This window comes from Acipenser ruthenus, chromosome 7 (genome assembly GCF_902713425.1).
Source record: "Acipenser ruthenus chromosome 7, fAciRut3.2 maternal haplotype, whole genome shotgun sequence".
NCBI lineage: Eukaryota > Metazoa > Chordata > Actinopteri > Acipenseriformes > Acipenseridae > Acipenser > Acipenser ruthenus.
The window spans coordinates 21302373-21590730 of record NC_081195.1 but is presented as its reverse complement, the minus strand read 5'-3'; the positions used below and the strand labels follow the sequence as shown (position 1 = coordinate 21590730).

The 288358-nt window shown below is 41.5% G+C and overlaps 11 protein-coding genes and 3 long non-coding RNA genes across 27 annotated transcripts; 7 read left to right on the top strand and 7 right to left on the bottom strand.

Moving 5' to 3' along the window:
• Positions 1 to 12271: 12271 nt before the first annotated feature.
• LOC117415529 (uncharacterized) lies at positions 12272 to 29576 on the top strand. Its single transcript, XR_004663611.2, has 5 exons — positions 12272 to 13024; positions 16050 to 16162; positions 27089 to 27146; positions 28958 to 29031; positions 29450 to 29576. It is a non-coding gene; the product is annotated as an uncharacterized LOC117415529 (long non-coding RNA).
• Positions 29577 to 39402: 9826 nt separating this feature from the next.
• LOC117415143 (golgin subfamily A member 6-like protein 25) lies at positions 39403 to 51264 on the top strand. Its single transcript, XM_034025132.3, has 6 exons — positions 39403 to 39884; positions 43572 to 43618; positions 43818 to 43911; positions 44270 to 44338; positions 46013 to 47478; positions 47580 to 51264. Exons 1-6 carry the CDS (start codon positions 39836 to 39838, stop codon positions 47655 to 47657), a joined length of 1803 nt encoding a protein of 600 aa, XP_033881023.3. The 5' UTR covers positions 39403 to 39835; the 3' UTR covers positions 47658 to 51264.
• Positions 51265 to 52066: 802 nt separating this feature from the next.
• On the bottom strand, positions 52067 to 64275 carry LOC117414905 (inositol-tetrakisphosphate 1-kinase-like). Its single transcript, XM_059026602.1, has 10 exons — positions 60480 to 64275; positions 59536 to 59560; positions 58367 to 58489; positions 58107 to 58224; positions 57899 to 57997; positions 57693 to 57733; positions 54696 to 54861; positions 54137 to 54204; positions 53890 to 54052; positions 52067 to 53677 (listed from the first exon to the last, which is right to left on the bottom strand). The coding sequence occupies exons 1-10, from the start codon at positions 60566 to 60568 to the stop codon at positions 53466 to 53468; spliced, it is 1104 nt and encodes a 367-aa protein (XP_058882585.1). The 5' UTR covers positions 60569 to 64275; the 3' UTR covers positions 52067 to 53465.
• Positions 64276 to 65351: 1076 nt separating this feature from the next.
• On the bottom strand, positions 65352 to 71194 carry LOC117414938 (NF-kappa-B inhibitor beta). Its single transcript, XM_034921881.2, has 6 exons — positions 70317 to 71194; positions 69222 to 69339; positions 68617 to 68818; positions 68279 to 68367; positions 66965 to 67204; positions 65352 to 66696 (listed from the first exon to the last, which is right to left on the bottom strand). Exons 1-6 carry the CDS (start codon positions 70901 to 70903, stop codon positions 66652 to 66654), a joined length of 1281 nt encoding a protein of 426 aa, XP_034777772.2. The 5' UTR covers positions 70904 to 71194; the 3' UTR covers positions 65352 to 66651.
• A 3840-nt stretch (positions 71195 to 75034) lies between these two features.
• Positions 75035 to 85580, bottom strand: LOC117414656 (gap junction delta-2 protein-like). Of its 5 annotated transcripts, XM_059026595.1 has the most exons (4): positions 84622 to 85580; positions 83052 to 83272; positions 80669 to 80831; positions 75035 to 76117 (listed from the first exon to the last, which is right to left on the bottom strand). In XM_059026595.1, the coding sequence occupies exons 3-4, from the start codon at positions 80737 to 80739 to the stop codon at positions 75235 to 75237; spliced, it is 954 nt and encodes a 317-aa protein (XP_058882578.1). In that variant the 5' UTR covers positions 80740 to 80831; positions 83052 to 83272; positions 84622 to 85580; the 3' UTR covers positions 75035 to 75234. The 5 variants fall into 5 exon arrangements, with proteins under 5 accessions (XP_058882578.1, XP_058882574.1, XP_058882576.1 ...); XM_059026591.1 differs by lacking the exon at positions 83052 to 83272 and having other exon boundaries at positions 84542 to 85580; XM_059026593.1 differs by lacking the exon at positions 83052 to 83272 and having other exon boundaries at positions 80669 to 81146.
• Positions 85581 to 96219: 10639 nt separating this feature from the next.
• On the bottom strand, positions 96220 to 101153 carry LOC117416111 (homeobox protein otx5-like). Of its 3 annotated transcripts, none has more exons than XM_034027176.3 (4): positions 100853 to 101153; positions 98378 to 98686; positions 97807 to 97958; positions 96220 to 97386 (listed from the first exon to the last, which is right to left on the bottom strand). In XM_034027176.3, exons 2-4 carry the CDS (start codon positions 98472 to 98474, stop codon positions 96772 to 96774), a joined length of 864 nt encoding a protein of 287 aa, XP_033883067.1. In that variant the 5' UTR covers positions 98475 to 98686; positions 100853 to 101153; the 3' UTR covers positions 96220 to 96771. The 3 variants fall into 3 exon arrangements, with proteins under 3 accessions (XP_033883067.1, XP_058882573.1, XP_058882572.1); XM_059026590.1 differs by lacking the exon at positions 100853 to 101153 and adding an exon at positions 98852 to 100748; XM_059026589.1 differs by lacking the exon at positions 100853 to 101153 and having other exon boundaries at positions 98378 to 100748.
• Positions 101154 to 104877: 3724 nt separating this feature from the next.
• LOC117416075 (histone H3.3A) lies at positions 104878 to 107777 on the bottom strand. The gene is made up of 4 exons (XM_034027116.2): positions 107620 to 107777; positions 106416 to 106572; positions 105985 to 106138; positions 104878 to 105373 (listed from the first exon to the last, which is right to left on the bottom strand). Exons 2-4 carry the CDS (start codon positions 106541 to 106543, stop codon positions 105245 to 105247), a joined length of 411 nt encoding a protein of 136 aa, XP_033883007.1. The 5' UTR covers positions 106544 to 106572; positions 107620 to 107777; the 3' UTR covers positions 104878 to 105244.
• Positions 107778 to 109980: 2203 nt separating this feature from the next.
• sirt2 (sirtuin 2 (silent mating type information regulation 2, homolog) 2 (S. cerevisiae)) lies at positions 109981 to 121453 on the top strand. 2 transcript variants are annotated; one of them, XM_034025087.3, is made up of 16 exons: positions 109981 to 110168; positions 110720 to 110763; positions 111062 to 111107; positions 112001 to 112117; positions 112277 to 112318; positions 112989 to 113095; positions 113326 to 113382; positions 113626 to 113694; positions 116729 to 116858; positions 117116 to 117175; positions 117288 to 117343; positions 117433 to 117509; positions 117667 to 117718; positions 118001 to 118065; positions 120676 to 120742; positions 120973 to 121453. In XM_034025087.3, the coding sequence occupies exons 1-16, from the start codon at positions 110153 to 110155 to the stop codon at positions 121150 to 121152; spliced, it is 1185 nt and encodes a 394-aa protein (XP_033880978.3). In that variant the 5' UTR covers positions 109981 to 110152; the 3' UTR covers positions 121153 to 121453. The 2 variants fall into 2 exon arrangements, with proteins under 2 accessions (XP_033880978.3, XP_058882571.1); XM_059026588.1 differs by having other exon boundaries at positions 109982 to 110168; positions 111030 to 111107.
• A 9966-nt stretch (positions 121454 to 131419) lies between these two features.
• Positions 131420 to 133196, top strand: LOC117414797 (uncharacterized). Of its 3 annotated transcripts, none has more exons than XR_009329065.1 (4): positions 131420 to 131622; positions 131924 to 132160; positions 132761 to 132866; positions 133050 to 133196. It is a non-coding gene; the product is annotated as an uncharacterized LOC117414797 (long non-coding RNA). The 3 variants fall into 3 exon arrangements; XR_004546294.3 differs by having other exon boundaries at positions 131427 to 131622; positions 131998 to 132160; XR_009329066.1 differs by lacking the exon at positions 131420 to 131622 and adding an exon at positions 131632 to 131764 and having other exon boundaries at positions 131998 to 132160.
• Positions 133197 to 133219: 23 nt separating this feature from the next.
• LOC131737455 (uncharacterized) lies at positions 133220 to 134294 on the top strand. Its single transcript, XR_009329067.1, has 2 exons — positions 133220 to 133337; positions 133689 to 134294. It is a non-coding gene; the product is annotated as an uncharacterized LOC131737455 (long non-coding RNA).
• A 10596-nt stretch (positions 134295 to 144890) lies between these two features.
• LOC117414908 (mitogen-activated protein kinase kinase kinase 2-like) lies at positions 144891 to 212503 on the bottom strand. Of its 2 annotated transcripts, none has more exons than XM_059026587.1 (17): positions 212085 to 212503; positions 201502 to 201570; positions 200724 to 200842; positions 196964 to 197004; positions 196603 to 196702; positions 190482 to 190595; positions 176268 to 176349; positions 174665 to 174795; positions 171255 to 171334; positions 170753 to 170820; positions 162867 to 162959; positions 160381 to 160590; positions 159603 to 159751; positions 159315 to 159446; positions 156688 to 156817; positions 156288 to 156465; positions 144891 to 151161 (listed from the first exon to the last, which is right to left on the bottom strand). In XM_059026587.1, exons 2-17 carry the CDS (start codon positions 201503 to 201505, stop codon positions 150942 to 150944), a joined length of 1851 nt encoding a protein of 616 aa, XP_058882570.1. In that variant the 5' UTR covers positions 201506 to 201570; positions 212085 to 212503; the 3' UTR covers positions 144891 to 150941. The 2 variants fall into 2 exon arrangements, with proteins under 2 accessions (XP_058882570.1, XP_058882569.1); XM_059026586.1 differs by having other exon boundaries at positions 201502 to 201574; positions 212085 to 212502.
• A 10746-nt stretch (positions 212504 to 223249) lies between these two features.
• On the top strand, positions 223250 to 228211 carry LOC117416255 (tubulin alpha chain). The gene is made up of 4 exons (XM_034027363.2): positions 223250 to 223403; positions 224442 to 224664; positions 224950 to 225098; positions 226961 to 228211. The coding sequence occupies exons 1-4, from the start codon at positions 223401 to 223403 to the stop codon at positions 227936 to 227938; spliced, it is 1353 nt and encodes a 450-aa protein (XP_033883254.1). The 5' UTR covers positions 223250 to 223400; the 3' UTR covers positions 227939 to 228211.
• Positions 228212 to 232915: 4704 nt separating this feature from the next.
• Positions 232916 to 250330, bottom strand: LOC117415270 (BAG family molecular chaperone regulator 3-like). Of its 2 annotated transcripts, none has more exons than XM_059026585.1 (4): positions 249786 to 250330; positions 237749 to 238105; positions 235599 to 235964; positions 232916 to 234241 (listed from the first exon to the last, which is right to left on the bottom strand). In XM_059026585.1, the coding sequence occupies exons 1-4, from the start codon at positions 249975 to 249977 to the stop codon at positions 233621 to 233623; spliced, it is 1536 nt and encodes a 511-aa protein (XP_058882568.1). In that variant the 5' UTR covers positions 249978 to 250330; the 3' UTR covers positions 232916 to 233620. The 2 variants fall into 2 exon arrangements, with proteins under 2 accessions (XP_058882568.1, XP_033881280.1); XM_034025389.3 differs by having other exon boundaries at positions 235599 to 235973; positions 249786 to 250328.
• A 4993-nt stretch (positions 250331 to 255323) lies between these two features.
• On the top strand, positions 255324 to 287422 carry LOC117415578 (nucleolysin TIAR). 3 transcript variants are annotated; one of them, XM_059026584.1, is made up of 15 exons: positions 255324 to 255367; positions 255517 to 255714; positions 258323 to 258419; positions 264108 to 264257; positions 266149 to 266203; positions 267944 to 268031; positions 270359 to 270434; positions 274860 to 274968; positions 275151 to 275246; positions 277910 to 277994; positions 278288 to 278411; positions 278823 to 278962; positions 284383 to 284421; positions 284532 to 284648; positions 286701 to 287422. In XM_059026584.1, exons 2-15 carry the CDS (start codon positions 255533 to 255535, stop codon positions 286738 to 286740), a joined length of 1398 nt encoding a protein of 465 aa, XP_058882567.1. In that variant the 5' UTR covers positions 255324 to 255367; positions 255517 to 255532; the 3' UTR covers positions 286741 to 287422. The 3 variants fall into 3 exon arrangements, with proteins under 3 accessions (XP_058882567.1, XP_033882004.3, XP_033882005.3); XM_034026113.3 differs by lacking the exons at positions 255324 to 255367; positions 284383 to 284421 and having other exon boundaries at positions 255374 to 255714; XM_034026114.3 differs by lacking the exons at positions 255324 to 255367; positions 284383 to 284421; positions 286701 to 287422 and having other exon boundaries at positions 255374 to 255714; positions 284532 to 284716.
• The last annotated feature ends 936 nt before the right edge of the window (positions 287423 to 288358 follow it).

The window sequence follows — 288358 nt, the reverse complement described above, 5'->3', positions numbered from 1 at the left end:
CCATGCAATAGATAACTTGCTAGACTTCTGAACTCTGAAATGAACTGTAGGAAGTTAAACTGAACAAGGAATGCATTTGTAAGCCGTTCTGAATGTGTTGGTTTGATTGATCAGTGTAGACCAGCTCTGGGGGGATTATTTCTTTTTTTTGGGGGGGTGGGGGGTATTTTTTTTAAATTTCAGATGCAGTTCACAGACTGGTGGGTTCAGAGTTCCTTGGCTGGTATAATTCTTGGTTTCCAGCTCCCTGTCCATGGTCTCCCTTCAATCTGAGCAGCCCTGATTGACTGTCATGTTATTGCTGAAGACAGGGGGCGCTACAGAGCTGGACCTGTGTGCTTGAGCCGATTCCACTGGCAGGTGAGTCTTCATGCTTTGAGATTCTCTTCCTGGGTTTTCATAGCCCTCCTCTCCTGAGCAGCCCTGACTGTCTGCTCTGTCTCACATTGAGGGGAGTGTGGAGTCTGACCCCTGCTGGACAGGAGGAGGGAGTGAAGCCGCTGCTGCTCCTCGCACTTCCATCCTGGTTTGTGTTTTGAAAGCGTAGCTCACTTTACACAAAGCTTGTTTAACATCTCTTGAGCAGAGATGGAATATCTTTGGTAATGGCGTTGATTTTTAACACTAAACGTTACTTGATCAGCTGCATCCAGTTTTGAGTGTGCATTTTTTTTTTTTTCTCATGGAGGTGTGGAATTGATTTGCAGGGTTTCGTTTCTTTCAGCTGCAGTGTAAGCGCTGGGAGTCCTTCTGTGTGGATGTGAAGGAGCAGCAGCCTCAGCATCAGCGCTGCGTTCCTCCGTGAAGCAGCAATTGTACTGTGCTGCTGGGGTTTAGTGTCTAGTGTTTGGTGTGGTTGCTGTGTTTTGAAAGTGGAAAGTTTGTGTGCTGGAGTCTGGGTTTGTGTGTGTTCTTTCTTTCTTTCTTTCTTTCTTTCTTTCTTTCTTTCTTTCTTTCTTTCTTTCTCTTTTTGTCTGTCTGTCTCTGTCTGTCTTTCTTTCTCTCTGTGGGGGTCCCACTGACACCTTAGACGTAGTTTGGGTTGAAGCACATGCCCCATTCCATATTTGTTCGGCACCCACATCACCCCAATCCGGAGAGAGTGCTGTGTGTGTGTGTGTGTGTGTGTGTGTGTTCAGGGGATTGTGCAGAGCAGGGAGAGAGCTCTGTGTGTGTGTGTGTGTTCAGGGGATTGTGCAGAGCAGGGAGAGAGCTCTGTGTGTGTGTTCAGGGGATTGTGCAGAGCAGGGAGAGAGCTCTGTGTGTGTGTGTGTGTTCAGGGGATTGTGCAGAGCAGGGAGAGAGCTCTGTGTGTGTGTGTTCAGGGGATTGTGCAGAGCAGGGAGAGAGCTCTGTGTGTGTGTTCAGGGGATTGTGCAGAGCAGGGAGAGAGCTCTGTGTGTGTGTGTGTGTTCAGGGGATTGTGCAGAGCAGGGAGAGAGCTCTGTGTGTGTTCTTCAGGGGATTGTGCAGAGCAGGGAGAGAGCTCTGTGTGTGTGTGTTCAGGGGATTGTGCAGAGCAGGGAGAGAGCTCTGTGTGTGTGTGTGTGTGTGTGTGTGTCAGGGGATTGTGCAGAGCAGGGAGAGAGCTCTGTGTGTGTGTCAGGGGATTGTGCAGAGCAGGGAGAGAGCTCTGTGTGTGTGTGTGTGTGTGTGTGTGTCAGGGGATTGTGCAGAGCAGGGAGAGAGCTCTGTGTGTGTGTGTTCAGGGGATTGTGCAGAGCAGGGAGAGAGCTGTGTGTGTGTTCAGGGGATTGTGCAGAGCAGGGAGAGAGCTCTGTGTGTGTGTTCAGGGGATTGTGGGAGGCACCCCCCCCCCTTTCCTGCACCCAGACGAACACGCTGCACTTGTTCATATTGTCTGAGTTTCTCGTGTTTTGTAGCGCTCTGCTGGTTCAGTTTCGCTCACACACTCCAGGTGGTTCTTGAGGTAGTGTTTCTCTTGCTCTGAATGCAGTCTGTTTGCTTGGCAGAGCAGTGTGATCCTTCTAGGGGGTAAGCAAGACGGAGGTTGTGTTAACTGGGACTTTCATTCGGATTAATCAAAGAGTTTTCATTTGAGCACAGCTGGGCAAACCAGAGTTTAGCAGCACTTTAATTGGTGTGCATTTGAGGCTGACTCTGAATGTGAAGCCTTTAGTTTTAGCTGGACTAGGTTTTGTAATGCATGTAGTTTGGAGTGGATTTGCAGTCCCTTGATGAGAGGTTACGGGTGCTCTGCAGTGTGTGTGGTTATGAAAGCAGGGTGAATGATCTCATTTATTATTATTAGATATTTTTTCTGTTCATGTGTTTTTTACCAATGGAAACTGTACGTGTTCTGTATGATTTGTTTAATGTGATCCAGTTCAGGGTTTGAATCCTTTTCCTCAAACCAGTAATAAAGTGGTTGTCCTGAATCCTGGTTTTGTCTGCTTTCTGATTCCTGAACCCTGTGTTCTCGTTGCTTCTGATTTCCTGAATTCTCTCCTCTTGGGTTCAGCTCCCTTCTCTGGACTCGTGTTGGAAGCTGTTTTGTTCTTTTGACACGGGCGCTTGCTCCTCTGGCGTTGGCGTCTGATAGTGAAGTAGAATTTTTGAACCTGCATGCTTTCTGACCTCCAGCTTCTTGTCCATCCCTCCCTCCCTGTGCAGGGCTCAGCGCACTGATAAAGCACAGCTAAAAATAGAGTAATTCTCCCAAATTGCTGTTCACCTGTTTTGTAGTGCTGTGCTGAGTGCTGTGTTGCAAGCTGAGGGCACATCAATTTAGGAAAGTGTTTGCTACACAGGGCTGGAAATATGAAATCCCATTGCAGAGCCGTGTGATCCATCCCGGGTGTTGCTTGGAGTTTAATCAGACACACCTGAGCTTGTTACCTGGACACACTGGGGCTGATCAAACTGGTCCTGAAACCTGACTTCAACAGCGCCGTCACTGGAATTCAAAACATTGGGAAGGCTGTGGAGATTAGCAATCTCTCAATGTAATTCAATAGAGAATAATGCATTCTCTGTGTATTCATATAGAATGCACCTTCCTATTAAATTTTATAATATACACACTACTAGAATGCAGGTAATGTTGCACACGTAATGCGATAACTATTAAACGAGGATTTGGGGGAGCACATGCGCAGTAACACGAGCACTCCGATCAGGGACGCCTCCCTGCGTCATCCGCACAGCTTGCACTGGCGCGCGGAGAGGCGCTCGCCAATTCAAATTAATGCTCGAGCGCCGACTGGTGGTTTTAAACGGCCGTTTGAGGTAAGCATATATATTTCACTTTTCTGTTGGGCTGCTTTGTTTAAAATATAATTATTTATTTGGAAGTTATATAGGTGTAGTCAGTATGTGTTCTGTTAAACCCGCGGATCGATAACACTCACGGTACCAGCTCTTACTCTGTACTGTGTAGATCTTCCCGCTTTTTCACTACATCCCCTGCTTACATCACTACAGCACACGCCTAGTCACAGCGACATCTATCGACGCTTTTAAGGTAGAACACCACAAACCCCCAGGGCTCCTTGTTTTTCGGCGGGTGAAACGGCTTCGCAAGAGGAGTTTTATTTCAATCTCTGCTGTAAACTAATAATTTAAAGAAAACAAAAGCAGGACTTCATTGGGGTTACAGTCCTACTTGTATCTTTTCCAGTAAAATGGCGTTTGAAACCACAACTTGTAAATTTAAAATGTTTATTGTTATGAATTCTCAAATATAGTTCGTGTCTCGCGTATCATGTGCTGTATGTCTTTGGTTACATTTCAGATAGTTGTACTGTTTTGTGCTGTTAGTGTATATTAAATATATTTATAATGTGTATACATAACAAATACCAATGTAGACACGTTTTATAAACACAAACTAACAAGAGGTCGTTTTAAAGAGTGGCATACATTTATTAGTTATACAACTTTGTCTAAGTTCTTTATTAAATAATTCTACTGTAAGGTTGTATTGTCGTTATTATTTTTTCTAGGCTTCAACTGTCTCCGACTTCCTCGTGTTCTCACATTAAACACTGAAAGCGTCTCTTTCGCTTAATGATTCGGGCAGGAATCGCTTTTAGTGGCCCAAAAAAAGACGCTCCAATTCGAGGCACCTGCCCCGGGGCTGACACAGAAATGTTAATGGAAGGAGAGAATGCTTAAAGGCTATTTTTTTAAATAAAGAAAGCATATGTTCTGCATTCATTTCCCATGAGTAGTTTATACTATGCATATACTGCCTCGGCAGTAACATATATTTATTTCATATGTCTCATTTTATTAGCGGTCTGTCTGTTTGCTTTTCTTAAAGTCGTAGCAACGATTTTGCAAAGAAGCGCACACATACACAAGCACATGAATAAATGTATGTAATTATCATACAGGAAAAACGTTTACAACCTTATGCATAGTTGGCAGGAGACCATACTTCAGACTCGGACATCATTTCTGGTCCGAGTCGAGGGTCGGAATTGCGTATCCACACTCTTGCGTGTTTTCTGACGCGTCTGTGACATGAAATCGCATAAGATCGGATAATGCTGAAACATTTCAACACTTGCTGCGTGCTCGGAGTGAAGCTGCACATCGCCGGGCGTGTCGCATTCATCTGTGAGAAGTATGAACCAACACTGAAGAAGGCGCTCGCAGAAACGTTTGTCTGCGTGGAGTTTTACCATCGGTACTGGATACACACACACACACACAAGCAAGCTTCCCCCTCTCATTAGTTCAAAATAGTGTAACAGGCTGACTGAGGGATGGTACGTTACCTTACGAATGAACAGGGTATTTATTATTGCCTGTAATAAGGGTAAAGCAATGCAGTACCCGTGGCTGACCACAAGAGGGCACTGGTCGCTCGGTAAATGCAATACAGCTGTTCATTAATACATATGAAGATAGACGTGCAGAATGCAACCAAGGGCAGCCTGATTGGTGATGCGCGACAGCGGCATTGAATATCAACGCAGCCTCCACAGCCTCTCTTTGTCTTCTTGTTTGTGAGCTGAGGGAAGCCTTTGTCGCTCGACCGAAAGTTAAAGAAGCAAACGGGATCTGAATAATACGTTTTGTATAAAATGGTAACCCGTGTCAAACTGAATTACATGGAGTAAGTGAGCCGGGAACGGCGTGCGCGCCCTCCGTTGAGTTGGTACCAGTGGCAGGACAAAGCCAATTCAAAGTGGACACACGATGTTTGTGTGGGTTGTATTGTGTTATGAAAAGGTATCTGGAGCCATTGTAAATATTGTAAATAAAACAGTCCATGTTTGAAACGGCGCTGGTGCTTAAACTTGTTTGGAAAACCCCGGATTAGAGCATTTCATTCACGTCAGACTGGACGATCCAAGGAACACCTGCATTACAATATGCGAGTGTGTGAGTGTGTATAAGACATGAAGGCACTGAGGAAGTCTTCTGATCAAAACGCTTGTCATTAAAGTGATTACGTTTCTTTTGGGGTATTTTATACATTTCTTTCAAATTAACTCTTGGAATAAACATTCCTTCAAAGTGTCATTGAGGTTTTGTGTCGATGACTTTATAAACCAGGCTTCCTGTTCATCTTTTAACCTTTTAACTTCTGTTTTAATTCTACACATTTTATTTGCTTGCTTTTAATTATTACAACCCTGAAATGTGTCTGAGAATGAATAATAATATAAAGCTGTTCTATATAGACTCATGGAGTTTAACCATACAGTACCCAACAGTAATTCTTTGCTTAAACGTGGAGGGGGCTGCCTAGAGCCGGCCCGACATCAGTGTTGTGTGGTGGTGCGAGCACGGAGGAGATGCTGTAGTTAGATTGCTGTGTGCTGAATCATATTGGCTGCAGTTAGATTGCTGTGTGCTGAATCATATTGGCTGTAGTTAGATTGCTGTGTGCTGAATCATGGATGCTGCAGTTAGATTGCTGTATGCTGAATCATGGATGCTGCAGTTAAATTGCTGTATGCTGAATCATGAATGCTGCAGTTAGATTGCTGTATGCTGAATCATGGATGCTGTAGTTAGATTGCTGTATGCTGAATCCCGCAGGCCTGTGTGTGTGCAATTGATGTGCTGGCTCCTCAGATCACATTGAAGTAGCTCTGTGTGTGTGTAGTTGATGTGCTGGTTCCTCGGATCACATTGAGGCAGCTGTGTGTGTGTGTGTGTGTGTAGTTGATGTGCTGGTTCCTCAGATCACATTGAGGCAGCTGTGTGTGTGTGTGTGTGTGTGTGTGCAGTTGATGTGCTGGTTCCTCGGATCATATTGAGGTAGCTGTGTGTGCAGTCGATGTACGTTGCCATTGCACAAGTCTGATGCATTGTGGATGCTATATGTTTCCACCAAAGAGACTCAGTTGCTTAAACCCATGAAGAGACTCAAAACAAGGGCATTCACTTCCTGTTTCAAAAAATCCCTACGCTGCAGATCAGCCACACACCCCTACCTACCTCAATGTGATCTGAGGAACCAGCACATCAACTACACACACACACACACACACACACACACACACACACACACAGCTGCCTCAATGTGATCTGAGGAACCAGCACATCAACTACACACACACACACACACACACACACACACACACAGCTGCCTCAATGTGATCTGAGGAACCAGCACATCAACTGCACACACACACAGCTGCCTCAATGTGATCTGAGGAACCAGCACATCAACTACACACACACACAGCTACCTCAATGTGATCTGAGGAACCAGCACATCAACTGCACACACACACACACACACACCTGCCTCAATGTGATCCGAGGAACCAGCACATCAACTACACACACACACACACACACACACACACACACACAGCTGCCTCAATGTGATCTGAGGAACCAGCACATCAACTGCACACACACACACAGCTGCCGCAATGTGATCCAAGGAACCAGCACATCAACTGCACACACACACAGAGCTACCTCAATGTGATCTGAGGAGCCAGCACATCAACTGCACACACACACACACACACACACACACACAGCTGCCTCAATGTGATCTGAGGAACCAGCACATCAACTACACACACACACACACACACAGCTGCCTCAATGTGATCTGAGGAACCAGCACATCAACTACACACACACACACACAGCTACCTCAATATGATCTGAGGAACCAGCACATCAACTGCACACACAGCTGCCTCAATATGATCCGAGGAGCCAGCACATCAACTGCACGCACGCACACACACACACACACACACACACACACACAGCTGCCTCAATATGATCCGAGGAGCCAGCACATCAACTGCACACGCACACACACACACACACACACACACACACACACACACACAGAGCTACCTCAATATGATCCGAGGAGGCAGCACATAGTGTTTCTTTTGCCTGCCAGGGCTCGCTGACCTTCCCTCAACTGGGAGTACATGATCTGTTGTTTCGGGGGGCGTGAGTTGGGCATCCGGATGATATAGCCTGTCCATCGGAGTTGGTGTTTCATTATGGTAGTGGTGATGCTGTTTATTTTGGCCACCTCCAGAACGGTGGTGTTGGTGCGTCTGTCCTCCCAGCTGATCCTCAGGATTTTCTGTAAGGGTCTTCGGTGGCGTTGTTCCAGAGCTTTCAAGTGCCTACTGTAGGTGGTCCATGTTTCAGCTCCGTATAGCAGTGTGTGGAGGACAACAGCTTTGTAGACCAGGAGTTTTGTATGGACCTGTAGGTCATGGTCTTGCGTAAGCTCCACTGGCACAACTCAGGCAGTGGTTTATCTCCGAGTCAATGTCTGCTATGGAGGAGAGAACGCTGCCAAGGTATGAAAAGTGATCAACATTTTCAAGGGTGTTATTGTCAACTTGTATTGTGGGCAGAGTAGAGGGCTTGTTGGGTGGTGGTTGGTGAAGAACTTGCGTCTTCTTTATATTCAAGGCTAGACCCAGGATCCTGTATGCCTTGGCAAAAGCATTCAGGATACACTAGAGGTCTTCTGCGGAGTGTGCTATGATGGCATTGTTGTCGGCGTACTGAAGCTCCATGATGGTGGTGGTGACGACTTTGCTTTTAGCCTTGAACCTGTTGAGTTTGAACACCCTGACATCTGTTCGGTACAGGATTTGAATTCCCTGTGGCAGGTCTTGGCCAATGAGGTGAAAAATGGCAGCAATGAAAACAGCAAACAGGACACACACACACCTCAATATGATCCGAGGAACCAGGGTTGGGTCAGTTCCTGTTTTTTGATTCCAACTTCTTTTTAAAACAATTCCCAAGTCCTGCAATTGGAATTGATATTTTTAAAGGCATTATAAACTGTTGGGATTGTTCTGCTGCTTTCGTTTGAAGCCGGTTTAAATTGATTTTTTTTTTGCCACTGTTAGAAACTCATTTGAGCAAGCAATTTTTATCAACAATGAGTTGGAATTGATTAAAAGGGAATGGGAATTGATTTTAAAATGAAATTGTTAATAGAATTGAACTGACCCGAATGCTGGTAGGAGCTGCTGTTTTAACACAAACCAGTCATATTACATTAGTGGCGAATGTTAACAGCATGTTTCTTCTAGTAAGTGCAGGTGCCAATACATAACATAAGAAAGGTTACAGACGAGAGTAGGCCAGTTGGCACATCTTGCTTGTTTGGTTGTTAGTAGCTTATTGATCCCAGAATCTCATCAAGCAGCTTCTTGAAGGATCCCAGGGTGTCAGCTTCAACAACATTACTGGGGAGTTGGTTCCAGACCCTCAATTCTCTGTGCAAAAAAGTGCCTCCTATTTTCTGTTCTGAATGCCCCTTTATCTAATCTCCATTTGTGACCCCTGGTCCTCGTTTCTTTTTTCAGGTCAAAAAAGTATCCTGGGTTGATACGGTCTATACCTTTTAGGATTTTAAATGCTTGAGTACGCGGTGATCTGAGTCTTCTTTGTTCAAGACTGAATAGATTCAATTCTTTTAGCCTGTCTGCATACGACATGCCTTTTAAACTCGGGATAATTCTGGTTGCTGTTACTTTGCACTCTTTCTAGAGCAGCAATATCCTTTTTGTAACGAGGTGACCAAAACTGAACGCAATATTCTAGGTGAGGTCTTACTAATGCATTGTAAAGTTTTGATTTAAATTCAACACTTCTCACAATATATCCAAGCATCTTGTTGGCTTTTTTTATAGCTTCCCCACATTGTCTAGATGAAGACATTTCTGAGTCAACATAAACTCCTAGGTCTTTTTCATAGATTCCTTCTTCAATTTCAGTATCTCCCATATGATATTTATAATGCACATTTTTATTGCCTATGTGCAGTACTTTACACTTTTCTCTATTAAATGTCATTTGCCATGTGTCTGCCCAGTTCTGAATGCTGTCTAGATCATTTTGAATGACCTTTGCTGCTGCAACAGTGTTTGCCGCCACTCCTATTTTTGTGTCTATACCAGAATCTAAATCATTAATGTCGATTAGGAATAGCAGAGGACCTAATACTGATCCCTGTGGTACACCACTGGTTACCTCGCTCCATTTTGAGGTTTCTCTCTAATCAGTACTTTCTGTTTTCTACATGTTAACCACTCCCTAATCCATGTGCATGCATTTCCTTGAATCCCTACTGCGTTCAGTTTGAGAATTAATCTTTTATGCGGGACTTTGTCAAAAGCTTTCTGGAAATCTAAATAAACCATGTCATATGCTTTGCAATTTATCCATTGTCGATGTTGCATCCTCAAAAAAATCAAGCAGGCTAGTTAGACATGATCCCCCTTTCCTAAAACCATGCTGACTGTCTCCCAGGATATTGTTACCATATAGGTAATTTTCTATTTTGGATCTTACTATAGTTTCCATAAGTTTACATATAATAGAAGTCAGGCTCATTGGTCTGTATTTACCTAGTTCGGTTTCGTCTCCCTTTTTGTGGATCGGTATTGTTTGCAATTTTCCGGTCTGTCGGTAGAACCCGTGTCAAGAGACTGTTGTATGATCTTGTTTAGCGGTTTGTAAATAACTTTTATTTCTTTGAGTACTATTGGGAGGATCTCATCCGTCCCAGCTCCTAGTCCCTTTAACACTTCTGCCTCTGTTATGCTAAAGTTATTTAAAACTGGATAGGAACAGGTCTACATGTGGGGCATGTTGTCCGTATCCTCCTTTGTAAAAACCTGTGAAAAGTAATCATTTAATGTTTGCTATTTTTTTTCTTTGTCTATGATTTTGCCATTTGTGTCTCTTATACATTAAACCTTTTCTTTGAATGTTTTTTCAGCAAAATCTGGGGGCGGGATTTCAGGGGCGGATTTTGGGCGGGGTTTTTTCGGCAAAATTTGGGGGCGGGATTTTTGCTGCAAAATCTGTGTGGGATTTTGGGCGGGGTTTTTGCTGCGCAAAATTTGGGGGCAGATTTTTTTCCGGTAAAATCTAGGGGCGGGATTTTGGACGGGTTTTTTCGGCAAAATCTGGGGGCGGGATTTCAGGGGCGGATTTTGGGCGGGGTTTTTTGCTGCAAAATCTGGGCGGGATTTTGGGCAGGGTTTTTTCAGTAAAATTTGGGGGCGGGGTTTTTTGCTGCAAAATCTGGGGGCGGATTTTGGGTGGGTTTTTTTCGGTAAAATCTAGGGGCGGGATTTCAGGGGCGGATTTTGGGCGGGGTTTTTTGCTGCAAAATCTGGGCGGGATTTTGGGCGGGGTTTTTTCAGTAAAATTTGGGGGCGGGATTTTTGCTACAAAACCTGGGGCGGATTTTGGGCGGGTTTTTTTTTTTCGGTAAAATTAGGGGCGGGATTTTGGGGCAGGATTTTTGCTGCAAAAGCTGGGGGCGGGATTTCAGGGGCAGATTTTGGGCGGGGTTTTTGCTGCAAAATTTGGGGGCGGATTTTGGAGCGGGGTTTTTGCTGCAAAATTTGGGGGCGGATTTTGGGCGGGGTTTTTGCTGCAAAATCTGGGGGCGGGATTTTTGACAATTTGGGGGCGGGATTTGGGGGCGGATTTTTGCGGCAAAATTTGGGGGCGGATTTTGGGCGGGGTTTTTTCGGCAAAATTTAAGGGCGGGATTTTAGCAAAATCTGGGGGATTTTGGGGCAGGATTTTTGCTGAAAAATCTGGGGGCGGATTTTGGGCGGGTTTTTTTTCGGTAAAATCTAGGGGCGGGATTTTGGGGCAGGATTTTTGCTGCAAAAGCTGGGGGCGGGATTTTAGGGGCGGATTTTGGGCGGGGTTTTTGCTGCAAAATTTGGGGCGGATTTTGGGCGGGGTTTTTGCTGCAAAATCTGGGGGCGGGATTTTGGGCGGGGTTTTTTTTGACAATTTGGGGGCGGATTTGGGGCGGGGTTTTTTTTCGGAAAAATTTGGGGGCGGGATTTTTGCTGCAAAATCTGGGTGGGATTTTGGGTGGGGTTTTTTCGGCAAAATTTAGGGGCGGATTTTGGGGTGGGATTTTTGCTGCAAAATTTGGGGGCGGATTTTGGGCGGGTTTTTTTTCGGTAAAATCTAGGGGCGGGATTTTTGCTGCAAAATTTGGGGGCGGATTTTGGGCGGGCTTTTTGCTGCAAAATCTGGGGGCGGGATTTTCGGCAATTTTTCGGCAAAATTTAAGGGTGGGATTTTGGGGCAGGATTTTTGCTGCAAAATCTGGGGGCGGGATTTCAGGGGCTGATTTTGGACGGGGTTTTTTTGGTAAAATCTGGGGAGGGATTTTGGGCGGGGTTTTTTCGGCAAAAGTTGGTGGCGGGATTTTTGCTGCAAAATCTGGGCGGGATTTTGGGGCAGATTTTGGGCAGGTTTTTTTTGGTAAAATCTGGGGAGGGATTTCGGGCGGGGTTTTTTCAGCAAAAGTTGGTGGCGGGATTTTTGCTGCAAAATCTGGGTGGGATTTTGGGCGGGTTTTTTTCGGTAAAATCTGGGGGCAGGATTTTGGACAGGGTTTTCGGCAAAATCTGGGGGTGGATTTTGGGTGGGATTTTGGGCGGAGTTTTTTTGGCAAAATCTGGGTGGGATTTTGGGCAGGGTTTTTTTTGGCAAAATCTGGGGGCGGATTTTGGCAATTTGGGAGCGGATTTTGGCTGCAAAATCTGGGCAGGATTTTGGGGTGGAGTTTGGGCTGGGTTTTTTCAGCAAAATTTGGGGGCGGAGTTTTTGCTGCAAAATATCAGGATTTTGGGGGCAGATTTTTTGGCAAAATTTGGGCTAGATTTTATCGAATTTGGGTGAAAAAACCTAAAAAAAAAAAAAAGCATTTGTTAAAGAGATGCTTATGTTAACATAAAGGGATGTATTGTGCCTCTGGAAGCTTTTTTTTGTCGCTCACACAGCAGAGTAGGGATACTGTTGATTGAATTGAGATTCAGCACTGCGGTATACATTCAAATGCCAGAGTGACAGCTGCATTGATGGATCTTAATGGTTGTGTGGTAAAACATACTGAATGACAGCCTTAATTTGACAATATAAACTAAACTATTGTGCATTGTGGTGCTAGAGAGGAGAGGCTACCAGCACATCACTCTCAAGATGAGTCTTCACCACTCATCCTCCTACCCTGTAGCTGTGCATTGTGGATCTAGAGAGGAGAGGTTACCAGCACATCACTCTCAAGATGAGTCTTCACCACTCATCCTCCTAGTCTGTAGATGTGCATTGTGGCGCTAGAGAGGAGAGGTTACCAGCACATCACTCTCAAGATGAGTCTTCACCACTCATCCTCCTAGTCTATAGCTGTGCATTAGGGGTGCAACATTACGGTGTAAATCAAATAATTACAAAATACATATAAAGCTAAAACGATTTTTGGGGAAAAAAAGATAAATAAAAAACCACTTACCTGCATCTTGTAGCTTCCCACGAGCGCCTGTTCAAGAATTCCATGACATACTGGGGGCAAAAAAGATCCAAAACGACAAAATACGTTTCAGAACTAGTCTCATGAGATCTAGTCCCCATTTATTAGATGTATATTGACATGTTACAAGATTAATCATTTCTCTTATGTTGCTATTATCCCAAGCCTGCCTTGGTCTGGAGGGAGCCCCCTTTCTCTTAGCAGAGTGACCACACTATCTTCAAACCATCAATTCAAAAGGTCAGTGCACGGATTAATCCACCATTACCCTTTTTCTAAACTTGTGACTTTGAATCAAATAGAAACATGGTTGCATTGCAAGGCTGTGCGGCTGGAAGGTTTGTGTTGCTGCACACAGCAGAGTGGATATGGTGCTGAATGGAGTTTCAGAAGCTCATTCCAGCTCTGTGGAGGCGGATGGGTTTCAAACAGGTGTTCAGGGAGGCATTGATTTATTAAAACACTACCAGAGACAAGAGGCTGGCTGGGGTTCACACTTCACTGGGCAAAAGTAATGAAAAGAGAGCAGAGAGTTGAAAAGGTCAATAGGACTTGGATAAATTAGCAGATATGGACAACACATGGTACAAGACTGACATAACAAACACCTCCCCAGAATATATCAGACGATTTCTGAATCCAGCCTCTCGTGATATGGAAAATGTTTTCAGTTTCATTTTGTAAGAAATATTACTGCACAAATTTACAGGTCAGAGCAACAGCTATATTGATAGATCTTACTGGTTGTTTGGTTTAAAAAAACAAACAAAAAACATTGTGCATTGTGGCGCTAGAGAGGAGAGGTTACCAGCACATCTCTCAAGATGAGTCTTCACCACTCATCCTCCTAGTCTATAGATGTGCATTGTGGATCTAGAGAGGAGAGGTTACCAGCACATCACTCTCAAGATGAGTCTTCACCACTCATCCTCCTAGTCTATAGATGTGCATTGTGGCGCTAGAGAGGAGAGGTTACCAGCACATCACTCTCAAGATGAGTCTTCACCACTCATCCTCCTAGTCTATAGATGTGCATTGTGGCACTAGAGAGGAGAGGTTACCAGCACATCACTCTCAAGATGAGTCTTCACCACTCATCCAGGTCTTCAGGTGTAATGATCATGGGTGTCATGGTTCATGGTGTAGGGGTGGTTTATAATACTTTCTTATGATGCATTGCATTGCAATAGAGGCTTGTATTGTTTGAAGTGTGACACAAGACCATGAGCACAACATAACTCATGGTATTGCAACGTTAGGAGGAGAGGTTATCAGCACATCACTCTCAAGATGAGTCTTCACCACTCATCCTCTTAGTCTACAGATGTGCATTAGGGGTGCAACATTAAGGTGTAAATCAAACCATGACAAAATAAATAAAAAAAGCTAAAAACGTAAATAAAATAAATAAAACCACTTACCTGCATCTTGAAGTAGCTTCCCACGAGCGCCTGTTCAAGAATTCCATGACATACTGGGGGCAATAAAGATCCAAAAAGACAAAACACGTTTCAGAACTAGTCTCATGAGAACTAGTCCCCATTTATTAGATGTTTACTGACATGTTGCAAGATTAATCATTTCTTTTTTGTTGCTATTGTCCCAAGCCAGCCCTGGGCTGGAGGGAGCCCCCTTTCTCTTAGCAGAGTGACCACACTACCTTCAACCATCAATTCAAAAAGTTCAGTGCACGGATTAATCCACCATTACCCTTTTTCTAAACTTGTGACTTTGAATCAAATAGAAACATGGTTGCATTGCAAGGCTGTGCGGCTGGAAGGTTTGTGTTGCTGCACACAGCAGAGTAGAGATGGTGTTGAATGGAGTTTCAGAAGATCTTTCCAGCTCTGTGGAGGCGGATGGGGTTTAAACAGTGTGCAGGGAGGCATTGATTTATTAAAACACTACCAGGAGACAGGAGGCTGGCTGGGGTTCACGCTTCACTGGTGCAAAATGATAAATCATGACACTTTCTTTACATTACTTATTGTAATAGGAGGTATATGTATATATATTGCGATTCAAGACCAAAAGCACAGTATAGCTCATTGCATTGTAGTTCACCAAGTGCTTCTTGAATGAAGAATAAGTGGGTTCATGTTATGCCTCATACAGGTTGATGTCAGGACATCACTTGCATTGCATCACAGCCTGCATATTGCAATACCCATCGTATCATGACATTAGTGTATTGTTACACCTCTGTACACTCTGCTAGCTAGAGAGGAGAGGTTACCAGCACATCACTCTCAAGATGAGTCTTCACCACTCATCCTCCTAGTCTATAGATGTGCATTGTGGAGCTAGAGAGGAGAGGTTACCAGCACATCACTCTCAAGATGAGTCTTCACCACTCATCCTCCTAGTCTATAGATGTGCATTGTGGAGCTAGAGAGGAGAGGTTACCAGCACATCACTCTCAAGATGAGTCTTCACCACTCATCCGCCTAGTCTATAGATGTGCATTGTGGCGCTAGAGAGGAGAGGTTACCAGCACATCACTCTCAAGATGAGTCTTCACCACTCATCCTCCTAGCGTTCAGGTGTAATGATCAGGGGTGTCATGGTTCATGGTGTAGGGGTGGATTGTAATAATTTATTTTATGTGCATTGTATTAGTTCTGGATAAACCATAGACGTGTCGTTTAATAAATCCCTTTATTCAGGCTTGGCATACATCAGCACAACGTATACAGCAGTCACCTTTCCAACAGGCGGAGGTGGAGTCCAGTCTGTTCTCATCCAATGAAGTCTAGCAACAGTGTGGAAAGTGACATTCCTACAATATTACTATCGTTACACTGTGTAGGCGCGTCATTTTACTGGCCTTTAAAATGCTTTGCCTGCATTCCAGTGCCACTTTCAAACAGCCTCAAGTATGTGGTTTAGCAGGATGAGCTCGATATTATAAGAGGATAGTGGATGGACAGCACTCGCATAGAAACAAAACAAAGTACAGAAAGACCTTAAAATGAGACCAACTGCACAAGTCAGCCACTGTAGGATTCGACATGCATGGAAAAGAATGGGACAATAGATAAGTCCATTTGTGCAAATATACCCCCATGGTAGATTCAGAGTACAGGTCAAGCACATCAACCCCCCCCAGTCTTTAGCATGTGTGGGCTACACATCTTAATCTTGCATTAAAGTAACACAGCGTGTTGATGCTCAGCTGGGCAAGTGGGAATTGGGGAGGCGGTGGTTTGGACAGTCCCTCGAGCAGCACACATGCCACTATGCAATCCCTGTCTTTATATTGCAGAAATCTTCACTATCGTTGGTCTGTATTCGAGATGCAGCCCCATGGAAACAGATCCTCGCTGAAAGTAAAGGGCAAACGGAAGAAGCAAGGGGTCAACCACTAGAGGAATCCAGGTCAGTGCAGCGTTTCAGGGGCACAGAGATACAGACAGTAAGGAGATATGAACACAAGACAGCACAGGAGATTTAGGCATTACTCTCTATTGAGCAAAACAAGAGCACACATCCCAAAAATGAAAGGACACCCAAGAGTCTATTGAGCAAAACAAGAGCACACACATCCCAAAAATGAAAAAGGACACCCAAGAGTATTGAGCAAAACTCCTTCTGGGAAACTAAAAAAAAAACACCAACCCCAGAAACCATAAACAATTAGCAATTCAACACTAACATCTGGAAAAATGACTTTGTACAAAATCAACCAGTAAATTCTGATCAGGCCACTATCATCCAAGAATTAAATTATTTAGAAAAAATAAATCAAAACACAATCAAAACCCATTGATGCCCCTGGCACACGGCAAGACCAAAAAAGCTAGCGGCCCAGACAGCATCAGCAATGAAATGCTGAAACACAGCAGCCAGATCAGGAAGCCTGGCTCAAAATATTGAACCTGGTCTAAGAGCTGGGTGTTTCCCTGGGATCTGGAATCAAGGACTGATAACCCTGATTTATAAAAGAGTGGAGACAAATTCAACCCCAACAACTACCAGGGCATCTGTGTGAACAGTAGCCTGGGGAAGGTGTTCTGCAGTATCATTAATACACGGATACTGGCCTTCCTTACAGAACAGTGTCCCGAGTAAGAGTCAGATTGGATTCTTATCAATCCATCCGACTACATTTACACCAGACACACCCTAAAATCGACATGAATATATTAAAAAAAAAAAAAAAAGTGCACAAGACAACAACCTCGAAACAAATTGACACATCTAAAAAATAAATACATCCAAAATAGGAAAAATATAAAATCACAAAACAAAAATCACCAAAAACAGAAAATTCCAAATTGGCAGATTATTTAACCAAAATTAAAAAAACACTAAAGACAAACGTTAACAAAAAAATCTCAGTGACCACAGCCTGGCCATCGAAACTGGCCGACATAAGCTTTATAACTTATTGAGTATGATGAAGGGGTTTCGCTAAAGGAGGCGTTTAATGGCATAAAAAAGTATTTTTTTTTTTTTATTTATTTTTTTTTAAACCACAAAGGTCGATTTCACCCATTCTCTGCTTGAATTGAAAAATATCGAATAGTAGCAAGCCTTGTTATATGTGATATGACAATGGAAAGAGTTTACCAGGGAGGGTTGTTCTCTGCCATGTGTTGCTACCTTCAGGGACGTTGCGAGACAGCCGCCTGTCTGCAGAGAGCTCTAGACAGAGAGCAGCCTGTCGGTGCAGAGAGCGCTCTAGACCGCACACCTGCTTCCAAGCCTGTTTCATGGGCTCAGCAGCTTCATTTCATTACACAAACACAATAAATACAGAATTGAAATGAACAGCATTTGATAATGGGTCCATGCAGCGCTACATGCCCGTTATCAAAGGTGTCATCTGTATAGTTAGCGTGACAAAATGAAACCCGCGCCGCTGAGCCCATGAAACGGGTTTGGAAGCAGGTGTGCTGTCTAGAGCTCTCTCTGCATAGACAGGCTGCTCTCTGTCTAGAGCTCTCTGCAGACAGGCTGCTTTCTGTCTAGAGCTCTCTCTCTGCAGACAGGCTCCTCTGTCTGGAGCTCTCTGCACTGACAGGCTGCTCTCTGTCTAGAGCTCTCTCTGCACTGACAGGCTGCTGTCTGTCGAGAGCTCTCTCTGCAGGCAGGCTGCTCTCTCTAGGCTGCTATCTGGTTGTTTTATCTCACAGCTCGCTGCAGGCATGTCCCATGTGGCTCCTCCACAGTGTCTCTGAAAGCAGCAGCACATGGCATGGCAGGACCCTCCCTGGTAAGGCTCTGGAGCTCGAGACACATCACAGTGCTGCTCTCCACATGCAGCTACACAAACACTACAGGGTGTGAGATCAGCGTGGCCGTCACTCTCAACGTGCACACTGTTCATCACAATGCTGCTCTCCACATGCAGCTACACAAACACTACAGGGTGTAAGATCAGCGTGGCCGTCACTCTCAACATGCACACCGTTCATCACAGGCACACCATGCTCTTCAATACAGTTTGCTGTAGATCTGAAAACTGCTGCCCTGGGCCATTACATGGTAATTAAACAAACAGAGTGCTGGTAAGCACAATCCTTTCAAATCCAGCACCTTTACCATTAGAGACATCCGATTTATTCTGTAACTAAACGTCCTTGCCTTTCTCAGTAACCAAATTGACTGTTTATTTCTAACCAAGCCCTTCCAAGTCACCACTGATGGGAAATAACTCCGCTACCAATAGAGGACTGATCCCCATGTCTTCCACCGAGAGTCTCGATGAAACACTGATCAGTGCATTAGCCCTGTTTGGAGCCTAGCAGCTAGCCAGTAACACACACCTGCCTTCAACATTGCTACACTCTTCCCAAGAAATGGCAGAATCCAACACAAGTCTTTGTGCTTTAAGATGTGTTCTTAATGCATACATTACATTGTACAGCTGTGATAAACATTGTGCATCACCTAGAATGGAGACAATAAAAATAAACTTTATGAACATAATTTAGATCTTTCATTTAATCATATAAATCAAAGAAACAAAAACAATATTGCAAAAAAAAAAAAAAAAGTCTACTGTAAGCAATAACAGTAGTGCAGTATTTCATGTTGGGATCTTGAAATGTCACATTTTTCAATTTGTCAGTTTTTTGTGAAGTGTATGGGAAACTACACAGCGGTGTGTAATTCAATATTCATTCAGTGGGTTTCATTCGACTGTAATGAAGCTAGTTAGTTAATCCTATAGGGTGATGCAAAACTTTTGGCCATAGCTGCATATTATCATATGTAACAATATACATGTGTTTGTTTGCTATTGAATCCTGAAAGTGCTCTCAATGAGATGCCCAGCAGACAGATAAAGAAAGGCAGCCTACCTACCTCAAGGAGGGCTTCGTTTCCCATTGCAGTCCAGCTCAGCGAGAACAGCAAGTGAACTTGTGACCCCTCAGGGTCCCCTGTAGCTTCCAGTTCCACACCCGCTTTAAAATCCAGTCTTACCGTCAGTGGATACGGTAACAAGATCATTTCAGTCCCCAAACACTCGATACCGCCCTGGACAGGACTGATGCGACCCTCAATGCTGATGTCCTTTTTAGCTGGGTCACACTTGCTGATAGTTGACGCTAACTTGTGGACTTGGTGGATTTCTAGACCAGGCAAGTAATGAGCTCATTAGCCCTCTTGGTGTAAAGCATTCGTTCTCAGTTTCTTCAGAGTGCATTGTAGAGTTGTAGGATGGGCTTGCCTGGTTCTGGGTGGTTGAGTGCATTCAGGGAGAGAGGTCCCGCTCTGGGCAGTGTTCAGGTTGAGAGTGCTGTGACTGGGCGTGTAGCGTTGCACACTAGGGGGTGCACATGGGACTGCTTCTCAGAGTCGCTGGTCTCCATCTCTGAGCCTTGCCTCTTCTCTGTAGAGTTGGCTTCTCCTCCTTTTAGGCTCTGCCTCAGTATTGCTCCCAATTGCACAGCTCATTTCAGTCTGGTGTGGGAGCAGATCAGAACCTCTTGAATAGTCCAGTTCTCTGGCAGGTTGTAGTTCCGAGATAGTTGTTGGTACAGCAGTTGATCCAACTCTAGTAGTCTTGGAGTTGAAATGTGGCGTGTTCATTTCAACTGCTTCTCCTTTTGGAGGTTGAAGCTCTGTGCTTGCTCGTTCTCTGTTCTTTTGGAGGTTGAAGCTCTGTGTTTGCTCTTTGTTCTTTTGGAGGTTGAAGCTCTGTGCTTGCTCTCTGTTCTTTTGGAGGTTGAAGCTCTGTGCTTGCTCTCTCTCTGTTCTTTTGGAGGTTGAAGCTCTGTGCTTGCTCTGTTCTTTTGGAGGTTGAAGCTCTGCACTTGCTCTCTCTCTGTTCTTTTGGAGGTTGAAGCTCTGTGCTTGCTCTCTGTTCTTTTGGAGGTTGAAGCTCTGCGCTTGCTCTCTCTCTGTTCTTTTGGAGGTTGAAGCTCTGCGTTTGCTCTGTTCTTTTGGAGGTTGAAGCTCTGTGCTTGCTCTGTTCTTTTGGAGGTTGAAGCTCTGCGTTTGCTCTCTGTTCTTTTGGAGGTTGAAGCTCTGTGCTTGCTCTTTGTTCTTTTGGAGGTTGAAGCACTGCGCTTGCTCTCTCTCTGTTCTTTTGGAGGTTGAAGCTCTGTGCTTGCTCTGTTCTTTTGGAGGTTGAAGCTCTGTGCTTGCTCTGTTCTTTTGGAGGTTGAAGCTCTGCACTTGCTCTCTCTCTGTTCTTTTGGAGGTTGAAGCTCTGCGTTTGCTCTCTCTCTGTTCTTTTGGAGGTTATGAAGCTCTGTTTCTCTCCCTCTCGCTCCTCTGTTTGTTCTAGCTCTGTGTGGAGGTGCTCATTCTCTCATCTTGTTGTTGCAGCAGTGAGATTAGGGGCCTGTGCTGCTCTTGCTGGGGCTCCTTCATTTGCTGGAGGTCTCCTGTCTGCTGCGGTTTGTTCTGGAGAGCCGTGCTTGGAGCGGCTCTCTCTTCTGGAGAGCCGTGCTTGGAGCGGCTCTGTTTTGTTCCAGTTCATCCCCTGTCCTCTCCAGTCTTGGAAGGTCAGAAGCGAGGGAGGCAGCAGCAGCGCAGCGGGTCACTCCGAGCGTCGCTCTCATCTTGGGCTTGTTCTCACATTGCCAGGCTTGTCTTGTTGGGAGCTTTCCAGCTCAGCAGTAGAGTGATTTTGCCATTGAAAAGGAAGAGGGAAAAAAAGAAATTTAATAGGGAGAACAAAATAAAACAAGGCAAAAAGAAAGAGCAAATACATATTTAGAGTTTAATGCAGTATAGTCTTAGATGTTCTAAAACGTGTGGATTTGCTGGAGCCAGTAAATCAAGTTATGCTGAAAACGCAGCATGTATTCCAATAACTTGATAAATGAGAGGGACCCCCAGATTATTCATACACTGGTTACTCTGTGGAGCAAGGATTTCACTTCTTTACAGAGTTTATTATTCTGCAGGGTAGGTTTGAATTCAGAGTGCCTGTAATGTATTCATGTCAACACCAGTGTGATCAAGCGACTGTTCTTTAGGAATTATTCACTTAGGATTAAAATCGCCTGCGTGGCCATTGGTTTGCTTTTAACATTTCAATCTGCCTGCATTGAACCAGAACGCGTTCGATACCAAAAGAAAGCTCTTTATACAAGAGCAAACAAATAACAACCCATATCAAATTAGGAGTGATGTGGAAGTTTATTTCCTTAAATACAGCTACAAGCATGATTAAATTCATACAGAGAGGAGATGGTGCTTCACACCTTCTCTTCAGCAATTTCCATTGTGCTGCTGATCCGTTTCAGCAGGGAAATCAATCTCTGAATATTTATCAATTGTTTAAGCAATCGTTTGATTTATTTGTTTGATGCATTTGTACAACAGGACAAAACAGAAGAGCACTCAAGTCACGAGTCAAAGCAACGTCTATAGAATTAAACAAGAGATTCTCTCAAAATTACTTGGCTTAAAAACGTGTAATTGCATGCAGTTTACCTTGAGGACTCTTCCCTAGTCCCCCCCTTAAACAAGCAAACAAGAAACGCATGAAGCTGTTGTTCTTCAAGAGCAAGGCTTCACTCCTGAAATTCCTCATTTCACATCCAAGATGTTTCAGTACTCCAGCATGTGACAAAGTAACTCTTACAGTATTATATACAAGACATTCTCCAAAGTGACGACTTAATGTAAATTAGAAGATACCAAAATGAAGCTCCGCCACGGCTTAGATCATTAAAATAGAGCCCCAGCATGTAAACCAAATCACACTGCAACCCACAGAGAAACTGCAGCTTCCCACTTTAAAATTAAACAGTGAAGCTGTTCAATCTCACCTCTGCAATTAGGGTCTCAGAAGTCAGTTACTTGAGCAGTCCTTTGACTGTTTTTAGTAACTAGTAGATGAAAGTCGAAACGAAACAGCACGTGCAATTCTTCAATACTGGAGAACAATCCAGCCACGCCCGTGGAGACGGGATGTGGAATCGGGATGTGGAATCGTATCCCATTCATGGCTTTACTGTTACTATGAGTTAATACAGCACACAACACTAGCAGTCCTCCACAAGGTGGTGCACTTGTGCTGGAAACAGCAGCTCACATCCAGAGGCTGCCCAGCCTGCCTACCAAACCTTTTCAACCCGCGGGTCAGTTCAGCACCCAGCCCTGGCTTCCAGCGGATTCAAATGCACATTAAAAACCCCCATGCTGCCGACAGCAGCACTGAACTCAAAGGCTGGAGAGCGAGGGGGGGTTGGGAGGAGACACAGGCACGTCTGAGTTTATAACTCAAACTCTTCTCTTATAGTTGAAACCGTAACTCCGACACAATCAAACCCTTCCAGTGTGCTACCAATGCCATGCAGTGCATTGGCTAATTGAAGGATCTCTACAGTTGGGTTTACTGACATTCTGGAGAAGTAGCTGAACAATGATCACACTGCTCGCCTGTACAAACACTAGTGTAGTTATTGTGTGTGCGTGCGTGCAGAAGCACATATCACAATACAGTAGTTTCAACAATTACTAAAACAACTCAAACTCGCTTGGTACCAATTCAATGCTGTTCGATGGGACCTCCAGTAATGTAGAGACTTCATTGGTATTCATTACAGTGGACACATCCTTTGTGATGTCATCCTCTGAAAGTGACATCACAGTTGCATGCTGTAAAATAGTAGGCTATTAATTATCCTTCGATTCGAGTTCTGGCCAGTTGAGACTCTCCAGTTTGTTTAAACAACGATGATATATTCATACAGAACGACAAAACAAACAGCAATAGCATTCCAGTCGTGAGTCAAAGCAGCTTCTATAGAATGAAATACAAGCGTTTCCATTCCAGGCATGAGTCAAAGCAGCTTCTATAGAATGAAATACAAGCGTTTCCATTCCAGGCATGAGTCAAAGCAGCTTCTATAGAATGAAATACAAGCGTTTCCATTCCAGGCATGAGTCAAAGCAGCTTCTATAGAATGAAATACAAGCGTTTCCATTCCAGGCATGAGTCAAAGCAGCTTCTATAGAATGAAATACAAGAGTTTCCATTCCAGTCGTGAGTCAAAGCAGCTTCTATAGAATGAAATACAAGCGTTTCCATTCCAGGCATGAGTCAAAGCAGCTTCTATAGAATGAAATACAAGCGTTTCCATTCCAGGCGTGAGTCAAAGCAGCTTCTATAGAATGAAATACAAGCGTTTCCATTCCAGGCATGAGTCAAAGCAGCTTCTATAGAATGAAATACAAGCGTTTCCATTCCAGGCATGAGTCAAAGCAGCTTCTATAGAATGAAATACAAGCGTTTCCATTCCAGTCGTGAGTCAAAGCAGCTTCTATAGAATGAAATACAAGCATTTCTCTCACAATCACTTTGCTTAACTGCAACTTACCAGGAGGACTCTTCCCTAGTTCCTCAAAAAACAATCAAAGCTGCGGTTCTCAGAGCAAGGCTTCATTCCTGAATGCCTGATTCTGTATCTGAAGTGTTTCAGCACTCTAGCATGTGACACAGAACCTCCTACAGTAGTACATACAAGGCATTCTCTAGAATGATTTTGCAATGAATACCTGAAGTTACCAAAATGAAGCTCCGCTGACGTTTAGATCATTAAAATAGAGCCCAAACAAGCGTCTTTACCAGGAGGGTGGGGTGGATCCGTTCTCAGGAATGCCGTGCCAGACTCGACCGGGATTTGCAGGAGAACGTTCCGAGTGATGGTGAAACCCTGGAATGGGATAGTTTCCCTCTCTAGTCCCAACGGTTCCTGAGATAAGGGTAGAGAGACTTCTAGACAGAGCAGCCTGTCGGTGCAGAGAGCGCTCTAGACCGCACACCTGCTTCCAAGCCTGTTTCATGGGCTCAGCAGCTTCATTTCATTACACAAACACAATAAATACAGAATTGAAATGAACAGCATTTGATAATGGGTCCATGCAGCGCTACATGCCCGTTATCAAAGGTGTCATCTGTATGGTTAGCGTGACAAAATGAAACCCGCGCTGTTGAGCCCATGAAACAGGCTTCTCAGGAACCGTTTGGACTAGAGAGGGAAACTATCCCATTCCAGGGTTTCACCATCACTCGGAACATTCTCCTGCAAATCCCAGTCGAGTCCGGCATGGCATTCCTGAGAACTGATCTACTTGGCTTGGGAGGACCCTCCTAGTAAAGATGCTTGAATGGGTTTATTTTAATGATCTCAACAGCGGAGGAGCTGAAAAGCGTTGCTGTTTCACTGCGTATTAATCCAGCCTGGTGCCCACCACAGGGGCGATTTATTGACCCATCGAAGACCACAGAGCACATTTAAATACACAGCAATGAGCAGGTCTCATTTAAAACACAGCAATGAGCAGGTATCTCATTTAAACACACAGCAATGAGCAGCTCTCTCATTTAAACAGAGCAATGAGCAGCTCTCTCATTTAAACACAGAGCAATGAGCAGCTCTCATTTAAACACACAGCAATGAGCAGCTCTCTCATTTAAACACACAGCAATGAGCAGCTCATTTAAACAGAGCTATGAGCAGCTCTCTCATTTAAACACACAGCAATGAGCAGCTCTCTCATTTAAACAGAGCAATGAGCAGCTCTCTCATTTAAACACAGAGCAATGAGCAGCTCTCATTTAAACACACAGCAATGAGCAGGTCTCATTTAAACAGCAATGAGCAGCTCTCATTTAAACACACAGCAATGAGCAGGTCTCATTTAAACAGCAATGAGCAGCTCTCATTTAAACACACAGCAATGAGTAGGTCTCATTTAAACACAGCAACGAGCAGGTATCTCATTTAAAAAACACAGCAATGAGCAGCTCTCATTTAAACACAGAGCAATGAGCAGCTCTCATTTAAACACACAGCAATGAGCAGGTCTCATTTAAACAGCAATGAGCAGCTCATTTAAACACACAGCAATGAGCAGCTCTCTCATTTAAACACACAGCAATGAGCAGCTCTCTCATTTAAACACACAGCAATGAGCAGGTCTCATTTAAACACAGCAACGAGCAGGTATCTCATTTAAACACACAGCAATGAGCAGCTCTCATTTAAACACAGCAATGAGCAGCTCTCTCATTTAAACACACAGCAATGAGCAGCTCTCTCATTTAAACACAGCAATGAGCAGCTCTCATTTAAACACACAGCAATGAGCAGCTCTCTCATTTAAACACACAGCAATGAGCAGCTCTCATTTAAACACACAGCAATGAGCAGGTATCTCATTTAAACACAGCAATGAGCAGCTCTCATTTAAACACACAGCAATGAGCAGGTATCACATTTAAACACACAGCAATGAGCAGGTATCTCATTTAAACACAGCAATGAGCAGCTCTCATTTAAACACACAGCAATGAGCAGCTCTCTCATTTAAACACAGCAATGAGCAGCTCTCATTTAAACACACAGCAATGAGCAGCTCTCATTTAAACACACAGCAATGAGCAGCTCTCTCATTTAAACACACAGCAATGAGCAGGTATCACATTTAAACACAGCAATGAGCAGGTCTCATTTAAACACAGCAATGAGCAGCTCTCATTTAAACACAGCAATGAGCAGCTCTCTCATTTAAACACACAGCAATGAGCAGCTCATTTAAACAGAGCTATGAGCAGCTCTCATTTAAACACACAGCAATGAGCAGCTCTCTCATTTAAACACACAGCAATGAGCAGCTCTCTCATTTAAACACACAGCAATGAGCAGCTCTCATTTAAACACAGCAATGAGCAGCTCTCTCATTTAAACACAGCAATGAGCAGCTCATTTAAACACACAGCAATGAGCAGGTATCTCATTTAAAACACAGAGCAATGAGCAGCTCTCATTTAAACACAGCAATGAGCAGCTCTCATTTAAACACACAGCAATGAGCAGCTCTCTCATTTAAACACAGCAATGAGCAGCTCTCATTTAAACACACAGCAATGAGCAGCTCTCATTTAAACACACAGCAATGAGCAGGTATCACATTTACACACAGCAATGAGCAGGTATCTCATTTAAACACAGCAATGAGCAGCTCTCATTTAAACACACAGCAATGAGCAGCTCTCATTTAAACACACAGCAATGAGCAGCTCTCTCATTTAAACACAGCAATGAGCAGCTCTCATTTAAACACACAGCAATGAGCAGCTCTCTCATTTAAACACAGCAATGAGCAGGTATCACATTTAAACACACAGCAATGAGCAGGTCTCATTTAAACACACAGCAATGAGCAGCTCTCATTTAAACACAGCAATGAGCAGCTCTCATTTAAACACAGCAATGAGCAGCTCATTTAAACACACAGCAATGAGCAGGTATCTCATTTAAACACACAGCAATGAGCAGGTATCTCATTTAAAACACAGAGCAATGAGCAGCTCTCTCATTTAAACACACAGCAATGAGCAGGTCTATACAGTAAATATGAATCACCATTGAATGAGGCAGGGCTCTTCCCATGGCATTCTCTCTCTTGTTCTAGTGACCTGTTCCAGTTCATAAATAAATGCAATACGAGCACAAAGGAAATACAAAAACAGTGCAAAGTAACATAAAAATGTAAAAATATTCAGATAGAATATAAAAGGATATGCAATAAATACATCCATGTAAAACTGCTTCAGCGCTATAGAGCTCTTCAATGCACACAATAAAAACATCCATGTAAAACTGCTTCAGTGCTATAGAGCTCTTCAATCCACACAATAAATACATCCATGTAAAACTGCTTCAGTGCTATAAGCTCTTCAATACACACGTGTGCCCCGAAGAGGTTCCTCAGTGTAGCGTCTGAAACCACAGCGAGTTTAACAGCTACAGCAAACCCTTTTAAAAACGTACCTGTCTTCTCAAGTATAACACAACTCCAAACAGTCCTTCTCTCTTTGTTTTCCAGACTAGATCTTCAGTGAGATTGTGATCAAGCAGATGTGTCCGATGAGCCGCTGTGAAAGGTACTTTGTGTGCGACACCGAGTGTATTGGGACTAAGTGTGGGGAGGTTCTAGGTCTGCAGCAGTGATCTGCACATCAAACACACTTGATAAGTATTGAAACTTTCACACTGTACACATCCTAATGTATAAACACCAAACCATTTGACAAGCACATTGGAACATGTCTGAACTCTTTCATTTTAACTGGCATCTACCCCTTATATTAGGCTTACTTTCTCTGATTTTGTTTACCGCAAAAAAACGAATCTACAATCAAATTACAGAAATACAACTTGTGTTGTGATTATGTTCAAAGACAAAATGAATTTGGTGCTAAAACGAATCGAGCATTATTAAAACAGAGGCATCGTGTAGCAGGGCTGAGGGGTGTGCTTGTGTGTTGCCCTTTTAAGAAGGGCAGCAGAGATAACAAGCCCCTTTTAAGAATGTAATCAGCCCCTGTATAAAAAGGCCGGGTTGAGAAGTGATTTTTTTTTCCCGGGACAGTGTTCAGTAAACGCAGTGCATGCTTCGACTTGGTAAGAGGGAAGCACCTTGCTTTATTCTTTAAATGCTAAAGTGAATGCTTGTGGTTTTAAAACAGCGACTGTGTTGATATTCTTTGTAGTTTCTGGTTGTTTTATTTAAGCTGGATAATAACGCGTTTGTTTTAATGTGTGGTTACTCGCCGCTCGCAGTGCGCTTTGTTTTTCTTTTTAAATAGTTGTCGCTTCCAGTAAAGAAAGCCGAGCAGGACGCTGCTGTAAGCCTAGCCGCTGCAGGGTGGCTGTTGTTGCAGGAGCAGGTTAATGGCTTGTTCACGGTTTATATTCGTTGCATTTCACGCTTAGCCACGCGTTACACTTTGTCTCGTATTATTGCATATATGGGTCTCTTCCACACAAACCGGGCAGCTGTGGGGATAGGCGGTGGAGTGTTTGGTGCGTAAGGTTGCTGATGTGAATCGAATGGATTTGAACGCGTTATATTGAGATTATAGTTAGCGGGGGTTTTTAGGTTTTTTTTTCTCAGATTGTAGTATATTAACGGGTCTTTCTGACGGAGTAGTAACTGGTTGTAACTTTGTTTTTCACAGATTGCGTGTCACGTTTTTATTATTTAAATTGATTTTTATATTTAAAGGCTTTTTTTCAATTAAGTGTGACGTGTTCCGTTTTATCAATTTGGATGTTTCGCATTCTTCATGTAGTTAGTATTTTATATACGTTTTGAATCGCAGGATTTAATTGCAGTTATTTTTGTTGTATACAACTAGTTAGTTTTTATAGCAGATTGAAAGAAATGCGTTTTTGTATTTCTCACCAGCCTTGCTCGCTCGTTGGCGTAGTTTTGCCGAATTAAATAAACAATTAAAAGGACAAAGTAACACAATCACTATTTAACCACAAGCATTAAAACTAGCCTTTAAAAAATAAAGGAATGGCGCCTCCCAAGTGCTGAAGAAACATGCCATTTATTGCAAAAGCTCTTTCACATTTTATAAATTTGTTTCATTTTACTTGTATTTATTCATTCATCTATTGTATAACAAAATAACTGGTAATAAAGATTCACTCTACCTGATACGACTCTGTGTGCGCCTGTGTCTCTCAAACCGGGTAAGTGACCACCACGGAAGGCGGTGTTATATTCTTGTCCACACGGTGGCGCCAAATCATTGCTTGCTCCCTGAATGACGTGTTCCTCCTTCAGCCCCACCCACTTCCAATATGGCGCGAACTGGTGTTTGCTTTGATGGCGTTTAGATTAGAGAATTTTACTCTAATAGTTTCCTTTTTTCCCCCATGGTAATCTACACGGTAATGCTAGATGCCAGTTTATAGCTTTGTACCACATGGAAGCGGGACTCTGTTTGGTGAAGAGCGCTTTCCTCTGTGCACAAGGTAGGCAAGTATTGTTAAACAAACACAGTCTTTAAACCGGGTTTTAAACTCGCATGCTTTTCCGTCTGTAACGTCTGTCTCTACATGGGTGTTTTTTAAGACGCAGTGTTAGTTTTAAAAGAAAAGTTGGCACAGAAATGTAACTACATTGCACCTAGTTCTCGTTATTCACACACTGTAAATGAGTAAAAACGCCACTGCAGTTTGTAAATGAAAGGGTGCAGTGGTTGCTGCAGTGCTGAATGTTTTAAGAAACGTGTTTTATAGATGTGCTCATTTCCGAGGTCCACTACATTTCAGGGTTTTAAAATGTGCACAGATATATTTTGTATAAACGTTTTAAATCCCCGCTTGATTGAGGCTTACCTTCCTAACCCCCACGCTTGCTTTCTTAATGCTGTGCCTTGTGCTTCTGCAGCTCGTTGTTGTTCCAGGAGACTCGACACTGCTGACCCGAGGACTGAACGAGCCTGCGACCCCACGCCCTGTCCCACCCATATTTATAGTCTTCACCCCACAATGCATATATATATATATATATATATATATATATATATATAATCAATCAATCAATATCTCTCTCTCTCTCTCTCTCTCTATATATATAACATTTCTGTGTGTTTGAATAAATTACGGTAATGGAGCGCAATAAAACAAAACCTGTTCACACCTTTGCTGAATGTAATACAAGATGTTTGTGTATAAGTTTAAATTACGGTAATTGAGAGCGCAGCACACTTTGCCTCTCGTGTATTGTTGGTAAAACAAACCCAGTCGTGCTCCTCATGCTTATTTGTGGCATGTCTCTTCAGTGTGCAGTACTGTAATTAGCGCGCTTGTCCAGTCCTGTGTTCGTGTGTAACTCAAGAGCGCGCTGACTCAGCCACACCCAGCGGTGCGTGTGTGTGTGTGATATTAATGGAGGCGTTTCATTGCAACGCTTCTTCACAGTTGATGTTGTAATAAAGCTGTGCATTGCTGGTCTCTGGGTGCTGTGTGTTTCGTTTCTGCACACCATCGTGCATCACATCAGGGTCTAACCCAGTCCTGCCGTATAACGGGACTGAGGGGTATTACCACACGATACAGCGAGGCTGTCCCGCCCACCCGGTTCAATAAACACAAGAGATTCACAAGACAGGCCGATTTGTATTGAAGAAACACACGCTGGCAGAGCGGAGAGTTGACAGCAAAGAGGCGTCAGGTCTGCGAGGGGAAGCGAGGCATTGCGAACTTCCACATGTACAATGCCCGCCCATCCATCCATCCATCCATCGAAATTAAGCACACATTTACTCAGGCACAATCTTATTTTACTGCAATTACATCATCGGTTACAGCAAGCTCAGTATAATCACCTCCCACGAGACTGAAGATACATTGTTTTATTTATATACATGTAAACCTCGTTTATATGAAGCTCATAAATATACATTTCTATTGTCGGGATCCCATCCAATTGTGTTAGTTTATGGCAACGAGAGCCGGACGCTGCAGGCGGGGAACATTCGGGTCAAATCGGGAGAGGAGGAGAGGCGACACACGACTCCTAAAACACAAAGGAAAGTGCGATGTTAATCCAAGTACAGAAACATGTATTTCTAAAGAACGCAGACACATCCGTAATGCTCATCCAATCCTGGAGCTGCACACACCTTCACTATGCAAACTGACCAATGAGAAGTGAACATACGTGACGCGTAGGTTAAAGACCCGGATGACCTTTGTGTCTCGTGCAAATACATCTGGACATCAAAATAAACTAAACACATTACCAATAACGGTTTACACAATTACTGTATTAATCACAATATATTACTGATTCTAAATCATTTTGCGTGTTTAATTACATCTGTATTTATCAATGTTCCAGAAGTCTAGGTCACATTTTACTGAAGAGTTTTAAAATAATAAATAAACCATCACCATAGCGAGCATAGTGGTTCTGATCACAGTAAAGCGGAGTTCTTACCTGTAAACAGGAACACGTTTCCTGTTTGAATCGCATCGTCTTATCCAAGCTGCACTTTAAGTGGATGGAATCTGAACATACTTTTAGAAAAACCCTTTCCTTATACCAGTACATACTAGCGTCGCTTTAACAGCAAAACTGTTTATCTGAAGTATTTCAATTGCGGGGAAACCTCAGCGCTTCTAGAAATATTTCAAGGGCAGTTCTCATGCCTCATTAAATACGCTTGATGCCACACTCTCTCCGGCGCTCGACGCGGACTCAGGGGCCGGCTGGACTAGAGAGATCTGATCCGGATCTGGACTCGATCGGCGCGGAGCTTCAGCGTGCTTTCAGGACGAAAGTCATGGCTTCCTAAGCGACTGCATAAGACAGCTATGTGCCGCTCATCACCCATGACAGTACTGTGCCAATAATGTAATGTTTTGAATGATACTCCGCTCGCTCCACTGGCTCCCGATCACCGCTCGCATCCAGTTCAAGACTCTTGTACTAGCCTACAGATGCCTTGACCAGTCTGCACCCAGCTACCTCCAGACCCTCATCTCTCCCTACACCCCCACTCGACCTCTCCGCTCCGCCTGCACTAGAAGACTGGCTCTACCTCCGCTACGCTCCCCTGCCTCGAGAGCCCGCTCCTTCTCCACCCTTGCTCCGCAGTGGTGGAATGACCTTCCTACAGATGTCAGGACTGCCCAGTCCCTGACCACATTCCGGCGCCTCCTTAAGACTCACCTCTTCAGACAGCACCTGTAGAACTCCTCTGTTTGTATCCTGGGACACTATCACCCTTCATGTAAATGTGCTTTATTTTGCTCTTATCAGCCCCTATTTTACTGCATTTAATCCTGTACTTCAGAATACTGTAATCTGCCAAGTTTTTAACCTGTAGTATTTTGTATTTAATCATCCTGATGTAACTATCACTATTTAATCATATCCTGATGTAACTATCACTATTATCTGCTGTATTATTGAATTGTGGTTTGTCAAACTTGTACTTTACTTGAACAAAAGTTATTGTATTTCTTGCTCTTATTGTATTACTTGTATTGTAACGCTTGAAATGTTTTTGCTTACGATTGTAAGTCGCCCTGGATAAGGGCGTCTGCTAAGAAATAAATAATAATAATAATAAATAATAATAATAATGCTTGCACGCCCCCAGCTACAGAAACTGTCCCGTCCCCCCGGCCGATTAGTGTGTGAAACAGATGCGTTTCCTACAGAGCAGTACAACGCGACCACAAAACCACCAAACTCTGACCTTGCTGCGCTCAGGACGGGCTCTCAACCATTAGGGTAGAAATACAAGTGTGTGCATCGTTAAAATACGAGAGCAATGTCTTTCTGAAATGTGAAACACTGCCATTAACGAAGGACTCGCCTACCTTAGAAATACAAGCCCTGCTTCCTCTTGTTTGGCTTGCAACGCCAGACTGTGAAGGGGGCGGGGCCTGGATGCAATTTATCGAGGGGGCGTGGCCGGCTGCTCACCTGAGTAATTGGCTGATGGACCAACCGACCTGACACGTGAGGGAAATGGGCGTTATTTTAAAACATTGTGTAAAGCAGGGGCTCTTAACCCCGGTCCCAGGGGAACCTCAGACCCCTAGCGTGATAGGCAGCACAGCACAGCTCAGCTCAGATCAGCACAGGACAGCACAGCACAGGAGGTTTCTTGGTTGAGGAAGTCTTATAAACAAATTTCTCAGCTGTGATGCAATTTATCCCAACTCCTCACCTCCAGGTTTCACTACCAGCTTGATCAGCTCCAGTGTGTCTAGGTAACAAGCTCAGGTGTGTCTTTTTATGAAACTCATAGTGAAACCAGGAATGGATCAAACTGCTGTGCAATGGGAGTCTTATTCCCATCCCATTCCTTTACCAGACCTGCTTCCTTATGCTTTACGATGCTTCCCTATGCTTTACCAGACCTCTCTGTGCTTTACAATGCTTCCCTATTCTTTACCACACCTCTCTGTGCTTTACAATGCTTCCCTATGCTTTACCACACCTCTCTGTGCTTTACAATACTTCCCTATGCTTTACCAGACCTCTCTGTGCTTTATAATGCTTCCCTATGCTTTCCAATACCTCTCTGTGCTTTACAATGCTTCCCTATGCTTTACCAGACCTCTCTGTGCTTTACAATGCTTCCCTATGCTTTACCAGACCTATTTGTGCTTTATAATGCTTCCCTATGCTTTACCAGACCTCTCTGTGCTTTATAATGCCTCCCTATGCTTTACCAGACCTCTCTGTGCTTTACAATGCTTCCCTATGCTTTACCAGACCTCTCTGTGCTTTACAATGCTTCCCTAAGTTTTACCATACCTCTATGTGCTTTACAATGCTTCCCTGTGCTTTACAAGACCTCTCTGTGTTTTGCAATGCTTCCCTATGCTTTACCAGACCTCTCTGTGCTTTTCAATGCTTCCCTATGCTTTCTCAGACCTCTCTGTGCTTTACAATGCTTCCCTATGCTTTACCAGACCTCTCTGTGTTTTGCAATGCTTGCCTATGCTGTCTCTGTGCTGTATCACACGATGCTGTGCTTGTAAAGGCTGTGGCTGCACACCAGGCTAGTCCATTGCAGTACAGAAGAGGCACCTAGTGTGTGTGTGTCAGTGTGTGTGTGTGTCTGTCTGTGTGTCAGTGTGTGTCTGTCAGTGTGTGTGTGTCTGTCTCTGTGTGTGTGTCTGTCTGTTTGTTTGTCAGTGTGTGTGTGTGTCAGTGTGTGTCAGTGTGTGTGTGTGTCTGTCTCTGTGTGTGTCTGTCTCTCTGTGTGTGTCAGTGTGTGTGTGTGTCTGTCTCTGTGTGTGTGTGTCTGTGTGTGTGTGTCAGTGTGTGTGTGTGTGTGCCTGTCTATATGTGTGTGTGTCAGTGTGTGTGTGTGTGTGTGTGTGTGTGTGTGTGTGTCAGTGTATGTGTGTCAGTGTGTGTGTGTGTCAGTGTGTGTGTGTCTGTGTGTGTGTCAGTATGTGTGTGTGTGTCAGTGTGTGTGTCAGTGTGTGTGTGTGTGTGTCAGTGTGTGTGTGTGTCAATGTGTGTGTGTGTGTTTGTCAGTGTGTGTGTCAGTGTGTGTGTGTGTGTGTCAGTGTGTGTGTGTGTCAATGTGTGTGTGTGTGTCAGTGTGTGTGTGTGTGTGTTTGTGTCAGTGTGTGTGTGTGTTTGTCAGTGTGTGTGTCAGTGTGTGTGTGTGTGTCAATGTGTGTGTGTGTGTGTTTGTCAGTGTGTGTGTGTGTGTCAGAGTGTGTGTGTGTTTGTCAGTGTGTGTGTGTGTGTCAGTATGTGACATTTTCACTGTTCAAGCAGAAATAAAAGCAGTCCATCGTTTTCTTGTTCGTTTATTTATTTATTTATTTAGATCTTTAAGATTAAGGGCCATTTGGAAATTGGAGAGGACCTGGATATAATCAGACAAAGGTGAGTTATTATCACTGAAGGGGTAGCCTGAAAACTCACATGACTTCCCAGTTAAAACCACTAGAGCCACACTGCTTCCCTCCCTCCCAGTCCCTCCTCAGCTCCACTAGAGCCACACTGCTTCACTCCCTCCCAGTCCCTCCTCAGCTCCACTAGAGCCACACTGCTTCACTCCCTCTCAGTCCCTCCTCAGCTCCACTAGAGCCACGCTGCTTCCCTCCCTCCCAGTCCCTCCTCAGCTCCACTAGAGCCACACTGCTTCCCTCCCTCCCAGTCCCTCCTCAGCTCCACTAGAGCCACACTGCTTCCCTCCCTCCCAGTCCCACCTCAGCTCCACTAGAGCCACACTGCTTCCCTCCCTCCCAGTCCCTCCTCAGCTCTAACCACTAGAGCCACACTGCTTCCCTCCCTCCCAGTCCCTCCTCAGCTCTAACCACTAGAGCCACACTGCTTCCCTCCCTCCCAGTCCCTCCTCAGCTCTAACCACTAGAGCCACACTGCTTCCCTCCCTCCCAGTCCCTCCTCAGCTCCACTAGAGCCACACTGCTTCCCTCCCTCCCAGTCCCTCCTCAGCTCCACTAGAGCCACACTGCTCATTAGGTGATTAAAGTGCATTGTTTTATTTATTTCTATGTTTCTGTAAATGTTTTATGGGCTCTTTGTGTTTATCAAGCACATACCCCACAGGCACTTTCCATGAGCTTATTACAAACCAAACCAAACAAACCAAAATAACAAAAGGACAGTATGCGCAGCTATACACACTGCGCAGCACTAGAGGGCGCCCCAGAGCGCAGCCCGTTACCTTCACAGCGTGTTCTTGATGAGCTGTAATACTGACCGCTTGCTTAGGTCCATTTCCAGACCATCTGCATGTTTTTAAAGGACAGAGAAAAAAAAATGATTACTTTGAGGACATTTTATCACAAAATATACCTTGTGTGTGCAGTGGAAGCAGTTTGTTTTACTTCACATAAATGCTCAAATAAAAATATATCTTTTTTACAATTCTCTTTCACTTCTAATCTGGAATTGGGAATTGATTTTATAAAGGATTTTGAATTGACCTCAACCCTGACCCTGACAGAGCTGTGAACTGACTGAAGCTGTAGATAAGGAATGATGGAATATCAAGAGGCTAAATAAATACAATTGACTGGGAACACTGGTGTGGCTCAACTGTTAACACTAGGTGACAGACTGGGAATACTGGGCAGCTAGACTGGGAATGCTGTTAGTGTGAATCTATTGTTGTCAGTTTCAGAGACTTTGTTTCTGTTCGTTGAGACTCAGCCATTCACCTTGTCTCTTCACAACTCTAAATAAACTCAAGTGCTGCTCACAGGTGTCTGCGTGCTGTTTTATTGTCTTGACTTCTTTTTATTTTATAGTCTCTCTTATTTTGTGTGCATTCGTAAAGACCCGGTATATACAGACACTACAGAAACACTGAAAAACACTTCATAAATTCAATGACAAGCATTTCCACTAGAAGTCTTTCTCAGCGTCTTCAATTGAAACACTAAATGAAACTTAATCAATTCAATGACAAGCACTGCGACTAGAAGTCTTTACTTCTGGTCAGACAGAGACAGGGAAGGAGGGAGAGAAGGACAGAGGCAGGGAGAGAGAGAGAGAAGCTGTCTGAAGGACTGACCGTGACCAGGCTGTTTAAAGCTCTGCTCCGTGTCGGAGCTGACCAGGACCTCCCTTCAACTGGACACTGCTGTGGGAAAGTCATCAGCACCTGAATAAAAAATAAGACTAAAAAAAAAAAGTTGAAAGTTTTATTTTCTGCTTGTGGTAACGAAAGGGTCAAACACACCCGATCGTCTGTCTCCCATTCAGAGAGTCATGAATATTTCATTTGATTTCAGGGTGTGGATATTTGCTTTGTTCAGGTGAGTGCAGAAAGCTGTCTGGTTCTTTGTACATTTTTAAGCAGGTGTGTTGTTGGCATTGTTTTAAAAAGCTCTGGATGTTCTGCTGTGTGTAAAATCAATGTATCACTTTGCCTCGGGCCCTGCCTGCTGAACTGCTCCCTCCCTCCCTCCGTCCCTCCCTCACCCCCTTCCTCCCTCCCTCACCCCCTCCCTTGCCCCCCCCCCCCAAGAGAAAGGAGGCTCCCTCCAGTCCAGGGCAGGCTTGAGGCATGGAGACTGTCTCTCTGTCTCTCTCTGTGTCTCTGTATGTCTGTGTGTGTCTCCATGTCTCTCTGTGTGTCTCTGCATGTCTATGTGTGTATGTCTCTGTGTCTCTGTGTGTCTCTGTATCTCTCTGCATGTCTGTGTGTGTCTCTGTGAGTCTCTATGTCTCTGCATGTCTATGTGTGTATGTCTCTGTGTCTCTGTGTGTCTCTGTATCTCTCTGCATGTCTGTGTGTGTCTCTGTGAGTCTCTATGTCTCTGCATGTCTATGTGTGTATGTCTCTGTATCTCTGTGTGTCTCTGTATCTCTCTGCATGTCTGTGTGTGTCTCTGTGAGTCTCTATGTCTCTGTGTCTCTCTCTGTGTCTCTGCATGTCTGTGTGCGTGTCTCCGTGTTTCTGTATCTCTCTGTGTGTCTCTGTATCTCTGTGTGTCTCTATAGCTCTGTGTGTCTCTATGTCTCTCAATTGCCCCGTTCACACTAGCACACCCGTACTGTGACGGCTCCACGCCCTCACGGTACGGGTGTGTTTACACTAGCAAATAACCGAGCCGAGCCGGAACCAAGCCGTGAAACTCCAGCCCTGCAAAATATCTGAATCTGGCTCGGGGCCGAAGCAGGCTGTGGGCGGGGTTACTGCATTTCGTCATCACTCTCAAGCGTCATTACAAGAAAAAGTGGCAAACCCCAGGACCTCAACCGGTAAATGTGTCCTAACTCCTTACCTTTACGCCGCGGGACACATAACAACACACATCTGACTAAAATACTAAATAAAATAACTCCCTCTCTATAATACGCATATAGTGAAGCAAAAATGTAACTTTCCGTGAAGTAACCATGCATAAACCACCATGGAATCAACACTATATAAAAAAATAAAAAGGTAACATTCCCACTCGAGGATCATTTGAATCAGCAGTTTTTAAACTATAGCCTGGCTAAACGGCAGTGGGGAGTTCAGTTCGAAGCGACAGACAAGCAGACCAACAAAATGCAAGGAGAGCGGGTTGGGAGAGTGGGAGAGGGGGAGAGGGGGAGAGGGGGAGAGGGGGAGAGGGGGAGAGGGAATGGACTCGCCCCAGGTTCGCCTGCCGGAGCGTGGCTGAAGCGTCTCGACTCCCGGAGAAAGCTGCAGCTCCTCTCGCAGCAAAAAAGTTAATAGATTAGGAAAGATAACCACGTTACAGACCTAATATTTATTTAGTTATAAAATTAATGTTGAATAAGATGTTTGTGTTATAAAGTGTCAGCGCAGCTTTTCTCCAGTTCAGATACTGTATCAGAAGGGAGAGACAGAAACGGAAGTTACACTGATAAGTTGTTTACAGTATAGTACACTATAGAAATATTGCACTTGTATAGGGAATTGGGGGACATGCTGTAGGAGCGTTATATCCGAGGCGCGTTATTTTGTATACCTTTAATATGGTCCCCGGTCTTTGCTCCGTGTGTCTCTGTAGCTCTGTGTGCCTCTGCATGTCTCTGTGTGTCTCTGTAGCTCTGTGAGTCTCTGCATGTCTCTGTGTGTGTCTCCGTGTGTCTCTGTAGCTCTGTGTGTCTCTGCATGTCTCTGTGTGTGTCTCCGTGTGTCTCTGTAGCTCTGTGAGTCTCTGCATGTCTCTGTGTGTGTCTCTGTGTGCCTCTGCATGTCTCTGTGTGTCTCTGTAGCTCTGTGTGCCTCTGCATGTCTCTGTGTGTCTCTGTAGCTCTGTGTGTCTCTGCATGTCTCTGTGTGTGTCTCTATAGCTCTGTGTGTCTCTGCATGTCTCTGCATGTCTCTGTGTGTCTCTGTAGCTCTGTGAGTCTCTGCATGTCTCTGTGTGTGTCTCTGTGTGTCTCTGTAGCTCTGTGTGCCTCTGCATGTCTCTGTGTGTCTCTGTAGCTCTGTGTGTCTCTGCATGTCTCTGTGTGTGTCTCCGTGTGTCTCTGTAGCTCTGTGAGTCTCTGCATGTCTCTGTGTGTGTCTCTGTGTGTCTCTGTAGCTCTGTGAGTCTCTGCATGTCTCTGTGTGTGTCTCCGTGTGTCTCTGTAGCTCTGTGTGTCTCTCTGTGTGTACAGTTTGCCTGCTTGTTTAATTTCCAGCAGGCATTCAGAAAGCTCTGCTCTGTTAATTCCCGGCTTTATAACTATAAAATAAAGAGCAGCCCATTGTTCAGGTCCAGCTGCGAGCCGACGCGACCCCTGCGGTGTATTTCCCTGACGCGCACACTGGAAATCATTTGATGTCTTTTAGAAATTCTGCATCCAGGCTGCGCTGGGAGGACAAAGGTGCTTAGAAACGACAACAACCACAGGCTCACTTCTCATCATCACACACACACACCTGCCGCTTTGGCCATTGCAATTACGAGAGCACATTCATTAAGGGGGGGGCGAAGAAACACCACAGAAATGTAGTTCAAATTCAAATTTCAAATGTATTTATTGAGCCAGGATTGAACCCTTGAGAATTTTACGCCGGTTATGAAGCTCAACACATAGAAAACGGAGCGTGGGGAGGAAAAAACACCAAGAAATTGATCTTTTGTTGGCTTCATTTTCTTATTCTATATTATTGACCCATCATAAAAGCGTCTGAAGGGATATACTTAGAGAATTATAACAGCTACATGCAGACTTTTGCAGTTAACTAAATGAGTGTAAATTATCATAACAATATAGTTAAAGACAGCATTAAAATAACAGGGAGATTATCAAATATATAACAAGCCACTCTTCAACGAACTCTCCAATAGGAACTGTGAGATGAAGAGGCTAGCTGGTGCTCCCGCCTTCTTCGTGACATCATATCCTTGCTGGGCGGGTATTTAAAGTGTCTGTCGACCGCTCTCGGTCCATTAGCGCCGCCGCAGTTTATTCCGCGCGGTCAGTCTCACGACGGGCTTTGAAACCTCTCCGTCACGAGATCCATCCATCCATCCATCCACCCATCCATCCATCCATCCATCCATCTATCTGCCTGTCTGTCTGTCCAGCCGAGTTTGAAACGTCACGGTCTCGTCTATCCACGGCGCTCCGGATATCAGATCTGAATTGACTCCTCGTTCGTTCTTCTTGTTTGTCTTTAAATGTTTTAGAGAGAGAGAGAGAGAGAGAGAGAGAGAGAGAGAGAGAGAGAGAGAGAGAGAGAGAGAGAGAGAGAGAGAGAGAGAGAGAGAGAGAGAAGCCAGGCTGTCTCCTGCGCTGTACACTATAGTATTATTAGTGTTGTAAACTCCGTATTTATAGATATATCTGTATCTGTATCTGGAGATGCTGTCAATCGGATTGGCGCTGCTGGCGGTCACGATTTTGGGAGAAGGTAAGGAGGCACTAATATTATTATTATAATTATTATTATTATTATTATTATTATTATTATTATGATGATGATGATTGTCAGGGATGGGTGAGTCGAAGTGTAGTTACTCGTTGGCAGTTTATTTTGTGAATGTATTGGTTGGTGTTTTTAGATTCCTACACGAATCCCCGCGATAGAAGCCCAGGTATTCACAGCATGTCGAGGCAGCGAGCAGACTCTCTCTGGTGCGCCAGTTCCCATGACGGTTATGTAACGCTGTTTAATACGCTGGGTTTGTGTTATTGCGCTGAATACTTTGTGTGCGTCGTTTTAATACAACGTGCTTGTGTATCGTGGAGATAATAATAATAATAATAATAATAATAATAATAATAATAATAATAATAATAATAATGAGAGACACACACGCACACACACACTGAAACAGACACTCACACGCACACACGGAGACACGCACACTGTAACAGACACACACATACACACACACAGTGGACAACATGTTACAAAAGTAATCCATCCAGTTTCCTAATGTTGTGCATTCAACATTGTTAAAAAACAATAAACAGATTAAGGCTTAATATCAGAATATAGGCTTCTAACATTTCACTACGCATTCTTCAGAGTGACATTCATGCTTCCTCATCAAACGAGTATTACCATTGTGCACGATATATGTATTTCTTTGTTGGATATGTGTGTTGTGGTGTTTTTCTCCCTAAAGCACGCCGCAGCGTTGTGCCAGTGTTACATAAGCGATTAGATAACAGGCAGCTAGCGATATTTATTTATTTATTTATCTATGTCCTTGTGTATCTTTGAAGTGCGCCACCATGCCTCGTCTTTCGGCACAAGAATATTCGCTCGCTTGCTCTGTTCGGATGTGTGATGCTCACGCCTAGAACCGAGGCTGTTTTATTTTATCTGGCAAGAAACGAGCCGAACTCCTGCTAGTCTCTGCCCGGGATTAGCGACACGTTTCCAGTAAATCGAGTCACGTATATTAAGCTGAGGGAACACGATATAAAACAGCTTGCTCATCGCTCGCAGGTGCTCAGCACCTTGGAGAGCGACGCGTTTCACACTCAAGCTGAGGGAACACGATATAAAACAGCTTGCTCATCGCTCGCAGGTGCTCAGCACCTTGGAGAGAGACGCGTTTCACACTCAAGCTAAGGGAACACGATATAAAACAGCTTGCTCATCGCTCGCAGGTGCTCAGCACCTTGGAGAGAGACGCGTTTCACTCTCAAGCTGAGGGAACACGATATAAAACAGCTTGCTCATCGCTCGCAGGTGCTCAGCACCTTGGAGAGAGACGCGTTTCACTCTCAAGCTGAGGGAACACGATATAAAACAGCTTGCTCATCGCTCGCAGGTGCTCAGCACCTTGGAGAGCGACGCGTTTCACACTCAAGCTGAGGGAACACGATATAAAACAGCTTGCTCATCGCTCGCAGGTGCTCAGCACCTTGGAGAGAGACGCGTTTCACTCTCAAGCTGAGGGAACACGAAGCCACTCTCTCGGGAGCAGTGGCTTGAAACCTGGTTCCAGGTAAGGTGACCAGACGTCCCGGTTTCCCATCAAAGGTCCCAGTGTCCCAACATTTTGCTAAAAATCTTTTAAAACGTCCCGTTTTTCAGCCACTCCATGTAGCACGACACAGTCTAAATACCTTTTGTCAAAATAACGTAAACAACCGCTTTTAATTCACAGCACCTGCAGTGAAAACAAAATGAAATACAAAGCAAGGTACTAACTCGGGTAATTGAGAATTTAGTTTGTATTCAAAATGAAGCTACAATTACATGTAATGTGAGAATTTCGTAGCTGCTCAGTTCTGGTGGGAATCCACCAGCTTAAACCAGACCAAAAACCACAATGAATAGAGCCGGGAGTGAGTAAAAAAAACCACAATGAATAGAGCCGGGAGTGAGTAAAAAAAACACAATGAATAGAGCCGGGAGTGAGTAAAAAAAAACACAATGAATAGAGCCGGGAGTGAGTAAAAAAAAAAACACAATGAATAGAGCCGGGAGTGAGTAAAAAAAACACAATGAATAGAGCCGGGAGTGAGTAAAAAAAACCACAATGAATAGAGAGCCGGGAGTGAGTAAAAAAAACACAATGAATAGAGCCAGGAGTGAGTAAAAAAAAACACAATGAATAGAGCCGGGAGTGAGTAAAAAAAAAAACACAGTGAATAGAGCCGGGAGTGAGTAAAAAAAAAACACAGTGAATAGAGCCGGGAGTGAGTAAAAAAAACCACAATGAATAGAGCCGGGAGTGAGTAAAAAAAACACAATGAATAGAGCCAGGAGTGAGTAAAAAAAACCACAATGAATAGAGCCGGGAGTGAGTAAAGAAAATGCCAAAAAGTAAATGTATTTTCAATGATTTAATGCATTATTATTATTATTATTATTATTATTATTATTATTATTATTATTATTATTATTATTGTTGTTGTTGTTGTTGTTGTTGTTGTTGTTGTTGTTGTAGTAATAATAATAATAATAATAATAATAATAATAATAATAATAATAATAATAATAATAATAATAATAATAAACTCAATATTAGTAATAGGTATTTCACACAATATGGTTACTTAAACTAATCAGCCACACATTACACACCCAGGAGTGCCTCAGATTAGCTGCTGCTAATGAGAGGATGGCTATTTAAATAACCATTAAAATAGCCTATATATATATATATATATATATATATATATATATATATATATATATATTATTATTTAACAATGTATCCCGGGTTTTGAGCTTTGAAAATCTGTTCACCCTGTTCCAGGAGACCAGGAGACCAGGAGACCTAGTTTGAGGTTTGCTGTATCAAACCCCAAGTCTCCCCTGGTGTGTCGCGCAAGGGCCTGAAACCGCGTCTCCTGAAACCCAGTTCCAAGCCACACAGTGGCTTCGTGTTCCCTCAGCTTAACAGAGGGCAGCGGGACGCTTCTGTTCAGTTTACAAAGCGCTGTCCAGGCACGCAGTAATAACGAGCATCCTCAGCTAACAGGGCTGCATTTAGAGATGCTATAAAAAACACTTCTAGTTGAAAGTAGTCATTAAGTTTCTTTAGTTCCTATACAGTAATTTACTCAGGGTGTACAGGACGTGACATTTTGTGGAACATATAACACAGTCAATTTATCTTTGTTAATAATCAGTAATATGCCTACCTGCCTGCCTGTCTGTCTCTCTGTCTCTCTCATCTCTAAGACTCACAGTCTGGTGTCTCCTCTCTCTCTATCATCTCTAAGACTCACAGTCTGGTGTCTCCTCTCTCTCTATCATCTCTAATACTCGCAGTCTGGTGTCTCCTCTCTCTCTATCGTCTCTAAGACTCACAGCCTGGTGTCTCCTCTCTCTCTATCGTCTCTAAGACTCACAGTCTGGTGTCTCCTCTCTCTCTATCATCTCTAAGACTCACAGTCTGGTGTCTCCTCTCTCTCTATCGTCTCTAAGACTCACAGTCTGGTGTCTCCTCTCTCTCTATCATCACTAAGACTCACAGTCTGGTGTCTCCTCTCTCTCTATCATCTCTAAGACTCACAGCCTGGTGTCTCCTCTCTCTCTATCGTCTCTAAGACTCACAGTCTGGTGTCTCCTCTCTCTCTATCGTCTCTAAGACTCACAGTCTGGTGTCTCCTCTCTCTGTTTTTGCAGTGGTCTCCTTGCCTCTTCCCTCCCAGCTGATGGAGGAAGATGAAAAGGTAGGTGCTACTACTTTATTTACTGATCACTGATTTTTTATCAGAAATAACTTTTTTGGGGGGGATTACAAATATCAAAGTTTGGCAATTTTTTTGTTTTACATTATACTCGACCGCAAAAGAAATTAAAAAAACTAAACAAAAAACATTTGACTGGTGCTGTGTGTGTGTGTGTGTGTGTGTGTGTGCCTCTCTGCAGGTGACTAAGTGTGTGATCGAGGTTCTAGAAGACACCTTGTCCAAACCTGCCTCCAGCCCCATCGACACCAACTGTGCCAGAATCCTCAGGGAAGGTAACAAACCAGTGTGTGTGTGTGAGCGTGTGTGTGCGTGTGTGTGAGTGTCTCAGTGTGTGTGCGTGTGTGTGAGTGTCTCAGTGTGTGGGGGAGTCTTTTAGTGTCAGTGTGAGTGTGTGAGTGTGTGGGAGTCTATGTTAGTGTGTGCACCAGTGGCTGTGTCATACTGTAAACTTCCCCTCACCTGTCTTATCTGCTCTGTAGAGTTCATCCCGCTCTCTCTCCTCACTCTGCTCTCTCTCCTCTCCTCTCCTCACTCTGCTCTCTCTTCTCTCTCCAGTCCAGTGGATTCTCAGTGTGAATGTGTTCTCTCTCTCTCTCTCTCTCTCTCTCTCTCTCTCTCCTCTCTTCCTAGATGAGCGGATTCTCGCGATGCTGCGTCATGAGAACCTGCTGAGAGAGCTGCAGGAGCTGGCCCATTCTGGTGAGGAAACCGAGACCCGAGAATAAAGATCAAACACAACACAGCACAAGGAGATCAAATACAACACAGCACAGCACAGGGAGATCAAACACAACACAACACAGGGAGATCAAACACAACACAGCACAGCACAGGGAGATCAAACACAACACAGCACAAGGAGATCACATACAACACAGCACAGCACAGGAAGATCAAACACAACACAGCACAGGGAGATCAAACACAACACAGCACAGCACAGGAAGATCAAACACAACACAGCACAGGGAGATCAAACACAACACAACACAGCACAGGGAGATCAAACACAGCACAGCACAGCACAGGGAGATCAAACACAACACAACACAGCACAGGAAGATCAAACACAACACAGCACAGGGAGATCAAACACAACACAGCACAGCACAGGAAGATCAAACACAACACAGCACAGCACAGGGAGATCAAACACAGCACAGCACAGGGAGATCAAACACAACACAACACAGCACAGGGAGATCAAACACAGCACAGCACAGCACAGGGAGATCAAACACAACACAGCACAGCACAGGGAGATCAAACACAACACAGCACATGGAGATCAAACACAACACAACACAGCACAGGGAGATCAAACACAACACAGCACAGCACAGGGAGATCAAACACAACACAACACAGCACAGGGAGATCAAACACAACACAGCACAGGGAGATCAAACACAGCACAGCACAGCACAGGGAGATCAAACACAACACAGCACAGGGAAATCAAACACAACACAGCACAGCACAGGGAGATCAAACACAACACAGCACAGCACAGGAAGATCAAACACAACACAACACAGCACAGGGAGATCAAACACAACACAACACAGGGAGATCAAACACAACACAACACAGCACAGGGAGATCAAACACAACACAGCACAGCACAGGAAGATCAAACACAACACAGCACAGCACAGGGAGATCAAACACAACACAGCACAGGGAGATCAAACACAGCACAGCACAGCACAGGGAGATCAAACACAACACAGCACAGGGAAATCAAACACAACACAACACAGCACAGGGAGATCAAACACAACACAGCACAGCACAGGGAGATCAAACACAACACAGCACAGGGAAATCAAACACAACACAGCACAGCACAGGGAGATCAAACACAACACAACACAGCACAGGGAGATCAAACACAACACAGCACAGCACAGGGAGATCAAACACAACACAGCACAGCACAGGGAGATCAAACACAACACAACACAGCACAGGGAGATCAAACACAGCACAGCACAGGGAGATCAAACACAGCACAGCACAGGGAGATCAAACACAACATAGCACAGGGAATACAATACAATGCAATACCCAGGAAATACAGCACAGTTCAGTATTGTGCAATACAATACAACACAGAATACAATGCAGGGCAATTCAACCCAACACAAGCGAACACAATGCAATATCACACTGAACACAATGCAATATCACTTATTTAAAGTCTACTCTGGTTTGTTGTAAAAAGGGTTCAGTTTCACAAATATCAGTCTGTATTCAATGCATCAAAATAGACTGTAACGTTGTATGTAGAGCGAGTAGAGCCGAGTTCAATAACCAGCACCCAGCCTGTCCCTCCACTAACCCCTCCCCTCACTGTCTATCTCTCTGCAGAGAAGCAGGAGATGAGAGGAGGCCTGGAGAAGATGAGGGTGGGACCAAGCGCCGCCCAGCGAGGAGGGGGCGGGGCCAAGGAGAGAGACGAGGTTGAGGAGAGAGAGAACCAGCGGGAGCAGGCAAAGGAGAGAGAGAAGGAGGTGGTGACAGAGGTGAAGGTGGAGAGGGAGGGAGTGAAGCATGAAGAGAGAGAAGAGGAACAAGAGGAGAAAGATGAGAAGAGGGGGAGTGTGAAAAAGAGTGATAAGGAGCTGGAAGAACTGTTTGAGGATGAAAAGAAAAGAGGGAAAGAGAAAAAGAGTGATAGAGAGCTGGAAGAACTGTTTGAGGATGAAAAGAAAAGAGGGAAAGAGAAAAAGAGTAATAGAGAGCTGGAAGAACTGTTAGAGGATGAGAAGAAAAGAGGGAATGAGAAAAAGAGTAATAGAGAGCTGGAAGAACTGTTAGAGGATGAGAAGAAAAGAGGGAAAGAGAAAAAGAGTGATAGAGAGCTGGAAGAACTGTTTGAGGATGAAAAGAAAAGAGGGAAAGAGAAAAAGAGTAATAGAGAGCTGGAAGAACTGTTAGAGGATGAAAAGAAAAGAGGGAAAGATAAAAAGAGTGATAGAGAGCTGGAAGAACTGTTTGAGGATGAGAAGAAAAGAGGGAAAGAGAAAAAGAGTGATAGAGATCTAGAAGAACTGTTAGAGGATGAGAAGAAAAGAGGGAACGAGAAAAAGAGTGATAGAGAGCTGGAAGAACTGTTAGAGGATGAGAAGAAAAGAGGGAACGAGAAAAAGAGTAATAGAGAGCTGGAAGAACTGTTAGAGGATGAGAAGAAAAGAGGGAAAGAGAAAAAGAGTGATAGAGAGCTGGAAGAACTGTTAGAGGATGAAAAGAAAAGAGGGAAAGAGAAAAAGAGTGATAGAGAGCTGGAAGAACTGTTAGAGGATGAAAAGAAAAGAGGGAATGAGAAAAAGAGTGATAGAGAAGAGAAAGAGGAGGAGGAGGCAGAGGAGAAAGAGAAACTGGAGAGGGAAGCTTTCAGGATTGAGAAACTTCTGGAGGAAATGAAGGAGAAGAAACAAGAGGAAGAGGAGGAAGAGGAGGAAGAGGAGGAGAGGAAGAGAGGAGGGGTGAAGAAGAGGCACTTCAGAGAGGGAGAGGAAATAGAAGAGGAATACAGAAAGAAGAGGCGAGAGAGAGAGGAGGGATGGGAGGAAGACATCGAGGAGAAGAAGAGAGTGGAGGAGAAGGCGAGCGATGAGGAGACGAGGCAGTTCGACCAGGAGAGAGGGGCTGGGAATAAGAGGCATCCTCCCCACTCGCACTCGCATGAGCAGGGGGGGCCTCTTAGGAAGAGACACCAGCAGGAACAGGAAGCAGAATCACTGCTCTTCCTGGACAAGAAACAGCACCCCATGAGACAGGAGGAGGAGGAGGAGGAGGAGGAGGACGGGATAGGGGAGTTCAGGAGGAAGGAGGTGCGTTCACTTCCTCTACAGTACCTGGTTTCCTGCAGGACTGCTTGGCTGCCGGTTAGTTTTCATTCTGACATCTCGCTGCTTTGTTCTGTTTGTTTCAGGAGCACGAGAACCTCTCGGAGATCGAGGCCCAGCTGAGGGAGGTGGCAGAGAAGCTGAGCCAGATCAGAAAGGGTTAACGAGCCAGTCTGTCAACAGCGTGCTCTGCAGTGTGTGAAACATATATATAGCGAGAGAGAGAAACACAAACATATTCACTGAGAAGAGAGGGGACCGCCCCGTCCATCCTGTCTATCTCATCTTATTGTTGATTCATTTCTGTGTTTGTTTTTTATTGATTTAATAATTATTTTATTTGCTGTGTGATCAGGGTGGGGGTCAATTCCTGTTTCTCAAATTCTGATTCCATTTCCAATTCCTTTTTTAAAATCAGTCCCTGTTCCCTTCTAATCAGTTCCAACACATCCAACTTGCAGTCCGCAGTACTGTGTTAAACTGAGCTTCTCACAGAGGCGACAGCATCATTTACTTCAGCTGTTCGGTCACTGTTTGTTTGTCGATTCAGTCAGCTTCAAACGAAAGCAGCTGAACAGTCACAGCAGTTATTATTCATGTCTCTGAAGTATCAATTCCAATGGAGATAGCTTCGTAGGAATGTGAATTGGGATTGGGAATTGATTTTAATTTGCAGGAGTTGACCCTGTCTGTGCAAGGTGCTGGACTGCAGTCTGGGTTACAGTGTTAAGGCCAGCCAGCAGCCAGGTTTGTGGCTTAAAACTATTTACAGGGTGACTGCTTAGAAACTGCTTAGAAATCTCACCAACAACACATAACTGCTGTTTCATGCACGCGCACACACACACACACACACACACACACACATCTATATACAGTTGTAGTCAAAAGTTTACATACCCCAATGGAAATGTATAATTTCTAGAAATTTCTCAAAAAGAATTATAGGAAAAATCTGCTTTTGTGGATGAGGAAAAAAAATGACAAGAAACAGATGTCTATAATGATTTATTTCAGCATTTTTTTGAAAAGTATTCATGCACTGACAAGGAAAATTAAATTAATAGCTAGTTGAGGCACCTTTAGCAATAATAACCTCTTTTAAATGATTAGGATATTTGTCAATGAGCTTTTGGCATGATTCTTTTGTGATTTTTTGACCATTCAACACAAAATTGTGCCAGTTCATTCGAACTCTGTGCACAGCCTTCTTCAGCTCATACCAAAGATCCTCAGTCGGATTTAGATCGGGACTTTGACTCGGCCATTCCAGATCCTTGATTTTATTCTTCTTTAACCGTTCTGAAGTAGATTTTGACGTGTGTTTTGGATTGTTGTCGTGTTGGAATGTCCAGTTGCGATTTAAACCAGGTTTTTTAGCGGAGGGTTTCAGATGATTGGCCAATATCTTTTGGTATGCTATGGAATCCATTTTACCATGTTCTGGAACTAAATTTCCTACGCCATTAGAGAAAATACAGCCCCACAGAAGGATATTACCACCTCCATGCTTAGTAGGTATGGTGTTGTTTTCTTTGTACGCCTCACCAGACTTGGCCTGTGATCATTGAGACCTTCACCATGCAATACTCGACCTATGGTTGAAATGGAAACCCCAGTCCCACTTGCAGCCAATTCACTTTGAATATCTTTGGCAGTTAATCTCGGATTGTTATTAACCTTCCTCACAATTCTTCTGCTTGTTCTTGATGAAAGAACCTTCTTTCTTCCAGACCGAGGGAGCGTTGTGACAGTATCATGAATCTTGTACTTATTGATAATAGAAACAATAGTTGAAATTGGGAAATTGGGAAATCTTCTTGTATCCTTCTCCAGCTTTATGACAATAAATCATTTTCTGCCTCAGGTCTTCGGATAGCTCTTTAGTTTTTCCCATATTGCCTTATTGGTGCTGACAGCAATCATCCTGTGCCTGACCCTTTATACTCTCTAAGAATGTTCACCTACAATCCAGCACGTTCTAGACTTTTCTAGAATTAGGTTCTGCATTATCATATTGAAATTTCTAGCACCTTGTAGACAATACTATCATAGCATCAAAGGGTATGAATACTTTTGAATTAGCATTTTTGGAGTTTTGCAAAAAAAAAAAAAATGCTGAATTAAATAATTGTAGACATCTATTTCTTGTAACTTTTTTCCTCATCCACAAAAGCAAAACTTTTGCTACAAAAGATTTTTCCTAAAATTCTGTTTTTGAGAAATTTCTAGAAATTCACAATAAACTAGAAATATTTCACGTAAACTAGAAATATTTATAAAACCTGAGATTATTATTAGCATTATTATCTGGTGTTGAGTTATTATTGTTATTATTATTATCATCACTGTTGTTCTATTGGGGTTGAATTATTATTATTATTATTATTATTATTATTATTATTATTATTATTATTATTGCTATTCTGTCCTATTGGTTTTGCTGGCTATGTACTGTTATGCAGAGACTGGTATTTTATATTGTTCAACACTGGCATTGTCTGCATATGGGCCCTGATAAAGGGGAATTCTCATCTATTGCACTGCATTGTCTCATAAAATCATACAAAGTCTTATTACCTGATCTAAACTTCTCTAGGATTTGCATCATTGCGTCTCAATGATTCAATTAGTAAGAAACACATAAAAAAATACTGAAATGCAAACATTTTGATTATAAGTCAAAGTCTTTCTGTGTCTTCAATAGAAACACTGATAGAAATTTAGTGAATCCTGTAACAAACGTCTCTCTCAGTGTCTTCAGTGTAAATTCAATGGCAAACGTTTCCACTAGAAGACTCTCTCAGCGTCTTCAGTGTAAATTCAATGGCAAACGTTTCCACTAGAAGTCTCTCTCAGCGTCTTCAGTGTAAATTCAATGACTAACGTTTCCACTAGAAGTCTCTCCAAGTGTCTTCAGTGTAAATTCAATGACTAACGTTTCCACTAGAAGTCTCTCTCAGCGTCTTCAGTGTAAATTCAATGACTAACGTTTCCACTAGAAGTCTCTCTCAGTGTCTTCAGTGTAAATTCAATGACTAACGTTTCCATGAGAAGTCCAATTCCACGTCTTGCAGACCAGTCTTGTTTCTCAATCCAGCCCTACTGAGTGTTTAGCAGTCCCTGAAGAGACGCATCTGAATCACACTTCTGAGTTAGACTGTATCCGGTCGGACTGGGTTGAGTCCTCCTTTGGGCATGTCAGACAGTGCCAGAGTTGCCAGTCTCCATCTCTCAATGACTGTTATCAGGGTATCTCACGCTCCAGTCAGAGTTTCTCTTTGCAGGGGTGTGCTGTCCTCCCCAGTGCAGCTGTGTGTCGCTCCGTTAATTTAAGAGCACAAGCGCTCAGCGAGTGTCATGGACGCAGTGAGAGTGAGAGTGAGGGGGAGAGAGTTCAGAAACACTAACATAAACTTAATACATTCAATGACAAACGTTTCCACTAGAAGTCTTTCTCAGTGTCTTCAGTGTAAATTCAATGACAAACGTTTCCACTAGAAGTCTCTCTTACCTATTATGTCCCTTTCAATATTTCTAAGTTTAGTGTTTAATAGTGTTTCATGAGTGAGTGCAATAGTGAGAGTATGTGTGTATGTAAGAGTGCAAGTGTGTGAGTGCGAGTGTGAGTGAGTGTGAGTGTTTGCGTGTAAGCGTGAGTGTTTGAGTGCGAGTGAGTGTTTGCATGTAAGCGTGAGTGTTTGAGTGCGAGCGTGAGTGTTTGAGTGTGAGCGTGAGTGTTTGAGTGCGAGCGTGAGTGTTTGAGTGCGAGCGTGAGTGTTTGAGTGCGAGTGTGAGTGTTTGAGTGTGAGCGTGAGTGTTTGAGTGCGAGCGTGAGTGTTTGAGTGCGAGCGTGAGTGTTTGAGTGCGAGCGTGAGTGTTTGAGTGTGAGTGTTTGAGTGCGAGTGTTTGAGTGAGAGTGTGAGTGTGAGTGTTTGAGTGCGAGCATGAGTGTGAGTGCGAGTGTTTGAGTGAGAGTGTGAGTGTTTGAGTGCGAGCGTGAGTGTTTGAGTGTGAGCGTGAGTGTTTGAGTGCGAGCGTGAGTGTTTGAGTGCGAGCGTGAGTGTTTGAGTGCGTGTTTGAGTGCGAGCATGAGTGTGAGTGCGAGTGTTTGAGTGAGAGTGTGAGTGTTTGAGTGAGAGTGTTTGAGTGCGAGTGTTTGAGTGCGAGCGTGAGTGTGAGTGCGAGTGTTTGAGTGAGAGTGTTTGAGTGTGAGTGTTTGAGTGCGAGTGTTTGAGTGCGAGTGTGAGTGTTTGCGTGTAAGCGTGAGTGAGTGTGTTTGAGTGCGAGTGAGGGTATGTGTGTGTATGTAAGAGTGACACTCTCTGTAGTCTTGCTGTGTGCTCTGTTTTGTGGATTATTAAAGCACAGTTTAAAAAACAAACTTGCTGCCTCGCTGTCTTCTGTGTCTCTGAGGAAACAAGCATCTCAAGCCAGGGGAGAGACGTGGGAGCGCTCGAAACAACGCCCTGAAATTCACAGTCACAACATCGCTTGCAGAGTGTCCAGTTGACAGTGTTATGGCAGGTGGTTCTAATTTTTTGTCCAGTACCATGTTAACCTCCCATAGGACTGATACAAATGGAACAACAGCAAAAATAAACTTGTACAAGTGCTTTAATAAATTATATAAAATTATTGTAAAACTATGTAATAAATATATACAGAACAGAATATTAATCTCAGGAAAAAAAAAACTCAGATTTGTACAATCAGTAACTGATCATCTCCCTCATGTAGTAATATATCCTCTTTGGTCATGAACTCTTCATTTTTGTGTTTTTTTTTTTTAAATTTAAAACATTTGTTGTCAGCTCTATGGAGTTGGAGAAGTTGCATTAATAATAGATACATAGATAGGAAACTGAACATGGCACAATTCTACACTCGCTGACTGAAGCGGATATACAAGCAAACAGGCAGACTCCTGGTAACTCTGCTGTGACTGAAGGGATTCTCAGCACAGTGTGAATTAGTCTCACCTCTGACTTGTTCGCGCCGCTCTAAGGGAAGAGGAACCGTTTATTAATGTCAAACCTGTGAGGTGAGGCTCGCAGCGGTGAGGAAGAGCCACTAGAAACTGTCCTGAGGGCATCAGATGATTCTAGGGCATTTGCCAAGCACTCCCACCTTTCACTTCCTGAGCTCGTCACCTCTCAGACATCAACCCACCCTGACCCAACCCAACCCCAGCCCTAAAACCTAACCCAAATCCCATACCTAACCCAATACCTAACCCTTAAGAATCATCTGATGCCCTGAGGACAGTTTCTAGTGGCTATTTCATCTGATGCCCTGAGGACAGTTTCTCGTGGCTATGTCATCTGATGCCCTGAGGACAGTTTCTAGTGGCTATTTCATCTGATGCCCTGAGGATAGTTTCTAGTGGCTATTTCATCTGATGCCCTGAGGATAGTTTCTAGTGGCTATTTCATCTGATGTCCTGAGGATAGTTTCTAGTGGCTATTTCATCTGATGCCCTGAGGATAGTTTCTAGTGGCTATTTCATCTGATGCCCTGAGGACAGTTTCTAGTGGCTATTTCATCTGATGCCCTGAGGATAGTTTCTAGTGGCTATTTCATCTGATGCCCTGAGGACAGTTTCTAGTGGCTATTTCATCTGATGCCCTGAGGACAGTTTCTAGTGGCTATTTCATCTGATGCCCTGAGGACAGTTTCTAGTGGCTATGTCATCTGATGCCCTGAGGACAGTTTCTAGTGGCTATTTCATCTGATGCCCTGAGGATAGTTTCTAGTGGCTATTTCATCTGATGCCCTGAGGACAGTTTCTAGTGGCTATTTCATCTGATGCCCTGAGGATAGTTTCTAGTGGCTATTTCATCTGATGCCCTGAGGATAGTTTCTAGTACTATTTCATCTGATGCCCTGAGGATAGTTTCTAGTACTATTTCAACTGATGCCCTGAGGACAGTTTCTAGTGGCTATTTCATCTGATGCCCTGAGGATAGTTTCTAGTGGATATTCCTTTGTGCTGCAGTGAGGCTCACGCCCTCGATCAGGGTGCTAGTGCTGGGGGGCATGGCTGATGCCCCCACCTCCACCTCCCCTCCCTTTGCTGGATGGTCAGGTGAGCCCCTGGTCTCACAGGCCCCTCCCTTCTCCTGCAACAGAGCCTCGATGTGGTTCAGCAGCGCAGAGAAGAATTGGGGGACCCCTTCGTACCCTGAGGAGAAAAACTGTAGAGTGAACCCCAAAACACCACGAGGCAGGACTGCAAGAACCAGCATGCCTTGATACAGGACTACAATAACAAGCATGCACTGCAGCTCCTAGCCCTTCACTGACCTGGAAATGTACAGGACTACAAGAACCAGAATGCCTTGATACGGGACTACAACAACCAGCATGCACTGCAGCACCAGCAGCGGCTCTGACCTGGGAAGATGTTGATGTCGATCACAGTGTGCCTCCCCGTCTCAGTGTTGACGATCACGTCCACTCCGAAAAGGGACATCCCCAGCTCCGACCTCAACTTTGTTACTATGGCGGCAATTACATCATCGCAGGGGGGGCGGGGAAGAGCGGCCTCCTCTTCCAGCTGGAGAATGAGAGAGAGTGAGAGCGCTCGTCCGCTTCCCAGCAGAGAGAGAGAGAGAGAGAGAGAGAGAGAGAGAGAACTCACCGCAGTCAGGTGTGAGGAGGACTCCGGCTTGGACACGTCATGACTGTTGAAGAAGATTGTCTTCCTATCTGCAAACACATAGCAGAGCTGTGAGAGAGGGAGAGAGGGCAGACACACCGAGAAGAGTTGTGAGAGAGGGAGGGAGAGGGAAAGAAGGCAGACACACAGAGCAGAGATGTGAGAGAGGGCAGACACACAGAGCAGAGCTGTGAGAGAGGGCAGACGCACAGAGCAGAGCTGTGAGAGAGGGCAGACACACAGAGCAGAGCTGTGAGAGAGGGAGAGAGAGAGGGCAGACGCACAGAGCAGAGCTGTGAGAGAGGGCAGACGCACAGAGCAGAGCTGTGAGAGAGGGCAGACGCACAGAGCAGAGCTGTGAGAGAGGGCAGACACACAGAGCAGAGCTGTGAGAGAGGGCAGACACACAGAGCAGATCTGTGAGAGAGGGCAGACACACAGCAGAGCTGTGAGAGAGGGAGAGAGTGCAGACACACAGAGCAGAGCTGTGAGAGAGGGAGGGAGAGGGGGAGGGAGAGGGAGAGAGGGGGTGCAGACTCACCGGACTGCCCCCGAGGGAAGTTCTTGAGCGAGGGTCTCTCCACAGTGAAGTGAGCCCCCCCCACCACGAAGACCTTGTGCAGCACGGCGCTGTGATTGATGAAGCTCTGCAGCACGCAGGGGGGGCGAGCGTCCCACAGGCCAGCCGGGCCGAAGATCAGAGACATCTAGAGGAGCACAATACGTAAGCAATAAGACTCGACACGGTGGGCAGTGTTGAGCAATACCTGACTGCCCAGGGGGCGGCATGAGGCCCAACGCCACTGTTTTGTTTCGAGAGCCATTATATTTATTAGAAAGCCCACTTTGTTGCTGCCCATTGCTGTTGTACAAAGGCTGGGGTGATGCCTAATTTTTCACCATTGATATCGTTTTTCAAAAAAGCCGATGCATTGATTCATCGACGTTATGAAAGGGTAAAAATAAAAATAATCCAGCAGTAATGCGTGTGGAGCTGTGGATTACTGTGCAGCATTGCTACTAATGGGTACTGATTCAATTACATCAGTTTGTGCACATAGTAACTAAAAAACAAACAAAACAAAGATGGAATAATTTTCTCTGTGTTGATTTGTGTCAATTGAGGGTTAAGCAAAACCCACGGTTGCTGTCCACAGCACTTCAGTTAATTGTCCAGGGCTTATATTTTACCTGGACTATCTCGGCAAGGCATCTGGTAGCCTGGTGCAAGATTTGTAGGCTCTGTCTATGTGGATTTGCATGCAGCTCAGGATACCTGCTTGTCTTGGAGGCGTGATCACAATCTGCACGCTTCAAAGAGCCCTTTTCATCTAGGGCGGATGACCCTTGTTTACAAATCGTTGTTTCTATGTAAAATGCTGATTTTAAGTCACAGGTATGAACCACAATCAAGCCAAGTGAAAGGGTTGCGACTGGCGCGCCTCCAGGAACGGGGGCAGGCTCTGTTATTGGTGGGAGTGGAAGATTGCCATTGCCTGGGGGTGTAACCTGACCTGTACATGAACGTTTGTAAACCTTCCCGAGACCTGTGGGGTCTCACCTGCAGCTTTGCTGTTCAAGGTTTGACCTGCAGCTGCTGCGTGGAATTGCGTTCTGTACTGTCTTTTGGATTTGCTTTGTTCCTGGATGAAACGGTTCTGATTGAAGATTGTCTGAAGAAGACTGACTAAATATTTTGAAGAAGTAAATGAACCTTACAAACATGAAAACAGCAGCATGTGGATAACATAGTTTTTTTGCTTCACAATGATCTTCACAAACAAAAGTCTGCAGTCTACATCATTAAGCACCGGCTTTACCTGTTCAGCTTGAATAACTTTAACACCCGTTCTTATACCTGAAGCTTAACTGATTGGAAATACACCCAAACTGGAACGGCAATGTCTTCTACACATTCACTCTCTCTCACACACACTCACTCTCTCTCTCTCTCTCTCTCTCTCTCACTCACTCACTCTCTCTCTCAATCCATCTCTCACACACTCCCTCTCTCTCACACACACACACACACTCACTCTCTCTCACACACTCCCTCTCTCTCTCACACACACACACACACACACTCACTCACTCTCTCTCTCACTCACTCACTCTCTCAATCCATCTCTCACACACTCCCTCTCTCACACACACACACACACTCACTCACTCTCTCTCTCTCACACACTCACACTCCCTCTCTCTCACACACCCACTCTCTCTCATACACTCACACACTCCCTCGCTCACATACACACTCACTCACTCTCTCACTCTCACACACACTCACTCACTCTCACATACACGCTCTCACACACACTCACTCACTCTCACATACACGCTCTCACACACACTCACTCACTCTCACATACACGCTCTCACACACACTCACTCACTCTCACATACACGCTCTCACACACTCCCTCGCTCACATACACACACTCACTCACTCACTCACTCTCTCTCACTCCCTCTCTCTCACACACACTCTCACTCTCACACATGCTCTCACACACTCCCTCGCTCACATACACACTCACTCACTCACTCACTCTCTCTCTCTCACTCACTCTCTCTCACACACACTCTCACTCTCTCACTCTCACACACGCTCTCACACACTCCCTCGCTCACATACACAAACTCACTCACTCTCTCCCTCTCTCTCACTGACAAGTTCATCAAGTATTGCCAAAGATACATTAACATTAAAACAATGACATTTGTAAGCCTGGCTAGTCTATTATGTGTCTCTCCTCTCCCCAGGAAGACCTGCAGTTTCTCCTCTTGGCTCTGCAGCAGAAAGCCCTCTATTCTGTCTGTCAGGCTGAGAGAGTATCGCTCTCTCAGCTCTCTGTACCTCCCACAGGGTCTCGGTCTCAATCTCTCCACTGTGTCTCTGGGTCCACAGTCGCTCCTCTCTGGGTCTCCACTGGGCTCTGCGCAGCCCGTTTCAAGAGACAATTTGTGGCCACTGCCTCTGGGGTTCTTGATGATAATGAGATTCTCTGCCAGGGTGTACTCTCTGTTAAGAGAGCTGTAGAGGTGGAGTTTGTTTTGGTGTTTAATCAGTTGTCTCCAGTAGAGGGCGTAGTTTTCTACCAGGGCGGAGCCTAGTGGTATTTTTTTCAGTGCCAGGGCTCTCCTGCATAGTGATGCTAGTTCTGGAGGTGAGGGATGCAGGTAGGAGTGTAAACCTGGTTTAAGTGCACTGCCTGGGACCGATTCTGGTGCTGGGAAGTGAAGGGAGTTTGGGCTGCTTTCTTTTAAGTGGAACCAGAACTGAGTTATTCTTTTTTTGTATGGGGATCAGCAAAGGAACTCTCCCCCGCTCTGCTCTGCAGCCATTCTCTCGGACACACTCACTCTCTGACACTCTCTTTCTGTCACACTCACCCCCTCTCTGACACACTCACTCCCTCTGTCACACACTCACCCCCTCTCTGACACACTCACTCCCTCTGTCACACACTCACCCCCTCTCTGACACACTCACTCCCTCTGTCACACTCACTCCCTCTGTCACACACTCACTCACCTTGTGAGAGCTCGATCCGTGGGCCACTCGCGTTTTGCAAACTGGTGGGGGGGACAAAAAATGTTATTAAATAAAACCCAGCACTCGAGGCGACTGTGTCTGTGAGTCCCAGTCCTCGGTACTGAACTCATGGATGGGGAAGGGGAGGGGTGCTGAGAGGTCTGGCTCACTGTGTTTGATGAGGGGAGGGGGAGAGTGATACTCACTGATAGGGAAGGGCAGGCTGCGCTGAGCTCTGTCCAGCTGTTTCTCACTCAGCTCCGTCGAGTTAATCTCCATGTAGGGGGGGCTGCAGATCCACTCACCTGGGAGAGGAGAGACAGGTTAGTGCTGAGATACAGCGGAGGGGAGGAGAGGAGAGGACAGGAGAGGAGAGAGATAGTGGAGTGTGGAGAGTAGAGGTATGTGTCTCACCAGGGATGGCAGTCTGCAGTCCCTCCATGATCCTGTAGGAGGCAAAGCGATCAAGGAGGCGTCTCATTGCAGGGAGGGGGTCCAGCAGCACAGTGTGGGGGTGTCCCGCAGTGTACCTCTGAAACACACAAACCACTGAACACAGGCACAGAGAGGGGCAGGGAGGAGAGGGGGACAAGAGAGAGGGAGAAGAGAGGGAGAGAAGAGAAAAGAGAGAAGGAAAAGGGAAAGGTAAGAGGGGCGATTCTAACCACGCCCACCTCGAATCGTTCCAGCAGCTGCTGTGATTGGCTGTCATGCTCCGCCTCCCCCATGACATCAGAGAGCTTGTGGATGATGACATCGAAGGGGCCCTGCGCAGCGATTGGCTGGTTCAGATTGATCTGGAACAAGAGGGGGTGGAGTCAGAGAGACAGATTAGAATCACCACAGAGAGAGAGAGAGAGAGAGAGAGAGAGAGAGAGAGAGAGAGAGAGAGAGAGAGAGAGAGAGAGAGAGAGAGAGAGAGAGAGAGAGAGAGAGAGAGAGAGAGAGAGAGAGAGAGAGAGAGAGAGAGAGAGAGAGAGAGAGAGAGAGAGAGAGAGAGAGAGAGAGAGATTAAAGGGATTTACTTTATTTGTGTTTAAACATTGCCGTTGCTGTGAGGAGCTTTGAATTCAAAGCTTGGGGAAGCCCTATTGTGACATCACTGCTAAACAGACTTTCCCTTATACAGCACAGTGTGACAAAGCACAGAGAGGTGTGGTAAAGCATATTAATAAACGTGACAAACCAGAGTAAACTATGGCAAATGCAGACTGTTACCTCACAAAGAGTGGTATCAAGATTCAAATAAGACTGAATAGCTCAACAGCAGAATATTATTATTCTTAGCAGTGCTAATGGTAGGGTGTCAGCAGGACCCTCTCTGGGCAGCGCTGCTGACAGACTGAATACCAGCTGCTACAGACAGCAGGACAGTGACAAGCACACTCACACTGATACACTGAGAAACAAGCAGAGACACACACACACTGAGAAACAAGCACAGAGACACACACACACTGAGAAACAAGCACAGAGACACACACACACACTGAGAAACAAGCACAGAGACACAGACACACACACTGAGAAACAAGCACAGAGACACACACACACTGAGAAACAAGCACAGAGACACACATACACACACACACACACTGAGAAACAAGCACAGAGACACACACACACTGAGAAACAAGCACAGAGACACACACACACACACTGAGAAACAAGCACAGAGACACACACACACTGAGAAACAAGCACAGACACACACACACACACACACTGAGAAACAAGCACAGAGACACACACACACACACACACACTGAGAAACACAGTCACACAGACACACACACACACACTGAGAAACACAGTCACACATAGAACTTCACCTGTAACTTACCTGGACCACCTCAATCCCTCGATTCCTGAGAGAGAGAGAGAGCGAGAGAGAGAGCGAGAGAGAGAGAGAGAGAGTGTTAGACACCAGGTACAAGGAGCTGGTTTTAACCTCAACTGGCGCTGGGACAAGAGAAGAGGGACAGGTGGTAATGAAGACTGAACTACCCCCCCTTCCCTTCCTCTACCCCTCTCCCCATAAAGAAAGCTGGGGGCCAGTTTCACAAACCACTCCTAGCACTTGGCAGGCTGCCAGCGAGCAACAACACTGGAGTTATTTGTGTCATAAAAGCAGGTTATGGAGCGGGTGGGTGTTTGGAGTGAGTGACATCACCTGGAACAGCCCAGCCCGTACCAACCACAGCCTCCCACGGATCGATGGAGCACGTCGATGAGGGAGGAGGCACCCTCCTGATCACACGCTAAGAGTCCCAGGGGACGGGTCTCATTAATGAGTGGTGAACTGAACTGCTCCATTCCTGCTGTGGGAGTGCTGCAGGGTGGGGCGCAACGAGACGCAGGAATGACAAGCCCCTCCACCCTCACATTCACACGCACACACCTTCTCGATTGGGTTTCTCTGCTCACACTCAAGACAAACAGGATCTCAGTCAGGCACTGTTACTGGAAGAGAGGGGGGCCCTACAGTGCTAAATCATACCTGCCAGGTATCCAAGCTCTCTCTGATAAAGCAGCCTGTGTACAGATTGTTTAATTAATCAATCTGGAATTATATATTACACGGGACATGATTGTGAAGGAGATGCTACAGCTGCATTTAGCATTACTGGCAAAAGTGTTTATTGATACTAAAACTACTAAATTCCTACTGCAGGGCAGATTGCACCATACAAGGTTTTAAATAAATGTTGTGATCTTACGACTACTACTACTACTACAGTAGTAATAAAAACAATAATAATACATACTTTTATTAGCCACACTAACCTGCAAAGTTCTGCAAAAACCACTAGATTCATCCTCTTCCTTTTCTTGTCATTCAAGCAAAACCCGACTCTTCCCCTCCGCGTCTGCATTGTAACACTTTGTTACTGTGTTTTATTTCAATGTAAAGGTAATGCCATGTATTTCAGTGGAGACAGTCAGCTCCTGGTCTCCTCTTGCTCCTCGTAAGACACACAGAAAGGAACGGTCGGGTTTTTATTAGACTTTATCAACAACTCAGGGGCGTGACGTGACTCACCTGATGTGCCACTCCGGTAAACTTTGTATCAGAAGAGTTCACAGAGCAGAGCGCTACGCGCCGCCATTCCGGCTCCACGACGGAACATCAATTAGTACTAAAGGACACGGCAAACGGAGCCAAAATAGCGAACATGGGGGTTCAGTTTCACCGCCAGCTCTGAGCAAAAAAAACCACAGGCTTCGCTGCTTTCGGCTTATCGGGTGATTTATAGATTGATACGTTTCCTTGTTATTTGTTTTGCACTCACTAAGCAACTGCGTGTAAAAAAAGTAAACTTAATAAAGCATAGGGAAGCATTGTAAAGCACAGAGAGGTCTGGTAAAGCATAGGGAAGCATTGTAAAGCACAGAGAGCTCTGGTAAAGCACAGGGAAGCATTGTAAAGCACAGAGAGGTCTGGTAAAGCATAGGGAAGCATTGTAAAACACAGAGAGGTCTGGTAAAGCATAGGGAAGCATTGTAAAGCACAGAGAGCTCTGGTAAAGCACAGGGAAGCATTGTAAAGCACAGAGAGGTCTGGTAAAGCATAGGGAAGCATTGTAAAGCACAGAGAGGTCTGGTAAAGCATAGGGAAGCATTGTAAAGCACAGAGAGGTCTGGTAAAGCATATGGAAGCATTGTAAAGCACAGAGAGGTCTGGTAAAGCATATGGAAGCATTGTAAAGCACAGAGAGGTCTGGTAAAGCATAGGGAAGCATTGTAAAGCACAGAGAGGTCTGGTAAAGCATAGGGAAGCATTGTAAAGCACAGAGAGGTCTGGTAAAGCATAGGGAAGCATTGTAAAGCACAGAGAGGTCTGGTAAAGCATAGGGAAGCATTGTAAAGCACAGAGAGGGATGGTAAAGCATAGGGAAGCATTGTAAAGCACAGAGAGGTCTGGTAAAGCATAGGGAAGCATTGCAAAACACAGAGAGGTCTGGGAAAGCATATTTAAAAAAAAAAAAAAAAACACATGGTAAATGCATAGTATAACCGTATATCTGGAGGCTGAACCCCAGACCTTCAACGGTGTTTGGATCCTTTTCAGAAATGAGCCACATGAAATCCGGTGTAAAACAAATAAATCCACTTTATTAATGGAAGAACTTTCGAAAGGTTCACAACAGATTAATCCGAGCACAATCGTAATGCTAGAAAATAATAATAATAATAATAATAATAATAATAATAATAATAATCGCTATGACTCGTACAGCCGGTAAAGAGAGAACTCAGTAACAGCACGCTACCCTCATCATTTGAGACTTAATTTTATGTAGAAAATACACGATAACTCATAATAATGTATACAATTGCATTATTTATATACTGTAAGGAAATTATGAAACTACGTTTGTGTATATTCTAATTAAAAAATACAAACTTAAAGCGACCGGCGTTTTTCACTTTCTAATCTTAAAAAGATACATAAATACACGAGACTCATTCCATTTTAACCGATTAATTTTAAGTACAGTAGCCTACCAATTAATGTTTTTCTTTGGGGGAAAAAAAAATCAAAATAATAATAATATTAACGAACACTTTAAAGCATGCAATCTCTGTCAGCCAATTTAAACGCTGTCTCTCTTTCAGGTATGATTCTGACGACCACTTCGACCGGTTCTGTTCAAGTGTGACCCGGTGTCTGTGACTGTCGAGGTGAGTGTGGGAGAGGAGAGGCGAGAGAGGCTAAACAACAGTCTCTGGCTTGTAGATTTCGTGCTGTTCAGTGAAAGGATTAAGCAGAGACGACGCCGTTTGCGCACAATGCAAACACCTGCGTGCGCCTGTGAGTCCTCCGGGGCAGGTTTACGAAGCAACGCTGAGTGCTGACCCCTGACCCCCTCCGCAGGTGAGCTGGCACTCACCTGTCTCTCCTCCGTCCTCGCTCTCGACTCCAGACCCGGCGAGACCGAAGTGGGCGTGGTCACCGCAGACAAACCCAAGTCCAGGTAGGACCCCAGTCCCCCCTTCACCTACAAAGCCTGCTTCAACTGTTGTTATAATAATAATAATAATAATAATAATAATTTGTAAAAGGTCTATATTTTTATTAATTCAGTTTTTTTTTATGTGTAAGTGAAATAACAATCACTGTAAAAGTAACAAGTAATAATAATAACAATAATAATAAATAATAATAATGTTCATTTCTGACAGGCTGCAGAGGGAGGAAGAAATTGAGACTCATCTGGTGGCTATAGCAGAACGGGATTAGACACACAGAAGACAAGACAGCTCCCCAACACATCCCTGCAAAGAAAACAACAAAATCAAACTTGAATTTCTAACATCAACACAATCTGTGTGTCTCAGTGTGTGTGTGTGTGTCTCTCAGTGTGAGTGTGTGTGTGTGTGTCAGTGTGTCTCAGTGTGAGTGTGTCTGTCTGTCTGTGTGTGTGTGTCTGTGTGTGTGTGTGTCTGTGTCTCAGTGTGAGTGTGTGTCTCAGTGTGAGAGTGTCTGTGTCTCAGTGTGAGTGTGTGTCTCGGTGTGAGAGTGTGTGTGTGTGTGTGTGTGTGTGTCTCGGTGTGAGAGTGTGTGTGTGTATGTGTGTGTGTGTGTGTGTGTGTGTCTGTGTCTCCTATTGAAATCAGGAATGGATCACACTGCTGTGCAGGGGTGTCACGTGTGTGGGTAATGGCTTGATCATTAGTGAGCGAGTGAATATGAAGTTACTATTGGATGTTGACTTTGTTGCACCCCCAGCTCCCGGCATGCAGAACACAGACGAAGTGCGGGAACAGGATTTCACTGTTTTTATTGTTCTGGATTAATTTCCACGCTCGGAATGCAGGCAGTTCACTCTGTCCACTGAAGACACAGCCTTCAATCAAGCTGCGACGCTACTGCACTAGAGACAGGATGTGCATCTCAAACATTCATCCCTGATTCGCTAAGATCTTTACCAACAATAAACAGGCATGCACAGATCAATCACATAGGCCTAAAACAGCAGCAATATCAATAAGAACAACCATTATTAGAATAATAATAAACCAGTCCAGCCACGTACACAATTTATAGTTTTTATTTTAAATATGATTTTAAAGATGAAGCAGAATTTGAATTACATTGGTTTAGCTTCTATCTCCCTTAACTTAGTCAGCACAGAGGTTCTTAATAAAAAATAAAAATACATTTCATTTGGAGCCATTCAGTGCCGTTGTCTTAACGACAAGCTTGTTTTGTCATTTTTTGGAGCTTTTTTTTTTTTTTTTTTTTTAACTGATGCCATCGACCTGTTATTTTAATTTTCTCTTCACTGAATTGACCTCCGACCTGGCAGGCTGGTAGATATTCGTGTAAAAGAATTAGGATTTTTAAAAAACAGGATTTTTTTTTCTGCAGTACCCTTTTCTACCTAATAAAGTCTGGGGTCCGATTTGCTAGAATTTACTGGGCTGCAGGAAATTAAAAAAAACCGACAGAACCACTTGACCCAACAACTACTCCCAGAACCCAGCATGAATTCCTCAAAGCAATATCCCTCAGCTTCACTCCACTGTCAACACATTCCACACCACGACCCGCCCCTCTCCTCAATCCCTCTCCCACGACCCGCCCCTCTCCCCAATCCCTCTCCCACGACCCGCCCCTCTCCCCAATCCCTCACACCACGACCCGCCCCTCACACCACAGCCCGCCCCTCTCCTCAATCCCTCACACCACGACCCGCCCCTCTCCTCAATCCCTCTCCCACGACCCGCCCCTCTCCTCAATCCCTCTCCCATGACCTGCCCCTCTCCTCAATCCCTCTCCCACGACCCTCTCCTCAATCCCTCTCCCATGACCTGCCCCTCTCCTCAATCCCTCTCCCACGACCCGCCCCTCTCCCCAATCCCTCTCCCACAGCCCGCCCCTCTCCTCAATCCCTCTCCCACGACCCGCCCCTCTCCCCAATCCCTCTCCCACAGCCCGCCCCTCTCCTCAATCCCTCTCCCACGACCCGCCCCTCTCCCCAATCCCTCTCCCACAACCCGCCCCTCTCCTCAATCCCTCTCCCACGACCCGCCCCTCTCCTCAATCCCTCTCCCACAACCCGCCCCTCACACCACAGCCCGCCCCTCATCAATCCCTCTCCCACGACCCGCCCCTCACACCACGACCTGCCCCTCTCCTCAATCCCTCTCCCACGACCCGCCCCTCTCCCCAATCCCTCTCCCACAACCCGCCCCTCACACCACGACCCGCCCCTCTCCTCAATCCCTCTCCCATGACCTGCCCCTCTCCTCAATCCCTCTCCCACGACCCGCCCCTCTCCTCAATCCCTCTCCCACAACCCGCCCCTCACACCACAGCCTGCCCCTCATCAATCCCTCTCCCACGACCCGCCCCTCACACCACGACCTGCCCCTCTCCTCAATCCCTCTCCCATGACCTGCCCCTCTCCTCAATCCCTCTCCCACGACCCGCCCCTCTCCTCAATCCCTCTCCCATGACCTGCCCCTCACACCACAGCCCGCCCCTCTCCTCAATCCCTCACACCACGACCCGCCCCTCTCCTCAATCCCTCTCTCACACCACGATCCGCCCCTCTCCTCAATCCCTCACACCACGACCCGCCCCTCACACCACAGCCCACCCCTCTCCTCAATCCCTCTCCCACGACCCGCCCCTCTCCTCAATCCCTCACACCACGACCCGCCCCTCTCCTCAATCCCTCTCTCACACCACGATCCGCCCCTCTCCTCAATCCCTCTTCTTAAAGATCCCTCCTATCCTTCGTCACTTCTTTTTTTATTCTACGTTCAGCCCCTCCGCGCCCGTCCGCTTCCCAGCAGCTGACTGATCCCAAAACGTGGAGTTGGGTCTCGAAGGATCGTAGCGATTCAGCATCGACGGCGTGGCTCCGCAGGGACAGGAATAAGGCTCCAGTGTCACCCAGTCCAGGTTTTACTATGAGCTTTATCAGCCCCAGTGTGTCTAGCTAACCAGCTCCAAGCAGCTCAAAGCCGGGTAAAAGGCAGGTTCAGAGAAAGACGATCTCAATACTGGAGGCGCCACAGAACCCTGAACCACTCGGAGGGACTGATGCAAACTGAGCCAAATGACATGGTCTTTAAAAAAAAGAGGCAATTCTACTACAGCACAGGACAGCGCGGCACTAGGATACCTCCTTCCAGCACAGCAGAGAGAACTAGGCAATGCACAGCCATATCCACTACACATGAACAACACAGCTTCAACAGAAACTTAGCGAGATGGACCCGGAGAACGACAAGACAGGGCTGGTATAGACAGCTGTGCAGAATAAAGCCGAGGGAACGTGAAAGTTGGTTTCAGGTGACTAGGTTCCAGGCACACCAGGGGAGGCTTGGGGTTTGATTCGGCAAAGTTGCCTCAAACTAGGTCTCTTGGAACCAGGTTTCAAGCCGCTGTTCCTTTCCAGCTTTATGCACAAGCTCCAGCGAATCTCCGGTAAGAACTAACACAAAGTGCAAACATCAATCTCAAAACATCAAAACACCAAACGCCTGACAAATATTTCACCTCCCTGCTTCCCAGACAGCTGGGCCAGTTTCACAAAGCAGCTCTGCAAAGTCCCATTCACCGCCATTGCAAAGAAACGAAAACAACGTCAGACAACAACACGACTTTACCTTCTGATAGAGCGTACAGATTGCCGCTAAACTCTGTCCTCCTAATCTCGAAATGCTGTTGTTTGAAATAAAGACGGCAGCAGTGCTTTGTGGAACTGGCGCCTGTCTGGAAACTGCGGGTTTGAGTTGGGGTCCTGTGGGCGCCACCTTGGCTCCCAGCAGGTCCACAGCGTGTTGATCGGAGCCACAGTGGCGACCCGGGAGACCCCGTTTCCTCAGTAACACACTGAGTTTTTGTGACTGGTGTTAAGGAAAATGAAAGATGGCGTGACCTGGCTTGCAATGACAGTCGGGGGATTGGTGGGCTTGTTGCCATAGCGACCGGCTGCGATTACAGGACAGGGTGTCCATTAATGACAAGGTCATCAAACTCCACCTAGAGAGAGAGAGAGAGAGAGAGAGAGAGAGAGCAAGAAATGAGTCAGTTTTTATTCACAGCACAGGGAACTGTGCCCAACACTGCCACCTCCAGGACCTGGCTGGTATTGCGTCAACGTTCAAGGTTCTGTAGTCCATAAACAGATCTGAAGAGTTGCTTCTCCGACTGTGGCTAAGCACTGCATTCCTAATTCTAATTCGACACTGTTCTGTACATGCTGTCTATATTCATCATGGTCATCCGTCCAGCTCTCCCCTTCTCTCACCTCTCCCTCCTCATCATCCTCCTCCTCCCAGTCCAGCTCTTGTCCCGGCTCCTGGGCTCCGTGTTCTCTCAGCAGCCTGCGCACCTCCTCGCAGGGCCGGTAGAGGGCGCTGTAGAGCGGGGTGTGTCCCGCGTAGGTGACAGGGTTTGGGGGGGCGCCCCGGCGCAGCAGCAGCTCCGTGAGGTCAGCGCTCTGCCCCTCAACAGCCAGGTGCAGCGCGGAGCGACCACAGCTCAGGTCCTGAAGGGGTTAAACACGAGAGAGACAGAGTGTAATACACAGAGAGAGAGAGAGAGAGAGAGTAATACAGAGAGAGAGTGTAATACAGAGAGAGAGTGTAATACAGAGAGTGTAATACAGAGAGACAGAGAGCGTGTAATACAGAGAGAGTGTAATACAGAGAGAGAGTGTAATACAGAGAGTGTAATACAGAGAGACAGAGAGCGTGTAATACAGAGTGTAATACAGAGAGAGAGTGTAATACAGAGAGAGAGAGTGTAATACAGAGAGAGAGTGTAATACAGAGAGTGTAATACAGAGACAGAGAGAGTGTAATACAGAGAGAGAGTGTAATACAGAGAGAGTGTAATACAGAGAGAGAGAGTGTAATACAGAGAGAGTGTAATACAGAGAGAGAGAGTGTAATACAGAGAGAGTGTAATACAGAGAGAGAGAGTGTAATACAGAGAGAGTGTAATACAGAGAGAGAGAGTGTAATACAGAGAGCGTGTAATACAGAGAGAGTGTAATACAGAGACAGAGAGCGTGTAATACAGAGACAGAGAGTGTAATACAGAGAGAGAGTGTAATACAGAGAGAGAGTGTAATACAGAGAGAGAGTGTAATACAGAGAGTGTAATACAGAGACAGAGTGTAATACAGAGACAGAGAGAAAGTGTAACACAGAGAGAGAGACAGAGAGCGTGTAATCCGAACACACAAGTACGTATTTATTTAGCAGACGCCTTTATCCAAGGCAACTTACAGAGACTAGGGTGTGTGAACTATGCATCAGCTGCAGAGTCACTTACAATTACATCTCACCCGAAAGACGAAGCACAAGGAGGTTAAGTGACTTGCTCAGGGTCACACAATGAGTCAGTGGCTGAGGTGGGATTTGAACCGGGGACCTCCTGGTTACAAGCCCTTTTCTTTAACCACTGGACCACACAGCCTACAGTAATACAGAGAGAGTGTGTAATACAGAGAGAGAGAGAGATAGTGTAATAGAGAGATACAGCCGCTAGAGAGACACACAGGGAGACATACACAGAGAGAGACAGACACAGAGACACAGACAGACAGCCTCCTCACCCTCCCTGTGATGTCGGCTCCAGCGTTGAGCAGCAGCTTCACAATCTCCACGTCCTTCTTCTGCACGGCCACATGCAGTGCGGAGAAGCCTGGAGAGGAGAGGAGAGGGACTGAGACACGCTCGCTCGCATGCACACGCACGCACGCACTGAGAGGTGTGTACTGTGCTGTAAACTTTCACAGCTGCTGATGTTCAGAGGTGTGTGTGTGTGTGTGTGTGAGAGTGTGTGTGCAGTGCAGTGGGCTCCCCTCACCTGTGTAGCTGTGGGTGTATTGTATTGTATTGTATTGTATTGTATTGTATTGTAGTGTATTGTAGTGCAGCGGGCTCCCCTCACCCATGTAGCTGTGGGTGTCGAGCTGTGCGCGCCCCAGCAGGGGGGAGGTCAGCTCTTTCACACACTCCAGCCTGGATTCCCGGCAGGCGATGTGGAGCGCCGTGTTCCCTTCCCACTCCTGAATATCCGGGCTCGCTCCGGCCAGGAGCAGCTTCCGAACTGAATCCGGCTGATTCACTATCACTGCGATGTGCAGGGCAGTCTGGAGAGAGAAGAGAGAGGGAGGTAAAAACAGACAACAGCCACACAGAGTGGCAGCGAGCGACACACTAAAGTTGAGGGACTGCAAAGCCACTTGAGGCTAGGGGACCGGGGTTCAGGAGACCGGGGTTCAGGTCACTGCACGGCACACCAGGGGAGACCAGGTTTCAAGCTGTTGTTCCTGAGAGACTGGCTTTGTGTCCCCTCAGCTTTAGGCAAGCATGCAAGCCATGAGCTCTATTAACAGACAGCGTGAGCCCTCCTATGAGCTCTATTAACAGACAGCGTGAGCCCTCCTATGAGCTCAATTAACAGACAGTGTGAGCCCTCCTATGAGCTCTATTAACAGACAGTGTGAGCCCTCCTATGAGCTCAATTAACAGACAGCAAAAGCCCTCTCTTACCTGTCTCAGGTCATTCTGAATGTCCAGGTACTGAGAGCCACACACACTCCAGGACAGGAAGCCCAGGACATAGTCCAGAAAAACAGTGTGCTCATGAATCAGAGCGAGGTGGAGAGCCCTGAGAGAGGGAGAGGGGGAGAGAGAGATGGGGAGGGGGGAGGAGAGAGGAGAGGAGAGAGGGGAGAGAGAGAGACAGGGAGGGGGGAGAGAGGGGAGAGAGAGGAGCGAGGGGAGAGGGGAGGACAGAGGTTACTGTTACAGTACTGTTTCTGACAAACAAAACAAATGCCAGTCTTTTGTAACTTATACTTTGGGAAAAAAAAGAAAGTGAAATCTTGAGTTTCCTGAATAATAATTTGAAAACACACACATTGACACACACACACACACACCTTAACTAGTTTTCGAAAGCACAGCTCTACAATCACTCACAGAGTTCGGCGAAACAGTTACAGTCAGAATCATGTTTTTTTTTTTTCCTACGGCATTCTGAAACTCAAAAAGCACTTTCCACTGAAATCCCAGACGTCACCTGACTTCTGATCAACCAGAGAACTGAAATAATGACTTGCAGGGGGCCTGGTTTCAGGACACTTTTATAAGGGTTAGCTTTACAATGCTTCCCTATGCTTTACCAGACCTCTCTGTGCTTTACAATGCTTCCCTATGCTTTACCAGACCTCTCTGTGCTTTACAATGCTTCCCTATGCTTTACCACACCTCTCTGTGCTTTACAATGCTTCCCTATGCTTTACCAGACCTCTCTGTGCTTTACAATGCTTCCCTATGCTTTACCAGACCTCTCTGTGCTTTACCAGGAATCGACCAAATTGCTACGCAATGGGAGTCTTATTTAAATCCCTTTATTATTATTATTATTATTATTATTATTATTATTATTATTATTATTGGGCTTGGAATGAGACTCCTGTTGCACAGCAGTGTCACCCAGTCCAGGTTTTACTACCAGCTTGATCAGCGCCAGTGTGTGTGGATAACAAGCTCAGGTGTGTTAATAATATGAAACGCTCAGCACAGCGTGTATTTGCTACTGGTCAACACGACTTCTACTGTTACTGCAGGGTATGTACGTACGTGTCTCCGTCTTCTGAAATGAAAGCCAGCGTCTTGATCATTTGTTCTAGCACTTGTTGAAGATTTCCCGAGCGCTGCGGCTGGGCTGCTGCTGCGGTATTACTGTTATTATTATTATTACCATGATAATGATTTGAAGTGATCTTCGTTTTATTAACAGCTGTATCGCCACGCAGATTGATGGTCAAAATACCGTCGATGATTCGGCCCATCTCCGCGGCGGTTTCCTCCGCGATTGAATCCCCGACCGCCGAATCCAGCCGCTCTCCGGAGCCCCAGACAGATAGGCAGGACTCGCCGCCGTCTCCCGAGACCCCGAAATCGTGGGGACCCCAGATTTCGTGCTCTGCAGCGGCAGTGTAGGTTAGCGGCGGGGCCGCGGTGAAGTAACTGCAGGAGGAGTCCGTCTCGATGTCATCCGCGATGCTCAGCTGGGTCCCGCTGAAGAAGCCCAGTCCGCTGTCGCACCATTCTTCCGTCGAACCGGCCTCGGCAGGTTCGGGATCTTTGCCGAACCAGACTTGGTCATTGGTGCTGCTGCTGGTTCCGTCCCCGACCTGTTTCGCGTGCTGATGCAAGCTAGCCATTTAAAACAAAAATAACAGCAAAACAACGAGGCGAATCTTTCCCTTTTAAGGCTGGTGTGTTTCACCTTCCCCACGCAAGCTGCTGTTAATATTATTATTAGTTTTAATAATCTCGCATTTCGTCCAAAGCAGCGTGGATCCCTCACTCGAGGCTCGTTCCTCTGAGTTTCAGAGTCATTTTGGGGTCTCTAGGCCTCCTGGAAACGCAAGCTTGTTTCTTTTTCACTCGCAGTCTGTTTCTCAATTAGACGAAGGGGATTTTTTGGGATCAGGGGAATCCCGATCCTCTCTCAGCCAATCATAAAGCTTTACACGCGCGCCGGACCTGCCTCCTCCCCCAAGAAACGAACCCCTGCGGCGTCTTGCATTCTGGGAAGTGTAGTCTTTAGCTTAAGTTAAGTTTTTTTTTCTCCTCAGTAAACATTTGATAAACGTAAAAATTGCAGTGGCTGGTTTTGTTCACTGCTAGTGTCATGTAACCACATCGGTACTTAATTCCACACTCACTGTCACGTTTCTTAAAAATAAGCTCACATACGTTTACAATTACAAACTGAAACGCTGTTAATGGCATTCCGGTCAAATCGAATCAAAGTTTTCATCCATTGCAATTTCTAATTGTGTACAAAGGGAACTCAAATTCAAATTCAAATTCAAATGTGCTTTATTGGCATGACCATTATTCACAGTATTGCCAAAGCAATGTACACACAGTACATCATCTGAACATTAAATAGACAATAACACTGATGAGAATAATAATGATAATAATAATGGTAAACAAATATAAATAATAACCACGTTATTAATAAGTTAACAATAACAACAATGAAATATAACAAGACTTGAACTAATGTAGAGTGCTCACTGTTTGTCCCTCAGGCTGTGACAGGCAGCTGTGTACTGGGCTGCCAGTTGGACACAGCTGGACTCCTCTCCGAGGAGGATTGGGAGTTTTAGAGAGTCTGGCAGGTCTGGGAATGTTTTGCAGAGATTTTTTATTTGTGGGAGGAAAGTTTCCCTTAATTCTGTGTATTTTGTACACTGCAGTAGAAAGTGCATCTCTGTCTCCACTTGTTGGAGTTGACAGTGATGACACAGCCGGTCCTCTTTGGGCGGCCTGTTTCTATGGCCAGGCTGTGCTCACTGAGCCTGTATTTGGTTAGGATCTGCCTCTGCTTGTTGTCTTTCACCCTGCTCAGGTATTCAGCCAGGGTGTAGTGTCTTTTTAGGGCCCGATAGCACTCTAATTTGCTTTGTGTTTTTGTGTGTGTGTCCCAATAGGTGAGGTAGTTTTGTTTGTGTTGTGTTATAATTTGGTTAACTCGAATTGTCTGTGTTGGAGCAGTGCTGTCCTGAGGCTGGTTGGTGTTAGTTAGTGCAGTGAGCTTCAGGACCAGCTGGCTGAGAGGACTCTTCTTTTGGCTCAGTTCTTGGTACTGCAGGGCTTTACTGTGGTAGGAGTTTGGGTTGCTTTGTTTTAGATGAAGCCAAAATTTAATTGCTCTTTTTTGTATTGAGATCAATAATGGATATTGATCTAGTTCTGCCCTGCACGCGTTGTTTGGTGTTTTTCTCTGTATTTGCAGGATGTTTTTGCAGAACTCTGTGTGCAGGGCTTCTATTGGGTGTTTATCCCATTTAGTGTAATCCTGCTCTGTGAGCGGACCATACACTTTACTGCCATAGAGGGCAATGGGTTTGATAACACTTTCAAAAATTTTGAGCCAAATTCTAATGGGGAGTTTTATATAAAGCTTTTTCTTTATGGAATAGAAAGCCCTGCGGGCCTTCTCTCTCAGTGCATTCACTGCCGGGTTAAAGCTACCTGATGCGCTGATGTTTAGGCCCAGGTAGGTGTAGTGCATGCAGTGTTCTACTGTGGTGTTGTGTAGTGTGAAGATGTATCTACTTTCCTGATATCTGGGTTTTTTCTGAAATATCATGATTTTAGTTTTGTTCATATTTACTGCCAGGGCCCAGGTCTGACAGTACTGCTCCAGCACTGACAGGCTCTGCTGCAGCCCCTGCTCTGTGGGCGACAGCAGGACCAGGTCATCTGCGTAGAGCAGGAATTTAATTTCAGTATCAAGCAGAGTGAGGCCAGGGGCTGCAGATTGCTCTAACACTGTGGCCAATTCATTGATGTAGATGTTGAACAGTGTTGGACTCAAACTGCACCCGTCTCACTCCACGCCCGTGAGAAGAATTGTGTTCTTTTATTGCCAATCTTTACACCACATTTATTTTCCGTATACATTGATTTAATTGTGTCATAGGTTTTACCTCCTACACCACTTTGGAGGAGTTTATAAAATAATCCTTCGTGCCAGATTGAATCAAAAGCCTTTTTGAAATCTATAAAGCAAGCAAATAATTTATTTTTATTTTGGTTTACATGTTTATTAGGGTGTGTAGGGTGCAAATATGATCAGTAGTGCGGTGTTTTGGAAGGAAGCCAATCTGACTCTTACTCAAGACACTGTGTTCGGTAAGGAAGGCCAGTATGCCAGTGTTAATGATACTGCAGAACTCTCGGTCCAATGCTGCCACCTGCTGTTCATTATTGGAACTACACCAACACAATATGTTGCATTTTTTCCTGTAATGCCTTATAATGGGGGCTACTCTGCATTTTATTCTCGTGCTTTACAATGCTTCCCTATGCTTTACCAGACCTCTCTGTGCTTTACAATGCTTCCCTGTGCTTTACCAGACCTCTCTGTGCTTTACAATGCTTCCCTATGCTTTACCAGACCTCTCTGTGCTTTACAATGCTTCCCCATGCTTTACCAGACCTCCCTGTGCTTTACAATTCTTCCCTATGCTTTACCAGACCTCTCTGTGCTTTACAATGCTTCCGTATGCTTTACCAGACCTCTCTGTGCTTTACAATGCTTCCCTATGCTTTACCAGACCTCTCTGTCCTTTACAATGCTTCCCTATGCTCTTACAGACCCCTCACAAAGCAGAGGGATGGTACATCATATTAATTAACATGGCAAACCAGGGTAAACTGTGGTAAATGCATAGTATAAGCATGGTAAAAGCACAGTGGAAAACTGCACAAATACCATGGTGAACTTTCCTAAGGGCACAGAACAGGTTCAGAAATATCAGATTGGATTTCATTCACAAAACAACACTTAGAATTAAAAAAAAAAAAAAATTCCTTTAAATAACAACTCCTGAATGAAATGTGTGTGAACAGAGCCCGTCTATTGTAACCACCAGCAACAACAAAACACTGTCCTTAACACAAGAGCTAGGTATCTTTAGAAACTATTAAACACACACAGACGCTGTCTTCTGATCTTCAGGGTGCAGCCGCTGGAGAGTCCCGTGCTGCCTCCAGATGCTTCTCTTCTCCATCAGAGCACAGGGACGCGTGCAGAGGCTGCAGCGCGCTGTCCTCCACTCTCCAGCGCCTCCGCTCTCCGGAAACTGGGACCAGTAAGACTGATTAACACATTCAAATACAGGCTATGAAACGGATATTTAACCCATTCAAATACAGGCTATGTAACAGGTATTTAAATAGCCATCCTCTCACTCTTAGTATTACTATTTTACTTTTTAAAGCAGCTAGATAATTTCACTAAACTCCCAGGTGTGTCATTTGTGACAAATTATAGCCATATTGTGTTACATATCTAGTGCTACTATTTTATTGAGTTGATTATTAATAATAATAGATTCTGTAGATCGTTAGATACATTACATTTTGACAGCGTATCTTCACCCCAGCCTCTCTATCTGTCTCTCAATCTCTAAGAGATTCTCTGTCTGCATTAGAAGGCGTGCAAGGAATCCGTTAGAGAATTAAACGAGGGCTCCATTGAGAAAGTTCCTAGAAATGCAATTAATAAAAACAACAGGCATGCGCGCCCGACGTCCTCTTCTTTGTTTACGGACAACGGAATTGTGCTTCTTTCTTTCTTTAATTTATTTATTGCAGATGACAGAGCCTATTTTGCTGGTGTTGTAGACGTTTTGGTGCGATTGTGATGTCACAACGGGCCGTCGCTGTCGGTCCCTGTGACATCACAAAGAGCCATTGTGATGTCACTGCTCAGTTTTTTTTTTCCTCCAAAACTTTACAAGTCTTTTAGCATGCATTGTAAGGGGGGGGGGGGGGGGGGGATGATATAGAAAATCAAACATCTCCTGTAAGATCCAACAAAGCAACAAAGAAAACAATATCATTTTAAATTTTTTTTTTTTTTAAAAGTCACATTTACTGTAAAGTCTTGTAGAGTCAGGAAATCAAAACCCGTTCATAATAAGAGTCAGGATGCTGGTGGGGGGACGACACCAGAGACGCCCCGTTGTCACACGTACGCAGACTCGCTGGACTGCGTCCTGCCCAGGTTGTGCGCGGCTGGGGGGGGCGGGGGGGCCGGATCTTTCTTGCCCCCTCTTCCTCGCACCCCCCCCTCGCACGCACTCTTTCTGCGCGCCTGCGCTCCCCGCATGGCCGTCCTCACCTTCCTCCAGCCCAGGTGGTTGAGCTCGGCGAGGTTGAGCAGCACGCAGACCCCGCTCACAGCGAACATGAACACCAGGAACACCGTCTTCTCCGTGGGGCGCGACACGTAGCACTCCACCTCCTTCACACAGGGGTAGCGGTCGCACGCCACCCTCCCCGGCACGCTGAACCCGTACAGGAAGTACTGCCCGGCCAGGAAGCCGATCTCCAGCGCGTTCCGGAACACCACCTGGATCACGTAGAAGCGGGAGATCCCCTCCTGCCGACGGCTCTTGGACTGGGAGCTCTTAATGCTGTTGTTGACGCCCCGAGTGGGACTGTTCGGGATCTCCTTCACCTCCAGACAGTCCGGTTCCTCTTTACCGCACCCGTCTGGGTTTTGGACCAGGATCCCGTTGATGACCCTGCGGAGTTTCCTCTCCCCGGCCCTGCCCCCGAAGTCCCTCTCGAGAAGGGGGTACAGGAAGGAGCAGCGGCGCTCCCTCTGCTTGGCGGCCTGGTGCACGGAGTAGGTGATGAAGCAGAGGCTGGGCGTGCACACCAGGATGATCTGGAAGACCCAGTAGCGGATGTGCGAGATGGGGAAGGCTTTGTCGTAGCAGGCCTGGTTGCAACCCGGCTGCAGCGTGTTGCAGGAGAACATGGCCTGCTCATCCTCATACACCGTCTCACCCACGATCGCCACGATCAGGATCCGGAAAATCACCACCACCGTCAGCAGGATCCTGAGAGAGAGGAGAGAAGGGACAGAGCATTAGAGAGGAGAGGAGAGGCACAAAGAGCGTTAGAGGAGAGAGGGACAGAGCGTTAGAGAGGAGAGAGGCACACAGAGCGTTAGAGAGGACAGGAGAGAGGGACAGAGCGTTAGAGAGGACAGGAGAGAGGGACAGAGCGTTAGAGAGGAGAGCGGGACAGAGCGTTCGAGGAGAGGAGGGACAGAGCGTTAGAGAGGAGAGAGGGACAGAGCGTTAAGAGAGGAGAGAGGGACAGAGCGTTAGAGAGGAGAGAGGCACAGAGCGTTGGAGAGGAGGGACAGAGCGTTAGAGAGGAGAGAGACAGAGCGTTAGAGAGGAGAGACAGAGCGTTAGAGAGGAGAGGAAAGAGGGACACAGAGCGTTGGAGAGGACAGAGGGACAGAGCGTTAGAGGAGAGACACAGCGTTAGAGAGGAGAGGGACAGAGCATTAGAGAGGAGAGGAGACAGGGACACAGAGCGTTGGAGAGAGAGGGACAGCGCGTTAGAGAGGAGAGAGGGACAGAGCGTTAGAGAGGAGAGGAGACAGGGACAGAGCGTTAGAGAGGAGAGGAGACAGGGACAGAGCGTTAGAGAGAGGGACAGAGCATTAGAGAGGAGAGGGACAGAGCATTAGAGAGGAGAGAGGCACAGAGCGTTAGAGAGGAGAGGGACAGAGCGTTAGAGAGGAGAGAGGAGAGAGGGACCGAGCGTTAGAGGAGAGGCACAGAGCCTTAGAGAGGACAGGAGAGAGCGACAGCGTTAGAGAGGACAGGAGAGGGACAGAGCGTTGGAGAGGAGAGAAGAGACAGAGGGTTAGAGGAGAGGAGAGACAGAGCGTTAGAGAGGAGAGGAGAGAGGGACACAGAGCGTTGGAGAGGAGGGACAGAGCGTTAGAGGAGAGAGACACAGCGTTAGAGAGGAGAGGTACAGAGCGTTAGAGAGGAGAGGAGAGAGGGACAGAGCGTTAGAGAGGAGAGGAAAGAGGGACACAGAGCGTTGGAGAGGACAGAGGGACAGAGCGTTAGAGGAGAGAGACACAGAGTTAGAGAGGAGAGGGACAGAGCATTAGAGAGGAGAGGAGACAGGGACACAGAGCGTTGGAGAGAGAGGGACAGCGCGTTAGAGAGGAGAGAGGGACAGAGCGTTAGAGAGGAGAGAAGACAGGGACAGAGCGTTAGAGAGGAGAGGAGACAGGGACAGAGCGTTAGAGAGAGGGACAGAGCATTAGAGAGGAGAGGGACAGAGCATTAGAGAGGAGAGAGGGACAGAGCGTTAGAGAGGAGAGAGGGACAGAGCGTTAGAGAGGAGAGAGGAGAGAGGGACCGAGCGTTAGAGGAGAGGCACAGAGCCTTAGAGAGGACAGGAGAGAGCGACAGCGTTAGAGAGGACAGGAGAGGGACAGAGCGTTGGAGAGGAGAGAAGAGACAGAGGGTTAGAGGAGAGGAGAGACAGAGCGTTAGAGAGGAGAGGAGAGAGGGACACAGAGCGTTGGAGAGGAGGGACAGAGCGTTAGAGAGAGACACAGCGTTAGAGAGGAGAGGTACAGAGCGTTAGAGAGGAGAGGAGAGAGGGACAGAGCGTTGGAGAGGAGAGAGGGACAGCGCGTTAGAGAGGAGAGAGGGACAGAGCATTAGAGAGGAGAGGAGACAGGGACAGAGCATTAGAGAGGAGAGGAGACAGGGACAGAGCATTAGAGAGGAGAGGGACAGAGCGTTGGAGAGGAGAGGGGCAGAGCATTAGAGAGGAGAGAGGGACAGAGTTGGAGAGGACAGTGTGAGAGAAACAAACCGGAATTATAATGACGTGAGAGTGAGCAGAAATCTAACTGAGCAAGAGTATGAAACAAACACTTAACACAATCAGAGGCAGCCACCCAACACTTAGAAACATATTATAAGAGACACCCAACACACCACAGATTAATTGATACAGTATATACAGGGCTAATATTAATTAATATTGTGTTCAGGAATCTTTTTTTCTGCATTTCCTATTGAGGTCAGCGCTTTCCTCTTGAATCACTGATCGAGGATGTTACATTTCCGACACTTTGTCTTTCTCTCAGACAGGCAGACTGCCGGCACCCGTCACCGATGCAGTGTGAATGTCCGGGCTAAGAATAGAAGACGTGTGAATTTATTCTGCCCTGGGAGAGAGGTGTGGAGAGGAGGAGAAAGGGAGAGGGAGAGACAGAGATAATGCAGCACAGAGTGGTGTGGTAAAGCATAGGGAAGCATTGTAAAGCACAGAGAGGTCTGGTAAAGCATAGGGAAGCATTGTAAAACACAGAGAGGTCTGGTAAAGCACAGGGAAGCATTGTATAGCACAGAGAGGTGTGGTAAAGCACAGGGATGCATTGTAAAGCACAGAGAGGTCTGGTAAAGCACAGGGAAGCATTGTAAAGCACAGAGAGGTCTGGTAAAGCATAGGGAAGCATTGTAAAGCACAGAGAGGTCTGGTAAAGCATAGGGAAGCATTGTAAAGCACAGAGAGGTCTGGTAAAGCATAGGGAAGCATTGTAAAGCACAGAGAGGTGTGGTAAAGCATAGGGATGCATTGTAAAGCACAGAGAGGTGTGGTAAAGCATAGGGAAGCATTGTAAAGCACAGAGAGGTATGGTAAAGCACAGGGAAGCATTGTAAAGCACAGAGAGGTCTAGGAAAGCATAGGGAAGCATTGTAAAGCACAGAGAGGTGTGGTAAAGCAAAGGGAAACATTGTAAAGCACAGAGAGGTCTGGTAAAGCACAGGGAAGCATTGTAAAGCACAGAGAGGTGTGGTAAAGCATAGGGATGCATTGTAAAGCACAGAGAGGTGTGGTAAAGCATAGGGAAGCATTGTAAAGCACAGAGAGGTATGGTAAAGCACAGAGAGGCCTGGTAAAGCACAGGGAAGCATGGGGGGGGGGGGGCTGTAAATATACTGCAGTGAACTCGTATAACAGATTTGTCCAAACCTTCTCTACATGTCAACTGTAGTAATTTTTGGTTATAAAAAAAAAAAAAACTGTAAACAGCCGGGTTTCAAATACAAGGAAAGGGGTTTTCCAGACAGAAAGAGTTCCGGTACTCTGAGAACAGGACGGCCTGCATGAGCTTCACAAGCTGCATACTGTGTGACTGTGCGTGCAACACCTCCCTCTCCCTCTCCGTGTTTACTGCTCCCTGCATCAGGGATGAAATGAAATATTTCACAACGTTTAAAAATGATCCATGTTGCATAGCTGTCTGCTGTGCAGCATCAATCTGTGTATTAAAAAAATAAAAATCTCTCTCTCTCTCTCGGTCTCTCTCTATATATATATATATATGTATTTTTTTCTACACGGTTTCACTTGGTTTTGTCCTGATAATTGGTGCTGTGTTTATAATAATCAGAACTCACTTCTAGCTTAATTAGCCTCACTGTTGCCTCCCCTTTAAGGGATACAATCCTCTTTGTTTGCCTATGATTTTTTAATTTTGCACGATGCTGCCATGGTAACATCAATAGTTCAATTCCTGTGTAGGAGACGGGTCATTCGAAGAAGAAAGACTATCATTGTGTGTGTATCTCAGTGTGTGTGTGGCAGTGTGTGTATCTCAGTGTGTGTGTGTGCGCCACTGTGTTTGCTTGTGTCAGTGTGTGTGTGTGTCTCAGCCTGTCACGCACACACAGAGCCTGTCTCACACACACACACACAGAGCCTGTCACACACTTACCCACACACACACACACACATAGAGCCTGTCTGTCTCACACACACACACAGTGCTACAGTGGATGCTCATTCGCGCTTTTCGATCCCGGGGTTAGAGCACCAACATGTTTGCACCAGACTGCCTGTGCCGAGATGAAATGAGGCTTCAGCTCTCTCCCTCTCTCTCTCTCTCTCACACACACACAACTGTCAGTCAGTCCCGCTGATGCAATGAAAAGAGCATTAGGACCCTTCCATTACACACTACTTCTTTAAGAAGCCTGAACATCTCTCTCCCTCTCTCTCTCTGCCCTGGGCGGTAGGAACGGGAGTGTGATTTAGAGTGTCTGTCACTGGGGGGGGGGGGGGTGCCAGGGGGGTTATATTGGCCTGTCAGTCTGTGGCATCCTTTCCACCAACCACACTAAGTTTCACACACTCCCTTCATTCAGCCATTCAGCCATTCATTTCATCATTTAGGATTTTATCTTGATATTCCTGTGTTGTTTTCCACTTGAATTTCTAATGAATTTGTGGTTGTGTATTATTATTATTATTATTATTATTATTATTATCATCATCACCAGCCCCGGGACTAGAACATGTTATTCTCATGCTGCTCCTGTGCACATATTAAAAAATATAAAGACATTTCAGAGGGCTGGATCGCATCAATATCAAGGTCTAGTGCTATATATTATAAAGACATTTCAGAGGGCTGGATCGCATCAATATCAGGGTCTAGTGCTATATATTATAAAGACATTTCAGAGGGCTGGATCGCATCAGTATCAGGGTCTCACTGACACAAGGAGTATCTTACAGAGGAAAGGTCAGTCAGAGCCAGGTAGAATGATGCTTACCGGCCAATCATCGTGGAGTGCTGCTGGACGGCAGCTTCCAGGAGCCTCTCAAGAATCGTCCACTCGCCCATCACAGCTCCGGACAGCCAGCCAGCCCACTGGAGAGAACAGGAGACTCCTGCAGTCAGACTCAACAGCACCGTCTCGCTTTCTATCTCACTATCTGTGTGTAGCACAGAAAAAATAAAGTTGGTCAATCATAATTGTGATTTACTTATATCTATCTCTGTATATTTACATATATGCAGCGGTTACAGGTGTACTGTTTCTAGTTCTCCATCCTCTCCCTCCTTCTCTCTCCTCTCAAATCTTGTGCCTTTCTCCCTCAGAATCTTTGCTCTGCTGGTGTTCAGAGAGACCTCCCTCCTCTCTCTTCTCCCTCCCTCCTCCTTCTCTCACTGGCTCGCTGTCTGGCTGGTAACCTGCATACTCCTTTTTTTCACTTTCTCCTCAGGCCAATCTTTCCCCTTCTTTCCACCTGAGTGATTCAGAGACACCAGGCATTTGCGTCTGTCGAGGATTAGTGAAAGAAATGATTTCCACTCCCCTCCTCTTCCCTCCCATCTAGTGTAAATATATTTTATTATATATATACACACATGTTATATATACATACAGTACCGGCAAAAATTATGGCAACGACAACTGATTGACACTCAGTAGTACTAGGGCTGTGTATTGTGTTGCCCATGTTTCCTCACTCAGACGCCTTGCTTACTAAATACCCAGGTACCTCTGAATAGATAATTGACTCCTCTTTAAAATATGATAAATATCTTCAGAAGCGAGACGCCTCACAAGTAGATCGGTCCCCCGAGATGTTCTGAATTGACAATGCTCTCCTCTGTAAGTATTTTAACGATCAATGTGTCTCACAGCCCAGTGGTACCCCGAATATGACTCATGTGCTAACAATGCTGAATGACTGACTGGGTGGTGCCTTCGCTCTCTATTTTACCCCCCAATGGTTTTCTGGAGTGGCTGCTGTCACGGTTGGTACAGTAATAAACGCAGTGCTGTGCTTGGCAGTCCTGAGCCACAAGCAACCTACTTTCAGAGGGTAAAATGAAGAGAAATGGCATCACTAGTCACTCTCTCTCTCTCTCACCTGATTAAAATGACCTCTGAATTATTGAAAGCCGGTTCATCGAAAGAGGAGTGAGGGAAGAGGGGAGAGGACAAAGATATTTTTTCTCTTCCACTACAAAAAAATGTGCTTGTCGTTGTGGATTACATTCTAGGTTACTGATATGAATTAAGTATTCATGTGGTGTGATTATATATACATATATGAAATGTTATAATTAATTTCTCTCTCCCTTTTTACACATCCACATACATCTCCCCTTACAAACACTAGAGCCAATAAAATGATTTACCAATTGCGGTTTTATGTGCTTGTGCAACTCTTGCTTTGAAAAATAGCTAATGTAAATTGGGATGCAGGTTTTACACACACACAGGTATACAAATATATACACATGCAGCATATATATATATATATATATATATATACACACGCACACACACAGCCTGTGTGTGTGTATATATATACATGAACTACAGTAACATATACCAACCGAAAACTACAGTAGCAGATTGGTGTACAATGTATTTTGTTTTGAAGTGTGTGCTGTATATGTAGGTACTGGAGTCCTCTTTACTATAATCATTCATTAGAAACCTCAACACAAAATATCAACACAAGCTGTATTTATTTATGTAATCTGATACATTTCGACGCAGCAAAATCACAGCAAGTCATCATAACAATATAGTTAGACAAAATGTAAATTAAATACCAGTTAAAAATGATTCCAATTTCTTTTTAACAAAGTAACCTGTCCAATGGCACGTAATGAATGGGTTATTAATAATAATAATAATAATAATAATAATAATAATAATAATAATAATAATGAATGCTAGTCTATTCCCAGATCTCCAGCGCTAAATTGCAGAATGTGACTCCAACAGAAAAATAATATTACACCTGCAATTTCTTTGGCAGATTTTTTGAGACCCGGCCAGCTAGTGTCTATTTCTGTCGAGATTAATTGCTGCGTTATGAAAGCAGTTACATGCAAGTTACAAATTGCAGTGGAACCAAGAGCAAGCTGCTGTAAACCTGCGGAGGTGGAGCTGAACTCTTCATTAAAATTACACAGAAGCTTCAAATCCTGCGTTCTCAAAACAAAAAACTAAAAATGTAAACCAACCCTTATGTGTCCCACAGTAAAAGCACAGCAAAGTGCCATAAAGCAGAGAGGTATTGTAAAGCACAGGGAAGCACTGTAAAGCAGAGGTGTTGTAAAGCACAAAGAGGTATGGTAAAAAAGTTAACCCTTATAAAAGTGTCCCCATAGTAAAAACACAGCTTTACCCCAGGTACGGATCAAACTGCTGTGCAGTGGGAGTCCATCCCTTCACCACTGCTACCCAGTTTACACTAACTGCTCTTGCAGTGCAAACGCTGTGGTCTGCTTCTTTGCTGCACTGTGAGTGCCACGTTTCTCTCATGTTTCCCACGTGCAGCGTGAGTCAAACCCGCAGACAACAGCAACAGGAAGTGGGCACTGATTCCAAAATACTTTCATATTTGTGCTATAATGGGAAAAAAACATTTAATAATTCAATGTGGGATAAATGTTTGAGGACATACGGTGTCCGGGAAGGGACATCAGAAAAAAGAAACATACATCTCATGCACAAGATATAGGAAATCGTTCCCATGATCCCCCCCCCCATTTCCCTTCCAGGGGTCCGCAGAGAGAAGGCACTGCCTTGAAACTATTGTCAAATACTACTTTTCATACATACACCTTCATACTTACAAGGTAAACCTGTGAGCGCATTTGGATATGTATCAGTATCAGGAAATGTTCAGTTTTGTGGGTACCTCTATCTACAATGAAACAATGTTGTTGAAGCTGACACCCTGAAGCTGCTTGATGAGATTCTCGTTTGTAAACTTTCTTATGTTCTTATTACAGTTCAGTGTAAGAATATAAAAAAGGTTTGCTTGCAGGCCGTCGTTTGGTCTACTGTGCCGTGCAGTCCCCCCAAAACAAGTGTCTTCATGTTCCCTCAGCTTTACAGTGCTGTGATGAGATACAGTAGAAGAGACAGAGGCGAGTGTAGGGTATAGCACTGCTTTATTGAATGGGATGGGAGGAGGGGGAGGCAGGCTGGTACACAGTGTAGCGAGGCACGGTCTTCCACACACAGCTCCCACCCAGAAACAAACAGTAATCTACCAACCAATCAATCAAAAAAGGGTGAAAAACCAACTGTCATTTTGTGTTCTACTGAAGTTAAACAGCTGCACAAACCAATTACAGAAATCAGCCGAGGGTCGTTGATGTTGATTACACTAATTTACCACTCCCCAAGTGAAAGGACTGAAGATACAGCTGCTTGGTTTGTGATGATCGCTGCTTTATTTACTCTGTGGAGGACAAATCGCGAGCCACACAAACCCAGGCAGCTGTTTCTACACTCCTTTCACTCTGAATGCAACCAGTTGTAGCTCAAAATCGATACAATCCAGTTTTACTTTCATACAGAACATCCCAGAGCTCTCATCACAATAAAAACTGTTAAAAAAACAAACAATTTGATTTTAAAAAATGAAGACACCACCTGCATTCCTGACCCATGGCGCGTGAATGCAAACTCAACGCTTTGGCGCCAATGTTGTAATGTCATTGCATCCCGACACGCCTCTCCAGAAATCAGGCCCTCAGTTTTGTGTTTTTCTCACATTCCCACACGGGGTGAGTTAAGAAATTGATCAACTCAGTGAAAGAACCCACTTAACAGCACGCTCAGAGCCGCTCAGATACTTAAGGCACCCAAGGGAATCAGACTAACCCTTTAGTTATGACATCATCGGGCCATGCAGAACTACCGGCGTCTCCGACGCACAGAGACAGACAGTGGCACTCACTCACTCTGTGGCAGCCGGGATGAGAGTCAGGATGCAGAATCAGATCGATCCGCAGAGGCTTGTCCTTGTGGAGCTTACAGCCTGAAAACAGAAATAAAAACACAATGAAAAACCACACAACAGCAGCATCAACAACACCCAGGGTTACAAACTGACACTAGCACTAGGGTTCAGAGCTCCCCTCCATGAAGTCTGTTATAATTAATATTGAAATGATCAGGAGCCAGGAGTTTGAGAAGTGTTAGAAACTCACATTAGCCCTGCTGCTGCTGCTGTAACCAGGTACAAAATTAATAAAACACAAATTACTGTAGCTTTTTCTCTTGACTAAATGAGTTTTTTTTTAACGACGTTCTTTTAAAACCATGGTGTTTAATATAATTTGTCACTCATGCAAACTGAAAACAACTTTATTTTAGTAGTACTGTAATGATTTCCATTACACGAGAGTAGATGTTAAAACTTCATGCTGATTTGAACTCGGCTCTCGCCAAGATAAGCACCAACTAAGACGTAGCTTTACAGTAAACTAATGTGATCCATATGCGTCTCCATCCATTTACGTTTCCTTCCATATGATGATGTAGATATCCTTCTGTCTGGTGTTAATGGCTGAAGTGTAATGCTGGCTCCAGGGATCAGCTTATTTTGCCTCCCTGGCGCATCAGCACACACAACGGCTGCGATGCTGGCTCCGGGGATCAACCAAAGTGCGGCCTCCCCAGCGCATCAGCATGACAACCGTCTGGATTGAGCTAAGTAGGGTACATCTCTGGGGTTTTCAAGTGGGCACCTTCCATCCTCAGTGTTTCGTCGACTAGCCCACGACACCTCAAGAGGGCTCGACGGTGATTCTGGCGTCCCAGCATCACCCCCCTCCGTCCCCCACTCAACTCAGCCCAGCTTACTTACCTGTCCCCAGCCAGAATCTTTCCGTCTCAACCACAGCCAGTTGCTGCTCCTTTCTGCGACGCAACTCTTGGCCACTGAATCCGACGTCTCTGAGAAACCGGGTAAAAAAACAACGTTAAAATACAGTACTGAATAATACTTCCAGGTAATTTTGGGACAAAGCATTAAATATTGTAGTTTACGGTGTCAACATAGCCTGAAATGGTGGGCATCACGTGAACAGTTCTGTGAGCGTCCTTTCGCGGAGTAGGATGAAGGATACACCGCCTTGCAGGTCCAGTGCGCCTAACAACAGAACATTAAACACCAAATCACAGAGCAGTCACACACACAAACAGAACACGCAGTCCAGTGGCCACGCCTTCCTGCTCGCACGCGTTGCAGTTATGACTGAGAGCTCTCGCGCGCAGCAAACACAACGTGGACGCGTATAAACATAAACATTTGCCTGCCGAGAAAAACTGAGCTATTGTTCTGTTCGTATGTCAGCAGACATATAGAAAAAGACGTAAACACACAAACAGATTTAAAAAGAAAAAGAGGCACTACATATTATTTCTAACGGGGTTATTCAATTACATGATCAATGTAAAAAATCAATGTAATTCTGTATATGAAATTAATCTGATTCATTGTTATTGGAAGACACAAATACTGTACCTCTAATCAGTCTGATCACTTTAGAGGAGTGGCAGTTTCAGTTGCCAACAAACAGCAGATATCTTAAAGTGCAAAGGAAAAAAGCACTTCAGAAGTGTTTAAGAGTGATCCACTAAGTATTTCGTTTTCGGGAGTACTGTAAGCTTCAGGAAAAACTAAACACAATTTCAAGCCATCCTTTTAACTAACAAGCAAATATTCTTTCATGAAAAAAAAGGTTTTCTTTCAAAAACTATTTTACATAACTTTGTACTGTCAATTCAACTGCTGTTTAATATCATATATATATAAACATTTATGATACTAAACAGCTGATCCTTTTGCTTGACTGGGCAAGGTGAGTATGAGCACATGTTCATACAATCCTTTGGCTCGAAGTCTGGGCAAGATGGGACTTGTTTTATCATGTCAAGCTTGTGATCATTTTGGCTAGACATGGTCCATCTTACCAGTTTAATGTTACCAGGGGCTTAGCTAGGAATAGATTTTTACTGAGGCAAAAATCAAATTTTTGTCTAAAAAAAACCAAAAACCCTGTGCATATCCTGTTCATGTTACGAAGGTGAAAGTTATCATCTTGTAAAGCCTGGAGACTATTAATGCAAACTGCAAAGCGTTATAAGTCGCTACCTCTTTTTACAGTGACCCACCTTAGATGTTTGAAATTTCATGGCACATATTTTTTAAATAAATCTCCCAGCGAAAACAACAACAACCTAAAGTTACCCTTTTCACACTGCTAGAAATATGTGATATTAAAAGGACAATAAGAATAGAAGTTATGAATATGAATCAGTAGATGGGTTTATACCGTCATTGAGAGACATGCGTTTGGTTCACTGCTATTGAAGTTAATGCTGAGACTGGTGACAGTGATGCTACAACTGGAACTGGTAAGACTGATGCTGCTACTGCTGGAACTGGTGCTGCTACTGCTGCAACAGGTAAGACTGGTGCTGCTACTGCTGGAACTGGTAAGACTGGTGCTGCTACTGCTGGGACTGGTGCTGCTACTGCTGCAACAGGTAAGACTGGTGCTGCTACTGCTGGAACTGGTAAGACTGGTGCTGCTACTGCTGGGACTGGCAGGACTTGCTGCTACTGCTGGAACTGGTAAGACTGGTGCTGCTACTGCTGGAACTGGTAAGACTGGTGCTGCTACTGCTGGAACTGGTAAGACTGGTGCTGCTACTGCTGGAACTGGTAAGACTGGTGCTGCTACTGCTGGAACTGGTAAGACTGGTGCTGCTACTGCTGGAACTGATGCTGACACTGCTGGAACTGGTAAGACTGGTGCTGCTACTGCTGGAACGGGTAAGACTGGTGCTGCTACTGCTGGAACTGACGCTGCTACTGCTGGAACTGGTAAGACTGGTGCTGCTACTGCTGGAACGGGTAAGACTGGTGCTGCTACTGCTGGAACTGGTAAGACTGGTGCTGCTGGGACTGGAAAAACTGGTGCTGCTACTACTGGGACTGGTGCTGCTACTGCTGGAACTGGTAATACTGGTGCTGCTACTGCTGTGTGGTAACACTGGTGCTGGAACTGGTAAGACTGGTGCGTGCTACTGCTGGAACTAGTAAGACTGGTGCTGCTACTGCTGGAACTGGTAAGACTGGTGCTGGAACTGGTAAGACTGGTGCTGCTACTGCTGGAACTGGTAAGACTGGTGCTGGAACTGGTAAGACTGGTGCTGCCACTGCTGGGACTGGTAAGATTGCTGATACTAGTGCTAAGACTGATTGGACTGCTGAGACTGTATGATGCCACAATTAAAAAGTGATTTAGAAGGCTTTACTTTAAATCAGGGTTTGCCAATCCTCCTAGGATCTATGGAAACACTGTAACACTTCCTCCTGGGACATGTCTGGACATATTAGCAGGGCAAGGCCATGCAGTCTATTCTTACTCATGCTGCGAGACCAATCAAACATATCGAAACAATGCACTCAGTTAAACTCTTTCTCTCCATGAACAGGGACCGTAAGAATCTGTTTCCTGCAGAAAACATGTATAGTCTAAATGCTGTCAGAGAATATTTGTTTGACACTTGGGGCGGGGCAAAAAACATGCAAGGATTTTTTTGTTTGTTTGAGAACCAAACCAATACACTTACCATATATAATCATGAACAAAGACAAAGTTGCTTTAAATTTACGTAAATCTACTTTAAACTGCTTCTGGTGTACAGAGGTCAAGGTTGAACGAGGCTCACTGTCAGTGTCACATTCATGCTGGAACGTAGCTGCAGTTTACTTTAGTATCCAGTGCGTGGTTACCACTGAACAAGCTGTTTAAAGATGCCAAAAACCATAAATAAATAAATAAATAAATAAATAAATAAATAAATAATCACCTGTATTAAAAACGTTGGATTTTTGTCTCTAATGAAAACATTCGTTTGGTCGTTATTTTACCGCCACGTTTACAATTTTTTTTTTAATCCAGGGAATGTTAACGTACGGAACTTCTAATGGCGAGACATGGGACAATATTAAGCAATAATGAGCGTGTATATTATACACGGTGTGTATGTATATATATATATATATATATATATATATATATATATATATATATAGATACACACACGCACAATGTCGATGTGCTGTACACACGCCCTTACTAAAGTATAAACGAATTTTTATATTTTGACAAATTAAACCAAAAAAGATTTTACAAAAACAGTTTATCATTAGATATATCTGAAACACAAATAAAATAAGTATAGAATTTTAAGGGGGAAAATAATTATTTTACACAGACCCTAATTCCGTTTTTTTTTCCCTGCTCGGCAGATTTCAACAAACAAAATAAAAATAGTGTACCCTTAGTTATATCCGAATTAGAAAAAAATACAAATGTAAGTTGAAAACGTAGGAAAAAAGTATAATTATAGACACCGACTTCAACTCGGTCGCCATCTTGTATTAGTTTTGCAATTGAACGCAGTAACATCTTTAATATTTAAGAAACTCAAAACCATGACACGAAAAACTAAGCAAGCCCATCCCATTAAAATAATCTTGATATCTATGTTGTTATTTTAACAATTAAGCAACGTCAATTTAATTTTTACATACCAGCACCCAATTTTCACCTCTCTCTCCCTCAGCCGCAACAAATAACTGCGAACTCCCGCGTCTTCACAAGCAGACAAATAACCGCCGCGTCTCAAATGCACGTGGACATAAGCGTGACACTCCTGCAAAGAGCGCTTGCAAGCAAAATGCATGGACGCGATTGGCCAAGAAATTGAGTGACGTGCAGAAAAGCCAATGGTGTTGCGCGAAACAGTAAACTGTAAAATGGGATAGGGCTTGCAAATGTTAAAGTGAACTAATGAATTCAATGCATCAGTAAACCACTGATCGCTGGTTTAAACACAAGTACTGGGCTTTTATTTTTCTGCAAAGCGGGCTCGTGAAATGCATGGACGTGATTGGTCGTTTGCTGTTCCATTTTGCGGTTAAACAGATGGCATCGTTTTATTGTTAAGCAACAGACTGATTTATATGTAATGTGGACGTGTGGATATTTCAGTTTTAAAAAAAGCAATTGCCTGTGTCGGTTTTCTTTTTTTTTGTTCTTAATTTCTGTTATTTCATGTCAAATTTGAGTAGATGTGCTGCCCGATTCGTTTTATGTTTTCACATTTGTATTCATTTTTTTTATGTGGCTTTTCAGACTATACTGTATTACAAAGCAGCTCAATTCCTTTTTATGACACAGGCTTATTGATAAAAACACTTTATGTTACATCTAGAGGCAAGATTTGGTCAATGAATTTGCTCAAAGACCGAAATACCCTTTCATTATGTGCTTTGATATTTTGTAAATGCACGATTCCGAGTGCGCCGAATTTCCCGCCCAATCTCTTGTCACGCGCGGAATCTCAGGTAAATTTACAGGGACAAGATGGAAACATTTCTGAGAGAAAAAAACGACTCCCTTAAAGCCAAACCAACTAACGTAAGCGCCAAACAACTGACTAAAGACCCACGGTATATATATAACATTTTAAAAAAAACTGATAATCTGGTCTCCCAAAAACACAAACGACAGTAAGAGGAAGGAACTGTACTAACTCAACGAAACGTCAAAAAAAAAAAACCAACCAAAAAACATTAACAACGACCCGAGACAATATCCAAAAGGGAACTAGCAAGGTAAACTTCCTTTTAATTTACCGTGTGTGTGCGATTAATGCGGGTGTTTATTCAGTCATTTTCAATTTCAGATACAGAAAAAGTAAAGTTTATTTCAACTTTAAAAGCAGAACGTTGAAAACCTAGCTGTTGAAACGTCTTTGTAAAACTTTACCTGTTAGAAATGTGTCACTTGAAATATCCTTATTTTTTTTATGATCAACGACAAGTCGTTTTTTTTTCTTTTTTTTTGTTTTCCGCACGTCTGCTGAGCAAATTGCAACACACTGTTTTTGCATTCGGGAGAAAAAGTATATATGGTTTATTATTCCATAGAGAAACATCTCATTCAACTTGCAACAAAACCATGTCAACATTCAAACTGACAACACGCTATTATTATTATTATTATTATTATTATTATTATTATTATTATTATTATTATTATTATTATTATTATTATTATTATTAGCTGATGCTTTTATCCAAGGCAATCATTCATACACACAATGTAAGTTTACACAACCTAGGTACCGAGGATCTATAAAATTAAAAGTCTCTCAAATAAACTGCATCAAACATACACGTTGTGCATTACACTGTCTTTACTGTGTTCAGTATTCAAAGCGTTTTAAATGAGATCTAAAGAAGAATGAACACTTGAGAATGTCTCTCTGCAGGGACTCGAGTTTGTTTCCTGCTAGCCGGGTTTATTATGATACGGGATCACAGATCTGAGGCTGAATGTGATTTTGTTTTGTTGATTTTATTCAGGATACAGTTTCATGCAGATTTTGTTTTTGACGTTCGGTTCAGTACACTTGGAAGTTTAAATCGATGTCCTCTCTCTCTCAACATTAAAAACACGAGCACAGAAACCACTTCAACTGTGTTATGTCAATTTAATATGTGATATGACTCTCCATGTTCTCTTTTGTCAAAAGCCGCTGCAGAAATAACGCCGAATTTGCCTTTTCTGCTGCAGAATTTCTCTTTTTTTTAGTGTGTTGAGGATTTTTTTTCTATTCTGTCGCAGTATTTAGGAAATGTTCTTAGGAAGTGAATGAACGTCAGTTGTCACGTCTTGTTTAAAATTAAAAAATGAAGCCAAACCGAATCGCTCTCAGTCCAGATAGGTAAAAAGCAGTGACGTGGTTTTGTAATGAACGGCTTTCTCTGAGTTTAATGAGGAAACAGAAAATCTGCTCAACATAAGTTTAAAGGGACGTCATGTGATCAAAAACACAACCCGAAAACTTCAAGCCCTATTTATAAGCAAGACTGACCCGGAAACCAGAGTTCTTCCACAAACCGTTTCTTATTCTTGTTCGGTCTGGACGTGTCCAGACTCGACTGAAAGCTCAGAAAACCGTCCCGAACCGCGGCCACGCTTCGTTTAAGTGTGACGGGTGCTATTTTAAATCGTGGAAACAATGCGTGGCTTGGCAACTCAAGATTTATGTGTTGTTAGCCGGTGTCGCCACACGAAGGCAGCAGTAGACTGTATAATTTCAGTGATTTACCTGTAAGTAAACGAGTAAGGCGATAACGCATTTACTGGTAAAAGTATTTTGTATTCACTAGGGGAAAAAAAACACATATTTAATTATTTATATTACGTATTACTTATACACTGCTCCAAAATATCCTAATAATAATAATAATGATCTATTACAGTGGAATAAGATATCACAGTATTTGTAAGTCCCTTATATAAGTTTACCACAGTACATTTGCAGCTTCACCATGTTTTTTTTCTTTGTTGTATAAAATATTAGTTTATCACAGTTGTAGTTTATTTATTTATTTTATCTATAAACGCACAAAGTGGTATTTCTCAAATGTGCGTGCTGTTATCGAGTGTCGCCACACGAGGGCAGCAGGAGGCTGTATCATGTTCGTGATTTACCTGAGTCAGGAACAGCAGCACTGGTATCGACTTTACAAGTAAAATACATCATATGATTTATTAAACACAGCCCACAAAATAACGTTCATTTTAATCGGTTTTATTTAGTGTGCAGTATGACACTGTGCTGTGGTTTTACTATGGGGAACGTTTCTAAGGGTCAGTTTACTGTGATTTGTTATTTAATTTGCTTTGGTTTCATGCAGCTCTATAACCCCCCCTCGCTGCATGCGTGTTTCAGTGCCGCTCGCGCTGCGCGTGTCCCAGTAAATCTCGAGGATTAGAGACTCGTGCCCCACATCCCCCGCGCGCGAGTGTCACGTGAGCCACGTTACATCGCAGGATTGAGGCCACGCAGAGATTAGGAGAGGAATTAGAGCAAGGGGAACGAGGGAGGAGAGGAGAGGAGAGGAGATGATTTAATGATGTATTTTAGTGTTCCTAAATATAACATTCAAATACAACAGTTGCAAATGCCAAACTAAAAAAAAAAAAAAATTCTTAAAAAATTCCAGATTGAGATTCATCCGCAAGGGGGGAGTGAGAGTGAGAGTGCCCCCTCCCCTGCCCTCCCCCTCTCATGCCCCCCTCTCCTGCCCCCCTCCTTCCCTGCCCTCCTCTCTCCTGCCCCCTCCCCTGCCCCCCTCTCCCCTGCCCTCCTCTCTCCTGCCCCTCTCTCCTGCCCCCTCCCCTGCCCCCCTCTCCTGCCCCCCTCCTTCCCTGCTTGTTATTTGTACTTCTGTAATTTAGTAAGTGTATGAATCCTCTTAGCAGTTCTGTCCTCTCAGCGGTTTGGTAACTGAATTAAAAGAGCTTAGAGTCTCTCCCGAGACGACTAATTCCAGATGCCACCCCCCGCCCACGGCATGCTGGGAAACCATCTTTAATTAAACTCAGAGCGAGCGAGCGAACGAGCTGGCACACCAAAAACAAACAAAAAAGAAATAAAACACAAACAAGTTATTGTGGCTTCATACTGTTTACTCAATGACTGATGAAGGCACTGGAGCCCAAACGCTGGTCTGCTTGACTCAGTTTAGTTTCAGTCACACTGATAAAGGCACTGGAGCCCAAACGCTGGTCTGCTTGACTCAGTTTAGTTTCAGTAACACTGATGAAGGCACTGGAGCCCAAACGCTGGTCTGCTTGACTCAGTTCAGTTTCAACAACACTGATGAAGGCACTAGAGCCCAAACGCTGGTCTGCTTGACTCAGTTTAGTGTGTGTGTGTGTCAGTGTGTGTGTGTGTGTGTGTGTGTCAGTGTTTGTGTCAGTGTGTGTGTGTGTATGTGTGTGTGTTTGTGTGTGTGTGTGTGTGTGTGTGTGTGTCAGTGTGTGTGTGTGTTCACACTCATCTCATCTACAGACCATTGAGACGTGACCTGATTAGAAATATTAACCCAACAGACTCCCTCAACCTGTTTGACTCGGGATTAGCAAAAAGAAATTAATCATAATTTAAGTTGTCTCTCTGCGTGTCACTCCCTATCTCTCTCTCTCTCTCCCCTCTCCCTCCCCATCGCTCCCTCCCTCTCTGTCTCTGGCTCTCTTTGCCATATGCTGCATCTGAGGATTACCATGGTCTTAATGGAATTGTCTGTCTCTCTCCTCTCCTCTCCTCTCCATCTCTCTCTCTCCATTCACGGGACATTCTGTTACAAAAGTGCCCCACAGTAAAAGCACAGCAAAGTGTAATAAAGCACAGATAAAGCATAGTCAAGCATTGTAAAGCACAGAGAGGTCTGGTAAAGCATAGGGAAGCATTGCGAAGCACAGAGAGGTCTGGTAAAGCATAGGGAAGCATTGTAAAGCACAGAGAGGTGTGGTGAAGCATAGGGAAGCATTGTAAAGCACAGAGAGGGGTGGTAAAGCATAGGGAAGCATTGTAAAGCACAGAGAGGTCTGGTAAAGCATATTAATCTCTCTCTCTCCATTCACGGGACATTCTGTTATAAAAGTGCCCCACAGTAAAAGCACAGCAAAGTGTAATAAAGCACAGAGAAAGCATAGTCAAGTATAGTCAAGCACAGAGAGGTCCGGTAAAGCATAGGGAAGCATTGCAAAGCACAGAGAGGTCCGGTAAAGCATAGGGAAGCATTGTAAAGCACAGAGAGGTCTGGTAAAGCATAGGGAAGCATTGCAAAGCACAGAGAGGTCCGGTAAAGCATAGGGAAGCATTGCAAAGCACAGAGAGGTCTGGTAAAGCATAGGGAAGCATTGTAAAGCACAGAGAGGTCTGGTAAAGCATAGGGAAGCATTGTAAAGCACAGAGAGGTCTGGTAAAGCATAGGGAAGCATTGTAAAGCACAGATAGGTGTGGTAAAGCATAGGGAAGCATTGTAAAGCACAGATAGGTCTGGTAAAGCACAGGGAAGCATTGTAAAGCACAGAGAGGTCTGGTAAAGCATAGGGAAGCATTGTAAAGCACAGAGAGGTCTGGTAAAGCATATTAATTGTTATTACTCTCTGTCTGATTATGGCTCTGAAGTGTATACTGTCCTTGTATTGGCCTGTTACAAGGTCTGTTGTCTTCACTGTTTCAATGAACACAGACCGGTGTTGTCGTCTTCAACTACAATCTAGATACATTTCTTTACATTTCTGCACCAATACCTGTATAGAAGGGCTATGAAACCCGTAAACTGTAATGAGTGAGTCTCAGCGTGTGATATGAACCCCTCCCTCCCCTCACTGCAGTCATGTGACTGAGGCTCAGCGTGTGATATTAACCCCTGCCTCCCCTCACTGCAGTCATGTGACTGAGGCTCAGCGTGTGATATTAACCCCTCCCTCCCCTCACTGCAGTCATGTGACTGAGGCTCAGCGTGTGATATTAACCCCTCCCTCCCCTCACTGCAGTCATGTGACTGAGGCTCAGCGTGTTATATGAACCCCTCCCTCCCCTCACTGCAGTCATGTGACTGAGGCTCAGCGTGTGATATTAACCCCTCCCTCCCCTCACTGCAGTCATGTGACTGAGGCTCAGCGTGTGATATGAACCCCTCCCTCCCCTCACTGCAGTCATGTGACTGAGGCTCAGCGTGTGATATGAACCCCTCCCTCCCCTCACTGCAGTCATGTGACTGAGGCTCAGCTTGTGATATTAACCCCTCCCTCCCCTCACTGCAGTGTTGACGACGTTGGTTTGGCTTTCTAAGACTTGTCACCCACGCTGCGCTGTTCACAAACCACAAAGAACCCGAGTTTCTTTATGAATATTTTTAATAATCACTCTTGGTTTCCACATTTACAAAGAAAAAAATAATTAGGAGAGAGAGAGACAGAGAGAGAAAGAAAGAAAAAAGAGAAAGAAAGAAAGAATGACCGAAAGACGAGTAAAATGGGACGAGACGCTACAATCAAACGCACAGCGATAATATTCTTAACCTGGAATAATATTCATGTGATTCCCTAGAGAACTGATCATTGGGAGCCCCTGAGTTTGAGAAACAGTGTACAGAAAAAATAATAATAATAATAATAACAATAACAATACGAATGATCATAATAATGTCCTTCTTGCAATAGCGATCATTATAAAGTAACACACTGTCTGTATTTTAGAACCAGGCTCGAGTAAAGTTTTATATTTAAAGAAGAAACTCCCAAGAGTCACCACAACAGAAAAATAACATAAATAACTTCTAATCTAAAAACGGACAATTCATCTTTCTTTATTTTTTTTGCACTGTTAAATTCAATAATTGTTACATCGGTCACAAAAGAAAAAAATAACATCGATAATAACAGTAATAACATTAATAATAATCATAATAATAATAATAAGAACATTAATAATAATTATAACAATACAATAAGATCTTCACTGCCAAAAAGAACTGCCGATGGACAGCGTTGTGACGTCATTTAGGCAGTCATGTGACTCTGGATTCCAGATGTTCGGAGGTTTGCTATCCCACACTCTAGTGTTTGAAGGAAGTCTGTTATCAGTTTGTCTGTTTTTTTTTCTACAGTTTCATTATTGTGTTTTTGTGTTGATACCGCAGCAACCCTCGTCTTCCATCGTTGTCACGTGTGTAGTTCGACCTCTCTTTTTTTTTTAAATCGTTCTTTATTTTCAGAATGATAATTGTGTGTGTCGTTTAATTATTTGTATTATTTAGAAAGAGTGCAAAAAAATATGAAACAGAAAAAAACCAGTGAAATCGAAAAGCAGGTTTATAACGACAGTCAACAGCAAAGTGTTTTCAGACCGAATATCTGTCTCTTCTTCTTGCTGGGTCTCAGAACCGAGCTGTGTCTCAGAACCGAGCTGGGTGGTTTTCTCTCTAAAGCAAACAGAAACTCGAACCACAGAGAGCCGCTCCAAAGAGATACCAACAATCTGTCTTTAAAAAAATATCAATTTTCAAAATGTTCAATATAATAATACCATTTATTTTTCTTTCTTAATTAAAAATGATATTTCGTCATACTTTATTTATTTATTTATGAATTAAAATGTATTTATTCATTTTTAATTGAATAGTTTTTTATGTACTTTATTTATTTATTTTGTATTTATTACAAAACCTGGAATTTCCACGAATTCTGGTCTTTATAATCCAAGCAATCGGTCGCGTTGAAGTTCAGCTTCCAGGACTGGTCTTTATAATCCAGACAGTCCACCGAGCTGAACCCGAGGCCGGCAGCGCCATACCCGTGAGCGGACAGAGAGGCGGGGGACTGGCTGAGGTGGCCGCCCATGGTCGGCGTGATGGGGCTGAGCGTGGCTGCGGGGTCTGAGAGATGCGAGTGCATGGGAGACAGATAGGGGGCGCAGTCCAGCCCGCTGAAGTAGGACGTGGATCCGCCGTAGCTCTCACTGTAAGCCGGCGCCTGCGTGTATGTCATCGGGTAAGCAGCGGCGCGCTGCATGCAGGGGGGCGTCGAGATGGAGAGTGGGTCCGGGATGGGAGAGATGGAAGCCGGGCTCCAGATTGACACCGTGGCGCTGGAGCTCGGGGTGACGGCCGCGCCGCCGGCTGCCCCCGGAGGACTGTACTGCCCGTTGGTGCTGGTCTCCGAGCTGGCCTCCCGCGCCGGAGAGGTCTTCTTCTTCGCGGGTCGGGGCTTCGTTTGCCCGCTGCTCTGCTGCTGCTGCTGCCGGCATTTCGCTCTGCGGTTCTTGAACCAGACCTGGAAGAGAGAACAGGATCCACCTGGCTATTATTAAGGCCACTTCTAATAGACAATACAGCCCCTTCAGTCTGTTATACCAGAAACAGATTCTAGAGAAGTCTCGAAGGGACTGCATGAAGTGTCGCTCTTTGGTGGTGTCGTGAACGTTGATTTCATTCGGGGTTAATGTGGTTTAAACTGGGGTTAAACTCAGGTTTACCAGGGTGAAGGGGTTTAAATCGCCATGCGTCATTAACCCACAATGACCCGGTGCCCATAATGACCGGTCAGGCCTGTGAGAGGTTTGGAGAATTTCTTTATTATTATTATTATTATTATTATTATTATTATTATTATTATTATTATTATATTTTAATTTACCCATTAAGTGCCATTGTCCTTATTTTGTACAATGCAACAGTTTGGCGCGTGACTCACCTGCACCCTCGACTCCGGCAGGTTGATTTTCAGCGCCACTTCCTCGCGCATGAAGATATCGGGATAGCGCGTCTTGGCGAAGAGCGCCTCGAGAATGTCGAGCTGAGCGCGCGTGAACGTCGTTCTTTCACGTCGCTGCTTCCGTGGCGTCGCTATAGAGAGAAAACGAGGAAGGAATCGGGTTATATATATATTTCAGTCGCGTTCATTAAATAGGGCTGCTTCTCTCCGCGTTTAAAGTACCTCAGATCTGACAATTCAGCGCAGTTCAAAACACTTTGGCTAAAATCTACATACAATAAACACCTGGGGGTATGAGAAACACTTCTGAAAACACGTGATAACAGCAACACTGCAACAAGAACACAAATAATAATAATAATAATAATAATAATAATAATAATAATAATAATAATAATAATAATAATAATAATACATTATACTACTAATTATTATGATCATTTATGAAGCAAAATGAGTTCATTCTATAGGGTGATGCAAAACTTTGTAATTATAATTCTGTCTAATAATAACTAGTGCTAACAGCGCTAACGATAACAGCAGCTCTTACACGGGTACCCGACGGCGGGGTGCAGCAGATCCATCCCGGGTCCGGACAGGGTCAGCCCGCTCATGCCGTAGTGCGGCTGCTTGAGGTAGGACATCATGATCGGTGTGTTCGGGTCCCCCTCTCTCTCTCTCTCTCTCACCCGGATCCTCTAACCCGCCTTCCTCCCTGCCTTCCCTCGCTTCTCGTTCACACAGCCAGCGACTCGCCCGTCTGCTCCTCTCTCTTCCGCTCAAAGTGTTTTAATTTCAGCTCCGTCCCTTCAGCGATATCCCAAAGAAATCCCGCTCCTTTCTTCCAGTGCAGTCCAACCTAAACACAGGTCCACAGAGATACTGAGAATACAAATGCACGACTGCAGCCCGCAGCGGATTATTTATATATATATATATATATATATATATATATATATATATATATATATATATATATATATAAATATATATATATATAAATATAAACATATGCACGACTAACTCAAGATGACTGCGAGTCAAGTAATTCCCGAGTGGAGAAAGGCGATCTCTGTGTATCTGGACGGATATCTGTTAAGCTGCAGGAAGGTGCGAGAGAGGCGGCGCTCCGGTAACTGACGCTTATAGACCCCTAACTTTTCTTCTAACTTTTCACTGGAAGTATCCGAGTATGTGTTGCGCTCTCTCTCTCTCTCTCTCTCTCTCGCTCGCTCTCTCTCGCTCTCTCTCGCTCCAGATTCAATAAAGAATTTACCCTCGCAAACACGTGTTGGCGATTAGAGATTTAAAAAAAAGAACCTAAATCACGCGCTTTAATTCGATGAAGCAGCGTTCTGAGCGCAGTGGAGGGGCGTGGCCGAACGGCACTACACGTGCGTTGCTTTGTTATTGCAGGGTCCGCTATAATGAGAGATAAAGCATAGGGAAGCATTGTTAAGCACAGAGAGGTCTGGTAAAGCATAGGCAAGCATTGTAAAACACAGAGAGGTCTGGTAAAGCATAGGGAAGCATTGTAAAGCACACAGAGGTCTGGTAAAGCATAGGCAAGCATTGTAAAACACAGAGAGGTCTGGTAAAGCATAGGCAAGCATTGTAAAACACAGAGAGGTCTGGTAAAGCATAGGCAAGCATTGTAAAACACAGATAGGTCTGGTAAAGCATAGTGAAGCATTGTAAAGCACAGAGAGGTCTGGTAAAGCATATAAAAAACACTACTGTATAGACAAAAATAAACGAACAAACCGCTTAAGCAAATCTATTTATCTGTCTATTTGTAATCCTCTAACAGCCATGCTGCAGTGAAGCTGCGGTTCGGTTCGGTGTTTGAAGCTGCGGTTCGGTTTGGTGTATGACAAACGTTTCCACTAGAAGTCTTTCTCAGAGTCTTCAGTGTAAATTCAATGACAAACGTTTCCACTAGAAGTCTTTCTCAGAATCTTCAGTGTAAATTCAATGACAAACGTTTCCACTAGAAGTCTTTCTCGGTATCTTCAGTGTAAATTCAATGGCAAACGTTTCCACTAGAAGTCTCTCAGTGTCCCCAATAGAAATACTAAAAGAAACTTAATAAATTCAATTGCGGACATTTCGACTAGAAGCCTTTCTCAGTGAAGACAGTTTGAGGGCATTGAGAAAAAGCTTCTCGAAACGTTTCCATTCAGTGTATAAAGCTTTTGGGGTGTTTCTATAATGCAGTGCAGTACAGTGCAGTATAGTGCAGTGCAGTGCAGTAAACAGCAATACTCTATTTGATCTCATTACGATTCTGTTCTTGAAATAATTGGTATCTGTGCGCAGATATTTTAAACCTAGAAAGTTCATTCTACAGCAATGCTGTCTATTGTAATACCCGCTGTACCGTGCTGTAGTAACGATTTTCATGCACGGCCATGGGGACGGATCATTTCAATTAAGAATATATATATATATATATATATACTTTAAACTACTTCAAATGTGTCCCCGTCCCCCCGTCCCCAGCTATTTTCGATAGTTCGTGCATGACAGAGATCTGATAAGGCGCGCTGGATATGCAGGCATAGCCATGGAGCGCAAGCATTCCTTGGGAAAATCTAAACCGCCTCACAACTGTTCTGAAAGTGTTTTCTGAAATATTCTAATTAAAATCCTCTCCCGAAAATAAATAAATAAATAAATAAAACAAAACAAACAACCAGGTCCACACAAAGCAAAACTCAACGAACGGACGAGGAACAAAAATAATTTAAAAAAAAGTGATAGAGATAGACAGAGAGAGAGAGAGAGAGAGAGAGAGAGTCGGAGCGGGGGAGCTGTCCACTCGCCCCGCGGTGCTGAAACAAAAGCCGTCACTTTGGATCTTCGCATCATTAGTTATAATTTTATCAGGACGCGCTAAATCTCCTCTAAATCTAGATTACTGTAATAACCGGGGCTACCTGGCTGTTGTGTTAAAAAAAAAACAAAAAACATAGTTACGCATTAGGACCGATAATGTGCTTTATCTTAAAACTAAGCAACTTACCTCCAGATCACCAGAACCGCAGAACAAGAGAGAGAGAGAGAGAGAGAGAGAGAGAGAGAGAGAGAGAGAGAGAGAGAGAGAGAAAGAGAGAGAGAGAGAGAGAGAAGAGAGAAGAGGAGGATGAAGAAGACCAAGAAGAAGGAGAACGGAGCCTGGACGTCGTTTGTTAATAAAAAAGACAGAAGGAATGAAGCGGCCAGCGGTAAAATGGTTTTAAGATTTAAACGAGGGAGATGATGTCATCGCACGCCGGTCGCGTGTCACTGGGCAGAGGCGTTGAGGCCGAAGAGCGGGGAAGGGGGGCGTGTTGGGTAGATGGGGTGACAGCCCGGGACGGTTGGTTTAGCGTCTGTGTGTGTGTGTGTGTGTGTGTGTGTGTCTGTGTCTGTGTGTGTGTGTGTGTGTCTGTGTGTGTGTGTCTGTGTGTGTGTCTGTGTATGTGTGTGTGTGGGGTAGGTATAGTAAGAACATGCGCACAAAACTCAAAACTGTCGAGTCGGGTCTCAAAGGATCGCAGTGATTCTGCATCGACAACGTGGCTCAGCAGGGAGGGGAATAAGACCCCTATTGCACAGCAGTGTCACCCATTCCAGAGAGAGAGAGAAATGCTGCTGAATTTCAACCCATCCGCTCCTTCAAACTGCATTCAAAACGTTTCAAAATATCAGGTGTTATCTGCAAAACGTGCAGTCTGAAAAAAGATAAAACTAGAAAAAACTGAGTCAAGCAGACCAGCGTTTGGGCTCCAGTGCCTTCATCAGTGTTACTGAAACTAAACTGAGTCAAGCAGACCAGCGTTTGGGCTCTAGTGCCTTCATCAGTGTTATTGAAACTAAACTGAGTCAAGCAGACCAGCGTTTGGGCTCCAGTGCCTTCATCAGCGTTATTGAAACTAAACTGAGTCAAGCAGACCAGAGTTTGGGCTCCAGTGCCTTCATCAGCGTTACTGAAACTAAACTGAGTCAAGCAGACCAGCGTTTGGGCTCTAGTGCCTTCATCAGCGTTATTGAAACTAAACTGAGTCAAGCAGACCAGCGTTTGGGCTCCAGTGCCTTCATCAGTGTTATTGAAGCTAAACTGAGTCAAGCAGACCAGCGTTTGGGCTCCAGTGCCTTCATCAACGTTATTGAAACTAAACTGAGTCAAGCAGACCAGCGTTTGGGCTTTAGTGCCTTCATCAGCGTTACTGAAACTAAACTGAGTCAAGCAGACCAGTGTTTGGGCTCCAGTGCCTTCATCAGTGTTAATGAAACTAAACTGAGTCAAGCAGACCAGTGTTTGGGCTCTAGTGCCTTCATCAGAGTTACTGAAACTAAACTTGAGTGTGTGTCACTGTATGTGTGCGTGTTCTGCATATTTGTGTGTGTGTGTGTGTGTGTGTGTGTGTGTCTGTAGGTTTTGCCCTTGAGAGGGTACCCTTGCCCTATAGAGACCAGACGGGGAGGAGGGGGGGTAGTTGCATCAGCACTGGCACACTGGAGCACTAATCCAGATTAGAATGAGCTAAAACTGTCTGTCCCTGTCTCTCCGTTAATCTCCCTGTCCTGAGCAATCAATCAGGCTGCTAATCTGCACCCCCCCCCCCACCCCCACTCAATCTCTGAGAGCCTTCGTCTGCACAAACAGCCCAGTTCAATTCAACACTCTCGCTTTGCAGTCCCCATGCTTTTCCCATGGTTATACTATGCATTAGTTTACCCTGGTTTGTCATGTTTATTAATATATGTTACCAGACCTTTCTGTGCTTTACAATGCTTCCCCATGCTTTACCATACCTCTCTGTGCTTTACAATGCTTCCCTATGCTTTACCAGACCTCTCTGTGCTTTACAATGCTTCCCTATGCTTTACCAGACCTCTCTGTGCTTTACAATGCTTCCCTATGCTTTACCAGACCAATCTGTGCTTTACAATGCTTCCCTATGCTTTACCAGACCTCTCTGTGCTTTACAATACTTCCCTATGCTTTACCAGACCTCTCTGTGCTTTACAATGCTTCCCCATGCTTTACCATACCTCTCTGTGCTTTACAATGCTTCCCTATGCTTTACCAGACCTCTCTGTGCTTTACAATGCTTCCCTATGCTTTACCAGACCTCTCTGTGCTTTACAATGCTTCCCTATGCTTTACCAGACCTCTCTATGCTTTACCAGACCTCTCTGTGCTTTACAATGCTTCCCTATGCTTTACCAGACCTCTCTATGCTTTACCAGACCTCTCTGTGCTTTACAATGCCTGCCTGTGCTTTGCCATGCTGTCATTGTGGTGTATTACACTTTGCTGTGCTTTTACTGTGGAACACGTTTATAAGGGCTAGTTTTCCATGGTCTCCTCCTCTCTCCTAGGCCCTCACCCCTCTGTAGGTCACAGTGAGACACAAACTGCTCGGGACGCAAAGAGATTAACCTGCAGCAAACAGGAAGCAGCGCGGCTCCTAGTCTCAACAACAGCAAATATAGACACCTTCAGAAAAGGTGAGACAGCCAGCCTGTCCCAAGACACAGAGACACACTCATAGACACAGCTAGTCTCTCCCTGAGAGTGACAGACACTAAGAGACACACAGAGAGACTGACACACACTGAGACTGAGACACTGTGACAGAGACACGCACATCTTTCTTTGCTTACTTATTACATTCTGTAGAGTAATCGCACTGGGCCGCACACGAGGTTGAATGTTACTTTAAAAGCTTTGTCGCCCTCCAGTGGTAGTTTTGTTTTATTGCAGTAACTAAAACACACGATTTGTGTGTGTGTGTGTGTATATAAGATATTATTTTTATTTTATATCGATATGTATTATACCACCTTGAGAATGGAAAAAAGTAGAAATTACACCGCAAGGAAAAAGAGGTAAATAAACACGGAGAATAGCCCGGGAATGCGCGCGTTCCTGTGACACGTCTCGTACGATGTCGAGCCCCCCCTCTATGTTTAATCCAGCATCACAAACCACAGTACTTCAGTGCAGAACACACTGCTGTCCGTGTTGCCTGACAGGTGAAATAAAACAATGCGTTTTGTACAAGGAACGGGATGAAACTACAGCTCTGGGCAAAGGCTTTGAGCCGCCCTGTAGAATGAAACCCGCTGAATAATGTTGTGTTAGCATGCTGAATTACACACCGCTTTGGAGTTTTCCATATACTTCATGAAAAACTGACAAAAAATAGAAAATTGACATTTCAAAATCTAACATGTACTAATATTATGGTTTCCGGTAGACTTTTGCGATATCACTCTGTAGTTTCTTTGATTACATAATGTTAAATAAAAGATCTAAATTATGTTCATATATATATATATAATTTCAATGTCTCAACCCTACAATTCTTTAGCCACAGCTGTAGATAGTGTATAAGAATTGTGAGGGTCTGGAACCCACTCCCCACTAATGTTGTTTAAGCTGACACCCTGGGATCCTTCAAGAAGCTGCTCGATGAGACTCTGGGATCAATCAGCTACTAACAACCAAACGAGCAAGATGGGCTGAATGGCCTCCTCTCGTTTGGAAACTTTCTTATGTTCTTCCAAACAACGCAACTGATACCGCCGCTGTGTGAAAAATACCCCAACAGCGTGTGCCCGAATACTGGCTGCTTTTTCTGTTTTTTCATTGAAGTTTCATTCATTGAAGAAACATTTTTCCCCTTTTATTTTTTATTTTTTTTTATTGTTTTCTGTATTTATGAAAAAAAAAATACTAAACAGAAAAATACAAAAAATAGAAAGCAAAAACAAAACACCATCAAAATACGATAGTTAATAGTAATAATAATAATGTGTGTGCACACAGACAGAAGAGTCCAGCCTCCTCTGAGTGCGTGTGTGTGTTTGAATGAGTGGTGTGTGTGTTGTGTGAGTGTGTGTGAGTGTGTTGTGGGAGTGTGTGCGAGTGTGCGTTGTGTGTGCGTGAGATCTGGGTAATAAGACAGGAATCTCAACGAACTCAGTGACAAGCGTTTCCACTAGAATTCTTGCTCAGTGTCTTCGAGAGAAACACAAAGAAGCGTAATCAATGACTCACGTTTCCACGGTAGACTAATTTATTATCGGGCTGATGCAAAACCTGCCGTCTGTCAAACCGCAAGACTGCACCAAGGAGAATCTGAGCATAAAAACTACACAATGTGCTGCTGCACGCACCCTAAAACAACACAACAGAAACTCTGCGAAGCCACAGACTACTCACCATGATGATCAAGCAACTAAAAACACACAGGCAGGAAGGATAGCAGGCAGAGAATCAACCGGAAATCATATCCCTACTGGATAACAACACCAAGATTATTATTATTTTTATTTGTAAAAAGGTATATATGTATATTTTGTTGTTGCTTTTGTCTTGGTTTTATTTTCCCCCCGCTGGTCGCCGTGTTCTAGGCGCGTTCTAGGCGCGTTCTCCGCGGATGCGGCGTGCCAGCTGGATGTCTTTGGGCATGATGGTGACTCTCTTGGCGTGGATGGCACACAGGTTGGTGTCCTCAAAGAGCCCGACCAGGTACGCCTCGCTGGCCTCCTGCAGAGACGAGAGAGACAGAGAGGGACTGAGACACAGCACGGGACAGGACTGGGACACAGCACGAGAGAGGACAGAGACACGAGACAGGACTGAGACACAGCACGGGACAGGACTGAGACACGAGATAGGACTGAGACACAGCACGGGACAGGACTGAGACACGAGATAGGACTGAGACACAGCACGGGACAGGACTGAGACACAGCACGAGAGAGGACAGAGACACGAGACAGGACTGAGACACGAGATAGGACTGAGACACAGCACGGGACAGGACAGAGACATGAGACAGGACTGAGACAGCACGGGACAGGACTGAGACACAGCACGAGAGAGGACAGAGACACGAGACAGGACTGAGACACGAGATAGGACTGAGACACAGCACGGGACAGGACTGAGACACGAGATAGGACTGAGAAACAGCACGGGACAGGACTGAGACATGGGACAGGACTCAGACACAGGACAGGACTCAGACACGGGACAGGACAGGACTGAGACACGAGACAGGACTGAGACGCAGCACGGGACAGGACTGAGATGCAGCACGGGACAGTAGATTCAATGGCAGTGGTTTCCAGTTTCGGTACCCGCCCTCCCCTCACCTGCAGGGCTCCGATGGCGGCGCTCTGGAAGCGCAGGTCGGTCTTGAAGTCCTGCGCGATCTCCCTCACCAGGCGCTGGAACGGAAGCTTGCGGATCAGCAGCTCTGTGGACTTCTGGTACCGGCGGATCTCACGCAGAGCCACAGTACCGGGCCTGTTTAAAAAACCACCAACAATAACAACAACAACAACAACAACAACAACACCACCACCACCATCCTAACAGAACAGTGACGACGCGCTCCAGATGGGTGTGCTTTCACTTTCACCGCTGAAGGACAGGAAGCAGGAAAGATACAGCGCTGTGGTGTCGCTCCACACAGACCAGGGTTCATTCACAAAAACACACGCGTTAGAAAAGGCATTCTTTAACAAACAGGTTGGATTTATTTATTTTTTTGCTGTTCTGCTGTTTTCGCGGGTCGGCTCACCTGTAGCGATGCGGTTTCTTCACTCCGCCGGTGGAGGGCGCGCTCTTGCGGGCTGCCTTGGTGGCGAGCTGCTTGCGGGGCGCCTTCCCCCCGGTGGATTTGCGGGCGGTCTGCTTGGTTCGAGCCATGCTGATGCGGGGTCAAGGTCCTGGTCGAGCTGCAGCACAAAGAGTTAAAAGAAATAACCAAACGAACGCGGTTTCACTTAAAACAAAAATACACAACAACAACATTGTATATGATATTTCACGTCACATATTAATAAAAAGTCAGATTCGTTTACAAAAGTGAAAATATATTATTTACCGAACCGTTTGAATACGTATACATTTATTTATACGTATTCTTATCATTATTATTAGTATGTAATAATTATTGAATTACTTATTTAAAAAAAAATGGTTTCAAATACTTTTAACCTTTTCATTTTCAAATGACAGGATAGCATTTCATGTTTATTAGTACAGATGTACGCAGGCATTACGTCGAGGGGGAAAACTACAGATCCCAGCAGGCTTTGCGCCGCCCACAAGCCTTAGAACTCATAGCGACAAAGCCTCTAGCCAATCGCCGTCGTCTTACATGGCGTAGGCGGGGCTATAGCTACTATTTAGCCACAAAGTCCAATCTGTAAACTGTCACTCAATTGCAGGGAAAAAAAACAAAAAACAACCCTCTCACACACAGCCAATCACCCAACAGGGAATTGCTTTCTGACCAATCAGCATGGACTACGCTTAGTTTGCTTTCTTTTTTTTTTGTTTCAAACACTGCAAGTCCCACCTTCCATCGCGCAGGACATGGCCGCTATTTGAAACGCAGTCGGGGCGAGATATGAGAGGAGAGATCTGAACCGAAGCGTCGAATTAAAACTTAAATAAAAAGCATAAAAACAACGAAATCTACAGAAAAAACAAACGTCGTGTGTCAAAGTAGACACCTTAAAGAACATAAAAAGCCAGTCCGATCACGGTTCGGTCGGGGAATCGCCGTGTTTTTACGAGACTGAAAACACCTCGATGCTTTCGGGGTTTTTTTTCTGCTCAGAAGCAGAAAGCCTGTTTTTTTTCTCGGCGGCGGTGGCTTCTTGTTTTTTCCTTCAGAAAATTGTCCCTAAAACCCCGAAATTTAACAAATCCCAAACTTTTAAAAAGGTGTAAAAAAGTATCTGAGGTTTAAAGAAACGGTGTTTGTTTGGTCTTACCTGAGAGGAACGGCAGTTAATTTCGTTTAAATGTGCTGTTTTAGTCTCTCGCAGCCTCAGTATTTAATGTCTCTCACACAATGAAATTGGAGCGTCCGGCGGGAAAATGGCCGCCCGTGTTAATCAAACACCGCCCACAGTTACCTCTCCTCACCGCGGCGACCATTTTGTGCTCATTTTATGTCTTTTGTGAATTATGTTGACTTTTGTATTCATTTCAAAGACAATTCATTATATATGTAGATTTATATAAAGTAGAATGCATCAAGAATTCTTTAAACGTGACACGTTTACATTTTGTTTCTACACAGGTGAAGGGCTTTTGTCCCCAAACGTCCTGAAATAAGACATATTTTGTAATGTTATTAAAACCGTTTGTGTCATCCGAAAAAGAAAATCAACTTTTTAGTTTTATTTGAGTTTTTTTTTTTTGTATCTGCAGGGTTTTTTTATTTTTTATTATTAATTAATTTTTTTATTTTAAGTAGCGGCCATACAAAGCAACACTCGGACGAAGAACGATTTTTAACAAGGGTAATCTCTTAGGAAAGGGAATGTATTTGGTTTTATTAATACGGGTTTGTTTCCGCTTCGAGAATCGCTGTGACGGCGACGAGGTTTGTCCGCAACAGCGATCCGTAGGAAGGTCTGCGGCTCACGTGACACACACAGGTACCACGGTGGCTCCCATGATGATAGATCACCAGATGAAATACAGAAACCATAAGCAAGGTTAATTTTAATAAACAAAAAAACATCGCAGAAGACACGGCGACTCAGTCGTAATGTAATATATTTTTTAATGTTTTATATTCGGAATCCTCGTTAAATATTATAGCCGGATTTGACGTGTCGCGCAGACGCGGGCTGTATCGGCTGCACGGATCCCGCAGCGGGCATCACTCACCTGCGACAGGTGAATAACCCACAATCGCCTTCGAGTCATGTCGTCGTTTTTTATTTATTTTTTATTTTTTTTATGAATGACATACTAGGTACAGAAACCCTTACGTATACCCTACAATCACTGCCTGTACAAAACAAACGCCATTGATATGACAATTGCTCAAAATATCGTTGCAAATGACTAAACGGTATTTTGTATTAACTTATTACATATACAAATAAAAAAGTCTCTTCCAGTGGCCCGAATGATACAGTACATGTCTGTTTAAAGAGTTTCACAGTAAAACATTGCACGTGGATGTTCTGCCCCGGTGTGCTCAGCCAGCACCGAATCGTTTATAAGACAGCACAGCAGAAATTAATATTGAAATGATCAGGAGCCAGGAGTTTGAGCAGGGTTACAAACTCACACTAGCCCTGCTGCTGCTGCTGCTGCACCCGGTCCTGGGGTTCAGAGCTCCCCTCAATGAAGTCTATTATTATTAATATTGAAATGATCAGGAGCCAGGAGTTTGAGCAGGGTTACAAACTCACACTAGCCCTGCTTCTGCTGCTGCTGCACCCAGTCCTGGGGTTCAGAGCTCCCCTCAATGAAGTCTATTATTATTAATATTGAAATGATCAGGAGCCAGGAGTTTGAGCAGGGTTACAAACTCACACTAGCCCTGCTGCTGCTGCTGCTGCACCCGGTCCTGGGGTTCAGAGCTCCCCTCAATGAAGTCTATTATTATTAATACTGAAATGATCAGGAGCCAGGAGTTTGAGCAGGGTTACAAACTCACACTAGCCCTGCTGCTGCTGCTGCTGCACCCAGTCCTGGGGTTCAGAGCTCCCCTTAATGAAGTCTATTATTATTAATATTGAAATGATCAGGAGCCAGGAGTTTGAGCAGGGTTACAAACTCACACTAGCCCTGCTGCTGCTGCTGCTGCTGCTGCACCCAGTCCTGGGGTTCAGAGCTCCCCTCAATGAAGTCTATTATTATTAATACTGAAATGATCAGGAGCCATGAAACTCTTGTCTCCTGATCATTTCAATAATAATAATAATAATAGACTTCATTGAGGGGAGTTCTGCTTCAAATATCAGGTTTCCATGGAAGTTCAGTTCACCTACATCCCCGGTAACAAGAACCATGACATCCCATAATTGGTTTTGGTTTTACATTTTTTTTAGCGTGTTCTGGACCTTGTTGACCTTCCAGTTGGTTTACATGCGCAAAGTGCGATCAATACAAAACTGCGTCACAACCGACGTGCTTGATGTGTTCCACATTCAGCAGTAGTGGGTTATAAGAGAACCTGTGTATTATGACAGCTGGCTGTGACGCGGGTGTTCTCACTGAATTAGTATATATTCAGATTAGTGTCTCTGTAAGTCGCCTTGGATCAAATACACGACTGTTTTTATTTTGTAATATAGTTTATTGAAGTTCAAAGGACAGAAAATCACCATGCGGAACTATCGCTTCTCTCCCCGTGCGCCGCCCCGGATTGGTTTGTGTGCGTACGACACAGACAGACCACAACAAACTGATTTCAACCGAAGCAGGAAAAACAAAAATATATTTATTTATATATATATACAAAAATAAAACATAAAAAAACTACTTAAGTTTCGGGTACAAATGTCAGATCCCGAAGGTAAAGAATGAACGAAAAGCACGAAAAGAATTGCTGTCGCTCTCACTATAAAATAATTTGTATTTTTTCAGAATTAGTCGGCTTAAGTTTATCAATCTGTGTGAATATATATATATATATATATATATATATATATATATATATATATATATATATATATATATATAAATCGGTTTATTAAACTCCTATTTGCAGAACTTAAAAATCGTGCTTTTTTGTGATATCGTTTGTTTTGTAATGTCATTAGTGTTATTTTGTTGTATTTATTGGTTTATAAACTTAGTCTTCATTAAGTATTTCTGCGATGTTTTATTTAATATTAATATTGCTTTCACAAAATAATAATATCAAGGAATTATCCGTTCATCTGCTCGCTTGCAATATAAACAAAATCGCAAAATATCAATCCGTAGATACAATTAAACTCTCTTTTCTTTTAAATTTCAATTCTATACATTTTTTTATTTGTTTTAGACGGTTTAATTGTCCTAGTTTTACAGACGAGCTTTTTATCTCAGATTTTCTAATTTGCCTCGGTTTGTTTGTGACAGCGCCTATCAGTGGAGCAGAGGCAGACAGCTTGCAGGAGCCTCAGGTAATTCTGCTAACCCTAACCATGACCCCAGCCTTAATCATTATCATCATAATAATAATAATCATAATAATAAAGGGATTGAAACAAGACTCCCGCTGCACAGCGCTGTGATCCAGTCCTGGTTTCACTAGGAGTTTAATAATAAGACACACCTGAGCTTGTTACCTAGACACACTGGAGCTGATCAAGCTGGTAGTAAAACCTGGACTGGATGACACTGCTGTGCAACAGGAGTCTTATTCCTCATCCCTGCTCTCTGTTTGAAGCCAGGGTGACGTCTCTCTTGTGTTTCGCTCAGGAGGAAGAGAGCAGTCCAGCAGAGGGATCGACGGAGGACCCAGAGAGTGAGTGAGACTGGGAGGGACTGGGAGGATGTGGAGCGGAGTGGGAGGGACTGGGAGGATGGGGAGCGGAGTAGGAGGATGGGGAGTGGAGTGGGAGGGACTGGGAGGATGGGGAGCGGAGTGGGAGGATGGGGAGCGGAGTGGGAGGGACTGGGAGGATGGGGAGCGGAGTGGGAGGGACTGGGAGGATGGGGAGCGGAGTGGGAGGATGGGGAGCGGAGTGGGAGGGACTGGGAGGATGGGGAGTGGAGTGGGAGGATGGGGAGTGGAGTGGGAAGGACTGGGAGGATGGGGAGTGGAGTGGGAGGGACTGGGAGGATGGAGAGCAGAGTGGGAGGATGGGGAGTGGAGTGGGAGGGACTGGGAGGATGGGGAGCGGAGTGGGAGCGGAGTGGGAGGGACTGGGAGGATGGGGAGCGGAGTGGGAGGGACTGGGAGGATGGGGAGCGGAGTGGGAGGATGGGGAGCGGAGGGGGAGGGACTGGGAGGATGGGGAGCGGAGTGGGAGGGACTGGGAGGATGGGGAGCGGAGTGGGAGGATGGGGAGTGGAGTGGGAGGGACTGGGAGGATGGGGAGCGGAGTGGGAGGATGGGGAGTAGAGTGGGAGGGACTGGGAGGATGGGGAGCAGAGTGGGAGGGACTGGGAGGATGGGGAGTGGAGGGGGAGGGACCGGGAGAGTGCGGGGGTTCTGGGAGGGACCGGGAGAGTGCGGGGGTTCTGGGAGGGACCGGGAGAGTGCAGGGGTTCTGGGAGGGACCGGGAGAGTGCGGGGGTTCTGGGAGGGACCGGGAGAGGGCGGGGGTTCTGGGAGGGACCGGGAGAGTGCGGGGGTTCTGGGAGGGACTGTCCTGTGTTGCTGGTCAGGTCAGTGATTGCCCTCTCTCTCTGCAGTGGATTTCCTGCGGTCTCTCTTCGCTAGGATGCAGGGGCTCGGTTCTGGTCCTGTGGAGCAGGTTCTGGATGAGCTCAGCCTGGAGGGCATGGCCCGATACATGCAGAGCGGAGACTGTGAGTATAGAACTGGGCCGGGCCAGTACAGAACCACACCGCTGCTCCACTGTATAAAGCCAGCTCTGTCACTAATAAGAATCTTTTCATGTTTAAAATACAAAACTGTTTTAATTGCTGAGATTGTTTCATTGTTTTTTTTTTTTTTTTTCCTTTTAGGCAAAAATGTCATCTGCATGGTGGGCGCCGGGATATCCACATGTAAGTCATCTTGCGTCCAACACCACTGTCCCGTGAGGCTGTCTCACTGTCTGTCTCTCAGGTCCTGTCCTGTGAGGCTGTCTCACTCTCTGTCTCTCAGGTCCTGTCCCGTGAGGCTGTCTCACTCTCTGTCTCTCAGGTCCTGTCCTGTGAGGCTATCTCACTCTCTGTCTCTCAGGTCCTGTCCCGTGAGGCTGTCTCACTGTCTGTCTCTCAGGTCCTGTCCTGTGAGGCTGTCTCACTCTCTGTCTCTCAGGTCCTGTCCCGTGAGGCTGTCTCACTCTCTGTCTCTCAGGTCCTGTCCCGTGAGGCTGTCTCACTCTCTGTCTCTCAGGTCCTGTCCCGTGAGGCTGTCTCACTCTCTGTCTCTCAGGTCCTGTCCTGTGAGGCTGTCTCACTGTCTGTCTCTCAGGTCCTGTCCTGTGAGGCTGTCTCACTCTCTGTCTCTCAGGTCCTGTCCTGTGAGGCTATCTCACTCTCTGTCTCTCAGGTCCTGTCCTGTGAGGCTGTCTCACTCTCTGTCTCTCTCTCTCTGTCTCTGGACCTACCCTGTGACAATCTGTCTGTGTCTGTGTGGTCCTGTCTGATGACACTTGTCCCTCTGTGTCTCTCTGGTCCTGTGCTGTGACTCTCTCTCTCTCTCTCTCTCGCTCTCTCTCTCGTCTCTCAGCTGCTGGGATTCCTGATTTCCGCTCCCCCGGGACTGGCCTGTACAGCAACCTGCAGAAATACAACCTGCCCTGCCCTGAGGCCATCTTTGAGATTGGATACTTCAAGGTGAGGGGGAGGGGGGTGGAGGGGGAGAGTGAGAGAGTACACCCTGCCCTGCCCTGAGGCCATCTTCGAGATCGGATACTTCAAGGTGAGGTAGGGTGAGAGGGAGGGGGGTGGAGGGGGGTGGAGGGGGGTGGAGGGGGGAGTGAGAGAGTACACCCTGCCCTGCCCTGAGCTGGCACAGTGTTGTGAGGCAGTGACAGGGTTAACCCTGTCTCCTCCTCTCTCTGTAGCAACACCCCGAGCCATTCTTCACCCTGGCCAGGGAGCTGTACCCCGGGCAGTTCAAGGTGAGGCCCTGTCTGTCTGTATCTGTGTCTGTATCTGTGTCTGTATCTGTGTCTGTGTCTGTCTGTCTGTCTGTCTGTGTCTGTTTCTGTGTCTGTGTCCGTGTCTGTCTGCCTGTCTGTGTCTGTCTGCCTGTCTGCCTGTCTGTGTCTGTCTCTGTCTGTCTGCCTGTGTGTTTGACTTTAAGAGTGCTAACCAGGGTTTGATAACCCTCTCTCTCCCTGTCTCTCCCTCTCCCTCTCCAGCCCACAGTGTGCCATTACTTTATGTGCATGCTGAAGGAGAAAGGCTTGCTGAGGCGCTGCTACACACAGGTACTGTGCAATACTGTGCAATACTATACACTATACGCTGTGCAATACCATACACTGTGCAACACTATACACTGTGCAACACTATACACTATACATAGGGACCTACCTAATTCGCGATTTCGCGGAAATCGTGAAATTGAGGGGTCACCGCGAAATTCACCTCTTAGGGGCCAATGCATACAAACAAGTACGGAGAGGAGAAAAAAAACTTGTTTAAATGAACTACTGCACAACGCAAGTGATGCAAACTACGTGTCTACCTTCTGTAGATAGCCCTTTTTATTCCTTCGCAGTCCCGTGTGCATTGCACTTAAGCAAAAAACAAACAAACAAAAAATGTCCACAAATAACATTTACAAAAAATTTCCAAAGCAGTTAACGTTCTTATTTACTATTCAAATGACAAAGTTTTCAGCCTATCAGTGCGTCTTTACTGCTTTTATGTGATCTGTACTGTGCAGGAGGGGGCGGGACAAAGGTGCTGCATTGTTTTGATTTTAGGTTGCTAAAATCTAGTTTTCAGCATTGGAGGGAAAATAGTAGATATGGGTGACAAAGAAAGCAAAGTATATTTCGGCTGATGATCGTTTCAAGATATTTCCCAAAGAAACTGTACATGCAGACTGAGGTGATTGTTTTCCATATCTTAATGTGTATTTGGAGAAAATACGATCGATCGCTATTTAGCTTCAGAATCACACATTAAACAAAAGGCTACTTCGGAGGCTGCTGAACAGAACGTAAAATAAACAGCTTTCAGAAACCAAACTGGAAAGTCAGCGCAGACAAGAAGTATTCCTGTCTGCAAGTTAAATCAGTACTAAAACGATCCAGCACAGCCACCTCGCTTCAACCTGTTGCTTACAGTTTGAATTTTAGACCCGAATAGCCACGTCTTCTTTGTTTTGACTCGGTACTAATAAAATAAATGATTGGATGGGACAAATAACATGACATTGAACGTGCTGCATACATTGCCTTTATTAAAGTATGCCAGATACCCTTGTGTAACCAAGTTTTTGGGCTGTTTCTAATTGATTTCCACATCTGTATAACTTGGCAAAGCTTTGCCTTAACTTCCAAGCAATTCAGTGGATGCAAACGTGCAGTCTCAATGTGTGGGCAAGTCAACTGCAGGGGGATGCTGCATGCTTGCCTTTAACAAATGACAGCACTCTGTTTTAGAAATGAAGTAAGTACTACTATTTTTAGGCTTTATAGTGTTCTGAAATACTGTCTACTTAGGTTTATTTAATGTTTAAACAGGTCTGCGAAATGTCAGTGAAATCCTAATTTTATTCCGCAACATACCCGTGAAAAATACGTAAATTTACCGCGATTTAAGTAGACCCCTAACTATACACTGTGCAACACTATACACTGTGCAACACTATACACTGTGCAACACTATACACTGTACAACACTATACACTATACACTGTGCAACACTATACACTGTGCAACACTATACACTGTACAACACTACACACTGCAACACTATACACTGTGCAACACTATACACTGTGCAACACTACACACTGTGCAACACTACACACTGTGCAACACTATACACTATACAACACTATACACTATACACTGTGCAACACTATACACTGTGCAACACTATACACTGTACAACACTATACACTATACACTGTGCAACACTATACACTGTGCAACACTACACACTGTGCAACACTATACACTATACAACACTATACACTATACACTGTGCAACACTATACACTGTGCAACACTACACACTGCAACACTATACACTACACACTGTGCAACACTACACACTGTGCAACACTATACACTGTGCAACACTATACACTGTACAACACTATACACTATACACTGTGCAACACTATACACTGTGCAACACTACACACTGCAACACTATACACTATACACTGTGCAACACTACACACTGTGCAACACTATACACTGTGCAACACTATACACTGTACAACACTATACACTGTGCAACACTATACACTGTGCAACACTATACACTATACACTGTGCAACACTATACACTGTGCAACACTATACACTGTGCAACACTACACACTGCAACACTACACTGTGCAACATTATACACTGTACAACACTATACACTGTGCAACACTATACACTGCAACACTATACACTATACACTGTGCAACACTATACACTGTGCAACACTATACACTGTGCAGCACTATACACTATACACTGCAACACTACACACTGTGCAACACTATACACTGTGCAACACTATACACTGTGCAACACTACACACTGTGCAACACTACACACTGTGCAACACTATACACTATACACTGTGCAACACTATACATTGTGCAACACTACACACTGCAACACTATACACTGTGCAACACTACACACTGCAACACTATACACTACACACTGCAACACTATACACAGTGCAACACTATACACTATACACTGTGCAACACTACACACTGCAACACTATACACTACACACTGCAACACTATACACTGTGCAACACTATACACTATACACCGTGCAACACTACACACTGCAACACTATACACTATACACTGTGCAACACTATACACTGTGCAACACTATACACTATACACTGTGCAACACTATACACTGTGCAACACTATACACTGTGCAACACTACACACTGCAACACTATACACTGTGCAACACTATACACTGTGCAACACTATACACTATACACTGTGCAACACTACACTATACACAGTGCAACACTATACACTGTGCAACACTATACACTATACACTGTGCAACACTATACACTATACACCGTGCAACACTACACACTGCAACACTATACACTATACACTGTGCAACACTACACACTGTGCAACACTATACACTGTGCAACACTACACACTGCAACACTATACACTATACACTGTGCAATACCATACACTGTGCAACACTATACACTATACACTGTGCAATACCATACACTGTGCAACACTATACACTGTTTATTAAGTACTATGCTTCTCTGTCATTGGCTCTCAGAACATCGACACGCTGGAGCGAGTGGCTGGGCTGCAGGAAGAGGACCTGATTGAAGCCCACGGCACCTTCCACACCTCGCACTGCCTCAACTTCCTGTGCAGAGAGGAGTACGGGCTGCCCTGGATGAAAGGTCAGGGGGCAGAGGGCAGAGGGAAGTAAACACATGAACCCTGTTCTGGCTGCAGGTTTGATTTCTTGGTGATTTGTGTCGGATCAGTTCTCAATTCCAGTCCAATTCCCTTTTAATCAATCTCATAGTCACGACAAGTTACTGCAATGCAGTCAATTAAACTGGCTTCAAGTGAAAGCAGTGTGTGTGTGTGTGTGTGTGTGTCAGTGTATGAATGTGTGTTGATTCAGAGTGACTCTCGTTCTCTCGTGTTACAGAAAAGATCTTCTCGGAGGAGATTCCCAAGTGCGAAAAATGCAACAGCCTCGTGAAGCCAGGTGAGGGAACGACTTCAAATAATAATACAATTACTACTACGAATACCTGTGAGAGTACTGACCCTGACCCTAACCCTAACCCTAACCCTGACAATGCTTTCTCTCTCTGCAGACATCGTGTTTTTCGGGGAGAGTCTTCCCGCTCGCTTCTCCTCCTCCCTGCGCTCGGTGAGATCCACAACCATCCTGCAATTCACACGTTTTCTTCATGATTTCTCGTTGATTTCTCGTTGATTTCTCGTGATTTCTCTGCTCAGGATTTCCCCCGTTGTGACCTGCTGATCATCATGGGGACGTCTCTCTCAGTGCAGCCCTTTGCATCCCTTGTCATGAAGTAGGGCTCTTTGTGTCTGTGTCTGTGTGTGTGTGTGTGTGTGTGTGTGTGTGTCACTGTGTGTGTATGTGTGTCAGTGTGTCTGTTTATCTGCACAGTCCCAGATTAGCTTGATTTTGACATGTCTCTCTCCCCCTCCCGCTCCTCTCTCTCTCAGGGTTCCTCCCAAGACTCCTCGCTTGCTGATAAACAGAGAGAAGACGGGTGAGGTGAGGATGAGGGTGCAGGGTGTGGAATCCTATTGCACAGCAGTGTCACCCAGTCCAGGTTTTACTACCAGCTTGATGAGCCACAGTGTGTGGGTAACAAGCTTAGGTGTGTCTTATTATAGTACTTATCATAGTAAAAACCAGGAATAGATCAAACTGCTGTGCAACAGGAGTCTGATTTCCATCCCTGAGCCGAAGGTATCAGCCAGTTATTGTTTGTAGAATGTCCTACAGGGTGGAGTGCCGTATGTTTAACATGCCTCCTCCTCTCCTCTCTCCCAGAGCGATTCTCTGATGAGTTTCATGGGAATAGGAGGAATGGACTTTGACTCTGAGAAAGCGTACAGGTACACAGTATATACACCCCTACCCCTACCCCTGTCCCCTCTCTCAGGGATGTAGTGTTCCTGTGTGTGTCACCTCTAACCCTGTCCCCTCTCTCAGGGATGTAGTGTTCCTGTGTGTGTCACCTCTAACCCTGTCCCCTCTCTCAGGGATGTAGTGTTCCTGTGTGTGTCACCTCTAACCCTGTCCCCTCTCTCAGGGATGTAGTGTGCCTGTGTGTGTCACCTCTAACCCTGTCCCCTCTCTCAGGGATGTAGTGTTCCTGTGTGTGTCACTTCTAACCCTGTCCCCTCTCTCAGGGATGTAGTGTGCCTGTGTGTGTGTCACCTCTAACCCTGTCCCCTCTCTCAGGGATGTAGTGTTCCTGTGTGTGTCACCTCTAACCCTGTCCCCTCTCTCAGGGATGTAGTGTTCCTGTGTGTGTCACCTCTAACCCTGTCCCCTCTCTCAGGGATGTAGTGTTCCTGTGTGTGTCACCTCTAACCCTGTCCCCTCTCTCAGGGATGTAGTGTTCCTGTGTGTGTCACCTCTAACCCTGTCCCCTCTCTCAGGGATGTAGTGTTCCTGTATGTGTCACCTCTAACCCTGTCCCCTCTCTCAGGGATGTAGTGTTCCTGTGTGTGTCACCTCTAACCCTGTCCCCTCTCTCAGGGATGTAGTGTTCCTGTGTGTGTCACTTCTAACCCTGTCCCCTCTCTCAGGGATGTAGTATTCCTGTGTGTGTCACCTCTAACCCTGTCCCCTCTCTCAGGGATGTAGTGTGCCTGTGTGTGTCACCTCTAACCCTGTCCCCTCTCTCAGGGATGTAGTGTTCCTGTGTGTGTCACCTCTAACCCTGTCCCCTCTCTCAGGGATGTAGTGTTCCTGTGTGTGTCACCTCTAACCCTGTCCCCTCTCTCAGGGATGTAGTGTTCCTGTGTGTGTCACCTCTAACCCTGTCCCCTCTCTCAGGGATGTAGTGTTCCTGTGTGTGTCACCTCTAACCCTGTCCCCTCTCTCAGGGATGTAGTGTGCCTGTGTGTGTCACCTCTAACCCTGTCCCCTCTCTCAGGGATGTAGTGTTCCTGTGTGTGTCACTTCTAACCCTGTCCCCTCTCTCAGGGATGTAGTGTGCCTGTGTGTGTGTCACCTCTAACCCTGTCCCCTCTCTCAGGGATGTAGTGTTCCTGTGTGTGTCACCTCTAACCCTGTCCCCTCTCTCAGGGATGTAGTGTTCCTGTGTGTGTCACCTCTAACCCTGTCCCCTCTCTCAGGGATGTAGTGTTCCTGTGTGTGTCACCTCTAACCCTGTCCCCTCTCTCAGGGATGTAGTGTTCCTGTGTGTGTCACCTCTAACCCTGTCCCCTCTCTCAGGGATGTAGTGTTCCTGTGTGTGTCACCTCTAACCCTGTCCCCTCTCTCAGGGATGTAGTGTTCCTGTGTGTCACCTCTAACCCTGTCCCCTCTCTCAGGGATGTAGTGTTCCTGTGTGTGTCACCTCTAACCCTGTCCCCTCTCTCAGGGATGTAGTGTTCCTGTGTGTGTCACCTCTAACCCTGTCCCCTCTCTCAGGGATGTAGTGTTCCTGTGTGTCACCTCTAACCCTGTCCCCTCTCTCAGGGATGTAGTGTTCCTGTGTGTGTCACCTCTAACCCTGTCCCCTCTCTCAGGGATGTAGTGTTCCTGTGTGTGTCACCTCTAACCCTGTCCCCTCTCTCAGGGATGTAGTGTTCCTGTGTGTGTCACCTCTAACCCTGTCCCCTCTCTCAGGGATGTAGTGTTCCTGTGTGTGTCACCTCTAACCCTGTCCCCTCTCTCAGGGATGTAGTGTGCCTGTGTGTGTCACCTCTAACCCTGTCCCCTCTCTCAGGGATGTAGTGTTCCTGTGTGTGTCACTTCTAACCCTGTCCCCTCTCTCAGGGATGTAGTGTGCCTGTGTGTGTCCCCTCTAACCCTGTCCCCTTTTCCCTCTCAGGGATGTAGTGTTCCTGTGTGTGTCACCTCTAACCCTGTCCCCTCTCTCAGGGATGTAGTGTTCCTGTGTGTCACCTCTAACCCTGTCCCCTCTCTCAGGGATGTAGTGTTCCTGTGTGTGTCACCTCTAACCCTGTCCCCTCTCTCAGGGATGTAGTGTTCCTGTGTGTGTCACCTCTAACCCTGTCCCCTCTCTCAGGGATGTAGTGTTCCTGTGTGTCACCTCTAACCCTGTCCCCTCTCTCAGGGATGTAGTGTTCCTGTGTGTGTCACCTCTAACCCTGTCCCCTCTCTCAGGGATGTAGTGTTCCTGTGTGTGTCACCTCTAACCCTGTCCCCTCTCTCAGGGATGTAGTGTTCCTGTGTGTGTCACCTCTAACCCTGTCCCCTCTCTCAGGGATGTAGTGTTCCTGTGTGTGTCACCTCTAACCCTGTCCCCTCTCTCAGGGATGTAGTGTGCCTGTGTGTGTCACCTCTAACCCTGTCCCCTCTCTCAGGGATGTAGTGTTCCTGTGTGTGTCACTTCTAACCCTGTCCCCTCTCTCAGGGATGTAGTGTGCCTGTGTGTGTCCCCTCTAACCCTGTCCCCTTTTCCCTCTCAGGGATGTAGTGTTCCTGTGTGTGTCACCTCTAAACCTGTCCCCTTTCCCCTCTCTCAGGGATGTAGCGTTCCTGGGATCCTGTGATGACGGCTGCCTGGCTCTTGCGGAGATGCTCGGTTGGAAGGTGTTTATTATTATTATTATTATTATTATTATTTGTCAGATGCCTTTATCCAAGGCGACTCACACAGGCGTTACAATGCAAGCTCCATATTTAAATACAGTGTGGTTTACAGTAAGTGCAAATAATAACACTGCTAGAATATGAACTAGGATGCAGCCAGTTAGGAGATGGAAGTGAGTACATCACAACCACACTATAATTATTACATCCTCTCTCTCTCTCGCATTCAGGACGAGTTGGTTGCCATGGTAACCCGCCAGCACGCCGCCATCGATGCGTTGGAGGGGGGAGGGGCCTCAGCCAGCATGGCCAATAAGAGCAGCGGGGCAGGGGATAAGGGGGAGGGGCTGGAGCAGAAAGACAAGCCTGCTGACCAATCGGGTGCAGGAGAGAGGGGGAAGGAGGACTGACTCGGAGACAGAGGGACTGACCCTCCTCTGCATCCACCTTTCTGTTCCTCTCCACCTTTCTCCCTGTCCTCTCCTCCCCTCTCTCTCACACCTGCCTTCTCTTCGCTTCTCCTCTCCCCTGCACCCTCTCGCCCCTCTCGTCAGAGACTGTCCTCTCATTTGTAAGATCTCGTTCAGATCTGTTTGTGTTTTAGTTTAGTTTTTTTTTTAACTCCTCAATCTGTTGTATTATATTTTGTTTGTTAGAAACTCGACTGGAGCAAAATCAGTGATCCGAGGAAATAAAAGTAAAAGATAAAAACTCTGGGCTTTATGGTGCTTTTATTATGCTTTGTTACACGATCCAGCCCTCTGAAATGTCTTTGATATACAGCACTAGACCCTGATAGTGATGCGATCCAGCCCTCTGAAATGTCTTTATAATATACAGCACTAGACCCTGATATTGATGCGATCCAGCCCTCTGAAATGTCTTTATAATATACAGCACTAGACCCTGATATTGATGCGATCCAGCCCTCTGAAATGTCTTTATAATATACAGCACTAGACCCTGATATTGATGTGATCCAGCCCTCTGAAATGTCTTTATAACATATAGCACTAGACCCTGATATTGATGTGATCCAGCCCTCTGAAATGTCTTTATGATATACAGCACTAGACCCTGATAGTGATGCGATCCAGCCCTCTGAAATGTCTTTATAATATACAGCACTAGACCCTGATATTGATGTGATCCAGCCCTCTGAAATGTCTTTATAATATACAGCACTAGACCCTGATAGTGATGCGATCCAGCCCTCTGAAATGTCTTTATAATATATAGCACTAGACCCTGATATTGATGCGATCCAGCCCTCTGAAATGTCTTTATAATATATAGCACTAGACCCTGATATTGATGCGATCCAGCCCTCTGAAATGTCTTTATGATATACAGCACTAGACCCTGATAGTGATGCGATCCAGCCCTCTGAAATGTCTTTATAATATACAGCACTAGACCCTGATATTGATGTGATCCAGCCCTCTGAAATGTCTTTATAATATACAGCACTAGACCCTGATAGTGATGCGATCCAGCCCTCTGAAATGTCTTTATAATATATAGCACTAGACCCTGATATTGATGCGATCCAGCCCTCTGAAATGTCTTTATGATATACAGCGCTAGACCCTGATAGTGATGCGATCCAGCCCTCTGAAATGTCTTTGATATACAGCACTAGACCCTGATAGTGATGCGATCCAGCCCTCTGAAATGTCTTTGATATACAGCACTAGACCCTGATAGTGATGTGATCCGGCCCTGCAGGCAGTCACAAAATAAAACAAGCTTCCTGAACAGCAAAGTTTAGAGCTCACTCTGAGCAGGATTAAAAAAAAAAAAAAAAACATGCTACAAGCTGTGAACCAGCACACGCAGGGAGTCCGTGACACAAACCACACAGCGACGCCTCAACTCACCCTGCAAGATACGCGCAACACATTTAAAAAAGGGAACCGATCGCTGAACCAAACCACTGAAGGGACTCACCTGCTAACAGGTGCGGAGGAATAGACGCGACCCAGCGGAGCAACGCGCAGCCGCACAGCTCACCCAGTGGCACCTAAACAAAATCCACCATTTATGCAAGATCATAAGATCTACCAACAATGACATATTATCTTTTAACGGCAGTGAAGTTTCACCTCGTCTGTGGTGTGTTACAGTGCACGGAATGCTTTGACGTTGCTCGCTCCTGGCATAACTTGCAAAACAAAAAAACGCAATTGCATGTATTAGTTAAATCTCGTAAAAAAATACCTCTGCAGTAACCCGTGGCCCGCACGCTCATTAACTTGCGTCAATAGAAGCTAATTGATAATTGCTAGATCTAATTACTGCAGCGTGCTCGGCTGAATTAACACACCTGTGCATTTTTTAACCCCACCTCTCCGTCGAAGATTTGATAAATACATCGACGGATTAAAATGTTTACAAAGCAATGCGTCCCGTGTGAACAAGCCTGTCAGTTTATCTTCGTTTCGTGTCATGTATTTTCATGCTGTGCGGGTTTGAACTGCATTTCATGATTTATTGGTATTTGTTTTTTATATCTGTGTATTCTACTTCATAGGCAGTTTTTGTCAAAAAGTGAATTTATATATATATATATATATATATATATATATATATATATATATATATATATATATATAGTATATCTCAAAGATTATTCCCAGTTTAACATGATATACTATTCAAACCACAAGCCCAGAATAAAACTACAAAATAGCTCAAAATAAGCACCGAGAAATTAAATGAAAACCGAAAAACAGAAGCCCTAATTCTAATATACAATGCAGAATTAAGACCCCCACCCCCCACTCTTTCTATGATTAAAACAGTCATATTATCGACACATCTATATACTCCAATGGGACTATTAACAACTTCCATCTAATGTCATTATTATCATGACTCTTAACCGAGATGGCAGTGAGACTCCTATTGCATAGCAGGTTCACCTATTCCAGGTTTTAATGCGATCTTCATTAGCAAGTGTGCAGATTTACAAGCTCGGGTGTCTCATTACACTCAGTTTAATAACATCACACTTCTATACGAGAGTATTATACATCTCATCAGCAGCAGAGGAGAGGGCCCTGGACTCTTGACCGGAGGGTCGTGGGTTCAATCCCAGGTGGGGGACACTGCTGATGTACCCTTGAGCAAGGTACTTTACCTAGATTGCTCCAGTAAAAACCCAACTATATAAATGGGTAATTGTATGTAAAAATGTGATATCTTGTAACAATTGTAAGTTGCCCTGGATAAGGGCGTTGTAAGTCAGCTCTCCTGTACCTTGTCAGGACAGCGACCAAAACAACGCGTTCCATGACAGCACAGGACTGTCCCATCATGTGACAGTGACGTTAACCAGGGGTGCACGTTATTTTGAATATCGGTGCTGAACTGTTTTGAAAGTTTAGCACCAGAGAGCCAACTGCTGCCGAATGCTCAGCCCAGACTTTATGACTTGCTGAACAAAATATTCAATTGATCATCATTACTGTCATTTATTATGGACAGTTGTAATCTCCCACAGATGTTGAGGAAATCGCTGTTATTACTACCGTGCAAGTGTGTGTAATGAGACTGTGACGTCACTGCCGTGGCCTGCAGCGGATTACAGTGACGTCACCACCCTGTCAGAATTCTAAACAAACAGAAAAAAAGGCAGACTTCAGATTTGTAGCTGTCACTGAGATTGTGGATAGTTTTATTCAGGAACAAGAACACAAAAGAAGAACACAAAGGAAAACATGATGTGACATTGTTCAGACAAGACGTGCTGCAGTTCCCAGCGGAAGAACTCCACAGCCACCTGTCAATGTACTTCAGTCCCCTTACATAATGAGATGGAGTAACGAACCTGTGAAGGGCTTCTCGGGGCTCTCCCCAGGTTTCACACAGGCTTACCTACACCAATACCAGTGCTTTACAGGAATCACAATCTCTGAAGATACTGAGTTACAAAAAACACAAGTGAGGAGACGGATCAGGCCTCCGCAAACCACAACGAAAACCAGCCTGCTTTCTACCCCCCGAGTCGTCAAAAATGAACCGGCAGAGCTTCAGAAGCAAAGTGAAGAGGCCATGGGCACGACTCCGGGTGCAAGCGGAACAACGGGACATCCCTTTGTTCAAGACTGGCTGACGGGACGTTCCTGCGCTGTTCAATTAGTAACATAATTACTGGTGGCACCTCAGCAATACAGTAATTAACACAACTAACTAATCTAATTTTAATGTTTAATTTTAATGGAGTTTCTGCAGAAATTATTTGTGCCAGGGTCTGCTGCAGTTGAATATTTAAAAAAAAAAAAACAACCCCACGAACAAACAAAAAAAATACTGACCGGAATATTTATCAAGAACATGAAATGGCAGAAAAAACACCAAACAACGAATAAACATTACTCTGAAGAGCTGTTCAATACACCGTTCACTGTGAGCTGTGTGCATTACTCTAAAGAGCTGTTCAATACAGCGTTCACTGTGATACTCACAGCTGTGTACATTACTCTAAAGAGCTGTTCAATACAGCGTTCACTGTGAGACGGTAAACTGCAAATCTGGTAAATCAACACCCCCGTCTTCTTTGGAGAACTGTCAGGGGTAGTTTCAGGGCTGGAGAGCGGGGCAGGGATAGGTTCAGGGCTGGAGAGCGGGGCAGAGGTAGTTTCAGGGCTGGAGAGTGGGGCAGAGGTAGGTTCAGGGCTGGAGAGCGGGGCAGGGGTAGTTTCAGGGCTGGAGAGTGGGGCAGAGGTAGGTTCAGGGCTGGAGAGCGGGGCAGGGGTAGTTTCAGGGTTGGAGAGCAGGGTAGGTTCAGGCCTGAAATGCCGGGCAGAGGTAGATTCAGGGCAGGGGTAGGTTCAAGGCTGAAATGTGGGGCAGAGGTAGATTCAGGGCTGAAATGCAGGGCCAGGGGTAGATTCAGGGCTAAAATCTGGGACAGGGGTAGGCCCGGTTCAGGACAACTTCCAGCCTCTCTGCCCCCTGCTGGCTGATGTCCAGAACGCACACAAAGCGCTTTTGGGCCAGCTGTGGTGCTGAAGCAAATAGCTCCTCTGTGGAGATAGAAAAACACAAATCAAAATAACACACAGATGAAGGAACAGAATTGAATTTGCGAGGTTTGATGAACGTGCAATACGTTTCTTCTGTTTGTTCTAAATGTAATGCTAGAGTTTTTAATGGGGTTACATTACAGAAGGAGACTACCAGCCACGCCTGTCGCGTTGTGAAAGAGAAAGTATCTTGAAATGACACACATGTCTATTTTAAACCCCTTTCTGTTTTATGGAGCGGCTCTGTTCTGCTGCTCCAAACCTGCCTTTACCTGCTTTGAGCTTGTCTGGGGAATCCTAGTGTGCTGGCACCAGAGCAGATGCTTCCTGGTTCTAATCCAATCACGTATCGATGCGACCCCAGCCTAGTCTCTCAGGGAACACATACTGTCATGTGCCTGGCACTTACAGTTCCCAGACAAGCTCAGAGCAGATAAAGGCAGATTTAGAGCACAACTCAAATCATGATCACTCAACACACAGTCCGACAAAATAACAAAACGGCAATCAAGATACAAGGGACATGTGCGCCCCCCCACCCAAATCAAAACGATGCGAAACTTACTTACGTCTGCCATGCGGGGCACGAAACAGGGTTTAAAATGTACAGACTGGCTGGATCTCCTCATCCAAACTGTCAGTTTCCTCCTCACGTTACTTGAGTCGCTCTCAAAATGTATTTTAAGAAGAAACTGTTTGACCAGCAAGCGCTCGAATCATTGTGCACCCTGAAGGGGTTTTAAATGGGTAGCTGTCACTCACCTGGAGTGGGGCAGGGTGTGCTGGGGGAGGGGCCTCCGTGAGCCAATAGAGACGCCAGGCTGTTCTCGTAAGGTTCAGGGCTCCGGCTCAGGGGCACTGTGGGTATGAAGATGGCTTCCAGCGCCAGCCTTTCATTCAGCCCTGAAGAGGGAGGGTCAGCATCAGCATCAAACACAGCGTCAGCAGAGACAAGTCTCTCAGTGCCCCTGACCCCTAACCCAGCCCTGCAGAGACAAGTCTCTCAGTGCCCCTAACCCAGCCCTGCAGAGACAAGTCTCTCAGTGCCCCTGACCCTTAACCCAGCCCTGCAGAGACAAGTCTCAGTGCCCCTGACCCCTAACCCAGCCCTGCAGAGACAAGTCTCTCAGTGCCCCTAACCCCTAACCCAGCCCTGCAGAGACAAGTCTCTCAGTGCCCCTAACCCAGCCCTGCAGAGACAAGTCTCTTAGTGCCCCTAAACCCTAACCCAGCCCTGCAGAGACAAGTCTCTCAGTTAAAACAGAGCTTCTCACAACAGTGGCAACAATTAAATTCACTGTTTGTTGGTTAATTAAAGTGGCTTCAAATGAAAGCAGTTGAACAACACAACACGTATTATGATGTCTTCTACATTCCAGTTCCTTCAAAGCTGTCTGATCCACTCCTGGTTTTACTGCAAGTTTAATAAGACACACTTGGGCTTGTTACCCACACACACTGGTGCTGATCAAGCTTGCAGTAAAACCTGGACTGGGCGACAGTGCTGTGCAGTCAGAGTCTCAATCCCATCCCTGCACTGGGACTCTGACACCCCTGTTCTTGTCTCGTACCCAGGATTGTGACACGGTAGTACCCCGGGGTGCTCCTGGCTGGGGGGAAGCTCTCCAGCTCTTCGGCCGGATCAGGCAGGCTGTCTTTGAAGCAGGCAGGCTGCAGCCCGGCTGCCTTGGTTTGGAGCGCCCGCTTCTCGTAGCTGTATTCGCGGGGTACAGTCTCAGGGAGCGCCCTCGCCCCTCCCAGCCTCTCCCCCTGCCAGCGGCGGCCGCACCAGACCAGGGGGCTGCTGGCTTCGAGGGGTTGGGAGAAGGCTGCAGCCATCTCCTCTTCCTCAGAGTCCCAATCAAAGTCTCTGCACGTTACACCAAATTGGAGCCCTGCAGAGCAAATCAAACACAGTGAAAGTCTTGGCATGACATCCACAACCGACACACACCCTTCAGAGTGCTGAACAACGGTGACCCTGACCCTAACCCTGACCCTGACCCCTAAAATCGAGCTTCTCACAACAGTGGCAAACAAACTGGATTTTCATTTAAAAACATGGTACTACTCTAGATTAAATAAATCTCTGTTTGCAAGCCATGGCTTCAGACAATCTTGCACTTCCTGGTCCCTTCGCCGGGAGAGTAAAGCCATCCCCTGGTTAGGGTGTGATCGCGTTGTCAGTGGAACTTCTCAAACCTGTCTCGCTGCAGCGAGACAGGGGGGTCATGACTCCCTGAATGGCTTCGGACTGGGGGGGCAGGAGCCTGGAATGTAAGAGATTCCCAGATAAGCATCCCAATGGAATCAAACCCACAATGCCTGGCACTGAGAATGTTACAGGCGCAGCACCGGAACGCATGAAAAAACTATTGCTGCAGCTCTCAGCCAGCAGATAGGACCGTGATTTTAAAAAGCGCTGCCGTTATCGCTTGGGGGGGTGACGCCTACCTGAAAGTTATTCTGAGCAGACAGTTCTGTCAGGACTGCTGCAGATTGTAGGGTCTGGTTCCTGCATTTTTTCTACAAAGTTCTCAGGGAGATTTTACTAAGTGCCTTTTTATTAAATTAGAATAAATCAAAATATCTATAATTTTATTTACATTGTTTGTCATTAATTATTAATGAAAATATTAAATCATTTTGAAATGTTATAACTCAGCTTGTGTTGAAAAGAAAAACTACTAAAAAAGTTAACATTTTGAATTTTTTTTTTAAATTTACAATGTTCCTAGTTTTTTCTATTACATTGTGCCAATTTGATTAAAACCATTTAGAAAGGTATTTTTTTTGTCATATTTTTTCATGCATTTCTAGCTTCATTATTGCTGTCCATGTATCAAACACTTGTGATTATACAACACAAACTAACTAACAAATAAAACTGAAAAATCTAAAATCAGGAAAAAATAAATCTGAAAATTCAAAATAATAAAACGGATTTCATATGGCCCTACAGACAGAAAGACACACCGAGACACACACCTATACACAGAAACTAAGACAGACACAGAAACACACACAGGAACACAAGACACACACAAACACAGAGACACACACACAGGAACACAAGACACACACAAACACACAGAGACACACACAACACAAGACACACACAAACACACAGAGACACACACAACACAAGACACACACAAACACACAGAGACACACACACAGGAACACAAGACACACACAAACACACAGAGACACACACAACACAAGACACACACAAACACACAGAGACACACACAGGAACACAAGACACAGACAAACACACAAAGACACACAGGAACACAAGACACACACAAACACAGAGAGACACACGCAGGAACTAATTAAAAAAGCCATGAAAAAAATCAGAGGCGCGTGCCAGTGTAACGGAATAAAAATAAATAAAATAAAAGATAGGAGCACATTATTACATGTTTAATAAGAAGAAGCTCACACTTCTATACAACGAGAGTATTATACATTATACAGTCTTATACGAGAGAATTATACATATACAGAAGTTTCTGTTCACCTTTATTCCCTTTAACTTAAATCGGTCCGAGCGAACGGCTCCGTTATCACCCATGTTGTCGGTCAGTAGTCCCCTGATTGGATAAAAGACAAAGTTACAAATTAAACGACTTCTGATTGGCGCACACAATTAGCGAATCAAAACTTAGAAACGCGTTACTTAATTTGCATACGTCAACCCTAAACAATCTGATTGGATAAAACAAGTTACAAAGTAGATGACTCCTAATTGGCGCACAGAGTTAGCGAATCAAAACTTAGAATCGCGTTACTTAATTTGCATAGACTCTATGGCTGTCCAGCGTGCGCACATGTTTAAAAATATATATTTATTATTAATAAAACATTTTGTAGTACACGTGTCCACATCAGCATTACAAATACATATATTTCCATGTCACTAGTCAAGAATTGTTTTACTACAGGCAGTTTCGAAATAACTAAATAAAACAGATTGTAGTTCTATTTTATAGCGATTAAAAATGTATCTAAGATTGTAATGTACCAAGATTCACGACGACCATTGTATTGATAGAGCAGCTGTTTAAATATATGGACATCGTTAAATTTCGAAATGTGCAGAAAAACCCAATTGTATAAATTATTTATGTATTAATTAGCAGACGTCCTTATCCAGGGCGACTTACAATTGTTACAAGATATCACATTATTACAATGGGTAATTGTATGTACAAATAATGTGTAAAAAATTAATGTAATTGTATGTAAAAATAATGTGATATCTTGTAACAATTTTTGACCACATTCCGGCGCCTCCTTAAGACTCACCTCTTCAAACAGCACCTGTAGAACTCCTCTGTTTGTATCCTGGGACACTATCACCCAATGTGCTTTATTTTGCTCTTATCTGCCCCCTATTTTACTGCATTTAATCCTGTACTTCAGAATACTGTAATCTGCCAAATGTGTTAAACCTGTAGTACTTTGTATTTAATCATATCCTGATGTAACTATCACTATTTAATCATATCCTGATGTAACTATCACTATTATCTGCTGTATTATTGAATTGTGGTTTGTCACACTTGTACTTTGCTTGAACAAAAGTTATTGTATTTCTTGCTCTTATTGTATTACTTGTATTGTAACACTTGAAATGTATTTGCTTACGATTGTAAGTCGCCCTGGATAAGGGCGTCTGCTAAGAAATAAATAATAATAATAATAATAATAATAATAATAATAATAATAATAATAATAATAATAATAATAATAATAATAAGTCGCCCTGGATAAGGGCGTCGACTAAAAATTAAATAGGCCTAATAATAATTTTATGCTACACTGTTCTGTGTTCTATGAAGTACTGACAGGAACGGTTCTTTGTGTTAAAGTTCATGCAATTCCATCAACTACTCTCTGCAGTTCAAATGTTTGCTGACTTCAAAACAATACCCGCGTCTAAATTCAGATTTCAAAATACGTTTTAAAAACAGTGAGTGGTTGCGGAGCCAAAGCGCAGGCAAGCAGGCAGTGAGGCACACTGCTCCCTCCCGTGGACACACACCGGTACTACAGCCAGAGGGGAATGTGACGCAGGGGGGCCCCAAAAACACTGCAGCCGAATTAATTACATGTAGTATTATTATTATGATGATTATTATTATTATTATTATGATTATGATTATGATGATGATGTTTGTAGGAATCACGATTTCTGTGATTTGTGACTCATAGGCTGTGTAGGGCGTCTCGTATTTTTAACAGAGCGATGTCATTTTTCACAGTTTTGGTCGCTCAGCTTTTACGGTCAGTTTTCCTTCCCAAGCTCCAGAGGTTTAGAGTGAAAACTGCGAACGCTATCTTCACAAACAGCGACACACGGGCCAATCGGGGCGGGGACGTCACAAACGTGATCGAGTCATGCGGAGCCGCCGCCACTGAGGCGCTCGGCTCCCTCCAGTGGACAAGCACCGGTACTGCAGTCGGGAGTCGCTGGAAGATTATTTGATGAATTGGAACGGTTACGTCTTGTCCTAAACAATCTGATTGGATAAGACAAGTTACAAATTAAATTACTTCTGATTGGCAAACGCAGTTAGCGAATCAAAAGTTAGAAATGCGATACCTAATTTGTATAGACCCTATGGCTGTCCAGCGTGCGCACCTGTTTAAAAATATAAATGTTTTATTATTAAAACATTTTTTTAGTATACCTGTCCACGTCAGTATTTTAAAAATATTATATTTTCATGCTTTTAGTGAAGAATTGTTTTACTATCAGTTATATTTTTAAACAGGCAGTTTCGAAATAACCAAAGAAAACAACGATTTTAAACCGGAACCTGCCTGAAGGAATCAACGGTAGTTCTCTTTTATAGCGATTTAAAATATATCTAAAAGTATATACGGGTGTTTACAATAATTTAATCACAGACTTAAAATATAACCAAGATTCACGACGACCATTGTATTGATAGAGCAGTTGTTTAAGTAAAAGGACAGCGTAAGTTTTGGAAATGTCACATTTTTATATTTATGTCAGTTTTTAGTTAAGTATATAGTAAACTACAAGCGGTGTGTGATTCAGTATGCTAACGTGATATTTTTCAGCAGGTTTCATTTGTTTTTATAAAGCAAAATTAGTTAACACTCATTTCAACAGCATTCTACAAAATGTCCACACGAGGGCAGCATTGGATAGGAAATGAAAGCTAAGCCTTATTTGTCTTCCTGAAGTTCGCTACCAATTGTGAACAGCAGAGGACAGCTCAGCCGGAGGCGTGTGTCTGTGTGAAACGACTATATTTCATGTGATAAGTTTGTGCAAGATGGAAGTCAAGTTAGGAGGCGTTTGCTGTCGTTTTACACAGACTACGATGGACAGAGCTCGTTAAACCAGGTGAATGCATCTCGTTTACTTTGTTTATTATTCAGTGCAGCGGTTGTTTTAGAATCCCGCATTTTTAATAACAAATGGCCGTCCGGAGCCGCTTGTGACTGTTTGCTGAGTGGCATCTAATAATGTGTTATGTAGGGGTACAGGAAGTGAGAATGAGAGAGAAACGTGAGTGAGACTGTAAGCAAGACTGAACAGCTGCAGTATCCCTTTGCTCTGCGCGCCTCCTCATGCCGTGTGCTCGCCCAGTAAAGCCCCTTGAAGCCACTTCTTGGCATACGTTGTTATTGCCTTTTAGCTCTTGAGCATAATAATCGAAATCCCGTTTGAAATGACACGAAGTGCATTTGCATGGTGGCAGATGAGGGCTGTCACTTCACTCGAGGCTTGCCTACTGTTTGGAGTTTGTGTATTTTATCACCCCCTAGATTCTAGATTGCTCTGGTTGTGTGCGTGTGTTCCTGTCTCTTGACAGGGCTTTGACAGTGCAAGTTAGTTTCAGTGTTAGTGCTCACTCTCGCCTGTCCTGTGAGGTTGAAGATGTAGTTTCAGTGTTTAATGCTCATCTCCTCACTGTGTCTGCGTGTTCTTGACTCTTGACAGGGCTGTGAGGATGAGAAGGTCTCCAAGGTCTGGAGTCTGGTCTCTGACAGGCTCAACATACCTGTCAATCAACAGGGACTCCTCTACAAAGGCAAGGTGCTGGCAGGTAGGCTGAACAGCACAGCACAGCACTCAGTTAAAAAGCATGCATGTTATTCTACATATATCTATTAACAGTAACACCTGCAAACAAAGTGATTTCAATCTTTTATCATCTTTGAGTTGCATGCAGTGTTTTAATCTGCCTGGTCTTGAATCTCTCCTGTCTCTCCCCCTCCCTCTCTCTTAGATGAGCACAGACTGTCGCACGACTCCATCGCTCCCGATTCCAAGCTGAACTCGTTGTGACGCCCCCGACAGAGAAAGTGTCACCCGAGCAAGAACAGCACTCCCTGTGTCACCCCTCCTCTCACCCCTCGCCTCACCCCTCCTCTCACCCCTCGCCTCCCCTCACCCCTCCCCTCACCCCTCCCCTCCCCTCTCCTCACACCGGGTCAGTGTGGCACAGTCTGCCTGCTCTTCTGAACAAACACTTCAGCCCTGCCGACGCAGTGAGAGTCTGGAGCAGCTACACAAGGTAACCTGAACACAATAAACACAGACACTGCTATACACACACACACACACAGTGAGAGTCTGGAGCAGCTACACAAGGTAACCTGAACACAATAAACACACACACTGCTACACACACACACAGTGAGAGTCTGGAGCAGCTACACAAGATCAATTGAACACAATAAACACTGCTACACACACAGTCCCAGCTGCAGCAAATGCACACTGTTATACAGACACACAGAGACACATCTGTACAGTGACACAGAGACGCACAGGCAGTCTCAGATGCAGCACACAGACTCTGAAATGCAGGTGTAGAGCAGCGTGTAGTTGTGACTCCATGTCTCTCCCTCTGCCTCTCTCTCAGGATTACAAGCGGAGCCTGCGCTTGTTGAGCCTGGATGATATGGAGCAGCTGGCGACCCGCATGCTTCACCCTGAGGCTGTGGAGTGCATGGAACTGCCCTTCCTGGACTGAGGAATACTGCTGCTGCCCTCTCCACTCCCGTCTCCTGTCTCCCATCTGCCCTCTCTCCTCAACCCTCCTGTCTCTCCTCTGCCCTCTGGCCTCTCTCCCATCTCCTGTCTCCCGTCTGCCCTCTCTCCTCAACCCTCCCATCTCTCCTCTGGCCTCTCTCCTCTGGCGTCTCCCCCTCTCTCCTCTCCTTACTTTGTTTAAAAGAATAGAAGCACACCCAGTGAGCAAGGCATTGAGGAGCCCCACATCCTGTTTCACAATACCGCTACATATTGACAGACTATTCGCATTGTGTGTGTTTGGTAAGACAAACCACATTTTTCTACTTCTACTTTCTACTATATAAAAGGTGCCCAGTTTGGTGCAGGAGGCTTGTGGGTAACAGAGTGTGTTTTTGCTGGGGACTGCAACCCTTCCATTACCATTGCTGGTAGAGGGGCGACTGGTTTACTTTCAAGCCTTTTTCTTTAATAAATCCAGATGTTTTGAAATACACACTGTGTGGGCGTTTCCCTTCTTCATGGCTCCATGCAGCATCCTGTCACACAACAAGCCCTGAAAGAGGATCTATACATATTTATTCTCAATCACCAGGCAGTAATCGCAGCTACAATACAGACACACACCGTGTCACTTTTATTTGCTCAAACTTTAAACTACGACTTGAAGCCTCTGAAGCCTTTTCATGGTCCTCCACCTGTACTTGATCAGAACACTGTCCTTCCTCTAAGGGGTCGCTTTCCATGCTAATCTTCCGTTTCCTCTGCAGAAAGAAAAGGACAGTGTTCACAGAGCTCCCTTCACTCCCGCAAAGCCAAGACATCCAGGCTCTTGTGCTGCTTTGCTCCCCAGCGCCCGAGTGCTTGCTGGCAGTGCTGAGGCACGCTGACCCTGAACAGCAGCACTAGCTTTGCCTATTGAGGAAGGCTTGGCGTTCCGGTTGGTTCATCAGTAATAATGAATTAGTGGAGACAGTACAGTGCTAGGGGGGATGAAAGTTTACATCAGAATAGAAACTTTGCACAAAGTCAACCTGCTGGAAGTGGAATCATTTCTGCTGCGCAGCTTCAGATTCCACAGCTTGACGAGGAACACAATATAAAAAACCCATGTTCCTCTGGAAGCCACACAGTTATTAAATATATGATTAGTGTTAACACTCATAGCATTGAGCTGGTATCCCTGGTATTTACCTCCGAGCCCTGCTGTGTAATAGGGGTGTGTTTCATAATCCCTCCTCCTTCATGAAACACTGCAACTGTGCAGCCAGCGCCAGGATTCTCAACTCCAGCAGTATGATCTCTGACAAGGGAAGTGAACCTCCTATACAAGGTTAGACTGAGAGGCAGTTACGAGCAGACAGGTGGTGCAGTGGGCTAGTTCACTAGTATGCTGTGCTGTTCACCTTGAGGGACTGGGTTCAAATCCAGGCGAGTTCCTCCTTTGTTTTCAAAGACTTGGTTAATTTCTTATATAAGGCAATGAAAAAGCAGACTCCGCCATGGAAGTGAGATGGACTGGGTTCAAATCCAGGTGTTCTTTGCTTGTTTCAAAGCATGTGTCAATTGAGCTTAAATATAGTGTGAACCAACACGTTCCTGTGGGAGCTGGTGGCGCAGTAGGCTATGCCGATGGCCTTCTCTCCCTACAGATGGCAGTTCGAATCCTGGTCCTGGAGGTGAGTTCCTGAGGTAAGTAATGCTGTTGGTTGTGAGTCGTCGTGGTGGTTGTAAATCTGGGTGTTGACTGTAAGCAATGATGCAGGTTGTAACTAATGATGTTGGTTGTGTCTCCACAGATGGAGGAGGGCAGTGTGCCCTGAAGAGGAGCCGGAAGAGGATGAAGAGGGGGCTTGGGCCCCCGGCCCCAGGGGGTGTGGAAGAGGGGGCTGTTGGTACCAGAGAGGAGGCAGAGTGGGATGTGTGAATATCTGAGAGAGGGGGAGGCTGTCCTTTTGTCCTGCTCTGAGCATGCCACACTGAGCTGTGTCGATAAGAGGAAGATCTTGAGAGCATACGCCTGAGATGATCTCTTTCGCTCTTGCCAGCTCTGAGCAAAAAGACAGCCTCCCACCACCACCAGCTCTCTCAGATATTCACACCTCCCCACTCTTTTTCCTCTCTGGTACCAACACCCCTCTCTTCCACACCCCCCATGGCCGGGGGCCCAAGCCCCCTCTTCATCCTCTTCCAGCTCCTCTTCAGGGCACACTGCCCTCCTCCATCTGTGGAGACACAACCAACATCATTAGTTACAACCTGCATCATTATTTACAGTCAACACCCAGATTTACAACCGCCACCACAACTCACAACCAACAGCATTACTTACCTCAGGAACTCACCTCCAGGACCGGGATTCGAACCGCCGTCTTCAGGGAGAGGAGGCCATCGGCATAGCCTACTGCGCCACCAGCTCCCACAGGAATGTGTTGGTTCACACTATATTTAAGCTTAATTGACACATGCTTTGAAACAAGCAAAACACCTGGATTTGAACCCAGTCCATCTCACTTCCATGAAGGAGTCTGCTTTTTCATTGCCTTATATAAGAAATTAACCTAGTCTTTGGAAAAGAAAGGAGGAACTCACCTGGATTTGAACCCAGTCCCTCAAGGTGAACAGCACAGCATGCTAGTGAACTAGCCCACTGCACCACCTGTTTGCTTGTGACAGCCCAGCATTGCACAGAAGCCCTTATATCACCCTCTTTATATTATTGGTATGCTTAGACCACTGACACACTGTCCTGTTACGTAAACACAAGTCTATCAAAATGTGTAATGTGTTTGAAAATGAAAAGAAAACACATACTATCTCTCATGGGTTTGAACCCACTACCCTGGGAATCACAGTCCCCTGCTCTACCAACAGAGCTATCCAGCCGACTGGCTCTCCTATTGTTTGAAACACATTATTACATTGTGTGGTGTGGACCTGGGGGCTAAGAAGTGATTCTCAGCTTTGTTTCATTTGTGACTTGTCACTTCTACCGAATCTGACAGATTCAAACTACAAGACGCTGTGAAAACATTAGATTTTAATCTACTGCCTGGATTTGATCTCAGTCTCTCAAGGTAAAGAGCATTAAAGCACAACAACCAAACCCACTGAACCACCTAGCAGCTCTCCTTGATGTTAGATTTACATTGCCTACAAGGCAAATTAACCAACTTGAAAAAAAAAACAGAAAAACATGCACCTTGAATGGGGTTTGGACCACCAACCCTGGGAATCAGGTCCCTGTGCTCTACCAACTGAGCCATTCTGTACCAGTACACTCATTTGTGACTTGAACTGGACTAATGATTTGTACAACATGTAGGTGATTACTGCATTGAAAATATCTAAAATAAGAGTCACTTCTATTGTATCTTTGATAGACTCAAACAAATAGACACTCCCCCAGGTGAGCTGATTAATTCAGTGTTATGAAGACAAGCAGGAGGCAGCTCTCGCTATTCCTTATCCAATGCTGCCATCGTGTGGCCATTTGGTAGAACTGTTGATTTTAATAAAGATAATTTTCTTTAATTAAAAAAAAAAAAAAAAGTTTTATCTTAACACAGCTCAGTTGCACATTGTAATGACCCGGATTAATCTTACCACTGTGCAAAAACAAAGACATTTCCGATACATTCTTAAAATGCATCAAAAATAATATTTACACTATAACCAAGAGAATACTATGAATAAATAATGAAGTCTTTGCTGAATTCACTACCTGTACTACCCATTGTAAACAGCAGAGGGCACATGTCAGCACTTCTATGGTTTAAATTTTCCTCATAACTCGGTTTTCATAATGAATCCATTTTGTGCATAAATTAAACACGACAGTATTTTTTCTTGTTGCATCTAAATTAATAACCATGCTTTTATTTATTTATTTATTTATTTATTTATTTATTGAATGAATGGGTCAAGCAGCATAACAGGGAGTTCGAGATCACAGACATTTTCTTAAATGTGCTGGTTAGGGTCGCAATGTGTGTAATGTAATGTAATGATATGATATTTCTCATCGTTGCCTCCACAGTAATACTGGTCCACGATGTTCAGCCAGCCCACATGAGTGTGTGGAACCAATAATAATAAGAAGAATAATAACAATAAATAAAACACAAAAAATAATGACAATGTTTGTACAGGAAATAGACTTTTTATCACAGTGCAGAGCTGTGACAAGATGAAGGGAGCTTGAGGTTGTTCAGTCTAAAGCACTTCCAATTGTAGATAAAATAAATCAATCTCACTCCGGGCTGAGAACGGAGCTGCTTTTGTTTAGTTTAATACCTTGTTTGTTGGTAAAGCAAAAGCTCACAGCCAGGTTAAACAGGTTAAACAGGTTAAACAGGTTAAACAGGTTAAACAAGGCAATACTACTAAGTAATACCTAGCTCAGATGCTTTCACTCTTAGTGAAAAAGGAAAAAGAGAATTTGCAAATGGCTGCAATGTGCTTTTGTCGGGGCAACTCACATTGCATCATGCACTCTGGCGCGAGTTTGTTGGCATAATGCTTTTCAGTTCTTGGGTTCTTAAAGGGGAATAACCCATTAGTGATGGTTAATATTTCGTACTTGAAACAGAACCGCATCATTGATTTTTAAAAAAAAAGTAGCCTACGGTAACATTATAAAATATGTGAATTTTTTCTTTTCTATGACAAAAAAATGCCAAAATCTGGGGACAGAATAATTCAGTATGTGTTAAGCATCAACTGTCTCTTGGCCACTTCGCCAGTAAGCCTTTAATGGTATGATAAAAAATATATATATACAGTGTATGTGATTTTATACAGCACTCTATATAATACATCTTGCATTGAGAAAACACCACTGGAACCGGAATAAAGAAAATTATTATGCAATATAGTTCACGTGCAGTCACGGTTTTGGTAAGTAGCATTTTCAAAAGCATATAATTATGTGCAATATTAAAATATGTTAAAATATAGCAAATCCACAAAACCAACGAAATACATATTGTATATCTGACATTTTATTTCAAGTGTTCTGTGTAACACGGGCCATCGTTTAACCTTGAAAAAAATGTAACACAGTACCTGAAGCAGATATACGCGTTTATCATATCAACAACATCAACGTGTGTTGTAAAAATAAAACAAAAATTGCTTTGAAAACTGTCCAAAATATTTACTTTGGGGCTAAGAATGAAAAATGTCAAAAAAAAGCAATTTTTGATATGGAAATTGTCAAAATAAAGGGGCAGCTGGAAATTAAGAATTTACCAGTCAGGACAATGGCATTTAAATACTACTATTAAACTGTATCTGTTGGGAATGTGGTTTCTTCTAATGCAGTGGTTTACACTTTTCTCTATTAAATGTCATTTGCCATGTGTCTGCCCAGTTCTGAATGCTGTCTAGATCATTTTGAATGACCTTTGCTGCTGCAACAGTGTTTGCCACTCCTCCTATTTTTGTGTCGTCTGCATATTTAACAAGTTTGCTTACTATACCGTAATCTAACTCATTAATGTCAAGCAGGTTAGTTTGACATGATCTCTCTTTCCTAAAGCCATGCTGACTGCCTCCTGATCTTGGTTAGCAGTTTGTAAATAACTTCCTTCATTTCTTTGAGTACTATTGGGAGGATCTCATCCAGCCCAGGGATTTTTTTTTTTTTTTAATTTAGTCGTTGCCAATTAGTTTTTTATTATTTTCTCCCCAATTTGAAATGCCCAATTATTTTTAGGCTCAGCTCACCGCTACCACCCTGCGCTGACTCGGGAGGGGCGAAGATGAACACACGCTGTCCTCCAAAGCGTGTGCCGTGAGCCGCCCGCTTCTTTACACTCTGCAGACTCACCATGCAGCCACCTCAGAGCTACAGCGTCGGAGGACAACACAGCTCTGGGCAGCTTACAGGCAAGCCCGCAGGCGCCTGGCCAGACTACAGGGGTCGCTGGTGCGCGGTGAGCCGAGGACACCCTGGCCGACCTAACCCTCCCTCCCCCGGACGGCGCTTGGCCAATTGAGCGCCGCCTCCTGGGAGCTCCCGTCCACGGTTGGCTGTGGAATAGCCTGGACTCGAACCGGCGACGTCCAGGCAATAGAGCGCATCCTGCACTCTAGCGAGTGCTTTTACTGGATGCGCCACTTGGGAGCCTGGGATTTGTTTATTTTAAGAGTTCCTAGTCCCTTTAACACTTCTGCCTCTGTTATGCTAAAGTTATTTAAAATTGGATAGGAACAAGTCGACATGTGGGGCATGTTGTCCGTGTCCTCGTTTGTAAAAAACCTGTGAAAAGTAATCATTTAATATATTTACTATTTTTTTTCTTCATCTATGATATTGCCATTTGTGTCTCTTAGACATTTAACCTCCTCTTTGAATGTTCTCTTGCAGTTTCCATAATATTGGAAAAACATTTTGGAATTGGTTTTAGCCCCCTTAGCAATATTGATTTCTATCTCTCTCTTGTCCTTTCTAACTTCCTTTTTGACTTGAGTTTGTAGTTCCAAGTACTCTTTCTGTGTACTTTGTTTTTGGTCCTTTAAAAACGCTCTGTAAAGTGCCTTTTTTTTCGCTGAATATTTTTTTAAATTGATCTATTAAACCATTTTGGCCATTTTGTTTTAGATTTAGATTTGTCTACTTTTGGGATGTTATTGTTTTGCGCCTCTAGTACTACATTTTTAAAAAACAGCCATCCTTTTTCTGTGGATGTTTTCTCTATTTTACTCCAATCTACTTCTGTTGGTCTGTTTCATACCTTCATAGTTTGCTTTTCTAAAATTGTAAACCTTAGCTTTAGTCATTACTTTTGGGGTTTTAAGAAACACTTCAAATGAGACCATGTTGTGGTCTGAGTTTGCCAATGGCTCTCTGACCTCTGTTTTAGTTATTCTATCTTCATTATTTGAAAAGACTAAATCAAGGCATGCCTCCCCTCTAGTCGGTGCCTTGACAAATTGTGTTAGGAAGCAGTCATTTGTATTTTCCACCATTTCAATTTCGTCCGTCGTGCTCCCCACCGGGTTTTCCCATTTTATATGGGGGAAGTTGAAATCCCCCATTAGTATGGCTTCTCCTTTTCTACACGCATTTCGAATGTCATTGTATAACAGATTATTTTGCTCAACGTCTGAATTTGGTGGTCTATAGCATGCTCCTATTATTATGCCCTTTGATTTTTTGTCCATTATTCTGACCCATATTGATTTGGCGTTGTTTTCTTTGTCCAGATTTAGCACCTGGGCTTCAAGACTATTTCTTATGTATAGCGCTACCCCTCCGCCTCTTCTGTCCTGCCTGTCTTTCCTATACAGTGTAACCCACTAATATTATATTCGTCTCCATCACTCTCAGACAACCAAGTTTCTGTAACACCTATCACATCGTAGTTACTGGTTAGTGCAGTAGCTTCAAGTTCTAACATTTTGTTTCTGAGACTATTGTCAATTTGATTGTCAATTCGTGAAATGGTCAATTTGTCCAGCAATTCGTCCATAAATTTGTCAATTCATACAGTAATTCATAAACGTATTTGTTAATTCATCTAATAATTAATTAATTTGTCAATTCATTAATACGAAAGGCTGTACGGACCTGCAGATTTCCAATCAACCAGACAAACTTCCCAACAACCAGACAAACTTCCAACTGTCAATCTCGCGCTGTGCCGAAAACACTGCAACCTTTCTAGCCAATGGGAGCACACACTAATATTTTAATCAATGAAAATCCAGCCTCACTCAAAACTGCTTCAGTCAATAATATTTAGAAGGGTGTGTAACAGGGCGAGAAGCCCTGTACGTATTATTTGTTTATTTATTGTTAGAACGGGGTCTTCCCCTCCGCCCCTGTGGAATGTGTTGTTTTGTTATTGTATTTATATTTGTCGGCGAAGTGCCTTAATGTATTTGTTATTGTTTTTATTTTAAAACGTGTTCTGGCAGAGGTGAGATTGGTGCTCGTCCTCTGCCAGGAATAATAAAAAAAAAACCTCGTCCAGAAGGTGACCATCTCCCGAATTAAGTAAGTGATTAATTTGTTGCTAATTGGGAGATGGTCACCTGTATATAAACCTGCAGCTCTCTACCCTCAGGGTGGGTGAGAGAGAAACGAAACTTTAAAAAAAAATAGTAATACAGGAACAGTGAAGGCTACTGTCCAGCCTGACCTGTGTTGTTTTGTATTTTGTGTTCGAGATTTGTTTTGTTTATCTTTTTTATTTCGCTCTGTGAGCAAGTGTGTTTTTGTTTAAATATTTATTTTATTTTTTGTATTATTTAAATAAAACAGCATGCGCAGCGTCTCTCTGTTTTGAACTGCAGTACTTCCTTGGTGTCAGTGTTTATCTTCCTGCTTCTGACCTGACGTCACCGCACAGCCACCCTGTCACAAGGCGTTTCAAAAGATATTCTATTTAACAAGATACTCGACTTCGCTGTTTTTCAATGGAGACTTCCGTCTCACTGCGCGCAAAGCATTGTGGTATATAGAGAGTTAGGCAAAAAAAATCTATGGAGAGTCAATGCAGGCATACGAAATGTTGCTGGTTTTCACCATGTTAAAAAAATGCATAAAACTTCTGAAGAAGATTTCACATTTGCCCAAGGCCTTTTGAAGAAAACGGCAACATTAGCAAATTATGACAATATGTAGTTATTATGAAAAATGCTATTTTCTGAGCACTGAGCACTTAGTGTGTGCTCCCATTGGCTAGAAAGGTTGCAGTGTTTTCGGCACAGTGCGAGATTGACAGTTTTGAAGTTTGTCTGCTTGATTGGAAATCTGCAGGTCCGTACAGCCTTTCGTATTAATGAAATGACAAATTAATTCATGAATTATTAGATTAATTAACAAATACGTTTATGAATTACTGTATGACCAATTCACGAATTGACAAACAAATTGACAAATTCACGAATTGACAAACAAATTGACAAACTAGAGGCCGGATAGTTTTGGCACAAATGACACTCCATAATAGATACCTTTCATAATTTGAATTCTGAAAGTGCCGAGTATATCCTTTCCCTTCCTGTGTCAGCTCGGGGATCTGTGGTGTATATCTCCCTTTTTTAACAATCTCCAATTTTTCAGAGAAAGTTCTCCTTGAAAAAGGATTTGATTTTCTGTTCTGAATGCCCCTTTATCTAATCTCCATTTGTGACCCCTGGTCCTTGTTTCTTTTTTCAGGTCAAAAAAGTCCCCTGGGTCGACATTGTCTGTACCTTTTAGGATTTTGAATGTTTGAATCAGATCACCGCATAGTCTTCTTTGTTCAAGACTGAATAGATTCAATTATTTTTCCTGCCAGGAACGTGCTTTCTTTCTACTGGGAGTCTTTGTGGACCAGGGATTATACTGTATACACGCTGTGTACGTACCTAATCACGTGAGATGTGATCAAATTCAAAAACTGCTTTATTGGTTGTACATGTCATTGCACTTGATACAGTATCATATTACATGCAGTCAGTTTCCCCTCAAATTATTCTTATAAGCAGATTGCTTGATTCTTACAAGCAGAGTATTTTAGCATGCTTAGCATAGTAATGACTATATGTGGTTGATTCTTATGTCAGTAATTCTTATAAACGGAGTGCACTGTAGAATGAAATTTGTGAAAAATAAAACGAAAAATTATAAAAAATAAAAAGAAAATGTTAGATATTAATACAGTGCGGACCATGGGTCAAACTATTGTTCGTTTAGGGTGCGGATTATTGTGGGTTTTTTTTTTCAATCAATGTTTGCCTTCTGGAGTCCTCTGAATGCCTTTCCATTTTTTTTATTTCATTTTAACCCTTTAGGGTCCAATCTATTTTATTTATTTATTTATTTATTTTACTGCTGTTAAGATTTGTGCCTATAACTCTAACTATAAAGGTTACAGGTACATGTCAAATTTCAGTACAGATAACAAAAATCACAGAAAAAGAGACGCTTTTTAGAAAAAACACATTATTTATTGTTTACATTTATTTTAGCATGGCCAGCTGAAATCTGACAGTGTACAATGAAACTTCAAAATGTAGGGAACATGGAAAAACATCTAACACTAGTACATACAATACTCTTTCAAAAAAACATGTTATGACTTTGAATGTGCAGTTCATAAGAACGGTATTATTTTCATTGCTTGTGCCCTGGCACCTCTTCCTGTACAAATTAAGCACTGGGCCTATACCATTAATATGGCCAGAGGTTAAAACAATGCGGAAATTAAACATTTCATTTTTACAGGCTGACACCTGTAATGGAACTTAACTGTCATGAGATACTCCTAGAATACAGCTGTGTATCGAATATGACCCTCAAAGTGTCACCATCATGCATTAACCTAAAGTCACGTGACCTCAATATGGCAGCCATATTGAGAAAGAGAATGATGTCAAGGGGCCACCAACACATGATTATTTGAACAGCTGCTTGTTATTTAAAAATCTGTTCAGGGTTTTGGCAAACTAGTTCCAAAAAAATAAAGATAAAGAGTACATAAAAAGTCTGAGTGTCAGTATTATATATTCCCCACCACAAGAACTGGTACTGTATCCTGTTTTCACCATCTTTGTAGGACACACATTGCAAACAAACTGTTGTTGAAGTCATCACAAACATTCAATGGGATTATGTCTGTATGTTCAAGCAGAACAGATGAGGCTGCAAGAAAGCACTAAAGTGAAAGTACAGTAGTTGATTCTAATGTTGCTCATCTGTTGATAGGTGATACTTGTAAAAGCAAGAACAAGATGTTTTAAGCAGTTATTTATTAATTGCATACTTTGTTAACTGCATATGCTAATCAATTTATAATGCTGTGATATTTGAACACGGCTACCACTGAACAGTTTTAAGGTACTTCCGCTTCACCGGTTTCATTGCAGTGGTGACTAAAACAACACAACCTATCCAGTCTGCTTGTGCTGCTTACAGTGACATTAGCAGCAATATGAATAGCTGGAAGTAGATGTACATGACATTGCTGCCTTCTGGGGGAACCTTGTAGCGCCAGTACCTAAAGCAAAACCTTTCCAAGGCACAGTAGATTAGTAAATACTAATGGAAAAATTACAACCCCTCCCTTTAATTCAAAAAGTGAGACAAAGTCAAAACTGAAATAAATATTTATCTTTATTAACACTCTGCAAAGTGCCAGCTATCACAGATCTTCACCAGTCCAGACAGGCTACTTTGTGTAAAGCGGTTACCTTTGCACTTATTCCATTAGCTTCCACACAGGGGCTTATCAGAACAGCAACAATTCTGTTCTTTCAACATGTGTGTACTAAATCGTACAGATCTCATCATGCATAAAATCAGTCTTTTTAAAAAAAAAAAAATACAAAAGATGATGCGTACCACTGATATACAGATTTCATATAAACAAGCTTAATATAAACATGGCTTCTTATACAATAGATACAGATAACAACAAGATAAGCAATTGTACCAGGAAGTGTAATTAAAAAAGTACCTTTTTAAATGTATACATTTGTACATCCTTTTTTTGTTATACAGTCGAAATGTGCATGAAGAATGTAAACCTTTAGCTAACAATGGAGTTCTAACGTGTGGAGTATACCAGCTCTCCTAAATGAAATACAGTACACAGTCATCAAAGACATTCAACAGTGCATTCAATACTTGGGGTCAGCAGCCCAATGGCATAGCTAGCTTGAGATAGTTATACAAGAAAATCCTATAAGCACCCAAGCAAGACCCTGGAGAGGGTAAACACGCCTGGCTTTAGGAAAGGCAGAGGGATCTATTACACTAGCTGGGAGACAGGACCTTGCTAATATATGCTATGTGATCAAAGGCACCTGAAACAACCCTGTGTCCTTTTGCATTATTTTGGGAATATTTGCAGATAATACACTGGCAGGGTTTGAAGTAGTTACCCTCTTGCATTGGGCGTACATGTGTCAAGTTCTGGGCAACGTGTGAAACAAAAATTAATACAAATGGATTCGATTTTGGACTGGAAACTCCTGCTGTCGACTGAAGCCGTTCAAAAATAATATGGTTAATTTGAACATTTACCTGTCCCGCCCAAGAATTATTTTTCTATCATGCACTGCAGAATAAAACCACTCTGAAGGGATGATTTGTGGACTAGCTTTGTGGACCGTTAACATCGAAGTTGAAGGTTTGATTAATCCTTCCAGCTATTATATCCAATCTATTTAAATTATATTCATCAATTTCAACAAACCACTAATATCCACAGGGTAAAAAAAAAGTGTACCTTCCCATATTTAAACCTGTACGCAGAGCTGCAGTACAAAACGCCAAAGACTATGAAGCTACCAACGCCAACGTATCTTAAAAACCCCAAAAGACACAGAAGTAGAGACAGTAGTAAAGTGCGCACATAAACCCAGATTTTGTACACCCAGCATCAATTGGCCATTGAGTAATACATCAGTGTACAAATTATACAGTTTTTAAAAAATGTGCAAAAAGATCGACAGTAATAGAAAAAAATCTGTACATACATACACACTACAGTCACTCAATGCTGAAGGCAAAAATACATTTACAGATAGTAACCATTAGATCAAATATAGAATTAAAATTATATATATATATATATATATATATATATATATATATACACACACACACACACACACACACACACACACACAAGGACAAAATGTACAATGTACCCCTTGTTACACTCAATTTACAAAAAAAGGAAAACTGTGAAACTACGCACTAGACATACATACAGTAGTTGTAGTCAAAAGTTTATATACCCCAACGAAAATTTATAATTTCTAGAAATTTCTCAAAAACAAATAATTACAGGAAAAATCTTTTGTAGGAAAAGTTTTGCTTTTGAGGATGAGGAAAAAAAAGTTACAAGAAATAGATGTCTACAATTATTTATTTCAGCAATTTTTTGGCAAAACTCCAAAAATGCTAATTCAAAAGTATTCATACCCTGACAAGGAAAATTAAATTAATAGCTAGTTGAGGCACCTTTAGCAATAATAACCTCTTTTAAACAATGAGGATATTTGTCAATGAGCTTTTGGCATGATTCTTTAGTGATTTTTGACCATTCTTCAATGCAAAATTGTTCCAGTTCATTCAAATTCCAAGGACTTCTCTTGTGCACAGCATTTTTCAACTCATACCAAGGATTCTCAATTGGATCGTTGTTGTGTTGGAACGTCCAGTTGCGCTTTTAACCAAGTTTTGTAGCGGAGAGTTTCAAATGATTTACCATTATCTTTTGGTATGCTATGGAATCCATTTTACCATGTATTGGAACTCAATTTCCTGTGTCATTAGAGGAAAACAGCCCCATTAGCACCTCCATGCTTGACAGTAGGTATGGTGTTCTTTTTTTCATATGCCTCACCAGACATAATCCAAACGTAACGACTGTTAGTGTGATCAAATAGCTCGATTTTTGTTTCATCACTCCACAAAACCTTTGACCAGAACTCATATCCATCATTCAAATGCCGTTTTGCAAACTTTAAGCAATTGTCTTTGTGATGTTTTACTAAGAGTGGCTCTTTCCTTGGCCTGCGACCATTGAGACCTTCACCATGCAATACTCGACCTATGGTTGAAATGGAAACCCCAGTCCCACTTGCAGCCAATTCACTTTTAATATATTTGGCAGTCAATCTCGGATTGTTATTAACCTTCCTCACAATTCTTGTTCTTGGTGAAAGAACCTTCTTTCTTCCAGACCGAGGGAGCGTTGTGACAGTACCATGAGTCTTGTACTTCTTAATAATAGAAACTATTAGTTGAAACTGGGATACTAAAATGCTTGGAAATCTTCTTGTATCCTTCTCCAGCTTTATGACAATAAATAACATTCTGCCTAAGGTCTTCAGATAGCTCTTTACTTTCTCCCATATTGACTTATTAGTAATGTAAGCAATCATCCTATGCCTAACCCTTTTATACTCTCTAAGAATGTTCACCTACAATCCAGCATTTTCTAGACTTTTCTAGAATTAGGTTCTGCATTATTATATTGACATTTCTAGCACCTTATAGACAATACCATCATAGCATCAAAGGGTCAAAGGGTATGAATACTTTTGAAATAGCATTTTTGGAGTTTTCCAAAAAAAATGCTGAAATAAATAATTGTAGACATTCATTTCTTGTAACGTTTTCTTCATCCATGAAGCAAAACTTTTGCTACAAAAGATTATTCCTATAATTATTTGTTTTTGAGAAATTTCTAGAAATTATACATTTCCATTGGGGTATTTAAACTTATATATATATACACACACAGTGCCAAGATATTTCAGTTTTTTATTTTTCTTAAAAATATTTCCCAACATAAAACCAATGTCACATTATAATAAATGATTTTGAGTTTCAGTGTTTTAAAATAAAATATCAAACAGAACGAAATTTCAATGTACCATTTGTAATTCAGTAATATGAGAGAATTGGTCAGGGGTCTGAATACTTTTGCAAGGCACTGTGTGTGTGTGTGTGTGTATGTATATATATATATATATACACACACACAAGAGTTTTTGATCCATTCAAAATCCTCTCCAATAGGAGATGTGATTTAGTGTAATTAGCACTTAGTTCCTAACAAAATAAAATACTGAAGTATGTAATATTAGGGATTAAAAAGAAAATTTATGTCTGTAATTGGCATCATTTTAGTACTCCGTAAAATACAAGATTAGGAGCACCTGAAGCAAGCGTTCCCATGTACATTTGGGGAAAATCATGAGAAAACATTTTCATTGGCCAGAATGTAGATTTATATGCTCAAGATGAGTTCATGGAAATGTACTCCAGCACTGAAACTAAGAATGAAAAGGACTGAACTCGCTATCTGTCCTTTGTCACTGGTTAACCTGCATCATACATGACCCCCATAAACAAGAAGCAATATTCATAAAGAAGTCAGATTCCTTCTCAGAAAAGGAAATTGTGATCCAACTGATTTTTTTATTTTAATCCACAGCAGTAAATATTAAAAACTTCTTGAATCAATACCAAATATTGTGCTGTACTTAAAGCAACAATAAAAACAAACATCTTTACAATCAAGGGCAACACAGTGGGAACCTGCCAAGGACCAGGGCACTTTTCACCTATAAGTTGGTTAAATTCCAGCTCGCATTATTTGCGACTCCAGTGATGTCAAACTTGAACCTTTCAAAGAGCACTTAATGTGAAAATGACATATGTGGACTTACCCTAAACTATGAATTGGAAGCAAATTTCTTAATTAAAATAATTGAGCATGCAACTAACAGGCTTTATGTCTACAACACTTCTGGCATTAAACCTGCTCTCCCATCTTAATTGAAAGTTTTGCTGTACCATAAACAGTAGGCTTTGTTTTAATCCACAGATCCACAATTCATACTACTAATGCCTTGTATTCACTAGATATCATACTTGAGTTTGTATGTTTCCAACTGCATTCATTATTCCCAACAGCAGTTAAGCCAACACATGGCCGGAGCATTTATTTATTATGCTAATTGAAGGCATTGAAGTTGGGAAATTAAAACTATACATGCATGCAATTTCTGCCCTGTGACACTCTTTACATGCCAGGATATCTTACTCTGTGCAGATGGAAAAGGGTCCTGGCAAGAGTGTAATATAGGACAGGGCAGCAAAATACACTGCAGATGAAAATGTGGCATACAACTGTTCAAACCGCTCATTAAAAAACAATGATAATGCATGCAATAAAGTGCTTTCAGTCTGTGGGACTAAGGTGAACTCTTCAAAAGTTTCTGATTATTCCAATTTGGAAACAAAAACACTACACTTTTCTTCTCTAAATATAAAACTTCAGGATAATAGATTGCAACCTAGGCCAGACCTAGTCAAGTCAAACAAGTGTTAGAAATGGGCAAGGTTTGAAATAAAAATATATATATTTACAAAACTAGCTTTATTACGCTACTGAGGAAGAAACAGTATCTCAAAACCACTTTCAAATTACTTCGTTATTTAACTCTGCTCATCAATGTTTTATTGTTTCCGTTAAGTACTTGATATGCTATACGTTCTATTGTAAAACAAAAATAAAAAATAAATAAAGAATGTCTTCTTGAAACATTTCTACTAGAAATGTTTCAAGAACATTATTTCTACTAACTGAAAATTCAAATTGTAAATAATAAAAACACTTATTTGTATTCTTATTTATTGTAAATAAAACAAAACTTTAGTAAATTAAAAACACTCACATAAAAGTTTCCAAAAACTCATTATGAGTTCATCTGTATGTGTAATATATATATAAGTTAAAAGTTAATAGTTAAAAGTTTACTACAGTATAGAATTGATATATACTTTTTTGGTAAAAATATCTCAACATATCCAATTAAAGCATTACCATTTCCACAACAGCTTTATGGTGAATGCATTGGAAGTCAATGTGCAAACTAATAAATACATACCGAAAGGTATATACCATCTTCAGATCATATCCAAGCTGTGGCCTCTTCTATCATTTACTGATGCCGAATACAATCTGATCTTCCAATACGCAGCTGGCTGTTCACAATGGCCACAGGAGCTGGCCTAATAACCAACTGGCATTGCCAGAGCTATTGGTCACTATGAGTGAAAGCAGCAGAATCCAATGGCTTAACACATACAGAATGTAGGGACTATCTACAAATGTAAGTTGTAAAATCACATTTAAATAAATTGTTACTATGCTTTTAGCAGTTTATATTTTTCACTGCTGCACATTAGCATCTTTTTAAATACTCGTAATCAAGGGATTTCATTGTGTGTGTGTGTGTGTATATATATATGTTGACACCATATATATATATATATATATATATATATATATATATATATATATATATATATATATATATATATATATATATATATATAAATATAAATATATACATATATATAATATGGTGTCAACATCAATAGGAGGCTGTCTAATTACATTAATCAAAGTAGTTAGATAATATACTAACCAATATAATCAAAACAGGATATTTGAGAATGAAGACCATTTTTTCCTGCTGTATCCTGAAAGAACGTTAGTCTTGCAAATATCTCGTTTTCAACAGTTTTTAGCATTAAATCCATGCAAGCTCACCCAACACTATTTATTATAAAAGTGCTGTCGAAAGCCAGAGACGGGGATGGGGGGACGGGGGCGTGCTAGTGCACAAAGGTGTGCCGCAGCAGGTCTTCAGCAGACGGACGCAGCTTTGCCTCCACAAAAATGTGTTTGAGGAAGTCTCGGCAGTGATCCGAGACATGGGGTGGCAGCTGTGGGTTTGTTGGCTGGGTGGCGATTTTAAAGATAGCAGCCATGGCTTCAAACTCTGCCCAAGGAGGCCTCTGCGTCAGCATCTCAACCACGGTGCAGCCCACACTCCTGCAAGCAAAGGACAGAATCAGGGACCAAGAGAACAGCAAAATGAGTACCAAAAGGAGTACGACCCTATGCGACATTAGCTATTTCCTGACTGTGATTGTACACGATATACTTTTGATTGACCCATTTTGATTGACTCATTTCAAGAAAAGAATTACTATGTATATATTAGTGCTTGGACAAATATCAGAATATTCAAACTAATATTTTTTGACATGAAATCAGATGTTTGTGTTCGCTAGACATGACAAAAATACCTTGCACTTATTTACCATCTCACCAGAATTTGCGCGACAGTTTAAAAAATAAATGGCAAATGAAAAAGAGCTCTGTGTGATATGTGAGATATGTAAATACATATTGTAACAGAGCAAGGGCTCTGCATGTAAATAAAGTCTGGGTGTTGTGTGTTTTGGTGGTGGTTGGCAGGGACAGGGTTAATTCCTGTCCCTGCCAAAAACATGTGAGAATGTGGTTGTTCCCAAACGAGGTAATTGGTGTTAATTGGGAACAGCCACATACTATAAAAAGAGAACTTCCACCTCCATTAGGGAGGGATCACCAGAGAGCTGGTCTAAGAAGAGACTGGCTGTGTAAAAAATAAAGAAAGGTAAACTGTTTGTTAAAGTGTTTGTTGACAGGTAAATGGCTTAGCTGTCCTGTGTGTTAGTCAGGGACTTGTTAAAGTGAAGGTAGGCTCTACGTTTGAGCTAGGCTTTTGTTTTGGTTTGTCTGTTTTATGTTGTGAATTAAAAGTGCGCAGAAGCGCTCAAAAATCAAAGTTCTGTGTCTGGGTCTATGTTTTTAAGGGGCAAAAGAGCCAAAGACAGAGAGGCTACATTATTATATATATATATATATATATAGATAGATAGATAGATAGATAGATAGATAGATAGATAGATAGATAGATAGATAGATATTAGTGCCTTGCAAAAGTATTCAGACCCCTGACTAATTCTCTCATATAACTGAATTACAAAGGGTACATTGAAATTTCGTTCTGTTTGATATTTTATTTTAAAACACTGAAACTCAAAATCAATTATTGTAAGGTGACATTGGTTTTATGTTGGGAAATATTTTTAAGAAAAATAAAAAACTGAAATATCTTGCTTGCATAAGTATTCAACCCGTGCTGTGGAAGCTCCCAGTTTACACCGATGAAAGAAATTGCCCTAACGAGGACACAATTACCTTACCATTGTCCTCCACCTGTGAACCATTAAAGTTGCTGTCAGGGGCTCCCGAGTGGCGCATCCAGTAAAGGCGCTCCTCGCAGGATGTGCCCTATAGCCTGGAGATCGCAGGTTCGAATCCAAGCTATGTCACAGCTGACCGTGACCGAGAGTTCTTAGGGGGCGGCGCACAATTGGCTGAGCGCTGCCCGGGTAGGGAGGGCTTAGGTCGGCAGGGGAATCCACGGCTCACCGCGCATCAGCGACCCCTGTGGCCGATAGGGCGCCTGTGGCTCTGCAGCGGAGCCGCCAGATCTGTGTTGTCCTCCGGCACTATAGGTCTGGTGGCATTGCTGTGGATCTGCAGTGCGAAAAAGGAGCACGTTTCGGAGGACGTGTGTTCCAGCCTCCGTTTCCCGAGTCGGCGGGGGGGTTGCGAGCGGTGAGCCGGGGATACAGATAATAATTGGGCATGCTAAATTGGGGTGAAAACCGGGGTAAAAATAATTGGCGACGACTAAATTAAAAAAAAAAAAAAAATTAAAAAAAGTTGCTGTCACATTTTCTGGAAAAAACCCCACTGTTGAAGGATCATTGGTCAGGCTGTGAATCTGAAGGAAAATGAAGACCAAAGAGCATTCTACAGAAGTTAGAGATAAAGTAATACAAATGCATAGATTAGGGAAAGGATACAAAATAATATCCAAGTGTTTGGATATCCCATTGAGCACAGTTGGATCAATAATCAGGAAGTGCAAGCTGCATCAAACCACCCAGGCACTGCCAAGAAAAGGCCGTCCCTCAAAACTGATTGCTCAAACAAGAAGGAGACTTGTGAGAGAAGCCACAGAGAGGCCAACAATCACTTTGAAGGACCTACAGAGTTCAGTGGCTGGGAGTGGAGTAATGGTGCACCAGTCAACCATATCAAGAGCTCTGCATAACACTGGCCTGTATGGGAGGGGGGCAAGAAAGAAGCCGCTACTCAAAATGTACCATCAGAAAGCATGTCTGGAGTTTGCCAGAAAGCATGAGAGTGACCCAGCTGCGATGTGGGAAAAGGTTTTGTGGTCAGATGAGACCAAATAGAGCTTTTTGGCCAAAACTCAAAGCGTTATGTGTGGCGCAAACCTAACACTGCCCATGCCTCAAGACACACCATCCCTACAGTGAAGTATGGTGGTGGCAGCATCATGCTGTGGGGATGCTTCTCATCAGCAGGGACTGGGCATCTTGTTAAAATTGAAGGAAGAATGGATGGAGCAAAATACAGGGAAATACTGCAAGAGAACCTGCTTCAGTCTGCTAAAAAACTGAAGCTTGGGAGGAAATTCACCTTTCAGCAGGACAATGATCCCAAGCACAAGGCCAAAGCAACATTGGAGTGGCTCAAGAACAAAAAGGTGAATGTCCTACAGTGGCCCAGTCAAAGTCCTGATCTCAATCCCATTGAGAATCTGTGGCACTATTTGAAAATTGCGGTCCACAAGCGTCGTCCAACCAACCTGAACAACCTGGAGCAAATCTGCCAAGAAGAATGGGCCAAAATCACTCCGACACTGTGTGCAAAGCTGGTACATACTTACCCCAAAGGACTTAAAGCTGTTATTGCAGCGAAAGGTGGCTCTACCAAATATTAATGTGAGGAGGTTGAATACTTATGCAAGCATAAGTCGAGTGTGAAAAATCGAGTGTGGTCAGTGGCTGTCATTCTCCCTTTGTGCAAAGCTACTTCATTGAACTCTCCACTCCGAACTGCTTGCTGAGAAATTAACCCTTTGCGGTCCATTGTCGGACTGGGTCCGACATTGCAATTATTCCTCTCCAATTGGCAAATGTGGCATATTTACTCGCTGTTCTTCCCCAGTAAACCACGTCAGGCAGGGCTAAATACAAGTGGAGCTTGCAGAGGGGTTGCCCCTCGCCAGGTATCTGTAGAGAAATCGGTGGCCCGAAGTGATTTAACCAGTTAAATTCAAGGCTACTTCTTCAACGTAGACAAATACATTTCTGCACTAAAAGCCAGCGAATAAGAAGCTGAGCGAATGAGAAGCTGGCGAATAAGAAGCTGGCAAATAAGAAGCCAACTTCAGCCTCGTCCGTAAAACCACAGACGTGTGAAACGTTTGTATGTAAATGGAATTTGTGTATAGTAAAAAACAAAGTGCTCTATTCCTAAACAGCAGTGTTTATACCTCATTATACCTGGATTCTTGACTGGAGGATTGTGGGTTCAATCCCGGGTGAGGGACACTGCTGTTGTACCCTTGAGCAAGGTATTTTACCTAGATTCGGTATAAACAACTGGATAAATTGGTAATTGTATGTAAACATAATGTGATATAATTGTGACAATTGTATGTTGCCCTGGATAAGGGTGTCTGCTAAAAAATATATAATAATTTAAATTCAATCTGCTGAACTATTTGCATTTGACTTGGTATTTGTATATTCTGAAATATAAGAATTTGCATTTGAATTTCAAATCATGGGAAAGCTTAAAAATGTTTCAATTTTAAACACTTTTCAATAACAATGCTTATAATAAAGTAAAGAGACTTTTCAGTATTGCTGGTAAAGTTGATTAACCTGAAAGATGCAGGGAAAGGGGAGGGGCAGGGCTGGAGATGCAGTACTGAGTGACCTGTTCATATGCAGTGCCTTTTAAACCTGTTTTACTGTGAAAAAAAAAAAAACTTTTAAAAACAGTGCGTCTAAAATAAACTGCGTGTGAATATAAATTAACTGACACGCCTGAGACGTGCTGAATAAATGGACCGCTAAGGGTTAAGGCAGGTCAGGTTTTTTAACTCCCCTCCCTAAACTGCAATGTATTCAACATGTAAAGTGAGTGTGAACTGCTTCAGCAGTTTAGTAAATGTATTTAATTGTTTAATTGTGGTGGCGATTCTATCCGGAGAGCCTCGTAACGATGATTAATCGTATTGCTTTAATTTATTTTTTTATACAGTAAACAATATCTATCAGAATGGTGCAACACCATTATTATAGATAGCTTTGCACTCACCTGCACTCTTTTATTTAACCTTGTGGCAGCAGGCAAAGTTTCTATTTGTTTAATATTTCTTGCTTCACACAGTCCCGCCCAGTCAGAGACTCAGAAAGCCAATCAGCTGCTGTATAGGTCTGATTGATGGAAATGATCCTCACAGGCATGTGTGTGCTTTTGGTAACAACTAAGTAAAACAATTCAATTAATTTAGCGACAGTTCGCACAATTCACACTCACTTTACTGAATACATTGCAGTTTAGAGAGGTGAGTTACAAAACCTGACTTTCCTTGAAGTGTCCCGAGATTCTGGAGCCTGTTGGCAACCCTACTGTCAGATCAGGTGACACAGGTTGAAACGTCATTAAAGAAAATACTGGGTTACGGCAAAGATGCAGCTCTCCTTTCTTGTAAAGGTAAAGTAAACGGTTCTGTATTTTGACGTTTCTGTTGTGGGGGGAGGGGGCTAGCGGTACGTTTCAAACTGAAATCTTATTCAGGGATATATTTCCATTCGGTAATAAAAATACTATTGACTAAAAGTCTCAAAACTATAGATTGTGCGTGTCCCTTGTAAGTAGCTGCCAGTCTGTTTTTCATTCAACAGTTTCCTTCAGTTTTCTTGACAGATTTTGTAGAGTCGGTATTCGGCCAAATCTTTTGGGATGGATTTGGTATTTTGGCCAAATCCCAAAACTTTATATATATATATATATATATATATATATATATATATATATATATATATATATACACAAACACAGTACCCATTTCCAGAAATCCTTTGCAATCAAGATTCTTCAGTAAATAATGGCAAAGTAGTGAGATCAATGCTTTTCTTTCTTGTATTGTTGTGGAAGACAGAACACAATATCTTTTGCCCAGCTTACTCACAAATAGCATTTTTTATTCAGACTATGGCCAAACCCAAACTCACCAGATGTCGGCCTTCCTCCCGTAGCCCTCTCCACTGATCACTTCGGGGCTCATCCAGTAGGGGGTGCCAGTGACTGATTTTATCCCTGTCCCAGATAGGCAGATGGTCTGGAGCCGCTGGCTAGCTCCAAAATCACCAAGCTTGACGTTTCCTGCAGAGTCCCGAAGGATATTTGCTCCTGAGGTGGGAAAAGGAGAAACAAGAGTCAATCCATATGCATAGTTAGTTTATTATATATTATATGTAGTACTAACTGTGCTAAACAAAATACTATTATTTGAGAAGGTAGTAAAATCAGAGAGCGCAGAAAGGGAACATGATTTTACACAGGTACAAAATACTCTTCAAACTGTTTACCCCCTTCCTCCAATCTTCTTCATGCTTTAATCTCCCTGTTTACCTTTGATATCCCGGTGTACAATCATGTTGCTGTGTAGATAAGACACACCCTCCAGGATCTGTCGTGTATATTTCCGGGTCACATTTTCTGTAAGTGCACCATAGGCCTTCAACTGGTCCTTTATAGATCCCTGCAGAGGAAAGGTGGAAAATGAGTTCAATTACTTAAGGTATCCAGACCAGTAAACTCAAAAGTTATTCATCAATACCAAAAGACACAAACTTTTTTTTTTTTTTTTTTGGCAAACTGTCCAAAGGTCAGTGGGGCTGACATCCGGTCTCGAGGTCCTGGGTGAAAAAGGAAGCTGGCTTGATCGTGGGATTGGAGGACGCCCACTGAACCTTCGGGTCTCCTGAACAATGTGGGGAATTGCTGTGGTGAGGGAAAAAGTGATTGGGCATTCCAAATTGGGAGAAAAATCATGGGAAAAATAATAATTGGACACACTAAATTAGTATTTTACTAGTTCCACTGCACAAATAGTTTTGTTTGTCATACTGTAAAATGTCAAAAGTAGCCTGTCCTCAAAGGACAAATGGTACTTAATGGGTTAAAAAAAAACCTAGACTTATCTTGAACTTGTAATGATTCGTCGGGCACCGTTCATCTGAGACGTTTTAGGAAACTAGGAAACAACAGAGTTGCTTATAGTTTATCTAGACAGTGTCAGATATCTGAATGGAGCAATATTACTGAATTGTCTGTTTCTCGGTTTGTTGTTGTTGAAAGCTACTGAGCTCCAGTCGAGCCGACAGGCTGCTATTAGCTGATTTGGCAGTTGCGGATACAAGACTGGTTGCTTTCGCCGGTGCCAAGTATTGATTGGATGGTTTTGGTGGATAATAAAATTAATTTGGACCAGTTGTGTCTTTGTTTAGTATTTGCTGTTCAACAGACGAATCGGTGAACTGATTAAGGCAAATAAAAATGAAAAAGCTGGTGCTTGTGCAGATTGATTTTAAGTTTGATTCACGGTTGATACTGTGACATTCCAACAGGCATCTACTGTTTGATAGAAGGCTGCTAAACCTGGAAGCTGATTGGCTGATGGTACAGAATAATGAAACTGAAAGTATTATTATAACATGTAAACATTGGTGCCGTAGGTAATAAAGTTACTTCATAGATGCTCCATTGATACAGTAACATTTAATATAAATTATGAGCATGTTCCGCATATTCTATACATGCAAGGTCAGTTTCAAGAGATCTATCTTCCTCTTGTCCGGGTCATGGCAAAGCATCTCTGGTGCCGTGCCAGACCAGCCCTGCTTGTTTATGCTGCGGAATTTATAAGGTACAGAGTGGTGTCTGAGATGCACAGGAGACAGTATTACTTGCAGAGTTTTAGTCCTTTGTGTGACTGCAGTAATTCTAAAGTTCAGTTAATTTGGAGGAAGGTCTAATATACAGAGTGATTCATAAACAATTATTTATTTTCGTTACATTTCAAGCAGACAGCAAACAAGAGCACATACATGGCATGACTGGACTGGTCTTTGGCCTGTCTGAATACTTCAAATTGGAAGGTCCCTGCTGCAATATGAACAATTTACGCATGCCTTCCATGTGTTCATCAACACTGTATGTGTTTCTGCCCTAATAATGTTTTTTTTTTTTCCCTATGGTGCGTTGTTTTTTACGAATCACCTTGTATTATCTATTTTGTGTCTATATAATGTGTCTCATCTATATTGTGTATATATCATGACTAGGCCTTCTGTTTTTCGGGTTTTATTAATTGTATTTTTCAGTGCTTATTTTTAGCTATTTTCGAGTTTTATGTAAATCGTTTTTTTTTTTTTCGGGGCTTTTCTTTTTGATATACTGTATGAAATTAGTGTTTTTGGTTAGTTTCCAAAATGCTTGAGCATTTTTTTTTTCTGTCAAAATATGTATAGTAGTAACTCAACAGTACTTGCACAAGTTGTACCTTCTTTCCTTTGCTGTCTTCCACAACGAAATCCCTATGGTCACGGGCACATTCTTCTGGGGATTTTGTGTGTAGGCATTTTTGTACATTTCGCCACAATTCTATTTTAAATCCTCCTATCTTAACTGTAATACAGCTTTAAATCCCGCTAACAAGCCTCCATCCTGATTGTAATTCCATTTTAAATCTCGCAAGCAGAGTCTCCAATAGAAATGTAGGAATGTGCTGTCACTCAGTAGTTGGGACGGGTTTAAAGTATTCAGAACGAATCAATGATAGATGCAAGTCAAGAAGGCGGGACATTGCCCAGCAGCACTGGGAAATGTATTTATTATTATTTTTGTAGTAGTTTTTTTTTAATTGAAAAAGAGTAAAGTCAACATGAATTGATTAACCATTTCCACAATTTTCCCGGTATTTTCTGGTGTTTATTGGCTATCCACCGATTTCATTTTTTTGTATCAGAAGCCCTAATCATGACACATGTGGAAGACACCTTTCCAGTTGTAATGGAGAGGGGTTTAGAAATCCAAGTGAGACTTCAGGGTTTACAAAGAAATCTCTAAGAGAAGCAGAATGTAGCATCACTACTCTACATGTGAAAGAAGGGTCAATGAATGTTTCATTTTCAAATGTCAATGAGCATATAGGAAGTTAAACCTTAGAAAAAAAAAGTGTTACATGTATGCATTACCCCTGGCATGTACTCCATGAAAATGGAGAGGGTCCTTTCCTGAGTGTCCCTCAAGCAACCGTAGTACTGAACGATTCTCTCATGGAACAGGTTCTTCAGCAGCTGGATCTCACATTCCAAGGCGCTCACCTCCTACAAAGTCAGAAAGAACAAAGAGTCACAAACGGTTTTCCCTCTAGCAAAAAAAAACAAAAGTGGTATTTTTGGAATACTATTCAACAGGAAAAAGCAAATAAGTATAAATAATTCTAAAATAAAAATATATGTAAAAGATCTCATCTTCCTCACCTTGCTCGTTTCTGGGCTGTCAGGATCAAACTGCACCTGTTTCACTGCCAGCTCCCTACCAGTGTCGGCATCATAGCACAAGTACACTCTCCCAAAGGCTCCCTGGCCAAGCAGTTTCCCCAGACGCCAGTTGGTGGGAGCTCTGGGAGCTTGAAAAGAAAATTATACAATCATCAGCTAGCACGGGGCTGAAATCCCTGTGCTAAAAATCACTCGATCAAAGACCCCTGTTCAGGTCCCTATTCGATTGTGGTTGACCCAACCTTTACTACAGCACAACTTTGAGGAGCACTAGCTTAAAACATCACAGCAACTGTAGAAAGGAGCTGAAGATAAAGCAACGAGTGAAAATCTATCAGAAATCCATTTACTAGGCTTCAATGTAGTCTTTTAACAATGTTATTGTCACAACTTAGAATGCTGGTGTATGAGACTGCAGATTTATAAACATCTTTGCCCTCCACATCTCGCATTTACACTTCAGCTGTTGGGGAGCTTTTACTCGGAGACAGGTGCATGTTGTTCATATAAAAGCTTACGATTGCTTACGATTGTAAGTCGCCCTGGATAAGGGCGTCTGCTAAGAAATAAATAATAATAATAATAATAATAATAATAATAATAATAATAATAATAATAATAATAAAAGTAACTGCATTTTCTCTTTAAAAAGTGTGTACCCGTCTAAGTCCATGCACCTATTTGCATGATTACATGTTAAAATCCATGAGTCTAAAATACAGACAGGAGAGAACGCCTCCACCCCCCCAGTACTCACAGCGACTGGGTGGGCTGATATCCATGACAGCGAGTGTGGGGTTGCTTTCAATGTCGCTGCCCCTCCTCCTGCTCCGACTCTCCTCAAACTCAGGGCTGAAAATGCTGCTCCCACTGCTGGTGCTGAGTGAATGGTCTGTGGGACTGAAACTCACTGGTGAACGAAAACTGTTTCCCTGGGTCCGGCGAGCACGAGGGAATGTCTTGCGGCCTGCAGCACAGCAACACAAAACATTCATATTAACCAGATTAAACGTACTACTGTTATCAGTACCAGGTTACCTATTTCTATCTATATGCTTGGATGTTGAAGCCAACATCATTAGCATCTAGAATGCAATATGAAGTACAATCATATCAGTTGAATAATGTCACTGTAATAGGGGAGATCTGTGCTGACTGTCTGGCGCATGCGTGGTACTGCAGGAAGGGGGCAGCAGTCTTGTAGATCCGCCTGTCAGTCATGGCAGTGACACAGAGAGGTGGGGAAGGGGGTGTGTTGGCTTTCCCTCTCTCTGAGTGGCTGAGATGCAGGCCTTGGGGGATTGCTGAACCTATAAGATAACACTCTGTTGTTCCCTCAGCCTGCCCCTGTAAGACGAAACGAGCCAGCTGGCGGAAGCTCTGCTGCCGGACAGAGCACGGCCGGAGAAGAACGAGCATAACAACGAATTAATTAAAAAGAAAAAGAAAAGGAATTTTTAGGAGCGGGCAAAAACTTGGGCAGAACCCCGAACAGTATGAGCAGGTTGAGGGAACGGGTGAGCATTGGACGGAGACCCGGGCCATGTGGATAGCGATGGTCGGGGTAATGCTGCCGAGTGCAGCACCTTTATTTTGTAGTTTTATTTTCACTTTTTCTTTCGCCTTTTGTTTTCATTATTATTTTTGAGCACTTGTATGTGCACTGGACTGTATTGGTAACCCTGTGGTCCTGTTTACTGTTTTCAGGCCAAGGACAACAGCACCTTCTGCGGGTAAAAATAAATCAGTGCGCCTGAGCGGCGTTACAAATAAAGTTCTGTCTCCTCTGTGTCAGTGAATTGCCCACCACCCTTCCACAGTCACCCTCCACATATTATGATTAGGGGTCTACTTAAATTGCGATAAATTTACGTATTTTTCACAGGTATGTTGCGGAATAAAATCAGGATTTCGCAGGCATTTCGCAGACCTGTTTAAACATTAAATAAACCTAAGTAGACAGTATTTCAGAACACCATAAAGCCTAAAAATAGCGGCACTTCCTTACTAAAACAGAGTGCTGTCATTTGTTAAAGGCGAGCATGTGCAGCATCCCCCTGCAGTTGACTTGACCACACATTGAGACTGCACGTCTGCATCCACTGAATTGGTTGGAAGTTAAGGCAAAGCTTTGCCAAGTTATACAGATGTGGAAATCAATTAGAAACAGCCCAAAAACTTGGTTACACAAGGGCATCTGGCATACTTTAATAAAGGCAATGTATGCAGCACGTTCGTTGTCATGTTATTTGTCCCATCCAATAATTTATTTTATTAGTACCGTGTCAAAACAAAGGAAACGTGTATATTCAGGTCTAAAATTCCAACTGCGAAAATGTAAGCAGCAGGTTGAAGCGAGGTGGCTGTGCTGGATCATTTTAGTACTGATTTAACTTGCAGACAGGAATACTTCTTGTCTGGGCTGACTTTCCAGTTTGGTTTCTGAAAGCTGTTTATTTTACGTTATGTTCAGCAGCCTCTGTAGTAGCCTTTTGTTTACCGTGTGATTCTGAAGCTAAATAGCGATCGATCGTATTTTCATCATCAGCCGAAATACATCATCAGCTTTCTTTGTCGCCCATTTCTACTATTTTACCTCCAAAGCTGAAAACTAGATTTTAGCAACCTAAATCAAAACAGTGCAGCACCAACTTTGTCCCACCCCCTACTACACAGTACAGGTCACATAAAAGCAGTAAAGACGCACTGATAGGCTGATTGAAACTTTGTCATTTGAATAGTAAACAAGAACCTTAACCGCTTTCGAGAATTTTTTTTGTAAATGTTATTTGTGGACATTTTTTGTTTGTTTGCTTTTTGCTTAAGTGCAATGCACACAGGACAGCGAAGGAATAAAAATGGCTATCTACAGAAGGTAGACACGTAGTTTGCATCACTTGCGTTGTGCAGTAGTTCACTTAAACGAGGTTTCTTTTTTTTTCCTGTCTGTATTTGTTTGTATGCATTGGCCCCTAAGAGGTGAATTTTGCGGTGACCCCTCAATTTCATGATTTCCGCGAAATCGCGATTTAGGTAGACCCCTAATTATGATATACAGAAATTGTTAACCAGCAACTGAAATGTTTTGACATTTGATGTGCATTATAGCATGTAATGAACAGTACTGTAATCAGTGCTATACATAGTGAACAGTATTGTATGTGGACTTCCTTGCGTAAACAAGGCAGATAAAAAGTATTTGTTTACATAGCTGCTTTGCTAGATAAGTTTGGGTGTACTTACCATCACTGTAATCCTGATGATGGAATGAGATATGGTATCGGCGTGGGTATGTCCCACCTTTTCCAAACTTCTCAAATACAGGAAATTCATAATCTGCAATGGATAAAAGGTGCGGGTGAATAAAATGCTTACTGAAGGAAACATACTGCGCAATGGAGGACTGGTAATCTTATGAAACAAGTTAATCAAAAAATGTCTTTGATAAAACAACTGGAGTAAAGATAAACAGTAAAAGAACATGGGTCATACATAGTTCTTATGGCCCATGCAAGCCCAAAGCAAAGCAATGGAATCTACAGTAAATTAATATTGTCATAAAATAGACATATCAATGGCTGGAATCTCTCCACTGACTGGGTAATCCATTAACCCATCTGTCTTCATCAGAAGATGGCATTACTGCTGAAAAAAAAAGGAAAATTGCTACACGTATTTGGGCCCAGTGCCAAGTAAATAACCATTCTGTGCTCTTAAACAATAACTTATTCTTAAATGTTTGTGTTTTAAGCAACATGAACGATCATTTCCCAATTCTGTATCATCATAAACAATGCAGTTTTTTTTTGTATGTTGCAGCCAGCGGCCAAGATAAGCTGTGTACCTGCCGTTTTTACGCATTAAAAAAATCAGACACACACTAAATTTAAATTTAGCAATTTTGATGCACAGCTTGTCTGCCTCCCCTAAAACTTCCACTAACAACTACATCTCCTAGAATACAATGTCTTCAGTTACTAGGAAACTGTAGAAGAGAAAAATCAACCCAACAAACACTATCCTATCTCTGGCTAGCCCTGTTGTCTTTGCAGCCAGTCAATCACAGTAAGAATAAGCAACTTGAAGCTACACAGGTTGAAGCGTAAACACCCCAGTCCAGCTACAAATCCAACTGGATCATCAGAGGCAACTGCTAAAAGTGCCTAGAATATTAAACAAACTGTTTTATAACTTAATGCATTTCCTTATTTTATTTATCTGTATGCCTTTAAATTGAGGTTTTAACATGTTCACTGAGTTTAAGAATTTAACCCTTTGCGGTCCACTGTCGGACCTGGCATCCCATATGGGCGGTCATAAGGAAACAAGCTGGCTGTTACTGTATCAGCGCACAGAGACTATCACGGACATTTGCAGAGCTTTTTTGAGATGTTATAGTAATAAAATAATGACTTGGATCGCATTATTGAGGAGTTTGGTGATAAAACGAGTGATTAGGAGATGATTTATCAGTATGCATGACTATGAAGAGGTATGTGAAAAATACAGCAAACAAGGGGTGGGGCGGGGCTGGAGATGCAGTACTGAGTGTCCTGTTGATATGCAGTGCCTTTTAAACCTGTTTTACTGTAAAAAAAAATACTTTTAAAACAGCATGTGTAAAATAAACTGCTCGTGTGAAAATAAATTGGACCTGACGCGCCTGAGACACGCTGAATAAATTACTAACTAAACTAGCATAACAGAGGCAGAAGTGTTAAAGGGACTGGAGCTCTTAAAATAAACAAATCGCCCGGGCCGGATGAGATCCTCCCAATAGTACATAAAGAAATGAAAGAAGTTATTTACAAACCGCTAACCAAGATCATGCAACAGTCTCTTGACACAGGGGTTACACCGACAGAATGGAGAATTGCAAACATAATACCGATCCACAAAAAGGGAGACAAAACCGAACCAGGTAACTACAGACTAATAAGCCTGACTTCTATTATATGTAAACTTATGGAAACTATAATAAGATCCAAAATGGAAAATTACCAATATGGTAACAGTATCCTGGGAGACAGGCAGTCAGCAGGTACTAGGAAAGGGAGATCGTGTCTAACAAACCTGCTTGATTTTTTTCAGTATGCAACACTGACAATGGATAATTGCAAAGCATATGACATGGTTTATTTAGATTTCCAGAAAGCTTTTGACAAAGTCCCGCATGAAAGATTAATTCTCAAACTGAATGCAGTAGGGATTCAAGGAAATGCATGCACATGGATTAGGGAGTGGTTAACATGTAGAAAGCAGATAGTACTGATTAGAGGAGAAACCTCAAAATGGAGCGAGGTAACCATTGTACCACAGGGATCAGTATTAGGTCCTCTGCTATTCCTAAATCTACATTAATGATTTAGATCCTGGTATAGTAAGCAAACATGTTAAATTTGCAGACGACACAAAAATAGGAGGAGTGGCAAACACTGCTGCAGCAGCAAAGGTCATTCAAAATGATCTAGACAGCACTGAGAACTGGGCAGACACATGGCAAATTACATTTAATAGAGAAAAGTGTAAGGTACTGCACGCAGGTAATAAAAATGTGCATTACAAGGAGGGTCATGGGTTCAATCCCAGATGGGGGACACTGCTGCTGTACCTTGAAGTTGACACCCTGGGATCCTTCAAGAAGCTGCTTGATGAGATTCTGGGATCAATAAGCTACTAACAACCAAACAAGCAAGATGGGCCGAACGGTCTCCTCTCGTTTGTAAACTTTCTTATGTTCTTATGTTCTTATAGTACATCTCTAAATATGGAGAAAGCAAGCATGAATTCCCCCAATGTTAGATTTTTTAGTAATCTGCGATCTCTTGATTTTAATGTTACTGACAGATCTCAGCAATCTACTACTCTGTGATCTAGGAATTCTGATGTCGCCAGTAGTAATGAAACAAGATTTATGTCCTTGCCTTCAATTATATGCACTGAATTTGCGGGGCTATTGAATGACGCCCATCTGTGGTTGGGGAGAAGGAACCAAAAGCTGAAGCAGTGGCAAGGTTGAAGACGGGAGGATCCAATGTTAAAGCTGAACAGGAAGTAGCTGTAGCTGCAACTGGTGCTACTGTAGGAATAGAGGAGAAAACTGTACGAGCTGAAGTTTGCTTCTCTTGTTCAATATTAGACACCCTTTTATCTAAATCACTCAGTTTGGTATTGACTGAGGATAATGTGTCGGCAAACAGCTGCATAAAAGTTTTAATCTCTTGAAAAATCAAGGAGTGCTCTTGTTGGATTGATCTGGCTGGAGCAGGTTCCTGCTGTTTTGAAGTGCAGGCTGTCGGGATGAATTGTACGCAGACTGCCTTCTGTCTGGTTGGGGCTGCTGAACAGCTGAGCGTAGCTGAGGAGCTTTATTAGGAGGAAAGGCAGGTTCTGCGGAGATGGAGTTGCAATAGAGAATGAAGAGATACTCTCTTTTGCTACCTGCTGGGATTGCGTTTCCGTTTTTTAGAAGGGACTTTATAAGTTTATTTAAAGTCCAGTCCTTCCAGTATAATCGCTCTGGAGGTGCATCCTGAGCCTGGAGTCATTTAGAACGACGAAGATTAGCTCCTTGGGTAGCTGGTGTACCGTGAGAAGCTTGGTTGGGAGGCAACTGTTCAGATCTCACAGAGCCACTGAGCGGAGACAGAAATGGAGGGGTAATTTGACCCTGATTTGAAGCTGCAGGGAATGTTCTGCTACAGACACAAAATCCTGGGAGTTGTCTGAGTCCGAAGAGAGTTGATGCAAGTACTCCATTTGAATTGCTCTTTGCTGGTTTTAAGAGATATCAATGGGTCTTGCAGTCCGTTTTGGTTTACACCTGAACGAAAAAACACAAGACAACTAGATGAAAGTGACTATATAGAATAGATTTAATTGGTGGAAGATGATGACAGGGCGCATGGGCCTAGTACCGCCCCCTGAACCATACCTAAAGGTTAACAAGTAAATTACTCCCAGACCCAAAACCTTATCTGGAGTGCTGGTTGCAGCACACATTGTTTTGACCAAAGGATAGATCTTAATACTAGTTAGAATAATGGATACTGTGGCAGTATTACACACATTGTACAGCTTTCAATGTTCTTTTAAAGTTTTATAGTCTATAAAAAAAGAAAAATTGCTATGCCTTTTTTCAGCTTCTGGTTGTGTGAAATATAAAATACCTGAAGTTTAAAGCATTCCATGTGGTCTTTAAAATTACATTTTTGGGCTATGATTAATTAATTTACTGTATTTCTTCATTTTTAGTAATCCTTCATTTTATAACTTTGCAGCGTCCGAGCGGGTCATAATATCAGTCTGTTTATGAAATTAACTGAATTGTAATATACAGAGACGTTGTCTTAAGTCATTCTCCGTGTCTAAAGAGTCATAAACTAAATATTGGACAAGTGGTTTATCTTCACCAGTGCTGAATAAATCCTGTGGCGCCAGCGGTGTCTTTCAAAAGGTAAAACCAGACGGTTTTGAATGCCTTGACACTACTGGGAGATGACAGGACACCTCATAAATCCAGCTGACAGGGGGCGAAACAGCAGACCTATTGAGAACACTGGGAAGGTCTCGGAATGAGAACAACCATGGGAAACTCCCCACGTGAACTCGGGCACAGCCCAAAATAAACAAACTATCCAATCACAGGGGTGAAGAAAGCATAACAAAAGAACAAGCAACTTTCAAACAGCGTTCCCAACACGAAACACAAGGCTCCTGACACACAAACAAGTCTCTGAACTTTGACAAATGTGAAGACCCAGCCTGCGACTAGCTTGAACAGAGATACCGTTTTCGGAAAATCTGATACAAGATAACTACTCTAGTGTTTGCCTTGGTGGGGGAGTCTGCAGCGTAAGACGTCCAAAATCCTAAAAGTACTTGTAATCAAATCTCTAACTTAGCCCCGATTGATCACCAGAGAAAGAGTTGGATGAACATTTGAAGTCGACAGAGATTGAAATATATTCAGTCTTCTATTAGCTAGCAGTGCCGGAGTTTGCCGTGGAAGTATTATTGCTTTCAATTCATGCTGAGTTAATGAACACTATTAGTAATTGTTTGTTGCATGTGATTTATACAAATTGATGTGGGTTTTACAAGGCAATTAACATTCTGAGTTTAAAGCTAGAATTCAAATTTAGCTATCTTGATAATAGATAATTCTCGATAGACCCAGAACAGGGGCAGCAATGGGCCAAGGATGGCGGCCACGGTGGGAGGTCCTCCTCCCACCCCAACAGCTGTAACGGCCAGGCTGACCGCACACTGGTTTCTCCGGCCAAAGAAATCTTGGCAGCCGCCCGGCTGCCCATAGGGGTGGTCTCCTGACTTCCCCCGCCTTCTCTGTGGCCAGCAGCTCCCTCTTCTGGGTTGCTGGCCACACGATCTCCGGCCGCGAAAGTGCGGCTGGGGGATCTCCTGACCTCTCCCCCCTTCTTCATGGCCGGCAGCTCCCCTTTGCGGGGCTCCGACCACAATATTTCCTGTTGCATGGCAGGACTGGTAGCGACTCCAGGAGAAGCAGGACCCCCGGCCACCTCAGGCGAAGCAGGACCCTCGGGAGGCGGCAGCGGGAGCTCCACTTCTCCCTCGTATCCTGTAACTGGTGGCTCCACAGGCGATGCGGAGCAACAGGCAGCCCCAGGTGATCCAGATGTGGCATCCCTGAGTGGAGTGGGCGTGGCATTCCCGGGCGGTGGCGAACTGGCATCCCCGGGCGATGCACGACAGGCCGGCAGCGGACACTCAGGATCTTGTCCCGGTCCGTCCTGTCCGGGAGAGAGAGGCAGCTCCTGCTCCTCTCTCTCAGGTGGTGGTGGGACCAGCAGGTACTCTCCCTTTGCTGGTGGAGGTGTCAGCAACCAGCAGTCCTCCCACGGCGGTGGAGGTGAAACCAGCAGGTATTCTTCCTCTGCTGGCAGATACCTGGGCTGTGGACGTTCGGCCTTCCCCCTCTTGGGCTGTGGACGCACCGACTCCCCCCTCTTGGGCTGTGGACGCACCGACTCCCCCCTCTTGGGCTGTGGACGCTCGGGCTCCTCCCGCTCAGGCGCAGGACGCTCGGGCTCCTCCCGCTCAGGCGCAGGACGCTCGGGCTCCTCCCGCTCAGGCGCAGGACGCTCGGGCTCCTCCTGCTCAGGCGCAGGACGCTCGGGCTCCTCCCTCTTGGGCTGTGGACGCACCGACTCCTCCCCCTTGTCTCCCCTCCAGCAGCTGTAATCCCACACTTCAGGGAGGAGGCAATTAACTGGAAAATGCCCCCGCTCCCCACAGATGCAGCAACAGTACGCCTGGCTTATGCTGTGGAAGAGGGCTTCTCAGCTGATCTCCTCCTGTGCCTGCTGTCTGCAGCTCTTCCTCCCATTCTCCTTCATCACTCTCCTTTCACTCCATTCGCAATTAGAAAAACAAAAAACAAAAAAAACCTGCAGTATCATCTTCTGCCTGCGTCCAGGAGGCGCTGGTGATCCCACGTAGCACACCACGTGCGACAGGATGGCTGTGCGGTGACGTCAAGGAAGAAGCAGGAACGTAAACTCTGCAGTTAAAGGCTTTCTTCTCGCCACTCTTCCATAAAGCCCAGCTTTGTGAAGCGTCCGGGTTATAGTTGTCCCATGGACGGTTTCTCCCATCTCAGCTGTGGATCTCTCCAGCGCCTTCAGAGTTACCATTGGCCTCTTGGTTGCTTCTCTGACTAATGCCCTCCTTACCTGGTCACTGAGTTTTGGTTGACGGCCTTCTCTAGGCAGAGTCGCGGTTGTGCCATATTCTTTCCATTTTTTAATAATGGATTTAACGGCGCTCTGGGATGATGTTCAAAGTTTGGGATATTTTTTTATAACCCAACCCTGATTGGAGCTTCTCCAGAACTTTATCGCAGACTTGTTTTGATAGCTCCTTGGTCTTCATGATGATGCTGTTTGTTTAGATATGCTCGCTAACAAACTCTGGGGTCTTCCAGAAACAGGTGTATTTAATCTGAGATCATGTGACACTTTAATTGCACACAGGTGGACTTTCAACTAATTATGTGACTTCTGAAGGCAATTGGTTGCACCAGAGCTTATTTAGGGGTGTCACATCAAAGGGGGTGAATACTTATGCAATCAAGACTTTTCCGTTTTTTATTTGTAAATAATTTTGAAAAATATGTAGATTTTTTTCCCCACTTCGACATTATGGACTATTTTGTGTAGATCAGTGACAAAAATTCCTAATTAAATCCATTTTAATTCCAGGTTGTAACACTACAAAATGTGGAAAAATCCAAAAGGGGTGAATACTTATGTAAGGCACTGTAAATATATAAAACAAAACAAATACAAAATAACAATCTGCACAGGGGCAGAGGGGGAAACCCTGTTCTAAAAATAAACAATAAATGTACAGGGCTCCTCGCCCTGTTACAGTCACCAAAAACTGATTCATCATAGCCATCAATTGAATTTTTAAATTAATGTTATCAAGTACAAAAGTTAGTATGAAAATGTTTCTACAAAAGAAAAAACCCATTCCAGCACCTCAACAAATGCATTCAAACTCCTATAGCTGCCTTTTTTGTTCTTTACACTTTGCAAAACATATTCTTTGTTAGCGGATTCGGCATATTGTAATTTTATTATTACTGAACACAATGTTTACATCTGCCAGCAGAGCGATCACATGACCTTAACACCGCCCTATTGTCAGAGCTCTCGCTTTACATCCTGCCTACAGGTAGGCAATCGGTTAACTCTAATTTGTGAATTTCTGCTTTGATTGACAGTCCGCCAATACTCCCTTGCTATACTTTATTCTTCTACAGTTACAGCTGCTGCTGGCACCTGCTTTTCGCTATTAATAGAAAAAAATACATATAATGTCATTGCTCCCGCGGCCCACCTTTGGGCCCCGGACCACAGTTTGGGAACCCCTGTGGTAGAGAACTGAAATGTTATTAATGTTTTTAATCCAACCCATTCCTGCAGAACCGCTTTTCTCAGGACAGTGGTTATTTACATTAAAAATCCTGAGTCTCTCACCCCCCCCCCCCCCCCCACCCCACCCCCCACCCCCCCCCACCCCACCCCCCACCCCCCACCCCCCACAACACCAACACAGCTTTCAGGCAAGAGAAAGCAGCTTACCTGAGAATTCTTGATGGTTATCAGGATAGCTCTGGGCCCTGGGCATTCGGGATTTGGGGTAACTCTCACTGTGAAATAAAACACTAAACACTAAGATCACAAACAGGCTTAATTTAATTCAGGTAAACTGGCAAGCCTAACTCTTTAGGGGTTATCTCTGAAACGTACAGGCAAGTAAAATAATGTGCCCATCACTCAACAACTTAGGTGTTTGATATTGTGAGGGATTACACACTGCTTTTACAGTTTGTGGTGTCCACCTTTCAGTGGGATGAAGCATCAAACTATGGCTCCTCGTGAAATCCCATTTAAAGTAAAATGTACATATTCAACTGATACACAACTGCAGGTCAATCAGTTTACATTTGACTTTAAATCACAGCTAAAGATCCATTAGGTTGGGGTACATACAATACAATCTTGGAAAATAAACCTAACCTCGGGTCTTAACCACTCTTGGCCCTTGCCCTCTGCTACTTTGTATATACCTTTATGTCCTTACCTGTCCAAAGGACTGTCTAGTGAAGGGCAGCTTCCTGATGCTGAGTTTTCAGGGCTGCTCATTGATAGAGGATCCAACATCTACAAAAAGAAATAAAGATGAGGATGATGAAGCTGGAGACTCCAGCTACTCCAGGGACCTGAACAACGACACTACTGCCAGCACACTGCCAGTTAGCTGTGGGCCTTAAGACCCTTACTTTCCAAGCAACTGCAAGGAGCTAGGAAGTCTGAAATACAATAAAGTGGTGCTTTATTTATGGTTTCAGCTTTGTTTCTATGTTAAACTCTGATTTTCAACCAGTAATAGCTCAGCAGTGGTAAGGTAGAGTGATGATCTTTGTAACAAACACTTTGTGACATTGTCTCATTAAATATTTCAGTAGGATTCGTATTTTAAAAGATAAAGGGGGGTCAAAATATAAACATTTCCCCTTATGACTTATTATACCATATGAATTATAATGCCATTTTTGCCAAGGTTACGGTGTCTGCTGACTTAATTTCCCACGGTGGTTAGAATTTGAATAGATTTGTAGTTTTTAGGTTATTTTTATTTCCAATGTCGGTTTTTGTCGTGTGTACATTCAAGCGTTTGAATATTACAGGTGGTTAAGAACTGCAGGCCACTTAGATATTTCGATAGAGTAAGTAGCATGGTTCAGAAAAATATAGCGTTATACGTCCCCACGTGTTGCTACAACTATTTAAATAAGGTACCTGACAAACTCTCTCTCAAAGTTATTTTCAAGATGGTTGCTTAATGGATTCGTGTTTGAGATCAGAGATATGTCATGTCTCTCTGATCACCGACAGGAGGCAAACATTTTTTTTCCTACCTGCATTCCTGAAGAGACACGCCCCAATGAAGCTGGGGCAGTAACAAGGATGTTTTTTATCTATCTACCTATCTAAAAAAGGACCCCAAGCCGAAATACAACCCCATCAAGGTATAGAAAATGACCATCAGTTTTTGTACTTTTGACATATAAAATCAATAAATTGGATGGTAATTTAATTTAAAACACATGGTCGGCATGTATTTATTACGCTACCGCATTAACATTTCTAAAAAAATATATATATATTTTTATCTCAGAATAACCAAGTAGTCTCGTTTTTACATGAAGGGATGAAAACGAAATAAACATGGTCTATGGGTAGAATTGCACATAGTGTTTTTTTTATTTTTTTATAGTTTTACGTAAGATTTATGAGTGTTTTGAAGCTGTGGATGAACATACGATATACAATACAGTACATCCCTTTCTTAAAGTAAGTTAGCTTATTTCTCTTCATACAGGATCATCTTCAGTTTCATACAATATTAATATATAAATAAATAAATTCCTTCATGTCAAAGTGAGCTGTGCCCTGTGCAGAAAGGTGGCATGGAGAAGCACATTATCTGTGTTGATTGTGAACAGCCTTAGACTCAAAGTAAAGGAATACCCTTTTGTAGAAAAAAAGAAAAAGAAATTAGACTTTTTTATAACTTCTTGTGCTGTGTGCTTCTGTAAAATGTCTTTTTCTAAGTTTATTTATCTACGTTGTTCACTTGCTTTTGCTCATCTGATAATAAACTGATTGCTGTTAAGTTAAAAATGTACTGCTATTGTTTCAGTTTTATAAATATTTATGTTGTAAACCGATGTCTGTTCAGATGTTTATTTACTTACATTTTCTTGTTTTGATTTGTAAAATAAAAGTTCAAATATATATATGCTTCGGTTGGTCAGATGTTTGTGACATACGCAATAAAAAAATAAAAAAAAACTAATTACATCCGACTCTTTCTCCTTTTGTTATACCATTTACAGTGTTTTGAATACAACCGTCAGAAAGACTGCTGCAGGGCTTCTATGTTTGCGTATATCTCCGGTCCTTCTAGTGTTAAAGACATTATATTTTAACCATCAGTGAATTATCAAACAAAATAAAAACACAAATAAATGTGAAATAACAACAGACACGTGAAATGTCCTTGTCTTGTACTAGATCTTTAGCAGAAATATTTACAATCTTTGATGCAGCTGGTGTCTTTTTCGTTGAAGACATTTTAAACTATGCAGTGTGCTCAATAATTTACCGGAAGCAAACTAAACCAGCTGCCAGGTGCCTAAATGCAGTGTAACAGGTAGGATGTTTGCTGCATTTATTTAAGATATAAAAATATGTACAGTGGTTTGCAGAAGTATTCAATGACCTCTGGCCAACAATGACCTTGAGAGATCTGCAAAGTTCTGTGTCTGAGATGGGAGTCAGTGTTCACACATTAACAATAAGCCGGTCCCTACACAAATCTGGCCTGTATGGACGGGTGGCAAGAAAGACGCCATTACTCAAAAAGCCTCGTCTTAAAGCATGTATGGAGTTTGCGAAAAAGCATGTAGATGATATTGCAGACATGTGGAAAAAGGTTTTGTGGTCAGACGAAAAATTGAACGTTTCAGTCTAAATTCCAAGCGTTACGTCTGGCCCAAGCCCAACACTGCACATCACCCAGTCAGCACCATCCCAACTATCAAGCATGGTGGTGGCAGCATCATGTTATGGGGATGCTTCTCTTCAGCAGGGACTGGGAAGCTTGTCAGGATAAAGGGGAGAATGGATGGTGCAAAGTACAGGCGAATCCTTGAGGAAAACCTGTTTGATTCAGCCAAGAAACTGGGGAGGAAATTCACATTTCAGCAGGACAATGACCCGTAGCACAAAGCCAAAGCCTCACTGGAGTGATTGAACAAGAAGAGAATTAATGTTCTTGAGTTGCCCAGTGAAAGTCCTGACTTGAATCCAATTGAAAATGTATGGCGAGACTTGAAGATTGCAGTCCATCGACGATCCCCAACAAACTTATCACAAATGGAGCAATTTTCCCGTGAAGAATGGGCAAAAATGTCACCATCCTACTGTGCAAAGCTAGTAGAGACCTATCCAAAAAGACACCTAGCAGTAATTGCTGCAAAAGGTGCTTCTACCAATTACTGACTTAAGGGGCTGAATACTTATGCAACCAGTAAATTTCATTTTGTACATTTTCTTTGCAAGTTTTGCTGACATTTAACCTCCTCCTCATATAACAGTGTTCAGTTTAACCACTACAGCTTTGAATAAAAAAAAAGTTTGTTTCAAAAACTGTGCATAGATTATTTGTAATTCAACAAAATGTGAAAACTTTGCAGAGGGGTAAATGCTTCTGCAAACTACTGTATATTTACACTATTCTTTCAGAAATGGGAATTTTCACTGGGAACTACATATTACACGGAAAAAGAGTAAATTTCACGGAAATCGTGAAAAAAAAAAAAAAATACAGCCTTGCTCATTAGCTACATTCACTAAGGCTGTAAATCTAAATTTCATAAATCCAACCTGGGCAGTGGAATGGGCACCAAGTGCAGAAGTCCCTACCTGGTCCATGCTTTCTGGAATAAACTCCCCTTCGCTATTGATGCTGGTAAAGGATCCCTTGTGGGCTACTTGCTGCTGGGCGTCTGGTACGTACCCTGGAGGGGGAGAGCTGCGGTCTGTGGAGTGAGTACCTGCGGACAGAGGACAGTACTGAAAATAGGCACTTCCAATACTGTGCAAGAGATATACTTCTAGATTCACAGAGAACGGGACAATCGGAAGGGGAGGAAGGGAATTAGTACGAACAGCAAAAAATACATAATTTTGCAGATCCAAAACCTAGTGATCAGCTGTGAACTACAGTCCCAGATAAAAGTACTGGCACCCTAGGCTTATACCATAATTCAAGGTTACAGATTAAAGTAAACTTTTGTAAACTTGAACCACTTTTTAATAAAACAAGCAAAGCAAAATAAACAATCTTGTAATTTAACAAATAATCTTTATATAAAAAAAATGTATTTCATTGAAAGTATCTGTTCATGATAAAAGTATATGTTGCTTTCGTTACAGCTTTCAGATGTCTTAAACAGTATGTTACATCTTGTTGATGAAATCTGGACCCATTCTGTCTTGTATATTTCTTTCAGTTCCGTTATATTTTAGTCTCAATGGACCAGAGCATTTTGTTGAAGATTGCTTCAGATTCCTGTTCATATTTCTTGGCAAATTATAGATGGCTTGCTTAACACAATTCCTTTAAAAGTGGTTTGCAGTGAGATCTACGTGCATACAACTCTTCTGTGTTCAGGTACCTTTGTACAGTTCTTTCGTGCACTATTATGTATGATGCTTCTAAAATTTGAATGTAGCTTAATTACTGTGCAATGGTTTTTAAATCAACAAATATATTTTTTAATTAGTTCTATTACATTTTTACCAATACTTTTGTCATGAACTAATATTTGAAAATGCTTAAGTGCTTTTTTTATAGATTGTTAGTTAAACTAAACATAAACATAAATTGTGTATTTTGGTCTTTGTTATATTAATTAGTGGCTAATGTTCTCTAAATGCTTGTATTTAACATGTTTTCTTATATTAAATGTAGGGTGCCAATCAGCAACTGTATTTGTATAACCAAAATATGATAGAAATCCAGGTATTATTACCAAGATAATCTTCTACCCAACAACCGTGCTCCCCCTTTATAACGGTATGGTCAGGAATTATAGTTACAAGGCCGCTCCATAACAAGACTCACAGCGGTAGTGGAACAGCGTCATGGGGGAGCCAAGAACATGTTGCATTATAACTGGTTCTTATAAAGGGGGATCACTGTAATTAGAGGTCATAACTTAAGCAAAATACTAATACCTTCAATATCTTCTGTCTTATGCTAAGGGATTTCCCCAGTAGAAGAGTGTATTTCAAGATATAAGTAAAAATGTAAGAATGAAATACAAACATACAGACATACTGCTACACTACATTGAAGTCACCAGGGATAATCAGCTTTGACACCAGCTAACCTGCTCTGTATTGGGAAATAGATTGCTGAATTTAAACTACTTCTAAGAGCGGTGATGACACTTCCTGCATTTCCAGAGAAAACATACCTATTAAAGGATGGGGTATTTTCTTCTCAGAGCTTCTAACATACCTATTAAAGGATGGGGTATTTTCTTCTCAGAGCTTCTAAACACTGTGTTATCGTCATCCAATTCCATATTATTGGTTGAAACCTGAAAAAACAAGTCTGAGTTATTTGGGCCTCCAAAATTGCACCACCAGTAGCCCGGTAGGCCACCTCACATTTTGCCGGTTAAAGAAATTGAAAAACGGCACAGATCACAATCTGTTAGTTGAATTACTACCATGGCAGTTTCCCAACTGATTTCAATTCGCCTGCTATCATTGGCAGTTAAATTGAGGAGCCAATAACAACAGGGAATGTGTGTTCCATGAAGGTCATGCCCACCTGTCTTATAATACTGCATTTTATTAATTTGACAATCTTAAAGTGTTGTGTTTTACCACCTTGCCAGAAAAAAACTGCTTTGTCTGATGTGTGGGATCGGGGGTGGTACAGATGCAGGTACATCACTCCACATGCTGTCTAACACGGGCCCAACTTGCAAGAGAAATGTTATGTATAGTGGTCAACATTTAGTTAAATTTGACAGTTTTCACTTGCTTTTCAGCAAATAAAAAAGCATAATTAAACCTCAGTAATGCTATTACTTGAAAATGTGTATTTTATTGTGAAGAAGAAACAACGACAGGGATTAATTATTATTATTTTTATATGCGATTTCTAATTTTATGTACTGTTTATGCCTGAAAAAAAAAAAAACATTTTACTTAAACTAAACTACTTAAACTACTGTATGACATCCTTTGCTTTACAGTTCATTCAGTGGGGCTTTGTGATGAACATGTAATATCTGACTAAAGGGTCTATCATTCAAGTAATAATTAGTAACTGTCTTTCTCTACTGCTAATGCAAACAGTGTCATTCAGTTTAAAGGTGTGATGTTCTTTTGTCAAAATTAAACAAAAATCAGTTTGCTTCAGTTATTTTGTTCACATGCTGTGTTATTTACCAGAATTACTGTGACTATTTTTAAGTTCACTTAGATTTAGGGCCATCGTTGTTTACTTGTTAATTTATTTACATTTTTGGAGCTTGTTATTTCAGTGCTCCTTAAAGGTGAGGTACAATGGCACACAGCACGTGGCATGAGGGGTTCACCTCATATAGTACATGCAGCGTGATTGTAACGTGATTCGTGCAAGCTCAGACCACCAACACATTGCCTTCCTGCAGCTTTCACTCAGTCTTCACGCTACTCACCTGCACATTTCACCCTACTCTCATGCTGCCTTCCCACGACATTTTTATTGTGGTCAATGAGGGAACTGCAGCATTACAGACAGCAATTGTGTTGAATAGACGTAAACACAGAGCGCGACAACGGAGGGCCGTCCGATAAAGCAGAGAGGGAAGAGAGTTGTTTAACAATAACAGTAATTTTGGTTTCATTATGTACACAATACACCCCCCCCAGGTTTCTTTTTATCTGATTTTGTTTCAATATACAGTCAGTATTACTGTTTTGTAATGGTTATATTCAATATCAATCTTGGTAGAATAAACAGATATATATATATTATTTCCTTTTCTTTCTTAATTTGGTCATTTTTCAATATTATATGGATAGTATTTCCTGCAGTCCCATTTGTTTTTTAAGATTCTGTTTTCTTATATGACAACACATTTTTATTTTCTTTATAACAATCACTGGTGTTAATGGGTCAAATGTAAAACAAATATATACGTGTATATAAAAAAATGTAAATAAATCCAACCAACAGTCAGGTAAATGATCTTTCTAGACACGTGGTTATTCAGAAGGTTCGTTCTGCAATAGAAACATGCAATATTGTGATAAATTCTGCAATTATAAAGATATATAATGATAACACAGACATTAGCTACATGCGATGTTAAGCTTTGTTGTGAGGTTTGATTAATTTATTTTGTTTTCTAGTGACAGTGCTTAAGAGAATTTATCGTAACACTGAGGATCCCAGTGCTTTTTTTCCCTCTAACATACTGGAAAATAAACAGGCTGCCTAATTTAACACTTTTGCAATGTTACTTTTTGGCACTGAGATTTTTTTAAGATTATAGTAGTACATACTGTGTACTGTCATTATGAAGATATTTCGGTGGAAACGAGTGACGGCTTCAGACAAAGTGAGTGAGAGATTCCAAACTAGATAAACAAGGTGTCTAAAATAACCTCACTTAAATAAAACGTTGTTTTATACGCAAGTTTGAACGTAATAACGTACTGTACAACAAATGAAAACACAAGTAACCCTCTGGTGCTTTAATCATTTTATTTTATTTTTTTATATTCCTGTAGCCTCTCCTGTGGCACGAGTTCTCCGACTACATGGGATTTTCAGATGTCATTTTTGAGCTACCCTTGCCAAATGAGTTTCTTTATATTCATATATTAAAATGTAATTAATTATATTCAAATCTACATGAGTTATTCAGGGAATATAGCCATCACAGTTCTAGTGGTTGTAGGGGAGGAGTTTATTTTTTGTAATTAATTTCAACCATAAGCTTTAAAAAAATAATATTTGTACATTGTGCGAGTTCAAAGCTACTGTTTACATTTTGTATTGTTCTGAATTGGAATTTTTACTCTAGCGACATGTGGTCCCTGTAGTCTGATGATGTATTTCTTTAGTACAGTACTAAACATGTTTAAACATAGCACGATTAACCATATCAACAAACAATCTAGCAAGTGAATGGGATTGATTTAAAAAAAAAAAAAAAAAAAAAGTAGCCTATGGTAACGTAATAAAATACGTGAAATATGTCTCTTCTATGACAAAAAATGCTAAAATTCGGGGCTAAAATAATTCAGTATGTGTTAAGCACCAACTGTCAAAAACATTTCGCCAGTAGATAAAAAAAAAAAAAAAAAAATATATATATATATATATATATATATATATATATATATATATATATATATATATATATATATATATATATATATATATATGGATGTCACGGTATAAATTTTTGTCGGTATGGTAACCGTCAAAAAATATACCACGGTTATCGCCATACCGTGGTATACTGTCATTTTTTGTAATCCGTTTTTAAATGGTTACTTAAAGAAATACACTATGGTCAAATCATTTTTTAACCAAAAAAAAAACTTTGTTGAGAAAATAAAAAGTTTCCAACAATTTGAAACACAAAATATTACAGCAGAATGTTTGTATTTAATTATACCACACTAATGAACTGGTCTGGCTTTGAAATCTCCATTTGCAAATGAAAAAGGTGCTATACATTGTACAACAAATCAAATTACAGACGTAGAGGGTTGTTTTAATAAATTTGCACACACCCACATACATAATTGACTATTGAACGTGTAAATAAATGAAAAAAATATGTTAATGTACAGCAAATTATTTTAACAAGAAGGAAGTTCGCTAGTCAGTGTACTGTTAACAGCAACACGACTGCATGCTTATTTTATTACAGTATCTGAGTTAAATGGAACAGCAAGGCGGACATGTTGCAGGTATGGATTTACATTTTAAATCAGCAATGTTTATTAGGCAGTCAGACACTGTCTAGATCTGCATAAATGAAAATTCACAATTCAAATGTCCTCTTGTGTAGGCATTTAATCACAATGCATACTGTATGTTCTATGTTGTAAAGATTATAGCGATTCCACTAAAAACAAGTTTAAAAAAAACAATACGTGGTGAAAACGCGCTTTCTGTGTGCTAACAGTCTGATTTTCAAGAGGCAAAATAAAAACTAGGTTGCAAAGGGGGTAGGGTATCTACAGTAATACAGTACAGTTTACACATGCTATGTAAAAACAGAATTTGATTTATATTTTCCCAGGGCATTTGGCAGCTTACTTAAATAGTATACATAATAATAAAGCTGTGTACTTACTGTTCATAAGCCACTTCTCTCACGCAATTTTTTAAGAATATATTCTGTGGTAGAAAGGTATAATCCTTATGCAGCTGTATTTTCTTTATGATGCAGTGGCAATACGTTACGATCTTGGCAAAACCAAACATGCAACACAATTGTTTTGTTTAGCACTGGGACAAATCACACAGCTTGAATTATAACGTATTCTATACACGTCACAGAATTTATAAATGACAGTATAGAACCTACCATGCAAATGAAACCACTGCATTAATGAGGCGTGAAATAAATAAAAACGCGCATTACTATACTTTCTCCAAATTAGTGTTCAAACTATTTTCTTGGAGGGCTCTGCTGTTTGCACAAAATCTCACCTGGAGTTTATGCTGTACTGTAATCCTAGAGTTTATGCACATGCTGCCGGAGCCCCGGCGTCTCTCAGCTACTACTGCTACGACAACACCGTAAAATATTTTATTCTTGATTGTTTTAAATGTGGTGTTTTATAAGTTAGAGATTTATTTTTAAGGTTTGCCATCCGACATCACAGTTGGCGAAAGCATAATACAGTAAATGCCGTCTCTTACAGCAGGTGCTGATACGATTAGCGATGGGTTGAAACCATGAACGCCCGACCTTGCATAGTATTGCTTAGTGCCAATTGGTTGAAATGCTAAATGCCAGCACCTGCACGGCAATTGGCTGAAACAGTTGTTGCATCGCTGTCTTGCTCATTCATAAACTAAAATTATCGGGAAACAAACAAACAAAACTCCAAAATGCCGGTGCGGCTCACCGCTGGACAAACGGTGAATACAAAAAAGCGCCGATACTGTGAACTCGGTAATCATGGTATAGAAAAACTGTTGCGGTTTCAAAACCGTGGCAGTTTATACCACAGTTTACCGTAAAACTGGTATGCCGTGACATCCCTAGTAAAGAGGACATTAAGGAGACACAATAGGTAGGAGGGGGAAATGTGGTGAAAACAGTAGTGGGCAAGAACGAGGAATTAAATCGCTGGGGCAGGAAACCCACGGAGAGTGCAGAACAAAGGTGTGGCATGAATGAAGCTGGACATGGGTTTGTGCGATAATGACCTGTTTTATTTTGATTCATTTATTGTCCATTATAAAAAAGGTGTACTAAAAGTATACTTGGGGTCAAAATAGTATGATTTATACTGTCAGTATACTAAACCATATTATTTTGACCCCAAGTATATTTTATTTTCCGTGTACTTATTTTTTTATAGGCGGTATAAGAACATAAGAACATAAGAAAGTTTACAAATGAGAGGAGGCCGTTCAGCCCATCTTGCTCGTTTGGTTGTTAGTAGCTTATTGATCCCAGAATCTCATCAAGCAGCTTCTTGAAGGATCCCATTACTGGACAGTTGGTTCCAGACCCTCACAATTCTCTGTGTAAAAAAGTGCCTCCTATTTTCTGTTCTGAGTGCCCCTTTATTTAATCTCCATTTGTGACCCCTGGTCCTTGTTTCTTTTTTCAGGTCAAAAAAGTCCCCTGGGTCGACATTGTCTATACCTTTTAGGATTTTGAATTCTTGAATCAGATCATTGCGTAGTCTTCTTTGTTCAAGACTGAATAGATTCAATTCTTTTAGCCTGTCTGCATACAACATGCCTTTTAAACCCGGGATAATTCTGGTTGCTCTTCTTTGCACTCTTTCTAGAGCAGCAATATCCTTTTTGTAACAAGGTGACCAGAACTGAACACAATATTCTAGGTGAGGTCTTACTAATGCATTGTAAAGTTTTAACATTACTTCCCTTGATTTAAATTCAACCCTCCTCATAATATATCCGAGCATTTTGTTGGCCTTTTTTATAGCTTCCCCACATTGTCTAGATGAAGACATTTCTGAGTCAACATAAACTCCTAGGTCTTTTTCATAGATTCCTTCTTCAATTTCAGTATCTCCCATATGATATTTATAATGCACATTTTTATTGCCTGCGTGCAGTACTTTACACTTTTCTCTATTAAATGTCATTTGCCATGTGTCTGCCCAGTTCTGAATGCTGTCTAGATCATTTTGAATGACCTTTGCTGCTGCAACAGTGTTTGCCACTCCTCCTATTTTTGTGTCATCTGCAAATTTAACAAGTTTGCTTACTATACTATCTCTTTCTAACTTCCTTTTTGACTTGTATTTGCAGTTCCAAGTACTCTTTCTGTGTACTTTGTTTTTGGTCCCTTTTAGACGCTCTGCAAAGTGCCTTTTTTTGCTGAATATTTTTTTTAATTGATCTATTAAACCATTTTGGCCATTTTGTTTTAGATTTAGATTTGTCTACTTTTGGGATGTAATTGTTTTGCGCATCTAGTATTACATTTTTAAAAAACAGCCATCCTTTTTCTGTGGATGTTCTCTCTATTTTACTCCAATCTACTTCTGTTTGTCTCTGTTTCATACCTTCATAGTTTGCTTTTCTAAAATTGTAAACCTTAGCTTTAGTCATTACTTTTGGGGTTTTAAAAAATACTTCAAATGAGACCATGTTGTGGTCTGAGTTTGCCAATGGCTCTCTGACCTGTGTTTTAGTTATTCTGTCTTCATTATTTGAAAAGACTAAATCAAGGCATGCCTCCCCTCTGGTCGGTGCCTTGACAAATTGTGTTAGGAAGCAGTCATTTGTAATTTCCACCATTTCAATTTCGTCCGTCTTGCTCCCCACCAGGTTTTCCCATTTTATATGGGGGAAGTTGAAATCCCCCATTAGTATGGCTTCTCCTTTTCTACACGCATTTCGAATGTCATTGTATAACAGATTATTTTGCTTGGCGTCTGAATTTGGCGGTCTATAGCATGCTCCTATTATTATGCCCTTTGAATTTGCGTCCATTATTCTGACCCATATTGATTCTGCATTGTTTTCTTTGTCCTGATTTAACACCTGGGCTTCAAGACTATTTCTTATGTATAGCGCTACCCCTCCGCCTCTTCTGTCCCGTCTGTCTTTCCTATACAGTGTGTATCCACTAATATTATATTCGTCTCCATCACTCTCAGACAACCAAGTTTCTGTAACACCTATCACATCGTAGTTACTTGTTAGTGCAGTAGCTTCAATTTCTAACATTTTGTTTCTGAGACTTCTAGCATTAAGATAAATACATTTAATAGTTGTCTTACCTGAGTTGTTGCCCTTGTTTTGATGTGGTCTCCCTTCTGTTTTTTTGTTTTCTCCCCCCTTCCTTTCTAGTTTAAATGCTTCTGGACCTCTTCAAGGATCCTTTCTCCGAGTAGATTGGTTCCCTTTCTGTTTAAGTGCAGTCTGTCCCACCTATATAGATAGTCCTTGTCGTAGAATGTGCTCCAATGTTCAAGAAAGGTGAAGCCTTCCTGTGTGCACCACGATTTCAGCCATGCATTTTGATTATGTATTTCCAGCTGTCTGTATGCTCCTTTGCAAGGTGCCGGCAGTATCCCAGAAAATACCACAGTTTTGGTCTTGTCTTTTTAATTTCCTTCCTAGCTCTCTGAATTTGTTTTGCAGAGATCTTGGCTTGTCTCTTCCAATGTTGTTTGTACCGATGTGGACGGCTACTACCGGGTCGTCTCCTGTTCGTTCTAGGAGCCTGTCCACGTTCTCAGTGATGTGCTTGACAGAGGCTCCTGGAAGGCAGCACACTGTTGTAGTATGGGGGTCCAAACTGCAAACTGAACTTGCTGTGTTTCTCAATATGGAGTCCCCAACGATCATGACCTCCCTTCTTTTTGCTGCCTGGCCAGCACTGTTTATAGGGTCCAAATCAATGATAGATACAAGTCAGGAAGGTGGGACATTGCCCAGCAACACTGGGAAATGTATTTATTATTTTTGTAGTATGTTTTAATTTTTTTAAATGGGAAAAGGGTAAAGTCAACATGAATAGATTAACCATTTCCACAGTTTTTCCGGTGTTTTCCAGTGTTTATTGGCTATCCACCGATTTCATTTTTTTTGTATCAGGGGTGTTTTATCGGTTAAAACCGAAAATCAGAAGCCCTAAACATAACGTAAAATATTCTATTTTTTTTTTTTGTAAATGCAGCAAACAAGACACGCCCCCTCCTCCTAGTACACATGTTTTTTTTTATTTATTTCAAGCCTTTCTTTGTTTGTAGACTGACTACAAGACAGAGATTGCTATGATTGTGGATTTGTAAAGATGCAAAATCAGTGAAAGCCTAGTTACTTATTTTTCAATGTACCTGGAGACAACAATCCTTCATTTTGTTCCACAAATGCAACTGGGAATATATCAGAAGGAAATATTTAATCTTGAAAGTAGTCGGTTCTAGGTAGCTCAAAAATCTGGCGGTTCTAGTGTTAAAAAGGTCCTTTCACACCAACGTAACTTTTTTTTTCTGTGTTCCTATTTCTCTGTGCTCATCCGGCGTAAATGTACAAATATATATACAAAATCAGCATGTGAAATAACTGTTTTTATTACCGTGTTCAAAATGAAACATGCCTGTGTGTTGGTTTCCTCGCCCTGTGTGATGCCCCTACCGACATCGCTACAATTATATATATATATATATATATATATATTCTTCAATAATAAGAGCGCAACATTTAAATTGGTTGTTTCTGAGTAACCTACAGAGCACTGCCCCTTCAAAAATAAAAACAAACAAAACAAAATCAGAGTTGAAAAAACCTTGTCCAAGAAGCGGGGCATCACAAAGATCAGAAATAAAGACTACTAAAATAGATAAACCTATCGTTTTATCTACAGTTTGCTGGAAATAACAATAATAAAAAATGACGTTCAATGGCGGTCTGAAGTATTTTGTTTAGCAATGTTTACTTTTAGAGAAAGTGATTATTTATTTTCAACAGACTACTTGGGTACACTACATTGCATGAAAAAAAAATTCAAGAAATAAAATGTAAGAATTAATTAATATTATTTGAAGATGCAAGCCCACTTTGTTTCAAAAAATAAATTAACAAGCGTTGTATGTATGTGAAGATCACAACGGAGTTTACAGGAACATACGATCCGTGTTCATTTACATGCTCGCTCAGCCAGTACAAATCTCATTCGCTGACCTACATAGCTTCACGTAAATGCTGTGTGCATATACACAACCAAACAATTTACATATGTGTATTTTCACTGCATGACATACTGCATTTTTAAAGGAAATAAAGGAAGTGCCAAATCAAATCAGCAGTGTGGAGTAGTGGTTAGGGCTCTGGACTCTTGACCAGAGGGTTGTGGGTTCAATCCCCAGTGGGGGACACTGCTGTTGTACCCTTGAGCAAGGTACTTTACCTAGATTGCTCCAGTAAAAACCCAACTGTATAAATGGGTAATTGTATGTAAAATAATGTGATATCTGTATAATGTGAAATAATGTATAATGTGATATCTTGTAACAATTGTAAGTCGCCCTGGATAAGGGCGTCTGCTAAGAAATAAATAATAATAATAATAATAATAATAAAATGTGTTTTCACATTAAATTCCAAGATTTCAGACTTTTTTAAAAATCTACAATTGACAAAATCGTATCCTTAATTATGAGTCATTAAACCTAAATAAAACACAGACGAAAACCTCATATTAACTTTTATATATAACCTGTTGTGGTTTTAAATGTTTCAAATTCCTTAGCATTTAAATTCTAAGTGTGAGATCTACACTCAACGAAAATATAAGAGATATTGCTATTATAATACGTTCCAATGGGGACATGACATTAAAACACTGCTCTTTAAATTCACCGTTAGTTTTCTTACTTTTTTTCTCTCACACTCATAATGTGCTGTCATAGGCAAATGTGAAGCCCTGTTTAGAGCACAACTTATGCCTGCACGGCAATCACGATAGAAAGCGGGCTCATCTGTATTTAATTTAATATAATGCTGGGACGAACACAGGACTTTCACGTTTGAAGATTCCCTCACAATGTAAGTATTTGTTTGTTTTCAAAAAGTAATAAAAACCACTATATTGCTCAGAACACAGGCAGAGATCGCATAGCAGTAGGGGCAGGGGTGAGTGGCCCGTGTGTGTGCCTGTGTTTTACAGCAAGTCATTACAGCAACACATCAAAGTAGAAAAATATCACAGGGGTAAAAATACATTGTGTAGGCCTTACTACTACACAACTACTATTTATTTCCAAAAATAAACAGTACATAAAGTTGACACCGCATTTCAGGAAACCTTTATGTAGAATTATGTGTTATATATGCAGGACATTTTAATAAAACGCAAAAAAAATAACATCAGTGCGTTTCTAAAATGCAGATGTAAAAGACAACAGATCCTCTTTTCATCCCTATCCAATAATTTTGTAGTAGTTTTATGCAATGCAACATGTTAAAATGTTTCCACTGCTCCCTGCATCCTCTTTAAAAAAAAAAAAACAGCGGAGGTCTCAGTATCTCATGTAGCACTGTATCTTGTGTACCAGCAGAACAGGGTTTTAGCTGTCAGAACAGAGTGCAGACCAGAAAACGCTCTCGTTTACGTGAGGATCATCTAAAACATGACAAATTCAAAAGGAAGCTCCTGAGAATTATTAAGACTTTGATTTGGAAATAGCACATCATTTTTTTTTTTAATAACTTTTAAACAGCAAAACTGTAAATAGTTATGATGTTGACAGCTACTCTGATAAGACATTGGTACAATGTTCTACTTCTTGTTCTGATTTGTACGTCGGGAATGGGGGATTTTCAAGAGAGAACACTTTATGGTAAGCTTGTCTTTGTCTTTTCTACCATTACTTATACTTAGGGGTCTACTTAAATCGCGGTAAACGTACGTATTTTTTCGTGGACAGGTTATGGAATAAAATTAACATTAAATAAACCTAAGTAGATAATATTTCAGAGCATTATAAAAGCCTAAAAATAGTGGTACTTGCTTCCTCACTAAAACAGAGTGCTGTCATTTGTAAAAGGCAAGCATGCAATATCCCCCAGCAGTTGCTGCCGACATTCTATGTCTGGTGTGGATTTGCCCATACATTAAGACTGCACGTCTGCATCCACTGAATTGGTTGGAAGTGTAAGGCAAAGCTTTGCCAAGTTATACAGGATGTGGAAATCGATTAGAAACAGCCCCAAAACTCGGTTAAGGGCATCTGGGATTCTTTAATAAAGGCAATATATGCAGCACGTTCGTTTGTCGTGTTATTTGTCCCATCCAGGAATTTATTTTATTAGTACCGAGTCAAAACAAAGAAAACGTGCCTATTTGGGTGTAAAATTCTAACTGTGTTTAAAAAGTATGCAGCAGCAGGTTGTTTGAAGCAAGGTGACTGTGCTAGATCATACCTGTAGTGCTGATTTAACTTGACTACAACCGACAGGTATAATTTTTGTCTGCGCTGACTTTCCAGTTTGTTTTCTGAAAGCTGTTGTTTGTTTTACGTTCAGTTTAGCAGCCTCTGTAGTAGCCTCGTTTAATGTGTGATTCTGAATCTAAATAGCGATCAATCGTATTTTCTCCAAAGTCACATTACAAGAGGTGCAAAACAATTACTTCCACTGCATGTAGAGTTTCTTTGGTAAATGTCTTGATACGATCCTCAGCCGAACTATACTTTGCTTTTTTTTCTTTGTCGTCCATTTTTGGTATTTTACCTCCAATGCTCAAAACTAGAGTTTAGCAACCTAAATCAAAACAATGCAGCATGACTTTGACCCACCTCCTACAGTCTGCACAGGTCACAGAAAAACCAGTACAGACGCACTGATAGTCTGATCAAAACATTGTTGTCATTTGAACAGTAAACTAGAAAGTTAACCGCTTTGGAGTCCAAGGACGTTTTTTTTTTTTTTTTTTGCAATGCACATTGGACGGCATAGAGACAGTGCCCATAGATTTGTTTTCATAAAGTAAGAACATGAGGTTTACTTGTGCCTTATTGTAGCTGAACGAAACCAAACAAAAACTGAAATTTAACTTTAAACACTTCAAATAAAACAAACGTGGAAATGGCGTTGTAAACTGAAGGTAAAAAAAAAAAGACTCACCGTTTTGGTTCTCGTTTATTACATTCCACATAAAGTCGCAACAAAAAATATATAATATATACAATCATATAAACATCACTACACAACATTTATTTTTATTTTGCAGCAGCATGATTTTGGGAATAGGTGCAATCAACATTGCCAGATGAAAAGGAATTTGAGAACAGAACAGTATTGTTTTCAATGCATTTTTAAGAAGTAGTATGTGAATTTTGTCATATTGGGTGAAGAGATCAGTTATTACACAGCGGTAAAAAAATAAAATATGTTTGTTTGCACTGCTTTGGTATTTTGCATGTGTTTATGAAACATCAGCTACATACCAGCCTTTTATGTCTGTAGGGTTATTCAAAATACAATTGGCCTCTATTAGTATTACTGTAAGCTTGCACATTTTAACTACATTGATGATTTTTATTTAGACAAACTGGGATTTTATTGTGCCAAGTATAGGTGGTTAAAGGGTTCATGGTGCGATGTGTTCTGTGTGAAATATTTTTTTAAACGTACCGGTGAACAACCCTTTTTTATCTGTGAAAATAACGACAATTATTTATTTAGTAACATGCATTATTATGCTAAGCTTTCAAGATATATTTCTTTATGTAACATTAAGCCAATTAGATTGAGTTTATTTAATTTGAAATGGAACATATATGTGCGAGTATGCGATGGTTTTAAAAAGAGGAAGAGCAAAAAATCACTGCTGAAGTGACACTGTAAAAAGCAGTGCTGTACAAGCATTTAGCTTGCAGCGGCAGTGCTCCACAGCGCCCCTCTCAGTGCCTGACAACACTCGATCTTAATGCGTCCTTCACTCAAGCTTCACGCTACTTTCATGGACCATTCCTGCAATGTCCACGTGAATCACTTTACAATCACGCTGCATGTACTGTAGCTCTGTCCTGACCATAACACCTCCTCCTCTCAAGGGAGACTGCCAAGGGTGCCAATTTAGTTTGGTACTTGATAGTTTAGTATTTGAACCCAGGGACCTCCATCAGTAAGAGATGGCCTATAAACCTGACAATTCTACACTGTATTTAACAAAATGCTTTGACGTTTTAGATATCAATTGTAATATCTTAAGTGGCACAAGCTATACAAACTATGGCAACGATTTACAGCAACTCTAGAAGTGGGGATTGTATTGCCCATTTTTCCTTACTCAGACTCTCTACTTACTAAATATCTCGGTATCACTGAATAGATAATCGTCTCCTCTTTAAAAAATAGTATAAATGAGCAAGACATCTCAAGTAGAATGATACATCAAGATAAACCGTGACGCCAGGCTGACTGCAGGGAGGAGTTTGGTCGTACAAAGGGAACGCAGTTGCATGACTACAGCCCCCTTCGCTGAATGCGAAACCTGAGCCAGAGCGCTGTTTTGTTTGTTGTTTGTTAAGTGTCATTTGTCTTGCAGAGGAGGATTGAGAGCCAGGAGCTGCAGCCACAGAGCCAGCACCACACCGTGAGCACTACCCTTACTGCACTGCACAACAGACACGCACCATGTACCGAAGAGCACAGTTTTCGTGCACGGAGGATTCTGGTTATCGGAGTGTTGGACTTGTGTTTTGGGACTGAAACCCGTTCAACCTTACCCATTACCATTGTTGGTATAGGGTTGGATTATTGTCATTTTTGATTAGAATTATTATTTCTAAAAAAAAAAAGTGTAAAATAAAGAACAGACGTTTTTGCACTATAAAGTATTGTTTGGACATTTCCTTTTTATCCACGCACCACTCACATCCTGACAGGAGTTTGTTGCCAGATAACTTCACTCAAACAACTTGCTCACTAAATATCTTGGTATCCCTGAATATATAATTGTCTCCTGTTTAAAAAATATGCTCAAGATTTTAATGAGCAATCCCTCTCACAAGTTTAATGGTACCCTAAATATGACTCCTTTACTAACAATGCTGTTTAATGAAATTATCTGGCAACAAACTCCCCATCCCCAGTTGTACTGCTTTACTAGAAAAAGGAGAACATTGCGAGATGTCTTGCTCATTAAAATATTTAGCATATTTTTAAAGAGGAGCCGATTATCTATTCAGAGATACCAGGATATTTAGTAAGGGGTCTGAGTGCTGAAAAATGGACAATACAATCCATACCCCTACCCTTGCTGTAAATCAGTTGTTGTTGCCATAATTTGTACCATTACTGTATATAAATATTACTGCTAAAGGTCCAGTACAAGAAGCCCTACTGATGTGTTTGTTTCTGCTCGGTTTTGTGCTTATATTGTGTCAAAGTTTGGTATACTAAATGTCACCTCTGTTTTAAGATTTTCGTAAGTATGGTTCCACATGGCATTCAATTTCTACATGAAATCCTATAATTCCTCACCTGATTGTTTCCTTGCAACACTAGAAGTATCTTCAGACTCTTCATGTGAACACTGCGGTCCAGAAGCTCCACTGCTTTATCCAGGTCATCCTGTGTGGTCAGGGGTATCACAAGCTATAGGGAGGCAAGAGTTGGAATACACACTTGAATAGAATGTAACAGCTTGGGAACAGCAATTCGAAAATATAAGAGAGTGAACTAATATTTACAGGGTTGCATAGTCAATCACTGGATAAACACATATGAGAGCCATACTGTATAGATTTCCAACCTCAATATATGAATAAATAATAAAACCCACTATCTATACAAGGTCCCAGCAAGGCAATTCAAAATATAGAGGTAGCCATGGCCAGCTATAAAAATGGTGAAGTATGTCGCGATATGCTTAACGATAAAATTGACGTCAATGCGATATGCTGGTTAGTTAACCGTCCAGCATCTTCTGCATTCTAGAAACTAGTTTATAACAGATAACAGTAATTTTAGCCACGCACTGGTTAATTCCACAAACCTTTTGGCATTCCTGTAATGAGTCTGTCGTACTCATTGTACTGTTTTCGTCACCCCTGTGTTGATTCTTAACACAACATACCTCTGCATACTTCACATAGCAACAAGCAGTATACAGGAAGCTAGTAACTCTAGCCTTAGCGTACAAAAAAGTGGATCAAGCTCAAAGTCTGAAACACACTTTACATTTTTTGATTTTGTTCAACGAAACAGATTTTAAAAATATTTCAGTTTAATAATATAAACTCCCCTTTGAAATGAATAGTAGGGCTAGACTTTTAAGTTTAATGTGACGCCTCCCTCCCTTTGTCATCTATCTCAGATTATAATTAGGGGTCTACTTATATAATATTTATAATGTATAATTAGGGATCTACTTAAATCGCGGTAAATTGCGTATTTTTTGCGGGTAATAAAATTAGGATTTCGCTGACATTTCGTGAACCTGTTTAAACATTAAATAAACCTAAGTAGACAATATTTCAGAGCACTATAAAAGCCTAAAAACAGTGGTACTTGCTTCCTTACTAAAACTGAGTGCTGTCATTTGTTAAAGGTAAGCATGCAACATCCCCCCAGCAGTTGCTGCCAACATTCTCTGTCTGGTGTGGACTTAACCCATACATTGAGACTGCACATTCTGCATCCACTGAATTGGTTGGAAGTGTAAGGCAAAGCTTTGCCAAGTTATACAGAAGTGGAAATCGATTAAAAACAGTCCGAAAACTTGGTTACCCAAGGGCATCTGGCATATTTTAATAAAGGGAGTATACGCAGCATGTTCGTTGTCATGTTATTTGTCCCATCCAATAATTTATTTTATTAGTACCGAGTCAAAACAAAGAAAACGTGCCTATTTGGGTCTATAATACTAACTGCGTTTAAAAAGTAAGCAGCAGGTTGTTTGAAGCGAGGTGGCTGTGGTAGATCGTAACTGTAGTACTGATTTAACTTGGATACAACCGACAGGAATACTTTTTGTCTGTGCTGACTTTCCAGTATGTTTTCTGAAAGCTGTTTATTTTACGTTCTATTCAGCAGCCTCTGTAGCAGCCTTTTGTTTAATGTGTGATTCTGAAGCTAAATAGCGATCGATGTGCAAAACAATTACCTCCATCTGCACGTACAGTTTCTTTGGGAACTATCTTGACACAATCATCAGCCAAAATATACTTTGCTTTTTCTGCTTTGTCGTCTATTTCTGGTATTTTACCTCCAATGCTGAAAACTAGATTTTAGCAACCTAAATCAAAACAGTGCAGCACTGACTTTGTCCCAATGCTGTCAGCGGAAATGCCGACATCGGAGCAATGTCCTCCTCCAATGGCAATGCTGTCAGCACAACGGGGCGGAGTCCTCCTCCTGTGGCCCTGCTGGCAGCGGAAAGGCTGACACCGGGGTGACCCACTCCGGCAGTGGAAATGCTACCCATGGCAACATTGGCAGCGGCAAGGCTGACAACAGCAATGCTGTCAGCGGACGTGCTGACAGCACCAAGGCTGACTCCTCCAGCAAAGGCAGGTGCGCCAGTGTACATGCTGCCAGTGGCGGTGTGGCCCACTCTGCCAGAGGCCACAGCAAATCCCTGGGGGTCAGCAGCAAACAACCTAGAGGTGGTGGCGAACAAGCATCCCTGGGCGACGGCGAGCTGGCCTCCCCGGGTGGTGCAGGCTCGGCAGCCTTATGCGGTGCAGACTCAGACAGGAGTTGATCCTTGGGAGGTAGCTTCAGCTCCTCTGGTGGTGGTGGCAGGAGCAACAGGTAGTCTCTGGCGGTGGAGGTAAGAGCAATAAGTGGTCTCCCTGTGGTGGTGGAGGTGGGAGCTGCAGGTAGTCTCTCTAGCAGTGGAGATGGGAGGAGCAGGTAGTCTCACTCTAGCGGTGGAGGCAGGAGCAGCAGGTAGTCTCCTATATCTGAAGACGGGTACAGCTCTCCCTCGGTCACTGGAGACTGGTGATGCTTTCCCTCTGTCACTGGAGACTGGTGCAGCTCTCCAACAGTCACTGGAGACTGGTGCAGCTCTCCCTCAGTCATTGGAGACGTGGGCTTACCCCTCTTGGGCTGTGGACGCCCGGCCTTCCCCCTCTTGGGATGTGGACGTTCGGGCTCCTTAGCTCGCCTCTTGAGGTGGAACCAGTCGTCTGAGGTGTCATCCTCTTCCCAGCAGACCAACTCCTAGAAAAGCCTCCCCAGGCGACGGCGAGCTGGCTTCCCTGGGAGACGGCCTAAGTCTTGGAGGTGCTGTTATCCCGATTCTGACACCAAATGTGAACAGGCTGGCTGGTGTGATGTCAGGCCAGGAAGTAGACAGAGATCGTCTCGCAGAGATTTTGGACTACATACAACCGCCGCCCCAGCAAAATGTGCGGCTCCATTTTAAAACGGCTTCAATATGAAAATGAAAAACAAACAATCGGATACAACTGAATATTTTTATTTATGAACATCATACATAACATTTTCAGAGCAGAAACACTGTATTTACATTGAAAATTAAACTTTTTTCTTATTTTTTTCAAAACGAGCACATATACATAAACATGAAAAACTGTAATAAAATAAACTTTACGCAATAAACTTCTGTGTAAACAGGTGTAGAAAGCTGTATGCACATATAAAATTATAAAACATAAATAACTAGTTATAAAAACAGCATAAAACAAAAATATAACATAACTTATGCGACGTGAAAGCACTTTGAGTGAAATAGCTTTCTAAGTACAATCTACGCAGAAAACACACTTTTCAACTGTACCAGTGCATTTGCCACAGACTGCCTTTTCACAATGGGCGCAGACATAAAAAGTTCTGTTTTTATTGCATTTAGCAACCTGGCATTGTCTTTTATTCCGTGTGCAGTGCTGGCGAAAGGTTGAGAGGCATTTGCCAGCCAGCTTTCGTGTCTCTTATCAAAATGTTTCTGCCGTAGCTCCAGGGCTAGCCGCAAAATGAAGTCCCTCCAAGTGATTGTGTTGCTGGTGCACTCCTTGTACAAAACCAAAGAGCTGATGGCTGCCAGGTCCAAAACATTATAAAAAACAGGGGTGGCACAGTCGTTCTGCCTGAGGAGTGTAGTGGAGTGCAGGGGGGCTCGCACGGCTTGAGGAGTGTAGTGGAGTGCAGGGGGGCTCGCAGGGCTTGAGGAGTGGAGTGGAGTGCAGGGGGGCTCGCAGGGCTTGAGGAGTGGAGTGGAGTGCAGGGGGGCTCGCGCAGCTTGAGGAGTGTAGTGGAGTGCAGGGGGGCTCGCAGGGCTTGAGGAGTGGAGTGGAGTGCAGAGGGGCTCGCGCAGCTTGAGGAGTGTAGTGGAGTGCAGGGGGGCTCGCAGGGCTTGAGGAGTGTAGTGGAGTGCAGGGGGGCTCGCGCAGCTTGAGGAGTGTAGTGGAGTGCAGGGGGGCTCGCGCAGCTTGAGGAGTGTAGTTGAGTGCAGGGGGGCTCGCACGGCTTGAGCTGTTGGTGGTAACTCTCGTTCACAGTCCCTACCAAAGTGTTTTGTTTTTTTTCTTCAACTCCCTGGCCAAATGGAGAGAAATAAAAAAATTGTCAGTCATGACACTTCGTCCTTTGCCCAAGTACGGCTCCATCAGCCTCAGCACAACACTGTCTTCCAGTCTCTCACCAGCAGGGCGCGTTTCGTCCTTTCCCAGGTAGGGGAAACCATTTACAAGGTATTTGGAATCCACGTCAGCTGCCAGCCTGAATTTGATGCCAAACTTGTCTGGTTTGTTGACCATATATTGTGACCAGCGACAGCGTGCCTTTGTGGGAAACAGCTGCTCATCCACGGTGATGTTAGGTCCAGACTTGTAACAGGCAATGCTATTTGTGATGAAGCTGCCCCAAACCTCTGATGCCATGGCAAATTTGTTTGTAATAAGTCGGGCTGCTCTTGTTGTTCTCAAATCATAACTTATGAATCTCAAGATTTCCCGAAAGCGATTCCGTGACATTGTTTCCTTGAAGAAGGGAAGACCCCACTCTTGTGACCAGTAGCTCTCCACATAAATGCTTTTGCCCACATATGCACCACGCACATACAGGATTGCAATGAAAGCTTGTAATTCCTCTAAAGACAGTCCTCAAGGGTCAACATTCAGTACCTGCTGTGCCTCTGCCACGGTACAGCGCTGAATGTGAAGCAGCAGTTGCATAGAGATCACCAACAGAAATGCACTGAGTGGGGTATCTATGTTTCATTTTGCGTGCGGTGTTGGGCCTGAAGCTTCAGACAAAACATTTTCTGATGTTCGTTTTCTCAAAGCCTCATCACCGTTATAATTTTCCAAACTGTCCCGTCTTTGCCCGTCTCCTGAATTACGCTTGGAGAAGCTGATTCAGCAGGTGTAGTTGTCCTTGGTGCTGGTGGTGCTGAAGCGGCAGATGCAGGAGAGGCCGCAGGGACAGGCACTTGTTGTGTTTGACCTGTAGGTAAATCCGGCTCTGTGTCCTCACTTTCACTGTCGGAACTGCTAGCTTCGACAGCCCAGGATGCCTTGCTGTCATTATCACTCACCTCGCCATCAGAATCGCCTTCAGCCAAATCTTGTAACAGTTCAAGCACTTCTTCCGTATTCAGTACTCATCTTTGAGCCATCTTCTTAGTCAGTATACAGATAATAATGAATTGGAGTGCCCACAGCAGAGTCTAATAAAACGCTAACACCAGCCAGCCTGTCGCCAGCCCTACACCTAATACAAAAGAATTAGCATACATGATCAAGAGGTGACTGATCAAGGCATTGATCACAACACATGGGTTTGCAATGTTCTCAAGATTGAATTACAATGTGTATATTTTGTGACAACTACTAATAAAATAAATAATAATAATAACAATAATAAATGATGTGTAGAATGACTTTCATTAGTGTTTCAGCACTCGACAGGAGTATATAAGTTCTTTCACAATGACTTTGATTTTATTACAAAGCCCAGACTAAATTGTCGGCTATACTGTATTGATTTCAATATGCCACATAAACTGCGGATCTGGCGGTTGAAGAAGCAAGTGCTTATAACGTATTCATTTTTACGATTCTGCAGCTGAAACACTGTATGGGTATTTGATTCAGATATTTAGTAACACTTAAGTACGGACATTCACAAGATATTCACATACACGGAGATATTTAAATTTCAATTGGAAAACCGTTCAAAAAGCAGCTATGGCGGTGCTAGTGTTACGTCCACAGCGCTCCTTGCTGTTTAGTTTAATTCATTTTCTACTTTATTTTGCCACCTGGAGGCAGGACAAATGAAGTGCATCTGATTCAAGGATGGTCAGAAAAAACAAAAATGCAAAGCTGTGAGATTTCTGTGTAATTGCACTGTGACAGTCTTGTGACTGGTAAATAGCTAGCCGTGGCTAGCATCGTATAGGCAATGAAGATGCTAAATGAATGAATAGAGTTTTACTAGTTTATTTTTTAGTATTTATATACATCTTATATACATTGAGTGTTTTATAGTTCTGGATGAATTCATCATACAGATGGATGATGTATACTGTGAAGACACAATGCATTTTATAACAGTATATATAGATTTTTTTTATAGATCAGTATAGGACTTGTATGCCAAATGAATTAGTGTGTAAGTTATTGCACCATACCTCATTGTTTGTGTAATGTAGGTCCATTGATTGACCAAAGGCCACCTTAGCCTTTGAAAAGAGGTCCTCTAGTTTCACTGGGCGGTGGAACTGCAGAATTCTAAAAAAAAAAAAAAAAAACACAAAACAATGCTTACAAGTATACAAAAATAGAACATGAAGAAAAGAATACATACCAAATTGTATCACGCTTGAATTAAATGTTCTTAGGATACAGATAAATGCCCACTACATCTTGGTTTGTAGTTTAGAACCAAGTGATTTCAAATAATGAATTGCAAATGCAATTGTAATGTTACAAATCATACAGAAGTATTTAATGGATTCACTATTGAATTGGGATGAATAGTTACAATCTCACCTCTTTTCACCTCTATACTCAAACTTCACTCTGACATCATTCTGAAATAAAAAGACAATCAACATCAATTTGTTTAAATAATATAACAAAGATGTCAGTAACATATATATATATATATAGACACACACACACACACACACACACACACACACAGTATCTATATATGAAGGGTGTGCTGATACAGTGCAGTCCGTTTATAAGAAATCACTGATATAAGAATCAACTGCATATAGTGAACAAAACCACTGGGACCAAATCATTCCTATACCAACCAATGTAAAATAATCTGCTTGTAAGAATCAAGCAATCCGCTTATAAGAATCATTTCGGGGCAAACTGACTACATGTAATACAGTACTTAATCAAGTGCAATGACGTGTACAGCCAATAAAAGCTGCTTTTGAATTTGAATTTGATCACATCTAGCGTGATTAGGCACGTATGCAGCGAGGATAGTGCAATGATGCAGGAAACACTGCATTTTTGTAATCAAACGTGACTGCACCACTGCATTGTGCAGGTATGTTTTTTTGTGTTCTCTGTTAGTGAAAATGTGTTTCAATAAAGTGAATACACATTAATTGAATACATACTGAGTACAGCAGTGTTACTGTGTGATATGCATGTAGAGGAAGTGGGATTTCGGCGCGGCGCGGTGAGAAGGGGGGGGCAGGGGGAGATTGCAGAGCTTTGCATCTCCGCTTAATGAAAAACTGTGTGATTTGCATTGCAACAGAAAATAAGTAAGCCATAGATGCCTAAATGCAGTGGTAGTGCTGATAGTAAAATACTGTACTGTGATGTCATTTTAATTCAAAAGTAACACTACACGTAACACTGCACGGCAGTTAAACTTGGCACCCTCACGTACTTGATCGCTTCTCAAGTACACTGTAGTAAAATAGGATTCTGCAGCCTTGAGTAAACATAACCATGATCATATGACAAGCTGCTTACCCACAATAACTTGTTTTGTATTATCCTCAATGACTGAGCACCATTGATGTCTGTATATTGTATTTAAACTGCTGATGGCACGCTTTTGCTAATTGTAATGCGACAGAGTGGCCGAGGGCAGTGTAAATTATCAGGCTGGGGTCTCGATTTAGAGTTTTAAACCGGTGTTGGTTTTATTTTTCTTACACTGCAGTGGCAAAACAACCGCTAATAAAACAAACAAAACAAACCTAGCTCTCAGCTGGAGCACTAACTAACAGTACTTCGTGTGGAACAAACACTAGATCTCTTACTCGAGTTTTGGTTTCTTTTTGTTACTTCTGCTTCCTTACACCTCTGTACCTCAATCACAAAGCTATCAGCTAAGCCATTTCTATCGAGGTGTCATTAACTTTAACAAGCAGTTAACCAACTGACTATTATCCATAATTCGTTAAAGAAAGCAGCTGTGGATTTTTCGTGGGCGTGCATACATGCGGGAACTTGTGACATCTAGTGGTCAACACGTTACACTGAAGCCAGGGAACAAGCTTGTATCATTCTCATACTAAGTTTGATTCTGCACCACAGTAATCATATCGATCAGCTTTTAAGACTCATCCACTTATAAGAATCAAAACACCTGGGATGGATGTGAGTACCTATAGCGGTTGTAGTGCTTCAGTAAAATATGTACTGAATACCTAGTGTACAATACAGTTTAAGAGAAGTGCTATGGTAGAATATGTTTGAAATACAAAATATACGTTAACACTAATAATTTTAATTTTGAAAAATGAGCACCGTCCGTCCCTCCCTCCTCCAGCTTGTGTTATCCAGAGGCTGGATTTAATTTCTTCATTTGCCAGCTTGACAGTAAAGCATTGTATAGCGTAACCTGTACTGAAGAAATGTCTCGAAACACCTCTGCTGTTTGGGATGTTTTTGTTAAATGCCCCAAAAAGTTGAATACAAACTGTGCAAGAGACTGTTGATGTATCATGGAGGCACATCCAATCTCCGGGGTCACTTGACAAGAGTAAATTCATATTATTATTATTATTATTATTATTTTTATTTTTTTTGTAGTAATGAAATATGACTTTGACTGAACCTGCTTGAACAGGTGACTTAAATAAAGCTTTGTTTATATTAAACAATGTATTCATATTTTAAAATGGACTGGTTGCACACACTGCATGCAAAAAAAAATAATTGAAGACCCCAAGGAGTTTTATCCACGCATATGTAAGACATCCGATTGTAATGACAATTAACTTGTTCTGTCAACATGAAAATATACTAGGGTACACACTTATTTTGATGGCTATATCATTTATATTAAATGATTTATTTCTGTTTTAAAATGGAACATTTGTCTGAAATTTTTTTTTATTTTTTATATAATATAAATATTAAAATGGCACGTGTGGGATTGAAACTATAACCTTCAGTTTGCAAGCGTGTTGTGTTAATACTGTCAGTGCTACACAATTAGTTGAGAAAACAAGCAGTACTTTAAAAGATGAAGTCAGCCAGCTGAGAATTCTCTGGACTGTAGACCTGACTACACCACTGAAAGTACTGCGCCTTCAGAATTGAGTTTTAATTTACTAAATCACCTCAAATATGCACAGGTTCTATATTGGACAAAATACTATACTGGGCAAGAACAAAGAGAGATCACCAAGGAATAAAAGTGTACCATTTATTTATAGTAACATTTCTTTACTAATGCATGAAATGTACAAAACTTGCAAATAGCAGCAATGAGGTAGTTAAATATAAAATTGAGTACAAGGGAGTAACAATTAGCAGCAACAAGATAATTGAGAGGAACGGTAGTTCCTTGTACAAGTTAGAAAAACTTCCAACAGCTCCAATGGTTTTGCTGTTTTCACCATCCTGCAGCGGCAAAACTAAATCACTTAGAATTACCATCTGTACCAGTACCAAAAGTCTGAAACTTTCTTACATCAAATGTGAAAAAAAACGTAAATACCTCTTATGCACAATGAGATATAAGGTAAAATTGTTATTCTCCTTCTTCCTCTTCCGTTTACTTTTTAAGAGTGTGTAGCGACTTTTCAAACAGAAAAGCTAAATAACTGGACATCTACCAATCATGTGATTCCACATGTTGGGCAACGTCAAAATAAACCAGGGAACGCAAGCAGTTTGATATCCACCATTTAAACAATTTATTTATGTTTTAAAACAGCACATAATCGCACAAAAAAATAAATAATAAAAAATTTAAAAATTACTGTTGTTTGAACTTGCAACATGACATCACTTTCTACTCACTTTCAATGCGTGTTTGTGACTGCTGAATAAGTAACTGGATTCTTGATCTTTAGGATTTCTCTGAGCCGTCTTAGTCCCCCTCAACCTAACCTACCAATTTACCTATTTGTAAACTGAATTTTTTTAAGTCGCCAGGGATATTTTAATATTAAATGTTCTGAAGGGGAACAGTGTGCTATTGTAAGGACACATAACTGATCTAAATGTGATAATTCTGGGTTATAGGACAGTGACAGTCTGTGTATGAAGGAATATTGGCAAGATGTGAACAGTAGATGTGAAAGGTATTTTTTTTATTTTTTTTTTAAACAGGTTAAAAAAAAAAACATCAACTGTACCAATATCGAGAATACAGCATGGTATAAACTCAATATGGTACTGCTGATGTCATCAATTAGGTTTTTGCGTCACGGTATACAGCAGGTACAACGTGTACTCTGACCTGTTGAAAGATCCTCAATAACACTTCTCGCTTGATTTTGCTGTATGGAATTAACCCGGCCCTGCTAGAGTGTACCTGATTTTTGGGAGAAGAGGCCTTAGGTTTTCCAATGTCAGACAGAGACATGGCGGGGCGGCTGGCCCTGTGCAACTCAGCCAGATCCTGCATGATCGAGTTCAACGCTTGCTGCTCATCTGTATAAAAAACAGGAAATAAAACAGGAGAGGTTCAACATGCAAACACACAGACACAATCACTATCTTTTGAACCTCTTGAGTCCCAATGAAATATTTCAATGTCATTGCAAACTTGGTATCAGGAGCTTGCTACAAAACCTTGTTGCAAGTGTGTTATCAAGCTCCCCCCCACCCCCACCAAAGCAATATATGAAAGTAGGACACCTAAATAACAAATTACCATTTGTGTTAGGAATGACTGAGGCATTGCAGGCAATCACAATGATCTGTCTGACAATTACTGGATTTCGAAACCAAGACAGATTTCCAGTGTAGCATGCAAAGTAATTTTCTGCATCAATTTCTATATCATTATCTAACAAATCACCATCATTACTGAATCCATTGCCATCACCAGTATTAAAAAGGACTAGGACTGTCTAAGTAGCTGTCTTTGTGTAAAATATAAAAATGACACATACATACTGGTGCCTCCATCAGAAATATGCATCCCCAGCGAGGAATAATGAGACACGAAGGGAGTCTTGGTTATTACATGCTTAAAGGATATGGGTGGTAGTTGTTGACTAGGTACTACATCAAGTGGTTAGACCGCTACAGTAATCTAGTGACCATAAAGAAGGATTTATTCCTATTCAATGGAACATTCGTCTTACCCATAATGGCAGCAGGCTGACTGACCCAGGCTTAAGGAAAACAAGTTTCTCCCATCAGCAGTCTCTTTTCTACCTAGGAGACAGAATAGTTTGTAAATGAGGAAAAAAGATTCAAACTTCCTTTTACTTTTGGTACAAAATGTTAAGACGGTAAAGAAAACGGACTTGAAAATGTTTGTTAAACAACAGTTTAAATATGTAAAGTTACAGTAATATATTTAACTCTCCAGCTAAAAGTTGATAACACATTTTTTTTTTTTTTTTTTTACTGCAGACAAACAAAAAAAAATGTATAAAATGTGCTTCTTTGTTTAAAAATGTGAAGTAAAATGACTAGGTTGTAAAGTAGATGCATCCTAGGTATCGTTAACAGAGAGGGGATGGTAAAAAAATGCCTGTATAACAGTTAATTTTTACATAACAACAAATATGGCAGCCAAAGGTCAAGTTCATGGTTAGTGCCAAAGTTTGCATGATGTACAGTAGGCCTATTTAATGTTATAACAATGAAGCCTGATGCTCTTAATTGTACTGCAATTCTTGAGATGTATTTTTTTTGTATACAACTGTAAGTCGTCCTGGGTAAGGGCATCTGCTAATAAATAAATAAAACTCAAATAGTCAAATATGAGCAGAGGTTTCAACAAATGTGACCACATACTGGTTTCATAAATAGTGTCTTCACAAGTTTGACAATAGCTATCTCAAAGCATGTGGTCCAGGGTTCTCTTAAGGAATTCTGTACAGCCGGGTGGCAGAACATTATAGCCGGGAGCACTTTTAACGGAAAAATAAACTTGCCTTTCCTTAACTATAGAATACGACAAAGAATTTGCATAATGTGTTGTCTTTCGTTGACTATATCTGGTTGCTCTTTTTTATGTTCTACATTCTTTTTCATGACTGTTTTTCATTATGGTAACTTACCGTGCTTATTTAGGCACTCTACGATTTGACTGGGGAAAGATAACGTAGGCTTACTGGAGTTCACAAAAAAATAAATAAACTGTAACCTTTTCACTTCCTTTTTAACTTAATTATTGAGCTTATTGCTTCATTTAAATTGTTTTCTTTATGTTAAGTTTTCAGGGCATTTTGTTAATGCACGTCCATTTTTGTTCTTTGCTGTTCTACATTTTTTGAATGCAACTGTTCATTTTAACCATTTTTTTTTACACAACAGTACTCATACACGTTTGGTCATCATCATAACTGTTACATGAAACCGGAGTGTAATAATCCAGCACCTCTGCACTTAAGCATTTGTATGTCATCTGACAAGTGTTCAGCTGATATCCCATCACGCCTTTCTTCTTAAAGGCATACCACCTCTATATATGAACCCCCAACAAGCACCTAAATACATATTGTTATGGTATCACAACAAAAGGAATACACGTTTTTTATTTTTTTTGGTGCATGTGTAGCTATTATGTATATATCACCTTACAGTACAATAATATGACAAAATTTGACAATGATAATACCCGAAAATAATCTTAATATGTTTTTAATAAAGTAGCCGGCGCAAATATAGTATTAGGTGGTGGATTGCGCTGATCACCGGCTTATTTTGAAAACCCTGCATTCATTGTCACTATTTTTGCTTTGAAAATCAATCAAATTTGAGTCATTTTAACGTTTTAGCCTCTCTAAGTGCTTAACACAGAAAACCCGCCCCTTCAACTCTCTGATTGGTTAAATGCTGTGTCAAGACGTAACACAGCTGTCATGTGGTTCCAAGATTTTTTTTTCACCCAAAACGCGCAAGTGATCTAGTCTGCTAGAAGCACAATCAATCCTTATTGTTAAAGGCACAGTAGCATCTGCAAGTTAAAAACAATGTGTCAGTCAAACTGTTCATTTTTACCAGATAACACGTGAAGACTATCCACTGTCTCATAGTGTGCTGTCCCTTTCATGCAGAAATCTAGTCACATGACCTTGATATGGGAGCAGGTCAATGTGGAGGTCTCTAAGAAACAATATGTGGTTGTGGTACAGTACATACTACTTAATTTTAAGTTTAAAATGTTATTGTTTTTTTTGTTTTCTTTTTATAGAATAAACAGAGAGCAATTTTATATTTTATAAGCACAATAAGCCACTCCAAGGTGTGCAGTAAGATATATCGTATTCCCCTTAGTGACCTACCCACGGATATCAGGACTGCTCAGTCCCTGACCACCTTCCGGCGCCTCCTCAAGATACACCTGTTCAGACAGCATCTGTAAACCTCACAATTCTCGACTATACTGGACTATATGGCACCCAATTGTACATGTACTTGCATCAGCTTGAACAGGTACAATCTGGGTCAGTCTCAAATACTTGGTACCAAAAGTGGGAACACAAGGTCAAAATTTTAAAATGACTTAATTGAATTTATTTATTTATTTAGTTATCTACTGTGCAAGGTATCATCAATCAATCTTTATTTTATATAGTGCCTTTCATAGTGGACCTCCATCACATAGTATGTCTTACGATAAAATAAATAAATAAATAATACAAAAAAAAAATCAATTGACGGTTTTATTCAATGACCACCCTACTATTCGTATATAACATTGACACCAAAAAGTAGGTGCTTTTTATATTTAGCATGACAATTATAACACACATACGTTTACCAAAATATAATGTGAATTATGTTTTACATCCTCAAACATGCAATGCATGGAACTGTCTCAATATTTACCACTCAAAAGAAATGAAAGAAGTTATTTACAAACCGCTAACCAAGATCATGCAACAGTCTCTTGACACAGGGGTTGTACCGACAGACTGGAAAATTGCAAATGTAAATTGGTAACTACAGACCAATAAGCCTGACTTCTATTATATGTAAACTTATGGAAACTATAATAAGATCTAAGATGGAATATATACGGTAACAATATCCTGGGAGACAATCAGCATGGTTTTACGATCGTGTCTAACTAACCTGCTTGACTTTTTTGAGGAAGCAACATTGACAATGGATAATAGCAAAGCATACGACATGGTTTATTTAGATTTCCAGAAAGCTTTTGACAAAGTCCCGCATAAAAGATTAATTCTCAAACTGAACGCAGTAGGGATTCAAGGAAATGCATGCACATGGATTAGGGAGTGGTTAACATGTAGAAAACAGAAAGTACTGATGAGAGGAGAAACCTCAAAATGGAGCGAGGTAACCAGTGGTGTACCACAGGGATCAATATTAGGTCCTCTGCTATTCCTAATCTACATTAATGATTTAGATTCTGATATAGTAAGCAAACTTGTTAAATTTGCAGATGACACAAAAATAGGAGGAGAGGCAAACACTGTTGCAGCAGCAAAGGTCATTCAAAATGATCTAGACAGCATTCAGAACTGGGCAGACACATGGCAAATGACATTTAATAGAGAAAAGTGTAAAGTAATGCATGCAGGCAATAAAAATGTGCATTATAAATATCATATGGGAGATACTGAAATTGAAGAACGGAACTATGAAAAAGACCTAGGAGTTTATGTTGACTCAGAAATGTCTTCATCTAGACAATGTGGGGAAGCTATAAAAAAGGCCAACAAGATGCTCGGATATATTGTGAGAAGTGTTGCATTTAAATCAAGGGAGGTAATGTTAAAACTTTACAATGCATTAGTAAGACCTCACCTAGAATATTGTGTTCAGTTCTGGTCACCACGTTACAAAAAGGATATTGCTGCTCTAGAAAGAGTGCAAAGAAGAGCAACCAGAATTATCCCGGGTTTAAAAGGCATGTCGAATTGAATCTATTCAGTCTTGAACAAAGAAGACTACGCGGAGATTCTGGGATCAATAAGCTACTAACAACCAAACGAGCAAGATGGGCTGAATGGCCTCCTCTCGTTTGTAAACTTTCTTATGGTATCGATCCACCCACCCCTACTAGAATATGCAGGAAGGGCTCACAGATACTTAAGGTGCATTTGTAAACTCAATCTGATGCTCTGAAAGACCATCTGAGTTATCTCTTCGGAGTACTTCAGACCGTGAATTTCTCTTTAGTTTGCGAACGACCTAAAAACGGTTTGAAAATGGAAGTCGTCAGGGAGAACACAAAAGTTATGGTTTTCTCAATGATTGAAAACACATTTGGTAATGTTTTACAAGATCTTCAATCTGACAGTGAGGACGAAAATGTAAGCCAGTCATTCGTGGAAAATGGAATACTGATAGTACTATTATTAACTATGATCATTATGCAGTTGTGCCATTTAATGGCTTTTTCTTAGACCGATAACAGATTTTTTTTATTTATATATATTTTTTTACATGAGTTTTCAACTCTTAAGTCTAATGCTACTGTAATTACTACTGCTGCTCTTCAGTTTGATTTAACTCAGCTATTTCGAAAGCGAACGCAATGAGATTGCAGTTCTGAAGCTGGAGCGGCCTGAGTGTGCTCCAAGCGAACCGAAATTTATCTCCTCTGAGTTTTCGAACGACACCACAGAGCACTCCAGGAGTTTACGAACGGTCAGAGTGCGTTCTGACACACTGAGATTGAGTTTATGAACGCGTTTTTGGTTTTTCTTTAAAAAATAAATCTGGGAATTTTTCAGAGTTTATTTTACATATATTAAAATAGGGATAAAATCGGTAAAAAGTAATTAATTGAAACATCTATAAAAATGGGGGGATAAAAAAATCTCAGTATACACACCTTAAATGTGGAATGTGATGCGTAGCAGTTCTGGTTTCTGCTATTAATATCCCTGGCATGTATGATGAAGCAGAATCTGTGCAAGTCAAAGCCATATTTTTCCATGTTAGCTGGTACTTTGCGAATGTTTGTGCAATTGCTGTGCTGACGGAAATAGTATCTACAGAAGGTATGAACATGACATCAGTACAAAACAAGCCAGGTTTATTCACTTTGAAATCATAAAAAGAAAAGAAAATTGACAGAAGTGGGCGGTGCAAGCCATCGGGAGACGCGTAAAAAAAATCACACTGGACATTTCCATCAATGCATTCCATATAAGTTTACCAACTAAAGCATCACCATTTTCTATCAAATATTTATGATTAAGATTGTCGGCGTTAGGCAGTGTTTTAGCTAAAGGACAGACAGCACTGTCGCACAAATTCACCAATACATAACTCTCTGCAATACACAGTGGCTGTCCAGCAAAGCACAGCACTCTGACAAACTCATTAACACAGTCATTCTGCACTTTCCTTTTATTAAAGCGTGTGTAAAAGCCGAATAAAATGATTGCTTGTCTCTAAGTTCACTTTATTGTTTTAGTTTAATGTGTTGTTTATTTTCAGTGTTCTTTTGTCAGCGCGAACATGTACCTCAATGCAGCAGTATTTGCAGTGTTACCCTGGTAGAAATCTTGACAGGATCCTTTAAGATCCTACACTATCCTGTAGGATCCCCATAGGATCCTGTTCCAAAATGGGATCCTGTTCCAAAATCCTGTGCAGGAACGGGATCCTGTTCCAAAATCCTGTGCAGGAACGGGATCCTGTTCCAAAATCCTGTGCAGGAACAGGATCCTGGACACAATCCTGTAGGGAATATGATCTCATTGCCATTAAAGCTAAAGATCTTGATCAGGAATTTGAGTATGTTAAGAAATATCAGGTGTCAACTAGAAATAGATTTGTCAGGTAAAGGAATTAAAAACAAAAAGTCTGAATAACCAAAATTCTGTCACATTAGACATTTTTATTTATGTGCTTAGCCCTTATCCAGAGCAACAGAAATGTTTGTAAAACAGCATTTAGACCCTCCCACAACAGTTATGGTTTCTTTGAGCTGTAGCTTGGCCCATAGTATTGTAAAACGTGACCTTCATAAAGTTTCAAACTAGAGACCATCATCTCTGGCTTGGGAATACATATAGTATAAGAAATACAATAAGTGAAGCATATATACAGTATACAGACAATAGTATATACAGTATATGCCCTCTGGAATTATACCCTTCATAGACTATAATGTTTTTTTGTCAAAATAAATGCAAGTGTACACAGTATTTATTTTGCATAAATTAATGGAAAGATTACTGTGTATTTTCTTTTTTTATTAAGGGGGGCATAGATGGTCTTTCCATTGTGCTTTGTCATGACATCTAGCTCTTAATTATTGAATTGAACCTTCAGTTGCACTGTTAGGTCAATTAAGGATTCAATAAAGCAATGATGAGCTTGGTTGGAATGAAAACCTGCAGGGCAGGGGGTACTCCAAGACAGGTTTGGGAAACACTGCCAGAAAGCAAAGCACTATTAAGTACAGGTTTGTGCTTAGCGAGTGGGTCAAAGTTTTGATTTAATCTGGCCCTTGATTAGTACAGTGGTGCTGGTCTGGGGTAGTTAAAAGACTAATTGACCATCCAATGAGAGAAGGAAAGGAAGAATGTGCAGCCACATTGTCATACAGGTCAATAATTCAATTAGACACACCTACACTAATCAAGATGAGTAGTAGGTACCCCTGTTCAAACAAATATCATTATTTTGACTTTGTGAAATTGTTTGTTTTTGGTGTTGGAATCAGAAGGTTTTTCACAATGCAAAGAAACATACCCTGCAGTGAGAGGCTTCCAAAAAAAAAAAGATAGCTCACACATATCGTGGTAAGTGATATTAGTAGATGTTAATTACTTGAAAGCAATTATAGATATTGTGATTAAATGTATTTTTAATTTTATTTCTTTAGAACTGCTATAAATCTTATGCATTGAATTTCCACTGTATATACATTGTTTTTATTCCACTATTTGCTTTCACAACATGGAACATACATGCCTTTATTGAGCATACAGATGTAACCCAGATGCCTGGCAAAACTTTTCTAACAGCATCACTTTTGTAATTATAATTTATGTTTGTAATTTGCAATAACAGACTGTAGAGCAAAGGACACTGAATATCATCTCGTATGGTTTGCTACTGAAATGAAATACTCAGTAGTTCATCAAAAAAACTATTGTAGAAAAAATCTTTCCCTGAAGACGACAGGCACTGTCAAAGATGGAAAACTAAATTGGACTGAGCTCCTTGTATTTATTGGTAAGTGTGTACATATTGTGGTGTTTCATTCTCACTATACCCTTCTTTGAAACTGGCTTGTACTATTTCAGTTATTATTTTAATGATAAAGCTTTGAAAAAACATTGAAATTAATTTGGAGACGCATAGTTATATGACATCAATATTAAGTGAAATATCCTCTTCATTCACTTTAACAGGGAACAAAGAAGCATGCATAAAAACACATTTGTAAGTTATTGCCCCTTAAAGTGGGTTATGTTAGATGTAAAACCAAACCTAATGTGGAAATTACCAGAAAGGGCTAATTCTACACTTAGGTCTACAGCTAAACAATATACCCCACTGTTGTATCTGAATTCATAACAATGATTTTCATTCTCACAGGTGGTGAATGGCACCCACCTAATAAATGACACTGGGATCAAATAGAGGAAGCCTTCCTATGCCACAGCACTCCTATCACATCTCTTCAGTGATGAAGACATGAGAAATGGTTGTGTTGAACCAACTGGGCCAACAAAGAAAACCCCACTTGACCAAGAGAAAATTAATGTCATCAAAAGTGTGTATGACCTTTTTTTCATATCAGTAGAAACCATTGGTTAAATTGCATGAATTAGTTCACTTGTACTGTCATTTTGTTTGTTACATTAACATTTTTTTATGCTTTCAGGGTGCACTGGGGTCAAATTTGGAGAAAAGGTTCTGGAAAAGTCATGGATGCAAATAAGAGTCAGTCTTAATCAGAAATGCTTAGACCAAATGAAAGCATGGAAAAAGCTAGAGTAGATAAAAAAATCCTGTACCCACCTAAAAATAGATACAAGCAAGTGCTTGTGAATGCTTAATTTGTTGTTTTTTTGTTTTCTGGAAAACAAAACAGATTTATCAAACTGTTTGTAAACTGTTTTCTTTGCGGTACTAAACACGTTTTTATCATACTCCAGATCTTTTTCTACTGTTTCATGACATATTGTATGACTTGTGCAGGATGTTCAATAGGATCTTGTAAAATGTAGGGGATCCTGAGCAGTATTGAACAGTATTCTGTGTAAGGTTATAATATTTCACTTAGCTGACACTTATCATGGCTCACACATTTCCATTCATACAGCTCATACAGTTTAGGATTATTGGTACATCCTACAAGATCATTAATTGTAGAAGACCCGTTTTCGGAATGATCGATTCTATACATGATCTGAGGATTTGTGGCACACTCTACAACCCGGTTTCTCAGAGACGTCGGATTCAGTGGCCAAGAGTTGCGTCGCACAGTGAAGAACTTATCTGAAGCAGCAGAGAGGAGCAGCAACTGGCTGTGGTTGAGACAGAAAGATTCTGGCTGGGGATCTCAAGCACAATAGAAAGAAAGAAACGCTGATGTACGGGTAAGTGAGCTGGGCTGAGCTGAGTGGGGGACGGAGGGGGGTGATGCTGGGACGCCAGAATCACCGTCGAGCCCTCTTGAGGTGTCGTGGGCTAGTCGACAAAACACCGAGGATGGAAGGTGCCCACTTGAAGACCCCAGAGATGTACCCTACTTAGCTCAATCCAGACGGTTGTCATCCTGATGCGCTGGGGAGACCGCACTGTGGTTGATCCCCAGAGCCAGCATCGCAGCCGTTGGGTGTGCTGATGCGCTAGGGAGGCAATAACCTGATTACACTTCAGCCATCAACACCAGACAGAAGGATATCTACATCATCATATGGAAGGAAGCGCAAATGGATGGAGACACAGATGGATCACATTAGTTTACTGTAAAGCTACGTCTTAGTTGGTGCTTATCTTGGCGAGAGCCGAGTTCAAATCAGCATGAAGTTTTAACATCTACTCTCGTGTAATGGAAATCAAGACCCTCAAACCACGTGCAGCGCAGAGCTGCACACGTGTTTGTGACAAAACCATGTGTAGTGCGTGTCTGCATAGGTGCTGCATCTGAACCTAAAAAGTCAAGTTCTTGAAACTCAGTACACACTTAGACAGTGTTAGTATGATACCAGAACACTTGAGTTTCTAGGCACTTCTGTTGCAGAAATATAAATATATATGTTGGAGAAAACGTGAATGCATTTTTGGGTGCCTGTCGCTTTAAATCCACGCTTGTAGCTCACAGAAGCAGAACCAGACTGTCAGCTTACAAAAACAGTTTATAATATTTTGAAATTTTCAGGTTTTGTTATCAACAACCCCCGATGGACGCACTGTGTTAATTTCAGAATTACAGAAAAACGGTTTTAAGAACACATTCTGTATGTACATTCATAATATGTTAAAAATAATGATCATTTATAACAAATCCAGTACTGAAAAGGTGACAGACAGATTTGGGGTTGTGTGGTAACACAGCTGCAAAGCATGGTGGTAGATCCAGTAAAACGTTAACGGAGTAATGTTTCCAGAGCCTCAGCAGGACGTTACTGTGTTAACGTTTTCCTTGTGAGACCAGGTTGGCATGCTGTACTTGTGTCAGACTGTTACTACCTATTAATAAAAAATAGTTACTTATTAAAGCAATGTCAAATACAGTTGTGCCACTATCATTATTGTTTTTTACATAATTATTTGTGTCTTTGTATTATGTAAGCATTTTTTTGCCAGTGGCACAGTGATGTAAAGTACAGTGTAACTGTTTAACCATTTAATAAATGACATGTGCACGACCATTAAAATATACGGAAATGCCCATCCCTCAGTGGAACATGACTTCATTGAAAACTTGGCACTTTAGATACACCTGCTATGCATATTGCAGCACTCTGTGTTCCTCTGTATTGGAAGCAGAAACTTTACTTTGCATGATTTTTAGGTCATAATCTCATTGAAGATGAAAAAAGATAAATGCTGCGTATTACGATCAAATGCACATTATATTTTTGAACATGTTCAAATTAACTGGTTAACACTGAAAAATAACATAAATAATCAAAAGTAAAAATGAGTGTCACAACTCACAACTCACAACATAAAAACAATATGTCCTGAAGAAGGATGTCTACCACACTGACCCTAAACTACAATTTAATAATTTGCTGAACTGAATTCAAAGCACAATATTGATGTCTGTCTCACTGAATTCCCTACAATTTTAAAATTGAGGATTAAACATGTTACAACAAACCTATCAGAAAACCTGTCAGAAGAAGCCCAACTTATAAATGATTGCAACATTTACCGCTTTTAAATATTTGAAGACTCTGAAGACTATCATATTAAACATCAAAGTGTAGTGACTGCTAGTGCATTATTTTCTCATACTGAAAAACAATTCACCAAAACGCATTCTGCTTTTGAAATACCTCCAAAGAAAACCCGTGTTGTTGTAGCACGTTTTCTTTTTTAATAACCATTCCCTAACACACCCATTTAAATGCATCTGACAGTCTGCCTTGACAAACATGTTTTGACACATTCAGACGTCGTTTATATTCGACATAGCCGATGAAATCTAATAAACGTTTATTATTATTATTATTATTTTAAAGAATCAATACAGTACCATTTAACCCTAATTAGTGTCACCACAGGATCATCTAAAGCAGACATTTCCTAGTCTTACCTGGGGATCTATCGTGCCACTTCCTCATTCACAGGGCCGGCTCTCAGAGCCCGCGCCCTGCTGACAGACTCCACAGAAGCAGATGCTTGGGAGACCAATTATAACTTCCACTCGATCCCGAGGCTGCAGCAACTTCGCTCGTCTAGTACCAGGCCGCGCTTCCTCTATTTATATGAAATTGCACAGGCAGGAGATACAGTATATTATTTAATTTAACAGCAATTACTGTAAATTTAATTTAGGTGCATCAGTGTTCAGTATGTCGTTTCTATTTGCAGGACTTGTATTGTTTCGTTTTTTGGGGGGGTTGATAATATCGATGTTGCTCCGTGTTGTTGTCCGGTTCCACCAGGTAACGCAACCAGTCTGAGAGTTCGAAGAATCTGTACAAACCCTCGACGTCACAGATAACCCGTACACTGTATTTCCATACGTCATCAAAATTGTGTAGATCTCATAACAGAAACGTATGACGAGTACAGTACTGTATTCTTATTGAATCAGTATTGCATCGTTTGGCTTGTTAAGCAATGTATAATAATGCTTTAAAGACATAACATTTTTACAAGGTAACAAGATTCTTTGAAAAAGATTTGATAATCGGGTTGTCCTGGTAAACATAGAGTAATACATACATACAATCGTACATACATACATACATACAGCATTGATAGTGTGTTGTTTATTTTTTAACAATGTTATAGTTATGTATTTTATTCATTATATATACATATATAGCTTTAAAATAAATACACATACGAAAATGTGATGATTACACAATTGAGGTTGGCCTAATTTGGCAACGTGGGCAAAAGCGATAGAGGCGACAGAGGTGAGGAGGTTTACATTAAACACTTTAGCAATATAATGTGCACAAGTAGGGTTGCCACCTTTTCCACAGACCAAACCCGGACATATTTCTGAGTCAGCCTAGGTTTATCAAAACTGCAGTATACTGTAATACAGTTTAGCACAATACCACCAGATCAATAATCATGCTCTTGATATTTCTAGCAATCGAACTTGCAAGCAAGAGAAATAGTAGCCTAGCTATATATATATATATATATATATATATATATATATATATATATATATATATATATATATATATCATGGTACGTTAGAGCTATCTATACCTGAGACAAGCAGCTGTGGTGATGGGTAACGCCGTGGTAAATCAATACAATTTCTGAAGCGACGATGCTGTCTGTTTATATTTTCACAATCTTTCCAGACAGCCACCATAGAGCCCGTTTTTGACGGTCAGAATTATTTTACAGCCGTTTGTTAATAATAAATATTAACAAACGTTATTAATACATGTTACAGACTAAAACAAACAACGACACTATCGGTTGTTTGTCGGTAAAAAGACTCAAATTGGCCTCGGGTTTTTCAATGTTACAAATGGCTACAGCTAAATATTTAAACGTACATACACAGGCATATATGTGGTTTAATTATCATTATATATCGTAAGTAAACCATATTTTACTGTAAAGGTTATGTATTTAATCACACAGATCAATTTAATGTAAAGCATTATTCAAATGCCTGGGGCACAGTAGAATATACAGATCAGTAACCTTTGGCTGGTATTAAATTTGGCGCATTTGCACCCGATACGCATGTCAGCGTCAGTGACACACTGTCGCTGGAGGTGAAAAGCGCTCAGTGCCTACTGGCGCTGTTGTATAAACCTGTAACATGTTAAACCAGCGCTCAGAGCCGCACCGCCGCGGACCAGCAGCCAATTGCAAGCTAGTAAGCCAATGTAGAAAGTGTCGCATGACAATTGTTCGTGTGGTGTTTTTGCTTGCTGAAATCATCTTCTTTAGAAACTTTATTTTTATTTTTGATGGTGCACATTGTAAGTGATATTCTGGAAGACGAGACTCCCTTTTCAAAGCGCGTAGAAACAACCAATCAGCAGCGACAGTGCTTTCCCGGCAGCTTTTGTCGAAATTCTCTTTTTATACTTATTTTCTGTTAACATTATATATATATATATATATATATATATATATATATATATATATATATATATATATATATATATACACACACACAAGGTTGTAGGTTTGGTGGGCACACAATTTTTTAGGGGGGCGGAGTCGCGGTCGCTTGGGGGGTTCGGGAAGAAATTTTTTAGGAGACAGCTGTTAAATGGTCACTTCTGGTGGCTTGAAATGAATGCTAATGTAGTGGTTAGTCCAGAGCCCTAACCACTACTCCACACTGCTGCCCCTATATTATAAAATCACAAGATAAAAAGAAATATGGCATTGACAGAGTTTTAAAATAAATCCAAGCAAATCGGACAGAACTTTCAAATGGAGTTGCAATGCATGGTAGAGTTGTCCATGGTGCAGCTATTTCCTTTAGTGGAGATATGTTGGCTGCTCATGAAGTGGGTGGATTTAAGGAAGGAGTTGGCTTTGCATTTCAGAAATGCAGGCACTGTGAATGTACTTTTGATAGGATGCAAAACCACTTTATAGATTCTGATTTTGTTACATATAGCCGTGAAATGCATGAAGCTAGAATAGCTGAGATAGAACGTGCAGCAACAGATGATCTGAGAAATGTTTTGCGTACAGTATATGGCATCAATCAAAGTGAATTAACACATTTTCTTTATTTTAATGTTACATCAATGCTTCCTGAAGATATCATGCATGTTATTCTTGAGGGTGTCGCACAATATGAAGTAAAAGAATGTTTAAAGTTTTGGATAAATAATGCTGCAAAATTTAGGGTAGATGAGTTTAATTTAAAAGTTAAACATTTTGATTATGGTTACGCATGCATGAAAAGCAAACCACAAACGAGAGGAGGCCATTCAGCCCATCTTGCTCGTTTGGTTGTTAGTAGCTTATTGATCCCAGAATCTCATCAAGCAGTTTCTTGAAGGATCCGAGGGTGTCAGCTTCAACAACATTACTGGGGAGTTGGTTCCAGACCCTCACAATTCTCTGTGTAAAAAAGTGACTCCTATTTTCTGTTCTGAATGCCCCTTTATCTAATTTCCATTTGTGACCCCTGGTCCTTGTTTCTTTTTTCAGGTCAAAAAAGTCCCCTGAGTCGACATTGTCTATACCTTATAGGATTTTGAATGCTTGAATCAGATCACCGCGTAGTCTTCTTTGTTCAAGACTGAATAGATTCAATTCTTTTAGCCTGTCTGCATAAGAGATGCCTTTTAAACCTGGGATAATTCTGGTTGCTCTTCTTTGCACTCTTTCTAGAGCAGCAATATCCTTTTTGTAACGAGGTACCCAGACCTGAACACAATATTCTAGGTGAGGTCTTACTAATGCATTGTAAAGTTTTAACATTACCTCCCTTGATTTTAATTCAACACTTCTCACAATATATCCGAGCATCTTGTTGGCCTTTTTTATAGCTTCCCCACATTGTCTAGATGAAGACATTTCTGAGTCAACATAAACTCCTAGGTCTTTTTCATAGTTCCCTTCTTCAATTTCAGCATCTCCCATATGATATTTATAATGCACATTTTTATTGCCTGCATGCAATTCTTTACACTTTTCTCTATTAAATGTCATTTGCCATGTGTCTGCCCAGTTCTGAATGTTGTCTAGATCATTTTGAATGACCTTTGCTGCTGCAACAGTGTTTGCCACTCCTCCTATTTTTGTGTCGTCTGCAAATTTAACAAGTTTGCTTACTATACCAGAATCTAAATCATTAATGTAGATTAGGAAAAGCAGAGGATGGAATACTGATCCCTGTGGTACACCACTGGTTACCTCGCTCCATTTTGAGGTTTCTCCTCTAATCAGTACTTTCTGTTTTCTACATGTTAACCACTCCCTAATCCATGTGCATGCATTTCCTTGAATCCCTACTGCGTTCAGTTTGAGAATTAATCTTTTATGCGGAACTTTGTCAGAAGCTTTCTGGAAATCTAAATAAATCATGTTGTATGCTTTACAATTATCCATTGTCAATGTTGCATCCTCAAAAAAGTCAAACAGGTTAGTTAGACACAATCTCCCTTTCCTAAAACCATGCTGACTATCTCCCAGGATATTGTTACCATATAGGTACTTTTCCATTTTAGATTTTATTATAGTTTCCATAAGTTTACATGTAATAGAAGTCAGGCTTATTGGTCTGTAGTTACCTGGTTCGGTTTTGTCTCCCTTTTTGTGGTTTGGTATTACGTTTGCTATTATCCAGTCTGTCGGTACAACCCCTGTGTCAAGAGACTGTTGCATGATCTTGGTTAGCGGTTTGTAAATAACTTCTTTCATTTCTTTGAGTACTATTGGGAGAATCTCATCCGGCCCAGAGGATTTGTTTATTTTGAGAGCTCCTAGTCCCTTTAACACTTCTGCCTCTGTTATGCTAAAGTTATTTAAAATTGGGTAGGAACAGGTCTACATGTGGGGTATGTTGTCCGTGTCCTCCTTCGTAAAAACCTGTGAAAAGTAAGCATTTAATATATTTGCTATTTTTTTTCTTCATCTATGATTTTGCCATTTGTGTCTCTTAGACATTTAACCTCCTCTTTGAATGTTCTCTGGCTGTTATAATATTGGAAAAACATTTTGGAATTGGTTTTAGCCCCCTTAGCAATATTGATTTCTATCTCTCTCTTGGCCTTTCTAATTTCCTTTTTGACTTGAGTTTGTAGTTCCAAGTACTCTTTCTGTGTACTTTGTTTTTGGTCCCTTTTAAACGCTCTGCAAAGTGCCTTTTTTCGCTGAATATTTTTTTTAATTGATCTATTAAACCATTTTGGCCATTTTGTTTTAGATTTAGATTTGTCTACTTTTGGGATGTAATTGTTTTGCGCCTCTAGTACTACATTTTTAAAAAACAGCCATCCTTTTTCTGTGGATGTTTTCTCTATTTTACTCCAATCTACTTCTGTTAGTCTCTGTTTCATACCTTCATAGTTTGTTTTTCTAAAATTGTAAACCTTAGCTTTAGTCATTACTTTTGGGGGGTTAAAAACACTTCAAATGAGACCATGTTGTGGTCTGAGTTTGCCAATGGCTCTCTGACCTATGTTTTAGTTATTCTGTCTTCATTATTTGAAAAGACTAAATCAAGGCATGCCTCCCCTCTAGTTACATCAGGATATAATTAAATACAAAATACTACAGATTAAATAACACTTGTGACAGATTACAGCACTCTAAAGTACAGCAGGCTCTGGAGGCAGGGGAGCGTAGAGGAGGTGAGCCAGTCTTCTAGTGCAGGAGGAGCGGAGAGGTCGAGTGGGGGTGTAGGGAGAGATGAGGGTCTGGAGGTAGCTGGGTGCAGTCTGGTCAAGGCATCTGTAGGCTAGTACAAGAGTCTTGAACTGGATGCGAGCGGTGATCGGGAGCCAGTGGAGTGAGCGGAGCAGTGGAGTTGAGTGGGAGAAGCGAGGCTAAGAGAACACCAGGCGAGCAGCGGAGTTCTGGATGAGCTGGAGCGGACGGGTGGCGGACGCAGGGCGGCCAGCCAGGTGGGAGTTGCAGTAGTCTAGTTGGGAGAGTACCAGGGTCTGGATCAGGAGCTGGGTGGTGTAGTTGGTGAGGAAGGGTCGGATTCTTCGTATGCTACTCAGGAAGAATCGGCAAGTGCGTGCCAGAGTTGAGATGTGCTGGGAATAAGAGAGGCAGGGGTCCAGGGTGACTCCGAGGTTCTTAGCGGAGGAGGAGGGAGAGAGTGTGGTAGATTCCAGAGGAACAGAGATAGAGAGATCAGAGGAGGGGGAGGAGGAGGAGGGAAAGAAAAGGAAGTCATATTTAGAGACGTTGAGTTTGAAGTGATGCGAGTGCATTCAGGAGGAGATAGCAGACAGACAGGTAGAGATACGGAAGAGGATGGTGGAGTCAGAGGTGGGGAAGGAGAGGAAAATCTGAGCATCATCAGCATAGAAATGGTATGAGAAACCATAGGATGTGATGAGGGGGCCCAGGGAGCGGGTGTAGAGAGAGAACAGGAGAGGACTCCTGTTGAGAGAGGGCGAGGTGTGGAAGTTGCCCCATGCCAGGTTACCTAGTAAGTGCGGTTGGAGAGGCAGGAGGAGAACCAGGCCAGAGCAGTGCCAGAGATTCCCAGGTCAGCGAGAGAGGATAGTAGAATAGAGTGATTGACAGTGTCAAAGGCAGCAGAGAGGTCGAGGAGAATTAGGACAGAGGAGAGAGAGGCAGCTCGGGCAGAGTTTACTGAGTTGGTGACAGACAGGAGGGCGGTTTCAGTGGAGTGAGCAGAGCGGAAGGATTGGAGAGGGTCGCGTAGAGAGTGGTTGGACAGGAAAGCAGAGAGCTGGTGGTATACAGCCCGCTCAAGGGTTTTGGAAAGGAAGGGTAGGAGGGAGACAGGACGGTAGCTCTGGAGGGAGGTGGAGTCGAGGGTAGTTTTTTTGAGGAGGAGAGTGATAGAGGCTTGTTTGAAGGCAGAGGGAAAGAGACCAGAAAGGAGAGGTGTTGAGAAGGGAGGAGATGAAGGGAAGTAGAGCAGGAGCAGCAGCTTGAAAGAGGTGAGTGGGGAGGGGGTCCAGGGCACATGTGGTGGGTTTGTGACCCTGGAGCAGGGAGGAGAGGTCAGAGTCTGAGAGGGGAGAGAAGGTAGAGAAGGAGGGTGAGTTGGTAAGGGATACAGTGGGTGTAGGGGTTGGAGCAGGAGGGGGTGCAGGGGAGGGAGAGGTGTTAAAGAGTTTGCTGAGGATATCTGAGATCTGAGAATGGCAAAGTCATCAGAGGAGATAGAGGAGGGAGGAGGAGGGGGGAAGGTTTAGGAGGGAGGAGAAGGTAGAGAATAGTTTACGTGGGTTGTTAGTGGAGGCTTGAATTACAGATTGGAAATAAGTACATTTAGCAGAGGAGAGAGTAGAGAAGGAGGAGAGGAGAGTGCGGTAGAGGTCTAGGGCAGCAGGGAGTTTGGTTCTCTTCCATTTCTTTTCAGCAGATCGCAGTGTGATTCTTGCTGAGCGGAGCGTAGAGGAGAGCCAGGGTTGGGGAGAGGAGGGGTGAGCTGAGTGAGCGGGTGTTGCAGGCCATGCATGGGGCACCGGCTGCGGGACTCTTCGGGATGACCAAGACGTTGCAGAGGCTGAGGGCTTTCTGCTATTGGGGCCACTGCCAGACAGATGTAGAGACATACACGCCCCCCTGCAGCGCTATCAAGTGGGTGCACCACTGGAGCGGGTGGCTATCGACATGTTGGGCCCCTTTCCCAAGATCACAGCGGAAAACAAGTTCATCCTGTTCGCCATAAACTACTTTTCCAAGTGGCCTGAGACCTACGCCTTGCTGGATCAGTGTGCAACCACCACCGCTACTGCCTTGCTGGAGGGCATGTTCGGCCAATTCGGGATGCCTGAAGAGCCACATAGTGACCAAGGCCGCAACTTCGAGTCGGACGTGTTCAGGGAGCTATGCAAGAGGCTGGGTATCTACAAGACCCGCACCACCCCTCTTCAGCCACAGAGCGATGACATGGTTGAGTGCTTCAACTGGACGCTAGTCGTCCAGCTCGCGCTGTGGACCAGTTGGGATCAGCAAGACTGGCACCAGTGCCTACCCTTGGCCCTCCTGGCCTACAGCTTGGCCGTACAGGAGTCCATGGGGTACACCCCGGCTCTGGTCATACTGGGAAGGGAGCTGCGGACCCTGGGGGACCTTGTATTTGGACGACCCCCCGGAGAGGAACTGTGCTTATCAGCAGGGCCGGAGTATGTCCAGCAGCTCCAGGACCGGCTCAACAGGGTTCACTGGTTCATGAGGGACCATCTCTAGGGGATTGGCATGCGGAAGAAGCAGGCGTACGACGTGTGGAGTCAGGGACGGGACTTTGAACCAGGGGAGCTCGTGTGGGTGCACTGCCCTAAGATGAAGAAAGGGAGGAGCCCCAAGCTGGATAGCCACTGGGAGGGACCATGTAAGGTGTTGGCACGGTTCTCCGACGTGATGTACCAGGTCCAGATGCGACACAGAGGGTGGGGGGTCGCGCTTCACCGAGACTGGCTGGCGCCCTACCGACCAGGGGTAAGCACCGGCCCAGAAGAGGGAGGGACGGGGCCAGGTGAGCCCCATGAAGGAGAGTCTGATGGACGCATTGAGCCACCTAGGGGTGCTGAGCAGATACAGACACAGGGTCCAACCGTGTCGGCTGGGCCCCGCTGTAAGAGGACCCAGCGAAAGAAGGGGCCAGGAGGGGAGGCAGTCCGCCCCCTGGGCAGCTGCCATTCACAGCGGATCCAGAGAAAGAGCCCCAGAAGGGTAAGAGGACACGCCAACCCCCTTGGAGGTTCCTGGAGTAAGTGCGACAGTGACCAGGATGGTTCACTGTTTAGAGGGGGCAGTGTAACGACCTCAAGAGGTGACGGGAATCTCGGAGGACCCCCGTGATGGACAGGTGGCGAGGACGCTGATTGAGCAGAGGGGAAAGGCTGCCAAAAGGTCTCCTCCAACCAGATCTGAGAAGCGAGAGAGGGTGGGCCAGCATATAAGAGCAGCGGAAATTACGCGAGTAGGGAGAGAGGGAGCTGACAAGCAAACTGATGAGTAAGAATAGAGAGGAAGAGAGAGAACCACCACTATCCACCGTTAATACAGCGATGCCATTACCCCCCTTAGGAACCTTGTGGAAGGAAGGAAGAGGGCGAGCCATAGAGGCGACTGTGAGAAGGAGAAGGGAAGCTGGACAGGAGTCCAAGTGACGAACCAGAGGAGCAGCATCAAGAGAGCAGTGTGTGTGTGTGTGTGTGTTCAACCCCTCCCCCCATACTTTTGTCTATCCTGTTCTCTATCACCCCTCTATCCTTTTAAATAAATACGGGCTGACCTCACCTGTTCACTACAATCACTGCCTCCGTCTGAGTCCATAAGGCCGGAACCCAAAAACGTTACAATATTAACAATACTTAACGAAATATTAAAATTCAAAATCTAACATTAAAATACTGTATGACTAACTGGCTTCCGGTAGACTTTTGTGATATCATTTGGTAGTTTATTTGATTACACGATGTTAAATAAAATATCTAAATTATGTTCATATATATATATATATATATATATATATATATATATATATATATACAGACGTGCTCAAATTTGTTGGTACCCTTACAGCTCATTGAAATAATGCTTCATTCCTCCTGAAAAGTGATGAAATTAAAAGCTGTTTTATCATGTATACTTGCATGCCTTTGGTATGTCATAGAATAAAGCAAAGAAGCCGTGAAAAGAGATGAATTATTGCTTATTCTACAAAGATATTCTAAAATGGCCTGGACACATTTGTTGGTACCCCTTAGAAAAGATAATAAATAATTGGATTATAGTGATATTTCAAACTAATTAGTTTCTTTAATTAGTATCACACATGTCTCCAATCTTGTAATCAGTCATTCAGCCTATTTAAATGGAGAAAAGTAGTCACTGTGCTGTTTGGTATCATTGTGTGCACCACACTGAACATGGACCAGAGAAAGCAAAGGAGAGAGTTGTCTGAGGAGATCAGAAAGAAAATAATAGACAAGCATGGTAAAGGTAAAGGCTACAAGACCATCTCCAAGCAGCTTGATGTTCCTGTGACAACAGTTGCAAATATTATTAAGAAGTTTAAGGTCCATGGAACTGTAGCCAACCTCCCTGGGCGCGGCCGCAAGAGGAAAATCGACCCCAGATTGAACAGAAGGATAGTGCGAATGGTAGAAAAAGAACCAAGGATAACTGCCAAAGAGATACAAGCTGAACTCCAAGGTGAAGGTACGTCAGTTTGTGATCGCACCATCCGTCGCTTTTTGAGCGAAAGTGGGCTCCATGGAAGAAGACCCAGGAGGACTCCACTTTTGAAAGAAAAACATAAAAAAGCCAGACTGGAATTTGCTAAAATGCATATTGACAAGCCACAATCCTTCTGGGAGAATGTCCTTTGGACAGATGAGTCAAAACTGGAGCTTTTTGGCAAGTCACATCAGCTCTATGTTCACAGACGAAAAAATGAAGCTTTCAAAGAAAAGAACACCATACCTACAGTGAAACATGGAGGAGGCTCGGTTATGTTTTGGGGCTGCTTTGCTGCGCCTGGCACAGGGTGCCTTGAATCTGTGCAGGGCACAATGAAATCTCAAGACAATCAAGGCATTCTGGAGCGAAACGTACTGATCAGTGTCAGAAAGCTCTGTCTCAGTCGCAGGTCATGGGTCCTCCAACAGGATAATGACCCAAAACACACAGCTAAAAGCACCCAAGAATGGATAAGAACAAAACATTGGACTATTCTGAAGTGGCCTTCTATGAGTCCTGATCTGAATCCTATCGAACATCTATGGAAAGAGCTGAAACTTGCAGTCTGGAGAAGGCACCCATCAAACCTGAGACAGCTGGAGCAGTTTGCTCAGGAAGAGTGGGCCAAACTACCTGTTAACAGGTGCAGAAGTCTCATTGAGAGCTACAGAAAACGTTTGATTGCAGTGATTGCCTCTAAAGGTTGTGCAACAAAATATTAGGTTAGCGGTCCCATCATTTTTGTCCATGCCATTTTCATTTGTTTTCTTATTTACAATATTATGTTGAATAAAAAATCAAAAGCAAAGTCTGATTTCTATTAAATATGGAATAAACAATGGTGGATGCCAATTACTTTTGTCAGTTTCAAGTTATTTCAGAGAAAATTGTGCATTCTTCGTTTTTTGTGGAGGGGTACCAACAAATTTGAGCACGTCTGTATATATATATATATTTTAAATATGTCTCAATCCTAAAATTCTAGGTGATGCAAAACTTTTGGCCATAGCTGTATAGTTCATATGCATATTTATCATAACGTCTAAATGTTGATAAAATTATAAACATTTAACCATTGGATAACATTGGTTAACTGTTAACACCCCTTCTCTTTCCACATCATCACCCTGCCTCTCCCATTACAGGCAGCATCTCCCTGTATTCATTTCTGTTCAGATTTCTTTGTACAGCAACACACTACTAGATTCTCTACATATTATACTGCAAACATACATTAGTTTAGCTTCATGGATTTCTTGAGTTAGGCTGGGATAGTGGGGATTGCTTGAAGTTACTAAAAGCTGCAATGTGTGTCTTTTGTGTTAGTGGAGTGGGGGAGGTAAGCTGTTTATTCAGTTGAGTCTAGGAGGCATGTTCTAATACAAAGAGAGACATCCCCTTCCTGTGCTAGTTGCAGCTCCCGCCAGCACAGAGCCTGTTTCCTAGTAACCACACCCCTCTGCTATAAAACACAAGGTTCAGCCCCAGCCCTACACCATTGCCTTCTCATTCCGAATCCTTAACATCGGCCTGAAGGAACAAAAGACTGAAAATGGTGAGTTGATACGCACTTTAATTTTTTTTTGTTTTAAATATATGCCTATGCTTTATATAAATGACACACTTGTTAAGAGATCATGCCTAAAGTAATGCCACAAAATATCAGTGTCCTAATTTATACAGCTAAGGCCCAGTGGTATGTTAGAAATAAGATGGTGACCACATTTTTTATAGGGGATATGGCCCTGTTTTCAGAACTTATATTTATTATTTTTTCTTGAATGTTTTGAAAATTTTAAAACACAGTTGTTTTGTTTGTGAATGTGTACAAATTAAATTTGAGAAAAAAAATATTTGAAAACTACAACTAATTGATTATTTGCTAATGTCTAAGAAAGATCTTTGTAATCAACTGATTCTTTTTTTTAATATGTTAATTTAGTCTCAAATAATTTAGAGGTAGTTACATTATAAAAGTTATTATTTTTTTTTTTAAAGTCTGTTAAATAAAAATGTGTTAAAATAGTGGCAGTGCTGTTGCGCACAGGGATTAGCCATCTATTTGAAACCCTGATGCTAATCGTCATGTAATGCTGCAATTGCCTTATCTTAAAGGAGTGGCACCAGTCTACGCCATCAATCCCACAAACATAGCCACTGGCAGAAAAGTGGCATTACATGCAAAGCCTTTACAAATACAAGAACCATCTTCTAGCCATCCCCAGTGCTGCCCTGTTGATATTACAGCTTTGCACAGCCATTTTATGACTTTCCAGGAAGTGGGATTTAGCTTTCACAAAAAAATAAATGCAAATTAAACCCTTAGTAAACAGCTCTGATAGTCTGTCAATTCTTTTCCTATTAAACACATTGCTTTCTGTAATAATTTTTATATTGTAGGCCTGATTCAGAGTATGTTTCATTTCAGGAAAAATGTGATCAGTAAGTAAAATAATATTTAAGTTATAATTTTAATATCAAGAAGAACGAGAGGGCTGTATTCTTCAAGAATATGCACTGTTTCAAAGGTGTGCCATTGTCCTAATTGGATTTATCAAGGCAAATCTTAAACAGACCTCCTTTTACTTTCCAGCGTGAGTGTATCTCAATCCATGTTGGCCAAGCCGGAGTCCAGATGGGCAATGCCTGCTGGGAGCTCTACTGCCTGGAACATGGGATCCAGCCTGATGGGCAGATGCCCAGTGACAAGACCATCGGTGGAGGAGACGATTCCTTCAACACCTTCTTCAGTGAGACTGGAGCTGGGAAACATGTCCCCAGAGCAGTCTTTGTGGACCTGGAGCCCACTGTGATCGGTAAGGCTTTGTACCTTGAACAAAATGGCTTTTCTTCTAATAGTCTCTGTAAGTCACCTTCGATAAAGTTAATGAAATGAAAAACAGAAGGGCTAAAAAAAAAGCATTAGACAGCCCCTTCTCACTTTGGTTTGATACAGTTTCTGTTGATAGCCTTCACAGCACAAATCAAACAAAGCTAATTCATACTTTACAGATAAATAGAGGTCCTGAATACCAGCCACTGTCTTTTTTTTTTTTTAAGTGCACTGCTTCCCAGGTTAACAACAACTTTCTTCTTCTCAGATGAGGTTCGTACTGGAATCTACCGTCAGCTGTTCCACCCTGAGCAGCTCATCACTGGCAAGGAGGACGCTGCTAACAACTACGCCCGCGGGCACTACACCATCGGCAAGGAGATCATCGACCTGGTGCTTGACAGGACCCGTAAACTGGTGAGATTTTTTAAGAACATAAGAAAGTTTACAAACGAGAGGAGGCCATTCAGCCCATCTTGCTCGTTTGGTTGTTAGTAGCTTATTGATCCCAGAACCTCATCAAGCAGCTTATTGAAGGATCCAAAGGTGTCAACATTACTGGGGAGTTGGTTCTAGACCCTCACAATTCTCTGTGTAAAAAAGTGCCTCCTATTTTCTGTTCTGAATGCCCCTTTATCTAATCTCCATTTGTGACCCCTGGTCCTTGTTTCTTTTTTCAGGTCAAAAAAGTCCCCTGGGTCGACATTGTCTATACCTTTGAATCAGATCGCCGCGTAGTCTTCTTTGTTCAAGACTGAATAGATTCAATTCGACATGCCTTTTAAACCCGGGATAATTCTGGTTGCTCTTCTTTGCACTCTTTCTAGAGCAGCAATATCCTTTTTGTAACGAGGTGACCAGAACTGAACACAATATTCTAGGTGAGGTCTTACTAATGCATTGTAAAGTTTTAACATTACTTCGCTTGATTTAAATTCAACACTTCTCACAATATATCCGAGCATCTTGTTGGCCTTTTTTATAGCTTCCCCACATTGTCTAGATGAAGACATTTCTGAGTCAACATAAACTCCTAGGTCTTTTTCATAGATCCCTTCTTCAATTTCAGTATCTCCCACATGATATTTATAATGCACATTTTTATTGCCTGCGTGCAATACTTTACACTTTTCTCTATTAAATGTCATTTGCCATGTGTCTGCCCAGTTCTGAATGCTGTCTAGATCATTTTGAATAACCTTTGCTGCTGCAACAGTGTTTGCCACTCCTCCTATTTTTGTGTCATCTGCAAATTTAACAGAATCTAAATCATTAATGTAGATTAGGAATAGCAAAGGACCTAATACTGATCCCTGTGGTACACCACTGGTTACGTTGCTCCATTTTGAGGTTTCTCCTCTAATCAGTACTTTCCGTTTTCTACATGTTAACCACTCCCTAATCCATGTGCATGCATTTTCTTGAATCCCTACTGCGTTCAGTTTGAGAATTAATCTTTTATGCGGGACTTTGTCAAAAGCTTTCTGGAAATCTAAATAAACCATGTCGTATGCTTTACAATTATCCATCGTTGATGTTGCATCCTCAAAACAATCAAGTAGGTTAGTTAGACATGATCTCCCTTTCCTAAAACCATGCTGACTGTCTCCCAGGATATTGTTACCATATAGGTAATTTTCCATTTTGGATCTTATTATAGTTTCCATAAGTTTACATATAATAGAATTCAGGCTTATTGGTCTGTAGTTACCTGGTTCAGTTTTGTCTCCCTTTTTGTGGATCGGTATTACATTTTCAATTTTCCAGTCTGTCAATACAACCCCTGTGTCAAGAGACTGTTGCATAATCTTGGTTAGCAGTTTGTAAATAACTTCTTTCATTTCTTTGAATACTATTGGGAGGATCTCATCCGGCCCAGGGGATTTGTCTATTTTAAGAGCTCCTAGTCCCTTTAACACGTCTGCCTCTGTTATGCTAAAATTATTTAAAACTGGATAGAAACATGCGAACATGTGGGGCATGTTGTCCGTGTCCTCCTTTGTAAAATCCTGTGAAAAGTAATCATTTAATATATTTTCTGGGGTTTTTTCTTCGTCTATGATTTTGCCATTTGTGTCTCTTAGACGTTTAACCTCCTCCATCTCTTGCATGTCTCTTTGTTGCTTCTCAATGTTTTGGGGGTGAATTAAGTATTTTCAGCTCAGATGGCAGAGATTACACAGTTATCAATTGTAAGCACAGCACACAATCAGTTTTGACCCCTGCCCTAATCATTCTGTAGATTTTGACCATGGAGTTCTTTTTTTTTTTTTTCCCAGGCTGACCAGTGCACAGGTCTCCAAGGCTTCCTCATCTTCCACAGCTTCGGTGGTGGTACCGGTTCTGGTTTCACCTCCCTGCTGATGGAACGTCTCTCTGTTGACTATGGCAAGAAGTCCAAACTGGAGTTTGCAGTGTATCCAGCTCCCCAGATCTCCACAGCTGTTGTTGAGCCCTACAACTCCATCCTGACCACCCACACCACCCTGGAGCACTCTGACTGTGCCTTCATGGTAGACAATGAGGCCATCTATGATATCTGCCGCAGGAACCTGGACATTGAGCGCCCATCCTACACCAACCTGAACCGTCTCATTGGTCAAATTGTCTCCTCCATCACCGCTTCTCTGCGTTTCGATGGTGCCTTGAATGTTGACCTGACAGAGTTCCAGACCAACTTGGTGCCCTACCCCCGTATCCACTTCCCCCTGGCCACCTACGCCCCGGTTATCTCTGCTGAGAAGGCCTACCATGAGCAGCTGTCTGTTGCTGACATCACCAACGCTTGCTTTGAGCCAGCTAACCAAATGGTGAAATGCGACCCCCGTCATGGCAAGTACATGGCCTGCTGCCTGCTGTATCGTGGAGATGTGGTGCCCAAAGATGTCAACTCTGCTATCGCCACCATCAAGACCAAGAGAAGCATCCAGTTTGTGGACTGGTGCCCCACTGGTTTCAAGGTGGGCATCAACTACCAGCCACCCACTGTGGTGCCCGGGGGTGACCTGGCCAAGGTTCAGAGGGCCGTGTGCATGCTGAGCAACACTACTGCCATCGCTGAGGCCTGGGCCCGCCTGGACCACAAGTTCGACCTGATGTACGCCAAGCGTGCCTTCGTCCACTGGTACGTGGGGGAGGGTATGGAGGAAGGAGAGTTCTCCGAGGCCCGAGAGGACATGGCTGCCCTGGAGAAGGACTACGAAGAGGTTGGAACAGACAGCGTGGGAGATGAGGACGAGGAAGGAGAGGAGTATTAAGATGAAGACCAGTATCCAGACTTGCTCTGAGTGCAATGAGCTTTGCAATGAGCTTCACAGTACAATGGGTACTGAAATATTTGTGGAGTCATTATTTTTGTTTTATAATAAAAGCTTGATCGATCCCAAATAAAATACATATTTTAAGCTAACTTTTTAAATCTTTATTTTGGCTTTCATAACATCAGCAGATAATAAAATACCAAGTGAATGTTTTAAATAGTGAATGCAAGTCTGGATATCATTTTCATAATAAAAATGAACAAATAACAATGGTGTCTTGAAATTTCTTAAGAAAAATGTATAATCTAAATACGGAAGGTATTGCTATTATGCTTAATTCATCCAATACAATTCTATTGCAGTTTGTCTGGGACCCTTCAGTTTTAAAATGTGTACTGAGTATATAGTGAGCTTTACCTTTAACACTGTAGTTATTTCATTGTAGTACATATACACTACAATTTAATGGCAAAGCTTATTTTAAATCAACACCCAACTACAAATCTTGCATGGATATTCATCTCTTTCTCAATCATCACAACTAACGTTGTACAAGAACATAAGTTGTTTCTTTTCACTGAAAACATAACAATTCGACATATCTGTATCTTAACCAGCAGGTTGATTAAACTGTGTGCTTTAAAAAAAAAAAAGTTATGTCAATTGTTTTTTATGGGGATTTATACATCAGTCCTATAGCAACAGAGCAAGCAGGAACTGATTTTGATAACAAACAATTTAGCACGTTTTTCATTCTTAAATTCTTTTTTTTTTAAAAATTATTTATTAGAGACCATGTGCAATAAAAACATTCATGATTAAAACATGGGATGCATCGCACCCAAGTTAGCTCCAGCTAATTTACATTGGTTACATTGTATTAATGATCTCGTCACAAAAAGTCGCAAATAAGGCTTCCTCAATGTTCTATCAAAACTGTTACAAGTTTCACAGTGGCTCAGCTTAACAAGGCATGCTGAAATTGCTCTGAATATTGCACTTACATTGCTTCATAGATCTTCTGTGCAATTCTGAAATTGTATCTGATACCATACTAGGTTAAAGAAATCACTTGCATGCCTTACTTTCTGGTAGTCTACACTGTTTCGCTTCCTGGGTCATTCCACCTGTAGTGTTTTTGGGGTCAAAGCATGTCAGTCAAGGAAGCAACTGGTTGGTTCTTGACTGGAAAGGATCTGTTGAAGGAGTGGGTACAATTTCATTCTAAAATGACTGCTTGAACATAATGCATGTAATCAGATCTTTCTTTAAAAAAAATAAAATTCTTCAAGCCCATCATTCTTTCAAGGAGGCTGTGTGGTCCAGTGGTTAAAGAAAAGGGCTTGTAACCAGGAGGTCCCTGGTTCAAATCCCACCTCAGCCACTGACTCATTGTGTGACCCTGAGCAAGTCACTTAACCTCCTTGTGCTCCGTCTTTCAGGTGAGACGTAATTGTAAGTGACTCTGCAGCTGATGCATAGTTCACACACCCTAGTCTCTGTAAGTCGCCTTGGATAAAGGTGTCTGCTAAATAAACAAATAATAATGAATAGTCTGCAGATTGTAACTGGATAGCATTGGGAAACCATCTCTTCTCTAACATGCACTGCTCTCACTCTGGCTTTGCTCACTCAAGCTGTAATTGCATGTTGATAAGTTCCTTGTAATGCGACCTATTCAAAAAGATCAATTCATAGAAACAAAAGAGTTAATTGAATCATTAAAACAAGGGATGAATGGAAGGAATAAATGCAATATCATCTCACAGCAGGAAAGGTTCAACAATTCCCAATGTTTTATAAAATTCTGAAATGAAACAGCATTTTGGCCAGACAATGAGGACCTGATGTTTCATAAGTTGTTAATACAGCTTGCATTGTTGTCTTGAAAGTGACTTTTTTTTCATGAGGTAAAGATTAACAATATATGTGGCAGGGTGTGCACTGTAAAAAATAAAATCTTAGCAAGTCTAATTATCTTATTTTAGGCAAATAATTCCTATTGTTTTAGTGTTAAGATATTTTTTACTTACTAAGCATTTTGTCTGTAAGAATATTTTGCTTGATATAAGAAAATAAGTCTTATACTCCCCAGTAATGTTGTTGAAGCTGACACCCTGGGATCCTGAGATCCTTCAAGAAGCTGCTTGATGAGATTCTGGGATCAATAAGCTACTAACAACCAAACGAGCAAGATGGGCCGAATGGCCTCCTCTTATTTGTAAACTTTCTTATGTTCTTATGTTCTTAACATATCTCACTTAGAAAATGTATCGTAATTTAAAGAATTTCATGATTAATTTAAGCTTTTTTCACTACATGGAAGAAAATCAAAGCTGTTAAATGACGTTGGCATGAGAAATTACCAGATAAGAAATCTTGTTTTAAGAATTTGACATAATGAAGTTCTGAAAATAAGATTATTTGGTGTTAAGGGTTTTATCAAAATAAATGTCATTCATAATAAAGTCCTTCAATTCTCCAAACAACTGAGAATGAAAACTGGTTTAAATCAGTATGACCAAATATACAGCATGTTAAATCTTCTAAAATGAATTCATATTGTAAAAAATCCACTCACATAATGCAGGTCTGTTTTGATACAAACATTGGCAAGACATACAGTACATTCTGATCCACATGTTTTTTAAATCAATGCAAACAGAGGGGTGCAATTCAAAATGAATGTCGCCTTTTGATTTTGCTGTACATTTAAACTTGAGAAACATGCTATGAAAAGTCAACATAAACTTGCAAGAGTATTACATCATTGTGAGAAACCTTAGTTTTAAGTTTTTACCTCAAATCAATTTACCAGTACACTACCATGCCAACCACATGTAGAGCAAATAAATCTGTTTCACTTAATTGGCTCAAGAAATCAGCAAACATATCAAATTATTTTAAAACATTTATTTGACATTTCACACTCACATTCTTGTGCACATTTACCAGTCAAATAAAGAAATGTGGCCTTGCTCTGCATATCTAAACAGACATTTCACACTCTTGTGCACATGAACATTTACCAGTCAGAGAAGGGAAAACTAGGCATGACTGACCTAAATATTACTAACATCAAATTATCAAAAAACATTGCTTTTTCATTTTTTAGAAATCATGTTAGATGTGCACTTAGTCCATTTGAATGCGTTGTCTAGCCATAAACTTTATGTAAATTGTTTGCAGTGTATATCAAAACTAACTGACAAGAGAACTATTACATTACTGGGAAAAGCCTTTGTTTTAATATTTCCTCAAATCAATTTACCAGTTTACTGCCATGGCTATCACATGCAGAGCATGTAAATCTGTTTCACTTAATTAGCTCACAGTACTCATATATGAATAGGCTAATAAGATCTGTAACAGATACAAACTGCAATCTCTAGCATCATCCCTTGAGGTCATATTTGAACAATACCAGAATGGGAGTATCCAACATATATTGCAAGCACATGTCTTTGATGAACATACTAAGAAGACTTAAAGGGTTGATTAAATTGCTCACTTCAACCTCTCTATAACTACATGTGCATTTTTCAAGTTAAGAAATAAAAATTGCCTTAATAAACAGAGCCACTTATTGTATGTTATATGCAGCATTCCACATATTCTGTATGTTATACTTTAAACTTAACAACTTAAATTTCACAAATTGGGCCCAAGAACAATTAATTATTTCCTTCTTAAGTACCTGCAACTTTCAGTCTGGAGAAAACTCTCTCATCAAGTGTACCTTTGTTGTTTCATTGCAAAATCATTAGGAATGAAAAGGGTTATTACAAAACCCATGAAGTTTAATTATGTCACCAAAATCATACTTCAGAGGAATATATGTTGTACTTTTGAAGTTAAATGTATAATATGGTGTAAAATCGGTAAGCTTTTCAGCATCTACTAGCTCCGTTGCCTGTGCAAGGTTGGGAATATCAACCTCATAAGCAAGAAAATTTATGTTCAAGCATTGAGCGGCAGTGTGCGCGCTCGAGTCCTGGGAAACATAGTGCCAGTGAGTGCGGTGCGGTGCGGTGCGGTGCGGTGCTGTGCTGTGCAGGGACGTGCTCTTGTCTGCCGGTCCGCGGCTCACTCCTCCTCTGCAGCGAAACAGATACAAACAACAAACCAAAAAGGTAAACAGTACAAGCTCCGGCCATCTGTACATGTCAGCGCAAGGCAGCGTACTGAGATAGCTGCTTCCCCTTTGTACCGACAAAGCCCTCTCTGCCGTCGCCATGGTTTCTCCAATAGAGGAGGTGCAAGTGCTGTTGCTTTTCCAGTTTTTACATATTTAGCCTCTAATTATTAATATATAAACATTATATCGTCTTAAATTCAAGTATTGTCAATGGTTAGATATCACATTACTCCATATTAAACGTATTATTCAAGTAAGGGTCCACAAATTTATATAAAATGTTATAAATATTGGTTATTGTATTTTACACACTCAGTCTTCATGTTTGTTTGGTAGGCTATACGTTGTAATTCAAAGTCTGCCTCTAAATTTAGTAGGACCCTTTTTTTAACCATGCTCATTCTGATTTTCCATATTTTCACACATGACATATTTCTTTTGTATTCGGACCAATTTACTACTTTTATAATACACATTTTCCACAATATATGTGCATCTGCCATATAGTAAAATGTGCGATCTAAGAATTGATGGTAAATCTTATTAAGTAAGAGTTAATGGAATTATTTTGTTAGTTCTAACAAAAGGTGCTATTCATATTGCAGAGTATAAATAGAAGAGAGTGTGTGTGTATATGACAAGAAAACCAAAGAGTTTTTAATCTGTGTTATTGCCTATGGTGATTGAAACTGACTTGCAGTAGGGAGATGCAGCTTTTATGTTACAGAATACTGCAGAGTACATCAATGAGAAGAGTCAATTGACACAAAGTATGTGCTTCATATGCAATGTGTTTGTAAACTTTTGTCCCAAAAAAATCCAAAAGGTCATACAGTTATCAATATCATTTATTTTTAATTTTTATTTGAACGAACAAGTAAACAAACAAAAAAAAAAACGACTTCACACTTAAATAGTTCAACAACACACAAACATACAGACTATACTTTAAAGAGCCCAACAGTGGAAAGAGCTCCGCCGTGGTTTTCTTTTGACGACGCAGTGCAGATCACAAGGCAGTGGTGCACAAGTCTTTCATGATTGTCATCTGAAACTATAAACAAACCCGTGGAGCTTTTACACAAGCTGGAGAGCGTGATGGAGGAAGTCTTACAGTTTGGATACAGAAGCACAGTTTGAACCGGTGGAGAGAGTTCAGCTAACTATAATGCCCTGCTTCACGCTAGCAAAACCAGACCCCACAGATTCCTTTATATATATATTGTTATGATTTATCATGTAACAGTAGCTTTTCCCCTCTTTCTCATATCTTCCTTACTCAAGCATGCATTTGTACTGCATATCAGTGGATACTACTCTTTAAGGGGCATTGTTAATTATCTCCCTATATTGTTAGCTATTGTTATAATATACAATATATTGAACTCTTCCCTTTTTCCATACATCTACAAGATGGTAGAAAACAATAGTTGTTAAACTCCTTTAGGCATGCATCTTAAAAATGTGTTTACAAAGTTATGCAGGAGCAGCAGGTTTATTTAGGTTTGATTCTTCCTTAACATACGGGGCGCTGGTTCCTGTTAATAAATCTCCTTCTCTGTGGTTGACTCCACTTGGCCGATCATGGTGGCGTCTCCTTTTCCTCCTGGTTGGTTTGCTTCTACATTGGATTGCTCGCTATGCTTCTGTTGTTCAGCAATCAGTTCAAGTCCTTCCAGAATGTTCTGGACCTTCCTGACCCCATCCCTCCGGGCCTGACGGACGTCGATCCTCCCCTCGGGATCCACGGAGTCCAGGGCCAGCAACTCTTTAGTCAAGAACTCTTCCAGCATCATGTAGCGTTTGTCATTTTTCTTCCCTTCAAAGTTCTTGACTTCTTCCTCCAGTTTCTGAACCCTGTCAACGATCTGCTGAACCTTAGCCAGGCCTGGGTGGTTTGGTGACGATTCTTCTGGTTCTTCTGGCTTCAGAGGAGGAACCTCTTCCGGGGCGGCCATCGTATCCTGTGGGATGCTCTTTGTTGTCCCAAAGATCTTGGCCTCTGTCTTCTCAGGCATGGGGAGTGGCTGTCTGAGGTCGCACTCCTTGTAGAGTGGCTGAACCGGGATGTAAGCCTGGGGGATATCCGCCCCGCACGGGCTGCCCCGTTCCTCCTGGTGCATTCTGGGAGGTGACTCTTGACGAGGGATCTGGTGTTGAACCTGAAGACACAAGATAACAGTATAAGGAATGGGAGTCCTCCATGGAAACTCCTGCCTTGTCTGGGCAGAAATATTTTCGATAATAATTAATCCAGTGTTTAATTGTTGACTCGGGATCTCCATTATTACCTCAAATCATACCACCGGAATGCCATTATTCTTTAAACATACACATTTTAATTTCACCACTATTAGCAACTAGTGGCTGCAGAATGTCTATTTGACAAACAGAGTGACCCAGTGACAAGCAGGTTTTAATGGGAGAGGAGGGACTAGCATACATAGACACTAGTAGTCCTATAACTCTATATTTAAATGGTGAAATCATAATCAGCCCCCTATCTCGCATTCTCTTCATCAACTTTCTCCTTTTTCTCAATGAAAATAACAAAGGACTAAATAAAGGTGGGTTAAGTATAGAAAATAATATAGCTGAATTGTTTAACTTGCATATACAGCGACTCTCAAAAGTATTCAACCCCCTTGGACTTTTCCACATTTTATTGTGTTACAACATGGAATCAAAATGGATTTAATTAGGAGTTTTTGCCACTGATCAACACAAAAAAAGTATCAAAGTGAAAAATAAAATCTACAAATTGTTCTAAATTACAATTACAAATATGAAACAGAAAATAATTGATTGCAAAACCTACTGAAGTCTGCAAGAGACCTGGGACTTGGGAGAAGATTCATCTTCCAGCAGGACAATGACCCCAAACATCCAGCCAAAGCCACACTAGAGTGGCTTAAAAACAAAAAAGTCAAGTGCTGGATTGGCACAGTCAAAGCCTGGAACTCAATCCAATTGAGAATATGTGGAAAGAGTTGAAAATTGCTGTTCACCAAAGGTCCCCATCCAACTTGACGGAGCTTGAGCAATTTTGCAAAGAAGAATGGGCAAAAATTGCAGTGTCCAGATGTGCAAAGCTGGTAGAGACTTATCCAAATAGACTCATGGCTGTAATTGCTGCCAAAGGTGCCTCTACCAAATATTGACTCAAGGGGGTGAATACTTATGCAATCAATTATTTTCTGTTTTGTATTTGTAATTAATTTAGAACAATTTGTAGATTTTATTTTTCACTTTGACATTATGGACTTTTTTTGTGTTGATCAGTGGCAAAAACTCCTAATTAAATCCATTTTGATTCCATGTTGTAACACAATAAAATGTGGAAAAGTCCAAGGGGGGTGAATACTTTTGAGAGCCACTGTAATTACAAAGCAGTATATAAAAGAGTTCTAAGATTGTGATCGTCTTTGTATGGGTTATATTGACGCTAGTACTGTGTCAACAGACACAGAACACACATAAAAAACAGCCAGGAGCCCTACATAGGACGCTAGTCCCTACCTGTGGCCCCATGGTGTGCACCCGGACTGGGGACTGGGCCCTCATCTGCTGAGGAATGCGAATGGGTGATGCTTCGCGGCTTGGCCGGTCTCTGGGACTCTGTGAGCGGCCAGGCAGGTAAGCCCAGTCCTCTGGCTGCACTCTGTGGTATATGGGCTGGTACTCAGGGTGTTGGGGCTGCTGGGGGGCCTGGGGTTGCTGCTGTGAGTGATGAGGCTGGGGCCGCCCTCCTGCTACTTCGTGGATCACCGGGATGGAAATGTAGCCTGGCAGGAGCTGGGGGCCTCCGCTGCAGGGCCTCCCAGGCTGGTGAGCAGGAGCTGCATGGGAGCAGTCTTGGGGGTGGGGGTGATGGTGATGGTGGTGCTCGTGGGGCTGCAAGGAAGACAGAGAGTTTCATTGAAAATCTGCTCAGACTGAAGCAATTTCTTCTAAGTTTTTAAAGTGTCTCATAGGGCTTTCAAAGTGCAGGCACAACTCCATTATCCAAACCTACTTCACATCCCCTTACACAGTAGGGTAGTTATTCACATTTTGGACTTTCGTTACATTGTTTTCCTAAAATTGTTCCCATCAGTAACCAATTTAATTCATGCACATTAATAAATTAGTTTTGACTTTTTATGTCAATACAGAAGTCACTGGGGGTGTATTATATTATAAAAAAAGAATCATTCATTACACTGCCATGCTCTGGAGAGTGTATCACTGTGTGGGGGTCTCTGTTCAACATTATCAGTGCTATAATGCAGTGTATTTCATAAGCACACTCCAGCATTACCAGCAATGGATTTGGAACAAATATTCCACAGTGTCTTTTATTTTCAATCAGAGTAAAAAAATTCTTTAGAGTTCCCTGTTGAGTATTTATTTATGTAATGTGTATTATAAATCACAAAGCCACTCTCAACTGTTCATATTTACTTTTAATATTAAGTTTGAATATGGCACTGCAATGGATTACCACTATAAAAAAAGACAATACCATTAGTCCATGACTATATGACATTGTTTACTATAGTGAAACATTTTAACATTACATGCAGTTGTGTGAAACTGCATAGTGTTAACAGAGTATTCCCAGCAAATCTTACTTCACGTGTTTTACCATCATTGTGTAGGTCTCACATTATTCTATATAAGACAAGCACATTATGGTAAACGTTTATTTTGACATGTTTTCAAAGCTACTAATGAACAAAATTTGCCAAAAATACCATTTCAAAACTCAAATACTCCTTTATCATGATGTGTGCATCTGTTATATCCTGGATCGTGCAATATGAGACATATGAAATTATATGAATGCATAATAGGTTTGATTTAACGGCATTATTGGGTTAGCTATCCTAGCGCATGTGAATCAATAAGCAGCTCTCCCACACAAACGGCATTATTTACCTACACTAACATGGTATATGAGAGCTGTCGGAATGTTTCTAGTCAGATATGTTGTCATGGTAAGCTTGGATTCCTGGGCTTCTCACCTTTCTGTGCACACTCTGCTTCATCAGAAATCAGACTTTGTTGACTGCCCACTTAGTTTAAATCCCATGGTAGTTTTAAAGCTTTTTGCCAGTTCATTATATTTTATAAACCCTAACTGCATCAACCTATGTGTGTGTGTGTGTGTGTGTGTATATATATATATATGTAGCCCAGTCCCCCAGAGGCAAATGGCATAAGAGGTCCGCTATGAAAGGCTTTGAGAAACAATCCCCAATCCTGTTTAATGTTACACTAAAATCTGATTCCTGGGTGAATGTTTACTGCATTCTTTAGCAGTCTGTGTACATTGTTGGCTTCCCAATTTGTTTACATTACCCAAGATAGTTAAGGCTGTAAACATACACAAGCTTCCTCCCTCTAACTCAGCCACTCTGCAGCAGTGGAGGTTATGAATGCCATGTGAAAGCTCTGCTTTAGCTCCGCAAAACAGCAAAACATTGAAAGTGTTTTAGTTTTACAAGAAAAAGCTTTCAATATGACTTTATGAGGTAACAAAAATATGTGAAATGTATGGGGCCAACCAAAATAATGCAAAAACGCCCTCCAAAGATTTCCCTGCGCTCTAAAAACACAGGGATCTAGAATGTAGCAGTAAGGCTCTAATGCAAAGCAGGCTCATGTGATAGGCACAGGAGAATTACCTCAGGTCCTTGTGAGAGCGGGCCCTGGCAGCCGGCAGCTGTCCCTGCCTGTCCACAGAGAGGATCAGAGGGAGACGCCTCAGAAGGGGGCCTGACGGGAGATGTGGGCCGTCCTATGTGTGCCTGCGTGGGGGAAGGAGCCCGGACCTCTGTTTTAACCCTGTGCATGCTGGGCTGTGCGTACGAGTAGTAAGGTTGCTGCTGCAGGGGCCGGTGCTCCAGGCCCTCGTGGGCGATGGGGATGGGGATGTAGCCCTGGCGCAGGCTGGGGTACTGCATTTCCCTGATGTAGTGCTGGTGGCTGTCCTGGGAGGACTGCGGTGACAAGGAGGGTCCATTGGATGACAGTTGCCTTTCCTGAAAGAAGGTGGAAGTTCAAGGTTATCTGATCCTAAGTGTCTATCCATAAGATCACAAAAACAATATGTTGCTGTAACCCGCCCGACATCATTTAAACAGCTACTCATATTTTGTCCCAGTTTCTCCCGGTGCACTCTTATCTTCAAAACACTGTTTGAGCAGAAAAATCTATAAATACATACACACTTTAGATGTCCACTATGGCAATTCAAGTAGGGTTTTATTTTGGAAAATGAATAATTAATTTTGGGGTCTCAATTATTTATTCCACTGATAACTGTATTATCACTGAAAACCATGTTTCTGACAGAGTTCTTCTCTCTTCCTGTATTGTGGTCGGCAGCAGTGGAATGGATTTATTTGAAAAGGCAACATTCAAAAAGCTGACCAGGAAAACGGGGAAGGGGGTGAGAGAGAAAAAAGTGACATCATTATTTTGAAATCACAATCATGTCTCTTTTACACAAAAATAGAAGTCTTCTTTGACAGTACAGATTGTTTACACCCCATGGGTCGTTTTTAGCTTTAGGGACCCAAGCAATACATTCTGCAATTTATAAAACCACTTATTATTCCAATTATTTAAGCAATATCAAGTATTTTTTTTTGTAGCTGTGGAAGGGTGTGGATATTCACTGACACGGGAGACAGAAGAGTGTATTTGACAACACCGCACAGGTGCCCAGTTTTATTTATGACTTTTGTTTTTCTTTTGCCAGTGCATTAGTTTAGCCCCCAGAGGGCGTGTTGTCCATGGCCTGAATACCAGCGATGGCAGACAGGACCACAGAAATACCCACAGGTGAACAGACCCGCTGACGCAGCCACAGCTAACCTCAAAACAATAATAACAAATGGTGAAATCAGAAAGAGAAAATAAAACACAGTAATCAAAAACTACAAAGAAAAGATCCTGCACTCGGCAGCACAGATCTCACCCCCTGCTGCAGTAGCATTAACTTTTTTTCCCCCCTTTTCCAAAAATGTGTAATTTAGTGCATTTCATACTGCAGTAAAAACACTTTGGAAATACAGAAATGCAGCAGTAGGAGGCTATAACTGGCATATTAAGCTCTGGCAATGGTCTTTTCCCAAATATTTTGTACTATTAATAGCATTTACAGATAACACCCACAGAGACATTTGCAACAGAAACACCATCCTTTTAATCTTTTTTAAATATGTAAGCAGGAAATGAATATATTTGTGTGTGTATATATATATATATATATATATATATATATATATATATATATACAATATCTTTCTTGTTTTAGCTGCAGATAGCCAATGTAAATTGTTAGGTATCATTTTATAGTTTTTTTGTTGTGAGAAAGCTTACTGAATCTCACAACAACAGTAATTTATATAGAGCCATATTTTCAAGGCATTTACTCCAGTCTTTAATTAAACGCTATTTTTTTTAAACAGGTAAAAACACCTGCTTGATTTAACAAAACTAGAACCAAACAACTAATTTATATATTTAAAGTTCACTTACAGACTGAAGGTGTTTTTGTTTTTCATTTTGTAACATCAACATGATTTTTACTCCTTTCCAAAATAGGAGTTAATTAAAGAATGGAGGAAACGCTTTGAAATTGAGGCCCATAGTGCCTTACCAAGCCAGGGCACAGTATACTGTGTAAGCTGGTCTCAGATAAGCAAAACAGTAAAATACAATGCTCTCACATTACAGTAAGAAGAGAAGCTGTGAAGGAACTGACAGCAAGGACTGCTCTCTTTAGTTGCTTGGGGCTACCAAAATATTAAAGAACACAAATACAATATGACAGCCTATAAATTTAATGAATACCTAAAATACTATACTGTTAAACAATGTTGTTCTTTTGTTTTGACCTATATTTTTTAAACCTCCTCTGGATTCTATTACAGTATTCTATTTAAGGGCCTGTGAAACCCATTTGTTTCTACGGTAACCACAATGGTAAGTGTATAATTAAGTTGTACAATATCAACCTACTGTGTGAATGGATATTAATATTCCAATACACAAATGCCAATTAATGCAATATTAAAAAAAGGAAACTTCCAAATGTTCATTAAAACATGCTCCTTGACCATTCAAGTTAGGTAACACCCCATACATTTAAAAAAAATGATTTTTGCGTATTGAAGAAGGGGTTTAACTTTTTTTTTTTGTAAAATGTTATTAGTATAATAAAATACACAGTGCTTGAATATGCATAATCTCTTACTGCTGAAAGTATGCTAAGGTGACACTCACAAACAAGTTTCAAAGGGGGAGTCAAAGTTAAGACTACATTTGGACAATGTATAACAACTGCACTGCCAACAAAACCTGCTTTCTGCACATATGAAATAATGTAGAACATTTATTTCTTAATTAATACCTTAGATATACTTAAAAAGGGCTGAGAAGGTATACCAAAATGACATTTGGTCTTTTACCTACTGTATGATACAACGCCTAGACCTGTGGGTCTTTCAAATTAATCAAACTGTTAATCTTAAACAACGAACAAACAAATTGGAAGATTCATTTAAGGAACCAAGTGTGTGCCTACTGCAAGTGCTAACATTAAGTGTTACATTTCTCTTTCTCAGAAAATGGTGTTAACTGCATTTTAGCATAAAGACTCTGGTAAATAGGAGGCTGTGTAGTCCAGTGGTTAAAGAAACGGGCTTGTAACCAGGAGGTCATCGGTTCAAATCCCAGCTCAGCCACTGACTCATTGTGTGACCCTGAGCAAGTCACTTCACCTCCTTGTGCTCCATCTTTCGGGTGAGACTTAATTGTAAGTGACTCTGCAGCTGATGCATAGTTCACACACCCTTGTCTCTGTAAGTCGCCTTGGATAAAGGCGTCTGCTAAACAAACAAATAATAATAAATAAATTGTCCTCTGGTTTTAATAAAATGTCAGGTATTTGCTGCTGCCATTTTTAGCCTAACTGGAATCAGTCCTCCAGCGGCAGGCAGTGCTGTGTTGTGAAATGCATTCTTTGTGACGCTTGTGTAAACTGTGCTTTGTTCTGTTATCTCAGGGTACCAGCATCCAGAATCCTAATGCAAGTGAGTTGCACAGATTGAGCGAATATGCCAATAAAATGGCTGGGTTGGTAAAATAAGATGAATCTGTATCTATGCAGGGGATTATGACTAATCATGGTACTGAAGAGTGGTTGTGAATTTAAATGGTGACTGTATTTACATCTGCTTCTGAACCTGGCATAGGTCAGTGGATGACAGTGACCTGGAACCATGCTGATACACTTCATTGCTGTCTAAATGAAACATCTAGAGGCAGTCCTCCTACACAAACAAATCCAACATGTTCAAAAATAACAGATGCCGGTGTTTAATTACCATGCGTCTCCATTTCATGAAAATAGGTCTCTGTCTCTCTGTATATAAATATACATACAGTATATACACATATACAAGGTGATTCATAATCTGCACAGCATTGCCGGAGCACTGTGAAAACGTGGAGGGAACGTGGAGGATGATGTCTGTGATGGAGACAGGGTGTGACACGCCATTTGGCCACCTGAGGGTTGTTCATTAAGGTCAACATTGAAGTAAAATTGACATTTGTTGTTGTTAATTATGTGAGCCATGCTCATGAAAGGAGAGGAACAATGTGACCCTTCTGTCAGCTTTGTCTCTAAAAAAAGTAGACATGTAGGTGAGGCTGGCAGCGATGAAAGGTCACCTTATCACATGAATGGAATGGAATTAAAAAGGCTGTTCAGATCTATCACTTAAGGATTCTCCAGACAAGCTTAAAGCAGCTCACTCCCAGGGAACAATATGGGAGCAACAGAACCCAGAATCACTCACACTGATTGCAAACACCATCCGATAGTAAGGGAAAGGGAAAAATAAAACTATATTTTTGCAGCTAACATTGAAACCTGCTTAATGAACACTTTAGGGGAAAACGAACGGTGCTCTTTATAAATTTACCACAATGGGTAATTTATATTATCAACATTTTCCCAATATTTAATTTGCTACCTATATACTGTTGAAAGTTTTGTATCCTGTCTTTGTATTGCTGATATACAGTTTTTTTCTTAGATCATCATTTCCCACGCCTACTAATACTGAAAACATTGCTTGTGAAAAGGCACTTCAAGGCTGATTGTGGGAAAGCACATCAGTACTCCACAGGCATCAGTATAAAGAGTAATGCTGTTATCAGTCCTCACCTCACTTCAACACAATCAGCCTTGAGGAACTGCAACTGAACATCAGGAGAAGACATGTTTGAGAGCTCTATAGTGACGACAGGGGTGCTTTTAACTTCTATGATGTGCTGACCAACCAGCTGCCTCTCCTATTGACTGACATGCCTTCAGCCAGTAACATTCTTTGATCCTGAAGTCACTGCTCAACTCAGCACCTCGCCTAGGATATGCAAGTGTAACAGATTTCCTGTAAGTAAGGTACAGAAACTGATAACTTTCTTTAACCTAGTGTAGTAGCAGATATATCAATGAAATTAAAACACATATTTGCTATCCCATACATTTCTTTTAAAACTGCACATTTGAGACGAGTGTAGCAAATTGAATTATTTTGCTAGCTTCAAGCACTTTAAGGCACTAAAAATAACAATTATGTGATGAACTAAATGCTCAACAGCATGTAAACAAACTGTTTTCTTAAACTGCACAAATAAACCACTCTGCAAACAGCAGAGACAGAAACCCTTCTGAGAATCTGACAAGCACATTCTCGCTTGGCTAACCGGCGCCAACAACACTGCTCAAAGCAAACTGATCGAATGTTTAAACTCTGGGAATAGGGGGTGGCTCAGCTGGAACAAATTCAAGTTTGTTAAATTGAAATAACCCAGTGCATTGTTTTAACTATGTAGTTATTCTGCTCTACTTATGACAGCATGGTAAAATATAAACCAATGCCACATTCAGTGGAGTGAGGTAACCAGTGGTGTACCACAGGGATCAGTATTAGGTCCTCTGCTATTCCTAATCTACATTAATGATTTAGACTCTGATATAGTAAGCAAACTCGTTAAATTTGCAGACGACACAAAAATAGGAGGAGTGGCAGACACTGTTGAAGCAGCAAAGGTCATTCAAAATGATCTAGACCGCATTCAAAATTGGGCAGACACATGGCAAATGAAATTTAATAGAGAAAAGTGTAAAGTATTGCATGCGGGCAATAAAAATGTTCATTATAAATATCATATGGGAGATAGTGAAATTGAAGAAGGGAACTATGAAAAAAACCTAGGAGTTTATGTTGACTCAGAAATGTCTTCATCTAGACAATGTGGGGAAGCTATAAAAAAGGCCAACAAGATGCTCGGATATATTGTGAGAAGTGTTGAATATAAATCAAGGGAAGTAATGTTAAAACTTTACAATGCATTAGTAAGACCTCATCTAGAATATTGTGTTCAGTTCTTGTCACCTCGTTACAAAAAGGATATTGCTGCTCTAGAAAGAGTGCAAAGAAGAGCAACCAGAATTATCCCAGGTTTAAAAGGCATGTCGTATGCAGACAGGCTAAAAGAATTGAATCTATTCAGTCTTGAACAAAGAAGACTACGCGGCGATCTGATTCAAACATTCAAAATCCTAAAAGGTATAGACAATGTCAACCCGGGGGACTTCTTTGACTTGAAAAAAGAAAAAAGGACCAGGGGTCATAAATGGAGATTAGATAAAGGGGCATTCACAACAGAAAATAGGAGGCACTTTTTTACACAGAGAATTGTGAGGGTCTGGAACCAACTCCCCAGTAATGTTGTTGAAGCTGACACCCTGGGATCCTTCAAGAAGCTGCTTGATGAGATTCTGGGATCAATAAGCTACTAACAACCAAACGAGCAAGATGGGCTGAATGGCCTCCTCTCGTTTGTAAACTTTCTTATGTTCTTCTTATGTTCTTAAGACCGGAGCTTTACTTAGACTGCATATACATAATTAACAAACTAAGATTAGTTTGGGTTGTGGACAGTTAGCTACACCAAAGAAGGATTTGCCAGTTTCAGTATCCATGTTTACAGCATATATCACAGCTGGATTCAGTTAGATTAAAAAATCCACAGAAACAACATTGTTAATTCCAATATTGAAGAATATAAACTAAATAAGTTACTAATGTTCACACATGACTTAGAGAAACAAAAAAATACTGAAAATAATAACACACCATATTGGCACCGTATGGAGGCTGGACAATTGAGACCTCTTTCCCAGCACAGACTGTAATATCAGAAATGTTGCACGCTACCAGCAACTGACACCTCATCTGTAAATGGCCTATTGTGTACCGATGGTATGAAAATCAAACATCTACCAGTATGTATGAGTCTCTTCTGTGTAATTCTGTAAAAGGAAAGGGTTCTTATTTAAAAGACCTAAACTACAGCTGTATTTAGACAGACCGCTATTTAGATCAATTGAATTGTTCCTATTATTTGTTAAAGAACAGACAGATTAAAATGTAATTGATTATTTTATTTTTTTACTAACTGATGATGTTTGTAATCATTCTAAGTGGTTCTGGGTTCTGTTCTTTCAATATTATCATAATTGTTTTGTAAATCTGTCTTTACCCAGCTTTGAGTTGTTCTGATCACTTTGGAGAATCCTAATTGCCGGGACTGAACAGCCTTCTTTCAGCTCTGCCAGCCTCGCCTACTCTGCAGTACTTATGATTTTCCAGACAAGCCCAAAGAAAATTCAAAGCAATATTGGAGCAACAGAACCTGGAATCCCTCAGAATGATTACAAACACCATCAAACAGTCAGCAGTTAATTATATTTGAAGCTACTCCCTACTCTTACTCCCTTTGGTGTCTAGGTCAGTATTAGTCAGTGAAAGCTAGCTCTGATTAAAGGAAGCAATGGAAAGCTGACAGGTACTCTTTACTGTGAACCCGTCAATGGAAACTCTCACAGTCTGCCTACATTTCCCAGGCATCACACCACTGGAGCACTGCAAGTTTATAATGAGGTGATAATTTCACCTAGCAACAACACCCACATCAACAATAACAACAACAGCATCAGACTGGCATTTGTGCTTGAATGTACATGCCAAGGAAAGAGGACACTGAAGACTACATGCGATTTCACAGCAAAGAAGGCCTATATGAAGCTTTCATTTAAACCATCCCAAAAATATATTTTTTAATATATGGAATTATATATTTTTTAACCTGAAATGCATTTATAATATATTTTCTTAAACATGACATGTTGCTTAAATATATTTATAATATACTATAAATGTATTTTGTAAATCAACATATTGACATTTATACATTTTATTTTTCTAAATTATATTCAAAATACATTGTAAAATATGTTGTAAATAAATATATTCACATTAATATATTTAAAAGTGTATGCAGTGTTTTCAAACAATATATTTATATATTGCATATAATGGGAGACTGCGACGGTCAGGCAGCACTAAATGTAAAACAAGAAGGCTTCATAAGTTTATCCATGTACAGCAGATAAAAACACAGACACTGTGATTTGAATTCGGTAAATAAGTTTATTCTTGACGGAACAAATATGGCCGTTAATCAATCTTTCTGCAGATACCGAAGTGTTACAGATACCTCATAAAAAATAATGGGGCTAAGCTTAGTATTTAGAAGAAGAAAAAAGAGAGGTCAATAACAATCAAGGACACAACAGGCTGTTCATATTTTAAGACACCTTATATTTAAACTGTATGCCTACCAATATGAAAAAAGAGTGAAATTGTAAAAATGTATTTCCAGTTTATTAGTTTTTTTTTTTTACTTTCATAGTTCTATTTTCAGCAACAATTCCATAGCTTTTTAATTGGAAGCAGCAGTTTTTTGTAACGTCTCATAGTTTCAGAAGAACAATGTTAGCAGGTCTACAGAGAAGCAGCCCAAACACCTGTTGTAATGCAAAGAGCCTTTTAACATATGTTGAAAGCTTTTCATTTTTGTACTTGAGTGTTTTATATACACTGAATTTTTACAAAATGTTGATATATTCCGTTATGTTTAAAGATAGTAGTTATTTTTAAGTGAAATTGCGGAATTCCATTCCTTTCTTATTTATTTGCTTCATATCTGTTTGGTGGAACACATGCAAAATATGGTGTGTGTCCAGGCACTTTACATTATGTAATATATTGTGAATACATTATATAATACATGTTTAGTAAATATATTGAATAATAATATTTTAAATATATTTAAAATATGTTTAGGAAAATACATTGTAAATATATTTTCCATATGATGAAAACGGGCCAATTTTGTAATATGTTAAATATATTTTATATAACGTTACATACATAATACATATATATTTTCCATATATTTTATCATTCCCAAAGACTATGAGTTTTATATGAATAATATGTTTACAAAAATATATTTAAAATATATATTTTTTAGTATGGGATTGAGGATCTCTAGAAGTCAAATGCTGTAGAAGTTTGTAATAGTTCACCCGACCTCCATTTTCAGCTCATGGGCCAAACTGAAAAGCCTCCAAACAGACCTGCCCTCACTGAAATCCAATGCATTTAGCCTGAAAACAGCCAATCCTATGTTTAGGCATATAACTTGCACAAATCATAAAACATAATTCTTACAAATACTTTAAGTCTGAAATGACAGAAATAGCTGGGCTTCCATTGAGGGGGACTGCTAATGTTATAATTAACTGGATTGAACATGATTGACCTTACAGTCAGTGTGTTACCATAGCCCTATGTGCTTTACAATGCTTACCTATGCGTTACCATGCTTTCACTAGGTTGTATTGCTTTGCGATGCGAAACTGTAGAAGTGTGACACTGTATATTGGCAAAGTTTTGTTCTGGTGTTGGCCTTCTGCGAGCCATCCTTTCCATAGCAGTGCAAAATCATTTAAAGGACACGAGTAAGAAACTTAAATAATGTACAGGCTCCTCTTTCTAACTGCTGGATATTGCTATAATGCACTCCAACTAGGGCCTATGGGGTCATTGTCCATTTTGTTCATAATTTTCAGAGATCAACAGTAACTGGAATGACCCGAGAAGAAACATGAAGAGCCCTATTCACTGAGCTTTCATTCAGGAGGTGTTTAAAGAAGTCTGTTTTTATTAATAAAATAACTCACCTATGCACAGGATGACAACTGGACACAACATAAGATGCACTGACATGTTTGCAAAGCCTTAATTGTGATCGGTTGATTGCTTGTATGTGAAACCAAATTAGGGAAAACAAGATTTTACTGATTTTCTGTTACAAAAAAGAAAACAAGATGTCATTGGTGCAATTAGTTGGCATAACGTACTAGGCATTACTTTTTGGAATTACTGAATAGAGAGTTTATTTAAAAGAGTACAAATAATTTATTTAGTAAAAACCTCAATAAAACAACTATGAATTATTAGAGTAATATAACGATTGAAGCACAATCAACAGATTGCTTGACAAATGTGATAAACGTTTCACAAGGCTCTATGTACTGTAATACCCCCACACTTGATTGTAACAGCAACCATATCAGCCCTGTCAAAATGCTCACATCTCCAGGTGGCTGATAAAGCAGTGATTATTATGATTACAGCACAATTCAGCAGTTGCTGTGGTAACCCAAGTGTCTGTGTTACAAGTGTGTGGATTCCAGGAATCCAACAGGCTGGCCTGCAATTCCAAATCTCACAATGGCAGATAAAGAGGATGCCAACGAAGCACGGCACTATGTAGTAATTGCAGGGTAAACTGGTGACAAGAAAGATGCTTGAGATTGTGTTGGTGCAAGCCCAACAACAAACCTGAGGTACACAGTGACACAGAACAGCAAGCTATCAGAACACATTCCCACAAACAACAGGACGAGCTTTAAAACGAGAACACGCGTACACAATTACATATCATAAGAACATAAGAAGATTTACAAATGAGAGGTGGCCATTTGACCCATCACCACTGAGTGTAAAGAAGGGTATCCTACCCTCTGTCCTAAGTTTGTCTCCACTCTATTTCCAACTGGGTCCTCTGGTCCTGGTCTCTATGATGCACTTAAAATAGTAAGTATGGGGTGGTCTTTTTACTGAGGTAGTCTTAAAGCGGGGTCTTACTAGACCACTTAAATAATGAGCAATTCCATATTCTTCATAAATATAATCTATTTTTTTATGTTTGCTTGTGAAAACTATACTATTAAATTGATGAGTGCAGTACCTTCTTGTCACCTAGGCTATACATGATGGAATTAAGAAACCTAGAATACTAAAAGTCCTGCAAAAACACGTGTTACTAGACATGCTCATAAGTGTAAGCCATGATTGTTGGAATTGGTATGCTGCAACTTCCAGAAAACTGGATGGGTTAATCCCTTTATGTACTCAATAATAAATAAACAAAATCACTTGTCATGATAGGTCTTAACACCCAGTTAAATACAATTACATTTCTGAATCAGGCTGATTCCTTCCTTCCTTTTTTAAGTGGCAGTAGTAGCACAAGGTATTAGGCTGCATTAGTTGTAACATATTAATGGTATCAATCAATTCAAAATTCTTAAACCGCGTTTCATCACGTCAATGCTTTACTGCACCTTTCTATGATTTTACCATGCAATACTGCAGTTAACTTTTATAAGGACGTCTCCGCCATTAAAACTATTGTTACAGGAGACAGCTATTTATATCACCCTTTTTAGTATCATTTGGTCTAAATGTACGTGTAGCTTGCACCATTTATAATTGCCGGCAGCTGTCCACTTCCAGCAGATTCTCCATGTGACACTTCCTACAGACACCTGCAACTGTCGGTTAAAACGCTAAATGCCAGCCAACAGGCTATTGCTCTGTACAGTCAGCAAGTCCAGAATCTTTCAACCGGGAAAATGTTAATATTTTTTCATCTGTTTTCGCAGTGGTCATTATTTAGCCTATTTATGTATTTATTTATTTTAGTTACAGGTAAAATACACTGCCAGGGCTATGGCATTCTTTCACAACGAGTTTTGAAACAATCGTGAAAAGAATCTTTGCCAGGAGTACTGTTCCTAGAAATGTCTACTAAGAACAAAACGAGACGAGAAGTAGTAGCTGTTGCACATGTTCGTACGTACATGATCCCTTTTAAGGATAACGTTAAACAAGATCACGGGCTTTAAAACAGCTTTAAATAAACATTATCTGACTCTGTGGGCTCAAAATAGTGAATGGCATTGCTTCATAAGACAGGACTGCAGTGCGTCATGCTGTAGTACCAAAGCACAGCCACGACTGGAGCGTGACAAGGACATATTTTAACTACTGTATACCACCCCGAGAGACATGTAATATCAATTTACTGATACAACCTGTATCTCGCATAAATATGTTTTTAACCTAGTTGCATACAAGGCGAACTGTAATTAAAACGAGTGTGTGGGTCTTCCCCGGCCGCTATTCAAGCATATAGGCTACATGCAGCAGCGCAATATATACACAAGAAAACATGACTTCTTAAAATGTCAACTTCGCATTTGTTAAAATAACGGCTATTATATGGCTTTCCCCTGAAGGTGTAATGTATCACGTGCGCTGAAATGACACTGGTATATCACCAACTGAATAAATCACAAACTTACAACACAATCTCCCATAGGAATACTACCTGCGTTAATTACAGTATTAATAAACGTCGTTAATCTCGTAGTCTTACCTCTTTTAGATCATGCCTGGGATCGTTCCAGGTTGTTGTCCTGTTGTTGTGATCCACGAAAAAAGGCCATCGAGTTTGAGGGTCAATTTTAATTTCCCAGCCTGGGGGGAGAGGGTCGTTTGTAGTCATCTGCACCATTGGAGACTGTGTCTTCATGTTATGAAGGATTGTAGGTTGCGAGAACTGTGCCATCTACCCCGGAGTCTGCCTCCTATATAAAATGTATTGGCTGACGTGTTCAAGGCGGGAGGGGGGTTGGAAATGTCTGGAATTAGATTGACTAATAATACTAAGACAAAAAAAAAGTTGTGACAATACACCCGACTGCCCTGGAAAGTTCTGGCCGTATCAAGCGAGAATGTGAGCCACTGCCCAGGCGAACAGCTCCTCCTTGAGTAATCAACCAGCTGCTTGCATCGCCCCTACACTGTACAGTACGCTGTGCGAGTGTGCACACACTGATCTGCTTTGAAGGCCTGTTATAAACGCTTTATGTCCGTTCTGTGGAGCCCACGCGTATAACCTCCATCCAAGCCCAGACCGATTCTGCACACTCAGATACTGCTACACCTCAGTCGTCAGCTCTCTGCGCTGGTCAGGCGTATTCATTTGAAATATTTCCTTCCAGCGGATCAAGCGCTGTTCCTAGGCAACACCAAACAGCTGATTTACATTGTTTCTCGTGAAGAACATGATTACACCGTGTAACAATTTTTTTTTTTTTTTTTGTTCCTGGGTAGTAAGTGTTATTTCTTAATTGCTTATGCCTCAAAAGTATATAAAATGGCTATTATTCCCCACAAACTTTGCTTTTGTGACCAGGACAGTGATATTTTGAAATTTACCTATTTTCCAGAACATTCCAGATAGATTCAGTGCTGAGTAAACTTGGAGTAACTTCTAGAACTTTCTAGAACTTTCCAGTAATATAAATAGTAGTATAAATACAGGGGCCTTAAGCCCACCAGTTCAGTTTAGTTCCAGCTGCCTAAGTGGATACATATCTGCATTTTTCTGAGATGGCATCAAGGTCATAGGAGACTTCAAAATGGTGGCATTCCTGATGGGTCTCCAAGGCGGTTTTACCAAGTTTCCCTGCTATCTTTGCCTTTGGGACAGCAGGGACACCAAGGCGCACTACCACAGGCGGGACTGGCCACAGCGGACCGAGTTCTCTGTGGGGAGGAACAACGTCAAATGGGAGCCACTGGTGGACCCCCGGAAGGTGTCATCCGTAGTCATCATACTTCAAGGCGTCCAGCAAGGTCTTGATGCTTTTGTAATCCTCTTTGAGGTGCACCGAGTGAGCCAGGGGAAGAGACGGGTACTTGTTACCATTATGGAGCAGCACGGCTTTGAGGCTCCTGGATGAGCTGTCAATGAAGGACAGTATAACGAGAACATGATGGGAGACTACATTTGGGGGCTGATTCGTGAAAATGATTTACAGTATAATCGTAAATCTCGAAAAACTACTCACTTCTAAATCTTTTGTTGTCATTTTTGTATTGCTTTAGTATAAATACATGTTAATTTGGATTCATATGTTGTTTTTTTCTGACTTTATGTGAACGAAAAGACACAAATTCACCCGTTTTCTCATTGGAAATAGGTAAATTTCAAAATATCACTCCTGGTCACAAAAGCAAAGTCTGTGGGGAATAATAGCCATTTTCTATACTTTTGAGGCATAAGCAATTAGGAAATAACACTTACTACCCAGGAACAAAAATTGTGTTACATAGTGTTATTATTATTATTATTATTATTATTATTATTATTATTATTATTATTATTATTATTATTATTATTATTACCCCTTCTCTGAAGGATATGCATTGTAATATTATGAAGTCACACAAAATAATTGTTAGCCTAAACACAATACAACTCAGACTTTATTTATTTATTTATTTATTTATTTAATCTAATACCACTGGGTACTCGTGCTATTTTTAGTTTTTTTTAAAAAAATTGTAGAAAGCAACACAAAATAGACTGCTTCATCCTGGTACATAATTCTTCCTGTTCTGTAGAAAACAAGTCCGATTGGAGTAAAATTGACTATAGCACAGGAGTGCGCTTTATATATGCCTATCTTCTTAGAGGAGACCGCTTCTATAACTCCCCAATATCTCATTGCAAAAGGAAAACGTTTTTTTCTGCTTCATATTTTGGTACAATAATACCCATTTTTAAAGTTAACAATACTATTTTTCAATATAATTTTGTAAAACATGATCCAATGCATACACCAAATGGTCAACCCCCCAGTAATGTTGTTGAAGCTGACACCCTGGGATCCTTCAAGAAGCTGCTTGATGAGATTCTGGGATCAATAAGCTACAAACGAGCAAGATGGGCTGAATGGCCTCCTCTCGTTTGTAAACTTTCTTATGTTCTTATGTTCTTATGTTCTTATATGTATATATAAGCCTGTAGATTTATGGTTTTGTGTTGTTCGCTGCACCTGTGGTGTATATAAGTTAAATTAAATCAACCTAATTACATTTTTTTAAAAACTCTAATCAGAAAATAATAAAACGAGTTTCATAGAGCCCTAACTGTTAATGTTATTTGTAATGTTAAAGCTGAAAATCATGTTAGAAATCACGCTCAAAATCCCTATTTCTGAATGCTAATAATACCGAAATACAGAAAAACGAAATAGTACAAATTTAAATTTCCAATGTTAGTGCATATGTTATTATACATTGCAATGCAGAATGCATCTGCCCTTTTTTGGAAAAAATATTTCCAATTTAAGATTGTATGTTTTACTGGGAAAATAATTATATAGCAATTTGTTACACATTTTAACAGTTCATTAATGTGAGTAAGAGCTTCATGCAGTGTCTGGAGTCTTCACTTCAGTATACAGGTTGCACAACTGATTTAACATGCCCTGGTGATAATTGCTTCTTTGTATATTATTTGTTAGATCAAAACTGTATTAATGACCTATATGCTTCTAATAAGCTCTTAATTAATGAAAATGAAACCTTCACTTCAGAATAGGGGCTGCAAAATGCTTTACTAGTGAACAATATCCTCCTAATACGCCCTTTATTGGAAACAAAGTCCAGCTCTGGGATAGAGTGCTATCCATGCATGGCCCACTTTGTTTTGCTGCTTTATTTCCAAGGTATTCATCAAGCAGCAGGTAGGACCTAATATGCCCAAGAACAGTCTTCACTTCAGTATAAGGCATACAAATCCTATATTAATGTCCAGTAACCTGTTAGTAAGGCATGTTTGAGAATGAGCATAATAAGTATCTAACAAACCCTTATTAGGAGGCTACACATGGTGTATTATGTGCTAATTCGTCACAAATAAGTACATAATAAATGCCTAATATGTACATAAGAACATAAGAATCTGTAGTGCTTAAAATAGTGTTACCAAATGTACTGTTTAGTATTGATATGTACATTCTACTTTGTCCGCAGCATTTGAATAATGTTTACATTACATTGATCTGCATGTGATTAAATACACAAGCGTTACAGTAAAATATGGTTTAATTACGATATATATTGGTAATTAAACCACATATATGTGTCTGTGTATGTATAATAGGCTTTACATATTTAGCAGTAGACATTTGTAATTGAAAACCCTGAACCAAATTTGAGTCATTAATGGCCTATATTCATCAAGCGTTTTCCGCAAATTTGGTGTTAGCATTATTTGTGGTCCAGTGGTTAAAGAAAAGTACTTGTAACCAGGTGGTCCCTGCTTCAAATCCCACATTTAGCATACATTTTTTTCTGGCTTGTAAGTTTGATTGCTAGAAATATCAACAGCTCAATACTGTGTATATTGCATGATTATTGATTTGTACTGAGATCTGGTGGTATTGTTAAACTGTATTACAGTATACTGCAGTTTTGATTGATAGACAGACTGACAAATACATATGGCCTGGTTTGGTCTGTGGAAAGGGTGGCAACCCTACCTGTAGGGGTCACTAGAGTGCAATGCGCTAACTAGCCCCAACCAATTGACCTATTTATCCAGCTTGTCCATGGATTTCCTGTTTCTACAGAATTATGGGAGTCATCTAGTCGTATAGCAATTAGAACGGTAGTGTGCCTTAAACCAAATACTTCTCTCCATAACCAAGAATCTGAGACAAGCATAGTGTAATGTATAACTGCAGATTCAAGATAATACTATATTATTTGCTTCATTTTAACCCTGGTAATCAGTGCCACTCAGAGAAATGTTCTGGCCTGGGAAGTTTATAAGTCAGCCTCCACTCCCAGATGAGTTTATTTTAATGTCTGCTGTCATTCCTTTTAAATAAAAGCTTGCGCAGAACAGCCACACATTCTTGGAATGCGAGGGGTAATAGCTTTGCGTGTGGTAGGAACACTGGCTTTCATTTTTCTTCTCAGCTGTAAAATAAAACTAACTGGCCAGTCCAGGCCCGGGACTAAATTTGTGATAAAACCCAGCACTTTCATCCTTATCAAATGACCAGCACCAGGTTTATTACAGAGTGATAACATAGACATTGAATGTATAAAAGGTCAGTGAGTAGATATCATTTTGAGATCTATTATTCCAGACTGAATCACTGCATGTTCTGTCTTTTCAGAATCACCACTTTCTGCACCATGTCTATCTGTGTGTGCATGTTCTGTACCGGTGCATTTATTTCAGCACTTATCCAAACCAAATGATTGCCTTTTTTACCACAAGTTATTGCAAGTATTAGAATGTGTTGCAATTCAGGTGGCCACTGACACATCCCCAGAATAGAGGGCATGCCCTTGGTAAAATCATCAAACATTGCGAGATTTAAAATAGCAAGCTCATTGCTGGCTGTTATAGTAAAATATGAATTATAATTTCTTTGCGACATTGGGTCCTATTATAGTACCTATAACACAAGAAGTAAACTTTAAACAGATGTTAACATTTTACCTTACGGATAATCAGCACTACACAGGAGGCTGTTGGAGTTGAAAGGCCATAATATCACATGATTTTGTTATTTTTCATCTGTTGCGATTCCAGTAAACAGGATCAATTTTATTTGAAAAAAAAAGTAGCATTTATCCTTCATCAAACACCCCGCAGCAAATATTTCTCCAATTTTGTTTGGGGTATATATTACATTTTCTCTTAAAAAAAGACATGTAAATGTAGTTTTCAAAACGTCGGTATACTCAGCAATTATACAATAATACAGAAAAATCACATGACAAGTACAGTTTTGTAACTGAAAACGAATGTTTTTTTTTTTTTTTTATGGCAGTAGCAGTACTTCGTATGATGTTCTACACGTTATAATACGCAGCACACGTTACAGATTACAATGTTTCTTGTTTTTGTTTTACTTTGATTTCACCAACACCAAGAATCATTACAAACAAACCCAAACACCTTCAACAACATCCCATAATAGTACTTGGTAAACTTTCACCTCGTGCCAAACGTGCAGGTCAAGCCTGTTGGTAGTTGTAGTTTGTATCTGGTTCAGACTCGTATCGATGACGGTTCAAAACGTCAAACGTCCAAACTACAACTTCCAGCAACCCACCAGAGTCGTTTACACATAAAAATAACAGGTGAGACTTGGCTGTTCCCATATTTTTTATCAACGGTAACCCAAGAATTGCCAACTGGTGACACAATAGCTGATACATTTTTAGCCTATTTTACACCTAAAAACGTTAACATTTTAATTTGGTGATTTGTCATACGTTTCCGTTCCTAGTTTTGTGGCCTGGAGAATGGCAATGCGCATGTGCAGCCCTGGGTTTCCTGACTCGCCGGTTTCCGCCATTTTCTACCTTTTACCAGAGAAAGAAATTCACCAGAGTCAGTTTGTACAGCACCAAAGTAAGCAGGGTTTGCACAGTAATAACAGGCAGGTGTCCCAGAACATGGATGACGACAGCTACCCCAAGACCCTGTAAGTATCAAATACAGTTTCCAGTTGTATTTTAATAACTTTGTTGTACTTTGATATCGTCAGAGCCACCCCCGCACCTAGACAACTAGTAAAACGAAGAGGCATCGATGATTCGAGCGACATCTGGAATATTTCACACACGCACAGATGGCCAAGTTATACAATGGCATGCTTTCAGATTATTCAGGAATGAAAACCGTTATGTGTATATATGTTTAACATTTACTACATTCGGTTTAATGGTATTTGAGGAGATGATAGTCCGTATTGTCTTGTTCACCACCATGGCTGCATTACGCCGTTCACTGCAGTTGTGGCTTGTGTTGCAATGCTTCAGATGTCCATTTTCTTTTAAATTGCGTTTGTTTTATTTTTTTAAAGATCAATTCACATAGGTTTAAGATTTTAAAAACATTTTTGGGTTCTCTTTGTAGTTCGTTTTAATGGTGGGAGTTTGCTAAATGCATGGCATCTGCTTTCTACCCGGTTGTTTTGTATCTTAATATATATAATTTGATTTTGTCCTATTTACAGTTTTAGGATGTGTATCATCTCTCTTAGTTCTAAGGGTTCCCACCAACGAAACGTGCCAATAATGATCCAATAACACAAGTCAAAGAGAGTGTTAAAACTGTTGTAAGGTAGCAAGTTCTGTGCTCTACTAGTGTAACTGCGTGTTGTCAGGACAAAGCAGTGGTTTTTGAGGTTTGAAAGTGTTACAGGCAGGGGTGCTGGGGGTGCGGCAGCATGGCTCCATCACAGGGGTTACAGTTTTGTTAAATGGCTTTCAGTACCCCCACTTTAAAAATTGTTCCAGTGCCACTGGTCGCAGTAATAATCACTGTGTCTTCCAGTACATGGAAAATGCTAATGATCCAGCATAGAAAACCCGTAGGGACTAGTTTTAAAATATAAGGCCTTGTTTTGGCATGTTGCGACAATTGTGTGTGTGTTGTTGCTGCTGCACATGAGCATACATACATACCGGATACGGACAGAGCCTTACGTTTAATTTATAGAGGGCAGTTTACAACTCGCGTAGCAAACATTTACAGACACCATAAGCAGTAGGTTGTCGTTGATTTTTGAACTTATGTTTATTGTAGAAATAAATATAGCTATTTATAGCTGTTGTACTGTTTGTACAGCAGCTATATCAGGACTTGTACAATATTTTTCAAACATTACTGGACAGGCATTTTATATTGCACATGCTAAGGAATGTCAATTGCATCCCCTTTGGTTTGCTGTGTATAGCTTTTGATAATTGATCTGTAGCTAGGTTGTTTAGCTAAAATATTAAGTTTAATTCTTATGAGAGGAAAGGACTTTTTTGTCATGTGGCTTTATAATTCCTACATAAAATGCAGGGGATGCTTCATAACTCATTTGAGGAAGATGTGTAAAATATAGGATATAAGGATAGTTGGCGTAAGAGGAATGGACATATCTTGCACTACACTAGCAACATACTGATAACCTGAAATAACCAGGCCGCCACACACCAGACATGATAAGATTTAATTGGGCGACGAAAAGGCGACTTTGAAGCGACATGACCATACACACGAGAAGCGACACAGTGGCAGGTTTGAAAACTGCCAGATATATACAGCGTTAAAAATTGCTATTGACAAAACTATGATCAAAACTGGTACATATTCGTCAACATGATGTGGAAATTGAGTGTCTTCTCTGACGGTATTTCAACATATATGGCAATAAATCATACATACTTGGAATATCCAGTTCCTTAAATGAACTCCCATATATTATATTTAATCTCTGTATGTTTGTAATTGCAATGAACTTCGTTGTAAAGCTCTGGGTATTTCTCCACAGCAAATATGATATATATTTTTTTCCGCCTTTTTTTTTTTTTTTAGTTGAAGGGCAACACATCGTAAAAAAACAATCCTATTTAATTCACGCCGCTCCAGTGCCGCTCCCGCGTCGCCTGTGGTGTGAAAGATACTTATCAAAAGTATAGGTTCTATTCATTTTGTCGCATCGCTGCACAGTTTTGCTCGCCGCATCGGGTAGGTGCCTTAAGATTATCTGTACTCTACCATGTACCACGGGGCAACACTACTGTTATGCTTAGCTGTGCAGGTTGATCGTGCAGGAAACTCTTGAGGTTACTTGAAATCCCCTGTCACTTTTCAGCTGCCTTAATCATGCAAAGAAAGTTTGAAACCATTATCGTTTGCATTCTTCTTTACTCTTAACATGCAGTATAGTAGCTTTATTACGTTACTTTGTCCTATCTTTGGAGGTGGGGTAGAAGTAGGTGTTATATAGCACTCTAAATCAGTAATTACTGCTGGTCATTGGACAAACTGGATTCTTTAGCTGTGTGTTGTCTAACCACTACCCACAATAGAGCTTTACATTTAAAGTGAGGTTACATTTAGAGGATTTCATTTTTAATAGGTAGCTTTAGCAAAGTATTTTCTGCAAGAAAACACTACACATTCCTGCAAACTGGGAAGCAAATGGTATGTTAAATGTGAAATAAATATTAACACTGTTTAAAATAATTCCTGTTTCACCACATCCTTGCAATTTTAATGATTATTTCTGCCCTGTTTTTTTCTTTGATTTGCAGCTATGTAGGTAACCTGTCCAGAGACGTGACAGAAGTCTTAATCCTTCAGTTGTTTAGTCAGATTGGACCATGCAAGAGCTGTAAAATGATTACAGAGGTAAGAATTGCTCAATCTGTACACGATTACTGTACACATTGGTTGTGTCTGTTGGTTTGTTCGTCATAATAGAAGTTTATTTTGCTCTTTAGCTAGATATAATTTGATTGCATGTAACAATCGTAGTGAGGCAGAGCAACTAGACCAAGAAATAAATGTCTATTTGTAATTCGGGGCCTGAGTGGCAGGGCTCAAATTTGCGAGCTGTGGGTCGCCAGTGGCGACCAAAATTAGTCTCTGCGATCATTTTTTAATATGCGTTCGCCATCGGCGACTGTGGGAGTGGGCAGGTCAGGTACGAAATAAAACCTGGTTTCGCTGATAGTTTTTTCCCTCCCTGATTTTATGAAGCACTAGTTTTGTTGTTAATAAATACAAACATTTACCTCAATATTCGATGCGTGGTTTGGTAGCCAGTTGTTCAGTATCCCAGCGGCGCCGTAAACAACTCAATAGGTTTGCGGCGAGTCAAGTGACTTCCACATAGCAACTGGTAACCGCTGAAAACAAACCGTTGTCAAGCTGTGTAACATCCGACCGATGGACATGGCAAATTATGCTGACAACCTGTGTGACCCCAAAAAATAATATACAAACTAAAATGAGGTGTTGTAGGTTTAAAGCAATGCCCATGACTTAGAAAGCCAAAAAAAATCGAATTGCTTTAATGTATGAAATCTTACAATATTAGTCATACAGTAAACTAATCACACATCTATATATGTTGGGTTAATTTTACTGGAGCAACGTGGGTAAAGTACACTGCCTTGCTCAAGGCAGTGTCCCACCAGAGATTGTTATTGTTCATTTGTTGTAAAGCTTTTAATTTGTAATGCTCTTTACTGTGTGCCCTGTCTGTGGCTGTCCATCTTCGGCACCGCACCCTGAGAGGGCTGGCTAGCGATTAGGTTAGCTCTGCCCCCCTTGTTACCGTTAAGTGCTTTATCTTATTTTTTTTTATTTGGGTATGTACCAGTTAAATTAGGAACCTGGGTGATTTCGTATGGTTTCACGGACCCTGATTATCACTAATCTTGGACTACCTAATGTTAATGTAGGTAAACTAGTATGTACGTAAAAAGGCATTGAGTAAATTTTAATGCATAATGCTCTTATTACTAAAATTAATCTTTACACTACTAACATGTTACATTATTGTGCTTATTATTTATTTATTTATTTATTTATTTATTTTTATTTTTTTAAATTTAGTCGTCGCCAATTATTTTTACCCCGGTTTTCACCCCAATTTAGCATGCCCAATTATTATCTCTATCCCCGGCTCACCGCTCGCAACCCCCCCGCCGACTCAGGAAACGGAGGCTGAAACACGCGTCCTCCGAAACGTGCTCCTTCCAAGCCGTCATTTTTCGCACTGCAGATCCACAGCAATGCTACCAGACCTATAGTGCCGGAGGACAACACAGATCTGGCGGCTCCGCTGCAGAGCCACAGGCGCCCTATCGGCCACAGGGGTCGCTGATGCGCGGTGAGCCGTGGATTCCCCTGCCGACCTAAGCCCTCCCTACCCGGGCAGCGCTCAGCCAATTGTTCGCCGCCCCCTAGGAACTCTCGGTCACGGTCAGCTGTGACATAGCCTGGATTCGAACCAGCGATCTCCAGGCTATAGGGCACATCCTGCGAGGAGCGCCTTTACTGGATGCGCCACTCGGGAGCCCCTGTGCTTATTATTTTTAAGTGTAAGTTATGATTGTGTATTGTAATTTATACTGTAAGTATAACTATGTTCACCATGAATAAAATGGGAAGCTATAAAAAAGGCCAACAAGATGCTTGGATATATTGTGAGAAGTGTTGAATTTAAATCAAGGGAAGTAATGTTAAAACTTTACAATGCATTAGTAAGACCTCACCTAGAATATTGTGTTCAGTTCTGGTCACTTCGTTACAAAAAGGATATTGCTGCTCTAGAAAGAGTGCAAAGAAGACCAACCAGAATTATCCTGGGTTTAAAAGGCATGTTGTATGCAGAGAGGCTAAAAATTGAACCTATTCAGTCTTGAACAAAGAAGACTACGCTGTGATCTGATTCAAGCATTCAAAATCCTAAAAGGTATAGACAATGTCGACCCAGGGGACTTTTTTGACCTGAAAAAAGAAACAAGAAACAAGGACCAGGGGTCACAAATGGAGATTAGATAAAGGCATTCAGAACAGAAAATAGGAGGCACTTTTTTACACAGAGAATTGTGAGGGTCTGGAAGCAACTCCCCAGTAATGTTGTTGAAGCTGACACCGCAGGATCTTTCAAGAAGCTGCTTGATGAGAGTCTGGGATCAATAAGCTACTAACAACCAAACGAGCAAGATGGGCTGAATAGCCTCCTCTCGTTTGTAAACTGTCGTATGTTCTTATGTAAGTTTGCTTGGCTTGGAAAATTGGCAGGTGGCGGTATAACGGGTACAGATTGCACTGTTTTTATAGATAGACATCTATTCAAAAAGAATAGCTGGCAGTAAGTGAGGCTGGCATTATAAAGGAGGGGGGGGGGCAATATAACGCGTGAGCAATGTACTGTATTTTAATATTATGGGTGTTTGCTACAGATTGGAAATGTAAAATTGTGCAGATGAATGAAATGGTTAATTTTCAAACATTTTGAAAATTTTAAACCTAAAAATGTAGTTCATATGGGTAGAAAGATTACTTGCTGATAAATAAGAAATTGATTTGGAATGTATAAGAAAGGAAGGGGCTTTTTAGTGTAGCCAAAATAATAAAAGCTCTCATACGGTATTTACAACAATTCATAGCTGACTGTGTTCATTTCCCTTGAAAATATTATAGTTAAAAATCTTAACTTGGTGTGCGTTGGCTTTGTCAGTGAATAGGTAGAGGTGTAAATGTCAATTAATAGTAGTGTAAAAGGAGCTAATGACTTGGTATGTTTTTGGTACAAGCTTAAAGAACTCTTCTCAAGGCATCCTTTTTCTACACTTATGCTTAACCTTTTTTAGGGACACTGGTTCATGCAAATTAGTCACATCACTTAATATAGTGATACTGTGAATAGGATGATTGGCCCTCAATGGGTTAAGCTTTCAAAGCAAAGCCTGGGAACAAAGGAGGGGTATTCAGTAGAGCTGTGCATTAGCAGGGTCTTGACAATGTGATATACTGGTACTTGATTCTTGTCTAAACGCAATGTGACTTTTAGCAATAATTTAGGGTAAGTCCTTGTTGCAAAAAATATATATATATATATATATCCAGTAAGGCCACGCTGTTAATTTTAAACAGGCAGGTTGAATTGCCGTTTTGCCTTCCATCATTAAATTAACTGATGATCAACAATAACCTGCCTCCGCTAAGCTCTCCGGTTTGCTTCTGGCAGGCTTGGCAAAAAAAATCCTTTACACAGTGATGAGTGATGAGATGAGTGAAAAGTTGGTGTGAGGCAGTACTTGCTAATAGATTTTATTCTCGGATTTCAATGTAGACGCTTTTTTTGTGTGCAGTCTCACATTACATTTTTTATCTGTATCGATTATCAGAAATATCATGGTTGACCATGCGAATCAAGGAAGCATCATACCTAGTATTCAGAGGACCCAACTTCGACCTGATTTAACTTAACTCCAGAGTGGATTGCCCTACATAAATCAGAAATCTTGCTGAACTTCTACAATGTCAAAGGAGGCTTTATCTATAGCTAGCTATTCTTTTGAGCTTGTTGTATAGTTATCTGCTTGCTTTAACACAGTCTTACAAAACGTGGCTGCATTTCATCATTTACAAGCTATAATGCTTTTAAAGCATTACAGCAAGCTTAGAACACAATTCAGAACTGCACAGTGATTCTGCAATAAAAGAAGGGTGAGTGATTGGCTGACTGACTGCATGTTATTGCTGGGATGAACACAGGATTTTTATGTTTGGGTATTTGCGCCTAATTTAAATATTAGTTTGAATATATGTTCGTTTTCAAAATGTAGTAAACCATTATATTGCTCTGAACGCAGGCAGACAGCATAGCAACAGGGGCAGGGCGTGAATTTCAGGATAGCGGGAATAGCAGGGATATTTTAAGACACCATGCTACTGTATTTTTCACCCAATTTAGAATGCCTGAAATGCTACAGCAGTCTCTAAAGAAGTGGGTGTCAGTGACAAAAGCACTATGAGCCGCATTCTGAGTAGTTCTGATTTAAAATAAAAAAAATAAAAAAAAGTAGTGCTGGATTTTCTAAGTGCCGCGAGACTTCATTCTCTCGTACGTGATTCTCGGCCGCTATCTTTAAGCATTATAGAAACTTAGTACAATGCAGTGTAAACAATGTTTGCTTTAACTCTTAACTCAGCCCCATTCATTTTAGGGAGCCAGCGCACCGAAGGTTACGCACATATTACTCGGGCATCGTAAAAGCCACCTACCGGGTTCATAGCTTGTTTAAAAGACTCAGGGCTTTCCAATGACATATTCAGCGGTACTCCTAGCCGGAACTATGACTGTCTGAAGTTAAGCCTCTCATTATGTGACAGAGTTCACAGCTTAGGTTTCGTTTTGAGGCTGTTGCTCCATCATTGAAGCAGCTAGACTGAAAGGGCGGTATCATTGGAAAGCTTAGAAGTTCAGCTCAGCTCAGCTCACTGCTGTGTTGATCCTGTGGCTTTTTTTCTATATTTAAATCTCACATATAACACAGAGCTCTTTCTCATTTGCCATTTTTAAACTGTCGTGTGTGACCCATAAAATATTTTCTGCTTTCAGTGAGTAAAATATTTATTTCCCCAGTGGCTAACAACTCCACAAATTTAGGAAATATTTGCTTATAATTGAACCCAGTGCAGACACATGCCTCATAATCGATTAGTAATCACACCCTACCTGAAAGATGACAGATATTTAACTGGAAATATCTATAGGCTAAGAGTGTTTGGAGAAGAAATACTGCAAAATCAAGGTGGTTATCGTGCATGTATGGATGGACGAACGGACAGACAGACACGATCAGCGTGTAAGGATTCACACTTGCAGAACGTGTACAGCGTGTCGGATTTAATCATGTGATTTAATCATTTGAGGTTTAACTGCAGTGTTTGCCATTTTAAATCTCTGAACCGTGCGTAACTGTTTCTGCAAATGCATTTTGTAAGCTGTTTATCATACAAAATATATTAATATGCATTAGGATTGAAGCCACACTGCTTTAAAATGGCCCTTGAGTTTTCTTCGCTCTTGTTTCTTGTCCACCTTGGCTGTTTTGCACTTATGTGAAATAGGTTTGATTTGCATAATGTGAAAATGAGTTTCAAAACAAGAGGCCTTTTGTGTTCAAAGCTTAATCAATAACTTCAGCACAAATATAGAAGCGTAAGGGGAATTTACAGAGTAAACTATAATAACGATTCCATTTGTATGTATGTTACTTCACTATAATAACTGAGATCTACAACTCCTAACTATCTACTGCCTCAGATAGTAGCATGCATTACTGTCTGGCTCAGTGATTCAGTGGCCAGTATGTTTTCAAGGGAGGATGAAGGCCATGTTAAAGAGAAATCTAGTAAACCATCACAAAATAGTCTATGTTGGTGTAAAATTTAACAGGATTGTTAAGACTTCAGTATGTTTGCAGTAATGACTAAGAATAGCTGTATGTTGAAATGTTACATGTTGAGCTCAATATTGTGCAATAATATACTCTCCTGGCTTTTTTTTCTCAGCAACCAGATAGCAGAAGGGTCAACGCTTCTGTTGGATTTTCTGTTTTGCAGCAAACAAGCAATGATCCCTATTGCTTTGTGGAGTTCTACGAACACAGGGATGCTGCTGCTGCACTGGCAGCAATGAATGGCAGAAAGATAATGGGAAAGGTAAACACTTCTCATTCATTTTGCATTTCTTGCATTAAAGGCTTGGTTTACTGTTTAGCGCTAAGTGAAGATACTGAAGATCCCTCAAGCAGTGGAAGAACTGGTCTGGTCTGTGTTGAAATCAGTCTCCTGCGAGTGTATTTCCAAGGAGAGTGAACATGTGCTTAAGCACATGACTGGGGCCATTAAGGAAGTAGAGGGAGCATGGTGGAATAAAATAGATTCCATTTTCTTTCTCTGTGTCATTATTGACTCAGGTTTTCACAGCACCTCACAGCAGGTATAGACAATGTTGACCCAGAGGACTTTTTTGACCTGAATAAAGAAACAAGGGGTCACAAATGGAGATTAGATAAAGGGGCATTCAGAACAGAAGATAGGAGGCACTTTTTTACACAGAGAATTGTGAGGGTCTGGAACCAACTCCCCAGTAATGTTGTTGAAGCTGACACCCTGGGATCCTTCAAGAAGCTGCTTGATGAGATTCTGGGATCAATAAGCTACTAACAACCAAACGAGCGAGATGGGCTGAATGGCCTCCTCTCGTTTGTAAACTTTCTTATGTTCTTATCTCCTTGTACTGGGATCTGCTATTTCACAAAGTCTGGTATTGTGTGTTCAGTTTTAGCCAATTACCCTTTATTCTAATTTGAGGCACATGACTGTCTTGCATATTTTTTTTTATATAGCACTTGGAAGGAGAATAACTTGATCACACATGTGGTGTAATTGTTAGCCAGTGATTTTTGTTAAAATATTGCTCCGGTCACATAGAAACTGTATCTATAATCCTGAGATTTATTGTTTTTGTTGACTTGAATTAAGTTTTATTTACTATGGCTGAGGAGTTCACTATCAATTATCTCATTACCTCTCGGGCACAATCTGCACAAGTTTTTTTAATTACTACTGGCAGAGGACGAGCTGCCGACCTTGCCTCTGCCAGAACACATTTAAATAAAAATAACAAAAACATACGGCTTCGCAGTCATATTCATAAATAAATAAATCATAATAGTAGTAGTAGTCGTAATAATAATAATACTACAACAAAACAAATACAAAAAACTGCACAGGTGTGGAGGGGTACCCAGTTATAAAATAAACAATACAAAAACATATTTTATGGCAGGGCTTTTCCCCGCACCCTTTTCATGTGCAGGGCTTCTGTCCTGCTGCCCTGCTACACAGCTCAGTATCCGTAGATTTAATTTGGGAGGCCAGTTTCATATTTTCAGTGTTTGGGGGTTGGGTGAGGGTCGTTTTGGTGGAGTTTTAACCATTTAATAGAGAAATGTAAAGTACTGCATGCAGGCAATAATAATAACATAAATGTCTTCATCTAGACAATGTGGGGAAGCTATAAAAAAGGCCAACAAGATGCTCGGATATATTGTGAGAAGTGTTGAATTTAAATCAAGGGAAGTAATGTTAAAATTTTACAATGCATTAGTAAGACCGCATCTAGAATATTGTGTTCAGTTCTGGTCACCTCGTTACAAAAAGGATATTGCTGCTCTAGAAAGAGTGCAAAGAAGAGCAACCAGAATTATCCCGGGTTTAAAAGGCATGTTGTATGCAGACAGGCTAAAATAATTGAATCTATTCAGTCTTGAACAAAGAAGACTATGCGGTGATCTGATTTGAAGCATTCAAAATCCTAAAAGGTATTGATAATGTCGACCCAGGGGACTTTTTTGACCTGAAAAAAGAAACAAGGACACAAGGGTCACAAATGGAGATTAGATAAAGGGGCATTCAGAACAGAAAATAGGCACTTTTTTACACAGAGAATTGAGGGTCTGGAACCAACTCCCCAGTAATGTTGTTGAAGCTGACACCCTGGGATCCTTCAAGTGTCACTTTTTTAAAATGTGTTTTTTTTTTATAGGAAGTCAAGGTAAATTGGGCAACAACTCCAAGTAGCCAGAAGAAAGACACATCCAGTAAGTTTCACTTTCTGTTTCTCAAAGTAAAAGAAAATTAGGGGTTTAGAGGAACTGAATGACAGTGTTGACATTTATCATCCTGTATCGAGCCACTCCTTTTAAAATCAAATATGAAATAGATGTGTTTATTGCAAGAGGTTATGTTGTGAATGCAAGATGTTTTGTAGACCCATCTTTCAAAATGGAAGAGGAGCAAGGAACCAAAGTAGGTTTGATATAGCCTTAGTGTATGTGTGTTGCAGTGTGGTTAGTATTAACAAGTACCATAATGCTGATGTTTGTTATTACTTAAAAGCCTATATAACTTAAAGTACTTAAAATGCAATTCAGAAAACAGGATATGGGAGATCCTTTGGTATCTTTGTTTGACAGTAATTTGTCATTTTTTAAATGTTAATGTAAGAAAAGCAATATTTAAGTTTACTATTGCAAAATATTGTATTTTTCATATATATATTTTTGTGTTAAATTCCATTCAGTTCACCTGTAGTCCTTTGTTTTATACATCCTTTTGGGTATGAAGTGTATTTAATCTATTTCTTTTTTTTGTTTTATGTCTCCTTTCAGTTGTTGCTCATTTTAATTCTATTGTTTCATTTTTTTATACGACTCTCTTCCTGTACCTTTCCCTGTTCTCTCTTTTTGTAAGTTCCTCTTTCTGTAAGAAAGATATTTAAATTTATTCTATGTCATATAATTTTTTTCTTCTTGTTTGGAAGCTGGACTTGGATAATTCTTGTGTTTTTGTTTTTGTAATAGTTTCATTAGGGAAAATTTGTTTTGTGGGCTTGATGTAGAACATACTAAGAACTTTACGAAGATGTAGGAATTGTTGAAGAACACTGGCAAAACAACATAGCCTAAACTACTCCTGTCCCATATCTAGCAATCCTGAGCATAACTGACTTTATCAGTGTCTGTTTTACTGTTCTACAATATAAAGGCTCTGTTTTTCATAATGCTGTGCTAAAATATTTTAGTCAGATCACTCTAGGTTCTTCGATCTATGGCTAGTTCTGCGGCAGAGATTTTTCCATCTATAGTCCTGTGAGAATTATGAAAATGAAATCTTAAGTTGTAGCACAGAGCCTTCAGTGTGATATAGTCCAATTTACTATAATAATTTTCTCTTTCAGGCTCCAATGACTATGTACCCAGGTATAATCTATTGACCAGATTAAGGGGGTCTGACATTTATTAATGTTTAGATTGTGAAATATTAACATTGTAAAAAGCCACCTATTTCAAGTTTAACAGGTTTGTTAAGTCTGCTAAACTGGCTGCACAGTAAGTTCAATTTGTTCCTGCAATAATGTAATTTCTCATAAGGTTTCATTTGAATACTATAGATACACTTGTACAGTTGGCTATACATTTCACCTCTGCTTGTTAAGTGTTGTCTGTTGTGATGTCCTGTCCTCTTCCTAGCAATGATGTCACTATGTGAAGCTTTGAAAATGTTTCCTGTAAATGGAAGCTGTGTTATTGTGAAACAACCTTCTTTCAGACTAAGACTATATGGTGACATGTTTATCTGTGTGCTGTGCTGATATACTGTTCTGTTAAGTTTCCCTTTTTGTACATGCAAATCCAATTGATGGGCTATTATTCCATGCAGGTGAATTATAATGACCAGATGAATCTTTATTCTGAATGTGAATGTTGATAGTAATACATAGTTTTATTTATTGATTACCTTTTAAACCTCACTTTCATCCTTTATTTTGCCTGTTTCAGATCACTTCCATGTCTTTGTGGGAGATTTGAGCCCGGAGATTACTACAGAAGATATCAAAGCTGCTTTTGCTCCGTTTGGTAAAATCTCGTAAGTGTATAATTTTAAAAGCACTAATCTTCTATGATGTCAAACACTGTTTTTACAGAATGGTAACTAATTAAAATGCAATATTATTTCCAATGTTTTTTTTTTTTTTTTTAGACAAAGATATGCATTGAAGGACAAAAGAGTTGATGTTTGTCTTATGATGTTATATAGTCACTTATCATCCTTAACCTTTTTATACAGAATGAATTATCTTTGTTTGGTTTTTACATTCAACCATACACCCTATATATGATAGTCAGTTTTCTTTTCCCCTCAAAGTCCTGCTTTTGCTTTAATTTGATCAACTATACGGATGTAGTAGTATATATCCAAATGTGGTGGTGCAGATCCGTTCAGACCAGACAAGTTAAAGAAGTAAAAACAACAAAATCGCAACTGTATCTCCACCAATGCTTTTAAGTTCAAATGGACTCGTCCAAGAAACCATTCACCTATGTGTTATATTTATCTGGCTACCAGAATGACCAACCATTAGTGTAAACTGGCTAATCAAATCCAGAATAATGATGAGCTTCGACTTGAGCTTTTGTTATGGTTTATAATTTGACCACAAAAATACAATTTAAAGTAGTACAAGAGAAATGTAGAACCTACATAGTTAGAAAATGCTTGCAGTCACATGAACACAAATGGATAGTGTTCATTTTCTGTACATTGTGAAGATCAAGAGTTTTGTTTGTCAGTGTAGCCTTGACACTTGTGCATTGCCCCGAAGCAATGTGGGAATATTGTTGTAGAGAATAAGAATAACAAGCGTATTAGTCATTTGCTCTGTACTGACTTCTAGCATGTCATCTCAACTCTGTTTCAAAAGCACTGGCTTAATTTAAATTTAAGTATTATTACCCATCTCAGGACTTTAATAGAATCATTTAAACAGAACTAAAGGCTTTGTCTGTTGAAGGGACTTTACATTTTAGGATGGGCAAACTCAGGCTGTAAGTAAAATAACCTTCAAAATGTTTTACTAGGTGGGATGGACCTTTTGACAGAGTAATTTGTAATTAAGTTATTGTTAAGCCTATTGTTTTAAAAGCTGCATCTAAGGATATAGCTACTCAGTATCATCATTTTTTCCAGCAACAGATATTTTAGAAAGACAGTTTTATATATGAAACACCCTGAAATGCATATAGTCTCTTTTGAAGCACATGATTGATAGGAAAAGATTAGAATATCTGAGACACAGAGTGTGCGTACAAACTTAATCTACCATCTCCCATGTTTACCTTTCTACTCACCCTCCCCTTTTATTTCTTTTCAATGGACCACAATTGCTTTTTGATTCATTATTTTTGTTTTGAATTTGATTATGGTAAGTAGTTTTCAATGTGAAAAAAAACATGTAATGTAGAAAGCAAGCAAGTAAGAAACCTTTAGCTTTTCGTAGTTCTGAGTCGCAACTAAAAGTATTGGCATTCTGGTTATTTTACAGAATTGCTCATAATGGACAGGATCTTGAAGGCTAACTGCAAGGAACTGTGCACACTGGAAACTCAGTTGTAGATTTTTTTTTTTCTCATTTCTATTTTCTTATATTTATAAAATATATATTTAAATATTTTTACATCTTAACATTTTTATATTCAGTGCAGTTTTTTCAAAGTATTTCCAATCATTTTTGTTTAACGTTTTACTAAAGCTTATCTGTGTAAATTTGTTGTTTCGTACTGGTGTGGTTATTGGTATTGTTAGTTTTTTATTCTCCTTTCTTAAATTTCTGAATGTCAATTTTTCGAAATTTACAGCTGCCCAAACTCCATAATGATGGTAAAGAATTGACCAGGAAAAATAAAGAAATCTGTTAACAGGCGATGTATGCCTTTTAATTCCTATTTTTTTCTCTTTTCTCAATTTTAATGTATTTTCTTATTTGTATCGGTAGACAGAACACCAATAGCTGAATTTATATGAATGCATGGTAAACAGAGTAAGAAATATTGATTTACTTCATAAAAACCTTGACCATAGTCAGTAGAATATTAGATGGTAGACTATTAAGTGATAAAAACACCATATGTGGTAAAGATCTAAGTTACTGTTAAGTGTATTTTTTATTAGAATGACTAGTTGACTCAGTGTAGGTTGCATGTTTACATTTATATTTCTTCAACTTCTTTTTGCTTACCAGTTGAACAAGCTGTTGGCAAATTTAAATACTAGTCTTTTAGGGTTATTTAAAAAAAAAAAAAAAAAAAAAAAACCACAAATCTATTCTTTCAGTACAGTGTGTGTAGTTCCTTTTATTTTTTACTTCAGTTGGCAAGTATCCAGCTGTCTGACAAGCTTGTCACCTCTTTTTGCAGGGATGCTCGTGTTGTGAAGGACATGACAACAGGAAAATCAAAGGGCTATGGATTTGTGTCTTTCTACAACAAACTGGTAAGCCCCTGAATCTGGGTCAGCAAGTGAATGGCCTGTCCCTTAACAGGTGAATGTTTGTCAAACAAGTTAATGGTTAATTGAGCGCAAGGATATTTTTAAACTTGATTGATCATTACTTTTAATTTGTGCTTTTGTTTTGAATTGGAATGTGAATTGAAGCATTCACACACAAACTATTTTATAAAGCACAAGAAATAGTCTTCTAATAACAGGGCTATTCAATTACATTAATTGGAGGGCCAGATAAGGCAATGTCCAAATCTGGCGGGCCACATTGCACTCATTATGGGGCGATGGCATGGCAAATTTACCATGATGTGATGGAAGGGGTGGGGGGCGGGCGGGCAGAACCAAAAATTGAGGGGACTACACTTGTGTGGGCATGCATAAAATGCATTCAAATAATTGTGTCAGTAGTGGACCAGGGTGAACAGCAAGCATTTAAACAGCAACTTTAAGGAAGGGTAGAAGTTACTATCTTTCAAATGGGAATGAATTTTATTGATTTGAAGGTAGCTTGCATACAGTGTTGTAAACAAGGAAGGAGAAGGGTTATTTCCAGGTAAAGTGCAGTGATCATTTGTTCCTGTATTATGGCGTGTTGTCAATAAATATCGCTTGTTAGGGGACACAAATACCCTGTAGATAGCGACTTCATTTCAACTGTGCGTATCTGCAACTAGCATTTTATAAAAACCTGCCTACTTTTTCCTGAAAGAAACCATAATAAAACATAAATATTGCCCTCGGTTGACATGAAAATCCAGGGGCACCAAGGCTATACTAGGGGGCAAAGAGGCAAAACAAAAATCCAACCCAAGGGCACCAAGGTGATTTCGTACTCATTCATAAAACAACTAAAATTCATAAAAAAAGGCACTGACTAGAGGGGAGGCATGCCTTGATTTAGTCTTTTCAAATAACGAAGACAGAATAACTAAAACACAGGTCAGAGAGCCATTGGTAAACTCAGACCACAACATGGTCTCATTTGAAGTGTTTTTTAAAACCCCAAAAGTAATGACTAAAGGTTTACAATTTTAGAAAAGCAAACTATGAAGGTATGAAACAGAGAATAACAGACGTATATTGAAGTAAAATAGAGAAAACATCCACAGAAAAAGGATGGCTGTTTTTTAAAAATGCAGTACTAGAGGTGCAAAACAATTACATCCCAAAAGTAGACAAATCCTAAATCTAAAACAAAATGGCCAAAATTGTTTAATAGATCAATGAAACAAAATATTCAGCGAAAAAAAGCACTTTACAGAGCATTTTAAAAGGGACCAAAAACAAAGTACACAGAAAGAGTACTTGGAACTGCAAACACAAGTCAAAAAGGAAGTTAGAAAGAGATAGAAATCAATATTGCTAAGGGGGCTAAAACCAATTCCAAAATGTTTTTCCAATATTATAACAGCAAGAGAACATTCAAAGAGGAGGTTAAATGTCTGAGACACAAATGGCAAAATCATAGACGAAGGAAAAAAAATAGCAAATATATTAAATGATTACTTTTCACAGGTTTTTACAAAGGAGGACACGGCCAACATGCCCCACATGTCGACCTGTTCCTATCCAGTTTTAAATAACTTTAGCATAACAGAGGCAGAAGTGTTAAAGGGACCAAGAGCTCTTAAAATAAACAAATCCCCCGGGCCGGATGAGATCCTCCCAATAGTACTCAAAGAAATGAAAAGTTATTTACAAACCGCTAACCAAGATCATGCAACAGTCTCTTGACACAGGGGTTGGTTGTACCGACAGACTGAAAAATTGCAAACGTAATACCGATCCACAAAAAGGGAGACAAAACCGAACCAGGTAACTACCGACCAATAAGCCTGACTTCTATTATATGTAAACTTATGGAAACTATAATATGATCCAAAATGAAAAATTACCTATATGGTAACAGTATCCTGGGAGACAGTCAGCATTGCTTTAGGAAAGGGAGATCGTGTTTAACTAACCTGCTTGATTTTTTTGCAACATTGAAAATGGATAATTGCAAAGCATACGACATGGTTTATTTAGATTTCCAGAAAGCTTTTGACAAAGTCCCGCATAAAAGATTAATTCTCAAACTGAACACAGTAGGGAATCAAGGAAATGCATGCACATGGATTAGGGAGTGGTTAACATGTAGAAAACAGAAAGTACTGATTAGAGGAGAAACCTCAAAATGGAGCGAGGTAACCAGTGGTGTACCACAGGGATCAGTATTAGGTCCTCTGCTATTCCTAATCTACATTAATGATTTAGATTCTGGTATAGTAAGCAAACTTATTAAATTTGCAGACGAAATAAAATTAGGAGGAGTGGCAAACACTGTTGCAGGAGCAAATGTCATTCAAAATGATCTAGACATCATTCAGAACTGGGCAGACACATGGCAAATGACATTTAATAGAGAAAAGTGTAAAGTAATGCATGCAGGTAATACAAATGTGCATTATAAATATCATATGGGAGATACTGAAATTGAAGAAGGGGAACTATGAGAAAGACCTAGGAGTGTGTTGATTCAGAAATGTCTTCATCTAGACAGTGTGGGGAAGCTATAAAAAAGGCCAACAAGATGCTCAGATATATTGTGAGAAGTGTTGAATATAAATCAAGGGAAGTAATGTTAAAACTTTACAATGCATTAGTAAGACCTCATCTAGAATACTGTGTTCAGTTCTGGTCACCTCATTAAAAAAAGGATATTGCTGCTCTAGAAAGAGTGCAAAGAGGAGCAACCAGAATTATCCCGGGTTTAAAAGGCATGTCGTATGCAGACAGGCTAAAAGAATTGAATCTATTCAGTCTTGAACAAAGAAGACTATGTGGTGATCTGATTCAAGCATTCAAAATCCTATAAGGTATAGACAATGTCGACCCAGGGGACTTTTTTGACCTGAAAAAAGAAGCAAGGACCAGGGGTCACAAATGGAGATTAGATAAAGGGGCATTCAGAACAGAAAATAGGATGCACTTTTTTACACAGAGAATTGTGAGGGTATGGAACCAACTCCCCAGTAATGCTGTTGAAGCTGACACCCTGGGATCCTTCAAGAAGCTGCTTGATGAGATTCTGGGATCAATAAGCTACTAACAACCAAACGAGCAAGATGGGCTGAATGGCCTCCTCTCGTTTGTAAACACAAGGGGAAATGCAATTAAAGTAAAATGTAACATTTCTGTTTTGAAAAAAAACAAAAAATACTAAATGTACTATTGAAGTACACAACACAGTACTACAGTTCCAGCAATGTCTACTTTAAAAGCTCAATTTTACTTTTTCAAACTTTTAAGTATTAAAGCTGTAAACTACACTTGCCCCTTTTTAATGAGATCTCTTGCATTAACTTTTCCCATGTGCAGATCCCATGTCAACAAGTGACTGCGCAAGACTGGCTTTCAAACATTCTATATGGTCATAAATCTTTTCCACAGATTTTAAGGCATTTGTCTTTTATTGAGTCCTTATATTTTGTAGGCACTGTACCTGATCTGGTGATTTTTTAAATGAGGCAATAGGAGCCTGGGTTGATGTATTTGCTTTAGTGCTTCCCTTTTTATGTTTCAAAAGACGCAATTTACTGTTTTTAATTGAATCAAATCGAAGCAGGCTCCTGCAATCAATACATTTTGCCACACCAACTTGTTTTCCTTCTTTCTCCACAATAGCAACAAATGATTCCCACACCGCAGACTTGCATTTTTCTATGAGCTTTTGTTCATGGAATTCGTTTTTCTTTGTTCACGTCTTTGGTAATCCATTACTCAGACTTCTTTTAAGAATGATCTAAAAGAAACACCTTTGATATGGGTCACGTGTCTGCTGCTGCGATCTGCAAGCCATGTCGTGTACTACTGGAGGAAGGCAATCCACGCAACAGGAATTATAAACAATGATTTGTTTATAAGAGAGCAACGGACATCTCTCTTAATAGTGATCAACATTTTTTGTGTGTTACTGAGTAAACAAAATCGGACCTGACCTGAGTGTTGCGTAACAATTTTGCACCTGAAAACCTGTTCGGTACGGGTCTGGTCTCGGATCCTCAGGTCCAAGCAGACCTGTGAAGATCTCTAATGCATGTGGAGGTATTAATCTATCAGATATGATTTTAATCCATATCCCTTGGTGCTTATAGTTGAGTGTATGAGTGTATTTATTTGTTTATTTCCCCAAAATCCCAGCCCACACAGAAGTAAGGATGTGGCTTGAACTTGAGAGAATGACTTGGATTTAATTAATTAAGTGGTGCACGAATGTGAATCCTTTCCGCAATTAATAAACTAGTTTAATACATTATATGTCATTTTTACAGTTAACTGCTTTTATATTTTTTGTATATTCAAGTACCTTTTTGAGATATGAATCTTGCCCCCCATCAACTACAACGGTTCACTAACCTGTTCCATTCACAGGATGCAGAAAATGCAATTGTACACATGGGTGGACAGTGGTTAGGAGGCCGACAGATTCGGACTAACTGGGCTACTCGTAAGCCACCCGCACCAAAGAATGTCCAAGAAAGTAAGTAGCCTTCTTGTCTTTTTAGAAGTATTACATGTTTTATGTGGACTGGTACAGCAGTTATGGTTGGATTGGTTGCTTTATGAAGTCAGTTGGAGCTAATAATAAAATACAATCTAGCTTTGGATATTTGTGTTGCTTTAAATACTTGAACATGTTTTTTGTGTATTGTTAATGTATAGACAGCTCTAAGCAATTGAGATTTGAAGATGTTGTGAATCAGTCGAGCCCCCAGAATTGCACAGTCTACTGTGGAGGCATTCAGTCAGGATTAACAGGTACGTATTGCTCTCTGATAGCCTTCAGCCCAATCAATAATGACCATTGATCTGGTACAGGGAAATTCAGTATCACATTTCCAATTTATTTATTTATATATAGTTGACATTTATTTTGTAGGTATACTTTGCGTTTATTCATGTGTCTTGTGCGAAAGTGTTGAATCTGTTTTTAGTTTGCTTTTATAATGTGTGATTTTATAATACATGACCAACAAGTAGAACTTGATCCAAAATATTATACCAGAGACACAAATATTGCATTTTCATGTCAAGTTACAGCTTGATTGCTGCTCATTCTGTTTAGACCGTCGGATCAGTTGTTTCCTTTATTCAGTCGGTCAAAGATCATTAACCCTTTCAGGACCAAGCATTTCAGTGGGATGCGCCATCAGGACCAGCTGTGTTTTTGGCTGTTCACAAAATTCACAAAATCAAATTTTTTTGTAGAGTCTTGGAAACGCTGTCCTTTTTCCAGAACACTCTGGGGAAACATTAAAGTACTTCAGAAACCATATAAACTTTTTGCTTTTTTTCAACACAGTACTTCAGGTTTTTTTTTGTGTTAAGTATTTTTTTTTATGTATTTTGCTTAGAGATGCATGTATAAAATGCATTATTCTATGACCAGAGGGACCTTACAATACTTCCTGAATGTTTTGATTAAAAATATTGATGTTTGGGCAGATTACAAGACATTTCACCGGAGTGATTGCAATGACATAATACACGTTTTTTTTCAAGGTCTTTATAAACAATAATGAACACTAGTCTCGATTTTATTTTCTCAAATGTTTATAAATAGTGTTATTCATTTCATTATCAGTAATAAGGAAAAATGTACCTGATACGTTGACAATGGATAATTGCAAAGCATACGACATGGTTTATTTAGATTTCCAGAAAGCTTTTGACAAAGTCCCGCATAAAAGATTAATTCTCAAACTGAACGCAGTAGGGATTCAAGGAAATGCATGCACATGGATTAGGGAGTGGTTAACATGTAGAAAACAGAAAGTACTGATTAGAGGAGAAACCTCAAAATGGAGCGAGGTAACCAGTGGTGTACCACAGGGATCAATATTAGGTCCTCTGCTATTCCTAATCTACATTAATGATTTAGATTCTGGTATAGTAAGCAAACTCGTTAAATTTGCAGACGACACAAAAATAGGAGGAGTGGCAAACACTGTTGCAGCAGCAAAGGTCATTCAAAATGATCTAGACAGCATTCAGAACTGGGCAGACACATGGCAAATGACATTTAATAGAGAAAAGTGTAAAGTATTGCATGCAGGCAATAGAAATGTGCATTATAAATATCATATGGCAGATACTGAAATTGAAGAAGGGAACTATGAAAAAGACCTAGGAGTTTATGTTGACTCAGAAATGTCTTCATCTAGAAAAAAGGCCAACAAGATGCTTGGATATATTGTGAGAAGTGTTGAATTTAAATCAAGGGAAGTAATGTTAAAACTTTACAATGCATTAGTAAGACCTCACCTAGAATATTGTGTTCAGTTCTGATCACCTCGTTACAAAAAGGATATTGCTGCTCTAGAAAGAGTGCAAAGAAGAGCAACCAGAATTATCCTGGGTTTAAAAGGCATGTCGTATGCAGACAGGCTAAAAGAATTGAATCTATTCAGTCTTGAACAAAGAAGACTACGCGGCGATCTGATTCAAACATTCAAAATCCTATAAGGTATAGACAATGTCGACCCAGGAGACTTTTTTGACCTGAAAAAAGAAGCAAGGACCAGGGGTCACAAATGGAGATTAGATAAAGGGGCATTCAGAACAGAAAATAGGATGCACTTTTTTACACAGAGAATTGTGAGGGTATGGAACCAACTCCCCAGTAATGCTGTTGAAGCTGACACCCTGGGATCCTTCAAGAAGCTGCTTGATGAGATTCTGGGATCAATAAGCTACTAACAACCAAACGAGCAAGACGGGCTGAATGGCCTCCTCTCGTTTGTAAACTTTCTAATGTTCTTATGTTTTTAGTTAATGAAATAGTAGCGTATATCCCCTCATTTCTTGATATTTATAAATGTTGTAAAAACATATATATTAAAACACAAGACAGAATAAATGTTCTAATATAATAAGTCAAATACATCAGATTTAGTGTTTCCTCTTGTTTTAATTGGCTCTAAACAAGTTGTTTTGATTGTTTTCTGCTTTTGTCTCTGCCTAGCTGCTGTAAACTCTCCACCCTTGAGACACTAAATGCCCCTCTGGCGTCACACGAAAAAAAAAATCAGGGAGTGAACGTCAATCACTCCCCTATGCAGTCATATGTGTTTCAAGTCTGTACTGCAAAGCACAGTGGCCCTGTAAGTCCTCAAAATGAAGTGCTTTTTTTATCGTGTTTACATGATCGCGGTCCTAGAAGCCCACTTGAGAATGATTGTGTTAACACGATCCCGGTCCTTAAAGGGTTAAGTCATTCTATTAATCTTAAAGAATTTTAGAAGCTGAAGCAAATTTAAAAATGCATTAACACTTGCCCAGTCATGGGAAACAAGATATATATTTTTTTGGTGTAAAATAGTGTCCAGTGTTCTTGATACTAACTTGTGTACAGAGGCAGTTTTTTGTTCAAGGCTGGTTAATATTGACCTTTTCGTGTTTTATTTTTCTTTTGTGTATAGAGCAACTTATGCGTCAAACTTTCTCACCATTTGGACAAATAATGGAAATCCGAGTTTTCCCTGAAAAAGGGTATTCATTTATCAGGTAAGACATGAGTAGCCATAATTTTTAAAAGGCTGGGTAATCTTATGGTTCATAGTTATTCCAGACTAAAAACTATTTTGCATAAAGAAGTACATTAACAGCCTATGATTTTATTATGTGTGATTCACTGATAACAGTACCACTGTTTGTTCTGATTGTTTTGCCTTTATTACAAGCATACATCTATCTTATTACACATCATGTGAAGTAGTTGGTCTGCTTCATCTCGGATAAAAGTTTTGGTAGCTCTTTGTTTCTCAGTTACTCACTCACTATTGAATTATGTTTTGCAGGTTTTCCTCGCATGAAAGTGCAGCCCATGCCATTGTTTCAGTTAATGGGACTAGCATTGAAGGCCACGTTGTGAAGTGTTATTGGGGTAAAGAATCACCCGACATGGCAAAAAACTTTCCACCGGTAGGGCAAGACTTCAGACTAACAACTACTTTACGTGCAGTTCTCAGGATGACTTAACACATTACAACTTAGATACTTTTTAGCAATGCCAGAAAGACCCAATCAGTTTGGATGGTTTAACAATAAATAAATACAAGACCAGATTTGTAAATATAGAATTCTGATAATCTACAAAGATATTTGCTACAATTAACGTGTGCTTTTCTAAGTGTTTGCTCAAAGTTTATTGTATAACTTTTAGGGCTGTCAATTAATCGCACCTGCGCTTCCACTATTCCAAGTAGATTAACTTTAGACCCTGTATATTCACTTCAGTCATTTTGCTACGATGTTGCGTATCTGTTATATTGGCATTTCAGGACTTGCTCTATCCATTCTAAGTATAATCAAACTTAATATTTATCCTTTTAGATGGAGTATGGCCAGTGGGGCCAGTGGAGTCAGATGTATGGAAACCCACAGCAGTATGGACAGTACATGGCTAATGGCTGGCAGATGCAATCGTATGGCATGTATGGCCAGGCATGGAATCAACAAGGTTTTGGTGTTGAGTAAGTAATCCTAGATGTGTCTCCTTCCGCTTTCATTATTAGATCAGTGTAGCCGAAGTTCAGTGTTGCGCTGGATTATATGAAGTTGTCTGTGAAATGTCCTTAATTTGATGCACTGGAGCAGTGGTACTCAACTCTGGCACTCAAGATGAATTCCAGTTCTGGTCTTTATTCCAACCACATCCTAAATTAGTTAATTGCCTCTTGGCAGCTTCAGTTAACTACATTAGAACCTGCTTAGAGTAAAAACCTGGACTGGATTGGATCACGAGGGCCAGAGATGAGTGCCACTGCACTAGAACAACCTCAATTGGACAATCTACAGTTTCTTTCCACATTACTGTCACCAAAGATGCAGAAATTAAAGGATTTTAGCAGTTTGAACTATGATTGTAATCTTCTGTAGATTAAACATTCTTATGGAAAAATTAATTTAATTTTTTGGCTTGCCAAAAGGTAACACTTTAGCATTCCAGTTATACCACAGACTGTTAAGTTTTAAATAGTGACACATGAAGTAGATACATTGTTCTTATGTTTTCTGCATGTATTTAGCAATGGAGAATATATATATATATATATATATATATATATATATATATATATATATATATATATATATATATATATATATATATATATATATATATATATATATATATATATAATATATTATATACACACATACATACATGTGTGTGTGTATATATATAGATATATAGATTATATATATATATATTATATACGCATACATACGTGTGTGTGTGTGTGTATATATATATATATATATATATATAGATAGATAGATTATATATATATATATATATATATATATATATATATATATATATATATATATATATATATATATACAGTGCCTTGTAAAAGTATTCAGACCCCTGACCAATTCTCTCATATTACTGAATTACAAATGATACATTGAAATTTTGTTCTGTTTGATATTTTATTTTTAAACACTGAAACTCAAAATCAATTATTGTAATACATTGGTTTTATGTTGGGAAATATTTTTAAGAAAAATAAAAAACTGAAATATCTTGCTTGCATAAGTATTCAACCCCCACACATTAATATTTGGTAGAGCCACCTTTCGCTGCAATAACAGCTTTAAGTCTTTTGGGGTAAGTATGTACCAGCTTTGCACAGTGTTGGAGTGATTTTGGCCCATTCTTCTTGGCAGATTTGCTCCAGGTTGTTCAGGTTGGTTGGACGACACTTGTGGACCACAATTTTCAAATAGTGCCACAGATTCTCAATGGGATTGAGATCAGGACTTTGACTGGGCCACTGTAGGACATTCACCTTTTTGTTCTTGAGCCACTCCAATGTTGCTTTGTCCTTGTGCTTGGGATCATTGTCCTGCTGAAAGGTGAATTTCCTCCCAAGCTTCAGTTTTTTAGCGGACTGAAGCAGGTTCTCTTGCAGTATTTCCCTGTATTTTGCTCCATCCATTCTTCCTTCAATTTTAACAAGATGCCCAGTCCCTGCTGATGAGAAGCATCCCCACAGCATGATGCTGCCACCACCGTACTTCACTGTAGGGATGGTGTGTCTTGAGGCATGGGCAGTGTTAGGTTTGCGCCACACATAGCGCTTTGAGTTTTGGCCAAAAAGCTCTATCTTGGTCTCATCTGACCACAAAACCTTTTCCCACATCGCAGCTGGGTCACTCTCATGCTTTCTGGCAAACTCCAGACATGCTTTCAGATGGTACTTTTTGAGTAACTGCTTCTTTCTTGCCACCCTCCCATACAGGCCAGTGTTATGCAGAGCTCTTGATATGGTTGACTGGTGCACCATTACTCCACTCCCAACCACTGAACTCTGTAGCTCCTTCAAAGTGGTTGTTGGCCTCTCTGTGGCTTCTCTCACAAGTCTCCTTCATGTTTGAGCGCTGAGTTTTGAGGGACGGCCTTTTCTTGGCAGTGCCTGGGTGTTGTGATGCAGCTTCCACTTCCTGATTATTGATCCAACTGTGCTCACTGGGATATCCAAACACTTGGATATTATTTTGTACTCTTTCCCTAATCTATGCATTTGTATTACTTTATCTCTAACTTCTGTAGAATGCTCTTTGGTCTTCATTTTCCTTCAGATTCACAGCCTGACCAATGATCCTTCAACAGTGGGGTTTTTATCCAGAAAATGTGACAGCAACTTTATGGTTCACAGGTGGGGGCCAGTGGTAAGGTAATTGTGTCCTTGTTAGGGCAATTTCTTTCATCGGTGTAAACTGGGAGCTTCCACAGCACAGGGGTTGAATACTTATGCAAGCAAGATATTTCAGTTTTGTATTTCTTAAATATTTCCCAACATAAAACCAATGTCACCTTACAATAATTGATTTTGAGTTTCAGTGTTTTAAAATAAAATATCAAACAAAACAAAATTTCAATGTACCATTTGCAATTCAGTAATATGAGAAAATTGGTCAGGGGTCTGAATACTTTTGCAAGGCACTGTATATAAACATATACGCTATATACGCTACTATTTCATTAACTAAAAACATAAGAACATTAGAAAGTTTACAAACGAGAGGAGGCCATTCAGTCCATCTTGCTTATTTTGATTGTTAGTAGATTATTGATCCCAGAATCTCATCAAGCAGCTTCTTAAAGGATCCCACGGTGTCAGCTTCAACAACATTACTGGGGAGTTGGTTCCAGACCCTCACAATTCTCTGTGTAAAAAAGAGTGTCTCATATTTTCTGTTCTGAATGCCCCTTTTTTCTAATCTCCATTTGTGACCCCTGGTCCTTGTTTCTTTTTTCTGGTCAGAAAAAGTTCCCTGGGTTGATATTGTCTATACCTTTTAGGATTTTGAATGTTTGAATCAGATCACCGCGTAGTCTTTGTTCAAGACTGAATAGATTAAATTATTTTAGCCTGTCTGAATACGACATGCCTTTTAAACCCGGGATAATTCTGGTTGCTCTTCTTTGCACTCTTTCTAAGGCAGCAATATCCTTTTTGTAACGTGGTGACCAGAACTGAACACAATATTCTAGGTGAGGTCTTACTAATGCATTGTAAAGTTTTAACATTACTTCCCTTGATTTAAATTCAACACGTCTCACAATATATCTGAGCATCTTGTTGGCCTTTTCTATAGCTTCCCCACATTGTCTAGATGAAGACATTTGTGAGTCAACATAAACTCCTAGGTCTTTTTCATAGATTCCTTCTTCAATTTCAGCATCTCCCATATGATATTTATAATGCACATTTTTATTGCCTGCGTGCAGTACCTTACACTTTTCTCTATTAAATGTCATTTGCCATGTGTCTGCTCAGTTCTGAATGCTGTCTAGATCATTTTGAATGACCTTTGCTGCTGCAACAGTGTTTGCCACTCCACCAATTTTGTGTCGTCTGCAAATTTAACGAGTTTGCTTACTATACCAGAATCTAAATCATTAATGTAGATTAGGAATAGCAAAGGACCTAATACTGATCCCTGTGGTACACCACTGGTTACCTTGCTCCATTTTGAGGTTTCTCCTCTAATCAGTACTTTCTGTTTTCTACATGTGAACCACTCCCTAATCCATGTGCATGCATTTCCTTGAATCCCTACTGCGTTCAGTTTGAGAATTAATCTTTTATGCAGGACTTTGTCAAAAGCTTTCTGGAAATCTAAATAAACCATGTTGTATGCTTTGCAATTATCCATTGTCAGTGTTGCTTCCTCAAAGTCAAGCAGGTTAGTTAGACACAATCTCCCTTTCCTAAAACCATGCTGACTGTCTCCCAGGATATTGTTACCATGTAGGTAATTTTCCATTTTAGACCTTATTATAGTTTCCATAAGTTTACATATAATAGAAGTCAGGTTTATTGGTCGGTAGTTACCTGGTTCGGTTTTTTTTCCCTTTTTGTGAACTGCTCAAGTGACAGCGATGAAAGTGACTCTTAGGATTAATAAATAATAATAGAAAACGTCATTTTAAGGTAGGCCTACATGTAGTGCATATTTGTTTAATGCAGTTATGTTATTTAAAAGTTGATCATTTGAAGCATACTGAAAGTAGGCCAGATACAAACCTCTTGGTGTATTTAATGTGTTTTATTGTATTAACAATGTACAAGTTTGAGATTAAACAATAAATTATTTTTAATAATGATACTTATTGTTTTTATTGTTCTTTTTTAAAAACATGTTAGAAGTTTGTATTCTTCTTATTATTAACTCCCCAGTAATGTCAACTCCCCAGTAATGTTGTTGAAGCTGACACCCTGGGATCCTTCAAGAAGCTGCTTGATGAGATTCTGGGATCGATAGCTACTAACAACCAAATGAGCAAGATGGGCCGAATGGCCGCCTCCTCGTTTGTAAACTTATGTTCTATTATTATTATTATTATTATTATTATTATTGTTTCTGTAAGTGCAGCCAACACACCTTTGTTGTGATATCTACAGGCCTGCCTTTTAGTGGATTTAACTGTTGTAGTTGACTGATAGATCTTATTCAATTTTTAAATACAAATTCCTACTTATGCTTCATTTTTCCAACGTTTTGCATACCGTATCCTTGTTAACCAGTGTATATAAAAAGACCATAATAATACTTTCGCTTTATACTTGAGGGTGTACAATACAATGTAACATTATAGTTCCCACTGACCCACAAGCTGTTAACAAAGTTTCTGGAATGTTTAAATTGAATTGTGGTGTTGTTACAAGGTTGTGTGTTAGCGGCTTCTCAATGACCGCATGAAGCATGTGAAGCTAGTGATCTAATATAATCGCCGGTCTCCTATACGCGCCGGGTCTGCTGGCAAATACTGTAAATAAACACCGGAGGCGTTTAATTGAAGTTTTACGGTAATGTCTTCTGTAGTTTCTGTGCGTCATTAGGTGACCACCTAGGGCATTAAGCATTTTGCTCCTATTTGCATTAAGAATTACGTTTATTCAACAGGAAGTTGCATTGAAAGCAGTATTTGTATATTGATATTTTATAAACAGCAGCTAAAGATATATTTTTACAGATGATGTAAAATGTGTGTAGCTGGGACCACTAATGAGAATTTACATGCAGAAGATCCTCTTGTAAACTACATTTGCTGCAATTAAGATTTTTTAAACCTGAAATTTCACATTTGTTTTATTGTAGCTAGTGTTAAATGATAGTCTAAATGCAAACTGAGTCAGACATATAAGCAGGTCTGCACCCTGTAACAAACCCACTGAAATAAGCAGGTCTGCACCCTGTAACAAACCCACTGAAATAAGCAGGTCTGCACCCTGTAACATACCACTGAAATAAGCAGGTCTGCACCCTGTAACAAACCCACTGAAATAAGCAGGTCTGCACCCTGTAACAAACCCACTGAAATAAGCAGGTCTGCACCCTGTAACAAACCCACTGAAATGTAGCCTCTTGTTTTCAGGGACTCGCTGTTGGCGGTGGCAGCACAGAACATATCAAGGTTACAAACAAACTTCTTAAATACCCTTTGAATCAAAACATTAAAGTTGCCCAACCCCACCCCCACCTCCCCCGAGCAAACCCTAACCTGTCGCTTTGTTTCTCTTCCAGGCAATCTCAATCACCAGCCTGGGTGGGAGGTTTCGGGGCTCAGCCAGCACAAGGACAAGGGGCCCCTGCTGTAATGCCAAACCAAGCGGGCTTTGGGATGGCAGGTTATCAGACACAGTGAGCTGGGACTCTCCATAAATATACTTGTTAAAAAAAAAAAATAAAAAAAAAAAAAAAAAAAAAAAGTGCAACCTTTAATTTGAGAATGTAAAGAGACGAGCATGTCTACACCTGGAAAGTAGAATATTTATTTTAAATCTGAAAGATTTGAAACTAGCACAGCTTCGCTTTTGGTGGAGAAAACAAATGTCTAGTTGGGTTTTTTTTTGTTTGTTTGTTTGTTTTTTAAGGGGTGGGTGTGGTGGGATATTTTTTCTTATTTCTCTGGGAGAGTACATTGTTTTCATGTGTAAGAAAGAAGAAAACAAATAAAGTTGACAAAGGACTTTTTGAAATTCTTGTCTGAATTTTCACGCTACGATGCAGTAGAGCAGAAACCGCAACCTAAATTGGACAATCTTTAGTTTATCATTCTACATTGCTGGCAGCAAAGATGCACATTTGTAAAGGGATTTTCAAAATATACAATATATATATCTCATCACTGTAAAGGGTGTTTTGCAAAAGGATAAGTGTTTTAATTTAAAATTGATTTTTTTTTTTAACCTGTGGACCAATTCCTGCTGAAATGTATTATTCTTCTGGCCCTAAATGGCCTTTCACTGCATCTTATGAATTTCTAGTGTATAAAAATAAAAACCGTAAGAATTGTTTACAGATTCACTGGCATATAGAACTGGTGAGACATCCAAGTCTGGCTTATTCTGTGAAGTGCTTGATTGGAAACTGTCTGCTAAGTTATTGTGAATCCTGTTTAGTTTGCAGGGCCAGAGATCCAAAAGCTTGTGTATCAAACTTCAGTTTGCTAGAGTTCTGTTGTATACATGCAACAATATATAAGTATTTTAATTAAGCTTTTACCCTAGCTATATTTACATATATTGTTTATCACCAAGCTTTTTTTCTTTTCTTTTGCAACCTTTTTCTACTAGTAAATCCCCTTCTTTGATGCTGTAATATAAATATGACCTATACATAATTTCTTGCACAAACATGTAACTGTGTAGGTAATTTGGGGGGTGGGGGTGGGGGTGGGGGTTGAATTCTACACGTGTAAATAAACTTTGATAACTTAGTACCAATAGTTTTTAAAGCATGCTTTCCCATATTGTAGCACAGTTGTTATAGTGAAATACAAACAGTAAGCTGTACAATTCTAAAGGCTATTGCACACTGGATCCGGTCATGCATCCGATTTTAACATGCATCCTAAGAAGAAAACGATCATGTGCGGTCCCTATTGCACCTTACACACTGTAATTGTCATACAACAGTGATGCATCAGTTTTGGAATCAAAACAAGTTCGATTTGACGTGCGTTAAAAATGAAAAACGACTGAGACGCGTGGATTCTTGCAGTTCCCTGAACAAAATGGAAAAACGAATTGTGTGTGTCGCCAAACAAAAAATACTTTGATAAATCCAACAAAGATTACAAAGAAAATGTATGGAAAGACATTGCCATGGACTTGGGCATGAATGATATGTATGATAAAACATGAAATGATGAACTAATAGCATATATCAACAAGTGGATTTTGTGCAGTATAGGTTATAACAAGCATATTTTTATTTAAATTGTGTCGGAAGTAAAGAAACAATGGCGTAACCTGCATGACACATTTCAGAGAAAGAAGCGTGACAGGGCAACCAAGAGTGGTCCGGGCTTAACAGTCTGAAAAGGGTGGCAATACATGAAAGTGATGGAATTTCTAGCTCCATACACAGAGTAGTAAGTCATGGTAAAGTATTTTCGGTAGCTCATTGCTAGCTTCCCAATTTTTAGATATGGATTACAGGAGAGAGTTTAAAAAAAAATATTGGTCATGGTTTCTGATGCTAGTTGTGTAATTTTTATTTTATTTTATAATGTATTAACAAACATTATAGATCTAGTAGAAATGTAATAATTAGGAAATGTTTTAACTTCCATCTTCGTGCATTAAAAAATAAAGTGGTTTATACTACATTTAACTTTTTTGTGTTCAAAGTTATGTAACAATTAACAACAGAATTGTATTTATTTTTTTATTAAAATACTGAAACTAGGTATTTACTACAAAGCCTCCCCTGCACATCAGCACCCTGAAGTACGATAAACGCATCTAGTGTGCAATGGATTGACACACTGCTTCTTGGGATGACAGATGATAAATGACGGAAAGGGACCCAGTGGGCAACAGCCTTAAAGCTGTAGATAAAGAATGTGCAATGTGTGACTGACATTTGTTGGTTCTGTGTGACATAAATTAAACAATTTAAAAAAAGAAGCCTTGTTTTAATTTTACAATATTAACGCATCACCCCCCCCCCCTCCCCCTCCCCCTTAAAACTTTTCTTCATCTGAGTTTCTGATAATAATTATAATAATAAAATAAAAAAACTTGTAGAGTCACACAAGTTATGAAATATCTTGAGAGCTTGAAATATTTTAGTTTTTTTTTTTTTTATTTTGGTCTTGAAATATATTGCCCACTGTAAAATATGATTTTTCTATGGCAATCTTGTTAAACATGTAATCTTAAACTGTTCTTTGTGCCATTTTGTTAATGGAGATGCAGTTTTAAACTGCACTAAGCTGTGATTCTTTTTTTAAACAGTTTGAGGGTGGTTTGCATGTTTAAAAACAAAACTGTATAAATGCTGGGTTGCTTGAGTAAAGTGTAAATGGCTAAATCATGAAGATGTTTGAATGATGAATAAACTTGAGTTACTGTCTGAATTTCATGACTTCAGGTAAAACTCTCAATAAATTGAAATTTGGAACCAAACCCTTTTTGTTTCATTTTTGTTAGTGTGGGTGTCTGAACATTGAACAAATTCTAAAAGCTTTAAAAAATATAGTTTTTACATTTAAGAGGTTTGTTGCATTAAAAGCCCACAGTGAAGTATTGTGAACGGGCAAATACTAAAATAAATGTTAATGAAATAAAGGGTACTGCATCCTTAAATATGGTACAACTGTCCACACAATCACCCAGGTAGAACTAGGCTATAAACAAGTGTTATTCTTGTTCGCAGGCACAGCTGTAGATGCTGGGCTGGCAGGTAATCCTCTCTGGTTGTTCTTGAGGTAGTTACCTGCTTTGTCTGGGAAATAACAAAATTGTAGTCCTGGGTTTGGTTGTTCTGCTCTGCTCTCCCATAAGTGGAGAGACTGGTTGGGCTTAATTGATAATTGATTAATTAATAAAGTCCCAAGTGGTCTGCCTGTATATTTGGCAGGGATAGCATTAACCATATTCCTGTCAAACTGGAATAACAATAAAAATAATTAATAAAACATTTTATACAGGGGATTGCACCCTGTTATAAGTATCAACAATCTCAGGTTTCAGAGTCAAATGTTAGCAGCATACTTATACTACTGAAGGAATGGGGATATGGAGAATATTTAATGAACATTCATGAGTACTGTAGTTATTTACCACACTGCCTTTTCACAACGGGCGCAGACATCAAAAGTTCTGCTTTTATTGCATTTAGCAACCTGGCATTGTCTTTTATTCCATGTGCCAGAGGGCGCAGCGCTGGCTGAAGGTTGAGGGGCATTTGCCAGCCGGCTTTCGTGTCTCTTATCAAAATGTTTCTGCTGTAGCTCCAGGGCTAGCTGCAAAATGAAGTCCCTCCAAGTGATTGTGTTGCCGTTGCACTCCTTGTACAAAACCAAAGCGTTATAAAAAATAAAAAACAGCCACAGGCCACCT

Excerpts from the sequence above, each read along its gene's own strand:
- LOC117414656 (XM_059026591.1), bottom strand. The coding sequence starts at position 80,739 with ATGGGCGAGTGGACGATTCTTGAGAGGCTCCTGGAAGCTGCCGTCCAG. Across the intron at positions 76,118-80,668 it reads CACTCCACGATGATTGGCCG|GATCCTGCTGACGGTGGTGG; the intron begins GTAAGCATCATT and ends CCTCTCTCTCAG.
- LOC117415578 (XM_059026584.1), top strand. The coding sequence starts at position 255,533 with ATGGCAATGCGCATGTGCAGCCCTGGGTTTCCTGACTCGCCGGTTTCC. Across the intron at positions 255,715-258,322 it reads GACAGCTACCCCAAGACCCT|CTATGTAGGTAACCTGTCCA; the intron begins GTAAGTATCAAA and ends TTTGATTTGCAG. Across the intron at positions 270,435-274,859 it reads TGTCTTTCTACAACAAACTG|GATGCAGAAAATGCAATTGT; the intron begins GTAAGCCCCTGA and ends TTCCATTCACAG.
- LOC117416075 (XM_034027116.2), bottom strand. The coding sequence starts at position 106,543 with ATGGCTCGAACCAAGCAGACCGCCCGCAAATCCACCGGGGGGAAGGCG. Across the intron at positions 106,139-106,415 it reads AAGAAACCGCATCGCTACAG|GCCCGGTACTGTGGCTCTGC; the intron begins GTGAGCCGACCC and ends TTTTTTAAACAG. Across the intron at positions 105,374-105,984 it reads CCGCCATCGGAGCCCTGCAG|GAGGCCAGCGAGGCGTACCT; the intron begins GTGAGGGGAGGG and ends TCGTCTCTGCAG.
- sirt2 (XM_034025087.3), top strand. Across the intron at positions 112,118-112,276 it reads ATACATGCAGAGCGGAGACT|GCAAAAATGTCATCTGCATG; the intron begins GTGAGTATAGAA and ends TTTTCCTTTTAG. Across the intron at positions 113,695-116,728 it reads TGAGGCGCTGCTACACACAG|AACATCGACACGCTGGAGCG; the intron begins GTACTGTGCAAT and ends ATTGGCTCTCAG.
- LOC117416111 (XM_034027176.3), bottom strand. The coding sequence starts at position 98,474 with ATGATGTCCTACCTCAAGCAGCCGCACTACGGCATGAGCGGGCTGACC. Across the intron at positions 97,959-98,377 it reads CCCCGCCGTCGGGTACCCGT|CGACGCCACGGAAGCAGCGA; the intron begins GTAAGAGCTGCT and ends TTCTCTCTATAG. Across the intron at positions 97,387-97,806 it reads TGCCGGAGTCGAGGGTGCAG|GTCTGGTTCAAGAACCGCAG; the intron begins GTGAGTCACGCG and ends TCTCTCTTCCAG.
- LOC117416255 (XM_034027363.2), top strand. Across the intron at positions 224,665-224,949 it reads CCTGGAGCCCACTGTGATCG|ATGAGGTTCGTACTGGAATC; the intron begins GTAAGGCTTTGT and ends TCTTCTTCTCAG. Across the intron at positions 225,099-226,960 it reads TTGACAGGACCCGTAAACTG|GCTGACCAGTGCACAGGTCT; the intron begins GTGAGATTTTTT and ends TTTTTTTCCCAG.
- LOC117415270 (XM_034025389.3), bottom strand. The coding sequence starts at position 249,977 with ATGGCACAGTTCTCGCAACCTACAATCCTTCATAACATGAAGACACAG. Across the intron at positions 238,106-249,785 it reads CCAGGCATGATCTAAAAGAG|GAAAGGCAACTGTCATCCAA; the intron begins GTAAGACTACGA and ends ACCTTCTTTCAG. Across the intron at positions 234,242-235,598 it reads TGCACACCATGGGGCCACAG|GTTCAACACCAGATCCCTCG; the intron begins GTAGGGACTAGC and ends TTGTGTCTTCAG.
- LOC117414908 (XM_059026587.1), bottom strand. Across the intron at positions 162,960-170,752 it reads TAACCATCAAGAATTCTCAG|ATTATGAATTTCCTGTATTT; the intron begins GTAAGCTGCTTT and ends TATCCATTGCAG. Across the intron at positions 159,752-160,380 it reads TATCAGCCCACCCAGTCGCT|CTCCCAGAGCTCCCACCAAC; the intron begins GTGAGTACTGGG and ends TTTCTTTTCAAG.
- LOC117414938 (XM_034921881.2), bottom strand. The coding sequence starts at position 70,903 with ATGGCTAGCTTGCATCAGCACGCGAAACAGGTCGGGGACGGAACCAGC. Across the intron at positions 68,819-69,221 it reads TTCAGAATGACCTGAGACAG|ACTGCCCTGCACATCGCAGT; the intron begins GTAAGAGAGGGC and ends TTCTCTCTCCAG. Across the intron at positions 66,697-66,964 it reads AGGATGATGAGGAGGGAGAG|GTGGAGTTTGATGACCTTGT; the intron begins GTGAGAGAAGGG and ends CTCTCTCTCTAG.
- LOC117414905 (XM_059026602.1), bottom strand. The coding sequence starts at position 60,568 with ATGCAGACGCGGAGGGGAAGAGTCGGGTTTTGCTTGAATGACAAGAAA. Across the intron at positions 54,862-57,692 it reads ACGGATCGAGCTCTCACAAG|ATGTCTCTGATCTTCGGCCC; the intron begins GTGAGTGAGTGT and ends GTGCTCCTCTAG. Across the intron at positions 54,205-54,695 it reads CTTCCCTCGGGGGCAGTCCG|ATAGGAAGACAATCTTCTTC; the intron begins GTGAGTCTGCAC and ends ATGTGTTTGCAG.
- LOC117415143 (XM_034025132.3), top strand. The coding sequence starts at position 39,836 with ATGCTGTCAATCGGATTGGCGCTGCTGGCGGTCACGATTTTGGGAGAA. Across the intron at positions 43,619-43,817 it reads TGATGGAGGAAGATGAAAAG|GTGACTAAGTGTGTGATCGA; the intron begins GTAGGTGCTACT and ends GCCTCTCTGCAG. Across the intron at positions 43,912-44,269 it reads TGCCAGAATCCTCAGGGAAG|ATGAGCGGATTCTCGCGATG; the intron begins GTAACAAACCAG and ends CTCTCTTCCTAG.